Source organism: Lepisosteus oculatus, chromosome 14 (assembly GCF_040954835.1).
Source record: "Lepisosteus oculatus isolate fLepOcu1 chromosome 14, fLepOcu1.hap2, whole genome shotgun sequence".
NCBI lineage: Eukaryota > Metazoa > Chordata > Actinopteri > Semionotiformes > Lepisosteidae > Lepisosteus > Lepisosteus oculatus.
The window spans coordinates 42,340,902-42,581,890 of record NC_090709.1 but is presented as its reverse complement, the minus strand read 5'-3'; the positions used below and the strand labels follow the sequence as shown (position 1 = coordinate 42,581,890).

General features: G+C 47.2%; 9 protein-coding genes and 4 long non-coding RNA genes across 31 annotated transcripts; 9 read left to right on the top strand and 4 right to left on the bottom strand.

Annotated features, from left to right (window-relative positions):
• Positions 1 to 23,757: 23,757 nt before the first annotated feature.
• On the top strand, positions 23,758 to 29,302 carry LOC138243282 (GTPase IMAP family member 9-like). The gene is made up of 2 exons (XM_069198873.1): positions 23,758 to 23,891; positions 28,378 to 29,302. The coding sequence occupies exons 1-2, from the start codon at positions 23,882 to 23,884 to the stop codon at positions 29,190 to 29,192; spliced, it is 825 nt and encodes a 274-aa protein (XP_069054974.1). The 5' UTR covers positions 23,758 to 23,881; the 3' UTR covers positions 29,193 to 29,302.
• A 206-nt stretch (positions 29,303 to 29,508) lies between these two features.
• Positions 29,509 to 32,087, top strand: LOC138243315 (uncharacterized). The gene is made up of 2 exons (XR_011192101.1): positions 29,509 to 30,126; positions 31,601 to 32,087. It is a non-coding gene; the product is annotated as an uncharacterized lncRNA (long non-coding RNA).
• A 388-nt stretch (positions 32,088 to 32,475) lies between these two features.
• Positions 32,476 to 64,534, top strand: LOC102699260 (macrophage mannose receptor 1-like). Of its 3 annotated transcripts, none has more exons than XM_069198856.1 (7): positions 32,476 to 32,629; positions 34,006 to 34,060; positions 35,419 to 35,805; positions 37,797 to 38,147; positions 38,994 to 39,085; positions 39,580 to 39,679; positions 64,256 to 64,534. In XM_069198856.1, exons 2-7 carry the CDS (start codon positions 34,024 to 34,026, stop codon positions 64,291 to 64,293), a joined length of 1,005 nt encoding a protein of 334 aa, XP_069054957.1. In that variant the 5' UTR covers positions 32,476 to 32,629; positions 34,006 to 34,023; the 3' UTR covers positions 64,294 to 64,534. The 3 variants fall into 3 exon arrangements, with proteins under 3 accessions (XP_069054957.1, XP_069054955.1, XP_069054956.1); XM_069198854.1 differs by lacking the exon at positions 64,256 to 64,534 and adding an exon at positions 40,013 to 40,713; XM_069198855.1 differs by lacking the exons at positions 32,476 to 32,629; positions 64,256 to 64,534 and adding an exon at positions 40,013 to 40,713 and having other exon boundaries at positions 33,265 to 34,060.
• On the top strand, positions 42,296 to 58,652 carry LOC138216052 (guanylate-binding protein 1-like). Its single transcript, XM_069198788.1, has 19 exons — positions 42,296 to 42,635; positions 43,455 to 43,501; positions 47,109 to 47,169; positions 47,299 to 47,443; positions 47,800 to 47,994; positions 48,130 to 48,258; positions 48,641 to 48,745; positions 48,844 to 48,894; positions 49,737 to 49,793; positions 51,521 to 51,607; positions 52,174 to 52,297; positions 52,465 to 52,577; positions 52,856 to 52,909; positions 53,517 to 53,579; positions 54,368 to 54,583; positions 54,870 to 55,055; positions 55,640 to 55,843; positions 56,210 to 56,425; positions 57,148 to 58,652. Exons 3-19 carry the CDS (start codon positions 47,135 to 47,137, stop codon positions 57,499 to 57,501), a joined length of 2,334 nt encoding a protein of 777 aa, XP_069054889.1. The 5' UTR covers positions 42,296 to 42,635; positions 43,455 to 43,501; positions 47,109 to 47,134; the 3' UTR covers positions 57,502 to 58,652.
• Positions 64,535 to 66,601: 2,067 nt separating the features above from the next.
• Positions 66,602 to 151,419, top strand: LOC107076063 (guanylate-binding protein 3-like). Of its 8 annotated transcripts, XM_069198776.1 has the most exons (21): positions 66,948 to 67,246; positions 67,698 to 67,744; positions 69,146 to 69,212; positions 69,341 to 69,485; positions 69,844 to 70,038; positions 70,174 to 70,302; positions 70,681 to 70,785; positions 70,884 to 70,934; positions 71,511 to 71,567; positions 89,967 to 90,053; positions 90,533 to 90,656; positions 90,846 to 90,958; positions 91,235 to 91,288; positions 91,814 to 91,885; positions 92,585 to 92,791; positions 127,761 to 127,976; positions 131,398 to 131,613; positions 147,231 to 147,446; positions 147,949 to 148,164; positions 149,973 to 150,167; positions 151,166 to 151,419. In XM_069198776.1, the coding sequence occupies exons 3-21, from the start codon at positions 69,175 to 69,177 to the stop codon at positions 151,394 to 151,396; spliced, it is 2,667 nt and encodes an 888-aa protein (XP_069054877.1). In that variant the 5' UTR covers positions 66,948 to 67,246; positions 67,698 to 67,744; positions 69,146 to 69,174; the 3' UTR covers positions 151,397 to 151,419. The 8 variants fall into 8 exon arrangements, with proteins under 8 accessions (XP_069054879.1, XP_069054877.1, XP_069054878.1 ...); XM_069198778.1 differs by lacking the exons at positions 66,948 to 67,246; positions 89,967 to 90,053; positions 90,533 to 90,656; ... (2 more) ...; positions 91,814 to 91,885; positions 92,585 to 92,791 and adding exons at positions 66,602 to 66,870; positions 73,085 to 73,171; positions 122,993 to 123,116; ... (1 more) ...; positions 123,675 to 123,728; positions 124,444 to 124,515; XM_069198777.1 differs by lacking the exons at positions 66,948 to 67,246; positions 67,698 to 67,744; positions 69,146 to 69,212; ... (9 more) ...; positions 91,814 to 91,885; positions 92,585 to 92,791 and adding exons at positions 84,062 to 84,425; positions 85,246 to 85,292; positions 85,671 to 85,737; ... (8 more) ...; positions 123,675 to 123,728; positions 124,444 to 124,515.
• Positions 100,449 to 169,535, bottom strand: LOC138243259 (RING finger protein 112-like). Of its 2 annotated transcripts, none has more exons than XM_069198800.1 (15): positions 169,184 to 169,534; positions 167,732 to 167,797; positions 167,497 to 167,602; positions 166,893 to 167,087; positions 166,635 to 166,757; positions 166,151 to 166,255; positions 165,995 to 166,045; positions 165,157 to 165,213; positions 163,351 to 163,437; positions 105,391 to 105,514; positions 105,111 to 105,223; positions 104,779 to 104,832; positions 104,367 to 104,426; positions 102,933 to 103,127; positions 100,449 to 102,259 (listed from the first exon to the last, which is right to left on the bottom strand). In XM_069198800.1, exons 2-15 carry the CDS (start codon positions 167,767 to 167,769, stop codon positions 101,903 to 101,905), a joined length of 1,665 nt encoding a protein of 554 aa, XP_069054901.1. In that variant the 5' UTR covers positions 167,770 to 167,797; positions 169,184 to 169,534; the 3' UTR covers positions 100,449 to 101,902. The 2 variants fall into 2 exon arrangements, with proteins under 2 accessions (XP_069054901.1, XP_069054900.1); XM_069198799.1 differs by lacking the exons at positions 100,449 to 102,259; positions 102,933 to 103,127; positions 104,367 to 104,426; ... (1 more) ...; positions 105,111 to 105,223; positions 105,391 to 105,514 and adding exons at positions 159,345 to 160,484; positions 161,001 to 161,210; positions 161,796 to 161,867; ... (1 more) ...; positions 162,603 to 162,715; positions 162,905 to 163,028 and having other exon boundaries at positions 169,184 to 169,535.
• On the bottom strand, positions 113,243 to 155,122 carry LOC138243305 (uncharacterized). 2 transcript variants are annotated; one of them, XR_011192090.1, is made up of 3 exons: positions 155,035 to 155,122; positions 154,442 to 154,541; positions 113,243 to 113,283 (listed from the first exon to the last, which is right to left on the bottom strand). It is a non-coding gene; the product is annotated as an uncharacterized lncRNA (long non-coding RNA). The 2 variants fall into 2 exon arrangements; XR_011192089.1 differs by lacking the exon at positions 113,243 to 113,283 and adding an exon at positions 153,930 to 153,973.
• On the top strand, positions 132,307 to 133,603 carry LOC138243306 (uncharacterized). The gene is made up of 2 exons (XR_011192091.1): positions 132,307 to 133,274; positions 133,326 to 133,603. It is a non-coding gene; the product is annotated as an uncharacterized lncRNA (long non-coding RNA).
• Positions 169,536 to 170,310: 775 nt separating the features above from the next.
• On the bottom strand, positions 170,311 to 174,002 carry LOC138243311 (uncharacterized). The gene is made up of 3 exons (XR_011192097.1): positions 173,862 to 174,002; positions 172,789 to 172,888; positions 170,311 to 170,745 (listed from the first exon to the last, which is right to left on the bottom strand). It is a non-coding gene; the product is annotated as an uncharacterized lncRNA (long non-coding RNA).
• Positions 174,003 to 179,480: 5,478 nt separating this feature from the next.
• Positions 179,481 to 200,846, top strand: LOC138243274 (soluble scavenger receptor cysteine-rich domain-containing protein SSC5D-like). 6 transcript variants are annotated; one of them, XM_069198830.1, is made up of 13 exons: positions 179,481 to 179,638; positions 181,669 to 181,719; positions 187,572 to 187,610; positions 189,096 to 189,131; positions 190,191 to 190,226; positions 191,302 to 191,337; positions 192,414 to 192,449; positions 193,522 to 193,557; positions 195,678 to 195,710; positions 196,943 to 197,260; positions 198,063 to 198,377; positions 200,356 to 200,478; positions 200,627 to 200,716. In XM_069198830.1, the coding sequence occupies exons 1-12, from the start codon at positions 179,581 to 179,583 to the stop codon at positions 200,475 to 200,477; spliced, it is 1,116 nt and encodes a 371-aa protein (XP_069054931.1). In that variant the 5' UTR covers positions 179,481 to 179,580; the 3' UTR covers position 200,478; positions 200,627 to 200,716. The 6 variants fall into 6 exon arrangements, with proteins under 6 accessions (XP_069054931.1, XP_069054928.1, XP_069054929.1 ...); XM_069198827.1 differs by lacking the exon at positions 200,356 to 200,478 and having other exon boundaries at positions 200,627 to 200,846; XM_069198828.1 differs by lacking the exons at positions 192,414 to 192,449; positions 200,356 to 200,478 and having other exon boundaries at positions 200,627 to 200,846.
• A 3,141-nt stretch (positions 200,847 to 203,987) lies between these two features.
• On the top strand, positions 203,988 to 214,260 carry LOC138243273 (polymeric immunoglobulin receptor-like). Its single transcript, XM_069198826.1, has 6 exons — positions 203,988 to 204,193; positions 207,660 to 207,980; positions 208,927 to 209,241; positions 210,236 to 210,565; positions 211,879 to 211,981; positions 213,593 to 214,260. The coding sequence occupies exons 1-6, from the start codon at positions 204,130 to 204,132 to the stop codon at positions 213,666 to 213,668; spliced, it is 1,209 nt and encodes a 402-aa protein (XP_069054927.1). The 5' UTR covers positions 203,988 to 204,129; the 3' UTR covers positions 213,669 to 214,260.
• A 903-nt stretch (positions 214,261 to 215,163) lies between these two features.
• Positions 215,164 to 229,646, bottom strand: LOC138243281 (uncharacterized). 3 transcript variants are annotated; one of them, XM_069198871.1, is made up of 4 exons: positions 229,542 to 229,646; positions 220,827 to 221,072; positions 219,078 to 219,365; positions 215,164 to 217,720 (listed from the first exon to the last, which is right to left on the bottom strand). In XM_069198871.1, the coding sequence occupies exons 1-4, from the start codon at positions 229,609 to 229,611 to the stop codon at positions 217,491 to 217,493; spliced, it is 834 nt and encodes a 277-aa protein (XP_069054972.1). In that variant the 5' UTR covers positions 229,612 to 229,646; the 3' UTR covers positions 215,164 to 217,490. The 3 variants fall into 3 exon arrangements, with proteins under 3 accessions (XP_069054972.1, XP_069054971.1, XP_069054973.1); XM_069198870.1 differs by lacking the exon at positions 229,542 to 229,646 and adding an exon at positions 225,714 to 225,875; XM_069198872.1 differs by lacking the exon at positions 229,542 to 229,646 and adding an exon at positions 225,714 to 225,872 and having other exon boundaries at positions 215,164 to 217,693.
• A 7,647-nt stretch (positions 229,647 to 237,293) lies between these two features.
• On the top strand, positions 237,294 to 238,129 carry LOC138242629 (uncharacterized). The gene is made up of 3 exons (XM_069198178.1): positions 237,294 to 237,569; positions 237,708 to 237,847; positions 237,934 to 238,129. The coding sequence occupies exons 1-3, from the start codon at positions 237,294 to 237,296 to the stop codon at positions 238,127 to 238,129; spliced, it is 612 nt and encodes a 203-aa protein (XP_069054279.1).
• The last annotated feature ends 2,860 nt before the right edge of the window (positions 238,130 to 240,989 follow it).

The following is a 240,989-nucleotide window of genomic DNA, read 5'->3' as shown; positions in this document are numbered from 1 at the left end:
TGTGAGCCTGTGTGTGATTCTGACCTGCACACTAGACTTTACAGTGAGACTGTGTGTAATTCTGACCTGCACACTAGACTTTACTGTGAGACTGTGTGGGTAATTCTGACCTGCACACTAGACTTTACTGTGAGACTGTGGGTAATTCTGACCTGCACACTAGACTTTACTGTGAGGCTGTGGGTAATTCTGACCTGCACACTAGACTTCACTGTGAGCCTGTGTGTGATTCTGACCTGCACAATAGACTTTACTGTGAGACTGTGGGTAATTCTGACCTGCACACTAGACTTTACTGTGAGACTGTGTGGGTAATTCTGACCTGCACACTAGACTTTACTGTGAGACTGTGTGGGTAATTCTGACCTGCACACTAGACTTTACTGTGAGACTGTGTGGGTAATTCTGACCTGCACACTAGACTTTACTGTGAGACTGTGTGGGTAATTCTGGCCTGCACACTAGACTTCACTGTGAGCCTGTGTGTGATTCTGACCTGCACAATAGACTTCACTGTGAGCCTGTGTGTGATTCTGACCTGCACACTAGACTTTACAGTGAGACTGTGTGTAATTCTGACCTGCACACTAGACTTTACTGTGAGACTGTGTGGGTAATTCTGACCTGCACACTAGACTTTACTGTGAGATTGTGTGGGTAATTCTGACCTGCACACTAGACTTTACTGTGAGACTGTGTGGGTAATTCTGACCTGCACACTAGACTTTACTGTGAGACTGTGTGGGTAATTCTGACCTGCACACTAGACTTTACTGTGAGACTGTGTGGGTAATTCTGACCTGCACACTAGTTTTTACTGTGAGACTTTGTGTTTCCTGTGTGTCTGTCACTCTGTCTATCTTACCAGCTATCCTTAAAACATTGGCTTACAGCCCTCAGACGTGAAGGTGATCTTTTCATTTTTTGATGCTGTTTAATGTGTTGCATTGTGAAATTCACGTGGAGGAGTGGCGGAGCTGAGCTGGAAACTGTGGTCGGAAGGTACCAACCGCAGCGTGTGAAGAGACCGAGATTAACCGCTGAACCTCACAAATGTTCACAGTATGGGGGAGCTGTAAGAAAGATGCAGCAAAGGAGAAATCGATCACTTTCCACTGCAATTTCTGCAGGAGACACTGTCCTTCTGTCCCCAGTTACACTGTCCTTCTGGCCTACTATCCTCAGAAGACACTGTCCTACTGTCCCCAGTTAGGCTGTCCTCAGGAGACCCTGTCCTTCTGTCCCCAGTTACACTGTCTTCAGGAGACACTGTCCTTTTCTGCTACTGTCCCCAGTTGCACTGTCCTCAGAGGACACTGTCCTTCTGTCCCCAGTTATACTGTCATCAGGAGACACTGTCCTTCTGTCCCCAGTTACACTGTCCTCAGGAGACACTGTCCTTTTCTGCTACTGTCCCCAGTTACATTGTCCTCAGGAGACACTGTCCTTCTGTCCCCAGCTACACTGTCCTCAGGATGTCAAATGTCCTTTTCTGTTCCTTAATTCCTCTACCTTTTAATACTCCAAAGATTCTTCATTTACTTAAAATGAAGTTAGCGTTATGCACAAAACAACGGCATTTGACCACGTTTAGCTGTTACAATTGATCTTTAAAAGAAAATACTCGGATGATCAAAATGCAAAAATTCTGACCTGCACTCTAGACTTTACTGTGAGACTGTGGGTAATTCTGACCTGCACACTAGACTTTACTGTGAGACTGTGTGGGTAATTCTGACCTGCACACTAGACTTTACTGTTAGACTGTGGGTAATTCTGACCTGCACACTAGACTTTACTGTGAGACTGTGGGTAATTCTGACCTGCACACTAGACTTGACTGTGAGACTGTGGGTAATTCTGACCTGCACACTAGACTTTACTGTGAGACTGTGTGTAGTTCTTACCTGCACACTAGACTTTACTGTGAGACTGTGTGGGTAATTCTGGCCTGCACACTAGACTTTACTGTGAGACTGTGGGTAATTCTGGCCTGCACACTAGACTTTACTGTGAGACTGTGGGTAATTCTGACCTGCACACTAGACTTTACTGTGAGACTGTGTGGGTAATTCTGACCTGCACACTAGACTTTACTGTGAGACTGTGGGTAATTCTGACCTGCACACTAGACTTGACTGTGAGACTGTGGCTAATTCTGACCTGAACACTAGACTTTACTGTGAGACTGTGTGGCTAATTCTGACCCGAACACTAGACGAACACTAGACTTTACTGTGAGACTGTGTGGCTAATACGACCTGAACACTAGACTTTACTGTGAGACTGTGGGTAATTCTGACCTGCACACTAGACTTTACTGTGAGGCTGTGTGGGCAATTCCGACCTGAACACTAGACTTTACAGTGTGTGATTCTGACCTGCACACTAGACTTTACTGTGAGACTGTGTGGGTAATTCTGACCTGAGCACTAGACTTTACTGTGAGACTGTGGGTAATTCTGACCTGCACACTAGACTTGACTGTGAGACTGTGTGGGTAGTTCTGACCTGCACACTAGACTTTACTGAGAGACTGTGTTGGTAATTCTGACCTGCACACGAGACTTAACTGTGAGACTGTGGGTAATTCTGACCTGCACACTAGACTTAACTGTGAGACTGTGGGTAATTCTGACCTGAACACTAGACTTTACTGTGAGACTGTGGGTAATTCTGACCTGCACACTAGAATTTACTGTGAGGCTGTGTGGGCAATTCTGACCTGAACACTAGACTTTACTGTGTGTAATTCTGACCTGCACACTAGACTTTACTGTGAGACTGTGGGTAATTCTGACCTGAACACTAGACTTTACTGTGAGACTGTGTGGGTGATTCTGACCTGCACACTAGACTTTACTGTGAGACTGTGTGGGTGATTCTGACCTGCACACTAGACTTTACTTTGAGACTGTGTGGGTGATTCTGACCTGCACGCTAGATTTTACTGTGAGACTGTGTGGGTAATTCTTACCTGCACACTAGACTTTACTGTGAAACTGTGTGTAATTCTGACCTGCACACTAGACTTTACTGTGAGGCTGTGTGTAATTCTGACCTGCACACTAGACATTACTGTGAGACTGTGTGTAATTCTGACCTGAACACTAGACATTACTGTGAGACTGTGTTTAATTCTGACCTGCACACTAGACTTTACTGTGAGACTGTGTGTAATTCTGACCTGAACACTAGACTTTACTGTGAGACTGTGTGGGTAATTCCGACCTGAACACTAGACTTTACTGTGTGTAATTCTGACCTGCACACTAGACTTTACTGTGAGACTGTGGGTAATTCTGACCTACACACTAGACTTTACTGTGAGACTGTGTGGGTAATTCTGACCTGCACACTAGACTTTACTGTGAGACTGTGTCGGTAATTCTGACCTGCACACTAGACTTTACTGTGAGACTGTGTGGGTGGTTCTGACCTGCACACTAGACTTTACTGTGAGACTGTGTGGGTGATTCTGACCTGCACGCTAGATTTTACTGTGAGACTGTGGGGGATTCTGACCTGCACGCTAGACTTTACTGTGAGACTGTGTTTAATTCTGACCTGCACACTAGACTTTACTGTGAGACTGTGTGTAATTCTGACCTACACACTAGACTTTACTGTGAGACTGTGGGTAATTCTGGCCTGCACGCAAGACTTTACTGTGAGACTGTGTGGGTAATTCTGGCCTGCACACTAGACTTTACTGTGAGACTGTGTGTAGTTCTGACCTGCACACTAGACTTTACTGTGAGACTGTGTGGCTAATTCTGACCTGAACAGTAGACTTTACTGTGAGACTGTGGGTAATTCTGACCTGCACACTAGACTTTACTGTGAGGCTGTGTGGGCAATTCCGACCTGCACGCTAGATTTTACTGAGAGACTGTGGGGGATTCTGACCTGCACACTAGACCTTACTGTGAGACTGTGTGTAATTCTGACCTACACACTAGACTTTACTGTGAGACTGTGGGTAATTCTGGCCTGCACGCTAGACTTTACTGTGAGACTGTGTTTAATTCTGACCTGCACACTAGACTTTACTGGGAGACTGTGTGTAATTCTGACCTACACACTAGACTTTACTGTGAGACTGTGGGTAATTCTGGCCTGCACGCAAGACTTTACTGTGAGACTGTGGGTAATTCTGACCTGTACACTAGACTTTACTGTGAGACTGTGTGGGTAATTCTGACCTGCACGCTAGACTTTACTGTGAGACTGTGTTTAATTCTGACCTGCACACTAGACTTTACTGGGAGACTGTGTGTAATTCTGACCTACACACTAGACTTTACTGTGAGACTGTGGGTAATTCTGGCCTGCACGCAAGACTTTACTGTGAGACTGTGTGTAGTTCTGACCTGCACACTAGACTTTACTGTGAGACTGTGTGGCTAATTCTGACCTGAACAGTAGACTTTACTGTGAGACTGTGGGTAATTCTGACCTGCACACTAGACTTTACTGTGAGACTGTGGGTAATTCTGACCTGCACACTAGACTTCACTGTGGGTAATTCTGACCTGCACACTAGACTTTACTGTGAGACTGTGGGTAATTCTGACCTGCACACTAGACTTCACTGTGGGTAATTCCGACCTGAACACTAGACTTTACTGTGTGTAATTCTGACCTGCACACTAGACTTTACTGTGAGACTGTGTGGGTAATTCTGACCTGCACACTAGACTTTACTGTGAGACTGTGTGGGTAATTCTGACCAGCACACAAGACTTTACTGTGAGACCGTGTGGGTAATTCTGACCTGCAAACTAGACTTTACTGTGAGACTGTGGGTAATTCTGGCCTGCACGCTAGACTTTACTGTGAGACTGTGGGTAATTCTGGCCTGCACGCTAGACTTTACTGTGAGACTGTGGGTAATTCTGGCCTGCACGCTAGACTTTACTGTGAGACTGTGGGTAATTCTGACCTGCACACTAGACTTTACTGTGAGACTGTGTGGGTAATTCTGACCAGCACACAAGACTTTACTGTGAGACCGTGTGGGTAATTCTGACCTGCAAACTAGACTTTACTGTGAGACTGTGGGTAATTCTGGCCTGCACGCTAGACTTTACTGTGAGACTGTGGGTAATTCTGGCCTGCACGCTAGACTTTACTGTGAGACTGTGGGTAATTCTGGCCTGCACGCTAGACTTTACTGTGAGACTGTGGGTAATTCTGACCTGCACACTAGACTTTACTGTGAGACTGTGTGGGTAATTCTGACCTGCACACTAGACTTTACTGTGAGACTGTGGGTAATTCTGACCTGCACACTAGACTTTACTGTGAGACTGTGTGGCTAATTCTGACCTGAACAGTAGACTTTACTGTGAGACTGTGGGTAATTCTGACCTGCACACTAGACTTTACTGTGAGACTGTGGGTAATTCTGACCTGCACACTAGACTTCACTGTGGGTAATTCTGACCTGCACACTAGACTTTACTGTGAGACTGTGGGTAATTCTGACCTGCACACTAGACTTCACTGTGGGTAATTCCGACCTGAACACTAGACTTTACTGTGTGTAATTCTGGCCTGCACGCTAGACTTTACTGTGAGACTGTGTGTGATTCTGACCTGCACGCTAGACTTTACTGTGAGACTGTGGGTAATTCTGGCCTGCACACTTGACTTTACTGTGAGACTGTGTGGGTAATTCTGACCTGAACACTAGACTTTACTGTGAGACTGTGTGGCTAATTCTGACCTGCACACTAGACTTTACTGTGTGTTATTCTGACCTGAACACTGGACTTTACTGTGAGACTGTGTGGCTAATTCTGACCTGTACACTAGACTTTACTGTGAGACTGTGGGTAATTCTTACCTGCACACTAGACTTTACTGTGAGACTGTGTGGGTAATTCTGACCTGCACACTAGACTTTACTGTGAGACTGTGTGGGTAATTCTGACCTGCACACTAGACTTTACTGTGAGACTGTGTGGGTAATTCTGACCTGCACACTAGACTTTACTGTGAGACTGTGTGGGTAATTCTGACCTGCACACTAGACTTTACTGTGAGACTGTGTGGGTAATTCTGACCTGCACACTAGACTTTACTGTGAGGCTGTGTGTAATTCTGACCTGCACACTAGACTTTACTGTGAGGCTGTGTGTAATTCTGACCTGCACACTAGACTTTACTGTGAGGCTGTGTGTAATTCTGACCTGCACACTAGACTTTACTGTAAGACTGTGTGGGTAATTCTGACCTGCACACTAGACTTTACTGTGAGACTGTGTGGGTAATTCTGGCCTGCACACTAGACTTTACTGTGAGACTGTGGGGAATTCTGACCTGTACACTAGACTTTACTGTGAGACTGTGTGGGTAATTCTGGCCTGCACACTAGACTTTACTGTGAGGCTGTGTGTAATTCTGACCTGTACACTAGACTTTACTGTGAGGCTGTGTGTAATTCTGACCTGCACACTAGACTTTACTGTGAGACTGTGTGGGTAATTCTGACCTGCACACTAGACTTTACTGTGAGGCTGTGTGTAATTCTGACCTCCACACTAGACTTTACTGTGAGACTGTGTGGGTAATTCTGACCTGCACACTAGACTTTACTGTGAGACTGTGGGTAATTCTGACCTGCACACTAGACTTTACTGTGAGACTGTGTGGGTAATTCTGACCTGCACACTAGACTTTACTGTGAGACTGTGGGTAATTCTGACCTGCACACTAGACTTTACTGTGAGACTGTGTGTAATTCTGACCTGCACACTAGACTTTACTGTGAGACTGTGGGTAATTCTGACCTGCACAATAGACTTTACTGTGAGGCTGTGTGTAATTCTGACCTGCACACTAGACTTTACTGTGAGGCTGAGTGTAATTCTGACCTGCACACTAGACTTTACTGTGAGGCTGTGGGTAATTCTGACCTGCACACTAGACTTTACTGTGAGACTGTGGGTAATTCTGACCTGCACAATAGACTTTACTGTGAGACTGTGGGTAATTCTGACCTGCACACTAGACTTTACTGTGAGACTGTGGGTAATTCTGACCTGCACACTAGACTTTACTGTGATACCGTGTGTGTAATTCTGACCTGCACACAAGACTTTACTGTGAGACTGTGTGGGTGATTCTAACCTGCACACTAGACTTTACTGTGAGACTGTGTGGCTAATTCTGACCTGCACACTAGACTTTGCTGTGAGGCTGTGTGGGCAATTCCGACCTGACCACTAGACTTTACTGTGTGTAATTCTGACCTGCACACTAGACTTTACTGTGAGACTGTGGGTAATTCTGACCTGCACACTAGACTTCACTGTGGGTAATTCTGACCTGCACACTAGACTTTACTGTGAGACTGTGGGTAATTCTGACCTGCACACTAGACTTCACTGTGGGTAATTCCGACCTAAACACTAGACTTTACTGTGTGTAATTCTGACCTGCACACTAGACTTTACTGTGAGACTGTGTGGGTAATTCTGACCTGCACACTAGACATTACTGTGAGGCTGTGTGTAATTCTGACCTGCACACTAGACTTTGCTGTGAGGCTGTGTGGGCAATTCCGACCTGACCACTAGACTTTACTGTGTGTAATTCTGACCTGCACACTAGACTTTGCTGTGAGGCTGTGTGGGCAATTCCGACCTGACCACTAGACTTTACTGTGTGTAATTCTGACCTGCACACTAGACTTTACTGTGAGACTGTGGGTAATTCTGACCTGCACACTAGACTTTACTGTGAGACTGTGTGTAATTCTGACCTGCACACTAGACTTTACTGTGAGACTGTGTGGGTAATTCTGGCCTGCACACTAGACTTTACTGTGAGACTGTGGGTAATTCTGACCTGCACACTAGACTTTACTGTGAGACTGTGTGGGTAATTCTGACCTGCACACTAGACTTTACTGTGAGACTGTGTGGGTAATTCTGACCTGCACACTAGACTTTACTGTGAGGCTGTGTGTAATTCTGACCTGCACACTAGACTTTACTGTGAGGCTGTGTGTAATTCTGACCTGCACACTAGACTTTACTGTGAGGCTGTGGGTAATTCTGACCTGCACACTAGACTTTACTGTGAGGCTGAGTGTAATTCTGACCTGCACACTAGACTTTACTGTGAGGCTGTGGGTAATTCTGAACTGCACACTAGACTTTACTGTGAGACTGTGGGTAATTCTGACCTGCACAATAGACTTTACTGTGAGACTGTGGGTAATTCTGACCTGCACACTAGACTTTACTGTGAGACTGTGGGTAATTCTGACCTGCACACTAGGCTTTACTGTGAGACTGTGGGTAATTCTGACCTGCACACTAGACTTTACTGTGATACCGTGTGTGTAATTCTGACCTGCACACAAGACTTTACTGTGAGACTGTGTGGGTGATTCTAACCTGCACACTAGACTTTACTGTGAGACTGTGTGGCTAATTCTGACCTGCACACTAGACTTTACTGTGAGACTGTGTGGGTAATTCTGACCTGCACACTAGACTTTGCTGTGAGGCTGTGTGGGCAATTCCGACCTGACCACTAGACTTTACTGTGTGTAATTCTGACCTGCACACTAGACTTTACTGTGAGACTGTGGGTAATTCTGACCTGCACACTAGACTTCACTGTGGGTAATTCTGACCTGCACACTAGACTTCACTGTGGGTAATTCTGACCTGCACACTAGACTTTACTGTGAGGCTGTGGGTAATTCTGACCTGCACACTCGACTTTACTGTGAGACTGTGGGTAATTCTGACCTGCACACTACACTTTACTGTGAGACTGTGTGTGTAATTCTGACCTGCACACTAGGCTTTACTGTGAGACTGTGGGTAATTCTGACCTGCACACTAGACTTTACTGTGAGACTGTGTGTGTAATTCTGACCTGCACACAAGACTTTACTGTGAGACTGTGTGGGTGATTCTAACCTGCACACTAGACTTTACTGTGAGACTGTGGGTAATTCTGACCTGCACAATAGACTTTACTGTGAGACTGTGGGTAATTCTGACCTGCACACTAGACTTTACTGTGATACCGTGTGTGTAATTCTGACCTGCACACAAGACTTTACTGTGAGACTGTGTGGGTGATTCTAACCTGCACACTAGACTTTACTGTGAGACTGTGTGGCTAATTCTGACCTGCACACTAGACTTTGCTGTGAGGCTGTGTGGGCAATTCCGACCTGACCACTAGACTTTACTGTGTGTAATTCTGACCTGCACACTAGACTTTACTGTGAGACTGTGGGTAATTCTGACCTGCACACTAGACTTCACTGTGGGTAATTCTGACCTGCACACTAGACTTTACTGTGAGACTGTGGGTAATTCTGACCTGCACACTAGACTTCACTGTGGGTAATTCTGACCTGCACACTAGACTTTACTGTGAGACTGTGTGGGTAATTCTGACCTGCACACTAGACATTACTGTGAGGCTGTGTGTAATTCTGACCTGCACACTAGACTTTGCTGTGAGGCTGTGTGGGCAATTCCGACCTGACCACTAGACTTTACTGTGTGTAATTCTGACCTGCACACTAGACTTTGCTGTGAGGCTGTGTGGGCAATTCCGACCTGACCACTAGACTTTACTGTGTGTAATTCTGACCTGCACACTAGACTTTACTGTGAGACTGTGGGGGATTCTGACCTGCACGCTAGACTTTACTGTGAGACTGTGTGTAATTCTGACCTGCACACTAGACTTTACTGTGAGACTGTGGGTAATTCTGGCCTGCACACTTGACTTTACTGTGAGACTGTGGGTAATTCTGACCTGCACACTAGACTTTACTGTGAGACTGTGTGTAATTCTGACCTGCACACTAGACTTTACTGTGAGACTGTGTGTAATTCTGACCTGCACACTAGACTTTACTGTGAGACTGTGGGTAATTCTGACCTGCACGCTAGACTTTACTGTGAGACTGTGGGTAATTCTGGCCTGCACACTAGACTTTACTGTGAGACTGTGGGTAATTCTGACCTGCACACTAGACTTTACTGTGAGACTGTGTGGGTAATTCTGACCTGCACACTAGACTTTACTGTGAGACTGTGGGTAATTCTGACCTGCACACTAGACTTTACTGTGAGACTGTGTGGGTAATTCTGACCTGCACACTATACTTTACTGTGAGACTGTGTGTAATTCTGACCTGCACACTAGACTTTACTGTGAGACTGTGGGGAATTCTGACCTGCACACTAGACTTTACTGTGAGACTGTGGGTAATTCTGACCTGCACACTAGACTTTAGTGTGAGACTGTGTGGGTAATTCTGACCTGCACTCTAGACTTTACTATGAGACTGTGGGTAATTTTGACCTGCACACTAGACTTTACTGTGAGACTGTGGGTAATTCTGACCTGCACACTAGACATTACTGTGAGACTGTGTGGGTAATTCTGGCCTGCACACTAGACTTTACAGTGAGACTGTGTGATTCTGACCTGCACACTAGACTTTACTGTGAGACTGTGTGTAATTCTGACCTGCACACTAGACTTAACAGTGAGACTGTGTGTAATTGTGACCTGCACACTAGACTTAACAGTGAGACTGTGTGGGTAATTCTGACCTGCACACTAGACTTTACTGTGAGACTGTGTGGGTAATTCTGACCTGCACACTAGACTTTACTGTGAGACTGTGGGTAATTCTGGCCTGCACACTAGACTTTACTGTGAGACTGTGGGGAATTCTGACCTGCACACTAGACTTTACTGTGAGACTGTGTGGGTAATTCTGACCTGCACACTAGACTTTACTGTGAGGCTGTGTGTAATTCTGACCTGCACACTAGACTTTACTGTGAGACTGTGTGGGTAATTCTGACCTGCACACTAGACTTTACTGTGAGACTGTGTGTGATTCTGACCTGCACACTAGACTTTACTGTGAGACTGTGTGTAATTCTGACCTGCACACTAGACTTTACTCTGAGACTGTGTAATTCTGACCTGCACACTAGGCTTTACTGTGAGACTGTGTGGGTAATTCTGACCTGCACACTAGACTTTACTGTGAGACTGTGTGGGTAATTCTGGCCTGCACACCAGACTTTACTGTGAGACTGTGTGTGATTCTGACCTGCACACTAGACTTTACAGTGAGACTGTGTGATTCTGACCTGCACACTAGACTTTACTGTGAGACTGGGGGGAATTCTGACCTGCACACTAGACTTTACTATGAGGCTGTGTGTAATTCTGACCTGCACACTAGACTTTACTGTGAGGCTGTGTGTAATTCTGACCTGCACACTAGACTTTAATGTGAGACTGTGGGGAATTCTGACCTGCACACTACACTTTACTGTGAGACTGTGTAATTCTGACCTGCACACTAGACTTTACTGTGAGACTGTGTGGGTAATTCTGACCTGCACACTAGACTTTACTGTGAGACTGTGGGTAATTCTGACCTGCACACTATATTTTACTGTGAGACTGTGGGGAATTCTGACCTGCACACTAGACTTTACTGTGAGACTGTGGGTAATTCTGACCTGCACACTAGACTTTACTGTGAGACTGTGTGGGTAATTCTGGCCTGCACACTAGACTTTACTGTGAGACTGTGGGGAATTCTGACCTGCACACTAGACTTTACTGTGAGGCTGTGTGTAATTCTGACCTGCACACTAGACTTTACTGTGAGACTGTGTGTAATTCTGACCTGCACACTAGACTTAACAGTGAGACTGTGTGTAATTCTGACCTGCACACTAGACTTAACAGTGAGACTGTGTGTAATTCTGGCCTGCACACTAGACTTTACTGTGAGACTGTGTGGGTAATTCTGACCTGCACACTAGACTTTACTGTGAGACTGTGTGGGTAATTCTGGCCTGCACACTAGACTTTACTGTGAGACTGTGGGTAATTCTGACCTGCACACTAGACTTTACTGTGAGACCGTGGGGAATTCTGACCTGCACACTAGACTTTACTGTGAGACTGTGGGTAATTCTGGCCTGCACATTAGACTTTACTGTGAGACTGTGTGGGTAATTCTGGCCTGCACACTAGACTTTACTGTGAGACTGTGTGGGTAATTCTGACCTGCACACTAGACTTTACTGTGAGACTGTGGGTAATTCTGACCTGCACACTAGACTTTACTGTGAGACTGTGGGTAATTCTGACCTGCACACTAGACTTTACTGTGAGACTGTGTGGGTAATTCTGACCTGCACACTAGACTTTACTGTGAGACTGTGTGGGTAATTCTGACCTGCACACTAGACTTTACTGTGAGACTGTGGGTAATTCTGACCTGAACACTAGACCTTACTGTGAGACTGTGGGTAATTCTGACCTGCACACTAGACTTTACTGTGAGTAATTCTGACCTGCACACTAGACTTTACTGTGAGACTGTGTGGGTAATTCTGACCTGCACACTATACTTTACTGTGAGACTGTGGGTAATTCTGACCTGCACACTAGGCTTTACTGTGAGACTGTGGGTAATTCTGACCTGCACACTAGACTTTACTGTGAGACTGTGTGGGTAATTCTGGCCTGCACACTAGACTTTACTGTGAGACTGTGGGGAATTGTGACCTGCACACTAGACTTTACTGTGAGGCTGTGTGTAATTCTGACCTGCACACTAGACTTTACTGTGAGACTGTGTGTAATTCTGACCTGCACACTAGACTTAACAGTGAGACTGTGTGTAATTCTGACCTGCACACTAGACTTAACAGTGAGACTGTGTGTAATTCTGGCCTGCACACTAGACTTTACTGTGAGACTGTGTGGGTAATTCTGACCTGCACACTAGACTTTACTGTGAGACTGTGTGGGTAATTCTGACCTGCACACTAGACTTTACTGTGAGACTGTGGGTAATTCTGACCTGAACACTAGACCTTACTGTGAGACTGTGGGTAATTCTGACCTGCACACTAGACTTTACTGTGAGTAATTCTGACCTGCACACTAGACTTTACTGTGAGACTGTGTGGGTAATTCTGACCTGCACACTATAATTTACTGTGAGACTGTGGGTAATTCTGACCTGCACACTAGACTTTACTGTGAGACTGTGGGTAATTCTGACCTGCACACTAGACTTTACAGTGAGACTGTGTGGGTAATTCTGACCTGCACACTAGACTTTACTGTGAAACTGTGTGTAATTCTGACCTGCACACTAGACTTTACTGTGAGGCTGTGTGGGTAATTCTGACCTGCACACTAGACTTTACTGTGAGACTGTGGGTAATTCTGACCTGCACACTAGACTTTACTGTGAGACTGTGGGTAATTCTGACCTGCACACTAGACTTTACTGTGAGACTGTGTGGGTAATTCTGACCTGCACACTAGACTTTACTGTGAGACTGTGTGGGTAATTCTGACCTGCACACTAGACTTTACTGTGAGACTGTGGGTAATTCTGACCTGAACACTAGACCTTACTGTGAGACTGTGGGTAATTCTGACCTGCACACTAGACTTTACTGTGAGTAATTCTGACCTGCACACTAGACTTTACTGTGAGACTGTGTGGGTAATTCTGACCTGCACACTATACTTTACTGTGAGACTGTGGGTAATTCTGACCTGCACACTAGGCTTTACTGTGAGACTGTGGGTAATTCTGACCTGCACACTAGACTTTACTGTGAGACTGTGTGGGTAATTCTGGCCTGCACACTAGACTTTACTGTGAGACTGTGGGGAATTCTGACCTGCACACTAGACTTAACAGTGAGACTGTGTGTAATTCTGACCTGCACACTAGACTTAACAGTGAGACTGTGTGTAATTCTGGCCTGCACACTAGACTTTACTGTGAGACTGTGTGGGTAATTCTGACCTGCACACTAGACTTTACTGTGAGACTGTGTGGGTAATTCTGGCCTGCACACTAGACTTTACTGTGAGACTGTGTGGGTAATTCTGACCTGCACACTAGACTTTACTGTGTGTAATTCTGACCTGCACACTAGACTTTACTGTGAGACTGTGGGGAATTCTGGCCTGCACACTAGACTTTACTGTGAGACTGTGTGGGTAATTCTGGCCTGCACACTAGACTTTACTGTGAGACTGTGTGTAATTCTGACCTGCACACTAGACTTTACTGTGAGACTGTGGGTAATTCTGACCTGCACACTAGACTTTACTGTGAGACTGTGTGGGTAATTCTGGCCTGCACACTAGACTTTACTGTGAGACTGTGTGTGATTCTGACCTGCACACTAGACTTTACTGTGAGACTGTGTGATTCTGACCTGCACACTAGACTTTACTGTGAGACTGTGTGTAATTGTGACCTGCACACTAGACTTTACTATGAGGCTGTGTGTAATTCTGACCTGCACACTAGACTTTACTATGAGGCTGTGTGTAATTCTGACCTGCACACTAGACCTTACTGTGAGACTGTGGGTAATTCTGACCTGCACACTAGACTTTACTGTGAGTAATTCTGACCTGCACACTAGACTTTACTGTGAGACTGTGTGGGTAATTCTGACCTGCACACTATACTTTACTGTGAGACTGTGGGTAATTCTGACCTGCACACTAGGCTTTACTGTGAGACTGTGGGTAATTCTGACCTGCACACTAGACTTTACTGTGAGACTGTGTGGGTAATTCTGGCCTGCACACTAGACTTTACTGTGAGACTGTGGGGAATTGTGACCTGCACACTAGACTTTACTGTGAGGCTGTGTGTAATTCTGACCTGCACACTAGACTTTACTGTGAGACTGTGTGTAATTCTGACCTGCACACTAGACTTAACAGTGAGACTGTGTGTAATTCTGACCTGCACACTAGACTTACCAGTGAGACTGTGTGTAATTCTGGCCTGCACACTAGACTTTACTGTGAGACTGTGTGGGTAATTCTGACCTGCACACTAGACTTTACTGTGAGACTGTGTGGGTAATTCTGACCTGCACACTAGACTTTACTGTGAGACTGTGGGTAATTCTGACCTGAACACTAGACCTTACTGTGAGACTGTGGGTAATTCTGACCTGCACACTAGACTTTACTGTGAGTAATTCTGACCTGCACACTAGACTTTACTGTGAGACTGTGTGGGTAATTCTGACCTGCACACTATAATTTACTGTGAGACTGTGGGTAATTCTGACCTGCACACTAGACTTTACAGTGAGACTGTGTGGGTAATTCTGACCTGCACACTAGACTTTACTGTGAAACTGTGTGTAATTCTGACCTGCACACTAGACTTTACTGTGAGGCTGTGTGGGTAATTCTGACCTGCACACTAGACTTTACTGTGAGACTGTGGGTAATTCTGACCTGCACACTAGACTTTACTGTGAGACTGTGGGTAATTCTGACCTGCACACTAGACTTTACTGTGAGACTGTGTGGGTAATTCTGACCTGCACACTAGACTTTACTGTGAGACTGTGTGGGTAATTCTGACCTGCACACTAGACTTTACTGTGAGACTGTGGGTAATTCTGACCTGAACACTAGACCTTACTGTGAGACTGTGGGTAATTCTGACCTGCACACTAGACTTTACTGTGAGTAATTCTGACCTGCACACTAGACTTTACTGTGAGACTGTGTGGGTAATTCTGACCTGCACACTATACTTTACTGTGAGACTGTGGGTAATTCTGACCTGCACACTAGGCTTTACTGTGAGACTGTGGGTAATTCTGACCTGCACACTAGACTTTACTGTGAGACTGTGTGGGTAATTCTGGCCTGCACACTAGACTTTACTGTGAGACTGTGGGGAATTCTGACCTGCACACTAGACTTAACAGTGAGACTGTGTGTAATTCTGACCTGCACACTAGACTTAACAGTGAGACTGTGTGTAATTCTGGCCTGCACACTAGACTTTACTGTGAGACTGTGTGGGTAATTCTGACCTGCACACTAGACTTTACTGTGAGACTGTGTGTAATTCTGACCTGCACACTAGACTTAACAGTGAGACTGTGTGTAATTCTGACCTGCACACTAGACTTAACAGTGAGACTGTGTGTAATTCTGGCCTGCACACTAGACTTTACTGTGAGACTGTGTGGGTAATTCTGACCTGCACACTAGACTTTACTGTGAGACTGTGTGGGTAATTCTGACCTGCACACTAGACTTTACTGTGAGACTGTGGGTAATTCTGACCTGAACACTAGACCTTACTGTGAGACTGTGGGTAATTCTGACCTGCACACTAGACTTTACTGTGAGTAATTCTGACCTGCACACTAGACTTTACTGTGAGACTGTGTGGGTAATTCTGACCTGCACACTATAATTTACTGTGAGACTGTGGGTAATTCTGACCTGCACACTAGACTTTACTGTGAGACTGTGGGTAATTCTGACCTGCACACTAGACTTTACAGTGAGACTGTGTGGGTAATTCTGACCTGCACACTAGACTTTACTGTGAAACTGTGTGTAATTCTGACCTGCACACTAGACTTTACTGTGAGGCTGTGTGGGTAATTCTGACCTGCACACTAGACTTTACTGTGAGACTGTGGGTAATTCTGACCTGCACACTAGACTTTACTGTGAGACTGTGGGTAATTCTGACCTGCACACTAGACTTTACTGTGAGACTGTGTGGGTAATTCTGACCTGCACACTAGACTTTACTGTGAGACTGTGTGGGTAATTCTGACCTGCACACTATACTTTACTGTGAGACTGTGGGTAATTCTGACCTGCACACTAGGCTTTACTGTGAGACTGTGGGTAATTCTGACCTGCACACTAGACTTTACTGTGAGACTGTGTGGGTAATTCTGGCCTGCACACTAGACTTTACTGTGAGACTGTGGGGAATTCTGACCTGCACACTAGACTTAACAGTGAGACTGTGTGTAATTCTGACCTGCACACTAGACTTAACAGTGAGACTGTGTGTAATTCTGGCCTGCACACTAGACTTTACTGTGAGACTGTGTGGGTAATTCTGACCTGCACACTAGACTTTACTGTGAGACTGTGTGGGTAATTCTGGCCTGCACACTAGACTTTACTGTGAGACTGTGTGGGTAATTCTGACCTGCACACTAGACTTTACTGTGTGTAATTCTGACCTGCACACTAGACTTTACTGTGAGACTGTGGGGAATTCTGGCCTGCACACTAGACTTTACTGTGAGACTGTGTGGGTAATTCTGGCCTGCACACTAGACTTTACTGTGAGACTGTGTGTAATTCTGACCTGCACACTAGACTTTACTGTGAGACTGTGGGTAATTCTGACCTGCACACTAGACTTTACTGTGAGACTGTGTGGGTAATTCTGGCCTGCACACTAGACTTTACTGTGAGACTGTGTGTGATTCTGACCTGCACACTAGACTTTACTGTGAGACTGTGTGATTCTGACCTGCACACTAGACTTTACTGTGAGACTGTGTGTAATTGTGACCTGCACACTAGACTTTACTATGAGGCTGTGTGTAATTCTGACCTGCACACTAGACTTTACTATGAGGCTGTGTGTAATTCTGACCTGCACACTAGACCTTACTGTGAGACTGTGGGTAATTCTGACCTGCACACTAGACTTTACTGTGAGTAATTCTGACCTGCACACTAGACTTTACTGTGAGACTGTGTGGGTAATTCTGACCTGCACACTATACTTTACTGTGAGACTGTGGGTAATTCTGACCTGCACACTAGGCTTTACTGTGAGACTGTGGGTAATTCTGACCTGCACACTAGACTTTACTGTGAGACTGTGTGGGTAATTCTGGCCTGCACACTAGACTTTACTGTGAGACTGTGGGGAATTGTGACCTGCACACTAGACTTTACTGTGAGGCTGTGTGTAATTCTGACCTGCACACTAGACTTTACTGTGAGACTGTGTGTAATTCTGACCTGCACACTAGACTTAACAGTGAGACTGTGTGTAATTCTGACCTGCACACTAGACTTAACAGTGAGACTGTGTGTAATTCTGGCCTGCACACTAGACTTTACTGTGAGACTGTGTGGGTAATTCTGACCTGCACACTAGACTTTACTGTGAGACTGTGTGGGTAATTCTGACCTGCACACTAGACTTTACTGTGAGACTGTGGGTAATTCTGACCTGAACACTAGACCTTACTGTGAGACTGTGGGTAATTCTGACCTGCACACTAGACTTTACTGTGAGTAATTCTGACCTGCACACTAGACTTTACTGTGAGACTGTGTGGGTAATTCTGACCTGCACACTATAATTTACTGTGAGACTGTGGGTAATTCTGACCTGCACACTAGACTTTACTGTGAGACTGTGGGTAATTCTGACCTGCACACTAGACTTTACAGTGAGACTGTGTGGGTAATTCTGACCTGCACACTAGACTTTACTGTGAAACTGTGTGTAATTCTGACCTGCACACTAGACTTTACTGTGAGGCTGTGTGGGTAATTCTGACCTGCACACTAGACTTTACTGTGAGACTGTGGGTAATTCTGACCTGCACACTAGACTTTACTGTGAGACTGTGGGTAATTCTGACCTGCACACTAGACTTTACTGTGAGACTGTGTGGGTAATTCTGACCTGCACACTAGACTTTACTGTGAGACTGTGTGGGTAATTCTGACCTGCACACTAGACTTTACTGTGAGACTGTGGGTAATTCTGACCTGAACACTAGACCTTACTGTGAGACTGTGGGTAATTCTGACCTGCACACTAGACTTTACTGTGAGTAATTCTGACCTGCACACTAGACTTTACTGTGAGACTGTGTGGGTAATTCTGACCTGCACACTATACTTTACTGTGAGACTGTGGGTAATTCTGACCTGCACACTAGGCTTTACTGTGAGACTGTGGGTAATTCTGACCTGCACACTAGACTTTACTGTGAGACTGTGTGGGTAATTCTGGCCTGCACACTAGACTTTACTGTGAGACTGTGGGGAATTCTGACCTGCACACTAGACTTAACAGTGAGACTGTGTGTAATTCTGGCCTGCACACTAGACTTTACTGTGAGACTGTGTGGGTAATTCTGACCTGCACACTAGACTTTACTGTGAGACTGTGTGGGTAATTCTGGCCTGCACACTAGACTTTACTGTGAGACTGTGTGGGTAATTCTGACCTGCACACTAGACTTTACTGTGTGTAATTCTGACCTGCACACTAGACTTTACTGTGAGACTGTGGGGAATTCTGGCCTGCACACTAGACTTTACTGTGAGACTGTGTGGGTAATTCTGGCCTGCACACTAGACTTTACTGTGAGACTGTGGGGAATTCTGGCCTGCACACTAGACTTTACTGTGAGACTGTGTGGGTAATTCTGGCCTGCACACTAGACTTTACTGTGAGACTGTGGGTAATTCTGACCTGTACACTAGACTTTACTGTGAGGCTGTGTGTAATTCTGACCTGCACACTAGACTTTACTGTGAGACTGTGTGGGTAATTCTGACCTGCACACTAGACTTTACTGTGAGGCTGTGTGTAATTCTGACCTGCACACTAGACTTTACTGTGAGACTGTGTGGGTAATTCTGACCTGCACACTAGACTTTACTGTGAGACTGTGTGTAATTCTGACCTGCACACTAGACTTTACTGTGAGACTGTGGGTAATTCTGACCTGCACACTAGACTTTACTGTGAGACTGTGTGGGTAATTCTGGCCTGCACACTAGACTTTACTGTGAGACTGTGTGTGATTCTGACCTGCACACTAGACTTTACTGTGAGACTGTGTGATTCTGACCTGCACACTAGACTTTACTGTGAGACTGTGTGTAATTGTGACCTGCACACTAGACTTTACTATGAGGCTGTGTGTAATTCTGACCTGCACACTAGACTTTACTATGAGGCTGTGTGTAATTCTGACCTGCACACTAGACTTTACTGTGAGACTGTGTGTAATTCTGACCTGCACACTAGACTTCACTGTGAGACTGTGTGTAATTCTGACCTGCACACTAGACTTAACAGTGAGACTGTGTGTAATTCTGACCTGCACACTAGACTTAACAGTGAGACTGTGTGTAATTCTGACCTGCACACTAGACTTAACAGTGAGACTGTGTGTAATTCTGACCTGCACACTAGACTTTACTGTGAGACTGTGTGTAATTCTGACCTGCACACTAGACTTTACTGTGAGACTGTGGGGAATTCTGACCTGCACACTAGACTTTACTGTGAGACTGTGTGGGTAATTCTGACCTGCACACTAGACTTTACTGTGAGGCTGTGTGTAATTCTGACCTGCACACTAGACTTTACTGTGAGACTGTGGGTAATTCTGACCTGCACACTAGACTTTACTGTGAGACTGTGTGGGTAATTCTGACCTGCACACTAGACTTTACTGTGAGGCTGTGTGTAATTCTGACCTGCACACTAGACTTTACTGTGAGGCTGTGTGTAATTCTGACCTGCACACTAGACTTTACTGTGAGACTGTGTGTAGTTCTGACCTGCACACTAGACTTTACTGTGAGACTGTGTGTAATTCTGACCTGCACACTAGACTTAACAGTGAGACTGTGTGTAATTGTGACCTGCACACTAGACTTAACAGTGAGACTCTGTGTAATTCTGGCCTGCACACTAGACTTTACTGTGAGACTGTGTGTAATTCTGGCCTGCACACTAGACTTTACTGTGAGACTGTGTGGGTAATTCTGGCCTGCACACTAGACTTTACTGTGAGACTGTGTGGGTAATTCTGACCTGCACACTAGAGTTTACTGTGAGACTGTGGGGAATTCTGACCTGCACACTAGACTTTACTGTGAGACTGTGGGTAATTCTGACCTGCACACTAGACTTTACTGTGAGACTGTGTGGGTAATTCTGACCTGCACACTAGACTTTACTGTGAGACTGTGGGTAATTCTGACCTGCACACTAGACTTTACTGTGAGACTGTGGGTAATTCTGACCTGCACACTAGACTTTACTGTGAGACTGTGGGGAATTCTGACCTGCACACTAGACTTTACTGTGAGACTGTGTGGGTAATTCTGACCTGCACACTAGACTTTACTGTGAGACTGTGGGTAATTCTGACCTGCACACTAGACTTTACTGTGAGACTGTGTGGGTAATTGTGACCTGCACACTAGACTTTACTGTGAGACTGTGTGTCTGTCACTCTGTCTATCTTACCAGCTATCCTTAAAACTGTGGCTTACAGCCCTCAGACGTGAAGGTGATCTTTTCATTTTTTGATGCTGTTTAATGTGTTGCATTGTGAAATTCACGTGGAGGAGTGGCGGAGCTGAGCTGGAAACTGTGGTCGGAAGGTACCAACCGCAGCGTGTGAAGAGACCGAGATTAACCGCTGAACCTCACAAATGTTCACAGGATGGGGGAGCTGTAAGAAAGATGCAGCAAAGGAGAAATCGATCACTTTCCACTGCAATTTCTGCAGGAGACACTGTCCTTCTGTCCCCAGTTACACTGTCCTTCTGGCCTACTATCCTCAGAAGACACTGTCCTACTGTCCCCAGTTACGCTGTCCTCAGGAGGCCCTGTCCTTCTGTCCCCAGTTACACTGTCTTCAGGAGACACTGTCCTTTTCTGCTACTGTCCCCAGTTGCACTGTCCTCAGAGGACACTGTCCTTCTGTCCCCAGTTATACTGTCATCAGGAGACACTGTCCTTCTGTCCCCAGTTACACTGTCCTCAGGAGACACTGTCCTTTTCTGCTACTGTCCCCAGTTACACTGTCCTCAGGAGACACTGTCCTTCTGTCCCCAGCTACACTGTCCTCAGGATGTCAAATGTCCTTTTCTGTTCCTTAATTCCTCTACCTTTTAATACTCCAAAGATTCTTCATTTACTTAAAATGAAGTTAGCGTTATGCACAAAACAACGGCATTTGACCACGTTTAGCTGTTACAATTGATCTTTAAAAGAAAATACTCGGATGAACAAAATGCAAACATTTAAAACGCGAATAAATACATTTACTGTACCGTTTGATCATTGAAACAGAATCAGAATATTTCTTCAGTTCATACAAAATCTGTGTTACGAGTTATACATACTGCATTACGTCACTGAACATAGTGTGTATATGATATTTTTTTTTGTATTTCCCTGTTCTTTAAGTTGAGCTCGTCTTCCAATGATGAATAAACCTAATATTACAATTAAGTTCAAAAACAGCAGTTTTTCTATTCTAGAAGACCGCCTGTTAAGTTTGGTGGGTACTGTATTTCTTGTATGTCTGTGATTAGTAAGAATAGTTAATAGTTTTTTTATAGTTTTAGTTTCACTGTGTTCTACATTTTCAGAGGACTGCTTTGAGTACACCTGAAGGTGATTTGAGTTCATATTATTATTCATATTAGTGAGCTGCAGCTTCCTAGCATAATATGTTCTCTTTAATGGGGAAAAATCGTCTATTATTTGTTTGTCAAAATGACAGCCTGCGTGCTATATGTTATGTTGAATATATTCAAGCCGTAAGTAAATTTGTGATCCGAACCGCAGGTGAAATTATTACTGATGACATTATTAAAGTTCAGCACGAGTGACGTGTTTGCCTCTAGAGAATTCGTTCCGTTGGTCTGGAGAACTCCGCTTTTCTCCGTCTCCTGTTTTTAATGTTTGGGAACTATTGAATGTGGCGCTACCTATCACATTCTTTTCACGAGTAGGTGTTGAATTGCGATATTATTATTTTTTTTCCGGAAAGCTTTGCTGAAAGTACACCGTCTGAAAACATGATTAGTTTTGATTTGGCCTGGAACTGCGTGAGAGAGAGATTCTCTCTCTCCTCATTAAACAACAACAACAAAAAAAAAAACTGAGCCAACCTGTTCAGCTGCTCAGAGCTGTCCTCGCCGGTTGAAGGCAGCTCTTTGTCATGCGCTGACCAATAATGTAAAACCACGTTTTAGAAATTCCTTATATGTTAATAGCGCACCTGACCAGAACATCTTGAGAAATCGTAACAGCTTAAGGGAAACGGGCAGATAGATTTTTTTCACGGAGACGAGCAGGAACCGACTAAACCAAGCACTAATGATTGATTTGATCGATGGAGGCGTTTATCCAGAGCAACATACTGTACACTTGACCCTATTTCTATAGTGGGGGGGGGGTATATTAGGGAGGCAATGTGCGCCCTGCTCCGGGGTGCCACAGCACTGTCCCACTGAGGATTTGAACCTGCAACCCTGTAGCTAGATCCCCGATCGCTGCCCCTTGAAGAGACCTGTACCAGTAGAGAGCACAGTATACACGGTATAAACTGGGATGGGACGGTTTTCCTTAATAGCAAACCAGTTCCTTTATGTCCTCTGGGAAGCTGTTCAAAAAGTCCTTTTTTTTTTTGTTTTGTTCCGGGCTGCTTTCTGTCCGGGTCGGACATAATTGTCATTGTTTTTCGTTTTTTTAAAAAAAAATTATTGTCCGTGTTTAATATTTGCGACTTCACAAATGTGACTTTTATTTATTTTTTCCTCCCGGAGACCAGAAGTGTCCCCCACCCCCCACTCGTGGGTACTATTAAATCGTTTTAAAAATAAATAAAATTATTTATAAAATAAAAAATAAAAAAATTTATTTTATTTTTTTCCCCTGCAACCTTTCCGGAAGGGCACAATGAGAGGGGAGAAACAGTGTCAAACGCAGAGCTCCGACTGGAATGAGTTCAAGATTCTCCTCAACTGGACCAACCCGTTCAGATCGTCTGAGCCGGGCAGTCGCCAGTATGAAAGTAGGTGACATACTTTCACTCACCCAAACACCTAATCACACAGTCCCAACCACTCCCCCTTCACAATTCGATCAGCAGTGTGTGTGTGTGTGTTTTTTTACCTGCGGAGACTGACTTTCCCAGCAGTCGCAAAACCCGATAACAGTGGAGCGGTGATGGAGAACAGTAAGTTGTTTTTTTTTTTTAAATCTGTCCTGGAAATATACCTGTCAAGGAAGCCACGAGAGAGTGCTCTCACCTGAGTAAGGTCTTTATCTCAGTATTGCAATACCGGGAGCCCTGCCGTCACTCTCTGCAGAGTGCGTCGGAGACTCAACTTGTTATGGGCTTTTTAGAAAGATGTTTTAATGCAAGGGAAAGACAAAACGGATCACACCATAGAAACGAAAGAAGAAGCACCAATATATATTTTGCCAAGCTTAGCAGTTACCCTTGGCTAATATAGTCATCTAGACGGTACGTACTGTGTTTACAAACTGTCTTCTAAGAATCTGCAGCAGTTGAACCCTTGTTATAGATTTCCCTAAAGCTCTTTTACCTTTTAAGAATCGATTTACTTATTCGATTTCCGTTTCAAACCACCGTTTCTCAGCGTTGGTATGCTCTCGTCGATATTGTTTCAGGCGATGTGAACCGGGGTTTTTTTTTCTAAAAGCGTATCATCGGGAGACCCTTCGAGGTGTGATGAAGCGCCGCGGACACCATCCGTGCCGATAGATGAAGAAACAGTCCCGCGGTTATTAACGAGGGGCGGGTGCGTCGCTAACAAAGGATTGGATCCGATAGGCACGGAGATGCATTGATTTCATGTATATGACGTGCCGCGATGCCCACCGTTTTTTTCATCGTACTGTGGGGCTTGAGCCAGTTTTAATCGGCAAAGGTAGATACTTTATTGATCCCGTGTGGGGAAATTGCAGGGCAACAGCAGCTTAACACAGACAACACAGCCACAGTGTAACGAATGATACAATAATAATAATAATAATAATAATAATAATAATAATAATAATAATACAATATAATCAGTACAGTGAGGGGTGCACTAAAAGCGTTACAGTCCAGGACGCACGAAGAACAAACTAGAACAGAACAGCACGCAGACAAATCGTATCGCACATATGAATATAAATATAGATGTAAATATAAATGTATTATTGCACGGGTCCCTGGCGTATAGTGCCCCCCCAAAAAAACGGTTGTAAACGGGGAAAAGAAAGAGAACCGATGTCGCAGTAGATGTCTAGATGCGTTCAGTCCAGAAACGGGTCCCTGTTAGTGTGGCCTTTGCCCAGACTCAAGGCAGAGGCGTTGTACAGTCTGAGGGCAGGAGGCCAGAATGACCTCCTGTAGCGCCCCCTGTCGCACCGGGGGTGGATCAGCCTATTGCTGAACGTGCTCTTGTGCTATTTTAATTTAAAAAAAAACCTCCAGTCGATACTCTGGCCGCTCCCAAATCACTAGAAAGATCTGCTGCTCAGGATCTGCGCTCTGTGGCTGGGAGGGGTTTGCCAGTTCAAATCCCGCGGCCGGCAGAGGAATCCTACTCCGTTGGGGCCCCCCCTGAGCGTGGCCCTGAACCCCAGCTGCTCCAGGTGGCGCTGTACAATGGCCGACCCTGCGCTCTGACCCCCAGCTTCTCTCTCTCTCTCTCTCCCCGTCTGTGTGTCTCAGGGAGAGCCATCTGGGGTCTGCGAGAAAGACGAGTTCCTCATGCCAGAAATGGTTTAAAAAAAAAAAAGCGATCTGATCTTATCAAACATCTCATCTCAGGGAGGAAACCGCATTCCTGAAATGCTCCTTTTTTTGCTGAAAACAACCGCAACAGAGCAACACTTTGCAACGGAGAGTCACAGCCACAAGCACAGAAATGCAGACGAGCAAAATCCTGCGATTTTCTCTCTCTCTTTTTTTTTAAAACCGCAGCAGTCCAAATATGTTCCGTTACCTACCCAGCTGGGGGTGGTGGTAGGGGGGGGCAGTTAAGAAGTGGGTTCAAATCCCAGTCCTGAGGGGCTGGTCTTTAGCCCAGTTGCTCCAGTCCACACAGCTACGGAAATGCACAATGGGCTAATATGCTGTCTCCTTGCAGAGATGCAGTTCCCGAGCTAGGAAACAGGAGGGTGTTTAGGGGGCAGAGCGGTGGCTCTGTGGCTCAGGATCTGCGCCTGGGGCTGGAAGGGTTTGCCAGTTCAAATCCCGCAGCCGGCAGAGGAATCCTACTCCGTTGGGGCCCCCTGAGCGAGGCCCTTCACCCCAGCTGCTCCAGGTGGCGCTGTACAATGTCTGCCCCTGCGCTCTGACCCCCCAGCTTCTCTCTCTCCCCGTCTGTGTGTCTCCTGGAGAGCCAGCTGGGGTCTGCGACAAGATAATTCCTCATGCAAGAACCTTTCTCGGGTTAATAAAGTGACGTTATTATTCTTGAAACCACAGGCAGGGCAAGGAGAATGAGGAACTGTTCGGGGTACATTCCTCTGACATACCTGAGTTCATACCTCAGTCACAGGTAGGCGTGGTAGTTACATGCAGGAGAAACACGCCCTCCCCCCCCTGCAAACCCATCGATGCTCGACAAGTTTCTGTCTCCAGAAGCTCGGAGAGCCAGAAAATCTCAAAGTCCCATTCCAGCGGTGAAAATCCAGGTGATCTAGGTGAAACACGAATGAGTGTGTTTAGTTCCTATGGTGTTGATTCACTCAGCATCCATTACGGTGTAGTGGATGAGCTCAAGTTATAGTAATTCCTTACACTTGTAGGGCGTTTTTCTGGACACTCCACTCAAAGCGCTTTACAGGTCAGGGGGAATCCCACTACCGCCACCAGTGTGCAGCCCCCACCTGGATGATGCGCCAGTCTGCTCGGCACACAGCAGCTCTCAGTGGGGAGGAGAGCAGAGTGATGAAGCCAGTTCAGAGAGGGGGGTTATTAGGGGGCCATGATTGGTCAGGGCCAATGAGAAATTTGGCCAGGATGCCGGGGTTACACCCCTACTCCTTTCAAGAAACACCCTGGGATTATTAATGACCACAGAGAGTCAGGACCTCGGTTTTATGTCTTGTCCGAAGGACGGCGTCTTTTTACAATCCAGTGTCCCCCAACCCAGTGACAGCCCTTGGGCTCTGGGTTCAATTCCTGTGGTGCTGTCTGGGTGGAGCTTGCATGTTCTGTTCAGGTTTTGTGTGTGGATTTCCTATCACAGTCCAAAGACACACTGGTAGGGTAGAACCTAGGTTAGGGTAGGCTTCTGGAAAAATTGGACCGTGTGTGTGTGTGTGTGTGTGTGTGTGTGTGTGTGTTTTTGCGCCCCGTGATGGACTGCTGTCCTGTCCAGCCTGCCAGGATAGAATCTGCCTCTCCTCTGGGTCGGATGAAACAGTTAAAAGAGGATCGATGTAAAACAATTAATTAGTCAATTAATTAGGAGTATTTGTAGTTACAAACCTTATGCTATTGGGCTCAAGTATGGAGTGAATCTATCGTTTGCACCTCAACAAGGAAGAGAAGTTGTGAGTATAAATGCATGCCCGTGTTCTGAGTTCCTTTTCAGGGGGGGTTAGTGGATTAATACTTTGTCTGACATTGAGCTGGGGGCTGAAAAGCCACTGTATGCACACTTTACCCCCCCAAATAAAAATCACTCTGAATATGTTTCACCGGCATGTGAGAGTTCTCACACGGCACTGCGTTAGCACAGACGTTCATTTTTTAAATACGTTTAGCGAAAGAATTCCGGTTTTACCAGGATGACCGTTAAAAAAAAAAAAAGGATTTCAGTGAGAAAGGTGACAATAACTGTGAGGGAGCAGTCAGTCGTATTAGATCGCACCAATTGTAAAAAAAGCAACAACAAAATTGTCATCTTAGATGATGGAATGGTGGAATTAAAAAAAAGGGGAAAAGAAAATTATTGGGAAGTTCAAGCGATAATAATAGTTGGACGGGAGCAATAGATCAATACACATGAGGTGAATGGGTACTCGTAGACTATCTATAATAGTCTACACCAGCAGCCATATCACCCTGCAACTCACAGCTGGCAGCCCCCACTGAAGCTCAGCGGGTGTGAGCCTGGTCAGTACCTGGATGGGGAGACCTCCTGGGAAAAACTAAGGTTGTTGCTGGAAGAGGTGTTAGTGGGGCCAGCAGGGGGCGCTCACCCTGCGGTCCGTGTGGGTCCTAATGCCCCAGTATAGTGACGGGGGACACTGGACTGTAAACAGGCGCCGTCCTTCGGATGAGACATAAAAACCGAGGTCCTGACTCTCTGTGGTCATTAAAAATCCCAGGGTGTTTCTCGAAAAGAGTAGGGGTGTAACCCCGGCGTCCTGGCCAAATTTCCCATCGGCCTTTATCAATCATGGCCTCCTAACAATCCCCCTCTCTGAACTGGCTTCATCCCTCTGCTCTCCTCCCCACTGAGAGCTGGTGTGTGGGGAGCGTTCTGGCGCACTATGGCTGCCGTCGCATCATCCAGGTGGGGGCTGCACATTGGTGGCGGTAGTGGGATTCCCCCTGACCTGTCAAGCGCTTTGAGTGGAGTGTCCAGAAAAGCGCTCTATAAGTGTAAGCAATTGTCATTATTATTATTATAATAAGGGACGAACACAATAATCAAAGTCTCCATTGTTTTCCCTCTTTGTAATTGCGCCAGCTCACCTGCGGGTGGTGCTGTTGGGCAGGCGGGGCACGGGGAAGAGCTCGGCGGGGAACACCCTGCTGGGCAGGACGGAGTTCCCCTCGGTGCTGAGCTCCACTGCCGTGACGACGCGGTGCGGGAGCGCCCACGCGGCCGGCGCCGGCGGGAGACGGCTCCACGTCGTCGACACCCCGGACCTCTTCGACGAAGGTCTCCCCGATCGCCAGGCCCACATCCGGGACTGCCTGGCCCTGTCGGCCCCGGGGCCCCACGCCTTCCTGCTGGTGCTGCAGCTGGGGCGCTTCACCGAGGGGGAGAAGAGGATCGGGGGGCAGATGAAACAGGCCTTCGGGCCCGGGGTCACCCGGCACGCCGTGGTCCTGTTCACCTACGGCGACGACCTGGGAGGGGCCCCCGTCGAGGACTTCCTGCGGGGGGCCCAGGCGGAGCTGAAGGCGCTGCTGGAGGCCTGCGGGAACCGGTACCACGTCTTCAACAACCGGGACGCCGGCGACCACCGGCAGGTCAGCCAGCTGCTGGACAAGATCGAGGGGCTGGTGCGGGAGAACGGGGGCGCCTACTACACCCAGCGGACGGGCCCCGGGAGACGCGAAGAAGACCCCGCCGCGGACGGGCGCCCCCTCATCGAGGAAGAGAACCCCGGCGAACCTGGACGGGGGGGGCCGCCGTCTCGGGACCCGGAGGAAGGGAGCAACCCGATCTGGAAATTCTTCCGCCGATGCGTCACCTGCCTGCGGTCCTTCAGAAGGAGGAAATGTCCCGGGAGGAGAAGGCAGCAGGGACTCAATCTGTTATGCTGGAAGAATTAAACGCGGAAAAGGAAACTGGTCTGTTGGTGCTGGTTTTGCACGTGCGCCCCACCCAAAACTGCTTTCTAACGTTTGAACCCGTTCTCGTTTTTTTTCCCCGTCCTGTGTCCCCCCACCCCCCACCCCCCCGCCTTGATCGCAGTCCAGAAATCCGTGAACCGCCCATCCCCCCCCCCCCGCTCTGATTTTAAATGAATGTTGTTGTGGTTTTTTTTGTTGTTTTTTTTTTACTCCTGTATAAAGTGTTCCCGGTATCGTTTCGGGCCACAGAAGCCACCGCTAAAGGGGCGCAGAAGGGGTCTCGGCAACGCCCCCCCCCCCCCCCCCCCAAAAAAAAAAAAACGGCACAAGGTGGGAGAGGTCTGGGAGGAGAAGCCGGATGATCACAGGACAGACAGACAAAGAACGCACACTCTTAGGGGGCTGGTTTTCCTAACAGCTCCTACCTCCAGGCAATAAGATTGCTGAACAGCCCACCTGCAGCTCCTTCAGCAAATCACCTGTAATGGCTACAGGGACTCACAGTTTTCACTGTATTCAGCATAACTGCACTACTTGGACATAACGTACTGCACACCCCCTGGCCAGATCGCAGCTCTGTTGATATTGAGCCCGGGCTGAGTTCATTTTATTCAGTTTCTATTGCGCTCTTATGGTCACGGTCCCCATCCTCTCCGCCAGAGGGCGCTCCAACCTCCTCGCATTAGTTCTCTTAATGACTGCCTGCGGTATTACCTGGTGTGCCTTGTTTCAGCTTCACTATTTAAGTATACTCCCCCGCCCCCAACCTCCTGTTAATGCTTCCAGACCCACTTAGCTCCGTATTTCTTGGTCTCTGGTTGTCTCCCGATGGATGTCCCGGCTATGGACTGCTTCCTGACTTCCCTTTGGAAGTCCCTGGATATCTTTGCCTACGGATTTTCCCTACTTCACCGTAAGCCCCAATAAACCCCCCCGCGTGTGTCTTCCCTGAACCCTGTCTTTTCCCCGAATCGCCGCCTGGCGTGGCGGGGGGTCTAAATTCCACTCTCCACGGGAGACCGACCCGGCTTCCGTGACGATCATGTCTTCTGTAACCTCCTTTTGTAACTTTTTAAACTTGTGACAATAGCCCTGAAACTATTCAGCATGTGTTTTGGTTATGTCCCGGGTAAAAAATGTTCTGGATTAAGTTGCAGACTTCTATTTAAAAAAAAAAAAGAGACCAATAGTGATATTTGTTTTGATGGGAAAAGTTTCAGCCCCATCGAAAACAATATTAAAATTGTTTGTACTAAATTTAATTATTATAACGGCACGTTATTATATACATAAAATGAAGTGGTCTGGAAAGAACCCTTTGTTTGAGCATTTTAAACTGGATGTACGGGGGTATTTGCAGATTTCGAAGTGCAAAAATCTGAAAGCGGTGCGGGCATTATTTCAATTTAATGCGTTTAATCTTTTTTCATAACTTGAATCTATGTAGTAATATGTACCCCTGACGATCTTTTTGTCTTGAATTGTTATATGTACGCTTGTTTGGATTGTAATTTTGTGTTCTTTTGTTAAGCATAAATAAAAACCACTTTAAGTTTGTCCCCCTCCACCGGTGAGCCCGCAGAAAAGACGTTTCGTTGCCCGCAAACTACTGCTGCCCGCTGTGTCGTTGTGCATTTAATTAAACTTTGGCAAAAAAAAGTAACCCCGATTACTGAACCTCCGCCATGCTTCACTGTAGGGAAGGTGTTTGAAGGCTTCATTTTGTTTTCTGTAAACCGGGAGGCGGCTCTAATCTGGTCTCATCTGTTCACCGGACCCGCTCTTCCTCCTCCCAGGAGGATTTTAGTATATTCAGGTGTGTTTTGGCAAATTGCACTCCGGCTTTTTGGGGGGTTCGTGTAGTAGTGGGGGGAACCTGCAGTCTGGGATCTGTTCTACAAAATACTCAACCGAATCAAAGTGCGACTTTTTTAACGTTTGGTATTTTCCGTCGATCATTTAATTGCTATTTTTTTTGGTGCCGTTTTAGTTTGTTCTGTTGTGCGTCGTCAATAAAACGTGTGATGGGTTAAGTCCACGCTGAAAAGAGGAGAAAGAAAACGGCACCTTTTTCGGCTTTGGGGCCGCCCTCGGCAGTAGGAAATAAAACGTTTTCTTTCAGAAGCCTAAGGTGTGTTTCTTCTATTTTTAAAAGCAGTTTTGCAAACTTAAAAAAAAAAAAAGTTCTGCTGACCGAAAATAGTGTCCCAGACCAACAACCTCAACAATATTTTATTTCTTCTGGGCAGAACCGGTTCTGAATATCTGCCTTCTCAGCAGGACTGGCCTACGTCTGGATCAGAACCAGGTGAAACAGCCAGGCTTCTCCTGCACATCACAGACACAGCCTTTCATACTCGTATCTTGTCCCCCCTATTATCTGGCAGAAGGTTCCGGATGCTCCAGTCGCACACAGCTCGACTCCAAAATGGCTTCTTCCCCCGAGCCGTCAAGCTGGTGACGCCCCCGCTCCCTCCCATCGTCCTCTGACCTCTCCTCGCTTCCTGTACCCCCAATGACTGTACCACTACACCCACGACAACCGAGTGTAAGCCGAAATTGTACTATTTATCAATCGCTACTATTTCTGCACTGTTCGCCCAATTGCTTTTGCCCCGTTTGTCTACTTTTCTCGGTTTGTGCATTTGCGCAGTTTCTGGCAGTTGTGCACTGGCACCAGACTGTCGTTTACACTGTTATTGTTCCTGTCTGCTGTTCAAATCGAAGTGTATTGATCCAATGCACAACAATACGGCATGCAGCAGCAGCAACAGTAGTAGTTGCTGGCAATAAAATGTCTCTTTCTGTGAGCTCATAAGAATCACAAAGTTGAGGTAACATTTTTTAAATTGAATAAAACTCAATATGAATAGAGCTGTTGTGTGTGTGTGTGTGTGTGTAATATATACATGTAGTGCGGTTATGCTGAATACAGTGAAAACTGTGAGTCCCTGTAGTCATTACAGGTGATCTGCTGAAGGAGCCGCAGGTGGGCTGTTCAGCAGTCTGACTGCTGGAGGTAGGAGCTGTTCCGTAGTCTGTTGGACTTGGACCGAAATGCTTCAGTACCGTTTATGGGATGGGAGGAGGGACAACAGTTTGTGACTGGGGGTCCTTGAGAACGGACCTGGCCTTCTTCAGCCATCTTCTATTTATACACTGAGACACTAATGAGAAACACTATTCACTATACTCGTGTAAGTATGATTCACTATAGTGGTGTAAGGACGATGACAAAGTTCAACTGGAATCCTCCGTCCTGAAGAAGCAGGATAGCCAGGGGTCAGACTTTTCCATGATTTGACCTCCACATGCTGGGCAGGCCTGAGGAAGATCCGGTCCAGTGAGGAGGGGTGGGAGGTCTGTCCATCTCGGGAGTGATCGCAACCAGGTCCTCTTAATTGCTCCTATAACCGGTAAGTTGTCTAGTGTTTTCTTCATTTCTTTTGAATTTTTTTCTCTCTTCACTATACACCAAGTGGCTGGAGAGGGGAAAGTAGTCCTTATCACTTGGAACAAGTAAAGGTTTTTTCTTCCCTTTTCAGCATTGAATAAAACTTTTACTTGTTACTTTGCAGTCCACTTATGCTACTTGAATAATTAATAATTCTATATTAATTAATTGTATATTATGTTAATATTATACTGTCTTTATAGAAGTATTATATACTTATATAAAGCCTACTTATGCTACTTGAAGAAGAATGATTGTATATTATTGATTTTAATTATATATTATTATACTGCCTTTATTTTATATTATATACTTACATAAAGCCTACTTATGCTACTTGAATGATAATTGTCTAATTGATTTTAATTATTATATATCATGTTGATATTATACTGTCTTTATTTTATATTATATACTTACATTTATATTATGTACTTGCACAAAGCCTACCTAGGCTACTTGAATAATAATTCTGTCGAATTGATTTTAATTTTTATATATTATGTTAATATTATACCGTCTTTTTATATAAGTATTACGAATAAGAAGACTTTTATTCAAGAAACCAGCTCAACACGGAGAAAAACAATAACACACTTGATCACTCCGCCTCTTCACTCTATCCCAGGAGAAACTCAGAGAGCTTGAGAGTGAAGGATTAATAGGCTGAGCTCCTTTCCCAGGATCACAGATTGTCCAGGCCCTGACCTCCACTCAACCCCTAGGCTGTTAGAAAGAGGTTCTTTGCCCTAATTGGGTGATTTGAATGTGACGGTAGCAGACCAATGCGATTTGAATAGGCTACCCTAAAGGAGACCATAGAATTTGAATAGAGTTTGAATAGAGCAGATATATGAAGGCAGGTTACTTTTACACCAGAGTCTGGGATTAAGAGGTTCTGAGAACTGATAGGACTTTAAGGGCTCGAGGGTCAGTGAGATGATATCACACTGACGTAAATCCCAGAGCTGGGAGAGAGACAACGTTCTTCTCAGATGGAGACAGGGAGTGGGATCGAGACGGTTCGTTCCTAAGAGGGCAGAGGGACAGAAAGCTCGACACAGACTGGTAATTCCTAGAAAAACAGCGATGGTGGGCCTCTTTTTCTGCTGTTGACTGGAAACTAGAAATGGAATTGCTGCCAGTGACAGAGGTTTAAAATGAGGCTGCATTTGACAACACGCAACAAAACTACAGAGACATGCTGTGCTGTAATTAAAAATCAATCGGTTCTGTTGATATAACAGCATGTACACTTAAACCATTTAGTCAACATACCGTGCTCTTTTATTCGGTGCATGTGAACCTAGTCCTAACCTAATTTATCTGTGTTTGCAGGTCCGGGGGCTCAGAATCATGTTGAGGAATGTATATCTCACCCTGCTTTGTACAGGTCAGTGTCACCTATTATTGACCTTTTCATTCTTAATTATAATAATAATGATAATTGCTTACACTTATATAGCGCTTTTCTGGCCACTCCACTCAAAGCGCTTTACAGGTCATGGGGATCCCCTCCACCACCACCAGTGTGCAGCCCCACCTGGATGATGCGACGGCAGCCATAGTGCGCCAGAACGCTCCCCACACACCAGCTCTCAGTGGGGAGGAGAGCAGAGGGATGAAGCCAGTTCATTTATATCTTGTAATGATCCCCCTGAGAAGGAACTTGATACTGAAGTCCTATTCTTGTGACATCACTTTATGAAACCAGTATGACCTCCGTCCTAACCAGTACAACTGCAGACAAGTAAGAATCTCCCCCATGAACACAAGAAGGAGGAAGACCTGACCAGATCATTGGAGTTAATCCCATTTTTTCCAGTCCTGTGTGATGGCTTGAATTGGTCACGCATGACTTTCTATTCCCTGTATGCGGGCCAGCTTTGAGCAGAAACCACAATGCTGTCATTGTGTCAACACTCAGACACCGAACTTTGCAAATCTTTATGGCTTCACAGCTGAATATTAAATGCAAATTGGAAGTTATTTGCATCCTGCAAGCTCCAAGAGTAGATTGCATAGATGCTCAAAATAAAGTCCTGCTTGAAACTCTTAATGTTAAGCTCAGACGTTGGGGATGAATACTTTGATGAGGTTTATATCGATGATCATCAGCAATGAGTCCACGAGCCACCTGATTAGTCCAGATCGCACCCAATTCAGAGGATTAGCAGACTGTCTAAGCAGCAGAGGAAATACACAGAGATTCAGTTCCATATGATGATGACGACCGAAGAGGTTGAACATGGACGAGATGTGGGGTCTGCAGGGCAGGCAACACACCCAAACAAAGCCAAATGGGGAAGGCCGAGCCAGGAGAGGCTGCTTATGGAGAAGACTGAGGGGTGGATGTTGACACACAGTTAGAAACCGAACGCAATGCTAGGATACGAAGTTAAAAGCACAGAATTAAAATCGCAGGCAGTGGTATGTTTATATTGTACAACAGACTAGTAAAACAGTACTAAGGCGCTCTGGTATCGGTCTAGGAGGGATTTACCAGATCCATCCCGGGGAGTGTGTTGAAGGAACTGAATCTTTTCGGTCTTGAATATCGATGACCACGACGGGCCCCGATGCAAGGATTCAAGATCTGCAAGGGCATCGGGGCGTCGAGAGAGACTCGCAGGAAGATCTATGCACTTAATATCAACGCTTGCTCGAGTCCTCCTCTGTGTCTCTGGAGGGTTTGGGGTCACTGATGTGTCCTGTGTGTGTGTGTCTCTCTCTCTCTCTCTCTCTCTCCAGGGCTCTGGGGTGTCCCCTCCTGCTGCGCTCGTCAGTATCACTTTGTGAGCCTGGAGAAGAACTGGACCGAAGCCCAGAGTTACTGCAGGGAGAACTACACTGACCTGGCTGTGATTGACAGCCCAGAGGACAACGAGCAACTCCTCCAGACTGCGGGGAATCCTCTTCAATATGCCGGCTGGATAGGACTGTATTGGGACCAGTGGAGCTGGAAGTGGTCCATGGGGAACATCCGTCTTGACAACCGGAATGGATCGGATTTCACCAGCTGGGCTACAGGACAGCCAGAGAATTATGGAGGGAAAGAAAACTGTGGGATCATGGAAAGCAGGGGGCTGTGGCACGACTATCCTTGCAGCTGCTCCTTTTATTTCATTTGCTATCAAGGTGCGTTGCACGCGGCACAATCTGAGTTTGGGCCCGTTCTGAGGGGAGTTGTGCACGGTCTCCCATGGCTCGTCTGGCTCCTCGGTTTGTCTAGGGGGGCGATTCGGATGGCGGTCACCTTCTGGGTGGAGTTTGCATGTTCTGTCCAGGTCCTCCCTGGCGCTGGCCTGGTGAACTGGTGTGTGTGTGTGTGACCTGCAATTATCCGCTCAGGCTACAGTCCAATAATAGTCGAATAGCAATAGTAATAGTGAGTACAGTAATAGTGAGTCGAATGATGGAAGACAAGTTGAATTTCCCTCACCTGCAGCCCACTGCTGTGAGCTTTTGCGATTTGTTCTGTATTTAAGACACTTCCCTGGTGCAGTAAGAGCCCAAACGTTTGTATTAGATGCTGGCTGGGTGAACTGGTGTGTGTGTGTGTGTGTGTTGCGATAATTGGAAAGAGTAGCATGATGGGAGAACTGAATTTCACCTTTTGCCCGCTGCTGTGAGCTGCAGAGATTGTCTTCAAACCCATATAAAGCACTTCCCTGCTGAAATAAGAGCCTGTGCGCTTGAATTGACGTGACAATTACTGCACGCAAAGGCTTAACCCTTCAGTTGCTGGCTGCTTCCATGGTGCTAAAGTGCTCATAAAAAAAAAAAAATCACTCTCTGTATGTGGCCACTTGTACAAATCTTAATGGCCCATTTTTTTCCTGCAGCTCCTACAGTTGTGACTCCTATCTTTCCGACGCGTCAGTTGACAGAACTGACGCCAGGAGGGTCATTTCGGGGAGTTTAGGCTCCTCGGTTCTGGTTCGTAGCTTGGGGTGATCCAAAGAGATACTTCCTGAATCGACGCGACCAAGACCGTTACTCTCGCGAAACATTCTGACGCAGCGGTTGGAATGAATTTGAAGAGTCTGGATCCTTTAGACCAGGGGTGGGGAACCTTTTTTTCTGCCAAGGGCCATTTGGATATTTTATAACATCATTTGCGGGCCATTCAAAATTAGCCTGCTATATTTGGTCAAACATCTAATTAACTCACCCCTAATGGGATGGCTGGAGCTGCTTCTCTTTGGCGAGGCGTGCGATGTTAGCTGGCATTGATGATGTTGCTGCTCGCAACTGCTTTTCCGGGTTTGCGTCGGTCAGTCTGGAGCGCAGTCCATCAAACGGCCACTTGCTATCATTGAGTTCCCCGACGGGTTTTCCCTTCACCTCCATGAACTGCTTGACTTCATCCCGCAGTTCGTAAAACACAGTGTGTTAACACTTTCGCAACCTGTACACTCCCAGCCTGCCTGGCACTTACTGTCCTCTGAGTCACCGCAATACAGGCAGATGGGCCGCAGGCAGCTGGCGAGAAGCATGCGTGTCTGTTCCGTCATGTACTCGTATGTGTCCTGTCTATTCTGTAATGGACGTTCCTTGCTTGTCCCTCAAAATTTACGTTATGATTCACTTAATATAAATTTGTTGCTATGAAAAAAGCTTCTAGGTTTATTGAATTTCAAGTCCCGCCTGTGTAGGGCTGGGCAATATGGCCAAAACCATTATTCCGATAAGTTTCATATCGGTCGATATCGATTTTTATCACGGTAAATGTCAAATCATTATTTCTTTCAAGTTTAAAGGCAGATTTTTTTTTTCCTCCTGAGTGAAAGTTGAAGAAACCAGACAGTTAATTGGTAAATGAAACAACTCTTTTATTTTAAGAACGCAACACTTGCCAAACAGCAGAAACATGAAACAAATCTGTTAGCTGCCCGGTCTGCAACACACACGCGCGCAGTATTTTGGGCACATGCGCATATCCTGCGCAACGCGTGAACATTCATCGAACTTTTGTTAAAATTATATCGCGGTAATTATCGTCATCGAAATTATCGCCAAGCTCTACACCTGTGGTTGCCTTGGTAGGGCCAGACCAGATGGATGGGCTGGACGTTCCCCACCTCTGATTTAGACTCTCGGGTTTTGGTTCGGACTTGTTTTCACAGAGGGCAGCGACGCTGCAGGGAGCTACTTCCTGATAGAAACGAACAAGAACTTCACCGCAGCCCAGAGGTCCTGCCGGGAGCACCACACGGACCTGGCCAGCGTGAGGAACCAGAGCGAGAACGAGGAGATCCGACTGACGGCGCGGGGTAACTACGTCTGGATCGGCCTGTTCATGGAGCCCTGGAAGTGGTCGAGCCCGAGCAACCCCGCTTTCCGCAACTGGGCAGACGGCGTCCCTGACAATGCTGCTGGAAACGAGGACTGTGCTTCACTGTTGATGGCGGGCAGCTCGGCAGGGTACTGGAACGGCACCGGCTGCGATCAGAGGCTGCCCTTCTTCTGCTTCAGCGGTGATTCGATCGAGGGGTTGACGTGAGGGAGGGAGGACACAGCTGGTGTGATCTTGGGGGGGGGGGGGGGGGTCAATCTCGCGTTGTCGTGCATCTCGCTTCATCCAGGGAAATCTCACTCTTCCCCATCAGACCTCGCTTCAGCTCTCCAGTGATCTTTCTGGGTCTCTTACCCCCAAGGATATCAGAGAGGCACCTTCCCGAAACTCTTTCAGATCTGGACTCAAAACCTTCATTGGAAGGGCCTTTAATTAAAGGGGTTCTGTCATACACCCCCCTGCTCCTACTGTATTCATTGTTTCTTGTTCTTGGTTCTTGTTTCTGGGTTCTCTCATTGTGTATTTTCTTGGTTCTTGTTTCTGGGTTCTCTCATTGTGTATTTTCTTGGTTCTTGTTTCTGGGGTCTGGGTCAAGTGCTTTTGTTCTCTGCTGGTCACTGTAGGGGGTGATCGTGACTCTCTCTGGTCCTCAGCCCTCCTTGTTGTCTGGATGCCGGAAAACAGATAAACTATCAAGCACAGTTCTTCCTTGATCTGTACATCGCCATATTTATCTTGTTCTCTCACGTTTTCTTCCTCAACGAGAAGTGCCCTTATCCACTTCTCAGGGGTTTGATAATGCTGAGCTGGATCTTAAGACCCTGAACAAATCGGTTGCAGAATTAAGCGCCAAAATTCCCATCATTCCCAGGAGTGTGGGGTTTTCAGACGCATCTAAATCCTGAGTCATTTCAAATGGTCTGGATCCGAACGGTCTCGACAGATGGCAACTGCAGTATCATAAAGTGCATCAGAGTGCTTCAGTAATTCTGAGAGGCTGGTTACCTGTCCATCTCTACCTCCACAGAGAAGAAGAGAGTGGTGATGCGTGTGGGACTCCAATTGGAGAAAGGGAAGAACCCTAATGAACCTGGAGTGAGAGAATCTCTCTTAAACCAGGTAGGTGCTGCCAGCCTTCAGAGCCAGGAATCCTGATCAGGGTTTTTATGTGCTTAAGTGTGACAGAGCTTGGACAGGGCTCATGTCTAACCTGGGTTAAGAGAGACCCCACTGAGTGTATTGAGTTGGCTAGTGTACAGTGTGTAGAATTATATATCTATATAATAAAGACAGTTTGAATATTACTGGATCAGTGATCAGTGTGGAGAATTATATATCTGTAATGATCAGGACTGTGCGAATATTACCGGATCAGTGTACAGTGGGGAGAATGATATATATATATAATGATCAGGACTGTGTGAATATCACTGGATCAGTGTACAGTGTGGAGAATTATATATCTATAATGATCAGGACTGTGTGAATATTACTGGATCTGTGTACAGACTGTACTAGTTACACTCAGGGTGATGGATCAGTATTGCTGGCTGGTGCTCCAGTCCAGATCCAGCCCTGCTCTCAGGCAGTCTGTGCTGTTCTTCTCTGTCCAGATGAGGGGGCTGCTGTCCAGGCACACTGTGATGGACAGAACCAGTTTGAAATGGAAAGAGCAGAAGGATGGGCTGGTTTTCCACCCTGAGAAAGACGAAGGTGAGATATGGGACCCCAGGTTCACACAGTCACTGCAGAGTGTCTTTGTGGTGCTGAGTGTGGACTCACCACACTTTGATTACTGGTTTGTCCGGCTCTTCCAGTACTGAGTGTGTGTTTGCTCTCTCTGTTCAAGGTGTGTGTAATCTATAGCTCTATCATTAAGGTGTGTGTTGGGTCCTGTTCTCTCAGTGAAGTATGTGTAGTGTGTAGCTCCCTCAGTACAATTGTCAAGGTGTACAGTCCAGCTCTCTCAGTATAATGTGTGTAAAATCTTTCACTTTTTTTACTGGTGAAGTTGCCAATCTGTGTTGTTGTGTGTTGTGTCCACAGGGCAGTGTGACTGCAGGGGAGACAGTGCTCCAGTCTGACTGCAGTCTCCTCACTCTGGCTGTCTGGGATTGCTCTGGGATAACTGGAACACTGTTCTTTCATCTAACACTAAGAGAACGCTTTTATTTGGTGATAGTTTGATATTTTGTTAGATGTCTTATTTATAACGTGTTTTTTTTAATAGAAAACAAAATCTGTTAGACTGTGCTCCAGATAACACGCAGGAAAAGAGAAGAAAAGAAACACTTTCACTTGTTCCTGTAACGTCCATCAGCCATAGTCAATTTATTCACCCACTTTTAACTTAGTCAAGCTGACTGAGCTTATTTAGTCACATTTTAGTTCTGCAGTGTAATGTTTGTATGAATAATGCATGCAGTAATAGTAAAGTAAAATAAAATGTATTTCTAAGAAATCGTTTAACAGATCAGATTCTAGCACAAAAGGCACCAGTCTTTTGTTGCACAATAAAAAGTGTATTGATATCTGTGGTCAAATAATTGTGCAATAAAGGGTTAAATGCAAACAGATTTAGATTAAATTGAAACCCAGAGATCACCTGGAAGGTTACATTTAAAACTAGACAAGTGAGGGGCTTTCAATAAGATTGTAATCTACGAAAGGCTGAATGCGATACAGCAGGCTTGTAACTGTCACACACCTCTTTCACCTGTTTCACTTCCTTTCTCAGACAACAGGAAGCTCAGCGTGCAGCACATCTTTCTGTGGGTTACTTCTTCTGTACTGAGGCCCCCAGGCCTGCGTTCTTGCACGTCTCCACACCTCACCCCCAGTTATTGCTCAGAAGTGCTGTCATTTCTCAGAATCATCTGTCTGTTCACTCTTCATAAGATCCTCTGTAGCTGCCATCTCGTCTGGTGATGTCCCACTCCTCCAGACACTGGTGGCTCCTGCCAGGCCTGTGGCTCGGAGAACACTTCTCCACTGGGCTTGACAGCTGAGCTTTCCCAGAATACACCTGTACTTTGACGCTCCAGCAACCTTTCTCCTGTCTAATTCATGTCATCAGCCACCTCAGGCCTCAGCCTAGTCCAGCTCCACACAGATCCCCTGGTTCCTGTCCTGAGGAATCTTCACATTTTTCAAGTTTTGTTAAGACGCTGTGCCAGCAAGAGTGTTTCTTGTAGGTCTTTGTCACAGTGTAGGTCGATAGATGGAATAAATGTTTGGATTTTAGTACAGAAATGCATAATGCGATCTCTTATTGTATAGCAACAACACAAAAACGAAACAGTGGACACCAGCAGATCATGTGCAGTACAACATTTAATCTAGACGGAAGACTGTGTGTGACTCGACCCAGTTCTACAGCTTACAATTATAATAATAATTGCTTACACTTACAGTATGTAGCGCTTTTCTGGACACTCCACTCAAAGCGCTTTACAGGTAATGGGGAATCCCACTACCGCCACCAATGTGCAGCCCCACCTGGATGATGCGACGGCAGCCATAGTGCGCCAGAACGCTCCCCACACACCAGCTCTCAGTGGGGAGGAGAGCAGAGGGATGAAGCCGCACTCTTGAAGGGGAAGCTTGTGTCGTTTTAATTTTTCCAGATGATCACCACCTGTAGACCGATTTATGCGACAGCTTTACTCATTGAATGTTAAGGTTGACGATTTGTGTTGAAATGCCACATACCATCTCGCAAGACCCCTAAAACGGAGGGATTTTTTTTTTAACTTCAGATTTTGGATATTAAGACACTTTCTGGATGTATTTGGTTAGCCCGTGACGCTGGGCGCTGTACGCACCTGTTGAAAACGACCATCCCATTCCTGTCGGAGAATTGACGCTGTCTGATCGGACAGTATTGACAAAATGTATCGTCAATTGTATCGTTAAGCACCTTCGGGCAACCTTGTTGTGAAAGGCGCTATATTAAAATAAATTGAATTCAATTAATAAGGGCAGTGTGCACATGGTCCTTCATAGCTCACAGTATTTGCCCATCCACAACAAACACAGGAAATATTGCCTGAAGACGGAAAATTACTTTAGTTTTAGCCCTGCTAATCCGTATCTGTACACTACGTTGTTCTGTGGGCCTGGGATTCCTCACGCTGCTACAGTTGAAACATTTCAGGGCTTGAACGGCTTATGCAGACCAAGTTTTCAACCAGATCTGAAACTTTTCCATCTCATTTAGAAAAAAAAATAAATAAGACTTCCACCTTTCGATTTGACGTCTTGGTTTTTTTGTTGTTCTGTGCTTCCTGCTGCACATTCCTGCTTGTGCTGTGTGGTCAGTTCAGGAGCTTGCAAGCTGTTGAACGGCAGATCCGTCTTCACCGCCAGCATCAAGAAGAATTAAATGGTGGGTTATCAACAGAAAACAGAGTAAAAAAAAAAGTGTCTTCTCCTGCTGTACCCTCCCGTGTTGGAGTTGGTTCTCCCAGAGATTTTACGGTTGTTTCGGATAAAAGGAAACGTGTGATTGATCCAATCAGAAACCAACCCATGAGAATCGGGTGAATTAATGAGTCCGAATTAACAAACTGAGGGAGGTGGTGGCTGATCCGATGACCTGAGGCCAGACGTTAGGGATTTGTGAGGTACTGTGAGTCCTCAGGAATCACCAGGAGTGTTGGAACAGCCGGTAAGATTGTATTCATTCACTGCGATATTTATTTACGTGTTCTAATTGAAATCAATCAATCAATCAGGGTTTATTTATTGATCAATTCACGAACAGTGCGGCATACAGCGGTGTTGTCGGCAATGAAGTGTTTTGGAAGAAGTCATAGGTTTATTCTCTGCTGAAAACAGAAGAAAGAAAACACACAACGTTTCGGCTGTGAAGCCTTCTTCAGGTGTTTTAATTGTGTTATACAGTCATAATAAAGTACATAAAGTAATCTGACAAAAACATATTTTGAAGTGAATGCTTGAAAAACATGAAAAAAACAAAAACAAAACCTTTTTCATAATGGTTACACACATGACTACAACCCGGACTGATTTGTCGCAGATGTAAGTAGAAATTAAATGTTTTTTTTTCTAATGCAGTGTTGCTGTGAGTAATGACCCAAAAAACCAACAACTTCATGCTAAAATTCACTGATGTTACTGTGAAGGTAGAAAAAAAGGTGTGAAAAAAAGTTAAAAAGGATGACAGGCCTTGATATTACAAGGGGTAATTGAAAATACTGCCTAGGAATGAAGAATGTACAAGTCTGAATTTATTTCTACATATACAGGACCTTTCAAAAGTATTCAGACCCTTGACCAATTCTCTCATTTGACTGAATTACAAATCCTACATTGAAATTGAGTTTTCTGTGATATTTATATTTCTAAGCACTGAAACGCAAAATTAATTATTTTAATTTGACACTGTTTTATGTTAGGAAATACTCTTAAGAAAAATAAAAAAAAACTGAAATCTGTTTGTATAACACATTTTAATATTTTGTAGAGCCGCCTTTTACAACAATAACCAGGACAGAAGCAGGACAGAAACAGGTAATATAAGATACAAGATCACTGATTGCTACTGTTTCCCTGCTCTGATCCGTCAGTGTGTGATTGATACTGTGTATTACCCTGCTCTGATCTGTCAGTGTGGATTGATACTGTGTGTTACCCTGCTCTGAGCTGTCAGTGTGTGATTGATACTGTGTGTTACCCTGCTCTGAGCTGTCAGTGTGTGATTGATACTGTGTGTTACACTGCTCTGATCTGTCAGTGTGTGATCAGTACTGTGTGTTACTCTGCTCTGATCTGTCAGTGTGTGATTGATACTGTGTCTTACACTGCTCTGATCTGTCAGTGTGTGATGAGTACTGTGTGTTACACTGCTCTGATCTGTCAGTGTGTGATCAGTACTGTGTGTTACCCTGCTCTGATCTGTCAGTGTGATTGCTACTGTGTTACCCTGCTCTGATCTGTCAGTGTGTGATCGATACTGTGTGTTACCCTGCTCTGAGCTCTCAGTGTGTGATCGATACTGTGTGTTACCCTGCTCTGAGCTGTCAGTGTGTGATCGATACTGTGTGTTACCCTGCTCTGAGCTGTCAGTGTGTGACCGATACTGTGTTACCCTGCTCTGAGCTGTCAGTGTGTGATCGATACTGTGTGTTACCCTGCTCTGAGCTGTCAGTGTGTGATCGATACTGTGTGTTACCCTGCTCTGAGCTGTCAGTGTGTGATCGATACTGTGTGTTACCCTGCTCTGAGCTGTCAGTGTGTGATCGATACTGTGTGTTACCCTGCTCTGAGCTGTCAGTGTGTGATCGATACTGTGTGTTACCCTGCTCTGAGCTGTCAGTGTGTGATCGATACTGTGTGTTACCCTGCTCTGAGCTGTCAGTGTGTGATCGATACTGTGTTACCCTGCTCTGAGCTGTCAGTGTGTGATCGATACTGTGTGTTACCCTGCTCTGAGCTGTCAGTGTGTGATTGATACTGTGTGTTACCATGCTCTGAGCTGTCAGTGTGTGATTGATAGTGTGTGTTACCCTGCTCTGAGCTGTCAGTGTGTGATCAGTACTGTGTGTTACCCTGCTCTGAGCTGTCAGTGTGTGATTGCTACTGTGTTACCCTGCTCTGATCTGTCAGTGTGTGATCGATACTGTGTTACCCTGCTCTGAGCTGTCAGTGTGTGATCGATACTGTGTGTTACCCTGCTCTGAGCTGTCAGTGTGTGATCGATACTGTGTTACCCTGCTCTGAGCTGTCAGTGTGTGATCGATACTGTGTGTTACACTGCTCTGAGCTGTCAGTGTGTGATCAGTACTGTGTGTTACCCTGCTCTGATCTGTCAGTGTGTGATCAGTACTGTGTGTTACCCTGCTCTGATCTGTCAGTGTGTGATCAGTACTGTGTGTTACCCTGCTCTGATCTGTCAGTGTGTGATCAGTACTGTGTTACACTGCTCTGAGCTGTCAGTGTGTGATCGATACTGTGTGTTACCCTGCTCTGAGCTCTCAGTGTGTGATCGATACTGTGTGTTACCCTGCTCTGAGCTGTCAGTGTGTGATCGATACTGTGTGTTACCCTGCTCTGATCTGTCAGTGTGTGATCAGTACTGTGTTACACTGCTCTGAGCTGTCAGTGTGTGATCGATACTGTGTGTTACCCTGCTCTGAGCTCTCAGTGTGTGATCGATACTGTGTGTTACCCTGCTCTGAGCTGTCAGTGTGTGATCGATACTGTGTGTTACCCTGCTCTGAGCTGTCAGTGTGTGATCGATACTGTGTTACCCTGCTCTGAGCTGTCAGTGTGTGATCGATACTGTGTGTTACCCTGCTCTGAGCTGTCAGTGTGTGATCGATACTGTGTGTTACCCTGCTCTGAGCTGTCAGTGTGTGATCGATACTGTGTGTTACCCTGCTCTGAGCTGTCAGTGTGTGATCGATACTGTGTGTTACCCTGCTCTGAGCTGTCAGTGTGTGATCGATACTGTGTTACCCTGCTCTGAGCTGTCAGTGTGTGATCGATACTGTGTGTTACCCTGCTCTGAGCTGTCAGTGTGTGATTGATACTGTGTGTTACCATGCTCTGAGCTGTCAGTGTGTGATTGATAGTGTGTGTTACCCTGCTCTGAGCTGTCAGTGTGTGATCAGTACTGTGTGTTACCCTGCTCTGAGCTGTCAGTGTGTGATTGCTACTGTGTTACCCTGCTCTGATCTGTCAGTGTGTGATCGATACTGTGTTACCCTGCTCTGAGCTGTCAGTGTGTGATCGATACTGTGTGTTACACTGCTCTGAGCTGTCAGTGTGTGATCAGTACTGTGTGTTACCCTGCTCTGATCTGTCAGTGTGTGATCAGTACTGTGTGTTACCCTGCTCTGATCTGTCAGTGTGTGATCAGTACTGTGTGTTACCCTGCTCTGATCTGTCAGTGTGTGATCAGTACTGTGTTACACTGCTCTGAGCTGTCAGTGTGTGATCGATACTGTGTGTTACCCTGCTCTGAGCTCTCAGTGTGTGATCGATACTGTGTGTTACCCTGCTCTGAGCTGTCAGTGTGTGATCGATACTGTGTGTTACCCTGCTCTGAGCTGTCAGTGTGTGATCGATACTGTGTTACCCTGCTCTGAGCTGTCAGTGTGTGATCGATACTGTGTGTTACCCTGCTCTGAGCTGTCAGTGTGTGATCGATACTGTGTGTTACCCTGCTCTGAGCTGTCAGTGTGTGATCGATACTGTGTGTTACCCTGCTCTGAGCTGTCAGTGTGTGATCGATACTGTGTGTTACCCTGCTCTGAGCTGTCAGTGTGTGATCGATACTGTGTGTTACCCTGCTCTGAGCTGTCAGTGTGTGATCGATACTGTGTGTTACCCTGCTCTGAGCTGTCAGTGTGTGATCGATACTGTGTTACCCTGCTCTGAGCTGTCAGTGTGTGATCGATACTGTGTGTTACCCTGCTCTGAGCTGTCAGTGTGTGATTGATACTGTGTGTTACCATGCTCTGAGCTGTCAGTGTGTGATTGATAGTGTGTGTTACCCTGCTCTGAGCTGTCAGTGTGTGATCAGTACTGTGTGTTACCCTGCTCTGAGCTGTCAGTGTGTGATTGCTACTGTGTTACCCTGCTCTGATCTGTCAGTGTGTGATCGATACTGTGTTACCCTGCTCTGAGCTGTCAGTGTGTGATCGATACTGTGTGTTACACTGCTCTGAGCTGTCAGTGTGTGATCAGTACTGTGTGTTACCCTGCTCTGATCTGTCAGTGTGTGATCAGTACTGTGTGTTACCCTGCTCTGATCTGTCAGTGTGTGATCAGTACTGTGTGTTACCCTGCTCTGATCTGTCAGTGTGTGATCAGTACTGTGTTACACTGCTCTGAGCTGTCAGTGTGTGATCAGTACTGTGTTACCCTGCTCTGATCTGTCAGTGTGTGATCAGTACTGTGTTACCCTGCTCTGATCTGTCAGTGTGTGATCAGTACTGTGTTACCCTGCTCTGATCTGTCAGTGTGTGATTGCTACTGTGTGTTACCCTGCACTGTTCTATCAGTGTGTGATCTGTACTGTGTGTTACGCTGCTCTCATCTGTCAGTGTGTGTATTTATTTATGCAATCATGCTTGAATTGGTCCTTGTTCCTGTTTTTTCTTTGTCTAAACAGGATTATTGTGACTTGGGACAGCAGTCATGGGTAATTCTAATTCTCAGAGCCTGGAGAGAAGGTACTATTACGATTTAAACTCAAATGCATCTCTGGTCCAGGACAGCCGGTCCGGCCATTCAAGTCCTGTGCTGTCTTTGGCTCTGGAGTGGCTCTGATCGCGTCTCAGTCTCTCTCTCCTTTGCTCCAGCACGTCTTTAGACCCCCTGATTCGTGAGCCTGAGCAGGAGGAGGTAGAGAGCCCCCTGCTGTCAGAGCCTCAGTGCTCCAGCTCCTTGGGCAGTTCCTCCATGCCTGAAATTATCCAGTGTGACCACGAGTTCACGAGAGAGGAGGTGAGTTGTGGTTTTGTTTTCTGCTGGGTGACGCAGAGGCTGGCTTATAGAAAGCTGCTTCTCTTCTTGATGACACCACTAGCCTGCCAACCAGGCTACAGGGGGCATTTTGAAACCCAGATGCTCTTGCGCCGCCCTGCTGGGGAATCCTGGTGTTGCAGGTGCACAGTGTACACCGTGGGATGGGTGGACATTAACTGACCTGTGATCCTCGTGCAGTGGCAAGCACTCACCAGGGTGATATCGGAGAGAGGTGCCCTTCCAGTGAGCATCAGCACTCTGCTCCACATTCCCACTACCCTCTGTGTAAAGTTAAATGCCTCCTGGTCTCAGTTTTAAATGTGTTCCACCTCCAGGGCCCTGGCAGGCCCATTCAGCTGGTTGAAGTCAGCTCTGATGGCACCCTCCTGTTCCAAGAGGACGTGCTTCGGCAGTGCTTCCTGTGCTCAGATGTGAGGGAGACTCCGGTCTGCGTGGTGTCTATTGTCGGGGAGAGGAGGAAGGGCAAGTCCTTCCTCCTCAACTACCTCCTGCGCAAGCTGTCTAACATGGTGAGAGCACCCCACCCCCTCCAGTCTCTGTGTAAAGCAGGGTCCTATGGCCCTGACATCCCACCCCCACCACTCTCTGTGTAAAGCAGGGTCTTATGGCCACGGTTGTGAAAGCTCCCTTTCTTGTGAACTCAGGACGAGTGGGACAGGATGAGTGACAGTGAGCCTCTGCGAGGGTTCGAGTGGCGGCCTGGACCTGAGACCATGACGAAGGGTGTGTTCATCTGGAGCCAGCCTCTGTTCTTGGAGACGCAGGAGGGCAAGGCAAGCACCGTCCGAGCTGGGAATTTGTCTGTTGTAGGGGGTACAACTCGATGGCTCAGACAGGCGCTGGTCCAACTCAGTCTTTCACAGACCCTGCAGGCATCCTGAATAGGCAGGAACAAGAGCTCTTCTGCCCCTCACCAGCCCCTGGGACCCCCTTGTCCACACTCGGGGTATCTGTGTGACAAACCGGAAACCGTTCTCTGCTCAAGAGTGGGAAGATTCAGGTCATTGAGCCATTGGCTGGGCAGCTTGCTCCACACTCCCCCCACCCTTTGTGTAAAGCTCTTCCAGCTGTGTCTTGGTACTGGAGGGGAGGGGGGGGGACAGATGACCACTGCAGCTCTGCTCTGAACACTCTGTCTCTGTCCCCTCTGTCCAGTTGGCTGTCTTCCTGGTGGACACTGAGGGCTCCGTGGATCTGTCGCGGGAGGTGGAGCTGAGCGTGAAGCTGTGTGCCCTGAGCGTCTTTCTCAGCTCGCACGTGGTGAGAATTGTGGGGCCTTGTACCACCTTCCGGGGTGACTGTGAGCCCCTTGCTGCATCCCAAAGAGCTCACGTGTCCCCCCCTGTCCTCTCTCCCAGATCTTCAACGTTCCCTCTGATGTGACGACAACAGACCTGGACTACCTGGAGGTACAGCGCTCGGCCGCGGTCTTATCCCCCGATGTGCCCCGCAGCACCTGCGCAAGGGAGCTGTGGTGCAGCTGGGGGCTGAAACCAGGAGCCTCTCGGTATCACAGGTCCTTCAGCTGGGACTGTGGACGGGGGTGTGAGTTCGCCCCCTGCTGGTGACATGTGGCATGAGCGCAGCACTGCATGACTCGAGGTGCTGTTGTGTGTGATGCTCTGTGCTGCCTGGTTTCCCTCACACGGCTATACCAGTAGGCCAGTCTCATCTTTCCCAATAATGAAAATGTTAATGATAATATTGCTTTATTAGCCCCCTATACAGTTTCTTGCATTAGGAATTCATCTTTTTGCATACTCCAGCTTGCTCTCCAGCAGACACAGACAGGGAGAGATGCTGGGGGTCAGAGCACAGGGTCAGCCATTGTGCAGCACCCCTGGAACAGCTGGGGTTAAGGGCCTTGCTCAGGGGCCCAACGGAGTAGGATTTCTCTGTTGGCTGCAGCATTTGAACCGGCAACCTCACAGTCACAGATCCTGAGCCACAGAGCCACCACTCCGCCCAATGCAGGGTCTTCAGTACAGTACAGTATGTGATTGTATTTGTATTTGTTTTATATGTGCATCCATGTTTGTTTTTATGAGTGCCTGTGTCTCTATCAGACTGTCTGACAGGTTCAAATTGTGTCTCAGGATTATTGCCATGAGTGGTAAATTACACTGTTGCCAAAACAGAGATAATTAACTCTGCAATTACAGACAGTGTTAATAGAGAGAACCGATGGCTGTCTCTCTCTGTCTCTGCCTGCCTCTGACACACAGATGGCCTGTGTTTACTCTGTTTGCAGCTGCTGCATCTTGTGGTACAAAAGGGGGGAGCCGCCTTTGACCTGCGGCATTTTCAGGTACAAACTTTACTCTTCAGTGCACACAAAAAAGATCAAATCTGTTTTATCACCTGCAAACCAGGTGATGTCTCTCTTACCTGGACATGTAAAAATAACATGTTATAATAAACTTTTACCTATAAATTTAAATTAACCCTATTTTCTGTAAAGGAACAAGTAATAGGTTAATTCCAGGCTGAAAAGAGAAGAAAGAAAACACAACGTTTCTGTTTTCTCTCTTCTCTTTTCAGCAGGGAATAAACCTATTACTTGTTCCTTTGCAGCCTACACATGCTGACACAGCTACCCACCTGAACTACTTTATTTTATGTAGCATGTTTTAAAAGTATCATCTCAAAGTTCTTAACTTTAGAAAACCCTTATAAGCAAATGCCAAAGTATATAAAATAACAAATAAGTAAGACAGGTGATTCGAGGTGCAGCAGTAGTCACTAATTAAGTAAAAGTCAGTAATTGGTTCAATAAAAGCCTTTCAGAACAGAAAGGTTTTGATTCTAGATTGGAAAGAGCTCAGGGAGTGTGATTCTCTGATGTACTTGGGGATGCATTTCCAGAGCTCTGGGGCAGAGCAGGAGAGGCCTTGTCACCCATGGAGTGTAGACATGCTTGGGCGACAGTTAGGAGACCAGAGTTAGAAGAGCGAAGGTTGTGAGGTGAGGAGTAGGGCGATGATAGCTCAGACAGGTACTGAGGTGCCAAGCCATGCAGAGCCTTATAGGTGAGCAGGAGGATTTTGAAGTTGATATGAAACCTGACAGGAAGCCAGTGCAGGGACTCCAGGATAGGAGTAATATGATCACTTGCACCTGATCAGGAAGTCAAGCTAGGATCACTCCTAAATTTCTCAATTTTGATTGAAATTCCAGCACAGTGCTGTCCACATACTGGCTTTACCATAGTAGTACACAGGTGCTGAGCAGCATGACTTCAGTCTTGTTGTAGTTTAAGCTAAGGAAATTTGGAGTCACCCAGGCTTTTATATTAGAGATGCAGTCAGTGCAGAGACACCCACTTCAGTGTCAGGCTTAGTACAGATAGATTTAAACATCATCAGCGTAGAAATGATAGATCAGACCATGTGATCTTAATAATTGACCACGTAGATACAGGTCAATGCTGAATAGTAGAGACCCCAGCATCAGATAAGACCTGAACCATTTGGGAGCAGTGTCAGAAACTGCAAACACAGTCTCAACACGAGAGAGTAAGATCTCATGGTTAACAGTGACGAAAGCAGCAGTGAACTCTAGAAGTATAAGGATAGGATGAGAAACAGAGTCTGAAGCCATAAACAGATTGTTAGGGACTTTGACCAGGGCAGTTTCTGTGCTGTCTGACTGTCTTATAAGGGTTTGAAGAGGTTATTGTGTTGAGGACAATAGGGCAGGGAGAGAAGAAACAGGATTGAAATAAAACACAAGTAATGGAGGGTATGTAGGCAGACTCATAGGCAGCTGGTGGATTTAATGAGCAATACCAGTTTACTAAGGCATGCAGTGTCCACTTGGAAGAAAGCAGACATGCAGGCATCATAACAGCAGTCAGAATTCACTCAGAGTATTGATTAAGCTAATCAATCTCTTGGGACAAGAAGGATTTCAATCATTCTCATGCACGTGTTATTACTTGAGCTGACATAGGCTCTTCTATAGAGCTTGATAAGATTTCATGATTTCACTTTGTGCAGTGAGCTGATATGAGATCTTTCTCAATCTCTAATAAAGGGATTTGAGTTCCTGGTGCGGGACTGGACACAAACTCAGGAATTTGGACAGTCTGGAGGATCCCAACACCTGGAGAGAATCATCCAGGTAGGAGAAGTATTATGGACCTTATATATATAGCCCTGACTTGTACTGAGAAAGAAAGATAGGTACTGATTCTCTAGACTGATCAGGAGCTGCAACAGTGCCACCTACAGGCCACTACAGGCCACAGACTAAAGAGACTCAGTTCCTCCAGACTGTCAGTGTGGGACACTCCCTTCAGACGAAAGAGACTCAGTTCCTTCAGGCTGAGAATAATGAAACATTGTTAATGTTTCATTATTAGCCCTATACAATTTCTTGCATTAGGAATTCGTCTTTTCACATACCCCAGCTTTTCTCCATGGAGACACAGACACACAGACAGGGAGAGAAGCTTGGGGTCAGAGCGCAGGGTCTGCCATTGTACGGCGCCCCTGGAGCAGTTAGGGTTAAGGGCCTTGCTCAGGGGCCCAACGGAGTAGGATTCCTCTGCCGGCCGTGGGATTTGAACCGGCAACCTTCCAGTCACAGGCGCAGATCCTTAACCACAGAGCCACCGCTCCGCCCCAGACACAGAGGGCTGGCATCCTACCCCTTTCCTGAATCGACATGTCTGTCTGTGCTTTCAGCGCCTGGAGAAGTCCGGGACAAACAAGCAGGCTCTTAGAATCCTCAAGGAGAAGAGGCCACTCTGTCACCTTATGCCCTTTCCTGGGAAAAAACTGCTTTGGAGCCAACAGGGAACCATGCGAGGTAAAAACCAGACAGCTCCACTCCCAGAGCAGTGTCACTGAGGAGCCACAGGGAGGCGGTGTTGAGCTGTGAAAATTAGATCCCCTAGTAGTCCAGTCTACGTTCAAGACTATAGAGCTTCAAGATCTTCAGTTGACTCATCTGTTTCCTTGTTGTGTGTTTCTAAGAAATGGATGAAGAGTTTCAGCACTGCCTGAAAGAGTTCATCAACCACATTGGCCAGGTCCTGCAGACGACACGGTCAACCGTGACAGGAAAGACACTGGCAGGGAAATTCAAGGTAAGACATTATTCACTGAACCAGTCAACATCCATCACTACACCACTAGGGTACAACACCTCAAAGAGCAGCGTAGAAACCAGTACAGTGCAGTAAAGCCCAGTGAGATCATGGTAGAAACACCGTACAGTGCAGTAAACTTCAAGTAATTCAGTGTGTACAGGGTGATGTCAGCCATCAGTTGTTCTAATGTGATTTCTGTCAGTGGTTGAGAATGAATGGTCACAGAAAGAGTTAAGCCCAGTGAAGCCTCACTTACCTTATTATTTTCTCTGTAGGAGATGGCACATATGATTCTGAAAAACAACTACAGAATTTCCTCTCCTGCAGAGGTGAGTCTCTCTCTTTCCTGCTGACCCAGAAAATCTTTTAATCCTTTCTCTGTTGCCATCTTCAGTTCATTCAGAATAAGGAGACACAGTTCCTCCAGCCTGTCAGCATAGGACACTCCCTTCAGACTAAAGAGACTCAGTTCCTCCAGCCTGTCAGTGTGCGACACTCCCTTCAGACTAAAGAGACTCAGTTCCTCCAGCATGTCAGTGTGAGACACTCCCTTCAGACTAAAGAGACTAAGTTCCTTCAGCCTGTCAGCGTGAGACACTTCCTTCAGACTAAAGAGACTCAGTTCCTTCAGCCTGTCAGCGTGAGACCCTCCCTTTAGACTAAAGAGCCTCAGTTCCTTCAGCCTGTCAGTGCGGAACACTCCTTTCTGACTAAAGAGACTCAGTTCCTTCAGCCTGTCAGTGTGAGACCCTCCCTTCAGACTCAAGAGACTCAGGTCCTCCAGCCTGTCAATGTGAGACCCTCCCTTCAGACTCAAGAGTTCCTTCAGCCTGTCAGGGTAGATTACTCCTTGAAACATGTTTCTGGGCGTCTATGATTCCAGAATACTTGTATCAATATCAGTTCTATCTGTAACCCCTTTGCTTCCTCCCCCAGCTCATCAACCTGCTCACTATCCAGCAGCTGAAGCTGGAGTTCACCATCTTTCTGAGTGAGCAGGTAAGAGAGTGTGTGTGAGAGACAAAGGGTGTAAGTATTAGGGTGTGAGAGTGTGTGTACATATGTGTGTGTTTGAGCGCCTGACCTCACACTGGAGATGAGGAAGACTGTGGGTACAGAAGGAGGAAGATCTGCTGGCCCGTGTGCAGGGTGAAGTCAGGAGCTCTCACAGTTCTTGAGCTCTGAGCGAGAGAAGTTCCTGAAGGAATACAATCTCCTCATCATCAAGAGGGCGAATGAGGACTTCACCAACTTTCTGAATGAGTGTGTGCGTGTGAGAAACTGGGAGGGTGAGTGTGTGTGTGTGAGAAACTGGGAGGGTGAGAGGGTGTGTGTGTTTGTGTGATAAATGGGAAGGGTGTGAGAGAGTGTGGGAGAGAAACTTTGTAAGGTGTGAGAGAGTGTGTGTCATCATTTGTGTGTATAAAAGAGAGATTGTGTATGAGAGAAATAGGAAGGATGTGAGTGTGTGTGAGAAACGGAGGGTGTGAGAGTGTGTGTGAAAGAGTGTGTGTGAGGGAAACAGGGAGGGGTTGTGAATGTGAGAGTGTTTGTCAGTGACAGTGTGTGTGTAATCTACTGGGCTGCACTGGGGTGTCTTCTGTTTGTGTCTGGGGTATCTTGAGGTGGGCTCCATCTTGTGTCTGGGGTATCTTGAGGTGGGCTCCTGCTTGTGTCTGGGGTATCTTGAAGTGGGCTCCTTCTTGTTGCTGGGGAGCCCTGAGCAATTTGGGGGGCGTAGTGTGATGCCCTCTGCTCTAAAGTGACCCTGTGCTCTGTTTCCTCAGAGATCGATCATGCACGACACCACACTGGGGATAAAGGGGAATGTGGAGCAGAAGGAGAAAGATCTGCTGGCCCGTGTGCAGGGTGAAGTCAGTCCACAGGATTCCCAGGAGCTCTCTCAGTTCTTGAGGTCTGAGCGAGTGAAGTTCCTGAAGGAATACACTCTCCTCATCATCGAGAAGACGAAGAAAGAATTCATCAACTTTCTGAATGAGCAGGTGAGTGTGTGTGTGTGAAACTGGGAGGGTGAGAGAGTATGTATGTGTGAGAAACAGGGAGGGGTTGTGAATGTGAGAGTTTTAGTCAGTGACAGTGTGTGTGTAATCTACTGGGCTCCACTGGGGTGTCTTCTGCTTGGGTCTGGGTTATCTTGAGGTGGGCTCCTGCTTGTGTCTGGGGTATCTTGAAGTGGGCTCCTTCTTGTTGCTGGGGAGCCCTGAGCAATTTGGGGGGCGTAGTGTGATGCCCTCTGTTCTAAAATGACCCTGTGCTCTGTTTCCTCAGAGAAGGATCATTCACAACTGCACACAGGGGATGAGGAGGACTGTGGAGCAGAAGGAGAAAGAGCTGCTGGCCTGTGTGCGGGGTGAAGTCAGTCAGGAGGATTTCCAGGAGCTCTCACAGTTTCTGAGCTCTGAGCGAGAGAAGTTCATCATCAAGAAGGAATTCACCGACTTTCTGAATGAGCAGGTGTTTGTGTGTGTGAGAGAAACTGGGAGGGTGAGAGAGTGTGGAAGAGAAACTTGTAAGGTGTGGGAGAATGTGTGTGATCGTTTGTGTGTATGAGAGTGTGTGTGTGTGAGACTGTGTGAGACTGTGAGAGAAATGGGAAGGGTGTGAGAGAGAGTGTGTGCGAGAGAAATGGGGAGGGTGTGAGAGTGTGTGTGTGTGAAAGAGTGTGTGTGAGAGAAACAGGGAGGGGTTGTGAATGTGAAAGCGTGTCGGTGACAGTGTGTGTGTAATCTACTGGTCTCCACTGGGGTGTCATCTGCTGGTTTCTTGGGTATCTTGAGGTGGGCTCCATCTTGTTTCTGGGGTATCTTGAGGTGAGCTCCATCTTGTTTCTGGGGTATCTTGAGGTGAGCTCCTGCTGGTTTCTGGGGTATCTTGAAGTGGGTTCCTGCTTGTTTCTGGGGTATCTTGAGGTGAGCTCCTGCTGGTTTCTGGGGTATCTTGAGGTGGGCTCCTGCTTGTGTCAGGGGAGCCCTGAGCAATTTGGGGGGCGTAGTGTGATGCCCTCTGCTCTAAAGTGACCCTGTGCTCTGTTTCCTCAGAGAACGATCATGTATGACACCACACTGGGGATGAGGAGGACTGTGGTACAGAAGGAGAAAGAGCTGCTTGCTCGTGTGCAGGGTGAAGTCAGTCAGCAGGATTCCCAGTTCTTGAGCTCTGAGCGAGAGAAGTTCCTGAAGGAATACACTCTCCTCATCTTCAAGAAGGCCAAGGAGGACTTCACCAACTTTTTGAATGAGCAGGTGTGTGTGTGTGTGTGTGTGTGTGTGTGTGTGTGTGTGTGTGTGTGTGTGTGTGTGTGTGTGTGTGTTTGAGTGTGTGTGTGAGAGAGAGAGAAACTGTGAGGGTGAGAGTGTGTGTGTGAGAGAAACTGGGAGGGTGTGAGAATGTGAAAGAGTGTTTGTAAGTGACAGTGTGTGTGTGTTTAATCTACTGGGCTCTACTGGGGTGTCTTCTGCTTGTGTCTGGGGTATCTTGAGGTGGGCTCCTGCTTGTGTCTGGGGTATCTTGATGTGGGCTCCTGCTTGTGTCTGGGGAGCCCTGAGCAGTTTGGGGGACGTAGTGTGATGCCCTCTGCTCTAAAGTGACCCTGTGCTCTGTTTCCTCAGAGAACGATCATGTATGACACCACACTGGGGATGAGGAGGACTGTGGTACAGAAGGAGAAAGATCTGCTGGCCCGTGTGCAGGGTGAAGTCAGTCCGCAGGATTACCAGGAGCTCTCACAGTTCCTGAGCTCTGAGCGAGAGAAGTTCCTGAAGGAATACACTCTCCTCATCATCGAGAGGGCGAAGGAGGACTTCACCAACTTTCTGAATGAGCAGGTGAGTGTGTGAGTGTGTGAGAATTTGGGAGGGTGAGAATGTGCGTGCGTGCGTGTAACGGGGATGGTGTGAGAGTGTAAGTGTGTGAGACACGGGGAGGGTGTGAGAGTGTGAGAGAGTGTTTTTCAGTGAAAGTGTGTGTGTGTGTGTAATCTACTGGGCTCCACTGGGGTGTCTTCTGCTTGTGACTGGGGTATCTTGAGGTGGGCTCCTGCTTGTATCTCGGGTAACTTTGTGTGGGCTCCTGCTGGTTTCTGGGGTATCTTGAGGTAGGCTCCTGCTGGTTTCTGGGGTATCTTGAGGTAGGCTCCTGCTTGTGTCTGGGGTATTTTGAGGTGGGCTCCTGCTGGTGTCTGGGGTATCTTGAGGTGGGCTCCTGCTTGTGTTTGGGGTATCTTGAGGTGGGCTCCTGCTTGTGTTTGGGGTATCTTGAGGTGGGCTCCTGCTTGTGTCTGGGGTATCTTGAGGTGGGCTCCTGCTTGTGTCTGGGGTATCTTGAGGTGAGCTCTGAGCAGTTCAGAAGACGTAGTGTGCTGCCCTCTGCTGTAAAACGACCTTGCACCCCGTTTCCTTAGAGAGAGATCAAGCAGAGAAAGACCTGCTTGTTTTGGGGGTGTCCTGGGCAGCGAGCTCCTGCTTATTTCTGAGGTGTCCGGTGGAAGGTCAGAGGATGTAGGGACGACCGTTTGCACTGAAGTGACCTTGCTCCCCCTTTTCCATAGGGAAAGGTACAGATGAAACGTCCGAAGAAGATGAAGGAGACAGTGGAGGGAAAGAAGGAGGAGCTGCTGTGCTACATGCAGGACCAAATCGAATCCAGACAGGATTTGGAGGAGTTTGAAAAGTATATGGGTGCTGAGTGCAAGACGTTCCTGAAGAAACACAAAACAAAGTTTCGCCTGAAGGTGGGCTGTATAGTGGCCGGGTCTGTGCTGACCGCGACTGCGGGTGTGGCCGGAGGCCTGGTTGTCGGTGGCATTATTGTTGCGGAGGTTGGGGTTGGGCTAGTAACTGGCGTGGGGGCGTTGGTGTTCCCAGCCATCAAGTTGTTCACGAAGAAGAAGCCGGAACAGTGACACCCACCCTCTCGAACCCCGAGCCAGAGCCGCAGAGAGACTATCGAATCCATTCTTTATCCTCAGGTGTCTTTTCTTCACTAGAGACCACAGGTACAGGGTGCAGAGGCAGTCAGCTGACCAGTGCAGACATGGGAACCACTGTGCGCCGTGCAGAGGGGTGAACAGTAGGTGGCGCTACAGCACCAGGTGGAGTTTTCAGTAATGAGGAAATTCCTGGACATGCACTAGAGGCCATTGGTGCTGATGACTCCCTCTCTGTCCACAGTGCCCAACGTTCTCCTACAGAACTTGATATGAACCCTGTCCAGCAGCCCTCCTGCTGTGGTGGGAACAGAAATCATCTGGATTTCTCTCCTTCCCCTGTTACAGAGACTCAAACCAGCACAAGCCCTTAAACACTTTGCTCACTCAGGTGGGTTTGAGTCTTTTATATGACTCTACAGAGAGTCACAGCACCTATAACAAAGAAATACACAAACACAAGCTTGTTAATTGAGACCTAATTAGCTAGTCCAGGTTCATTCTCTCCTCAGGCCTTCATTAACTTCTCCCCAGGTCTACAGTTGTGAATTGAGACTTCACGGGTGCAGGGTAACTTCTCCCCAGATCTACAGTTGTGAATTGAGACTTCACTGGTGCAGGGTAACTTCTCCCCAGGTCTACAGTTGTGAAGTGAGACTTCACTGGTACAGGGTAACTTCTCCCCAGATCTACAGTTGTGAATTGAGACTTCACTGGTGCAGGGTAACTTCTCCCCAGGTCTACAGTTGTGAAGTGAGACTTCAATGGTGCAGGGTAACTTCTCCCCAGATCTACAGTTGTGAAGTGAGACTTCAATGGTGCAGGGTAACTTCTCCCCAGATCTACAGTTGTGAATTGAGACTTCACTGGTGCAGGGTAGCTTCTCCCCAGGTCTACAGCTGTGAATTGAGACTTCACTGGTGCAGGGTAACTTCTCCCCAGATCTACAGTTGTTATGAATAATCTCTAGTGGAGAGTAACGTCTCCTCAGGCCTACAGCTAGCAGGACCTATAAGCCTGCCTGACAGGTTTTTGAACTCGGGTTCAGACAGGACTCTTTGTGTACTTCGTGTTTCAGCATGATTGTGTCTTTCAGAGATTAAAATGAATAAAAACTACATATCTCAGGTGTCTGTGCATTTTCAGTCTGACTTCAGCAATTTCTAGTCAACTTTGAAATATCTCTGAAATAAACTACAACTCCATTCTACCCACAATCCTCCCGTTTCCTTTTTGGAAAGGGCACCCAGAAGAAGCCCACATGAACACAGGAGAACATGCAAACTTCACCCAGATAACACCCCAGGACCAGAACTGAAATCAAAGCACCAGCACCTGAAGACAGCAATAAAAACCATGTCTTGGTTTAAGATTTGATGTTTTCACACTCCTGCTTTCAAGCTGTTGTGCAGCAAAGCCGTCTCTGTCAGAATTGTATTTCAAGTCTTAGTTCTGAAACTAATTGTCTCTCCTAGAAAATCAAACTGCAATTAAAATGCTGCCAAACCTGTTGAGTCAATTTAGTCAAACAGAAAACATACACTTGATGCATATCTATACACATCTGCATTTATAATATTGGGGAACTATGAAAAAAATAAAGGAGACAGTAATCTCTTGGTATAAGTTGAAAGACCAGTGTCCCAGTTAACCCAGAGCAATCCCAGACAGCCTGAGTGAGGAGACTCTGCAGTCACACTGGAGCACTGTCTCCCCTGCAGTCACACTGCCCTGTGGACACAACACACAACAACACAGTTTGGCAATTTCACCAGTAAAAAAAGTGAAAGATTCTACACACCTTGTACTGGGAGAACTGGACTCTACACACACCTTGTACTGGGAGAACTGGACTCTACACACACCTTGACAATTGTACTGAGGGAGCTACACACTACACATACTGTACTGACAGAACAGGACTCTACACACACCTTACTGATAGAGCTATAGATTAAACACACCTTGAACAGAGAGAGCAAACACACACTCAGTACTGGAAGAGCCAGACAAGCAAGTAATCAAACAAGTGTGGTGAGTCCACACTCAGCAGCACAAAGACACACTGCACTGATTGTGTGAAACTGGGGTCCTATATCTCACCTTCGTCTTCCTTGGGGTGGAAAACCAGCCCATCCTTCTGGTCTTTCCATTTCAAACTGGTTCTGTCCATCACAGTGTGCCTGGACAGCAGCCCCCTCATCTGGACAGAGAAGAGCACAGACTGCCTGAGAGCAGGGCTGGATCTGGACTGGAGCACCAGCCAGCAATACTGATCCATCACCCTGAGTGTGACTATTACAGTTTGTACACTGATCCAGTATATTCACACAGTCCTGATCATTATAGATATATAACTGTACATACTGTACACTGATCCAGTAATATTCACACAGCCCTGATCATTATATATATATAACTGTACATACTGTACACTGATCCAGTAATATTCACACAGCCCTGATCATTATATATATATAATTCTCCACACTGTACACTGATCCAGTAATATTCACACAGTCCTGATCATTATAGATATGTAACTGTACACACTGTACACTGATCCAGTGATATTCACACAGTCCTGATCATGATAGATATATAACTGTACACACTGTACACTGATCCAGTAATATTCACACAGCCCTGATCATTATATATATATAATTCTCCACACTGTACACTGATCCAGTAATATTCACACAGTCCTGATCTATATAGATATATAATTCTACACACTGTACACTGATCCAGTAATATTCACACAGTCCTGATTATAGATATATAATTCTACACACTGTACACTAGCCAACTCAATACACTCAGTGGGGTCTCTCTTAACCCAGGTTAGACATGAGTCCTGTCACACTCAAGCACATAAAAACCCTGATCAGGATTCCTGGCTCTGAAGGCTGGCAGCACCTACCCGGTTTAAGAGGTATTCTCTCACTCCAGGGTCATTAGGGTTCATCCCTTTCTCCAATTGGAGTCCCACACTCATCACCACTCTCTTCTTCTCTGTGAAGACAGAGATAGACAGGTAACCAGCCTCTCAAAATTACTGAAGCACTCTGATGCAGTTTATGATACTGCAGTTGGTATCTGTGCCTGATCTGTGTCAAGACTGTTCGGATCCATACCATTTGAAATGACTCAGGATTTAGATGCGTCTGAAAACCCCAGACTCCTTGGAATTATGGGAATTTGGGCGCTTAATTCTGCAACCGATTTGTTCAGGGACGTAAGATCCAAATCAGCATTATCAAAACCCCTGAGAAGTGGATAAGGGCACCTCTCGTTGAGGACAAAAACGTGAGAGAACAAGATAAATATGGCGACGTACAGATCAAGGAAGAAACGTGCTTGATAGTTTATCTGCTTTCTGGCATCCAGACAACAAGGAGGGCTGAGGACCAGAGAGAGTCACGATCACCCCCTACAGTGACCAGCAGAGAACAAAAGCACTTGACCCAGAACCCAGAACAGGAACCAGGAACCAGGAAACAATTAAAATACACAATGATAGGGACAGTGAATGGAGGGCATTGAATACAGTCTGAGCAGAGGGGTGTATAACAGAACCCCTTTAATTAAAGGCCCTTCGAATGAAGGTTTTGAGTCCAGATCTGAAAGAGTTTCAGGAAGGTGCCTCTCTGATATCCTTGGGGGTAGAGACCCAGAAAGATCACTGGAAAGCTGAAGCGAGGTCTGATGGGGAAGAGTGAGATTTCCCTGGATGACGCGAGATGCGTGACAACACAAGATGGACCCCCCCCCCCAAACCACACCAGCTGTGTCCTCCCTCCCTCACGTCAACCCCTCGATCGACTCACCACTGAACCAGAAGAAAGGCAGCCTCTGATCACAGCCGGTGTCACTCCAGTACCCCGTGGAGCTGCCCGTTATCAACAGTGAAGCACAGTCCTCGTTTCCAGCAGCGTTGTCAGGGACGCCGTCTGCCCAGTTGTAGAAAGCGGGGTTGCTCGGGCTCAACCACTTCCAGGGCTCCACGAACAGGCCGATCCAGACGTAGTTACCCCGCGCCGTCAGTCGGATCTCCTCGTTCTCGCTCCGGTTCCTCACGCTGGCCAGGTCCGTGTGCTGCTCCCGGCAGGACCTCTGGGCTGCGGTGAAGTTCTTGTTTGTTTCTGTTGTGTATCTTAATAAAAAGCCATTCTTATATCATTTTTGACTATTTTATTAACTTCCAATACTCCAAAGTCCCACGGTTTAGCCAGGTCTCTTAGTGCATTCACAAAAGCATCAACAGAATCGTCCTGAGACTGAGTTATCTGCCTACATTTATGCCGTTCCTGTCTTGTTTCTTGTACACATATAGTGTAGAAATTAACAACCCAGGACGACGATGTGACACTCGAACAAACTCTTTATTATTTGACCTGTAACTCCGAACCCGTTAGCTCCTACCTTCACTCTGGCCTGTGACCCTGAGTAACCGTTATTCCCGCTTAGCCCTCCGCCAATCAACATGCAGTTTCACTGCTGACGCACACAAATATCACATCCCCTTTCTTTTCATTTGAGTTAGGGACCAACACAAGAATAACTACCTCTTGTAGTCCTAATGAGCTTCCTTTGCAAAAAATTGCCTAAGCAATGCTTACTGCGCGCTTCACTTAACATCAGGATCATAATGCTATAAAAACAAACCATAACTTAACATGGCTAGCCCTCAGCTACTTGCTGACATCAGTATATTTCAACTCCCATGTAATGACTTAAACCCTTTCAACAACAACCACCAAAACGTTTCATAACCTACCAGCACAGTTGCAATTGCAATGTTTTGTTATTATGATTAGGGCAGCGAGCCGCCTACACCCTTTACATTTGTAGGTCCAGTACGGTTCTGGGCTTCACCTCGCGTCCGGATTTAGTGCGGTAATAGGCGGAGTGTGAATCTGTCTCTGGCACTTCTGGGATGAGCGGCTCAGCGTCTGTGTACTGCGGGTTGCCCTGCCGCCATAACCTGACAAGTCTGCGAGTCGTGGGCTGCAGCACAGCGTCACTTTTAAATGTGTCATATTCAAGCAGAGGAACGACGTTAACTTGAGCACCTGTATCTAACTTCAACTTTATTGCCGTCTGTGCTGTAACGCTTACGGCCATCAGTGGTGTGTAAGAGCCGGCTTACCAGAGCAGGTGACGTCACCGCCCTTCCCTGTAATAGCAGGGCTACAGCCACTGGGCTGTAGAGAGATCTCTCTTTAGCTCACCGGGCTGGGTCCCTGTTGAGTCCCGGGTTCGAGCCCCCGAAGGGGAGGGGCCGACCTGAGGCGGCAGGGGCCACATGTTAGGCGCCGCTTGCCTTCTGCCGGGCAAACGTCCTGTTCGCCGTGAGCCTTATGTGGCACTGGGCTCACCACTCCGGTCTAGCGCCTCCTGCTCGAGCGGGTTTCTCAGCTTAACTGCGAGTCCCTGCGCTCTCGTCATTTCTCGTTCTCGGCTGGGTTTTGCGCCGAGTCGTGACGCCTATGGCCCCGTCTGGCGTCAATTCCGAACCGACGCTCGACGGCTTTCCTCTTCCCTGTCGGTGAACGTACTCCGGAAACGATGCGGTCCCTTACCACCCCCCGTTTACTATGCGAGTAACTCCAGTCTTTCCACAGGGAGCCGCGGCTCTGTCACAAAACTGTCCGACCGGTTCGCCGGCTCCCCGTACTCTCTCGTGAAATCTATATCGAGCAAAACGTAACGTTCGTTTTCGGCTGAACGTGCGCTTCAAAACGGTCATGATGGGTTTCGGGTACCTTCGCCTCCTCCGCGTTCGGTGTCCGTGTGTTGTGTACGTCTCTGCCCTTCTCTCCGACCCCCAGGAGAAGATACCCGCAGAGCTCTTCCTGTCCTGTCGTCTTGAGCCCGTTAGCTCCTGCGTCCACTCTGGCCTGTTACCCTGAGCAACCGTTATTCCCGCTCAGCCCTCCGCCAATCAACATGCAGTTTCACTGCTGACGCACACAAATATCACATCCCCTTTCTTTTCATTTGAGTTAGGGACCAACACAAGAATAACTACCTCTTGTAGTCCTTAAGAGCTTCCTTTGCAAAAATTGACCTAAGCAACGCTTACTGCGCGCTTCACTTAACATCAGGATCATAACGCTATAAAAACAAACAATAACTTAACATGGCTAGCCCTCAGCTACTTGCTGACATCAGTATATTTCAACTCCTATGTAATGACTTAAACCCTTTCAACAACAACCACCAAAACTTTTCCTAACATATCAGTACAGTTGCAATTACAATGTTTTGTTATTATGATTAGGGCAGCGATCTGGTTTTCCACCCTGAGGAAGATGAAGGTGAGATATGGGACCCCAGTTTCACACAATCAGTGCAGTGTGTCTTTGTGGTGCTGAGTGTGGACTCACCACACTTGTTTGATTACTGGCTTGTCCGGCTCTTCCAGTACTGAGTGTATGTTTGCTCTCTCTTTTCAAGGTGTGTGTAATCTACAGCTCTATCAGTAAGGTGTGTGTTGGGTCCTGTTCTCTCAGTAAAGTATGTGTAGTGTGTAGCTCCCTCAGTACAATTGTCAAGGTGTGTGTAGAGTCCAGATCTCTTGGTACAAGGTGTGTGTAGAGTCCAGATCTCTCGGTACAAGGTGTGTGTACCGTCCAGCTCTCTCAGTATAATGTGTGTAGAATCTTTCACTTTTTTTACTGGTGAAATTGCCAAACTGTGTTGTTGTGTGTTGCGTCCACAGGGCAGTGTGACTGCAGAGGAGACAGTGCTCCAGTCTGACTGCAGTCTCCTCACTCTGGCTGTCTGGGATTGCTCTGGGATAACTGGAACACTGGTCTTTCATCTAACACTAAGAGAACGCTTTTATTTGGTGATAGTTTGATATTTTGTTAGATGTCTTATTTATAACGTTTTTTTTTATAGAAAACAAAATCTGTTAGACTGTGCTCCAGATAACACGCAGGAAAAGAGAAGAAAAGAAACACTTTCACTTGTTCCTGTAACGTCCATCAGCCATAGTCAATTTATTCACCCACTTTTAACTTAGTCAAGCTGACTGAGTTTATTTAGTCACATTTTAGTTCTGCAGTGTAATGTTTGTATGAATAATGCATGCAGTTATAGTAAAGTAAAATGAAATGTATTTCTAAGAAATCATTTAACAGATCAGATTCTAGCACAAAAGGCACCAGTCTTTTGTTGCATAATATAAAGTGTATTGATATCTGTGGTCAAATAATTGTGCAATAAAGGGTTAAATGCAAATAGATTTAGATTAAATTAAAACCCAGAGATCACCTGGAAGGTTACATTTAAAACTAGACAAGTGCGGGGCTTTCAATAAGATTGTAAACTACGAAAGGCTGAATGCGATACAGCAGGCTTATAACTGTCACACACCTCTCCTGTTTCACTTCCTATCTCAGACAAAAGGAAGCTCAGCATGCAGCACATCTTTCTGTGGTTTCTGTGGGTTTCTTCTTCTGTACTGAGGCCCCCAGGCCTGTGTTCCTGCACGTCTCCACACCTCTCACCCTGTTATTGCTCAGAAGTGCTGTCATTTCTCAGAATCATCTGTGTGTTCACTCTTCATAAGATCCTCTGTAGCTGCCATCTCGCCTGGTGATACCCCCACTCCTCCAGACACTGGTGGCTCCTGCCTGGCCTGTGGCTCGGAGAACACTTCTCTACTGGGCTTGAACGCTGAGCTTTCCCAGATTACACCTGTACTTTGACGCTCCAGCAACCTTTCTCCTGTCTAATTCATGTCATCAGCCACCTCAGGCCTCAGCCTAGTCCAGCTCCACACAGATCCCCTGGTTCCTGTCCTGAGGAATCTTCACATTTTTCAAGTTTTGTTAAGACGCTGTGCCAGCAAGAGTGTTTCTTGTAGGTCTTTGTCACAGTGTAGGTCGATAGATTGAATAAATGTTTGGATTTTAGTACAGAAATGCATAATGCGTTCAGTACAATCTCTTATTGTATAGCAACAACACAAAAACGAAACAGTGGACACCAGCAGATCATGTGCAGTACAACATTTAATCTAGACGGAAGACTGTGTGTGACTCAACCCAGTTCTACAGCTTACAATTATAATAATAATTGCTTACACTTACAGTATGTAGCGCTTTTCTGGACACTCCACTCAAAGCGCTTTACAGGTAATGGGGAATCCCACTACCGCCACCAATGTGCAGCCCCACCTGGATGATGCGACGGCAGCCATAGTGCGCCAGAACGCTCCCCACACACCAGCTCTCAGTGGGGAGGAGAGCAGAGGGATGAAGCCGCACTCTTGAAGGGGAAGCTTGTGTCGTTTTAAATTTTCCAGATGATCACCACCTGTAGACCGATTTATGCGACAGCTTTACTCATTGAATGTTAAGGTTGACGATTTGTGTTGAAATGCCACACACCATCTCGCAAGACCCCTAAAACGGAGCGATTTTTTTTTTTAACTTCAGATTTTGGAAATTAAGACACTTTCTGGATGTATTTGGTTAGCCCGTGACGCTGGGCGATGTACACACCTGTTGAAAACGACCATCCCATTCCTGTCGGAGAATTGACACTGTCTGATCGGACAGTATTGACAAAATGTATCGTTAAGCGCCTTGGGGCAACCTTGTTGTGAAAGGCGCTATATAAATTGAATTGAATTAATAAGGACAGCGTGCACATGGTCCTTCATAGCTCACAGTATTTGCCCATCCACAACAAACACAGGAAATATTGCCTGAAAACTGAAAATTACTTTAGTCTTAGCCCTGCTAATCCGTATCTGTAAACAGTGTTGATCTGTGGGCCTGATATTCCTCACGCTGCTCCAATTTCAACATTTCAGGGGTTGAACAGTTGACCAAGTTTTCAACCAGATCTGAAACTTTCCGATCTCATTTAAAAAAAAAAATCCAAGACTTCGACCTTTCGCGTTGACGTCTTGTTTTTTTTGTTGTCGCTCTGTGCTTCCTGCTGCACCTTCCTGCTTGTGCTGTGCGGTCGTCAGTTCAGGAGCTTGCAAGCTGTTGAACGGCAGCTGCGTCTTCACCGCCAGCATCAAGAAGAACTAAATGGTGGGTTATCAACAGAAAACAGAGTAAAAAAAAGTCTCTTCTCCCGCTGTACCCACCCGTGTTGGAGTTGGTTCTCCCACAGATTTTACGGTCGTTTCGGATAAAAGGAAACGTGTGGTTGATCCAATCAGAAACCAACACGTGAGAATCGGGTGGATTAACGAGTCCGAATTAACAAACTGAGGGAGGAGGTGGCTGAGTCGATAACCTGACACCAGACGTTACGGATTTGAGAGGTATTTTGACTCTTCAGGAATCACTAGGAGTGTAGGAGCAGCTGGTAAGGTTATATTCATCCACTGCGATATTAATTGACGTGTTCTAATTGAAATCAATCAATCAATCAATCAGGGTTTATTTATTGATCAATGCATGAACAGTGTGGCATACAGTGGTGTTGTCAGCAATGAAATGCTTTGGAAGAAGTAATAGGTTTATTCCCTGCTGAAAAGAGAAGAAAGAAAACACAACGTTTCGGCCGTGAAGTTTTCTTCAGGTGTTTTAGTTGTGTTATACAGTCGTAAAAAAGTACATAAAGTAATCTGACAAAAAAATATTTTGAAGTGAATGCTTGAAAAACATGAAAAAAACAAAAACAAAACCTTTTTCATAATGGTTACACACATGACTACAACCTGGACTGATTTGTCGCAGATGTAAGTGGAAATTAAATGTTTTTTTTTCTAATACAGTGTTGCCGTGAGTAATGACCAAAACAACTTCAGGCTAAAATTCACTGATGTAACTGTGAAGGTAGAACAAAAGGTGTGAAAAAAAAAGTTAAAAAGGATGACAGGCCTTAATATTACAAGGGGTTATTGGAAATACTGCCTAGGAATGAAGAATGTACAAGTTTGAATTTTGTTTCTACATATACAGGACCTTTCAAAAGTATTCAGACCCTTGACTAATTCTCTCATTTGACTGAATTACAAATCCTACATTGAAATTCAGTTCTCTGTGATATTTATATTTCTAAGAACTGAAATGCAACATTAATTATTCTAATGTGACTGTTTTATGTTAGGAAATATTCTTAAGAAAAATAAAAAAATGAAATCTGCTGTTTGTATAAATATTCAATCCCCACATTTTAACATTTTGTAGAGCCACCTTTTACAACAATAACCAGGACAGAAGCAGGACAGAAACAGGTAATATAAGATACAAGATCACTGACTGATACTGTGTTACCCTGCCCTGAGCTGTCAGTTTGTGATTGATACTGTGTGTCACCCTGCTTGATCTGTCAGTGTGTGATTGATACTGTTACCCTGCTCTGATCTGTCAGTGTGTGACTGATACTGTTACACTGCTCTGAGCTGTCAGTGTGATTGCTACTGTGTGTTACCCTGCTCTGAGCTGTCAGTGTGATTGCTACTGTGTGTTACCCTGCTCTGAGCTGTCAGTGTATGATTGCTACTGTGTGTTACCCTGCTCTGATCTGTCAGTGTGTGATTGCTACTGTGTCACACTGCTCTGATCTGTCAGTGTGTGATGAGTACTGTGTGTTACCCTGCTCTGATCTGTCAGTGTGTGATGAGTACTGTGTTACCCTACTCTGATCTGTCAGTGTGTGATTACTACTGTGTTACCCTGCTCTGATCTGTCAGTGTGTGATGAGTACTGTGTGTTACCCTGCTCTGATCTGTCAGCGTGTGATGAGTACTGTGTGTTACCCTACTCTGATCTGTCAGCGTGTGATTGCTACTATGTGTTACCCTGCTCTGATCTGTCAGTGTGTGATTGCTACTGTGTGTTACCCTACTCTGATCTGTCAGTGTGTGATTGCTACTGTGTTACCCTGCTCTGATCTGTCAGTGTGTGATTACTACTGTGTGTTACCCTGCTCTGATCTGTCAGTGTGTGATTGCTACTGTGTGTTACCCTGCTCTGAGCTGTCAGTGTGTGATTGCTACTGTGTGTCACACTGCTCTGATCTCAGTGTGTGATGAGTACTGTGTGTTACCCTACTCTGATCTGTCAGCGTGTGATTGCTACTGTGTGTTACCCTACTCTGATCTGTCAGTGTGTGATGAGTACTGTGTGTTACCCTACTCTGATCTGTCAGTGTGTGATTACTACTGTGTGTTACCCTGCTCTGATCTGTCAGTGTGTGATGGGTACTGTGTTACCCTACTCTGATCTGTCAGTGTGTGATTGCTACTGTGTTACCCTGCTCTGATCTGTCAGTGTGTGATGAGTACTGTGTGTTACCCTACTCTGATTTGTCAGTGTGTGATTACTACTGTGTGTTACCCTGCTCTGATCTGTCAGTGTGTGATGAGTACTGTGTGTTACCCTGCTCTGATCTGTCAGTGTGTGATTGCTACTGTGTGTTACCCTGCTCTGATCTGTCAGTGTGTGATCAGTACTGTGTGTTACCCTGCTCTGATCTGTCAGTGTGTGATCAGTACTGTGTGTTACCCTGCTCTGATCTGTCAGTGTGTGATCAGTACTGTGTGTTACACTGCTCTCATCTGTCAGTGTGTGTATTTATTTATGCAATCATGCTTGAATTGGTCTTTGTTCCTGTTTTTTCTTTGTCTAAACAGGATTATTGTGACTTGGGACAGTAGCAGTCATGGGCAATTCTGATTCTCATAACCTGTGGGAGAGAAGGTACTATTACGATTTAAACTCAAATGCAAATGCGTCCAGGACAGCTGGTCCGGCCATTCAAGTCCTGTGCTGTCTTTGGCTGTGGAGTGGCTCTGATCGCGTCGCGGTCTCTCTCTCCTCTGCTCCAGCATGTCTTTAGACCCCCTGATTCCTGAGCCTGAGCAGGAGGAGGTAGAGAGCCCCCTGCTGTCAGAGCCTCAGTGCTCCAGCTCCTTGGGCAGTTCCTCCATGCCTGAAATTATCCAGTGTGACCACGAGTTCACGAGAGAGGAGGTGAGTTGTGGTTTTGTTTTCTGCTGGGTGACACAGAGGCTGGCTTATGGAACGCTGGGTCTCTTCTTCATGACGCCACCAGCCTGCCAACCAGGCTACAGGGGGCATTTTGAAACCCAGATGCACTTGCGCCGCCCTGCTGGGGAATCCTGGTGTTGCAGGTGCAAAGTGTACACCGTGGGATGGGTGGACATTAACTGACCTGTGATCCTCGTGCAGTGGCAAGCACGCTAACCAAGGTGATATCTGAGAGAGGCGCCCTTCCAGTGAGCATCAGCACTCTGCTCCACACTCCCACTGCCCTCTGTGTAAAGTTAAATGCCTCCTGGTCTCAGTTTTAAATGTGTTCCACCTCCAGGGCCCTGGCAGGCCCATTCAGCTGGTCCAGGCCAGGCCTGATGGCTCCCTCCTGTTCCAAGAGGACGTGCTTCAGCAGTGCTTCCTGTGCTCAGATGTGAGGGAGACTCCGGTGTGCGTGGTGTCTATTGTTGGGGAGAGGAGGAAGGGCAAGTCCTTCCTCCTCAACTACCTCCTTCGCAAGCTGTCTAACATGGTGAGAGCACCCCACCCCCTCCAGTCTCTGTGTAAAGCAGGGTCTTATGGCCCTGACATCCCACCCCCACCACTCTCTGTGTAAAGCAGGGTCTTATGGCCCTGGTTGTGAATGCTCCCTTTTTTGTGAACTCAGGACGAGTGGGACAGGATGAGTGACAGTGAGCCTCTGCGAGGGTTCGAGTGGCTGCCTGGAACTGAGACCATGACGAAGGGTGTGTTCATCTGGAGCCAGCCTCTGTTCCTGGAGACGCAGGAGGGCAAGGCAAGCACCGTCCGAGCTGGGAATTTGTCTGTTGTAGGGGGTACGACTCAATGGCTCAGACAGGCGCTGGTCCAACTCAGTCTTTCACAGACCCTGCAGGCATCCTGAACAGGCAGGAACAAGAGCTCTTCTGCCCCTCACCAGCCCCTGGGACCCCCTTGTCCACACTCGGGGTATCTGTGTGAAACCGGAAACCGTTCTCTGCTCAACAGTGGGAAGATTCAGGTCATTGAGCCATTGGCTGGGCAGCTTGCTCCACACTCCCCCCACCCTTTGTGTAAAGCTCTTCCAGCTGTGTCTTGGTACTGGAGGGAAGGGGGGGACAGATGACCACTGCAGCTCTGCTCTGAACACTCTGTCTCTGTCCCCTCTGTCCAGTTGGCCGTCTTCCTGGTGGACACTGAGGGCTCCCTGGATCTGTCGCGGGAGATGGAGCTGAGCGTGAAGCTGTGTGCCCTGAGCGTCTTTCTCAGCTCGCACGTGGTGAGAATTGTGGGGCCTTGTCCCACCTTCCGGGGTGACTGTGAGCCCCTTGCTGCATCCCAGAGAGCTCACCTGTCCCCCCCTGTCCTCTCTCCCAGATCTTCAACGTCCACGCTGATGTGAAGACAACAGACCTGGACTACCTGGAGGTACAGCGCTTGGCCGCGGTCTTATCCCCCCGATGTGCTGCCCAGCGCCTGGGCAAGGGAGCTGTGGTGCAGCTGGGGGCTGAAACCAGGAGCCTCTCGGTATCACAGGTCCTTCAGCTGGGACTGTGGACCGGGGTGTGAGTTCGCCCCCTGCTGGTGACATGTGGCATTGAGTGCAGCACTGCATGACTCGAGGTGCTGTTGTGTGTGATGCTCTGTGCTGCCTGGTTTCCCTCACACGGCTATATGAGTAGGCCAGTCCCATCTTTCCCAATAATGATAATGTTTCTTTATTAGCCCCTATACAATTTCTTGCATTAGGAATGTGATTGTATTTGTATTTGTTTTATATGTGCATCCATGTTTTTATGAGTGCCTGTGTCTCTATCAGATTGTCTGACAGGTTCAAATTGTGTCTCAGGATTATTGCCATGAGTGGTAAATTACACTGTTGCCAAAACAGAGATAATTAACTCTGCAATTACAGACAGTTTTAATAGAGAGAACCGATGGCTGTCTCTCTCTGTCTCTGCCTGCCTCTGACACACAGATGGCCTGTGTTTACTCTGTTTGCAGCTGCTGCATCTTGTGGTACAAAAGGGGGGAGCCGCCTTTGACCTGCAGCATTTTCAGGTACGAACTTTACTCTTCAGTGAACATAAAAAAGATCAGATCTGTTTTATCACCTGCAAACCAGGTGATGTCTCTCTTACCTGGACATGTAAAAATAACATGTTATAATAAACTTTATTTTATGTAAAGAAACAAATAATAGGTTAATTCCAGGCTGAAAAGAGAAGAAACCTTTCTGTTTTCTCTCTTCTCTTTTCAGGAGGGAATAAACCTGTTACTTGTTCCTTTGCAGCCTACGCATGCTGACACAGCTACCCACCTGAACTACTTTATTTTATGTAGCATGTTTTAAAAGTATCATCTCAAAGTTCTTAACTTTAGAAAACCATTATAAGCAAATGACAAAGAATATAAAATAACAAATAAGTAAGACAGGTGGTTCGAGGTGCAGCAGTAGTCACTAATTAAGTATAAGTAAGTAATTAGTTCAATAAAAGCCTTTCAGAACAGAAAGGTTTTGATTCTAGATTAGAAAGAGCTCAGGGAGTGTGATTCTCTGATGTACTTGGGGATACATTTCCAGAGCTCTGGGGCAGAGCAAGAGAAGACCCTGTCACCCATAGAGTGTAGACATGCTTGGGAGACAGTTAGGAGACCAGAGTTAGAAGAGCGAAGGTTGTGAGGTGGGGAGTAGGGCGATGATAGCTCAGACAGGTACTGAGGTGCCAAGCCATGTAGAGCCTTATAGGTGAGCAGGAGGATTTTGAAGTTGATCTGAAACCTGACAGGACGCCAGTGCAGGGACTCCAGGATAGGAGTAATGTGATCACTTGCACCTGATCAGGAAGTCAAGCTAGGGTCACTCCTAAGTTCCTCAATTTTGATTGAAATTCCAGCACAGTGCTGTCCACATACAGGGCTACTACACTGGCTTTACCATAGTAGTACACAGGTGCTGAGCAGCATGACTTCAGTCTTGTTGTAGTTTAAGCTAAGGAAATTTGGAGTCACCCAGGCTTTTCTATTAGAGATGCAGTCAGTGCAGAGACAGCCACTTCAGTGTCAGGCTTAGTACAGATATAGCTTTAAGCATCATCAGCGTAGAAATGACAGATCAGACCATGTGATCTTAATAACTGACCACCTAGATACAGGTCGATGCTGAATAGTAGAGCCCCCGGCATCAGATAAGACCTGAACCATTTGGGAGCAGTGTCAGAAACTGCAAACACAGTCTCAACATGAGAGAGTAAGATATCATGGTTAACAGTGACGAAAGCAGCACTGAAGTCTAGAAGTATAAGGATAGGATGAGAAACAGAGTCTGAAGCCATAAACAGATTGTTTGCATGCAGTGTCCATTTGGAAGAAAGCAGACTTGCAGGCATCATAACAGCAGTCAGAATTAACTCAGAGTAGTGATTAAGCTAATCAATCTCTTGGGACAAGAAGGATTTCAATCATTCTCATGCACGTGTTATTACTTGAGCTGACAGAGGCTCTTCTATAGAGATAGATAAGATTTCATGACTTTGTAAGGTGAGCTGATATGAGATCTTTCTCAATCTCTAATAAAGGGATTTGAGTTCCTGGTGCGGGACTGGACACAAACTCAGGAATTTGGACAGACTGGAGGATCCCGACACCTGGAGAAAATCATCCAGGTAGGAGAAGTACTGTGGACCTTATATATATATAGCCCTGACCTGTACTGAGAAAGAAAGATAGGTACTGATTCTCTAGACTGATCAGGAGCTGCAACAGTGCCACCTACAGGCCACAGACTAAAGAGACTCAGTTCCTCCAGCCTGTCAGTGTGGGACACTCCCTTCAGACTGAAGAGACTCAGTTCCTCCAGCCTGTCGGTATGGGACACTCCCTTCAGACTAAAGAGACTCAGTTCCTTCAGGCTGAGAGCTGTATTGTTTCAGACACAGAGGGCTGGCATCGTACCCCTTTCCTGAGTCGACATGTCTGTCTGTGCTTTCAGCGCCTGGAGGAGTCTAGGACAAACAAGCAGGCTCTGAGGATCCTCAAGGAGAAGAGGCCACGCTGTCACCTTATGCCCTTTCCTGGGGACATACTGCTTTGGAGCCAACAGGGAACCATGCAAGGTAAAAACCAGACAGCTCCACTTCCAGAGCAGTGTCACTGAGGAGCCACAGGGAGGCGGTGTTGAGCTGTGAAAATTAGATCCCCTAGTAGTCCAGTCTAAGTTCAAGACTATAGAGCTTCAAGATCTTCAGTTGACTCATCTGTTTCCTTGTTGTGTGTTTCTAAGAAATGAATGAAAAGTTTCAGCACTGCCTGAAAGAGTTCATCAACCACATTGGCCAGGTCCTGCAGACGACACGGTCAAACCTGACAGGAAAAACACTGGCAGGGATATTCAAGGTAAGACATTATTCACTGAACCAATCAACATCCATCACTACACCACTAGGGTACAACACCTCAAAGAGCAGCGTAGAAACCAGTACAGTAAAGTAAAGCCCAGTGAGATCATGGTAGAAACACAGTACAGTGCAGTAAACTACAAGTCATACAATGTGTACAGGGTGATGCGAACCATCAGCTGTTCTAATGTGATTTCTGTCAGTTGTTGAGAATGAATTGTCACAGAAAGAGTTAAGCCCAGTGAAGCCTCACTTACCTTATTATTTTCTCTGTAGGAGATGGCACATGTGATTCTGAAAAGCAACTACAGAATTTCCTGTCCTGCAGAGGTGAGTCTCTCTCTTTCCTGCTGACCCAGAAAATCTTTTAATCCTTTCTCTGTTGCTGTCTTCAGTCCATTCAGAATAAGGAGACTCAGTTCCTCCAGCCTGTCAACATAGGACACTCCCATCAGACTAAAGAGACTCAGTTCCTCCAGCCTGTCAGTGTGAGACACTCCACTCAGACTAAAGAGACTCAGTTCCTCCAGCCTGTCAGTGTGGGACACTTCCCTCAGACTTAAAGAGACTCAGTTCCTCCAGCCTGTCAGTGTGGGACACTCCACTCAGACTAAAGAGACTCAGTTCCCTCAGCCTGTCAGGGTAGATTATTACTTGAAACGTGTTTCTGGGCATCTCTGATTCCAGAATACCCCTTTGCTTCCTTCTCCAGCTCATCTATGCCCTCTACCAGAAAACTCTCCAGCGGGTGAAGCAGGAGTTCACCATCTTTCTGAGTGAGCAGGTAAGAGAGTGTGTGATAGACAAAGAGTGTGACAGTGTAAGTATTAGAGTGTGAGAGAGTGTGGGTACGTATGTGTGTGTTTGAGTGCCTGGGCTTGAATATGCCCGACCCCACACAGGGGATGAGGAGGACTGTGGTACAGAAGGAGGAAGAGCTGCTGGACCGTGTGCAGGGTGAAGTCAGTCCACAGGATTCCCAGCAGCTCTCACAGTTCCTGAGCTCTGAGCGAGTGAAGTTCCTGAAGGAATACAATCTCCTCATCATCGAGAGGGCGAAGGAGGACTTCACTAACCTGTGTGTGTATGAGCGAGACAGTGTGTGAGAAACTGGAGTGGGGGGGTGTGAGAGAGTGTGCAGGGGAGAGTCTATGTCCGTGAGTGTGTGTATGTATGAGCGAGAGACAGTGTGTGAATGAGAGAGAGTATGTGAGAAACTGGGGAGAGGAGAGTATGTGTGCGTGTGAGAGAGAAACAGGGAGGATGTGAGAGTGTAAGTGTGTGACAAACGTAAAGGGTGTGAGAGCGTGTGTGTGTGAGAAACAGGGAGGGTGTGAGAGTGTGTGAGAGTGTTTGTCAGAGACAGTGTGTGTGTAATCTACTGGGCTCCACTGGGGTGTCTTCTGCTTGTGTCTGGGGTATCTTGAGGTGGGCTCCTGCTTGTGTCTGGGGAGCCCTGAGCAGTTTGGGGGGCGTAGTGTGATGCCCTCTGCTCTAAAGTGACCCTGTGCTCTGTTTCCTCAGAGAAAGATCATGCACGACCCCACACTGGGGATAAAGGGAAATGTGGAACAGAAGGAGAAAGAGCTGCTGGCCTGTGTGCAGGGTGAAGTCAGTCCGCAGGATTCCCAGGAGCTCTCACAGTTCTTGAGCTCTGAGCGAGAGAAGTTCCTGAAGGAATACACTCTCCTCATCATCGAGAGGGCGAAGGAGGACTTCACCAACTTTCTGAATGAGCAGGTGAGTGTGTGAGTGTGTGAGAATCTGGGAGGGTGAGAATGTGTGTGTGTGTGTGTGTAATGGGGATGGTGTGAGAGTGTAAGTGTGTGAGAAACAGGGAGGATGTGAGAGTGTGAGAGAGTGTTTGTCAGTGACAGTGTGTGTGTAATCTACTGGGCTCCACTGGGGTGTCTTCTGCTGGTTTCTGGGGTATCCTGAGGTGGGCTCCTGCTTGTGTCTGGGGTATCTTGAGGTGGGCTCCTGCTTGTGTCTCGGGTATCTTGAGGTGAGCTCCTGCTGGTTTCTGGGGTATCTTGAGGTGGGCTCCTGCTTGTTTCTGGGGAGCCCTGAGCAGTCTGGGGGGTGTAGTGTGATGCCCTCTGCTCTAAAGTGACCCTGTGCTCTGTTTCCTCAGAGATCGATCATGCACGACCCCACACTGGGGATAAAGGGGAATGTGGAGCAGAAGGAGAAAGATCTGCTGTCCCGTGTGCAGGGTGAAGTCAGTCAGCAGGATTCCCAGGAGCTCTCACAGTTCCTGAGCTCTGAGCGAGAGAAGTTCCTGAAGGAATACAATCTCCTCATCATCGAGAAGGCGAAGGAGGACTTCACCAACTTTCTGGATGAGCAGGTGAGTGTGTGTGTGTGTGAGAAACTGGGAGGGTGAGAGAGTGTGGGAGAGAAACTTGGAAGGTGTGAGAGAATGTGTGTGATCGTTTGTGTGTATGAGAGAGAGATTGTGTGTGTCTGAGACATGGGGAGGGTGTGAGAGAGTTTGTGAGAAACGGGGAGGGTTTGTGAATGTGAAAGAGTGGTCGTCAGTGACAGTGTGTGTGTAATCTACTGGGCTCCACTGGGGTGTCTTCTGCTTGTGTCTGGGGTATCTTGACGTGAGCCCCGAGCAGTTCAGAAGACGTAGTGTGCTGCCCTCTGCTGTAAAACGACCTTGCGCCCTGTTTCCTTAGAGAAAGATCAAGCAGAGAAAGACCTGCTTGTTTTTGGGGTGTCCCGGGGCAGCCACTTGCTTATTTCTGAGGTGTCCGGGGGAAGGTCAAAGGATGTAGGGACGACCGTTTGCTCTGAAGTGACCTTGCTCCCCCTTTTCCACAGAAAAAGGTACTGCTGAAACTTCCAAACAAGATGAAGGAGACAGTGGAGAGAAAGGAGAAGGAGCTGCTGGACTGCGTGCAGGATCAAATCGAATTCAAACTGTATTTCGAGGAGTATACAGAGTATAAAGCGTTTATGGCTGCTGAGCGTAAGAAGTTCCTGCAGAATTACAACATAGAGTTTGGCGTGAAGGTGGGCTGTATAGTGACCGCGACTGTGCTGACCACGACTGCGGGTGTGGCCGGAGGCCTGATTGTCGGTGGCATTATTGCTGCGGAGGTTGGGGTTGGGGTGGCAACTAGTGCGGGGGTGGGGGCGTTGTCAGCCATCGTCAAGTTCTTCACGAAGAAGAAGCCGGAACAGTGACACCCACCCTCTCGAACCCCGAGCCAGACCCACAGAGAGACTATCGAATCCATTCTTTATCCTCAGGGGTCTTTTCTTCACTAGAGACCACAGGTACAGGGTGCAGACAAGGGAACCACTGTGTGCTGTGCAGAAGGGTGAACAGTAGGGGGCGCTACAGCCCCAGGTGGAGTTTTCAGTAATGAGGAAATTCCTGGATATGCACTAGAGGCCATTGGTGCAGATGACTCCCTCTCTGTGTCCACAGTGCCCAACGTTCTCCTACAGACCTTGATATGAACCCTGTCCAGCAGCCCTCCTGCTGTGGTGGGAACAGAAATCATCTGGATTTCTCTCCTTCCCCTGTTACAGAGACTCAAACCAGCACAAGCCCTTAAACACTTTGCTCAGTCAGGTGGGTTTGAGTCCTTTATATGACTCTACAGCACCTATAACAAAGAAATAATTAGCTATTTTTTCCTCAGGCCTTCATTAATTGAGCGTTAATTAGCAAAGGGCAACTTCACTACAGTTGTGAATTGAGACTTCACTGGTGCAGGCTAACTTCTCCCCAGGTCTACAGTTGTGAAGTGAGACTTCACTGGTGCAGGGTAACTTCTCCCCAGATCTACAGTTGTGAAGTGAGACTTCACTGGTGCAGGGTAACTTCTCAGGTTTACAGTTGTGAATTGAGACTTCACTGGTGCAGGGTAACCTCTCCCCAGGTCTACAGTTGTTATGAATCCTCACTAGTGGAGTGTAATGTCTCCTTAGGCCTACAGCTAGCAGGACCTATAAGCCTGCCTGACAGGTTTTTGAACTCGGGATCAGACAGGACTCTTTGTGTACTTCATGTTTCAGGATGATTGTGTCTTTCAGAGATTAAAATGAATAAAAACTACATATCTCAGGTGTCTGTGGGTTTTCAGTCTGACTCCAGCAATTTCCAATCACCTTTGAAATATCTCTGTGCTTCGTCACTAAACTACAACTCCATTCTACCCACAATCCTCCCAGAAGAAGCCCACATGACCACAGGAGAACATGCAAACTCCACCCAGATAACACCCCAGGACCAGAACTGAAATCAAGGCACCAGAGCCACGAGACAGCAATACTAACAACGGCTTGGTTTAAGATCTGATGTTTTCACACTGCTGCCTTCAAGCTGTTGTGCAGCAAAGTCCTCTCTGTCAGAATTGTATTTCAAGTCTAAGTTCTGAAACTAATTGTCTCTTCTAGAAAATCAAACTGCAATTAAAATGCTGCCGAGCCTGTTGAGTCAATTTAGTCAAACAGAAAACATACAGCTGGTGCATATATATATATACATCTGCATTCATAATATTGGGAACTATGAAAAAAAATAAAAGAGACAGTAATCTCTTGGTATAAATTGAAAGACCAGTGTCCCAGTATTCCCAGAGCAATCCCAGACAGCCTGAGTGAGGAGACCCTGCAGTCAGACTGGAGCACTGTCTCCCCTGCAGTCACACTGCCCTGTGGACACGACACATAACAACACAGCTTGGCAATTTCACCAGTAAAAAAAAGTGAAAGATTCTACACACATTATACTGAGAGAGCTGGACTGTACACACACCTTATACTGGGAGAACTGGACTCTACACACACCTTGTACTGAGAGAACAGGACTCTACACACAACTTGTACTGAGAGATCTGGACCCTACACACACCTTGTACCGAGAGAACAGGACTCTTGACACAACTTGTACCGAGAGATCTGGACTCTACACACAACTTGTACCGAGAGATCTGGACTCTACACACAACTTGTACCGAGAGAACAGGACTCTACACACACCTTGTACCGAGAGATCAGGACTCTACACACACCTTGTACCGAGAGATCAGGACTCTACACACAACTTGTACCGAGAGAACAGGACTCTTCACACACCTTGTACTGAGAGAACAGGACCCTACACACAACTTGTACTGAGAGATCTGGACTCTACACACACCTTGTTCTGAGAGAACGGGACTCTACACACACCTTGTACTGAGAGAACAGGACTCTACACACACCTTGTACTGAGAGAACAGGACTCTACACACACCTTGTACTCATCCATCCACGGTGAGGAGATATCCAAAGTAGGTGACTTCAGTGGCGCAGATCGTGCTTTTCTCTGGGTTGAGTCGGACTCCTCGCTATCGGGACCGTTGTAGCACAGTGCGAAGGTCCCTGTCGTGTTCCTCCTTGGTTCTCCCATAGACCAAGATGTCATCAACAATCGCTGTCACGCCTTCGAGTCCTTCACATGTCTCATGGATTTTCCGCTGAAACTCGTCTTGAGCTGAAATTACCCCAAAGGGCAGGCGTAGGAATCTGTAGCGCCCAAACAACGTGTTGAACGTAGTTAGTTTTGATGACTCTTCTGTGAGCTTGACAGCCCAATAACCTGACCTACAGTAGCATCCAGGACACTGAAATAGCGCGCTCCAGCCAACTTTGGTGTAATGTCCTCAAATGTCGGCAAGGGGTAGTGTGGACGTTTGATAGCCTTGTTCAGATCCCTTGGATCAAGGTATACTCGGAGTTTACACGTGCGAGGTTTCTCCACCACCACAAGTGCATTAACCCATTCCATTGGCTCTGTGACTCGGGCAATGATGCCGGACTTCTCCATGTTGTGCGACTCCTCCTTAAGACGGCTCCGCAGTGCATGAGGTATGCGTCTCGGTGGGTATACTACAGGAACTGCATTTGGTTTGAGGTGGATAGTGCATTCACCTGCAAAAAGCCCAATTCCTGTAAAGACATCTGCAAAATCTTGTAAGATTGGCTTCGTCTCAGTGGGAGGGGTGGTCACAGATAAGACTAGTTTAATAAGGTCCACGTCTAAACATGCTTTTAGTCCGAGTACTGGAGGTGCATGAGTGTCTACAATATAAAAGTCCAGACACATTTCTCTGTCCTTGTACTTGCATTTCAGGGTGCATGCGCCTTTTACAGCCAGTTACTATCCGCCAGAACCTGACAGTCTGCGAGACGTGGGCTGCAGCACAGCGTCACTTTTAAACTTGTCATATTCAAGCAGAGGAACGACGCTAACCTGAGCACCTGTATCTAACTTCAACTTTATTACTGTTTGTGCGTTTCCTTTGATGTCTACCAAAACCTGTTCAGTGGCGGAGCTGGGGTTTTTCGTGCGACACACCGAGTCGACGCACAGCTCCACGTCTTCGGATTCCGGGCTTTTTCCCCAACCCCTTTTCTCTCGTCTGGAGCGGCTCGCTTTTGCAAAGTGGTTCAATTTCCCCACACGTTAGGCGCCGCTTGCCTTCTGCCGGGCAAACGTCCTGTTCGCCGTGAGCCTTATGTGGCACTGGGCTCCCCACTCCGGTCTAGCGCCTCCTGCTCGGGCGGGTTTCTCAGCTGAACTGCGAGTCCCTGCGCTCTCGCGCGGGCTGCGCGCGCTGCTGCTGCCCCTCGTTCTCGGCTGGGTTTTGCGCCGAGTCGTGAGACCCAACGACGCCTATGGCCCCGTCTGGCGTCAATCCCGAACCGACGCTCGACGGCTTTCCTCTTCCCTGTCGGTGAACGTACTCCGGAAACGATGCGGTCCCTTACCACCCCCCGTTTACTATCCGAGTAACTCCAGTCTTTCCACAGGGAGCCGCGGCTCTGTCACAAAACTGTCCGACCGGTTCGCCGGCTCCCCGTACTCTCTCGTGAAAGCTATATCGAGCAAAATATAACGTTCGTTTTCGGCTTAACGTGCGCTTCAAAACGGTCATGACGGGTTTCGGGTACCTTCGCCTCCTCCGCGTCCGGTGTCCGTGTGTTGTGTACGTCTCCGACCCCCAGGAGAAGATACCCGCAGAGCTCTTCCTGTCCTGTCGTCTTGAGCCCGTTAGCTCCTGCGTCCACTCTGGCCTGTTACCCTGAGCAACCGTTATTCCCGCTCAGCCCTCCACCAATCAACATGCAGTTTCACTGCTGACGCACACAAACATCACATCCCCTTTCTTTTCATTGGAGTTAGGGACCAACACAAGAATAACTACCTCTTGTAGTCCTAATGAGCTTCCTTTGCAAAAATTGACCTAAGCAACGCTTACTGCGCGCTTCACTTAACATCAGGATCATAACGCTATAAAAACAAACAATAACTTAACATGGCTAGCCCTCAGCTACTTGCTGACATCAGTATATTTCAACTCCTATGTAATGACTTAAACCCTTAAACGTAAACAACAACCACCAAAACTTTTCCTAACATATCAGTACAGTTGCAATTACAATGTTTTGTTATTATGATTAGGGCAGCGATCTGGTTTTCCACCCTGAGGAAGATGAAGGTGAGATATGGGACCCCAGTTTCACACAATCAGTGCAGTGTGTCTTTGTGGTGCTGAGTGTGGACTCACCACACTTGTTTGATTACTGGCTTGTCCGGCTCTTCCAGTACTGAGTGTATGTTTGCTCTCTCTTTTCAAGGTGTGTGTAATCTACAGCTCTATCAGTAAGGTGTGTGTTGGGTCCTGATCTCTCAGTAAAGTATGTGTAGTGTGTAGCTCCCTCAGTACAATTGTCAAGGTGTGTGTAGAGTCCAGATCTCTCGGTACAAGGTGTGTGTAGAGTCCAGATCTCTCGGTACAAGGTGTGTGTACAGTTCAGCTCTCTCAGTATAATGTGTGTAGAATCTTTCACTTTTTTTACTGGTGAAATTGCCAAACTGTGTTGTTGTGTGTTGTGTCCACAGGGCAGTGTGACTGCAGAGGAGGCAGTGCTCCAGTCTGTCTGCAGTCTCCTCACTCTGGCTGTCTGGGATTGCTCTGGGATAACTGGAACACTGGTCTTTCATCTAACATTAAGAGAACGCTTTTATTTGGTGATAGTTTGATATTTTGTTAGATGTCTTATTTATAACTTTTTTATATAGAAAACAAAATCTGTTAGACTGTGCTCCAGATAACACGCAGGAAAAGAGAAGAAAAGAAACACTTTCACTTGTTCCTGTAATGTCCATCAGCCATAGTCACTTTATTCACCCACTTTTAACTTAGTCAAGCTGACTGAACTTATTTAGTCACATTTTAGTTCTGCAGTTTAATGTTTGTATGAAAAATGCATGCAGTAATAGTAAAGTAAAATAAAATGTATTTCTAAGAAATCGTTTAACAGATCAGATTCTAGCACAAAAGGCACCAGTCTTTTGTTGCACAATATAAAGTGTATTGATATCTGTGGTCAAATAATTGTGCAATAAAGGGTTAAATGCAAATAGATTTAGATTAAATTAAAACCCAGAGAACACTTGGAAGATTACATTTAAAACTAGACAAGTGCAGGGCTTTCAATACGATTGTAAACTACGAAAGGCTAGATGCGATACAGCAGGCTTGTAACTGTCACACACTTCTTTCACCTGTTTCACTTCCTTTCTCAGAAAAAAGGAAGCTCAGCGTGCAGCACATCTTTCTGTGGTTTCTGTGGGTTTCTTCTTCTGTACTGAGGCCCCCAGGCCTGTGTTCCTTCACACCTCCACACCTCTCACCCTGTTATCTCTCAGAAGTGCTGTCATTTCTCAGAATCATCAGTGTGTTGACTCTTCATAAGATCCTCTGTAGCTGCCATCTCGTCTGGTGATACCCCCACTCCTCCAGACACTGATGGCTCTTGCCTGGCCTGTGGTTCAGAGAACACTTCTCCACTGGGCCTGACAGCTGAGCTTTCCCAGAATACACCTGTACTTTGACGCTCCAGCAACCTCTATCCTGTCCCCACCCCACCCAGGCCTCAGCCTAGTCCAGCTCCACCCAAATCCCCTAGTTCCTGTCCTGAGGAATCTTCACATTTTTCAAGTTTTGTTAAGACGCTGTGCCAGCAAGAGCTCTAATGAGTGTTTCTTGTATGTCTTTGTCACAGTGTAGGGCGATAGATGGAATAAATGTTTGGATTTAGTACAGAAATGCATAATGCATTCAGTACAATCTCTTATTGTATAGCAACAAAACAAAAATGGAACAGTGGACACCAGCAGATCATGCGCAGTACAACATTTAATCTAGATGGAAGACTGTGTGTGACTCGACCCAGTTCTACAGCTTACAATTATAATAATAATTGCTTACACTTACAGTATGTAGCGCTTTTCTGGACACTCCACTCAAAGCGCTTTACAGGTAATGGGGAATCCCACTACCGCCACCAATGTGCAGCCCCACCTGGATGATGCGACGGCAGCCAAAGTGCGCCAGAACGCTCCCCACACACCAGCTCTCAGTGGGGAGGAGAGCAGAGGGATGAAGCCGCACTCTTGAAGGGGAAGCTTGTGTCGTTTTAAATTTTCCAGATGATCACCACCTGTAGACCGATTTATGCGACAGCTTTACTCATTGAATGTTAAGGTTGACGATTTGTGTTGAAATGCCACACACCATCTCGCAAGACCCCTAAAACGGAGCGATTTTTTTTTTAACTTCAGATTTTGGATATTAAGACACTTTCTGGATGTATTTGGTAAGCCCGTGACGCTGGGCGCTGTACGCACCTGTTGAAAACGACCATCCCATTCCTGTCGGAGAATTGACACTGTCTAATCGGACAGTATTGACAAAATGTATCGTTAAGCGCCTTGGGGCAACCTTGCTGTGAAAGGCGCTATATAAATTGAATTGAATTAATAAGGGCAGCGTGCACATGGTCCTTCATAGCTCACAGTATTTGCCCATCCACAACAAACACAGGAAATGTTGCCTGAAAACGGAAAATTACTTTATTGTTTGCCCTGCTAATCCGTTTCTGTACACTGCGTTGATCGGTGGGCCTGGCATCCCTCACGCTGGTACAATTGAAACATTTCAGGGGTTGAACAGTTGACCAAGTTTTCAACCAGATCTGATACTTTCCGATCTCATTTAAAAAAAAAAAAACAAGACTTCGACCTTTCGCTTTGACGTCTTGGTTTTTTTGTTGTCGCTCTGTGCTTCCTGCTGCACCTTCCTGCTTGTGCTGTGCGGTCGTCAGTTCAGGAGCTTGCAAGCTGTTGAACGGCAGATCCGTCTTCACCGCCAGCATCAAGAAGAATTAAATGGTGGGTTATCAACAGAAAACAGAGTAAAAAAAAGAGTCTCTTCTCCTGCTGTACCCACCCGTGTTGGAGTTGGTTCTCCCACAGATTTTACGGTCATTTCGGATAAAAGGAAACATGTGGTTGATCCAATCAGAAACCAACCTGTGAGAATCGGGTGGATTAACGAGTCCGAATTAAACTGAGGGAGGTGGTGGCTGAGTCGAAGACCTGAGGCCAGACGTTACGGATTTGAGAGGTATTTTGACTCTTCAGGAATCACCAGGAGTGTTGGAACAGCTGGTAAGGTTGTATTCATTCACTGCGATATTTATTGACGTGTTCTAATTGAAATCAATCAATCAATCAGGGTTTATTTATTGATCAATGCACGAATAGTGTGGCATACAGCGGTGTTGTCGGCAATGAAGTGCTTTGGAAGAAGTAATAGGTTTATTCTCTGCTGAAAACAGAAGAAAGAAAACGCACAACGTTTCGGCTGTGAAGCCTACTTCAGGTGTTTTAATTGTGTTATACAGTCGTAATAAAGTACATAAAGTAATCTGACAAAAAACATATTTTGAAGTGAATGCTTGAAAAACATGAAAAAAACAAAAAAAAACCTTTTTCATAATGGTTACACACATGACTACAACCTGGACTGATTTGTCGCAGATGTAAGTAGAAATTAAATGATTTTTTTTTTCTAATGCAGTGTTGCCGTGAGTAATGACCAAAACAACTTCAGGCTAAAATTTAGTGATGTAACAGTGAAGGTAGAAAAAAAGGTGTGAAAAAAAAAGTTAAAAAGGATGACAGGCCTTGATATTACGAGGGGTTATTGGAAATACTGCCTAGGAATGAAGAATGTACAGGTTTGAATTTATTTCTACATATACAGGACCTTTCAAAAGTATTCAGACCCTTGACTAATTCTCTCATTTGACTGAATTACAAATCCTACATTGAAATTCAGTTCTCTGTGATATTTATATTTCTAAGAATTGAAATGCAACATTAATTATTCTAATGTGACTGTTTTATGTTAGGAAATATTCTTAAGAAAAATAAAAAATCTGCTGTTTGTATAAATATTCAATCCCCACATTTTAACATTTTGTAGAGCCACCTTTTACAACAATAACCAGGACAGAAGCAGGACAGAAAAAGGTAATATAAGATACAGGATCACTGACTGATACTGTGTTACCCTGCTCTGATCTGTCAGTGTGTGACTGATACTGTGTGTTACACTGCTCTGAGCTGTCAGTGTGTGATTGATACTGTGTGTTACCCTGCTCTGAGCTGTCAGTGTGTGATTGATACTGTGTGTTACCCTGCTCTGATCTGTCAGTGTGTGATCAGTACTGTGTGTTACACTGCTCTGATCTGTCAGTGTGTGATCGCTACTGTGTGTTACCCTGCTCTGATCTGTCAGTGTGTGATCAGTACTGTGTGTTACCCTGCTCTGAGCTGTCAGTGTGTGTATTTATTTATGCAATCATGCTTGAATTGGTCCTTGTTCCTGTTTTTTCTTTGTATAAACAGGATTATTGTGACTTGGGACAGTAGCAGTCATGGGCAATTCTAATTCTCATAACCTGTCGAAGAGAAGGTACTATTACGATTTAAACTCAAATGCATCTCAGGTCCAGGACAGCTGGTCCGGCAATTCAACTCCTGTGCTGTCTTTGGTTCTGGAGTGGCTCTGATTGCGTCTCGGTCTCTCTCTCCTCTGCTCCAGCATGTCTTTAGACCCCCTGATTCCTGAGCCTGAGCAGGAGGAGGTAGAAAGCCCCCTGCTGTCAGAGCCTCAGTGCTCCAGCTCCTTGGGCAGTTCCTCCATGCCTGAAATTATCCAGTGTGACCACGAGTTCACGAGAGAGGAGGCGAGTTGTGGTTTTGTTTTCTGCTGGGTGACACAGAGGCTGGCTTATGGAACGCTGGGTCTCTTCTTGATGACGCCACCAGCCTGCCAACCAGGCTACAGGGGGCATTTTGAAACCCAGATGCACTTGCGCCGCCCTGCTGGGGAATCCTGGTGTTGCAGGTGCAAAGTGTACACCGTGGGATGGGTGGACATTAACTGACCTGTGATCCTTGTGCAGTGGCAAGCACGCTAACCACTACCCTCTGTGTAAAGTTAAATGCCTCCTGGTCTCAGTTTTAAATGTGTTCCACCTCCAGGGCCCTGGCAGGCCCATTCAGCTGGTTGAGGTCAGCTCTGATGGCACCCTCCTGTTCCAAGAGGACGTCCTTCAGCAGTGCTTCCTGTGCTCAGATGTGAGGGAGACTCCGGTCTGCGTGGTGTCTATTGTCGGGGAGAGGAGGAAGGGCAAGTCCTTCCTCCTCAACTACCTCCTGCGCAAGCTGTCTAACATGGTGAGAGCACCCCACCCCCTCCAGTCTCTGTGTAAAGCAGGGTCTTATGGCCCTGACATCCCACCCCCACCACTCTCTGTGTAAAGCAGGGTCTTATGGCCCTGGTTGTGAAAGCTCCCTTTCTTGTGAACTCAGGACGAGTGGGACAGGATGAGTGACAGTGAGCCTCTGCGAGGGTTCGAGTGGGGGTCTGGAACTGAGACCATGACGAAGGGTGTGTTCATCTGGAGCCAGCCTCTGTTCCTGGAGACGCAGGAGGGCAAGGCAAGTACCGTCCGAGCTGGGAATTTGTCTGTTGTAGGGGGTACGACTCGATGGCTCAGACAGGCGCTGGTCCAGCTAAGTCTTTCACAGAATAGGCAGGAACAAGAGCTCTTCTGCCCCTCACCAAACCCCTGGGACCCCTTTGTCCACACTCGGGGCATCTGTGTGACAAACCGGAAACCGTTCTCTGCTCAAGAGTGGGAAGGTTTAGGTAGTTAGTACTGTAGCTCATTGAGCCACTGGCTGGGCAGCTTGCTCCACACTGCCCCCACCCTTTGTGTAAAGCTCTTCCAGCTGTGTCTTGGTACTGGAGGGGAGGGGGGAGACAGATGACCACTGCAGCTCTGCTCTGAACACTCTGTCTCTGTCCCCTCTGTCCAGTTGGCTGTCTTCCTAGTGGACACTGAGGGCTCCGTGGATCTGTCGCGGGAGGTGGAGCTGAGCGTGAAGCTGTGTGCCCTGAGCGTCTTTCTCAGCTCGCACGTGGTGAGAATTGTGGAGCCTTGTCCCACCTTCCGGGGTGACTGTGAGCCCCTTGCTACGTCCCAGAGAGCTCATGTGTCCCCCCCCCCGTCCTCTCTCCCAGATCTTCAACGTCCACGCTGATGTGAAGACAACAGACCTGGACTACCTGGAGGTACAGCGCTCGGCCGCGGTCTTATCCCCCCAGTGTGCCGCGCAGCACTCATCCTGAGGTGCAGCTGGTGGCTGAAACCAGGAGCCTCTCGGTATCACAGGTCCTTCAGCTGGGACTGTGGACCGGGGTGTGAGTTCGCCCCCTGCTGGTGACATGTGGCATTGAGTGCAGCACTGCATGACTCGAGGTGCTGTTGTGTGTGATGCTCTGTGCTGCCTGGTTTCCCTCACACGGCTATATGAGTAGGCCAGTCCCATCTTTCCCAATAATGATAATGTTTCTTTATTAGCCCCTATACAATTTCTTGCATTCAGAATTCCTCTTTTCGCAGACCCCAGCTTGCTCTCCATGAGACACAGACAGGGAGAGAAGCTGGGGGTCAGAGTACAGGGTCAGCCATTGTGCAGCGCCCCTGTAACAGCTGGGGTTAAGGGCCTTGCTCAGGGGCCCAACGGAGTTGGATTCCTCTGTCGGCTGGATTCCTTAGCCACAGAGCCACCACTCCGCCCAATGCGGGGTCTGCCTGTGTACAGTATGTGATTGTATTTGTAGATTTGTTTTATATGCGCATCCATGTTTGTTTTTATGAGTGCCTGTGTCTCTATCAGACTGTCTGACTGACAGGTTCAAATTGTGTCTCAGGAGTATTGGCATGAGTGGTAATTACACAGTTGCCAAAACAGAGATAATTAACTCTGCAATTACAGACAGTTTTAAGAGAGAGAACCGATGGCTGTCTCTCTCTGTCTCTGAATAACAGATGGCCTGTGTTTACTCTGTTTGCAGCTGCTGCATCTTGTGGTAGAAAAGGGGGGAGGCGCCTTTGACCTGCAGTATTTTCAGGTACGAACTTGACTCTTCAGTGAACAGAAAAAAGATCAGATCTGTTTTATCACCTGCAAACCAGGTGATGTCTCTCTTACCTGGACATGTAAAAAAAACATGTTATAATAAACTTTATTTTATGTAAAGGAACAAATAATAGGTTAATTCCAGGCTGAAAAGAGAAGAAACGTTTCTGTTTTCTCTCTTCTCTTTTCAGCAGGGAATAAACCTGTTACTTGTTCCTTTGCAGCCTACACATGCTGACGCAGCTCCCCACCTGAACTACTTTGTTTTATGTAGCATCTCAAAGTTCTTAACTTTAGAAAACCATTATAAGCAAATGCCAAAGTATATAAAATAACAAATAAGTAAGACAGGTGGTTCGAGGTGCAGCAGTAGTCACTAATTAAGTAAAAGTAAGTAATTGGTTCAATAAAAGCCTTTCAGAACAGAAAGGTTTTGATTCTAGATTGGAAAGAGCTCAGGGAGTGTGATTCTCTGATGTACTTGGGGATACATTTCCAGAGCTCTGGGGCAGAGCAGGAGAGGCCTTGTCACCCATGGAGTGTAGACATGCTTGGGAGACAGTTAGGAGAGCAGAGTTAGAAGAGCGAAGGTTGTGAGGTGGGGAGTAGGGCGATAATAGCTCAGACAGGTACTGAGGTGCCAAGCCATGCAGAGCCTTATAGGTGAGCAGGAGGATTTTGAAGTTGATATGAAACCTGACAGGAAGCCAGTGCAGGGACTCCAGGATAGGAGTAATGTGATCACTTTTGCATCTGATCAGGAAGTCAAGCTAGGGTCACTCCTAAATTCCTCATTTTTGATTGAAATTTCAGCACAGTGCTGTCCACAGACAGGGCTACTACACTGGCTTTACCATAGTAGTACACAGGTGCTGAGCAGCATGATTTCAGTCTTGTTGTAGTTTAAGCTAAGGAAATTTGGAGTCACCCAGGCTTTTATATTAGAGATGCAGTCAGTGCAGAGACAGCCACTTCAGTGTCAGGCTTAGTACAGATAGATTTAAACATCATCAGCGTAGAAATGACAGACGAGACCATGTGATCTTAATAACCGACCACGTAGATAGAGGTCAATGCTGAATAGTAGAGACCCCAGCATCAGATAAGACCTGAACCATTTGGGAGCAGTGTCAGAAACTGCAAACACAGGCTCAACATGAGAGAGTAAGATCTCATGGTTAACAGTAACGAAAGCAGCAGTGAACTCTAGAAGTATAAGGATAGGAAGAGAAACAGAGTCTGAAGCCATAAACAGATTGTTAGGGACTTTGACCAGGGCAGTTTCTGTGCTGTCTGACTGTCTTATAAGGGTTTGAAGAGGTTATTGTGTTGAGGACAACAGGGCAGGGAGAGGAGAGACAGGATTGAAATAAAACACAAGAAATGGAGGGTATATAGCAGACTCGTAGGCAGACTCATAGGCAGCTGGTGGATTTAATTAGCAATACCAGTTTACTAAGGCATGCAGTGTCCACTTGGAAGAAAGCAGACTTGCAGGCATCATAACAGCAGTCAGCATTCAATAACAGCAGTCAGCATTCAATCAGAGTATTGATTAAGCTAATCAATCTCTTGGGACAAGAACGATTTGAATCATTCTCAAGCACGTGTTATTACTTGAGCTGACAGAGGCTCTTCTATAGAGATAGATAAGATTTCATGACTTTGTAAGGTGAGCTGATATGAGATCTTTCTCAATCTCTAATAAAGGGGTTATATTTCCTGGTGCGGGACTGGACACAAACTCAAGAATGTGGACAGTCTGGAGGATCCCAACACCTGGAGAGAATAATCCAGGTAGGAGACGTACTGTGGACCTTATATATATATAGCCCTGACTTGTACTGAGAACGACAGAGAGGTACTGATTCTCTAGACTGGTCAGGAGGTACAACAGTGCCACCTACAGACCACAGACTAAAGAAACTCAGTTCCTCCAGCCCGTCAGTGTGGGACACTCCCTTCAGACTAAAGAGACTCAGTTCCTCCAGCCTTGGGGTGTGATATACCCCCTTCAGACTGAAGGGACTCAGTTCCTCCAGCCTGTTGGTGTGGGACACTCCCTTCAGACTAAAGATACTCTGTTCCTCCAGCCTGTCAGTGTGGGACACTCCATTCAGACAAAAGAGACTCAGTTCCTCCAGCCTGTCAGTGTGGGACACCCCCTTCAGACTAAAGAGACTCAGTTCCTTCAGGCTGAGAGCTGTATTGTTTCAGACACAGAGGGCTGGCATCCTACCCCTTTCCTGATTAGACATGTCTGTCTGTGCTTTCAGTGCCTGGAGAACTCCGGGACAAACAAGCAGGCTCTGGGGATCCTGAAGGAGAAGAGGCCACTCTGTCACCTTATGCCCTTACCTGGACACGAACTGCTTTGGAGCCAACAAGGAACCATGCGAGGTAAAAACCGGACAGCTCCACTCCCAGAGCAGCTGACCTGATCCCATTGACAAGTGACACTGAGGAGCCACAGGGAGGCGGTGTTGAGCTGTGAAAATTAGATCCCCTAGTAGTCCAGTCTACGTTCAAGACTATAGAGCTTCAGGATCTTCAGTTGACTCATTTGTTTCCTTGTTGTGTGTTTCTAAGAAATGGATGAAGAGTTTCAGCACTGCCTGAAAGAGTTCATCAACCACATTGGCCAGGTCCTGCAGACGACACAGTCAACCATGACAGGAAAGACACTGGAAGGGAAATTCAAGGTAAGACATTCTTCACTGAACCAATCAACATCCATTTCTACACCACTAGGGTACAACACCTCAAAGAGCAGCGTAGAAACCAGTACAGTGCAGTAAAGCCCAGTGAGATAATGGTAGAAACAGTACAGTGCAGTAAACTACAAGTCATACTGTGTGTAGAGGGTGATGCGAACCATCAGTTGTTCTAATGTGATTTCTGTCAGTTGTTGAGAATGAATTGTCACAGAAAGAGTTAAGCCCAGTGAAGCCTCACTTACCTTATTATGTTCTCTGTAGGAGATGGCACATGTGATTCTGAAAAGCAAATACAGAATTTCCTCCCCTGCAGAGGTAAGTCTCTCTCTTTCCTGCTGACCCAGAAAATCTTTTAATCCTTTCCCTGTTGCTGTCTTTAGTCTGTTCAGAATATTGAGACTCAGTTCCTTCAGCCTGTCAGTGTGAGACACTCCCTTCAGACTCAAGACACTCCCTTCAGACTCAAGAGACTCAGTTCCTCCAGCCTGTCAGTGTGAGACACTCCCTTCAGACTAAAGAGACTCAGTTCCTCCAGCCTGTCGGTGTGAGACACTCCCTTCAGACTAAAGAGACTCAGTTCCTCCAGCTTGTCGGTGTGAGACACTCCCTTCAGACTAAAGAGACTCAGTTCCTTCAGCCTGTCTGTGTGAGACACTCCCTTCAGATTAAAGAGACTCAGTTCCTTCAGCCTGTCAGTGTGGGACAGTCCCTTCAGACTGAAGAGTTCTTTCTGCCTGTCAGGGTAGATAACTCCTTGAAACATGTTTCTGGGTGTCTTTGATTCCAGAATACTTGTATCAATATCAGTTCTATCTGTAACCCCTTTGCTTCCTCCTCCAGCTCCTCCATGCCCTCTACCAGAAAACTCTCCAGAAGCTGAAGCAGGAGTTCACCATCTTTCTGAGTGAGCAGGTAAGAGAGTGTGTGTGTGAGACAAAGGGTGTAAGTATTAGGGTGTGAGAGTGTGTGAGAGATTGTGTGCACACACTGTGTATGTTTGAGCGCCTGGGCTTGATCATGCCCGACCCCACACAGGGGATGAGGAGGACTGTGGTACAGAAGGAGGAAGATCTGCTGGCCCGTGTGCAGAGTGAAGTCAGGAGCTCTCACAGTTCTTGAGCTCTGAGCGAGAGAAGTTCCTGAAGGAATACAATCTCCTCATCATCAAGAGGGCGAAGGAGGACTTCACCAACTTTCTGAATGAGTATGTGTGTGTGAGAAACTGGGAGGGTGTGAGAGTGTTTCTCAGTGACAGTGTGTGTGTAATCTACTGGGCTCCACTGGGGTGTCTTCTGCTTGTGTCTGGGGTATCTTGAGGTGAGCTCCTGCTGGTTTCTGGGGTATCTTGAGGTGGGCTCCTGCTGGTTTCTGGGGTATCTTGAGGTGGGCTCTTGCTGGTTTCTGAGGTATCTTGAGGTGGGCTCTTGCTGGTTTCTGGGGTATCTTGAGGTGGGCTCCTGCTTGTGTCTGGGGTATCTTGAGGTGGGCTCCTGCTGGTTTCTGGGGTATCTTGAGGTGGGCTCCTGCTGGTTTCTAGGGAGCCCTGAGCAGTTTGGGGGACGTAGTGTGATGCCCTCTTCTCTAAAGTGACCCTGTGCTCTGTTTCCTCAGAGATCACTCATGCACGACACCACACTGGAGATAAAGGGGAATGTGGAGCAGAAGGAGAAAGATCTGCTGGACCGTGAAGTCAGTCCGCAGGATTTCCAGGAGCTCTCACAGTTCTTGAGCTCTGAGCGAGAGAAGTTCCTGAAGGAAAACACTCCCCTCATCATCAAGAAGGCGAAGGAGAAATTCATCAACTTTCTGAATGAGCAGGTGAGTGTGTGTGTGTGCATGAGAGAAACTGGGAGGGTGAGAGTGTGTGTGTTATCTACTGGGCTCCACTGGGGTGTCTTCTGCTTGTGTCTGGGGTATCTTGAGGTGAGCTCTGAGCAGTTCAGAAGACGTAGTGTGATGCCCTCTGCTGTAAAACGACCTTGCACCCCGTTTCCTTAGAGAGAGATCAAGCAGAGAAATACCTGCTTGTTTTTGGGGTGTCCTGGGCAGCGAGCTCCTGCTTGTTTTTGGGGTGTCCTGGGCAGCGAGCTCCTGCTTGTTTTTGGGGTGTCCTGGGGCAGCCACTTGCTTAATTCTGAGGTGTTCGGGGGAAGGTCAGAGGATGTAGGGACGACCGTTTGTTCTGAAGTGACCTTGCTCCGCCTTTTCCACAGGGAAAGTTACTGCTGACACGTCCAGGCACGATGAAGGAGACAGTGGAGAGAAAGGAGAAGGAGCTGCTGGACTGCGTGCCGGAACAAATCGAATCCAGACAGGATTTCGAGGAGTTTGAAAAGTATATGGCTGCGGAGTGCGAGACGTTCCTGAAGAAACACAAAACAAAGTTTCGCCTGAAGGTGGGCTGTATAGTGGTCGGGTCTTTTCTGACCGCGACTGCGGGCGCGGCTGGAGGCCTGGTTGTCGGAGGCATTATTGCAGTAAACACTGGGGTTGGGGTTGGGGTGGCAACTAGTGCGGGGGTGGGGGTGTTGTCAGTCATCGTCAAGTTCTTCAAGACGAAGACGAAGCCAGAGCTGGAACAGTGACACCCACCCTCTCGAACCCCGAGCCAGACCCACAGAGAGACTATCGAATCCATTCTTTATCCTCAGGTGTCTTTTCTTCACTAGAGACCACAGGTACAGGGTGCAGACAAGGGAACCACTGTGCGCCGTGCAGAGGGGTGAACAGTAGGGGGCGCTACAGCACCAGGCGGAGTTTTCAGTAATGAGGAAATTCCTGGATATGCAGTAGAGCCCATTGGCGCTGATGACTCCCTCTCTGTGTCAACAGTGCCCAACGTTCTCCTACAGACCTTGATATGAACCCTGTCCAGCAGCCCTCCTGCTGTGGTGGGAACAGAAATCATCTGGATTTCTCTCCTTCCCCTGTTACAGAGACTCAAACCAGCACAAGCCCTTAAACACTTTGCTCAGTCAGGTGGGTTTGAGTCTTTTATATGACTCTACAGCACCTATAGCAAAGAAATAATTAGCTAGTACAAATTAATTTTTTTCCTCAGACCTTCATTAATTGAGCGTTCATTAGCACAGGGTAACTTCTCCCCAGATCTACAGTTGTGAAGTGAGACTTCACTGGTGCAGGGTGTAGTGGCAAGGCTTAGAGAGGCCACTCCATTTGGTTCACAATTAAGGTGTTTTTCTAGCTGATAGAGTGTCCTGATAAGGAACAAGTCCAAAAGCTGAGACACCACCCTAATAAATGGTAATCTCTGGAGCCTTACTGTCTGGGAGATTCTGGGAGAGTCTCATCCCAAGTTTGTTTACAACCCTAAGGTCAGAGTGCATTGTTACTCATCCTCAGCCAATCAGGAACTGGTAGGGCAGGGCAGGGAAGCTCAGTAGGTATAAGCCTGGTCAGTACCTGGAGGAGAGATCTCCTGGGAAAAACTAAGGTTGCTGCTGGGAGAGGTGTTAGTGGGGCCAGCAGGGGGCGCTCACCCTGCGGTCCGTGTGGGTCCTAATGCCCCAGTATAGCGACTGGGACACTATAGTGTAAACAGGCGCTGTCCTTTGGATGAGACGTAAAACCGAGGTCCTGACTCTCTGTGGTCATTGAAAATCCCAGGGCGTCTCCCGAAAAGAGTAGGGGTGTAACCCCGGCGTCCTGGCCAAATTTCCCATTGGCCCTTACCAATCTGGCCTCCTAATAATCCCCCATCTCTGAACTGGCTTCATCACTCTGCTCTCCTCCCCACTGAGAGCTGCTGTGTGGGGAGCGTTCTGGCGCACTATGGCTGCCGTCGCATCATCCAGGTGGGGCTGCACATTGGTGGTGGTAGTGGGATTCCCCATGACCTTTGAGTGGAGTGTCCAGAAAAGCTCTATATAAGTTTAAGCAATTATTATTATTATTCCTATGAGTCATGTACTTGCTTTTGAGTGTCTGGTGTAGAAGTTGTAACCAAGTTCATTTACGAAACGGTCTAAATGAATGATATACTGAATGTACTGTATGTCCCTTTTGGTGATTGTAACTCTTCATGATTGAATATACCTTTTGTATTCTGCTAACCCTCTCGATAAGATCTGTTATGTTTATATGCACATTTTATGTATTAATAAATGTATTCTCAAGTTATAGGATCCATGTGTGTGCATTGTTTGAGTTATCCCACAAGGTTGGATTTTAATACCATCAAAGAATCATTTTTGTGACTAATTGTCCCAGTAAATGCACAAACCCCTACAGTTATTGGTGCCTCATGAGAGGTTGCCTACAAGGGTAACTTCTCCCCAGGTGTACAGTTGTGAATTGAGACTTCATTGGTGCAGAGAAGAATTTTAGCATTTACCTTTTTTAAAGTGTATCAGATAGTGACTAGGTGGTTTTGAAAAATGCCTTTCACCCAGCCACCGTATGAAAGAGCAATTGCAAGCATATTATTTGACTTTTTGATATTAATGCTACAACAGCAGAATGTCCAGCTCATTTCACACCTTTTATTTATACACGTCCTTTTGTCTGTATGCAAGGTGAAACTGCTTCTTAAGAAGAACGTGGTCAATTACAAAGAAATGTCGGTAGAGAGAAAAACAACTCCTAATATGGACATTTAGAATGAGCTTTCCTGTGTGAATGTGCTGTATAAAACTCACTGCATTTCTCATCTCGGTGGAGAGGTTACTCACAGATCTGTATGAGAGGCTGCTCTCAGATCTGCATGATTATATCCTGCATTCCTGTCTCCTTTATTTTTTATTATTTTTCATAGTTCCCAATATTATTAATGCAGGTGTGTATAGATATACATCAGCTGTATGTTTTCTGTTTTACTAAATTGACTCAACAAGCTCGGCAGCATTTTAATTGCAGTTTGATTTTCTAGGAGAGACAATTAGTTTCAGAACTTAGACTTGAAATACAATTCTGACAGAGAGGGCTTTGCTGCACAACAGCTTGAATGCAGGAGTGTGAAAACATCAAATCTTAAACCAAGCCGTTGTTAGTATTGCTGTCTCGTGGCTCTGGTGCCTTGAGTACACAGACGCTGAGCCGCTCATCCCAGAAGTGCCAGAGACAGATTCACACTCCGCCTATTACCGCACTAAATCCCGACGCGAGGTGAAGCCCAGAACTGTACTGGACCTATAAATGTAAAGGGTGTAGGCGGATCGCTGCCCTAATCATAATAGCAAAACATTGTAATTGCAACTGTGCTGGTAGGTTATGAAAAGTTTTGGTGGTTGTTGTTGAAAGGGTTTAAGTCATTACATAGGAGTTGAAATATACTGATGTCAGCAAGTAGCTGAGGGATAGCCATGTTAAGTTATGGTTTGTTTTTATAGCGTTATGATCCTGATGTTAAGTGAAGCGCGCAGTAAGCATTGCTTAGGTCAATTTTTGCAAAGGAAGCTCATTAGGACTACAAGAGGTAGTTATTCTTGTGTTGGTCCCTAACTCAAATGAAAAGAAAGGGGATGTGATATTTGTGTGCGTCAGCAGTGAAACTGCATGTTGATTGGTGGAGGGCTGAGCGGGAATAACGGTTGCTCAGGGTAACAGGCCAGAGTGGACGCAGGAGCTAACGGGCTCAAGACGACAGGACAGGAAGAGCTCTGCGGGTATCTTCTCCTGGGGGTCGGAGACGTACACAACACACGGACACCGGACGCGGAGGAGGCGAAGGTACCCGAAACCCGTCATGACCGTTTTGAAGCGCACGTTAACGTTAACGAACGTTACGTTTTGCTCGATATAGATTTCACGAGAGAGTACGGGGAGCCGGCGAACAGGTCGGACAGTTTTGTGACAGAGCCGCGGCTCCCTGTGGAAAGACTGGAGTTACTCGGATAGTAAACGGGGGGTGGTAAGGGACCGCATCGTTTCCGGAGTACGTTCACCGACAGGGAAGAGAAAAGCCGTCGAGCGTCGGTTCGGAATTGACGCCAGACGGGGCCATAGGCGTCGTTGGGTCTCACGACTCGGCGCAAAACCCAGCCGAGAACGAGGGGCAGCAGCAGCAGCGCGCGCAGCCCGCGCGAGAGCGCAGGGACTCGCAGTTCAGCTGAGAAACCCGCCCGAGCAGGAGGCGCTAGACCGGAGTGGGGAGCCCAGTGCCACATAAGGCTCACGGCGAACAGGACGTTTGCCCGGCAGAAGGCAAGCGGCGCCTAACGTGTGGGGAAATTGAACCACTTTGCAAAAGCGAGCCGCTCCAGACGAGGGAAAAGGGGTTTGGGGAAAAAGCCCGGAATCCGAAGACGTGGAGCTGTGCGTCGACTCGGTGTGTCGCACGAAAAACCCGAGCTCCGCCATTGAACAGGTTTTGGTAGACATCAAAGGAAACGCACAAACGGGAATAAAGTTGAAGTTAGATACGGGTGCTCAAGTTAGCGTCGTTCCTCTGCTTGAATATGACAAGTTTAAAAGTGACGCTGTGCTGCAGCCCACGTCTCGCAGACTGTCAGGTTCTGGCGGATAGTAACTGGCTGTAAAAGGCGCATGCACCCTGAAATGCAAGTACAAGGACAGAGAAATGTGTCTGGACTTTTATATTGTAGACACTCATGCACCTCCAGTACTCGGACTAAAAGCATGTTTAGACATGGACCTTATTAAACTAGTCTTATCTGTGACCACCCCTCCCACTGAGACAAAGCCAATCTTACAAGATTTTGCAGATGTCTTTACAGGAATTGGGCTTTTTGCAGGTGAATGCACTATCCACCTCAAACCAAATGCAGTTCCTGTAGTATACCCACCGAGACGCATACCTCATGCACTGCGGAGCCGTCTTAAGGAGGAGTCGCACAACATGGAGAAGTCCGGCATCATTGGCCGAGTCACAGAGCCAATGGAATGGGTTAATGCACTTGTGGTGGTGGAGAAACCTCGCACGGGTAAACTCCGAGTATGCCTTGATCCAAGGGATCTGAACAAGGCTATCAAACGTCCACACTACCCCTTGCCGACGTTTGAGGACATTACACCAAAGTTGGCTGAAGCGCGCTAATTCAGTGTCCTGGATGCTAGGTCAGGTTATTGGGCTGTCAAGCTCACAGAAGAGTCATCAAAACTAACTACGTTCAACACGTTGTTTGGGCGCTACAGATTCCTACGCCTGCCCTTTGGGGTAATTTCAGGTCAAGACGATTTTCAGCGGAAGATCCATGAGACATGTGAAGGCCTCGAAGGCGTGACAGCGATTGTTGATGACATCTTGGTCTATGGGAGAACCAAGGAGGAACACGACAGGGACCTTCGCACTATGCTACAACGGTCCCGAGAGCGAGGAGTCCGACTCAACCCAGAGAAAAGCACGATCTGTGCCACTGAAGTCAGCTACTTTGGACATCTCCTCACCGTGGATGGATGAGTACAAGGTGTGTGTAGAGTCTAGATCTCTCAGTATAAGGTGTGTGTAGAGTCCTGTTCTCTCAGTACAAGGTGTGTGTAGAGTCCTGTTCTCTCGGTACAAGGTGTGTGAAGAGTCCAGATCTCTCAGTACAAGATGTGTGTAGAGTCCTGTTCTCTCAGTACAAGGTGTGTGTAGAGTCCTGTTCTCTCAGTACAAGGTGTGTGATGAGTCCTGTTCTCTCAGTACAAGGTGTGTGTAGAGTCCTGTTCTCTCAGTACAAGGTGTGTGTAGAGTCCTGTTCTCTCAGTACAAGGTGTGTGTAGAGTCCAGATCTCTCAGTACAAGGTGTGTGAAGAGTCCTGTTCTCTCAGTATAAGGTGTGTGAAGAGTCCAGATCTCTCAGTACAAGGTGTGTGTAGAGTCCAGATCTCTCAGTACAAGGTGTGTGTAGAGTCCTGTTCTCTCAGTACAAGGTGTGTGTAGGGTCCTGATCTCTCAGTACAAGGTGTGTGTAGAGTCCTGTTCTCTCAGTACAAGGTGTGTGAAGAGTCCTGTTCTCTCAGTACAAGGTGTGTGTAGAGTCCTGATCTCTCAGTACAAGGTGTGTGTAGAGTCCTGTTCACTCAGTACAAGGTGTGTGAAGAGTCCTGTTCACTCAGTACAAGGTGTGTGAAGAGTCCTGTTCACTCAGTACAAGGTGTGTGAAGAGTCCTGTTCACTCAGTACAAGGTGTGTGAAGAGTCCTGTTCACTCAGTACAAAGTGTGTGAAGAGTCCTGTTCACTCAGTACAAGGTGTGTGAAGAGTCCTGTTCTCTCAGTACAATGTGTGTGAAGAGTCCTGTTCTCTCAGTACAAGGTGTGTGTAGAGTCCTGTTCTCTCAGTACAAGGTGTGTGTAGAGTCCAGATCTCTCAGTACAAGGTGTGTGTAGAGTCCTGTTCTCTCAGTACAAGGTGTGTGATGAGTCCTGTTCTCTCAGTACAAGGTGTGTGTAGAGTCCTGTTCTCTCAGTACAAGGTGTGTGAAGAGTCCAGATCTCTCAATACAAGGTGTGTGTAGAGTCCAGATCTCTCAGTACAAGGTGTGTGAAGGGTCCTGATCTCTCAGTACAAGGTGTGTGTAGAGTCCAGATCTCTCAGTACAAGGTGTGTGAAGGGTCCTGATCTCTCAGTACAAGGTGTGTGTAGAGTCCTGATCTCTCAGTACAAGGTGTGTGAAGAGTCCTGTTCACTCAGTACAAGGTGTGTGAAGAGTCCTGTTCACTCAGTACAAGGTGTGTGAAGAGTCCTGTTCACTCAGTACAAAGTGTGTGAAGAGTCCTGTTCACTCAGTACAAAGTGTGTGAAGAGTCCTGTTCTCTCAGTACAAGGTGTGTGTAGAGTCCTGTTCTCTCAGTACAAGGTGTGTGTAGAGTCCTGTTCTCTCAGTACAAGGTGTGTGTAGAGTCCTGTTCTCTCAGTATGATGTGTGTAGAATCTTTCACTTTATTTTACTGGTGAAGTTGCCAAACTGTGTTGTTGTGTGTTGTGTCCACAGGGCAGTGTGACTGCAGAGGAGACAGTGCTCCAGTCTGACTGCAGGGTCTCCTCACTCAGGCTGTCTGGGATTGCTCTGGGAATACTGGGACACTGGTCTTTCAACTTATACCAATAGATTACTGTCTCCTTTCTTTTTATCATAGTTCCCAATATTATGAATGCAGATGTATATATATATGCATCAGCTGTATGTTTTCTGTTTGACTAAATTGACCCAACAAGCTCGGCAGCATTTTAATTGCAGTTTGATTTTCTAGAAGAGACAATTAGTTTCAGAACTTAGACTTGAAATACAATTCTGACAGAGAGGACTTTGCTGCACAACAGCTTGAAGGCAGCAGTGTGAAAACATCAGATCTTAAACCAAGCCGTTGTTAGTATTGCTGTCTCGCGCCACTGGTGCCTTGATTTCAGTTCTGGTCCTGGGGTTTTATCTGGGTGGAGTTTGCATGTTCTCCCGTGGTCATGTGGGCTGCTTCTGGGAGGATTGTGGGTAGAATGGAGTTGTAGTTTATTTCAGAGATAGTTGAGTGGAAATTGCTGGAGCCAGACTGAAAACCCAAAGACACCTGAGATATGTAGTTTTTATTTATTTTAATCTCTGAAAGGCACAATCATCCTGAAACATTAAGTAAACAAAGAGTCTTGTCTGAACTCGAGTTCAAAAACCTGTCAGGCAGGCTTATAGGTCCTGCTAGCTGTAGGCCTGAGGAGACGTTACTCTCCACTATTGAGGATTCATAACAACTGTAGACCTGAGGAGAAGTTACCCTGCACCAGTGAAGTCTCAGTTCATAACTGTAGACCTGAGGAGAAGTTACCCTGCACCAGTGAAGTCTCAATTCACAACTGTAGATCTAGGGAGAAGTTACCCTGCACCAGTGAAGTCTCAATTCACAACTGTAGATCTGGGGAGAAGTTACCCTGCACCAGTGAAGTCTCAATTCATAACTGTAGATCTGGGGAGAAGTTACCCTGCACCAGTGAAGTCTCAATTCACAACTGTAGATCTGGGGAGAAGTTACCCTGCACCGGTGAAGTCTCAATTCACAACTGTAGATCTGGGGAGAAGTTACCCTGCACCGGTGAAGTCTCAATTCACAACTGTAGATCTAGGGAGAAGTTACCCTGCACCAGTGAAGTCTCAATTCACAACTGTAGATCTGGGGAGAAGTTACCCTGCACCAGTGAAGTCTCAATTCATAACTGTAGATCTGGGGAGAAGTTACCCTGCACCAGTGAAGTCTCAATTCACAACTGTAGATCTGGGGAGAAGTTACCCTGCACCGGTGAAGTCTCAATTCACAACTGTAGATCTGGGGAGAAGTTACCCTGCACCGGTGAAGTCTCAATTCACAACTGTAGACCTGGGGAGAAGTTACCCTGCACCAGTAAAGTCTCACTTCACAACTGTAGATCTGGGGAGAAGTTACCCTGCACCAGTGAAGTCTCAATTCACAATTGTAGATCTGGGGAGAAGTTACCCTGCACTAGTGAAGTCTCAATTAATGAAGGCCTGAGGAGAGAATGAACCTGGACTAGCTAATTAGGTCTCAATTAACAAGCTTGTGTTTGTGTATTTCTTTGTTATAGGTGCTGTGCAGCTATGTAGAGTCATATAAAAGACTCAAACCCACCTGACTGAGCAAAGTGTTTAAGGGCTTGTGCTGGTTTGAGTCTCTGTAACAGGGGAAGGAGAGAAATCCAGATGATTTCTGTTCCCACCACAGCAGGAGGGCTGCTGGACAGGGCTCATATCAAGTTCTGTAGGAGAACGTTGGGCACTGTGGACACAGAGAGGGAGTCATCAGCGCCAATGGCCTCTAGTGCATCTCCAGGAATTTCCTCATTACTGAAAACTCCACCTGGGGCTGTAGCGCCCCCTACTGTTCACCCTTCTGCACAGCACACAGTGGTTCCCATGTCTGCGCCCTGTACCTGTGGTCACTAGTGAAGAAAAGACACCTGAGGATAAAGAATGGATTCGATAGTCTCTCTGCGGCTCCGGCTCAGGGTTCGAGAGGATGGGTGTCACTGTTCCGGCTCTGGCTTCGTCTTCGTCTTGAAGAACTTGGCGATGGCTGACAACACCCCCACCCCCGTACTAGTTGCCACCCCAACTCCAGCCGCGCCCGCAGTCGTGGTCAGAACCCCAACTCCAGCCGCGCCCGCAGTCGTGGTCAGAACAGACCCGGGCACTATACAGCCCACCTTCACGCCAAACATGATGTTGTGTTTCTGCAGGAACTTCTTACGCTCAGCAGCCATAAACTCTTTATACTCCTTGAAATACGATTCGATTTGTTCCGGCACGCAGTCCAGCAGCTCCTTCTCCTTTCTCTCCACTGTCTCCTTCATCCTGTCTGGATGTGTCAGCAGTACCTTTCCCTATGGAAAAGGGGGAGCAAGGTCACTTCAGTGCAAACGGTCATCCCTACGTCCTCTGATCTTCCCCCGGACACCTCAGAAATAAGCAAGTGGCTGCCCAACGACACCCCAAAAACAAGCAGAAGCTCGCTGCCCAGGACACCCCAAAAACAAGAAGGTATTTCTCTGCTTGATCTCTCTCTAAGGAAACGGGGTGCAAGGTTGTTTTACAGCAGAGGGCAGCACACTACGTCTTCTGAACTGCTCAGAGCTCACCTCAAGATACCCCAGACACAAGCAGGAGCCCACCTCCAGGTACCCCAGACACAAGCAGGAGCCCACCTCCAGGTACCCCAGAAACCAGCAGGAGCCCACCTCCAGAGACCCCAGAAACCAGCAGGAGCCCACCTCAAGAGACCCCAGACACAAGCAGAAGACACCCCAGTGGAGCCCAGTAGATTACACACACACACACGACACTGACAAGCACTCTCTCACATTCTCACACCCTCCCCGTGTCTCACACACACACTTTCTCTCTTATACACACAAACGATCACACACACTCTCTCACAGCTTCCAAGTTTCTCTCCCACACTCTCTCACACCCTTCCCATTTCTCACACAAACACACACATACTCTCACCCTCCCAGTTTCTCTCACACACACACACACACACACACACACACTCACCTGCTCATTCAGAAAGTCGGTGAATTCCTTCTTCGCCCCCTCGATGATGAACTTCTGTCTCTCAGAGCTCAAGAACTGTGAGAACTCCTGGAAATCCTGCTGACTGACTTCACCCTGCACACGGGTCAGCAGCTCTTTCTCCTTCTGCTCCACATTCCCCTTTATCCCCAGTGTGCTGTTGTGTATGATCGATCTCTGAGGAAACAGAGCACAGGGTCACTTTAGAGCAGAGGGCATCACACTACGTCCCCCAAACTTCTCAGGGCTCCCCAGAAACAAGCAGGAGCCCACCTCAAGATACCCCAGACACCAGCAGGAGCCCACCTCAAGATACCCCAGAAACCAGCAGGAGCCCACCTCAAGATACCCCAGAAACCAGCAGGAGACACCCCAGTGGAGCCCAGTAGATTACACACACAGTTACTGACAAGCACTCTCTCACACTCACACACGCTCCCCGTTTCTCACACACACACACACTCTCACCTTCTCAGTTTCTCACACACACACACACTCTCACCCTCCCAGTTTCTCTCATGCACACACACACAAACTCTCACCCTCCCAGTTTTTCTCACACACCCTCTCTCACACACACACACTCACCTGCTCATTCAGAAAGTTGATGAATTCCTTCTTCGCTTTCTTGAAGATGAGGAGAGTGTATTCCTTCAGGAACTTCTCTCGCTCAGAGCTCAAGAACTGAGAGAGCTCCTGGTAATCCTGCGGACTGACTTCACCCTGCACACGGGCCAGCAGATCTTTCTCCTTCTGTACCACATTCCCCTTTATCCCCAGTGTGGTGTCGTGCAAGATCGATCTCTGAGGAAACAGAGCACAGGGTCACTTTAGAGCAGAGGGCATCACACTACGTCCCCCAAACTGCTCAGGGCTCCCCAGAAACAAGCAGGAGCCCACCTCAAGATACCCCAGACACAAGCAGGAACCCACCTCAAGATACCCCAGAAACAAGCAGGAACCTACTTCAAGATACCCCAGACACAAGCAGGAGACCACCTCAAGATACCCCAGAAACCAGCAGAAGACACCCCAGTGGAGCCCAGTAGATTACACACACACTGTCACTGACAAGCACTCTCTCACATTCTCACACCCTCCCAGTTTCTCACACACACACACTCATTCAGAAAGTTGGTGAAGTCCTCCTTCGCCCTTTTGATGATGAGGAGATTGTACTCCTTCAGGAACTTCTCTCGCTCAGAGCTCAAGAACTGTGAGAGCTCCTGACTTCACCCTGCACACGGGCCAGCAGATCTTTCTCCTTCTGTACCACAGTCCTCCTCATCCCCAGTGTGGGGTCGGGCATGATCAAGCCCAGGCGCTTAAACATACACATACAGTTTGTGCACACAATCTCTCACACACTCTCACACCCTAATACTTACACCCTTTGTCTCACATACACTCTCTTACCTGCTCACTCAGAAAGATGGTGAACTCCTGCTTCAGCTGCTGGATAGTGAGCAGGTTGAGCTGGGGGAGGAAGCAAAGGGGTTACAGATAGAGCTGATATTGATACAAGTATCCTGGAATCAAAGTCGCCCAGAAACATGTTTCAAGGAGTAATCTACCCTGACAGGCTGAAGGAACTCTTTAGTCTCAGTGGAGTGTCCCACACTGACAGGCTGAAGGAACTGAGACTCTTCAGTCTGAAGGGAGTTTCCCACACTGACAGGCTGGAGGAACTGAGTCTCTTTAGTCTGAAGGGAGTGTCCTATGTTGACAGGCTGGAGGAACTGAGTCTCCTTATTCTGAACAGACTGAAGACAGCAACAGAGAAAGGATTAAAAGATTGTCTGGGCCAGCAAGAAAGAGAGAGACTCACCTCTGCAGGAGAGGAAATTCTGTAGTTGCTTTTCAGAATCATATGTGCCATCATCTACAGAGAAAATAATAAGGTAAGTGAGGCTTCACTGGGCTTAACTCTTTCTGTGACAATTCATTCTCAACAACTGACAGAAATCACATTAGAACAGCTGATGGTTCGCATCACCCTGTACACCCTGTATGACTTGTAGTTTACTGCACCGTATTGTGTTTCTACCATGATCTCACTGGGCTTTACTGCACTGTACTGGTTTCTACGCTGCTCTTTGAGGTGTTGTACCCTAGTGGTGTAGTGATGTATGTTGATTGGTTCAGTGAATAATGTCTTACCTTGAATTTCCCTGCCAGTGTCTTTCCTGTCACAGTTGACCGTGTCGTCTGCAGGACCTGGCCAATGTGGTTGATGAACTCTTTCAGGCAGTGCTGAAACTGTTCATCCATTTCTTATAAACACACAACAAGGAAACAGATTAGTCAACTGAAAATCTTGAAGCTCTATAGTCTTGAACTTAGACTGGACTACTAGGGGATCTAATTTTCACAGCTCAACACCGCCTCCCTGTGGCTCCTCAGTGACACTGCTCTGGGAGTGGAGCTGTCTGGTTTTTACCTCGCATGGTTCCCTGTTGGCTCCAAAGCAGTTTGTTCCCAGGGAAGGGCATAAGGTGACAGCATGGCCTCTTCTCCTTGAGGATCCTCAGAGCCTGCTTGTTTGTCCCAGACTTCTCCAGGCGCTGAAAGCACAGACAGACATGTCGACTCAGGAAAGGGATAGGATTCCAGCCCTCTGTGTCTGAAACAATACAGCTCTCAGCCTGAAGGAACTGAGTCTCTTTTGTCTGAATGGAGTGTCCCACACTGACAGGCTGGAGGAACAGAGTCTCTTTAGTCTGAAGGGAGTGTCCCACACCGACAGGCTGGAGGAACTGAGTCCCTTCAGTCTGAAGGGGATATATCACACCCCCAGGCTGGAGGAACTAAGTCTCTTTAGTCTGAAGGGAGTGTCCCACACTGATGGGCTGGAGGAACTGAGTTTCTTTAGTCTGTGGTCTGTAGGTGGCACTGTTGTACCTCCTGACCAGTCTAGAGAATCAGTACCTCTCTGTCGTTCTCAGTACAAGTCAGGGCTATATATATATAAGGTCCACAGTACGTCTCCTACCTGGATTATTCTCTCCAGGTGTTGGGATCCTCCAGACTGTCCACATTCTTGAGTTTGTGTCCAGTCCCGCACCAGGAACTCAAATCCCTTTATTAGAGATTGAGAAAGATCTCATATCAGCTCACCTTACAAAGTCATGAAATCTTATCTAGCTCTATAGAAGAGCCTCTGTCACCGTCCTATGGCGCAGCTCAAGTAATAACACGTGCTTGGGAATGATTGAAATCCTTCTTGTCCCAAGAGATTGATTAGCTTAATCAATACTCTGAGTGAATGCTGACTGCTGTTTTGATGCCTGCAAGTCTGCCTCTTCCAAGTGGACACTGCATGCCTTAGTAAACTGGTATTGCTCATGAAATCCACCAGCTGCCTATGAGTCTTCCTATGAGTCTGCTACATACCCTCCATTACTTGTGTTTTATTTCAATCCTGTTTCTTCTCTCCCTGCCCTGTTGTCCTCAACATAATAACCTCTTCAAACCATTATAAGACAGTCAGACAGCACAGAAACTGCCCTGGTCAAAGTCCCTAACAATCTGTTTATGGCTTCAGACTCTGTTTCTCATCCTATCCTTATACTTCTAGAGTTCAGTGCTGCTTTCGTCACTGTTAACTATGAGATCTTACTCTCTCGTGTTGAGCCTGTGTTTGCAGTTTCTGACACTGCTCCCAAATGGTTCAGGTCTTATCTGATGCCGGGGTCTCTACTATTCAGCATTGACCTCTATCTACATGGTCAATTATTAAGATCACATGGTCTCATCTATCATTTCTGCGCTGATGATGCTTAAAGCTATATCTGTACTAAGCCTGACACTGAAATGACTGTGTCTGCACTGACTGCATCTCTAATATAAAAGCCTGGGTGACTCCAAATTTCCTTAGCTTAAACTACAACAAGACTGAAATCATGCTGCTCAGCACCTGTGTACTACTATGGTAAAGCCAGTGTAGTAGCCCTATCTGTGGACAGCACTGTTCTGGAATTTCAATCAAAATTGAGAAATTTAGGAGTGACCCTAGCTTGACTTCCTGATCAGGTGCAAAAGTGATCACATTACTCCTATCCTGGAGTCCCTGCACTGGCTTCCTGTCAGATTTCATATCAACTTCAAAATCCTCCTGCTCACCTATAAGGCTCTACATGGCTTGGCACCTCAGTACCTGTCTGAGCTATCATCGCCCTACTCCCCACCTCACAACCTTCGCTCTTCTAACTCTGGTCTCCTAACTGTCGCCCAAGCATGTCTACACTCCATGGGTGACAAGGCCTCTCCTGCTCTGCCCCAGAGCTCTGGAAATGTATCCCCAAGTACATCAGAGAATCACACTCCCTGAGCTCTTTCCAATCTAGAATCAAAACCTTTCTGTTCTGAAAGGCTTTTATTGAACCAATTACTTACTTTGAGATGACTTACTTACTTTTAAAACATGCTACATAAAATAAAGTAGTTCAGGTGAGGGAGCTGCGTCAGCATGTGTAGGCTGCAAAGGAACAAGTAACAGGTTTATTCCCTGCTGAAAAGAGAAGAGAGAAAACAGAAACGTTTCTTCTCTTTTCAGCCTGGAATTAACCTATTATTTGTTCCTTTACATAAAATAAAGTTTATTATAACATGTTTTTTTTACATGTCCAGGTAAGAGAGACATCACCTGGTTTGCAGGTGATAAAACAGATCTGATCTTTTTTGTGTTCACTGAAGAGTCAAGTTTGTACCTGAAAATACTGCTTGTCAAAGGCGCCTCCCCCCTTTTCTACCACAAGATGCAGCAGCTGCAAACAGCGTAAACACAGGCCATCTGTGTGTCAGAGGCAGGCAGAGTCAGAGAGAGACAGCCATCGGTTCTCTCTATTAAAACTGTCTGTAATTGCAGAGTTAATTATCTCTGTTTTGGCAACAGTGTAATTTACCAATCATGGCAATAATCCAGAGACACAATTTGAACCTGTCAGACAGTCTGATAGAGACACAGGCACTCATTAAAACAAAGATGGATGCACATATAAAACAAATACAAATACAATCACACACTGTACTGTACTGCAGACCCTGCATTGGGCGGAGTGGTGGCTCTGTGGCTCAGGATCTGTGCCTGTGACTGGGAGGTTGCCGGTTCAAATGCTGCAGCCAACAGAGAAATCCTACTCCGTTGGGCCCCTGAGCAAGGCCCTTAACCCCAGCTCTTCCAGGGGTGCTGCAGAATGGCTGACCCTGTGCTCTGACCCCCAGCATCTCTCCCTGTCTGTGTCTGATGGAGAACAAGCTGGAGTATGCAAAAAGATGAATTCCTAATGCAAGAAATTGTATAGGGGCTAATAAAGTAACATTTTCATTATTGGGAAAGATGAGACTGGCCAACTCATATAGCCGTGTGAGGGAAACCAGGCAGCACAGAGCATCACACACAACAGCACCTCAAGTCATGCAGTGCTTCGCTCATGCCACATGTCACCAGCAGGGGGCGAACTCACACCCCGGTCCACAGTCCCAGCTGAAGGACCTTCATACCGAGAGGCTCCTGGCTTCAGCCCCCAGCTGCACCACAGCTCTCTTGCCCAGGTGCTGCGCAGCACATCGGGGGATAAGACCGTGGCCGAGTGCTGTACCTCCAGGTAGTCCAGGTCTGTTGTCGTCACATCAGAGGGAACGTTGAAGATCTGGGAGAGAGGACAGGGGGGGACACGTGAGCTCTCTGGGACGCAGCAAGGGGCTCACAGTCACCCCGGAAGGTGGGACAAGGCCCCACAATTCTCACCACGTGCGAGCTGAGAAAGACGCTCAGGGCACACAGCTTCACGCTCAGCTCCATCTCCCGCGACAGATCCACGGAGCCCTCAGTGTCCACCAGGAAGACAGCCAACTGGACAGAGGGGACAGAGACAGAGTGTTCAGAGCAGAGCTGCAGTGGTCATCTGCCCCCCCCCTCCCCTCCAGTACCAAGACACAGCTGGAAGAGCTTTACACAAAGGGTGGGGGGAGTGTGGAGCAAGCTGCCCAGCTAATGGCTCAATGACCTAAATCTTCCCACTCCTGAGCAGAGAACGGTTTCCGGTTTGTCACACAGATGCCCCGAGTGTAGACAAAGGGGTCCCAGGGGCTGGTGAGGGGCAGAAGAGCTCTTGTTCCTGCCTGTTCAAGATGCCTGCAGGGTCTGTGAAAGACTGAGTTGGACCAGCACCTGTCAGAGCCATCGAGTCGTACCCCCTACAACAGACAAATTCCCAGCTCGGACGGTACTTGCCTTGCCCTCCTGCGTCTCCAGGAACAGAGGCTGGCTCCAGATGAACACACCCTTCGTCATGGTCTCAGTTCCAGGCCGCCACTCGAACCCTCGCAGAGGCTCACTGTCACTCATCCTGTCCCACTCGTCCTGAGTCCATAAGAAAGGGAGCTTTCACAACCAGGGCCATAAGACCCTGCTTTACACAGAGAGTGGTGGGTGTGGGATGTCAGGGCCATAAACGCTGCTTTACACAGAGAGTGGAGGGGGTGGGGTGCTCTCACCATGTTAGACAGCTTGTGCAGGAGGTAGTTGAGGAGGAAGGACTTGCCCTTCCTCCTCTCCCCGACAATAGACACCACGCAGACCGGAGTCTCCCTCACATCTGAGCACAGGAAGCACTGCTGAAGCACGTCCTCTTGGAACAGGAGGTCGCCATCAGAGCTGACCTTGACCAGCTAAATGGGCCTGCCAGGGCCCTGGAGGTGGAACACATTTAAAACTGAGACCAGGAGACATTTAACTTTACACAGAGGGTAGTGGGAGTGTGGAGCAGAGTGCTGATGCTCACTGGAAGGGCGCCTCTCTCAGATATCACCTTGGTTAGCGTGCTTGCCACTGCACGTGGATCACAGGTCAGTTAATTTCCACCCATCCCATGGTGTACACTTTGAACCTGCAGCACCAGGATTCCCCAGCAGGGTGGCGCAAGTGCATCTGGATTTCAAAATGCCCCCTGTAGCCTGGTTGGCAGGCTGGTGGCGTCATGAAGAAGAGACCCAGTGTTCCATAAGCCAGCCTCTGTGTCACCCAGCAGAAAACAAAACCACAACTCACCTCCTCTCTCGTGAACTCGTGGTCACACTGGATAATTTCAGGCATGGAGGAACTGCCCAAGGAGCTGGAGCACTGAGGCTCTGACAGCAGGGGGCTCTCTACCTCCTCCTGCTCAGGCTTAGGAATCAGGCAGGCTGAAGACGGGCTGGAGCAGAGGAGTGAGAGACCGAAACGCGATCAGAGCCGCTCCAGAGCCAAAGACAGCACAGGACTTCAATGGCCAGACCAGCTGTCCTGGACCTGAGATGCATTTGAGTTTAAATCGTAATAGTACTTTCTCTCTGACAGGTTATGAGAATCAGAATTGCCCATGACTGCTACTGTCCCAAGTCACAATAATCCTGTTTAGACAAAGAAAAAACAGGAACAAGGACCAATTCAAGCAAGATTGCATAAATAAATACACACACTGACAGATGAGAGCAGTGTAACACACAGTATCAATCACACACTGACAGATCAGAGCAGGGTAACACATAGTACTGATCACATATTGACAGATCAGAGCAGTGTAACGCATAGTACTGATCACATATTGACAGATCAGAGCAGTGTAACACATAGTACTGATCACATATTGACAGATCAGAGCAGTGTAACACATAGTACTGATCACATATTGACAGATCAGAGCAGTGTAACACACAGTATTAATCACACACTGACAGATCAGAGCAGTGTAACACATAGTAGCAGTCACACACTGACACATCAGAGCAGTATAACACCCAGTACTGATCACACACTGACAGATCAGAGCAGTGTAACACACAGTAGCAATCACACACTGACAGATCAGAGCAGGGTAATACACAGTACTCATCACACACTGATAGATCAGAGCAGTGTAACACAGTATCAATCACACACTGACAGATCAGAGCAGGGTAACACACAGTACTGATCACACACTGACAGATCAGAGCAGGGTAACACACAGTACTGATCACACACTGACAGATCAGAGCAGTATAATACCCAGTACTGATCACACACTGACAGATCAGAGCAGTGTAACACACAGTAGCAATCACACACTGACAGATCAGAGCAGGGTAATACACAGTACTCATCACATACTGACAGCTCAGAGCAGTGTAACACACAGTAGCAATCACACACTGATAGATCAGAGCAGGGTAACACACAGTACTGATCACACACTGACAGATCAGAGCAGGGTAACACACAGTACTGATCACACACTGACAGATCAGAGCAGTATAATACCCAGTACTGATCACACACTGACAGATCAGAGCAGGGTAACAGACAGCAGCAATCACACACTGACAGATCAGAGCAGGGTAACAGAGCAGCAATCACACACTGACAGATCAGAGTAGTGTAACACACAGTACTGATCACATACAGTATTGACAGATCAGAGCAGTGTAACACAGTAGCAATCACACACTGACAGATCAGAGCAGGGTAACACATAGTACTGATCACACACTTACAGATCAGAGCAGTGTAACACAGTATCAGTCAGTGATCTTGTATCTTATATTACCTGTTTCTGTCCTGCTTCTGTCCTGGTTATTGTTGTAAAAGGCGGCTCTACAAAATATTAAAATGAGGGGACTGATTATTTATACAAACAGATTTCAGTTTATTTTTAATTTTCTTAAGAATATTTCCTGACATAAAACAGTGTCAAATTAAAATAATTAATTTTGTGTTTCAGTGTTTAGAAATATAAATATCACAGAGAACTCAATTTCAATGTAGGTTTTGTAATTCAGTAAAATGCCAGAACTGGTCAAGGGTCTGAATTATTTTGAAAGGCCCTGTATATGTAGAAATAAATTCAAACTTGTACATTCTTCATTCCTAGGCAGTATTTCCAATAACCCCTTGTAATATCAAGGCCTGTCATCCTTTCTAAAGGATCAACACTGTGTACAGATACGGATCAGCAGGGCTGATACACATTTTAGGCAGACCTTGCCCATTGTAACAGTCCAGAGAGAATTATAAGCTGTAGAACTGGGTTGAGTCACACACAGGATGAACAGTCGCCTCTCTTCTGTCTAGATTAAATGTTGTACTGCACATGATCGGCTGGTGTCCAGTTTTGTTCTCTAAAGTGTTCCATTATTGCTTTGTTGCTATACAATAAGAGATTGTACTGAACGCATTATGCATTTCTGTACTAAATCCAAACGTTTATTCCATCCATCGACCTACACCGTGACAAAGACCTACAAGAAACACTCTTTACAGCTCTTGCTGACACGGCGTCTTAACAAAACTTGAAAAATGTGAAGATTCCTCAGGACAGGAACTAGGGGATCTGTGTGGAGCTGGACTAGGCTGAGGCCTGGGGGGGGTGGGGACAGGATAGAGGTTGCTGGAGCGTCAAAGGACAGGTGTATTCTGGGAAAGCTCAGCGGTCAGGCCCAGTGGAGAAGTGTTCTCCGAGCCACAGGCCAGGCAAGAGCCACCAGTGTCTGGAGGAGTGGGGGTAGCACCTGATGAGATGGCAGCTACAGAGGATCTGATGAAGAGTGAACACACTGATGATTCTGAGAAATGACAGCACTTCTGAGAGATAACAGGGTGAGAGGTGTGGAGACGTGCAGGAACACAGGCCTGGGGGCCTCAGTACAGAAGAAGTAACCCACAGAAACCACAGAGAGACGTGCTGCACGCTGAGTTTCCTTTTGCCTGAGAATGAAAGTGAAACAGGAGAGGCGTGTGACAATTACAAGCCTGCTGTCTCACATTCAGCCTTTCGTAGTTTACAATCTTATTGAAACCCCCTCACTTGTCTAGTTTTAAATGTAACCTTCCAGGTGATCTCTGGGTTTTGATTTAATCTAAATCTGTTTGCATTTAACCCTTTATTGCACAATTATTTCTCTTATACACTTTATATGGCAACAAAAGACTGGTGCCTTTTGTGCTATAATCTTATGTGTTAAATGATTTCTTAGAAAAACATTTTATTTTACTTCATTATAACTGCATGCATTATTGATAAAAACATTAAACTGCAGAACTAAAATGTGACTAAATAAGTTCAGGCGGCTTGATAAATTAAAAGTGGGTGAATAAAGTGACTATGGCTGATGGATGTTACAGGAACAAATGAAGGAGTATTTATAAATGTTATAAATAAGACATCTCACAATAGTAAACATGCTAAGAAAATATCAAACTATCACCAAATATAAGCGTTCTCTTAGTGTTAGATGAAAGACCAATGTCCCAGTTATCCCAGAGCAATCCCAGACAGCCAGACTGGAGCACTGTCTCCTCTGCAGTCACACTGCCCTGTGGACACAACACAAAACAACACAGATTGGCAATTTCACCAGTAAAAAAAGTGAAAGATTCTACACACATTGATGATAAACAGAATCAGTTTGAAATGGGAGGAGCAGAAGGATGGGCTGGTTTTCCACCCTGAGGAAGACGAAGGTGAGATATGGGACCCCAGTTTCACACAATCACTGCAGTGTGTCTTTGTGCTGCTGAGTGTGGACTCACCACACTCGTTTGATTACTGGCTTGTCCAGCTCTTCCAGAATCGAGTGTGTGTTTGCTGTCTCTGTTCAAGGTGTGTGTAATCTATAGCTCTATCAGTAAGGTGTGTGTAGGGTCCTGTTCTCTCAGTACAGTATGTGTAGTGTGTAGCTCCCTCAGTACAATTGTCAAGGTGTGTGTAGAGTCCTGATCTCTCAGTACAAGGTGTGTGTAGAGTCCAGATCTCTCGGTACAAGGTGTGTGTAGAGTCCTGTTCTCTCAGAACAAGGTGTGTGTAGAGTCCTGTTCTCTCAGAACAAGGTGTGTGTAGAGTCCAGATCTCTCGGTACAAGGTGTGTGTAGAGTCTAGATCTCTCGGTACAAGGTGTGTGTAGAGTCTAGATCTCCCAGTACAAGGTGTGTGTAGAGTCCTGTTCTCTCAGAACAAGGTGTGTGTAGAGTCCTGTTCTCTCAGAACAAGGTGTGTGTAGAGTCCAGATCTCTCAGTACAAGGTGTGTGTAGAGTCTAGATCTCTCGGTACAAGGTGTGTGTAGAGTCCAGATCTCTCAGTACAAGGTGTGTGTAGAGTCCTGTTCTCTCAGTACAAGGTGTGTGTAGAGTCTAGATCTCCCAGTACAAGGTGTGTGTAGAGTCCTGTTCTCTCAGAACAAGGTGTGTGTAGAGTCCTGTTCTCTCAGAACAAGGTGTGTGTAGAGTCCAGATCTCTCAGTACAAGGTGTGTGTAGAGTCCATTTCTCTCTTTACAAGGTGTGTAGAATCTTTCACTTTTTTTACTGGTGAAATTGCCAATCTGTGTTGTTGTGTGTAGTGTCCACAGGGCAGTGTGACTGCAGGGGAGACAGTGCTCCAGTCTGACAGCAGGGTCTCCTCACTCAGGCTGTCTGGGATTGCTCTGGGTTAACTTGGACACTGGTCTTTCATCTAACACTAAGAGAACGCTTATATTTGGTGATAGTTTGATATTTTCTTAGCATGTTTACTATTGTGAGATGTCTTATTTATAACATTTATAAATACTCCTTCATTTGTTCCTGTAACATCCATCAGCCATAGTCACTTTATTCACCCACTTTTAATTTATCAAGCCGACTGAACTTATTTAGTCACATTTTACTTCTGCAGTTTAATGTTTTTATCAATAATGCATGCAGTTATAATGAAGTAAAATAAAATGTATTTCTAAGAAATCATTTAACACATAAGATTCTAGCACAAAAGGCACCAGTCTTTTGTTGCAATATAAAGTGTATTGAGTGGTCAAATAAGAGAAATAATTGTGCAATAAAGGGTTAAATGCAAACAGATTTAGATTAAATCAAAACCCAGAGATCACCTGGAAGGTTACATTTAAAACTATAGACAAGTGAGGGGCTTTCAATAAGATTGTAAACTACAAAAGGCTGAATGCGATACAGCAGGCTTATAACTGTCACACGCCTCTCCTGTTTCACTTTCATTCTCAGAAGAAAGGAAGCTCAGCGTGCAGCATGTCTCTCTGTGGTTTCTGTGGGTTTCTTCTTCTGTACTGAGGCCCCCAGGCCTGCGTTCCTGCACGTCTCCACACCTCTCACCCTGTTATCTCTCAGAAGTGCTGTCATTTCTCAGAATCATCAGTGTGTTGACTCTTCATCAGATCCTCTGTAGCTGCCATCTCATCAGGTGCTACCCCCACTCCTCCAGACACTGGTGGCTCTTGCCTGGCCTGTGGCTCGGAGAACACTTCTCCACTGGGCCTGACAGCTGAGCTTTCCCAGAATACACCTGTCCTTTGACGCTCCAGCAACCTCTATCCTGTCCCCACCCCCCCCAGGCCTCAGCCTAGTCCAGCTCCACCCAGATCCCCTGGTTCCTCTCCTGAGGAATCTTCACATTTTTCAAGTTTTGTTAAGACGCCGTGTCAGCAAGAGCTGTAAAGAGTGTTTCTTGTAGGTCTTTGTCACGGTGTAGGTCGATAGATGGAATAAACGTTTGGATTTAGTACAGAAATGCATAATGCGTTCAGTACAATGTCTTATTGTATAGCAACAAAGCAAAAACGGAACACTTTAGAGAACAAAACTGGACACCAGCCGATCATGTGCAGTACAACATTTAATCTAGACAGAAGAGAGGCGACTGTTCATCCTGTGTGTGACTCGACCCAGTTCTACAGCTTATAATTCTCTCTGGACTGTTACAATGGGCAAGGTCTGCCTAAAATGTGTATCAGCCCTGCTGATCCATATCTGTACACAGTGTTGATCTATGGGCCTGGGATTCCTCACGCTGGCACAATTGAAACATTTCAGGGGTTGAACGGCTAACGCTGACCAAGTTTTCAACCAGATCTGAAACTTTCCCATCTCATTTAAAAAAAAAAACAAGTCTTCGACCTTTCGCTTTGACGTCTTGGTTTTTTTGTTGTCGCTCTGTGCTTCCTGCTGCACCTTCCTGCTTGTGCTGTGTGGTCAGTTCAGGAGCTTGCAAGCTGTTGAACGGCAGCTGCGTCTTCACCGCCAGCATCAAGAAGAATTAAATGGTGGGTTATCGACAGAAAACAGAGTAAAAAAAAAAAGTCTCTTGTCCTGCTGTACCCACCTGTGTTGGAGTTGGTTCTCCCAGAGATTTTACGGTCATTTCGGATAAAAGGAAACGTGTGGTTGATCCAATCAGAAACCAACCCGTGAGAATCGGGTGGATTAACGAGTCCGAATTAACAAACTGAGGGAGGTGGTGGCTGATCCGATGACCTGAGGCCAGACGTTACGGATTTGCGAGGTACTGTGAGTCTTCAGGAATCACCAGGAGTGTTGGAACAGCTGGTAAGGTTGTATTCATCCACTGCGATATTTATTGACGTGTTCTCATTGCAATAAATCAATCAATCAGGGTTTATTTATTGATCAATGCACGAACAGTGCGGCATACAGCGGTGTTGTCGGCAATGAAGTGCTTTGGAAGAAGTAATTGGTTTATTCTCTGCTGAAAAGAGAAGAAAGAAAACACACAACTTTTTCGGCTGTGAAGCCTTCTTCAGGTGTTTTAATTGTGTTATACAGTCGTAATAAAGTACATAAAGTAATCTGACAAAAACATATTTTGAAGTGAATGCTTGAAAAACATGAAAAAAACAAAAACAAAACCTTTTTCATAATGGTTACACACATGACTACAACCTGGACTGATCTGTCGCAGATGTAAGTGGAAATTAAATGTTTTTTTTCTAATACAGTGTTGCCGTGAGTAATGACCAAAACAACTTCAGGCTAAAATTCACTGATGTAACTGTGAAGGTAGAAAAAAAGGTGTGAAAATAAAAGTTAAAAAGGATGACAGGCCTTGATATTACAAGGCGTTATTGGAAATACTGCCTAGGAATGAAGAATGTACAGGTTTGAATTTATTTCTACATATACAGGACCTTTCAAAAGTATTCAGACCCTTGACCAATTCTCTCATTTGACTGAATTACAAATCCTACATTGAAATTGAGTTCTCTGTGATATTTATATTTCTAAGAACTGAAATGCAACATTAATTATTTTAATGTGACACTGTTTTATGTTAGGAAATATCCTTAAGAAAAATAAAAAAAATGAAATCTGCTGTTAGTATAAATATTCAATCCCCACATTTTAACATTTTGTAGAGCCACCTTTTACAACAATAACCAGGACAGAAGCAGGACAGAAACAGGTAATATAAGATACAAGATCACTGATCGATACTGTTACCCTGCCCTCAGCTGTCAGTGTGTGATTGATACTGTGTGTTACCCTGCTCTGATCTGTCAGTGTGTGATCAGTACTGTGTTACCCTGCTCTGATCTGTCAGTATGTGATTGACCAAGTAATAGGTTTATTCCATGCTGAAAAAAAGAAGAAAGAGAACACAACGTTTCGGCCGTGGAGCCTTCTTCAGGTGTGAAGACAACTGAAGAAGGCTCCACGGCCGAAACGTTGTGTTCTCTTTCTTCTTTTTTTCAGCATGGAATAAACCTATTACTTGTTCCTTTGCAGCCTACGCATGCTGACGCAGCTACCCACCTGAACTAGTATGTGATTGATACTGTGTGTTACCCTGCTCTAAACTGTCAGTGTGTGATTGCTACTGTGTGTTACACTGCTCTGATCTGTCAGTGTGTGATTGATACTGTGTTACACTGCTCTGATCTGTCAGTGTGTGATGAGTACTGTGTGTTACCCTGCTCTGATCTGTCAGTGTGTGATTGCTACTGCGTGTTACACTGCTCTGATCTGTCAGTGTGTGATCAGTACTGTGTGTTACCCTGCTCTGATCTGTCAGTGTGTGATTGCTACTGTGTGTTACCCTGCTCTGATCTGTCAGTGTGTGATTGATACTGTCACACTGCTCTGATCTGTCAGTGTGTGATCAGTACTGTGTGTTACCCTACTCTGATCTGTCAGTGTGTGATTGCTACTGTGTGTTACCCTGCTCTGATCTGTCAGTGTGTGATCAGTACTATGTGTTACCCTGCTCTGATCTGTCAGTGTGTGATCAGTACTGTGTGTTACCCTGCTCTGATCTGTCAGTGTGTGATCAGTACTGTGTGTTACCCTGCTCTGATCTGTCAGTATGTGATCAGTACTGTGTGTTACACTGCTCTGATCTGTCAGTGTGTGCATTTATTTATACAATCATGCTTGAATTGGTCCTTGTTCCTGTTTTTTCTTTGTCTAAAAAGGATTATTGTGACTTGGGACAGTAGCAGTCATGGGCAATTCTGATTCTCATAACCTGTCAGAGAGAAAGTACTATTACGATTTAAACTCAAATGCATCTCAGGTCCAGGACAGCTGGTCCGGCCATTCAAGTCCTGTGCTGTCTTTGGCTCTGGAGGGGCTCTGATCGCGTCTCGGTCTCTCTCTCCTCTGCTCCAGCATGTCTTTCGGCCCCCAAAAGATTCGTGAGCCTGAGCAGGAGGAGGTAGAGAGACCCCTTCTGTTAGAGCCTCAGTGCTCCAGCTCCTTGGGCAGTTCCTCCATGCCTGAAATTATCCAGTGTGACCACGAGTTCACGAGAGAGGAGGTGAGTTGTGGTTTTGTTTTCTGCTGGGTGACACAGAGGCTGGTTTATGGAAAGCTGGGTCTCTTCTTGATGACGCCACCAGCCTGCCAACCAGGCTACAGGGGGCATTTTGAAACCCAGATGCTCTTGCGCCGCCCTGCTGGGGAATCCTGGTGTTGCAGGTGCACAGTGTACACCGTGGGATGGGTGGACATTAACTGACCTGTGATCCTCATGCAGTGGCAAGCACTCTAACCAGGGCAATATCAGAGAAAGGCGCCCTTCCAGTGAGCATCAGCACTCTGCTCCACACTCCCACTACCCTCTGTGTAAAGTTAAATGCCTCCTGGTCTCAGTTTTAAATGTGTTCCACCTCCAGGGCTCTGGCAGGCCCATTCAGCTGGTTGAGGTCAGCTCTGATGGCGACCTCCTGTTCCAAGAGGACGTCCTTCAGCAGTGCTTCCTGTGCTCAGATGTGAGGGAGACTCCGGTCTGCGTGGTGTCTATTGTCGGGGAGAGGAGGAAGGGCAAGTCGTTCCTCCTCAACTACCTCCTGCGCAAGCTGTCTAACATGGTGAGAGCACCCCACCCCCTCCACTCTCTGTGTAAATCAGGGTCTTATGGCCCTGACATCCCACCCCCACCACTCTCTGTGTAAAGCAGGGTCTTATGGCCCTGGTTGTGAATGCTCCCTTTCTTGTGGACTCAGGACGAGTGGGACAGGATGAGTGACAGTGAGCCTCTGCGAGGGTTCGAGTGGGGGTCTGGAACTGAGACCATGACGAAGGGTGTGTTCATCTGGAGCCAGCCTCTGTTCCTGGAGACGCAGGAGGGCAAGGCAAGCACCGTCCGAGCTGGGAATTTGTCTGTTGTAGGGGGTACAACTCGATGGCTCAGACAGGCGCTGGTCCAGCTAAGTCTTTCACAGAATAGGCAGGAACAAGAGCTCTTCTGCCCCTCACCAGCCCCTGGGACCCCCTTGTCCACACTCGGGGCATCTGTGTGACAAACTGGAAACCGTTCTCTGCTCAGGAGTGGGAAGATTTAGGTCATTGAGCCATTGGCTGGGCAGCTTGCTCCACACTCCCCCCACCCTTTGTGTAAAGCTCTTCCAGCTGTGTCTTGGTACTGGAGGGGAGGGGGGGACAGATGACCACTGCAGCTCTGCTCTGAACACTCTGTCTCTGTCCCCTCTGTCCAGTTGGCTGTCTTCCTGGTGGACACTGAGGGCTCCGTGGATCTGTCGCGGGAGATGGAGCTGAGCGTGAAGCTGTGTGCCCTGAGCGTCTTTCTCAGCTCGCACGTGGTGAGAATTGTGGGGCCTTGTCCCACCTTCCGGGGTGACTGTGAGCCCCTTGCTGCGTCCCTGAGAGCTCACGTGTCCCCCCCCGTCCTCTCTCCCAGATCTTCAACGTCCACGCTGATGTGAAGACAACAGACCTGGACTACCTGGAGGTACAGCGCTCGGCCGCGGTCTTATCCCCCGATGTGCCACGCAGCACCTGCGCAAGGGAGCTGTGGTGCAGCTGGGGGCTGAAACCAGGAGCCTCTCGGTATCACAGGTCCTTCAGCTGGGACTGTGGACCGGGGTTAGAGTTCGCCCCCTGCTGGTGACATGTGGCATGAGCGCAGCACTGTATGACTCGAGGTGCTGTTGTGTGTGATGCTCTGTGCTGCCTGGTTTCCCTCACACAGCTATATAAGTAGGCCAGTCCCATCTTTCCCAATAATGATAATATTGCTTTATTAGCCCCAATACAATTTCTTGCATTCGGAATTCCTCTTTTCGCAGACCCCAGCTTGCTCTCTATAAGACACAGACAGGGAGAGAAGCTGGGGGTCAGAGTACAGGGTCAGCCATTGTGCAGCACCCCTGGAACAGCTGGGGTTAAGGGCCTTGCTCAGGGGCCCAACAGAGTAGGATTCCTCTGTCGGCTGGATTCCTTAGCCACAGAGCCACCACTCTGCCCAATGCGGGGTCTGCCTGTGTACAGTATGTGATTGTATTTGTAGATTTGTTTTATATGTGCATCCATGTTTGTTTTTATGAGTGCCTGTGTCTCTATCAGACTGTCTGACTGACAGGTTCAAATTGTGTCTCAGGAGTATTGGCATGAGTGGTAAATTACACAGTTGCCAAAACAGAGATAATTAACTCTGCAATTACAGACAGTTTTAAGAGAGAGAACCGATGGCTGTCTCTCTCCGTCTCTGAATAACTGATGGCCTGTGTCTACGCTGTTTGCAGCTGCTGCATCTTGTGGTAGAAAAGGGGGGAGGCGCCTTTGACAAGCAGTATTTTCAGGTACAAACTTGACTCTTCAGTGAACACAAAAAAGATCAGATCTGTTTTATCACCTGCAAACCAGGTGATGTCTTTCTTACCTGGACATGTAAAAATAACATGTTATAATAAACTTTATTTTATGTAAAGGAACAAATAATAGGTTCATTCCAGGGTGAAAAGAGAAGAAACGTTTCTGTTTTCTCTCTTCTCTTTTCAGCAGGGAATAAACCTGTTACTTGTTCCTTTGCAGCCTACACATGCTGACGCAGCTCCCCCACCTGAACTACTTTATTTTATGTAGCATGTTTTAAAAGTAAGTAAGTAAGTCATCTCAAAGTAAGTAATTGGTTCAATAAAAGCCTTTCAGAACAGAAAGGTTTTGATTCTAGATTGGAAAGAGCTCAGGGAGTGTGATTCTCTGATGTACTTGGGGATACATTTCCAGAGCTCTGGGGCAGAGCAGGAGAGGCCTTGTCACCCATAGAGTGTAGACATGCTTGAGAGACAGTTAGGAGACCAGAGTTAGAAGAGCGAAGGTTGTGAGGTGGGGAGTAGGGCGATGATAGCTCAGACAGGTACTGAGGTGCCAAGCCATGTAGAGCCTTATAGGTGAGCAGGAGGATTTTGAAGTTGACATGAAACCTGACAGGACGCCAGTGCAGGGACCCCAGGATATGAGTGATGTGATCACTTTTGCACCTGATCACGAAGTCAAGCTTGGGTCACTCCTAAATTCCTCAATTTTGATTGAAATTCCACCACAGTGCTGTCCACAGATAGGGCTACTACACTGGTTTTACCATAGTAGTACACAGGTGCTGAGCAGCATGATTTCAGTCTTGTTGTAGTTTAAGCTAAGGAAATTTAGAGTCACCCAGGCTTTTCTATTAGAGATGCAGTCAGTGCAGACACAGCCATTTCAGTGTCAGGCTTAGTACAGATATAGCTTTAAGCATCATCAGCGTAGAAATGATAGATCAGACCATGTGATCTTAATAATTGACCACGTAGATAGAGGTCAATGCTGAATAGTAGAGACCCCAGCATCAGATAAGACCTGAACCATTTGGGAGCAGTGTCAGAAACTGCAAACACAGGCTCAACACGAGAGAATAAGATCTCATGGTTAACAGTGACGAAAGCAGCACTGAACTCTAGAAGTATAAGGATAGGATGAGAAACAGAGTCTGAAGCCATAAACAGATTGTTAGGGACTTTGACCAGGGCAGTTTCTGTGCTGTCTGACTGTCTTATAATGGTTTGAAGAGGTCATTGTGTTGAGGACAACAGGGCAGGGAGAGAAGAAACAGGATTGAAATAAAACACAAGTAATGGAAGGTAGCAGACTCATAGGCAGACTCATAGGCAGCTGGTGGATTTCATGAGCAATACCAGTTTACTAAGGCATGCAGTGTCCACTTGGAAGAAAGCAGATTTGCAGGCATCATAACAGCAGTCAGCATTCACACAGAGTATTGATTAAGCTAATCAATCTCTTGGGACAAGAATGATTTCAATCATTCTCAAGCACGTGTTATTACTTGAGCTGACAGAGGCTCTTCTATAGAGCTAGATAAGATTTCATGACTTTGTAAGGTGAGCTGATATGAGATCTTTCTCAATCTCTAATAAAGGGATTTGAGTTCCTGGTTCAGGACTGGACACAAACTCAGGAATTTGGACAGACTGGAGGATCCCGACTCCTGGAGAAAATCATCCAGGTAGGAGAAGTACTGTGGACCTTTTATATATATATAGCCCTGACCTGTACTGAGAACGACAGAGAGGTACTGATTCTCTAGACCGGTCAGGAGCTTCAACAGTGCCACCTACAGGCCACAGACTAAAGAAACTCAGTTCCTCTCGCTTGTCAGTGTGGGACACTCCCTTCAGACTAAAGAGACTCAGTTCCTCCAGCCTGTCAGTGTGGGACACTCCACTCAGACTAAAGAAACTCAGTTTTTCCGGCCTGTCAATATGGGACACTCCACTCAGACTAAAGAGACTCCTTTCCTCCAGCCTGTCAGTGTGGGACACTCCCTTCAGACGAAAGAGACTCAGTTACTCCCGCCTGTCAGTGTGGGACACTCCACTCAGACTAAAGAGACTCAGTTCCTTCAGGTTGAGAGCTGTATTGTTCAGACACAGAGGGCTGGCATCCTATCCCTTTCCTGAGTCGACATGTCTGTCTGTGCTTTCAGCGCCTGGAGAAGTCCGGGACAAACAAGCAGGCTCTGAGAATCCTCAAGGAGAAGAGGCCACGCTGTCACCTTATGCCCTTACCTGGGAACAAACTGCTTTGGAGCCCACAGGGAACCATGCGAGGTAAAAACCAGACAGCTCCACTCCCAGAGCAGTGTCACTGAGGAGCCACAGGGAGGCGGTGTTGAGCTGTGAAAATTAGATCCCCTAGTAGTCCAGTCTAAGTTCAAGACTATAGAGCTTCAAGATCTTCAGTTGACTCATCTGTTTCCTTGTTGTGTGTTTCTAAGAAATGGATGAACAGTTTCAGCACTGCCTGAAAGAGTTCATCAACCACATTGGCCAGGTCCTGAAGACGACACGGTCAACCATGACAGGAAAGACACTGGCAGGGAAATTCAAGGTAAGACATTATTCACTGAACCAATCAACATCCATCACTACACAACTAGGGTACAACACCTCAAAGAGCAGCGTAGAAACCAGTACAGTGCAGTAAAGCCCAGTGAGATCATGGTAGAAACACAATACGGTGCAGTAAACTACAAGTCATACAGTGTGTACAGGGTGATGCGAACCATCAGCTGTTCTAATGTGATTTCTGTCAGTTGTTGAGAATGAATTGTCACAGAAAGAGTTAAGCCCAGTGAAGCCTCACTTACCTTATTATTTTCTCTGTAGGAGATGGCACATATGATTCTGAAAAGCAACTACAGAATTTCCTCTCCTGCAGAGGTGAGTCTCTCTCTTTCTTGCTGGCCCAGACAATCTTTTAATCCTTTCTCTGTTGCTGTCTTCAGTCTGTTCAGAATAAGGAGACTCAGTTCCTCCAGCCTGTCAGTGTGGGACACTCCCTTCAGACTGAAGAGACTCAGTTCCTCCTGCCTGTCAGTGTGGGACACTCCCTTCAGACTCAAGACACTCAGTTCCTTCAGCCTGTCATTGTGGGACACTCCACTCAGACTAAAGAGACTCAGTTCCTTCAGCCTATCCGTGTGAGACCCTCCCTTCAGACTAAAGAGACTCAGTTCCTTCAGCCTGTCAGTGTGAGACACTCCCTTCAGACTCAAGAGACTCAGTTCCTTCAGTCTGTCAGTGTGGGACACTCCCTTCAGACTAAAGAGACTCAGTTCCTTCAGCCTATCCGTGTGAGACCCTCCCTTCAGACTAAAGAGACTCAGTTCCTTCAGCCTGTCAGTGTGAGACACTCCCTTCAGACTCAAGAGACTCAGTTCCTCCAGCCTGTCAGTGTGGGACACTCCCTTCAGACTCAAGAGACTCAGTTCCTCCAGCCTGTCAGTGTGAGGCACTCCCTTCAGACTAAAGAGACTCAGTTCCTTCAGCCTGTCAGGGTAGATTACTCCTTGAAACATGTTTCTGGGCGTCTATGATTCCAGGATACTTGTATCAATATCAGCTCTATCTGTAACCCCTTTCCTTCCTCCCCCAGCTCATCCATACCCTCAACCTGCTCACTATCCAGCAGCTGAAGCAGGAGTTCATCATCTTTCTGAGTGAGCAGGTAAGAGACTGTGTGTGAGACAAAGGGTGTAAGTCTTAGGGTGTGAGAGAGTGTGAGAGAGTGTGTGCACACACTGTATGTGTATGTTTGAGCGCCTGGGCTTGATCATGCCCGACCCCACACAGGGGATGAGGAGGACTGTGGTACAGAAGGAGGAAGATCTGCTGGCCCGTGTGCAGGGTGAAGTCAGGAGCTCTCACAGTTCTTGAGCTCTGAGTGAGAGAAGTTCCTGAAGGAATACAATCTCCTCATCATCAAGAGGGCGAAGGAGGACTTCACAAACTTTCTGAATGAGTGTGTGTGTGTGTGAGAAACTGGGAGGGTGTGAGTGTGTGGGTGAGAGAGAAACTGGGAGGGTGAGAGTATGTGTGTGTTTGTGTGAGAAATGGGAAGGGTGAGAGTGTGTGTGTGTGTGAGAAACTGGGAGGGTGAGAGTGCGTGTGTGTGTGAGAAACTGGGAGGGTGAGAGTGCGTGTGTGAGAGAAACTGGGAGGGTGAGAGTGTGTGTGTGTGTGAGAGAAACTGGGAGGGTGAGAGTGTGTGTGTGAGAGAAACTGGGAGGGTGAGAGTGTGTGTGTGTGAGAGAAACTGGGAGGGTGAGAGTGTGTGTGTGTGAGAGAAACTGGGAGGGTGAGAGTGTGTGTGTGTGAGAAACTGGGAGGGTGAGAGTGTGTGTGTGTGTGTGAGAAACTGGGAGGGTGAGAGTGTGTGTGTGTGTGAGAAAAACTGGGAGGGTGAGAGTGTGTGTGTGTGTGAGAAAAACTGGGAGGGTGAGAGTGTGTGTGTGTGAGAAACTGGGAGGGTGAGAGTGCGTGTGTGTGTGAGAGAAACTGGGAGGGTGAGAGTGCGTGTGTGTGAGAAACTGGGAGGGTGAGAGTGTGTGTGTGTGAGAAACTGGGAGGGTGAGAGTGTGTGTGTGAGAGAAACTGGGAGGGTGAGAGTGTGTGTGTGTGAGAGAAACTGGGAGGGTGAGAGTGTGTGTGAGAGAAACTGGGAGGGTGAGAGTGTGTGTGTGTGAGAGAAAAACTGGGAGGTTGAGAGTGTGTGTGTGTGAGAGAAAAACTGGGAGGGTGAGAGTGTGTGTGTGTGTGAGAAAAACTGGGAGGGTGAGAGTGTGTGTGTGAGAAAAACTGGGAGGGTGAGAGTGTGTGTGTGAGAAAAACTGGGAGGGTGAGAGTGTGTGTGTGTGAGAGAAAAACTGGGAGGGTGAGAGTGTGTGTGTGTGTGAGAGAAAAACTGGGAGGGTGAGAGTGTGTGTGTGTGTGAGAGAAAAACTGGGAGGGTGAGAGTGTGTGTGTGTGAGAGAAAAACTGGGAGGGTGAGAGTGTGTGTGTGTGAGAGAAAAACTGGGAGGGTGAGAGTGTGTGTTTGTGAGAAAAACTGGGAGGGTGAGAGTGTGTGTGTGTGAGAGAAAAACTGAGAGGGTGAGAGTGTGTGTTTGTGAGAAAAACTGGGAGGGTGAGAGTGTGTGTGTGAGAGAAACTGGGAGGGTGAGAGTGTGTGTGAGAGAGAAACTGGGAGGGTGAGAGTGTGTGTGTGAGAAACTGGAAGGGTGAGAATGTGTGTGTGAGAGAAACTGGGAGGGTGAGAGTGTGTGTGTGTGTGAGAGAGAGAAACTGGGAGGGTGAGAGTGTGTGTGTGTGTGAGAGAGAAACTGGGAGGGTGAGAGTGAGTGTGTGTGAGAGAGAAACTGGGAGGGTGAGAGTGTGTGTGTGTGTGAGAAACTGGGAGGGTGTGAGAGTGTGTGTGTGTGTGAGAGAAATGGGGAGGGTGTGAGAGAGTGTGGGAGAGAAACTTGGAAGCTGTGAGAGAGTGTGTGTCATCGTTTGTCTGTATAAGAGAGAAAGTGTGTGTGTGAGAAACTGGGAGGGTGTGAGAGTGTGAGAGAGTGCTTGTCAGTGACAGTGTGTGTGTGTAATCTACTGGGCTCCACTGGGGTGTCTTCTGCTTGTTTCTGGGGTATCTTGAGGTGGGCTCCTGCTGGTTTCTGGGGTATCTTGAGGTGGGCTCCTGCTTGTGTCTGGGGTATCTTGAGGTGGGCTCCTGCTTGTGTCTGGTGTGTGTGAGACAAACTGGGAGGGTGAGAGTGTGTGTGTGAGACAAACTGGGAGGGTGAGAGTGTGTGTGTGTGTGTGAGAGAGAAACTGGGAGGGTGAGAGTGTGTGTGTGTGAGAGAGAGAAACTGGGAGGGCGAGAGTGTGTGTGTGTGAGAGAGAGAGAAACTGGGAGGGTGAGAGTGTGTGTGTGTGTGAGAGAGAGAAACTGGGAGGGCGAGAGTGTGTGTGTGTGAGAGAGAGAGAAACTGGGAGGGCGAGAGAGTGTGTGTGTGTGTGAGAGAGAAACTGGGAGGGTGAGAGTGAGAGTGTGTGTGTGAGAGAAACTGGGAGGGTGAGAGTGTGTGTGTGAGAGAGAAACTGGGAGGGTGAGTGTGTGTGTGTGTATGAGAGAAACTGGGAGGGTGAGAGTGTGTGTGTGTGTGTGTGAGTGAAACTGGGAGGGTGAGAGTGTGTGTGTGTGTGAAACTGGGAGGGTGAGAGTGTGTGTGTGTGTGTGAGAAAAACTGGGAGGGTGAGAGTGTGTGTGTGTGAGAAAAACTGGGAGGGTGAGAGTGTGTGTGTGTGAGAGAGAAACTGGGAGGGTGAGAGTGTGTGTGTGTGTGAGAGAAAAACTGGGAGGGTGAGAGTGTGTGTGTGTGTGAGAGAAAAACTGGGAGGGTGAGACTGTGTGTGTGTGAGAGAAACTGGGAGGGTGAGAGTGTGTGTGTGAGAGAAACTGGGAGGGTGAGAGTGTGTGTGTGAGAGAAACTGGGAGGGTAAGAGTGTGTGAGAGAGAAACTGGGAGGGTGAGTGTGTGTGTGTGTATGAGAGAAACTGGGAGGGTGAGAGTGTGTGTGTGTGTGAGAGAGAAACTGGGAGGGTGAGAGTGTGTGTGTGTGTGAGAAACTGGGAGGGTGAGAGTGTGTGTGTGTGAGAGAGAAACTGGGAGGGTGAGAGTGTGTGTGTGTGAGAAACTGGGAGGGTGAGAGTGTGTGTGTGTGAGAGAAACGGGGAGGGTGTGAGAGTGTGAGAGAGTGCTTGTCGGTGACAGTGTGTGTGTAATCTACTGGGCTCCACTGGGGTGTCTTCTGCTGGTTTCTGGGGTAACTTGAGGTGGGCTCCTGCTTGTTTCTGGGGAGCCCTGAGCAGTTTGGGGGGTGTAGTGTGATGCCCTCTGCTCTAAAGTGACCCTGTGCTCTGTTTCCTCAGAGATCGATCTTGCACGACAGCACACTGTGGATAAAGAGGAATGTGGAGCAGAAGGAGAAAGATCTGCTGGCCCGTGTGCAGGGTGAAGTCAGTCAGCAGGTTTTCCAGGAGCTCTCTCAGTTCTTGAGCTCTGAGCGAGAGAAGTTCCTGAAGGAATACACTCTCCTCATCTTCAAGAAAGCGAAGAAGGACTTCACCGACTTTCTGAAAGAGCAGGTGAGTGTGTGTGTGACAGAAACTGGGAGGGTGAGTGTGTGGGTGAGAGAGAAACTGGGAGGGTGAGAGTATGTGTGTGTTTGTGTGAGAAATGGGAAGGGTGTGTGAGAGTGTGGGAGAGAAACTTGGAGCTGTGAGAGAGTGTGTGTGATCGTTTGTGTGTATAAGAGAGAAAGTGTGTGTGTGAGACACGGGGAGGGTGTGAGAGTGTGAGAGAGTGCTTGTCAGTGACAGTGTGTGTGTGTAATCTACTGGGCTCCACTGGGGTGTCTTCTGCTGGTTTCTGGGGTATCTTGAGGTGGGCTCCTGCTGGTTTCTGGGGTATCTTGAGGTGGGCTCCTGCTTGTGTCTGGGGTATCTTGAGGTGAGCTCTGAGCAGTTCAGAAGACGTAGTGTGATGCCCTCTGCTGTAAAACAACCTTGCACCCCGTTTCCTTAGAGAGAGATCAAGCAGAGAAATACCTGCTTGTTTTTGGGGTGTCCTGGGGCAGCCACTTGCTTATTTCTGAGGGTGAGTGTGTGTGTGAGAGAGAAACTGGGAGGGTGAGAGTGTGTGTTTGTGTGTGTGTGTGTGAGAAACTGGGAGGGTGAGAGTGTGTGTGTGTGTGTGAGTGAAACTGGGAGGGTGAGAGTGTGTGTGTGTGTGAAACTGGGAGGGTGAGAGTGTGTGTGTGTGTGAGAAAAACTGGGAGGGTGAGAGTGTGTGTGTGTGAGAAAAACTGGGAGGGTGAGAGTGTGTGTGTGTGAGAGAGAAACTGGGAGGGTGAGAGTGTGTGTGTGTGTGAGAGAAAAACTGGGAGGGTGAGAGTGTGTGTGTGTGTGAGAGAAAAACTGGGAGGGTGAGACTGTGTGTGTGTGAGAGAAACTGGGAGGGTGAGAGTGTGTGTGTGAGAGAAACTGGGAGGGTGAGAGTGTGTGTGTGAGAGAAACTGGGAGGGTGAGAGTGTGTGTGTGAGAGAGAAACTGGGAGGGTGAGTGTGTGTGTGTGTATGAGAGAAACTGGGAGGGTGAGAGTGTGTGTGTGTGTGAGAGAGAAACTGGGAGGGTGAGAGTGTGTGTGTGTGTGTGAGAAACTGGGAGGGTGAGAGTGTGTGTGTGTGAGAGAGAAACTGGGAGGGTGAGAGTGTGTGTGTGTGTGAGAAACTGGGAGGGTGAGAGTGTGTGTGTGAGAGAAACTGGGAGGGTGAGAGTGTGTGTGTGAGAGAGAAACTGGGAGGGTGAGTGTGTGTGTGTGTATGAGAGAAACTGGGAGGGTGAGAGTGTGTGTGTGTGTGAGAGAGAAACTGGGAGGGTGAGAGTGTGTGTGTGTGTGAGAAACTGGGAGGGTGAGAGTGTGTGTGTGTGAGAGAGAAACTGGGAGGGTGAGAGTGTGTGTGTGTGTGTGAAACTGGGAGGGTGAGAGTGTGTGTGTGTGTGTGAGAAAAACTGGGAGGGTGAGAGTGTGTGTGTGTGAGAAAAACTGGGAGGGTGAGAGTGTGTGTGTGTGAGAGAGAAACTGGGAGGGTGAGAGTGTGTGTGTGTGTGAGAGAAAAACTGGGAGGGTGAGAGTGTGTGTGTGTGTGAGAGAAAAACTGGGAGGGTGAGACTGTGTGTGTGTGAGAGAAACTGGGAGGGTGAGAGTGTGTGTGTGAGAGAAACTGGGAGGGTGAGAGTGTGTGTGTGAGAGAAACTGGGAGGGTGAGAGTGTGTGTGTGTGAGAGAAAAACTGGGAGGGTGAGACTGTGTGTGTGTGAGAGAAACTGGGAGGGTGAGAGTGTGTGTGTGAGAGAAACTGGGAGGGTGAGAGTGTGTGTGTGAGAGAAACTGGGAGGGTGAGAGTGTGTGTGTGTGTGAGAAAAAAACTGGGAGGGTGAGACTGTGTGTGTGTGAGAGAAAAACTGGGAGGGTGAGACTGTGTGTGTGTGTGAGAGAAAAACTGGGAGGGTGAGAGTGTGTGTGAGAGAAACTGGGAGGGTGAGAGTGTGTGTGTGTGTGAGAGAGAAACTGGGAGGGTGAGAGTGTGTGTGTGAGAGAGAAAAACTGGGAGGGTGAGAGTGTGTGTGTGTGTGAGAGAAAAACTGGGAGCGTGAGAGTGTGTGTGTGTGAGAGAGAGAAACTGGGAGGGTGAGAGTGTGTGTGTGTGTGAGAGAGAAACTGGGAGGGTGAGAGTGAGTGTGTGTGTGTATGAGAGAAACTGGGAGGGTGAGAGTGTGTGTGTGTGTGAGAAACTGGGAGGGTGAGAGTGTGTGTGTGAGAAAAACTGGGAGGGTGAGAGTGTGTGTGTCTGTGTGAGAGAGAAACTGGGAGGGTGAGAGTGTGTGTGTGAGAGAAAAACTGGGAGGGTGAGAGTGTGTGTGTGAGAGAAACTGGGAGGGTGAGAGTGTGTGTGTGAGAGAAAAACTGGGAGGGTGAGAGTGTGTGTGTGTGAGACAAACTGGGAGGGTGAGAGTGTGTGTGTGAGACAAACTGGGAGGGTGAGAGTGTGTGTGTGTGTGGAGAGAAACTGGGAGGGTGAGAGTGTGTGTGTGTGAGAGAGAGAAACTGGGAGGGTGAGAGTGTGTGTGTGTGAGAGAGAGAGAAACTGGGAGGGCGAGAGTGTGTGTGTGTGAGAGAGAGAGAAACTGGGAGGGCGAGAGAGTGTGTGTGTGTGTGAGAGAGAAACTGGGAGGGTGAGAGTGAGTGTGTGTGTGTATGAGAGAAACTGGGAGGGTGAGAGTGTGTGTGTGAGAGAGAAACTGGGAGGGTGAGTGTGTGTGTGTGAGAAACTGGGAGGGTGAGAGTGTGTGTGTGTGTGAAAAACTGGGAGGGTGAGAGTGTGTGTGTGTGAGAGAGAGAAACTGGGAGGGTGAGAGTGTGTGTGTGAGAGAGAGAGAAACTGGGAGGGTGAGAGTGTGTGTGTGTGTGAGAGAGAAACTGGGAGGGTGAGAGTGTGTGTGTGTGAGAGAGAGAGAAACTGGGAGGGTGAGAGTGTGTGTGTGTGAGAGAGAGAGAAACTGGGAGGGTGAGAGTGTGTGTGTGTGAGAGAGAGAAACTGGGAGGGTGAGAGTGAGTGTGTGTGTATGAGAGAAACTGGGAGGGTGAGAGTGTGTGTGTGTGTGAGAGAGAAACTGGGAGGGTGAGAGTGTGTGTGTGTGTGAGAAACTGGGAGGGTGAGAGTGTGTGTGTGTGAGAGAGAAACTGGGAGGGTGAGAGTGTGTGTGTGAGAAACTGGGAGGGTGAGAGTGTGTGTGTGTGAGAGAAACGGGGAGGGTGTGAGAGTGTGAGAGAGTGCTTGTCAGTGACAGTGTGTGTGTAATCTACTGGGCTCCACTGGGGTGTCTTCTGCTGGTTTCTGGGGTAACTTGAGGTGGGCTCCTGCTTGTTTCTGGGGAGCCCTGAGCAGTTTGGGGGGTGTAGTGTGATGCCCTCTGCTCTAAAGTGACCCTGTGCTCTGTTTCCTCAGAGATCGATCTTGCACGACAGCACACTGGGGATAAAGGGGAATGTGGAGCAGAAGGAGAAAGATCTGCTGGCCCGTGTGCAGGGTGAAGTCAGTCAGCAGGATTTCCAGGAGCTCTCTCAGTTCTTGAGCTCTGAGCGAGAGAAGTTCCTGAAGGAATACACTCTCCTCATCTTCAAGAAAGCGAAGAAGGACTTCACCGACTTTCTGAAAGAGCAGGTGAGTGTGTGTGTGACAGAAACTGGGAGGGTGAGTGTGTGGGTGAGAGAGAAACTGGGAGGGTGAGAGTATGTGTGTGTTTGTGTGAGAAATGGGAAGGGTGTGTGAGAGTGTGGGAGAGAAACTTGGAGCTGTGAGAGAGTGTGTGTGATCGTTTGTGTGTATAAGAGAGAAAGTGTGTGTGTGAGACACGGGGAGGGTGTGAGAGTGTGAGAGAGTGCTTGTCAGTGACAGTGTGTGTGTAATCTACTGGGCTCCACTGGGGTGTCTTCTGCTGGTTTCTGGGGTATCTTGAGGTGGGCTCCTGCTGGTTTCTGGGGTATCTTGAGGTGGGCTCCTGCTTGTGTCTGGGGTATCTTGAGGTGGGCTCCTGCTTGTGTCTGGGGTATCTTGAGGTGAGCTCTGAGAAGTTCAGAAGACGTAGTGTGCTGCCCTCTGCTGTAAAACGACCTTGCACCCTGTTTCCTCAGAGAAAGATCAAGCAGAGAAAGACCTGCTTGTTTTTGGGGTGTCCTGGGCAGCGAGCTCCTGCTTGTTTTTGGGGTGTCCTGGGGCAGCCACTTGCTTATTTCTGAGGTGTCCGGGGGAAGGTCAGAGGACGTAGGGACGACCGTTTGCTCTGAAGTGACCTTGCTCCCCCTTTTCCATAGGGAAAGGTACAGCTGAAACTTCCAAACAAGATGAAGAAGACAGTGGAGGAAAAGGAGAAGGAGCTGCTGGGCTATGTGAAGGGCCAAATCGAATCCAAACAGGATTCCGAGGAGTATAAAAAGTATATGGATGCTGAGTGCAAGAAGTTCCTGAAGAAATACAAAACAAAGTTTGGCCTGAAGGTGGGCTGTATAGTGGCTGCTGGGTCTGTGCTGACCGCGACTGTGACTGCAGGTGTGGCTGGAGGCCTGGTTGCTGGTGGCGTTATTGCTGTGTTCATCAAGTTCTTCAAGACGAAGAAGAAGCCAAATCCATCACAGTGACACCCATCCTCTCGAACCCCGAGCCAGACCCACAGAGAGACTATCGAATCCATTCTTTATCCTCAGGTGTCTTTTCTTCACTAGAGACCACAGGTACAGGGTGCAGAGGCAGTCAGCTGACCAGTGCAGATATGGGAACCACTGTGCGCCGTGCAGAGGGGTGAACAGTAGGGGGCGCTACAGCCCCAGGTGGAGTTTTCAGTAATGAGGAAATTCCTGGATATGCACTAGAGGCCATTGGCGCTGATGACTCCCTCTCTGTGTCCACAGTGCCCAACGTTCTCCTACAGACCTTGATATGAACCCTGTCCAGCAGCCCTCCTGCTGTGGTGGGAACAGAAATCATCTGGATTTCTCTCCTTCCCCTGTTACAGAGACTCAAACCAGCAAAAGCCCTTAAACACTTTGCTCAGTCACGTGGGTTTGAGTCTTTTATATGACTCTACAGAGAGTCACAGCACCTATAACAAAGAAATACACAAACACAAGCTTGTTAATTGAGACCTAATTAGCTAGTCCAGGTTCATTCTCTCCTCAGGCCTTCATTAATTGAGACTTCACTAGTGCAGGGTAACTTCATCTCAGGTCTACAGTTGTGAATTGAGACTTCACTGGTGCAGGGTAACTTCTCCCCAGGTGTACAGTTGTGAATTGAGACTTCACTGGTGCAGGGTAACTTCTCCCCAGGTCTACAGTTGTGAATTGAGACTTGACTAGAGCAGGGTAACTTCTCCCCAGATCTACAGTTGTGAAGTGAGACTTCACTGGTGCAGGGTAACTTCTCCCCAGATCTACAGTTGTGCATTACGACTTCACTGGTGCAGGGTAACCTCTCCCCAGGTCTACAGTTGTTATGAATCCTCACTAGTGGAGTGTAATGCCTCCTCAGGCCTACAACTAGCAGGACCTATAAGCCTGCCTGACAGGTTTTTGAACTCGGGTTCAGACAGGACTCTTTGTGTACTTCAAGTTTCAGGATGATTGTGTCTTTCAGAGATTAAAATGAATAAAAACTACATATCTCAGGTGTCTGTGGGTTTTCAGTCTGACTCCAGCAATTTCCAGTCACCTTTGAAATATCTCTGTGCTTCGTCACTAAACTACAACTCCATTCTACCCACAATCCTCCCAGAAGAAGCCCACATGACCACAGGAGAACATGCAAACTCCACCCAGATAACACCCCAGGACCAGAACTGAAATCAAGGCACCAGAGCCACGAGACAGCAATAATAACAACGGCTTGGTTTAAGATCTGATGTTTTCACACTGCTGCCTTCAAGCTGTTGTGCAGCAAAGTCCTCTCTGTCAGAATTGTATTTCAAGTCTAAGTTCTGAAACTAATTGTCTCTTCTAGAAAATCAAACTGCAATTAAAATGCTGCCGTGCCTGTTGAGTCAATTTAGTCAAACAGAAAACATACAGCTGGTGCATATATATATATACACATCTGCATTCATAATATTGGGAACTATGATAAAAAATAAAGGAGACAGTAATCTCTTGGTATACGTTGAAAGACCAGTGTCCCAGTATTCCCAGAGCAATCCCAGACAGCCTGAGTGAGGAGACTCTGCAATCAGACTGGAGCACTGTCTCCCCTGCAGTCACACTGCCCTGTGGACACGACACACAACAACACAGATTGGCAATTTCACCAGTAAAAAAAGTGAAAGATTCTACACACATTATACTGAGAGATCTGGACTCTACACACACCTTGTACTGAGAGAACCGGACTCTACACACACCTTGTACTGAGAGAACAGGACTCTATACACACACCTTGTACTGAGAGAACAGGACTCTATACACACACCTTGTACTGAGAGAACAGGACTCTATACACACACCTTGTACTGAGAGAACAGGACTCTATACACACACCTTGTACTGAGAGAACGGGACTCTACACACACCTTGTACTGAGAGAACTGGACTCTACACACACCTTCTACCGAGAGATCTGGACTCTACACACACCTTGTACCGAGAGATCTGGACTCTACACACACCTTGTACTGAGAGAACAGGACTCTACACACACTTTGTACTGAGAGAACAGGACTCTGGGATAACTGGAACACTGGTCTTTCATCTAACATTAAGAGAACGCTTTTATTTGGTGATATTTTGTTAGATGTCTTATTTATAACTTTTTTTTATAGAAAACAAAATCTGTTAGACTGTGCTCCAGATAACACGCAGGAAAAGAGAAGAAAAGAAACACTTTCACTTGTTCCTGTAACGTCCATCAGCCATAGTCACTTTATTCACCCACTTTTAACTTAGTCAAGCTGACTGAACTTATTTAGTCACATTTTAGTTCTGCAGTTTAATGTTTGTATGAATAATGCATGCAGTAATAGTAAAGTAAAATAAAATGTATTTCTAAGAAATCGTTTAACAGATCAGATTCTAGCACAAAAGGCACCAGTCTTTTGTTGCACAATATAAAGTGTATTGATATCTGTGGTCAAATAATTGTGCAATAAAGGGATAAATGCAAATACATTTAGATTAAATTAAAACCCAGAGAACACCTGGAAGATTACATTTAAAACTAGACAAGTGCAGGGCTTTTAATACGATTGTAAACTACGAAAGGCTGAATGCGATACAGCAGGCTTGTAACTGTCACACACTTCTTTCACCTGTTTCACTTCCTTTCTCAGAAAAAAGGAAGCTTAGCGTGCAGCACATCTTTCTGTGGTTTCCGTGGGTTTCTTCTTCTGTACTGAGGCCCCCAGGCCTGTGTTCCTGCACGTCTCCACACCTCTCACCCTGTTATCTCTCAGAAGTGCTGTCATTTCTCAGAATCATCAGTGTGTTCACTCTTCATAAGATCCTCTGTAACTGCCATCTCGTCTGATACCCCCACTCCTCCCACTCCTCCAGAAACTGATGGCTCCTGCCTGGCCTGGCCTGGCTGAGCTTTCCCAGCTTTCCCAGAATACACCTGTACAAATACACCTGTACTTTGACGCTCCAGCAACCTCCAGCAACCTCTATCCTGTCCAGCAACCTCCAGCAACCTCTATCCTGTCCCCACCCCACCCAGGCCTCAGCCTAGTCCAGCTCCACACAAATCCCCTAGTTCCTGTCCTGAGGAATCTTCACATTTTTCAAGTTTTGTTAAGACGCTGTGCCAGCAAGAGCTCTAAGGAGTGTTTCTTGTATGTCTTTGTCACAGTGTAGGGCGATAGATGGAATAAATGTTTGGATTTAGTACAGAAATGCATAATGCATTCAGTACAATCTCTTATTGTATAGCAACAAAACAAAAATGGAACAGTGGACACCAGCAGATCATGGGCAGTACAACATTTAATCTAGACGGAAGACTGTGTGTGACTTGACCCAGTTCTACAGCCTACAATTATAATAATAATTGCTTACACTTACAGTATGTAGCACTTTTCTGGACACTCCACTCAAAGTTTTTTACAGGTAATGGGGAATCCCACGACTGCCACCAATGTGCAACCCCACCTGGATGATGCGATGGCAGCCATAGTGCGCCAGAACGCTCCCCACACACCAGCTCTCAGTGGGGAGGAGAGCAGAAGGATGAAGCCGCACTCTTGAAGGGGAAGCTTGTGTCGTTTTAAATTTTCCAGATGATCACCACCTGTAGACCGATTTATGCGACAGCTTTACTCATTGAATGTTAAGGTTGACGATTTGTGTTGAAATGCCACACACCATCTCGCAAGACCCCTAAAACGGAGCGATTTTTTTTTTAACTTCAGATTTTGGATATTAAGACACTTTCTGGATGTATTTGGTAAGCCCGTGACGCTGGGCGCTGTACGCACCTGTTGAAAACGACCATCCCATTCCTGTCGGAGAATTGACACTGTCTAATCGGACAGTATTGACAAAATGTATCGTTAAGCGCCTTGGGGCAACCTTGCTGTGAAAGGCGCTATATAAATTGAATTGAATTAATAAGGGCAGCGTGCACATGGTCCTTCATAGCTCACAGTATTTGCCCATCCACAACAAACACAGGAAATGTTGCCTGAAAACGGAAAATTACTTTATTTTTTGCCCTGCTAATCCGTTTCTGTACACAGCGTTGATCGGTGGGCCTGGCATCCCTCACGCTGGTACAATTGAAACATTTCAGGGGTTGAACAGTTGACCAAGTTTTCAACCAGATCTGATACTTTCCGATCTCATTTAAAAAAAAAAAACCAAGACTTCGACCTTTCGCGTTGACGTCTTGGTTTTTTTGTTGTCGCTCTGTGCTTCCTGCTGCACCTTCCTGCTTGTGCTGTGTGGTCAGTTCAGGAGCTTGCAAGCTGTTGAACGGCAGCTGCGTCTTCACCGCCAGCATCAAGAAGAATTAAATGGTGGGTTATCAACAGCAAACAGAGTAAAAAAAAGAGTCTCTTCTCCTGCTGTACCCACCCGTGTTGGAGTTGGTTCTCCCAGAGATTTTACGGTCATTTCGGATAAAAGGAAACGTTGATCCAATCAGAAACCGACCTGTGAGAATCGGGTGGATTAACGAGTCCGAATTAACGAACTGAGGGAGGTGGTGGCTGACCCGATGACCTGAGGCCAGACGTTAGGGATTTGTGAGGTACTGTGAGTCTTCAGGAATCACCAGGAGTGTTGGAACAGCCGGTAAGATTGTATTCATTCACTGCGATATTTATTTACGTGTTCTAATTGAAATCAATCAATCAATCAGGGTTTATTTATTGATCAATGCACGAATAGTGTGGCATACAGCGGTGTTGTCGGCAATGAAGTGCTTTGGAAGAAGTAATAGGTTTATTCTCTGCTGAAAAGAGAAGAAAGAAAACGCACAACGTTTCGGCTGTGAAGCCTTCTTCAGGTGTTTTAATTGTGTTATACAGTCGTAATAAAGTACATAAAGTAATCTGACAAAAAACATATTTTGAAGTGAATGCTTGAAAAACATGAAAAAAACAAAAAAAAAACCTTTTTCATAATGGTTACACACATGACTACAACCTGGACTGATTTGTCGCAGATGTAAGTAGAAATTAAATGATTTTTTTTTTCTAATGCAGTGTTGCCCTGAGTAATGACCAAAACAACTTCAGGCTGAAATTCACTGATGTAACTGTGAAGGTAGAAAAAAAGGTGTGAAAAAAAAAGTTTAAAAGGATGACAGGCCTTGATATTACAAGGCGTTATTGGAAATACTGCCTAGGAATGAAGAATGTACAGGTTTGAATTTATTTCTACATATACAGGACCTTTCAAAAGTATTCAGACCCTTGACCAATTCTCTCATTTGACTGAATTACAAATCCTACCTTGAAATTGAGTTCTCTGTGATATTTATATTTCTAAGAACTGAAATGCAACATTAATTATTTTAATGTGACACTGTTTTATGTTAGGAAATATTCTTAAGAAAAATAAAAAAAACTGAAATCTGCTGTTAGTATAAATATTCAATCCCCACATTTTAACATTTTGTAGAGCCGCCTTTTACAACAATAAACAGGACAGAAGCAGGACAGAAACAGGTAATATAAGATACAAGATCACTGACTGATACTGTTACCCTGCCCTCAGCTGTCAGTGTGTGATTGATACTGTGTGTTACACTGCTCTGATCTGTCAGTGTGTGATCAGTACTGTGTGTTACCCTGCTCTGATCTGTCAGTGTGTGATTGATACTGTGTGTTACGGTGCTCTGAGCTGTCAGTGTGTGATTGATTCTGTGTTACACTGCTCTGATCTGTCAGTGTGTGATTGATACTGTGTGTTACCCTGCTCTGAGCTGTCAGTGTGTGATTGCTACTGCGTGTTACACTGCTCTGATCTGTCAGTGTGTGATCAGTACTGTGTGTTACCCTGCTCTGATCTGTCAGTGTGTGATTGATACTCTGCGTTACCCTGCTCTGATCTGTCAGTGTGTGATTGATACTGTGTGTTACACTGCTCTGATCTGTCAGTGTGTGACTGATACTGTGTGTTACCCTGCTCTGATCTGTCAGTGTGTGATTGATACTGTGTGTTACACTGCTCTGATCTGTCAGTGTGTGATCAGTACTGTGTGTTACCCTGCTCTGATCTGTCAGTGTGTGATTGCTACTGTGTGTTACCCTGCTCTGAGCTGTCAGTGTGTGATGAGTACTGTGTGTTACCCTGCTCTGATCTGTCAGTGTGTGATGAGTACTGTGTGTTACCCTGCTCTGATCTGTCAGTGTGTGATGAGTACTGTGTGTTACCCTACTCTGATCTGTCAGCGTGTGATAGCTACTGTGTGTTACCCTGCTCTGATCTGTCAGTGTGTGATGAGTACTGTGTGTTACCCTACACTGATCTGTCAGCGTGTGATTGCTACTGTGTGTTACACTGCTCTGATCTGTCAGTGTGTGATCAGTACTGTGTGTTACGCTGCTTTGATCTGTCAGTGTGTGATCAGTACTGTGTGTTACACTGCTCTGATCTGTCAGTGTGTGTATTTATTTATGCAGTCATGCTTGAATTGGTCCTTGTTCCTGTTTTTTCTTTGTCTAAACAGGATTATTGTGACTTGGGACAGTAGCAGTCATGGGCAATTCTAATTCTCAGAGCCTGCGGGAGAGAAGGTACTATTACGATTTAAACTCAAATGCATCTCAGGTCCAAGACAGCTGGTCCGGCCATGCAAGTCCTGTGCTCTTTGGCTGTGGAGTGGCTCTGATCGTGTCTTGGTCTCTCTCTCCTCTGCTCCAGCATGTCTTTAGACCCCCTGATTCGTGAGCCTGAGCAGGAGGAGGTAGAGAGCCCCCTGCTGTCTGAGCCTCAGTGCTCCAGCTCCTTGGGCAGTTCCTCCATGCCTGAAATTATCCAGTGTGACCACGAGTTCACGAGAGAGGAGGTGAGTTGTGGTTTTGTTTTCTGCTGGGTGACACAGAGGCTGGCTTATGGAACGCTGGGTCTCTTCTTCATGACGCCACCAGCCTGCCAACCAGGCTACAGGGGGCATTTTGAAACCCAGATGCACTTGCGCCGCCCTGCTGGGGAATCCTGGTATTGCAGGTGCAAAGTGTACACCGTGCGATGGGTGGACATTAACTGACCTGTGATCCACGTGCAGTGGCAAGCACGCTAACCAAGGTGATATCTGAGAGAGGCGCCCTTCCAGTGAGCATCAGCACTCTGCTCCACACTCCCACTACCCTCTGTGTAAAGTTAAATGCCTCCTGGTCTCAGTTTTAAATGTGTTCCACCTCCAGGGCCCTGGCAGGCCCATTCAGCTGGTCCAGGCCAGGCCTGATGGCTCCCTCCTGTTCCAAGAGGACGTGCTTCGGCAGTGCTTCCTGTGCTCAGATGTGAGGGAGACTCCGGTCTGCGTGGTGTCTATTGTCGGGGAGAGGAGGAAGGGCAAGTCCTTCCTCCTCAACTACCTCCTGCGCAAGCTGTCTAACATGGTGAGAGCACCCCACCCCCTCCAGTCTCTGTGTAAAGCAGGGTCTTATGGCCCTGACATCCCACCCCCACCACTCTCTGTGTAAAGCAGGGTCTTATGGCCCTGGTTGTGAAAGCTCCCTTTCTTGTGAACTCAGGACGAGTGGGACAGGATGAGTGACAGTGAGCCTCTGCGAGGGTTCGAGTGGGGGTCTGGAACTGAGACCATGACGAAGGGTGTGTTCATCTGGAGCCAGCCTCTATTCCAGGAGACGCAGGAGGGCAAGGCAAGCACCGTCCGAGCTGGGAATTTGTCTGTTGTAGGGGGTACGACTCGATGGCTCAGACAGGTGCTGGTCCAACTCAGTCTTTCACAGACCCTGCAGGCATCCTGAACAGGCAGGAACAAGAGCTCTTCTGCCCCTCACCAGCCCCTGGGACCCCCTTGTCCACACTCGGGGCATCTGTGTGACAAACCGGAAACCGTTCTGTGCTCAGGAGTGGGAAGATTTAAGTCATTGAGCCATTGGCTGGGCAGCTTGCTCCACACTACCCCCACCCTTTGTGTAAAGCTCTTCCAGCTGTGTCTTGGTACTGGAGGGGAGGGGGGAGACAGATGACCACTGCAGCTCTGCCCTGAACACTCTGTCTCTGTCCCCTCTTTCCAGTTGGCTGTCTTCCTGGTGGACACTGAGGGCTCCGTGGATCTGTCGCGGGAGATGGAGCTGAGCGTGAAGCTGTGTGCCCTGAGCGTCTTTCTCAGCTCGCACGTGGTGAGAATTGTGGGGCCTTGTCCCACCTTCCGGGGTGACTGTGAGCCCCTTGCTGCGTCCCAGAGAGCTCACGTGTCCCCCCCTGTCCTCTCTCCCAGATTTTCAACGTCCACGCTGATGTGAAGACAACAGACCTGGACTACCTGGAGGTACAGCGCTTGGCCGCGGTCTTATCCCCCCGATGTGCTGCCCAGCGCCTGGGCAAGGGAGCTGTGGTGCAGCTGGGGGCTGAAGCCAGGAGCCTCTCGGTATCACAGGTCCTTCAGCTGGGACTGTGGACCGGGGTGTGAGTTCACCCCCTGCTGGTGACATGTGGCATGAGTGCAGCACTGCATGACTCGAGGTGCTGTTGTGTGTGATGCTCTGTGCTGCCTGGTTTCCCTCACACGGCTATATGAGTAGGTCAGTCCCATCATTCCCAATAATGATAATGTTACTTTATTAGCCCCTATACAGTTTCTTGCATTAGGAATTCCTCTTTTCGCAGACCCCAGCTTGCTCTCCATGAGACACAGACAGGGAGAGAAGCTGAGGGTCAGAGTACAGGGTCAGCCATTGTGCAGCGCCTCTGTAACAGCTGGGGTTAAGGGCCTTGCTCAGGGGCCCAACGGAGTAGGATTTCTCTGTTGGCTGCAGCATTTGAACCGGCAACCTCCCAGTCACAGGCGCAGATCCTGAGCCTCAGAGCCACCACTCCGCCCAATGCAGGGTCTGCAGTACAGTACAGTATGTGATTGTATTTGTATTTGTTTTATATGTGCATCCATGTTTTTATGAGTGCCTGTGTCTCTATCAGATTGTCTGACAGGTTCAAATTGTGTCTCAGGATTGGTAATGCCATGAGTGGTAAATTACACTGTTGCCAAAACAGAGATAATTAACTCTGCAATTACAGACAGTTTTAGTAGAGAGAACCGATGGCTGTCTCTGCCTGCCTCTGACACACAGATGGCCTGTGTTTACTCTGTTTGCAGCTGCTGCATCTTGTGGTACAAAAGGGGGGAGCCGCCTTTGACCTGCAGCATTTTCAGGTACGAACTTTACTCTTCAGTGAACAGAAAAAAGATCAGATCTGTTTTATCACCTGCAAACCAGGTGATGTCTCTCTTACCTGGACATGTAAAAATAACATGTTATAATAAACTTTATTTTATGTAAAGGAACAAATAATAGGTTAATTCCAGGCTGAAAAGAGAAGAAACGTTTCTGTTTTCTCTCTTCTCTTTTCAGCAGGGAATAAACCTATTACTTGTTCCTTTGCAGCCTACACATGCTGACGCAGCTCCCCCACCTGAACTACTTTATTTTATGTAGCATGATTTAAAAGTATCATCTCAAAGTTCTTAACTTTAGAAAACCATTATAAGCAAATGCCAAAGTATATAAAATAACAAATAAGTAAGACAGGTGGTTCGAGGTGCAGCAGTAGTCACTAATTAAGTAAAAGTAAGTAATTAGTTCAATAAAAGCCTTTCAGAACAAAAAGGTTTTGATTCTAGATTGGAAAGAGCTCAGGGCGTGTGATTCTCTGATGTACTTGGGGATACATTTCCAGAGCTCTGGGGCAGAGCAGGAGAGGCCTTGTCACCCACAGAGTGTAGACATCCTTGGGAGACAGTTAGGAGACCAGAGTTAGAAGAGCGAAGGTTTCGAGTTTGGGAGTAGGGCGATGATAGCTCAGACAGGTACTGAGGTGCCAAGCCATGCACAGCCTTATAGGTTAGCAGGAGGATTTTGAAGTTGATATGAAACCTGACAGGAGGCCAGTGCAGGGACTCCAGGATAGGAGTAATGTGATTACTTTTGCACCTGATCAGGAAGTCAAGCTAGGGTCACTCCTAAATTTCTCAATTTTGATTGAAATTCCAGCACAGTGCTGTCCACAGACAGGGCTACTACACTGGCTTTACCATAGTAGTACACAGGTGCTGAGCAGCATGATTTCAGTCTTGTTGTAGTTTAAGTTAAGGAAATTTAGAGTCACCCAGGCTTTTATATTAGAGATGCAGTCAGTGCAGAGACAGCCACTTCAGTGTCAGGCTTAGAACAGATAGATTTAAACATCATCAGCGTAGAAATGATAGATCAGACCATGTGATCTTAATAACCGACCACGTAGATACAGGTCAATGCTGAATAGTAGAGACCCCAGAATCAGATAAGACCTGAACCATTTGGGAGCAGAAACTGCAAACATAGTCTCAACATGAGAGAGTAAAATATCATGGTTAACTGTGACGAAAGCAGCACTGAACTCTAGAAGTATAAGGATAGGAAGAGAAACAGAGTCTGAAACCTTAAACAGATTGACTTTGACCAGGGCAGTTTCTGTGCTGTCTGATTGTCTTATAAGGGTTTGAAGAGGTTATTATGTTGAGGACAACAGGGCAGGGAGAGGAGAGACAGGATTGAAATAAAACACAAGTAATGGAGGGTATGTAGCAGACTCGTAGGCAGACTCATAGGCAGCTGGTGGATTTCATGAGCAATACCAGTTTACTAAGGCATGCAGTGTCCAGTTGGAAGAAAGCAGACTTGCAGGCATCATAACAGCAGTCAGAATTCACTCAGAGTATTGATTAAGCTAATCAATCTCTTGGGACAAGAAGGATTTCAATCATTCTCAAGCACGTGTTATTACTTGAGCTGACAGAGGCTCTTCTATAGAGATAGATAAGACTTCATGACTTTGTAAGGTGAGCTGATATGAGATCTTTCTCAATCTCTAATAAAGGAATTTGAGTTCCTGGTGCGGGACTGGACACAAACTCAGGAATTTGGACAGTCTGGAGGATCCCAACACCTGGAGAGAATCATCCAGGTAGGAGAAGTACTATGTACTTATATATATATAGCACTGACCTGTACTGAGAAAGAAAGATAGCTACTGATTCTCTAGACTGATCAGGAGCTGCAACAGTGCCACCTACAGGCCACAGACTAAAGAGACTCAGTTCCTCCAGCCTGTCAGTGTGGGACACTCCCTTCAGACTGAAGAGACTCAGTTCCTCCAGCCTGTCGGTATGGGACACTCCCTTCAGACTAAAGAGACTCTGTTCCTTCAGGCTGAGAGCTGTATTGTTTCAGACACAGAGGGCTGGCATCCTACCCCTTTCCCGAGTCTACATGTCTGTACTTTCAGCGCCTGGTGAAGTCCGGGACAAACCAACAGGCTCTAAAAATCCTGAGGGAGAAGAGGCCACGCTGTCACCTTATGCCCTTTCCTGGGGACCAACTGCCTTGTAGCCAACAGGGAACCATGCGAGGTAAAAACCAGACAGCTCCACTCCCAGAGCAGTGTCACTGAGGAGCCACAGGGAGGCGGTGATGAGCTGTGAAAATTAGATCCCCTAGTAGTCCAGTCTAAGTTCAGGACTATAGAGCTTCAAGATCTTCAGTTGACTCATCTGTTTCCTTGTTGTGTGTTTCTAAGAAATGAAAGAACAGTTTCAGCACTGCCTGAAAGAGTTCATCAACCACATTGGCCAGGTCCTGCAGACGACACGGTCAACCGTGACAGGAAAGTCACTGGCAGGGAAATTCAAGGTAAGACATTATTCACTGAACCAATCAACATCCATCACTACACCACTAGGGTACAACACCTCAAAGAGCAGCGTAGAAACCAGTACAGTGCAGTAAAGCCCAGTGAGATCATGGTAGAAACACAGTACAGTGCAGTAAACTACAAGTCATACAGTGTGTACAGAGTGATGCGAACCATCAGCTGTTCTAATGTGATTTCTGTCAGTTGTTGAGAATGAATTGTCACAGAAAGAGTTAAGCCCAGTGAAGCCTCACTTACCTTATTATTTTCTCTGTAGGAGATGGCACATGTGATTCTGAAAAGCAACTACAGAATTTCCTCTCCTGCAGAGGTGAGTCTCTCTCTTTCCTGCTGGCCCAGACAATCTTTTAATCCTTTCTCTGTCGCTGTCTTCAGTCTGTTCAGAATAAGGATACTCAGTTCCTCCAGCCTGTCAGCATAGGACACTCCTTCAGACTAAAGAGACTCAGTTCCTCCAGCCTGTCAGTGCGGGATACTCCCTTCAGACTCAAGAGACTCAGTTCCTCCAGCCTGTCAGTGTGAGACACTCCCTTCTGACTCAAGAGACTCAGTTCCTCCAGCCTGTCAGTGTGAGACACTCCCTTCAGACTCAAGAGAGTTCCTTCAGCCTTTCAGTGTGAGACACTCCCTTCAGACTCAAGAGACTCACTTCCTTCAGCCTGTCAGTGTGAGACACTCCCTTCAGACTAAAGAGACTCAGTTCCTCCAGCCTGTCAGTGTGAGACACTCCCTTCAGACTCAAGAGACTCAGTTCCTTCAGCCTGTCAGTGTGAGACACTCCCTTCAGACTCAAGAGACTCAGTTCCTTCAGCCTGTCAGTGTGAGACACTCCCTTCAGACTAAAGAGACTCAGTTCCTTCAGCCTGTCAGTGTGAGACACTCCCTTCAGACTCAAGAGACTCAGTTCCTCCAGCCTGTCAGTGTGGGACACTCCCTTCAGACTAAAGAGACTCAGTTCCTCCAGCCTGTCAGTGTGAGACACTCCCTTCAGACTCAAGAGACTCAGTTCCTCCAGCCTGTCAGTGTGAGACACTCCCTTCAGACTCAAGAGACTCAGTTCCTCCAGCCTGTCAGTGTGAGACACTCCCTTCAGACTCAAGAGACTCAGTTCCTCCAGCCTGTCAGTGTGAGACACTCCCTTCTGACTCAAGAGACTCAGTTCCTTCAGCCTTTCAGTGTGAGACACTCCCTTCAGACTAAAGAGACTCAGTTCCTTCAGCCTGTCAGTGTGAGACACTCCCTTCAGACTCAAGAGACTCAGTTCCTCCAGCCTGTCAGTGTGGGACACTCCCTTCAGACTAAAGAGACTCAGTTCCTCCAGCCTGTCAGTGTGAGACACTCCCTTCAGACTCAAGAGACTCAGTTCCTTCAGCCTGTCAGTGTGAGACACTCCCTTCTGACTCAAGGGACTCAGTTCCTTCAGCCTTTCAGTGTGAGACACTCCCTTCAGACTAAAGAGACTCAGTTCCTTCAGCCTGTCAGTGTGAGACACTCCCTTCAGACTCAAGAGACTCAGTTCCTCCAGCCTGTCAGTGTGGGACACTCCCTTCAGACTAAAGAGACTCAGTTCCTCCAGCCTGTCAGTGTGAGACACTCCCTTCAGACTCAAGAGACTCAGTTCCTCCAGCCTGTCAGTGTGGGACACTCCCTTCAGACTAAAGAGACTCAGTTCCTCCAGCCTGTCAGTGTGAGACACTCCCTTCAGACTAAAGAGACTCAGTTCCTCCAGCCTGTCAGTGTGAGACACTCCCTTCAGACTCAAGAGACTCAGTTCCTCCAGCCTGTCAGTGTGGGACACTCCCTTCAGACTAAAGAGACTCAGTTCCTCCAGCCTGTCAGTGTGAGACACTCCCTTCAGACTCAAGAGACTCAGTTCCTCCAGCCTGTCAGTGTGGGACACTCCCTTCAGACTAAAGAGACTCAGTTCCTCCAGCCTGTCAGTGTGAGACACTCCCTTCAGACTAAAGAGACTCAGTTCCTCCAGCCTGTCCGTGTGAGACCCTCCCTTCAGACTAAAGAGTTCTTTCTGCCTGTCAGGGTAGATTACTCCTTGAAACATGTTTATGGGCGTCTATGATTCCAGAATACTTGTATCAACATCAGTTCTATCTGTAACCCCTTTGCTTCCTCCTCCAGCTCATCAGCCTGCTCACTATCCAGCAGCTGAAGCTGGAGTTCACCATCTTTCTGAGTGAGCAGGTAAGAGTGTGTGTGAGAGACAAAGGGTGTAAGTATTAGGGTGTGAGAGTGTGTGTACATATGTGTGTGTTTGAGCGCCTGACCTCACACTGGGGCATAGGAAGACTGTGGGTACAGAAGGAGGAAGATCTGCTGGCCCGTGTGCAGGGTGAAGTCAGTCCGCAGGATTACCAGGAGCTCTCTCAGTTCTTGAGCTCTGAGCGAGAGAAGTTCCGGAAGGAATACACTCTCCTCATCATCAAGAAAGCGAAGAAGGAATTCATCAACTTTCTGAATGAGTGTGTGCGTGTGAGAAACTGGGAGGGTGAGAGGGTGTGTGTGTTTGTGTGAGAAATGGGAAGGGTGTGAGAGAATGTGGGAGAGAAACTTTGTAAGGTGTGAGAGAGTGTGTGTCATCATTTGTGTGTATAAAAGAGAGAGTGTGTGTGAGAGAAATAGGAAGGGTGTGAGTGTGTGTGAGAAACAGAGGGTGTGTGAGAGAAACAGGGAGGGGTTGTGAATGTGAGAGAGTGTTTGTCAGTGACAGTGTGTGTGTAATCCACTGGGCTCCACTGGGGTGTCTTCTGCTTGTGTCTGGGGTATCTTGAGGTGGGCTCCTGCTGGTTTCTGGGGTATCTTGAGGTGGGCTTCTGCTTGTGTCTGGGGAGCCCTGAGCAGTTTGGGGGACGTAGTGTGATGCCCTCTGCTCTAAAGTGACCCTGTGCTCTGTTTCCTCAGAGATCGATCATGCACGACACCACACTGGGGATAAAGAGGAATGTGGAACAGAAGGAGAAAGATCTGCTGGCCCGTGTGCAGGGTGAAGTCAGTCCACGGGATTCCCAGGAGCTCTCACAGTTCTTGAGCTCTGAGCGAGAGAAGTTCCTGAAGGAATACACTCTCCTCATCTTCAAGAAGGCGAAGGAGGACTTCACCAACTTTCTGAATGAGCAGGTGAGTGTCTGTGTGTGAGAGAGGGTGTGTGAGAAACTGGGAGGGTGAGAGTGTGTGTGTGTGCATGAGAGAAACTGGGAGGGTGAGAGTGTGTGTGTGTGAGAAACATAGAGGGTGAGAGTGTGTGTGTGTGAGAAACGTAGAGGGTGTGAGAGTGTGAGAGAGTGTTTGTCAGTGACAGTGTGTGTAATCTACTGGGCTCCACTGGGGTGTTTTCTGCTGGTTTCTGGGGTATCTTGAGGTGAGCTCCTGCTGGTTTCTGGTGTATCTTGAGGTGGGCTCCTTCTGGTTTCTGGGGTATCTTGAGGTGGGCTCCTGCTTGTGTCTGGGGTATCTTGAGGTGGGCTCCTGCTTGTGTCTGGGGTATCTTGAGGTGGGCTCCTGCTTGTTTCTGGGGTATCTTGAGGTGGGCTTCTGCTTGTGTCTGGGGAGCCCTGAGCAGTTTGGGGGGCGTAGTGTGATGCCCTCTGCTCTAAAGTGACCCTGTGCTCTGTTTCCTCAGAGAAAGATCATGCACGACACCACACTGGGGATAAAGGGGAATGTGGAGCAGAAGGAGAAAGATCTGCTGGCCCGTGTGCAGGGTGAAGTCAGTCAGCAGGATTTCCAGGAGCTCTCTCAGTTCTTGAGCTCTGAGCGAGAGAAGTTCCTGAAGGAATACACTCTCCTCATCATCAAGAAAGCGAAGAAGGAATTCATCAACTTTCTGAATGAGCAGGTGAGTGTGTGTGTGCGAGAGAGGGTGTGTGAGAGAAACTGGGAGGGTGAGAGTGTGTGTGTGTGTGAGAGAAACTGGGAGGGTGAGAGAGTGTGTGTGTGAGAGAAACTGGGAGGGTGAGAGTGTGTGTGTGTGTGTGTGAGAGAGAAACTGGGAGGGTGAGAGTGTGTGTGTGAGAGAAACTGTGAGGGTGAGAGTGTGTGTGTGTGTGAGAGAAACTGGGAGGGTGAGAGTGTGTGTGTGTATGAGAGAAACTGGGAGGGTGAGAGTGTGTGTGTGTGTATGAGAGAAACTGGGAGGGTGAGAGTGTGTGTGTGAGAGAAACTGGGAGGGGGAGAGTGTGTGTGTGTGTGAGAGAAACTGGGAGGGTGAGAGTGTGTGTGTGTGTATGAGAGAAACTGGGAGGGTGAGAGTGTGTGTGTGTGTATGAGAGAAACTGGGAGGGTGAGAGTGTGTGTGTGTGTGAGAGAAACTGGGAGGGTGAGAGTGTGTGTGTGTGTGAGAGAAACTGGGAGGGTGAGAGTGTGTGTGTGTGAGAGAAACTGGGAGGGTGAGAGTGTGTGTGTGTGAGAGAAACTGGGAGGGTGAGAGTGTGTGTGTGTGAGAGAGACTGGGAGGGTGAGAGTGTGTGTGTGTGTGAGAGAAACTGGGAGGGTGAGAGTGTGTGTGTGTGTATGAGAGAAACTGGGAGGGTGAGAGTGTGTGTGTGTGTATGAGAGAAACTGGGAGGGTGAGAGTGTGTGTGTGTGTGAGAGAAACTGGGAGGGTGAGAGTGTGTGTGTGTGTGAGAGAAACTGGGAGGGTGAGAGTGTGTGTGTGTGAGAGAAACTGGGAGGGTGAGAGTGTGTGTGTGTGAGAGAAACTGGGAGGGTGAGAGTGTGTGTGTGTGAGAGAGACTGGGAGGGTGAGAGTGTGTGTGTGTGAGTGAAACTGGGAGGGTGAGAGTGTGTGTGTGTGAGTGAAACTGGGAGGGTGAGAGTGTGTGTGTGTGAGTGAAACTGGGAGGGTGAGAGTGTGTGTGTGTGAGAGAGAAACTGGGAGGGTGAGAGTGTGTGTGTGTGTGAGAGAGAAACTGGGAGGGTGAGAGCGTGTGTGTGTGTGAGAGAAACTGGGAGGGTGAGAGCGTGTGTGTGTGTGTGAGAGAAACTGGGAGGGTGAGAGTGTGTGTGTGAGAGAGAAACTGGGAGGGTTAGAGTGTGTGTGTGTGTGAGAGAGAAACTGGGAGGGTGAGAGTGTGTGTGTGTGAGAGAAACTGGGAGGGTGAGAGTATGTGTGTGTGTGTGAGAGAAACTGGGAGGGTGAGTGTGTGTGTGTGTGAGAGAAACTGGGAGGGTGAGAGTGTGTGTGTGTGTGAGAGAAACTGGGAGGGTGAGAGTGTGTGTGTGTGTGAGAGAAACTGGGAGGGTGAGAGTGTGTGTGTGTGTGAGAGAAACTGGGAGGGTGAGAGTGTGTGTGTGTGTGTGAGAGAAACTGGGAGGGTGAGAGTGTGTGTGTGAGAGAAACTGGGAGGGTGAGAGTGTGTGTGTGTGTGTGAGAAACTGGGAGGGTGTGAGAGTGTGTTTGTGTGAGAGAAACGGGGAGGGTGTGAGAGTGTGAGAGAGTGCTTGTCAGTGACAGTGTGTGTGTAATCTACTGGGCTCCACTGGGGTGTCTTCTGCTTGTGTCTGGGGTATCTTGAGGTGGGCTTCTGCTTGTGTCTGGGGTATCTTGAGGTGGGCTCCTGCTTGTGTCTGGGGAGCCCTGAGCAGTTTGGGGGGCGTAGTGTGATGCCCTCTGCTCTAAAGTGACCCTGTGCTCTGTTTCCTCAGAGATCGATCATGCACGACACCACACTGGGGATAAAGGGGAATGTGGTACAGAAGGAGAAAGAGCTGCTTGCTCGTGTGCAGGGTGAAGTCAGTCAGCAGGATTTCCAGGAGCTCTCTCAGTTCTTGAGCTCTGAGCGACAGAAGTTCATCATCAAGAGGGCGAAGAAGGAATTCACCGACTTTCTGAATGAGCAGGTGAGTGTGTGGGTGAGAGAGAAACTGGGAGGGTGAGAGTATGTGTGTGTGAGAGAAACTGGGAGGGTGAGAGTGTGTGTGTGAGAGAGAGAAACTGGGAGGGTGAGAGTGTGTGTGTGTGTGAGTGAAACTGGGAGGGTGAGAGTGTGTGTGTGTGTGTGAAACTGGGAGGGTGAGAGTGTGTGTGTGTGTGAGAGAAACTGGGAGGGTGAGAGTGTGTGTGTGTGTGAGAGAAACTGGGAGGGTGAGAGTGTGTGTGTGTGTGAGAGAAACTGGGAGGGTGAGAGTGTGTGTGTGTGTGAGAGAGAAACTGGGAGGGTGAGAGTGTGTGTGTGTGTGTGAGAGAAACTGGGAGGGTGAGAGTGTGTGTGTGTGAGAGAAACTGGGAGGGTGAGAGTGTGTGTGTGTGAGAAACTGGGAGGGTGAGAGTGTGTGTGTGTGTGAGAGAAACTGGGAGGGTGAGAGTGTGTGTGTGTGTGAGAGAAACTGGGAGGGTGAGAGTGTGTGTGTGAGAAACTGGGAGGGTGAGAGTGTGTGTGTGTGTGCGAGAGAAACTGGGAGGGTGAGTGTGTGTGTGTGAGAGAAACGGGGAGGGTGTGAGAGTGTGTGTGTGTGTGAGAGAAACTGGGAGGGTGAGAGTGTGTGTGTGTGTGAGAGAAACGGGGAGGGTGTGAGAGTGTGTGTGTGTGTGTGAGACACGGGGAGGGTGTGAGAATGTGAGAGAGTGCTTGTCAGTGACAGTGTGTGTGTAATCTACTGGGCTCCACTGGGGTGTCTTCTGCTGGTTTCTGGGGTATCTTGAGGTGGTCTCCTGCTTGTGTCTGGGGTATCTTGAAGTAGGTTCCTGCTTGTTTCTGGGGTATCTTGAGGTGGGTTCCTGCTTGTGTCTGGGGTATCTTGAGGTGGGCTCCTGCTTGTGTCTGGGGAGCCCTGAGCAGTTTGGGGGGCGTAGTGTGACGCCCTCTGCTCTAAAGTGACCCTGTGCTCTGTTTCCTCAGAGATCGATCATGCACGACACCACACTGGGGATAAAGAGGAATGTGGAGCAGAAGGAGAAAGATCTGCTGGCCCGTGTGCGGGGTGAAGTCAGTCAGCAGGATTTCCAGGAGCTCTCTCAGTTCTTGAGCTCTGAGCGACAGAAGTTCATCATCGAGAGGGCGAAGAAGGAATTCACCAACTTTCTGAATGAGCAGGTGAGTGTGTGGGTGAGAGAGAAACTGGGAGGGTGAGAGTATGTGTGTGTTTGTGTGAGAAATGGGAAGGGTGTGAGAGAGTGTGGGAGAGAAACTTGGAAGCTGTGAGAGAGTGTGTGTGATCGTTTGTGTGTATAAGAGAGAAAGTGTTTGTGTGAGACACGGGGAGGGTGTGAGAATGTGAGAGAGTGCTTGTCAGTGTCGTGTGTGTGTGTGTGTAATCTACAGGGCTCCACTGGGGTGTCTTCTGCTTGTGTCTGGGGTACCTGGAGGTGGGCTCCTCCTTGTGTCTGGGGTATCTTGAGTTGGGCTCCTGCTTGTGTCTGGGGTATCTTGAGGTGGGCTCTTGCTTCTGTCTGGGGTATCTTGAGGTGAGCTCTGAGAAGTTCAGAAGACGTAGTGTGCTGCCCTCTGCTGTAAAACGACCTTGCGCCCTGTTTCCTTAGAGAAAGATCAAGCAGAGAAAGACCTGCTTGTTTTTGGGGTGTCCTGGGCAGCGAGCTCCTGCTTGTTTTTGGGGTGTCCTTGGGCAGCCACTTGCTTATTTCTGAGGTGTCCGGTGGAAGGTCAGAGGATGTAGGGACGACCGTTTGCACTGAAGTGACCTTGCTCCCCCTTTTCCATAGGGAAAGGAACTGCTGAGACTTCCAGACACGATGAAGGAGACAGTGGAGGGAAAGAAGAAGGAGCTGCTGTGCTACATGCAGGACCAAATCGAATCCAAACAGGATTTCGAGGAGTTTAAAAAGTATATGGACACTGAGTGCGAGACGTTCCTGCAGAATTACAGCAAAGGTTTTCGTCTGAAGGTGCGCTGTATAGTGGCCGGGTCTGTGCTGACCGCGACTGCGGGTGTGGCCGGAGGCCTGGTTGCTGGTGGCGTTATTGCTGCGGCCGTTGGGGTTAAGCTAGTAGCTGGCGTGGGGGCGTTGGTGTTCAAGTTCTTCACGACGGAACAGTGACACCCACCCTCTCGAACCCCGAGCCAGACCCACAGAGAGACTATCGAATCCATTCTTTATCCTCAGGTGTCTTTTCTTCACTAGAGACCACAGGTACAGGGTGCAGACAAGGGAACCACTGTGCGCCGTGCAGAAGGGTGAACAGTAGGGGGCGCTACAGCCTCAGGTGGAGTTTTCAGTAATGAGGAAATTCCTGGACATGCACTAGAGCCCATTGGTGCTGATGACTCCCTCTCTGTGTCCACAGTGCCCAACATTCTCCTACAGACCTTGATATGAACCCTGTCAAGCAGCCCTCCTGCTGTGGTGGGAACAGAAATCATCTGTATTTCTCTCCTTCCCCTGTTACAGAGACTCAAACCAGCACAAGCCCTTTAACACTTTGCTCACTCAGGTGGGTTTGAGTCCTTTATATGACTCTACAGAGCTGCACAGCACCTATAACAAAGAAATAATTTGCTATTTTTACTTCAGGCCTTCATTAATTGAGCGTTCATTAGCACAGGGCAACTTCACTACAGTTGTAAATTGGGACTTCACTAGTGCAGTGTAACTTCTCCCCAGTTGTACAGTTGTGAATTGAGACTTCACTGGTGCAGGGTAACTTCATCTCAGGTCTACAGTTGTGCATTGAGAATTCACCAGTGCAGGGTAACTTCTCCCCAGATCTACAGTTGTGAATTGAGACTTCACTGGTGCAGGGTAACTTCTCCCCAGGTGTACAGTTGTGAATTGAGACTTCACTGGTGTAGGGTAACTTCTCCCCAGATCTACAGTTGTGAATTGAGACTTCACTGGTGCAGGGTAACTTCTCCCCAGATCTACAGTTGTGAATTGAGACTTCACTGGTGCTGGGTAGCTTCTCCCCAGATCTACAGCTGTGAATTGAGACTTCACTGGTGCAGGGTAACTTCTCCCCAGATCTACAGTTGTTATGAATAATCTCTAGTGGAGAGTAACGTCTCCTCAGGCCTACAGCTAGCAGGACCTATAAGCCTGCCTGACAGGTTTTTGAACTCGGGTTCAGACAGGACTCTTTGTGTACTTCGTGTTTCAGCATGATTGTGTCTTTCAGAGATTAAAATGAATAAAAACTACATATCTCAGGTGTCTGTGCATTTTCAGTCTGACTTCAGCAATTTCTAGTCAACTTTGAAATATCTCTGAAATAAACTACAACTCCATTCTACCCACAATCCTCCCAGAAGAAGCCCACATGAACACAGGAGAACATGCAAACTCCACCCAGATAACACCCCAGGACCAGAACTGAAATCAAGGCACCAGCACCTGAAGACAGCAATAATAACCATGTCTTGGTTTAAGATTTGATGTTTTCACACTCCTGCTTTCAAGCTGTTGTGCAGCAAAGCCGTCTCTGTCAGAATTGTATTTCAAGTCTTAGTTCTGAAACTAATTGTCTCTCCTAGAAAATCAAACTGCAATTAAAATGCTGCCAAACCTGTTGAGTCAATTTAGTTAAACAGAAAACATACACTTGATGCACATCTATACACATCTGCATTTATAATATTGGGAACTATGAAAAAGACAGGAAACTCTTGGTATAGGTTGAAAGACCAATGTCCCAATTATCCTGGACATCCCTGCAGTCAGACTGGAGCACCGTCTCCTCTGCAGTCACACTGCCCTGTGGACATGACACGCAACAACACAGATTGGCAACTTCACCAGTAAAAAAAGTGATAGATTCTACACACCTTGTACTGAGAGATCTGGACTCTACACACACATTGTACTGAGAGATCTGGACTCTACACACACCTTATATTGAGAGAACAGGACTCTACACACACCTTGTACTGAGAGAACAGGACCCTACACACACCTTGTACTGAGAGATCAGGACTCTACACACACCTTGACAATTGTACTGAGGGAGCTACACACTACACATACTGTACTGAGAGAACAGGACCCTACACACACCTTACTGATAGAGCTATAGATTACACACACCTTGAACAGAGAGAGCAAACATACACTCGATACTGGAAGAGCCGGACAAGCCAGTAATCAAATGAGTGTGGTGAGTCCACACTCAGCAGCACAAAGACACACTGCAGTGATTGTGTGAACCTGGGGTCCCATATCTCACCTTTGTCTTTCTCAGGGTGGAAAACCAGCCCATCCTTCTGCTCTTTCCATTTCAAACTGGTTCTGTTCATCACAGTGTGCCTGGACAGCAGCCCCCTCATCTGGACAGACAAGAAGAGCACAGACTACCTGAGAGCAGGGCTGGATCTGGACTGGAGCACCAGCCAGCAATACTGATCCATCACCCTGAGTGTAACTAGTACAGTCTGTACACTGATCCAGTAATATTCACACAGCCCTGATCATTATAGATATATAACTGTACACACTGTACACTGATCCAGTAATATTCACACAGTCCTGATCATTAGAGATATATAATTCTACACACTGTACACTGATCCAGTGATATTCACACAGTCCTGATCATGATAGATATATAATTCTCCACACTGTACACTGATCCAATAACATTCACACAGCCCTGATCATGATAGATATATAATTCTCCACACTGTACACTAGCCAACTCAATACACTCAGTGGGGTCTCTCTTAACCCAGGTTAGACATGAGCCCTGTGCAGACTCTATCGCACTCGAGCACGTAAAAACCCTGATCAGGATTCCTGGCTCTGAAGGCTGGCAGCACCTACCCGGTTTAAAAGATTTTCTCTCACTCCAGGGTCATTAGGGTTCTTCCCTTTATCCAATTGGAGTCCCACATGCATCACCACTCTCCTCTTCTCTGTGGAGATAGAGATGGACAGGTAACCAGCCTCTCAGAATTACTGAAGCACTCTGATGCACTTTATGATACTGCAGTTGCCATCTGTCGAGACCGTTCTGATCCAGACCATTTGAAATGACTCAGGATTTAGATGCGTCTGAAAACCCCACACTCCTGGGAATGATGGGAATTTTGGCGCTTAATTCTGCAACCGATTTGTTCAGGGTCTTAAGATCCAGCTCAGCATTATCAAACCCCTGAGAAGTGGATAAGGGCACTTCTCGTTGAGGAAGAAAACGTGAGAGAACAAGATAAATATGGCGACGTACAGATCAAGGAAGAAACGTGCTTGATAGTTTATCTGCTTTCTGGCATCCAGACAACAAGGAGGGCTGAGGACCAGAGAGAGTCACCATCACCCCCTAGTGTGACCAGCAGAGAACAAAAGCACTTGACCCAGAACCCAGAAACAGGAAACCATGAAAATACACAATGAGAGGAGACAGCAAATGGAGGGCATTGAATACAGTCGGAGCAGAGGGGTGTAAAACAGAACCCCTTTAATTAAAGGCCCTTCGAATGAAGGTTCTGAGACACAGAGGGGTGTAAAACAGAATCTAGACTCGTCAAATTCATTCCAACCGCTGTTGGAATCTCATGAACCTTCCGACACAGCGGTTGGAATGAATCTGACGAGTCTGGACCCTTTAGACTCTCAGGTTTTGGTTCCGACTTGTTTTCACTGAGGGCAGAGACGCTGCAGGGAGCTACTTCCTGCTAGAAACTGTGTTACAGTGAGTCGACACCGCGAGAGAGCAGAAGGCGGGAATATATGGTGTAAGGGCGTGATCTGTGTAGTTAATAAAATAGTCAGAATAATAGAAGAACGGCTCTTTATTAAGATGCGCAGCATTTATGGCGACGAGAGATGAGTGCTTGACGAACTCGAAGCGAGCAGGACGCTGCAGATTTTAGTTCTCTCGCCGGGTGGAAACGAACTCTTGAATTTTCGGACTGTTTTGTTGCGCCACGGAAGAGACGGCCGCCGCGCCGAGACGCTTTGCTCACGCCCAGCTTCCACTGAACCTCGGAGCTCCGGATTTCGATACGGAATACAAGATATGGATGGAGAAAAGGGTACATATGACCAGACTGTAGCTGCCTTAGACGCTTCCTTTACACCGCGGAGAAGTGTGGTTTTGGAACTGTAATATTTGTAATATTTGGAGGAGTGTAGGCGGATCGCTGCCATAATCATAATAACAAGCATTGCAATTGCAACTGTACTGATAGGCTAGGAAAAGTTTTGGTGGTTGTTGTTGAAAGGGTTTAAGTCATTACATAGGAGTTGAAATATACTGATGTCAGCAAGTAGCTGAGGGCTAGCCATGTTAAGTTATTGTTTGTTTTTATAGCGTTATGATCCTGATGTTAAGTGAAGCGCGCAGTAAGCGTTGCTTAGGTCAATTTTTGCAAAGGAAGCTCATTAGGACTACAAGAGGTAGTTATTCTTGTGTTGGTCCCTAACTCAAATGAAAAGAAAGGGGATGTGATGTTTGTGTGCGTCAGCAGTGAAACTGCATGTTGATTGGCGGAGGGCTGAGCGGGAATAACGGTTGCTCAGGGTAACAGGCCAGAGTGGACGCAGGAGCTAACGGGCTCAAGACGACAGGACAGGAAGAGCTCTGCGGGTATCTTCTCCTGGGGGTCGGAGAGAAGGGCAGAGACGTACACAACACACGGACACCGGACGCGGAGGAGGCGAAGGTACCCGAAACCCGTCATGACCGTTTTGAAGCGCACGTTCAGCCGAAAACGAACGTTACGTTTTGCTCGATATAGATTTCACGAGAGAGTACGGGGAGCCGGCGAACCGGTCGGACAGTTTTGTGACAGAGCCGCGGCTCCCTGTGGAAGGACTGGAGTTACTCGGATAGTAAACGGGTGGTAAGGGACCGCATCGTTTCCGGAGTACGTTCACCGACAGGGAAGAGGAAAGCCGTCGAGCGTCGGTTCGGAATTGACGCCAGACGGGGCCATAGGCGTCGTTGGGTCTCACGACTCGGCGCAAAACCCAGCCGAGAACGAGAAATGACGAGAGCGCAGGGACTCGCAGTTCAGCTGAGAAACCCGCCCGAGCAGGAGGCGCTAGACCGGAGTGGGGAGCCCAGTGCCACATAAGGCTCACGGCGAACGGGACGTTTGCCCGGCAGAAGGCAAGCGGCGCCTAACGTGTGGGGAAATTGAACCACTTTGCAAAAGCGAGCCGCTCCAGACGAGGGAAAAGGGGTTTGGGGAAAAAGCCCGGAATCCGAAGACGTGGAGCTGTGCGTCGACTCAGTGTGTCGCACGAAAAACCCGAGCTCCGCCACTGAACAGGTTTTGGTAGACATCAAAGGAAACGCACAAACGGGAATAAAGTTGAAGTTAGATACAGGTGCTCAGGTTAGCGTCGTTCCTCTGCTTGAATATGACAAGTTTAAAAGTGACGCTGTGCTGCAGCCCACGTCTCGCAGACTGTCAGGTTCTGGCGGATAGTAACTGGCTGTAAAAGGCGCATGCACCCTGAAATGCAAGTACAAGGACAGAGAAATGTGTCTGGACTTTTATATTGTAGACACTCATGCACCTCCAGTACTCGGACTAAAAGCATGTTTAGACATGGACCTCATTAAACTAGTCTTATCTGTGACCACCCCTCCCACTGAGACAAAGCCAATCTTACAAGATTTTGCAGATGTCTTTACAGGAATTGGGCTTTTTGCAGGTGAATGCACTATCCACCTCAAACCAAATGCGGTTCCTGTAGTATACCCACCGAGACGCATACCTCATGCACTGCGGAGCCGTCTTAAGGAGGAGTCGCACAACATGGAGAAGTCCGGCATCATTGCCCGAGTCACAGAGCCAACGGAATGGGTTAATGCACTTGTGGTGGTGGAGAAACCTCGCACGGGTAAACTCCGAGTATGCCTTGATCCAAGGGATCTGAACAAGGCTATCAAACGTCCACACTACCCCTTGCCGACGTTTGAGGACATTACACCAAAGTTGGCTGGAGCGCGCTATTTCAGTGTCCTGGATGCTAGGTCAGGTTATTGGGCTGGCAAGCTCACAGAAGAGTCATCAAAACTAACCACGTTCAACACGTTCAACAGATTCCTACGCCTGCCCAGCTCAAGACGAGTTTCAGCGGAAAATCCATGAGACATGTGAAGGCCTCGAAGGCGTTACAGCGATTGTTGATGACATCTTGGTCTATGGGAGAACCAAGGAGGAACACGACAGGGACCTTCGCACTATGCTACAACGGTCCCGAGAGCGAGGAGTCCGACTCAACCCAGAGAAAAGCACGATCTGCGCCACTGAAGTCAGCTACTTTGGACATCTCCTCACCATGGATGGATGAGTACAAGGTGTGTGTAGAGTCCAATTCTCTCAGTACAAGGTGTGTGAAGAGTCCTGTTCTCTCAGTACAAGGTGTGTGTAGAGTCCAGATCTCTCAGTACAAGGTGTGTGTAGAGTACAGTTCTCCCAGTACAAGGTGTGTGTAGAGTACAGTTCTCCCAGTACAAGGTGTGTGTAGAATCTTTCACTTTATTTTACTGGTGAAATTGCCAAGCTGTGTTGTTGTGTGTTGTGTCCGCAGGGCAGTGTGACTGCAGGGGAGACAGTGCTCCAGTCTGACTGCAGGGTCTCCTCACTCAGGCTGTCTGGGATTGCTCTGGGAATACTGCGACACTGGTCTTTCAACTTATACGAAGAGATTACTGTCTCTTTTCTTTTTATCATAGTTCCCAATATTATGAATGCAGATGTATATATATATATGCATCAGCTGTATGTTTTCTGTTTGACTAAATTGACTCAACAGGCTCGGCAGCATTTTAATTGCAGTTTGATTTTCTAGAAGAGACAATTAGTTTCAGAACTTAGACTTGAAATACAATTCTGACAGAGAGGGCTTTGCTGCACAACAGCTTGAAGGCAGCAGTGTGAAAACATCAGATCTTAAACCAAGCCGTTGTTAGTATTGCTGTCTTGTGGCTCTGGTGCCTTGATTTCAGTTCTGGTCCTGGGGTGTTATCTGGGTGCAGTTTGCATGTTCTCCTGAGATCATGTGGGCTTCTTCTGGGAGGATTGTGGGTAGAATGGAGTTGTAGTTTAGTGAGGAAGCACAGAGATATTTCAAAGTCCAGTGGAAATTGCTGGAGTCAGACTGAAAACCCACAGACACCTGAGATATGTAGTTTTTATTCATTTTAATCTCTGAAAGACACAATCATCCTGAAACATGAAGTACACAAAGAGTCCTGTCTGCACTCGAGTTCAAAAACCTGTTAGGCAGGCTTATAGGTCCTGCTAGCTGTAGGCCTGAGGAGACTTTACTCTCCACTATTGAGGATTCATAACAACTGTAGACCTGAGGAGAAGTTACCCTGCACCAGTGAAGTCTCAGTTCACAACTGTAGATCTGGGGAGAAGTTACCCTGCACCAGTGAAGTCTCAATTCACAACTATAGATCTGGGGAGAAGTTACCCTGCACCAGTGAAGTCTTAATTCACAACTGTAGATCTGGGGAGAAGTTACCCTGCACTAGTGAAGTCTCAATTCACAACTGTAGACCTGGGGAGAAGTTACCCTGCACCAGTGAAGTCTCAATTCACAACTGTAGATCTGGGGAGAGGTTACCCTGCACCAGTGAAGTCTCATTTCACAACTGTAGATCTGGGGAGAAGTTACCCTGCACCAGTGAAGTCTCAATTCACAACTGTAGACCTGAGGAGAAGTTACCCTGCACCAGTGAAGTCTCAATGCACAACTGTAGACCTGAGAAGTTACCCTGCACCAGTGAAGTCTCAATGCACAACTGTAGACCTGGGGAGAAGTTACCCTGCACCAGTGAAGTCTCAATTCACATTTGTAGACCTGAGGAGAAGTTACCCTGCACCAGTGAAGTCTGAGAAGAAGTCTCTCTGTGGGTCTGGCTCGGGGTTTCGAGAGGATGGGTGTCGTTGTGACGGCTTCGTCTTCGTCTTGAAGAAGTTGACGATGGCTGACATCGCCCCCATCCCCGCAGTAGTTGCCATCCCAACCCCAGTGTTTACTGCAATAATGCCTCCGACAACCAGGCCTCCAGCCACACCCGCAGTCGCGGTCAGCACAGACCCGGCCACTATACAGCCCACCTTCAGGCGAAACTTGATGTTGTATTTCTGCAGAAACTCCATACGCTCAGCAGCCATAAACTCTTTATACTCTGTATACTCCTCGAAATACGATTCGATTTGGTCCTGCACGCAGTCCAGCAGCTCCTTTTCCTTTCTCTCCACTGTCTCCTCCATCTTGTCAGGAAGTCTCAGCAGTACCTTTCCCTATGGAAAAGAGGCAGCAAGGTCACTTCAGAGCAAACGGTCGTCCCTACATCTTCTGACCTTCCCCCGGACACCTCAGAAATAAGCAAGTGGCTGCCCCGGGACACCCCAAAAACAAGCAGGAGCTCGCTGCCCAGGACACCCCAAAACAAGCAGGTATTTCTCTGCTTGATCTTTCTCTAAGGAAACGGGGTGCAAGGTCGTTTTACAGCAGAGGGCAGCACACTACGTCTTCTGAACTGCTCAGAGCTCACCTCAAGATACCCCAGACACAAGCAGGAGCCCACCTCAAGATACCCCAGACACAAGCTGTAGAAACCCCAGTAGATTACACACACACAATGTCACAGACAAACACATTCACAAACCCTCCCAGTTTCTCACACACACACCCCGTTTCTCACACAAACACAATCTCTCTTTCATACACACATGATCACACACACTCTCAACCTCCCAATTTCTCACACACACACTCTCACCCTCCAAGTTTCTCTCTCTCTCACACACACACACCTGCTCATCCAGAAAGTCAGTGAAGTCCTCCTTTGCCTTCTTGATGATGAGGAGAGTGTAATCCTTCAGGAACTTCTCTCGCTCAGAGCTCAAGAACTGTGAGAGCTCCTGGAAATCCTCGGGACTGCCTTCACCCTGCACACGGGCCAGCAGATCTTCCTCCTTCTGTACCACAGTCCTCCTCATCCCCAGTGTGGTGTCGTGCATGTTCTTGAGGAAACAGAGCACAGGGTCACCTTAGAGCAGAGGGCATCACACTACACCCCCAAAACTGCTCAGGGCTCCCCAGAAACCATCAGGAGCCCACCTCAAGGTACCCCAGAAACCAGCAGGAGCCCACCTCAAGGTACCCCAGAAACCAGCAGAAGACTCCCCAGTAGAGCCCTGTGGATTACACACACACAATTTCACTGACAAACACTCTTTCACATTCTCACACCCTCCCTGTTTCTCACACACACACTCTCTCACACCCTCCCCTTGTCTCACACACACTCTCTCACACCCTCTCTCTCTCATACATTCCTCCATTTCCCTCAATAACGTCTTATCTATCTACACACAAACGATCACACACACTCTCTCTCACACAAACACTCACACCCTCCGTTTCTCTCACACACACTCTCTCACCCTCCCTTTTTCTCTCTCACACACTCTCACACCCTCCCCATTTCTCTAACACATACTAACACACTCTCTCACACCTTCCAAGTTTCTCTCCCACTCTCTCTCACACTCTCTCACCCTACAAGTTTCTCACATACTCTCTCTGATTCACACACACTCTCCTACCTGCTTACTCAGAAAGATGGTGAACTCCTGCTTCAGCTTCTGGAGAGTATTCTGGTTGAGGGCATAGATGAGCTGGAGAAGGAAGCAAAGGGGTTACAGATAGAACGGATATTGATACAAGTATTCTGGAATCAAAGTCGCCCAGAAACATGTTTCAAGGAATAATCTACCCTGACAGGCAGAAAGAACTCTTCAGTCTGAAGGGAGTGTCTCACACCGACAGGCTGGAGGAACTGAGTCTCTTTAGTCTGAGGGGAGTGTCTCACACAGACAGGCTGGAGGAACTGAGTCTCTTTAGTCTTAAGGGAGTGTCGCACACTGACAGGCTGGAGGAACTGAGTCTCTTTAGTCTGAAGGGAGTGTCCTATGCTGACAGGCTGGAGGAACTGTGTCTCCTTATTCTGAATGGACTGAAGACGGCAACAGAGAAAGGATTAAAAGATTTTCTGGGTCAGCAGGAAAGAGCGAGACTCACCTCTGCAGGAGAGGAAATTTTGTAGTTGCTTTTCAGAATCACATGTGCCATCTCCTACAGAGAAAATAATAAGGTAAGTGAGGCTTCACTGGGCTTAACTCTTTCTGTGACAATTCATTCTCAACAACTGACAGAAATCACATTAGAACAGCTGATGGTTCACATCACTCTCTACACACTGTATGACTTGTAATTTACTGCACTGTACTGTGTTTCTACCATGATCTCACTGGGCTTTACTGCACTGTACTGGTTTCTACGCTGCTCTTTGAGGTGTTGTACCCTAGTGGTGTAGTGATGGATGTTGATTGGTTCAGTGAATAATGTCTTACCTTGAATTTCCCTGCCAGTGTCTTTCCTGTCACAGTTGACCGTGTCGTCTGCAGGACCTGGCCAATGTGGTTGATGAACTCTTTCAGACAGTGCTGAAACTCTTCATCCATTTCTTAGAAACACACAACAAGGAAACAGATGAGTCAACTGAAGATCCTGAAGCTCTATAGTCTTGAACTTAGACTGGACTACTAGGGGATCTAATTTTCACAGCTCAACACCGCCTCCCTGTGGCTCCTCAGTGACACTTGTCAATGGGATCAGGTCAGCTGCTCTGGGAGTGGAGCTGTCTGGTTTTTACCTCGCATGGTTCCCTGTTGGCTCCAAAGCAGTTTTTTCCCAGGAAAGGGCATGAGGTGACAGCATGGTTTCCTCTCCCTCAGGATCCTCAGAGCCTGTTGGTTTGTCCCGGACTGCTCCATGCGCTGAAATCACAGACATGTCAACTCAGGAAAGGGGTAGGATCCAAACCCTCTGTGTTTGAAAGAATACAGCTCTCAGCCTGAAGGAACTGAGTCTCTTTAGTCTGAAGGGAGTGTCCCACACTGACAGGCTGGAGGGACAGACTCTCTTTAGTCTGAAGGGAGTGTCTCACACTGACAGGCTGGAGGGACAGAGTCTCTTTAGTCTGTGGTCTGTGGGTGGCACTGTTCTAGCTCCTTACTAGTCTAGAGAATCAGTACCTCACTGTCTTTCTCAGTACAGGTCAGGGCTATATATATATAAGGTCCACAGTACTTCTCCTACCTGGATGATTCTCTCCAGGTGTCGGGATCCTCCAGTCTGTCCAAATTCCTGAGTTTGTGTCCAGTCCCGCACCATGAAATCAAATCCCTTTATTAGAGATCAAGAAAGATCTCATATCAGCTCACCTTACAAAGTCATGAAATCTTATCTAGCTCTATAGAAGAGGCTCTGTCACCATCCTATGGCGCACCTCAAGTAATAACACATGCTTGAGAATGATTGAAATCCTTCTTGTCCCAAGAGATTGATTAGCTTAATCAATACTCTGATTGAATGCTGACTGCTGTTATGATGCCTGCAAATCTGCTTTCTTCCAAGTGGACACTGCATGCCTTAGTAAACTGGTATTGCTCATGAAATCCACCAACTGCCTATGAGTCTGCCTACGAGTCTGCTACATACCCTCCATTACTTGTGTTTTATTTCAATCCTGTTTCTTCTCTCCCTGCCCTATTGTCCTCAACACAATAACCTCTTCAAACCCTTATCAGACAATGAGACAGCACAGAAACCGCCCTGGTCAAAGTCCCTAACAATCTGTTTATGGCTTCATACTCTGTTTCTCATCCTATCCTTTTAGACTTCAGTGCTGCTTTCGTCACTGTTAACCATGATATCTTACTCTCTCGTGTTGAGCCTGTGTTTGCAGTTTCTGCTCCCAAATGGTTCAGGTCTTATCTGATGCCGGGGTCTCTACTACTCAGCACTGACCTCTATCTACGTGATCAATGATTAAGATCACATGGTGTGATCTATCATTTCTACACTTATGATGCTTAAAGCTATATCTGTACTAAGCCTGACACAGAAGTGGCTGTCTCTGCACTGACTGCATCTCTAATATAAAAGCCTGGGTGACTCCAAATTTCCTTAGCTTAAACTACAACAAGACTGAAATCATGCTGCTCAGCACCTGTGTACTACTATGGTAAAGCCAGTGTAGTAGCCCTATCTGTGGACAGCACTGTGCTGGAATTTCAATCAAAATTGAGGAATTTAGGAGTGACCCTAGCTTGACTTCCTGATCAGATGCAAAAGTGATCACATTACTCCTATCCTGGAGTCCCTGCACTGGCTTCCTGTCAGGTTTCATATCAACTTCAAAATCCTCCTGCTCACCTATAAGGCTCTGCATGGCTTGGCACCTCAGTACCTGTCTGAGCTATCATCGCCCTACTCCCCACCTCGCAACCTTCGCTCTTCTAACTCTGCTCTCCTAACTGTCTCCCAAGCATGTCTACACTCCATGGGTGACAAGGCCTCTCCTGCTCTGTCCCAGAGCTCTGGAAATGTATCCCCAATACATCAGAGAATCACACTCCCTGAGCTCTTTCCAATCTAGAATCAAAACCTTTCTGTTCTGAAAGGCTTTTATTGAACCAATTACTTACTTTTACTTAATTAGTGACTACTGCTGCACCTCGAACCACCTGTCTTACTTATTTGTTATTTTATATACTTTGGCATTTGCTTATAATGGTTTTCTAAAGTTAAGAACTTTGAGATGATACTTTTAAAACATGCTACATAAAACAAAGTAGTTCAGGTGGAGGAGCTGCGTCAGCATGTGTAGGCTGCAAAGGAACAAGTAACAGGTTTATTCCCTGCTGAAAAGAGAAGAGAGAAAACAGAAACGTTTCTTCTCTTTTCAGCCTGGAATTAACCTATTATTTGTTTCTTTACATAAAATAAAGTTTATTATAACATGTTTTTTTTACATGTCCAGGTAAGAGAGACATCACCTGGTTTGCAGGTGATAAAACAGATCTGATCTTTTTTCTGTTCACTTAAGAGTCAAGTTCGTACCTGAAAATACTGCTTGTCAAAGGCGCCTCCCCCCTTTTCTACCACAAGATGCAGCAGCTGCAAACAGAGTAAACACAAGCCATCCGTTATTCAGAGACACAGAGAGACAGCCATCGGTTCTCTCTCTTAAAACTGTCTGTAATTGCAGAGTTAATTATCTCTGTTTTGGCAACAGTGTAATTTACCACTCATGGCAATAATCCTGAGACACAATTTGAACCTGTCAGACAGTCTGATAGAGACACAGGCACTCATAAAAACAAACTGATGCACATATAAAACAAATCTACAAATACAATCACATACTGTACACAGGCAGACCCCGCATTGGGCGGAGTGGTGGCTCTGTGGCTAAGGAATCCAGCCGACAGAGGAATCCAACTCCGTTGGGCCCTTGAGCAAGGCCCTTAACCCCAGCTGTTACAGCGGCGCTGCACAATGGCTGACCCTGTACTCTGACCCCCAGCTTCTCTCCCTGTCTGTGTCTCATGGAGAGCAAGCTGGGGTCTGCGAAAAGAGGAATTCTGAATGCAAGAAATTGTATAGGGGCTAATAAAGTAACATTATCATTATTGGGAAAGATGGGACTGGCCTACTCATATAGCTGTGTGAGGGAAACCAGGCAGCACAGAGCATCACACACAACAGCACCTCGAGTCATGCAGTGCTGCACTCAATGCCACATGTCACCAGCAGGGGGCGAACTCACACCCCGGTATACAGTCCCAGCTGAAGGACCTGTGATACCGAGAGGCTCCTGTTTTCAGCCAACAGCTGCACCTCAGGACGAGTGCTGCGCGGCACACTGGGGGGATAAGACCGCGGCCGAGCGCTGTACCTCCAGGTAGTCCAGGTCTGTTGTCTTCACATCAGCGTGGACGTTGAAGATCTGGGAGAGAGGACGGGGGGGGGGGGGGGGAACGTGAGCTCTCTGGGACGCAGCAAGGGGCTCACAGTCACCCCGGAAGGTGGGACAAGGCCCCACAATTCTCACCACGTGCGAGCTGAGAAAGACGCTCAGGGCACACAGCTTCACGCTCAGCTCCATCTCCCGCGACAGATCCACAGAGCCCTCAGTGTCCACCAGGAAGACAGCCAACTGGACAGAGGGGACAGAGACAGACTGTTCAGAGCAGAGCTGCAGTGGTCATCTGTCCCCCCCTCCCCTTCAGTACCAAGAAACAGCTGGAAGAGCTTTACACAAAGGGTGGGGAGAGTGTGGAGCAAGCTTCCCAGCCAATGGCTCAATGAGCTACAGTACTAACTACCTAAACCTTCCCACTCCTGAGCAGAGAACTGTTTCCGGTTTGTCACACAGATGCCCCGAGTGTGGACAAGGGGGTCCCAGGGGCTGGTGAGGGGCAGAAGAGCTCTTGTTCCTGCCTATTCTGTGAAAGACTTAGCTGGACCAGCGCCTGTCTGAGCCATCGAGTCGTACCCCCTACAACAGACAAATTCCCAGCTCGGACGGTGCTTGCCTTGCCCTCCTGCGTCTCCAGGAACAGAGGCTGGCTCCAGATGAACACACCCTTCGTCATGGTCTCAGTTCCAGGCCGCCACTCGAACCCTCGCAGAGGCTCATCGTCACTTATCCAGATGTCCTGTATTCACAGGTAAGGGAGCATTCACAACCATGGTCATAAGATGGCATTTTACACAGAGAGTGGTGGGGGTGGGATGTCAGGGCCATAAGACCCTGCTTTACACAGAGAGTGGAGGGGGTGGGGTGCTCTCACCATGTTAGACAGCTTGCGAAGGAGGTAGTTGAGGAAGAAGGACTTGCCCTTCCTCCTCTCCCCAACAATAGACACCACGCAGACCGGAGTCTCCCTCACATCTGAGCACAGGAAGCACTGCTGAAGCACGTCCTCTTGGAACAGGAGGGAGCCATCAGGCCTGGCCTGGACCAGCTGAATGGGCCTGCCAGAGCCCTGGAGGTGGAACACAGTTAAAACTGAGACCAGGAGGCATTTAAATTTACACAGAGGGTAGTGGGAGTGTGGAGCAGAGTGCTGATGCTCACTGGAAGGGCGCCTCTCTCTGATATCACCCTGGTTAGCGTGCTTGCCACTGCACGAGGATCACAGGTCAGTTAATGTCCACCCATCCCACGGTGTACACTGTGCACCTGCAACACCAGGATTCCCCAGCAGGGCAGCGCAAGAACATCTGGGTTTCAAAATGCCCCCTGTAGCCTGGTTGGCAGGCTAGTGGTGTCATCAAGAAGAGAAGCAGCTTTCTATAAGCCAGCCTCTGTGTCACCCAGCAGAAAACAATATCACAACTCACCTCCTCTCTCCTGACTTTACTCGTGAACTCATGGTCACACTGGATACTTACAGGCCTGGAGGAACTGCCCAAGGAGCTGGAGCACTGAGGCTCTGACAGCAGGGGACTCTCTACCTCCTCCTGCTCAGGCTCAGGAATCAGGGGGTCTAAAGACGTGCTGGAGCAGAGGAGAGAGAGACTGAGACATGATCAGAGCCACTCCAGACCCAAAGACAGCACAGGACTTGAATGGCCGGACCAGCTGTCCTGGACCTGAGATGCATTTGAGTTTAAATCGTAATAGTACCTTCTCTCCCACAGGCTCTGAGAATTAGAATTGCCCATGACTGCTACTGTCCCAAGTCACAATAATCTTGTATAGACAAAGAAAAAACAGGAACAAGGACCAATTCAAGCATGATTGCATAAATAAATACACACACTGACAGATGAGAGCAGTGTAACACACAGTACTGATCACATACTGACAGATCAGAGCAGTGTAACAGTATTAATCACACACTGACAGCTCAGAGCAGGGTAACACACAGTATCAATCACACACTGACAGATCAGAGTAGTGTAACACACAGTATCAATCACACACTGACAGCTCAGAGCAGTGTAACGCACAGTATCATTCACACACTGACAGCTCAGAGCAGTGTAGCACACAGTACTGATCAAACACTGATAGCTCAGAGCACGGTAACACACAGTGTCAATCACACACTGACAGCTCAGAGCAGTGTAACACACAGTATCAATCACACACTGACAGCTCAGCAGTGTAACACACAGTATCAATCACACACTGACAGCTCAGCAGTGTAACAGTATCAATCACACACTGACAGCTCAGAGCAGTGTAACACACAGTAGCAATCACACACTGACAGCTCAGGGCAGGGTAACACAGTATCAATCAGTGATATTGTATCTTATATTACCTGTTTCTGTCCTGGTTATTGTTGTAAAAGGTGCCTCTACAAAATGTTAAAATGTGGGGATTGAATATTTATACAAATTGATTTCATTTTTTTATTTTTCTTAAAAATATTTCTGAAAATAACAGTGTCACATTAAAATAATTAATGTTGTATTTCAGTGCTTAGAAATATAAATATCACAGAGAACTCAATTTCAATGTAGGATTTGTAATTCAGTCAAATGAGAGAATTGGTCACGGGTCTGAATACTTTTGAAAGGTCCTGTATATGTAGAAATAAATTCAGACTTGTACATTCTTCATTCGTAGGCGGTATTTTCAATAACCCCTTGTAATAACTTTTTTATTTCAAATCTCTACCTTCACAGTTACATCAGTGAATTTTAGCTTGAAGTTGTTGGTTTTTTTGGTCATTACTCACGGCAACACTGCATTAGAAAAAAAAACATTTAATTTCTACTTACATCTGCGACAAATCAGTCCAGGCTTTAGTCATGTGTGTAACCATTATGAAAAAGGTTTTGTGAGAGTGTATTCACTTCTGAATATGTTTTCGTCAGATGTACTTTATTACGACTGTATAACACCATTAAAACACCTGAAAAGGGCTCCACAGCTGAAACATTGTGTTTTCTTTCTTCTCTTTTCAGCAGGGAATAAACCTATTACTTCTTCCAAAGCACTTCATTGCTGACAACACCACTGTATGTCGCACTGTTCGTGCATTGATCAATAAATAAACCCTGATTGATTGATTGATTTCAATTAGAACATGTCAACAAATATCGCAGTGGATGAATACAACCTTACCAGCTGCTCCAACACTCCTGGTGATTCCTGAAGACTCACAATACCTCTCAAATCCGTAACGTCTGGTGTCAGGTCATCGAGTCAGCCTCCTCCTCCCTCAGTTTGTTAATTCGGACATTAATTCACCCAATTCTCACGAGTCAGCTTCTGACTGGACACGTCTGTCTGGATCAACCACACTTTTGACCGTAAAATCTCTGGGAGAACAAACTTCAACACAGGTGGGTAGAAGAAGAGACTTTTTTTTTTACTCTGTTTTCTGTTGATAAGCTGCCATTTAATTCTTCTTGATGCTGGTGGAGCTGCCGTTCAACAACTTGCAAGCTCATGAACTAAGCACAGATTACAAGCAAGCTACTCCCATGGTTTTACAGAAACCGGTTTTACAGAAACCGGTTTTACTCACACGGTTTTACAGGAAACTGTTTTACTCCGCTCGGTTTTACAGGAAGGCATGTGCGGAATGATGCACAGAACAACAAAAACAACAACAGACGTCAAATCGAAAGGTCAAAGTCTTGTTTTTTTTTAATGAGATCAGACAGTTTCAGATTAGTTTAAAACTTGGTCTGTGTCGTGTGTGTTTCTGACTGAGGGATTCTCTGTGATCTCCTGTCTCTCTCACTGTGTCTCCTGTCTTGTCGTGTGTGTTTATGACTGAGGGATTCTCTGTGATCTCCTCTCTCTCACACTGTGTCTCCTGTCCTGTTGTGTGTGTGTGCTTATGACTGAGGGATTCTCTGTGCTCTCCTCTCTCTCTCACTGTGTCTCCTGTCTCTGTTGTGTGTGTGTTTTTATGACTGAGGGATTCTCTGTGCTCTCCTCTCTCTCTCTCACTGTGTCTCCTGTCCTGTTGTGTGTGTTTATGAATGAGGGATTCTCTGTGATCTCCTCTCTCTCGCTGTGTCTCCTGTCCTGTTGTGTGTGTTTATTACTGAGGGATTCTCTGTGATCTCCTCTTTCTCAGTGTGTCTCCTGTCCTGTTGTGTGCGTTTATGACTGAGGGATTCTCTGTGATCTACTCTCTCTCACTTTGTCTCCTGTCCTCTTCTTTATTAGAGAGAAAGCCACCAGCAGTAAGGACAGGGGCTCACACCGCTGAGTGACTGAGTGGGATAGAAGAGCTGTCTGGGAAGAAGAGGTGTTCCTGACTAAACAACATCAACAACAACAGATGCTGTACAGAGGCATCTGGACAGGTGGGTGATTGTGTGGGGACTCACTGGCCTCTCTCAGGACAGGAACTAGGGGATCTGTGTGGAGCTGGACTAGGCTGAGGCCTGGGGGGGGGACAGGATAGAGGTTGCTGGAGCGTCAAAGTACAGGTGTATTCTGGGAAAGCTCAGTGGTCAAGCCCAGTGGAGAAGTGTTCTCCGAGCCACAGGCCAGGCAAGAGCCACCAGTGTCTGGAGGAGTGGGGGTATCACCTGATGAGATGGCAGCTACAGAGGATCTTATGAAGAGTGAAGAGGTGCAGGACCAAAGGTCTGTGGACCACAGTACAGAAGAAGTAACCCACAGAAATCACAGAGAGACGTGCTGCACGCTGAGCTTCCTTTTGTCTGAGAATGAAAGTGAAACAGGAGAGGTGTGTGACAATTACAAGCCTGCTGTCTCGCATTCAGCCTTTTGTAGTTTACAATCTTATTGAAAGCCCAGCACTTGTCTAGTTTTAAATGTAACCTTCCAGGTGATCTCTGGGTTTTGATTTAATCTAAATCTGTTTGCATTTAACCCTTTATTGCACAATTATTTCTCTTATTTGACCACAGGTATCAATACACTTTATATTGCAACAAAAGACTTGTGCCTTTTGTGCTAGAATCTTGTGTTAAATGATTTCCTAGAAATACATTTTATTTGACTTTATTATAACTGTATGCATTATTCATACAAACATTAAACTGCAGAAGTAAAATGTGACTAAATAAGTTCAGTCAGCGAAGGCTCCACGGACGAAACGTTGTGCTCTCTTCTTTTTTATCAGCGGGGAATAAACCTGTTACTTCTTCCCTTGCAGCCTACGCATGCTGACGCAGCTCCCCACCTGAATTAAAAGTTGGTGAATAAAGTGACTATGGCTGATGGACATTGCAGGAACAAATAAAGGAGTATTTGTAAATAAGACATCTCACAATAGTAAACATGCTAACAAAATATCAAAATATCACCAAATATAAGCGTTCTCTTAGTGTTAGATGAAAGACCAGTGTCCAAGTTAACCCAGAGCAATCCCAGACAGCCTGAGTGAGGAGACCCTGCTGTCAGACTGGAGCACTGTCTCCCCTGCAGTCACACTGCCCTGTGGACACGACACACAACAACACAGATTGGCAACTTCACCAGTAAAAAAAAAACTGAAAGATTCTACACACATTATACTGAGACAGCTGGACTGTACACACACCTTATACTGAGAGAGCTGGACTGTACACACACCTTGTACTGAGAGATCAGGACTCTACACACACCTTGTACTGAGAGATCTGGACTCTACACACACCTTGTACTGAGAGAACAGGACTCTACACACACCTTGTACTGAGAGAACAGGACTCTTCACACACCTGGTACTGAGAGATCTGGACTTCACACACACCTTGTACTGAGAGATCTGGACTCTACACACACCTTGTACTGAGAGAACTGGACTCTAAACACACCTTGTACTGAGAGATCTGGACTCTACACACACCTTGTACTGAGAGAACTGGACTCTAAACACACCTTGTACTGGGAGATCTGGACTCTACACACACCTTGTACTGAGAGAACAGGACTCTACACACACCTTGTACCGAGAGATCTGGACTCTACACACACCTTATACTGAGAGAACTGGACTCTAAACACACCTTGTACTGGGAGATCTGGACTCTACACACAGCTTGTACTGAGAGATCAGGACTCTACACACACCTTGTACTGAGAGAACAGGACTCTACACACACCTTGTACTGAGAGATCTGGACTCTACACACACCTTGTACTGAGAGAACTGGACTCTACACACACCTTGTACTGAGAGAACAGGACTCTACACACACCTTGTACTGGGAGATCTGGACTCTACACACACCTTGTACTGAGAGATCAGGACTCTATACAAACCTTGTACTGAGAGATCTGGACTCTTCAAACACCTTGCACTGAGAGATCAGGACTCTATACACACCTTGTACTGAGAGATCTGGACTCTACACACACCTTGTACTGAGAGATCAGGACTCTATACACATCTTGTACTGAGAGATCAGGACTCTACACACACCTTGTACTGAGAGATCAGGACTCTACACACACCTTGTACTGAGAGATCTGGACTCTACACACACCTTGTACTGAGAGATCTGGACTCTACACACACCTTGACAATTGTACTGAGGGAGCTACACACTACACATACTGTACTGAGAGAACAGGACCCTACACACACTTTACTGATAGAGCTATAGATTACACACACTTTGAACAGAGAGAGCAAACACACACTTGATACTGGAAGAGCCGGACAAGCCAGTAATCAAACGAGTGTGGTGAGTCCACACTCAGCAGCACAAAGACACACTGCAGTGAATGTGTGAAACTGGGGTCCCATATCTCACCTTCGTCTTCCTCAGGGTGGAAAACCAGCCCATCCTTCTGCTCCTTCCATTTCAAACTGGTTCTGTCCATCCCAGTGTGCCTGGACAGCAGCCCCCTCATCTGGACAGAGAAGAAGAGCACAGACTGCCTGAGAGCAGGGCTGGATCTGGACTGGAGCACCAGCCAGCAATACTGATCCATCACCCTGAGTGTAACTAGTACAGTCTGTACACTGATCCAGTAATACTCACACAGTCCTGATCATTATAGATATATAACTGTACACACTGTACACTGATCCAGTGATATTCACACAGCCCTGATCATTATAGATATATAATTCTCCACACTGTACACTGATCCAGTAATATTCACACAGCCCTGATCATTATAGATATATAACTGTACACACTGTACACTGATCCAGTGATACTCACACAGTCCTGATCATTATATATATATATCATTCTCTACACTGTACACTGATCCAGTAATATTCACACAGTCCCGATCATTATAGATATATAATTCTCCACACTGTACACTGATCCAGTGATACTCACACAGTCCTGATTATTACAGATATATAATTCTACACACTGTACACTGATCCAGTAACATTCACACAGCCCTGATCATTACAGATCTATAATTCTCCACAGTGTACACTGATCCAGTAATATTCAAACTGTCTTTATTATATAGATATATAATTCTACACACTGTACATTAGCCAACTCAATACACTCAGTGGGGTCTCTCTTAACCCAGGTTAGACATGAGCCCTGTGCAGACTCTGAATTCAGAATTACTGAAGCACCCTGATGCAGTTTATGATTCTGCAGTTGGCATCTGTGCCTGATCTGTGTCAAGACTGTTCGGATAAAGACCATTTGAAATGACGCAGGATTTAGATGCGTATGAAAACCCCAGACTCCTGGGAATGATGGGAATTTGGGCGCTTAATTCCGCAACACATTTGTTCAGGGACTTAACATCCAGCTCAGCATTATCAAAACTCCTGAGAAGTGGATAAGGGCACTTCTTGTTGAGGAAGAAAACGTGAGAGAACAAGATAAATATGGTGACGTACAGATCAAGGAAGAAACGTGCTTGATAGTTTGCCTGCTTTCTGGCATCCAGACAACAAGGAGGGCTGAGGACCAGAGAGAGTCACGATCACCCCCTACAGTGACCAGCAGAGAACAAAAGCACTTGACCCAGAACCCAGAAACAGGAAACCTTGAAAATACACAATGAGAGAACCCATAAACAAGAACCGAGAACAAGAACAAGAATATACACAATGAGAGAACCCAGGAACAAAAACAAGAACAAGAACAAGTAACAAGAAAATACACAATTAGAGAACCCAGAAACAACAACCGAAAAGAAGAAAGAAGAAAGAAGAAAGAAGAAACAGAAACAGAAACAGAAACAGAAACAGAAACAGAAACAGAAACAGAAACAACGAACAACGAACAATGAACAACAAACAACAAACAAGCAGAAAATACACAATGAGAGGAGACAGCAAATGGAGGGCATTGAATACAGAAGGAGCAGAGGGGTGTAAAACAGAACCCCTTTAATTAAAGGCCCTTCGAATGAAGGTTTTGAGTCCAGATCTGAAAAAGTTTCGGGAAGGTGCCTCTCTGATATCCTTGGGGGTAGAGACCCAGAAAGATCACTGGAAAGCTGAAGCGAGGTCTGATGGGGAAGAGTGAGATTTCTCTGGATGACACGAGATGCGCGACAACGCGAGATGGACCCCCCCCAAGACCACACCAGCTGTGTCCTCCCTCCCTCACGTCAACCCCTCGATCGACTCACCGCTGAAGCAGAAGAAGGGCAGCTTCTGATCGCAGCCAGTGTCACTCCAGTACCCTGCCGAGCTGCCCGCCATCAACAGTGAAGCACAATCCTCGTTTCCGGCAGCATTGTCAGGGACGCTGTCTGCCCAGTTGTAGAAAGCAGGGTTGCTCGGGCTCAACCACTTCCAGGGCTCCATGAACGGGCCGATCCAGACGTCGTTACTCTGCGCCGTCAGTCGGATCTCCTCGTTCTCGCTCCGGTTCCTCACGCTGGCCACGTCCGTGTGCTGCTCCCGGCAGTACCTCTGGGCTGCGGTGAAGTTCTTGTTCGTTTCTATCAGGAAGTAGCTCCCTGCAGCGTCTCTGCCTCTGTGAAAAAAAGTCGGAACCAAAACCTAAGAGTCTAAAGACTCCAGACTCGTCAGATTCATTCCAACCGCTGTGTCTGAATGTTTGTGAGACTTGTGTGTGAGAGTTACGTTCTTGGTCGCGTCAATCATGAAGTATCACTTTGGCTCTCCACAATCTACGAGCCAGCAGCCATATCACCTTCCAAGACCGAAAAGATTCAGTTCCTTCAGCATACTCCCCGGGATGGATCTGGTTAATAGACTTCTAGACTGAGCACCTTAGAAATTTCTGACTAGTCTGTTGTTCAATATAAACATACCATTGCACATGATTTGAAATCTGTGCTTTTAACTTTTTATCCTAGCATTGTGTTCAGTTTCTAACTGCGTGTCAACATCCACCCCTCAGTCTTCTCCATAAGCAGCCTCTCCTAGTTCGGCCTTCCCCATTTGGCTTTGTTTGGGTGTGTTGCCTGCCCTGCAGACCCCACATCTCGTCCATGTTCAACCTCTTCTGTCGTCATCATCATATGGAACTGAATCTCTGTGTATTTCCTCTGCTGCTTGGACAGTCTGCTAATCCTCTGAATTGGGTGCCATCTGGACTAATCAGGTGGCTCGTGGACTCATTGAACCAGCATCTAGATCAGCGACATAAACCTCATCAAAGTATTCATCCCCAACGTCTGAGCTTAACATAAAGATGTTGTGGGCAGAGTGGTGGTTCTGTGGCTCAGGATCTGTGCTTGTGACTGGAAGGTTGCCGGTTCAAATCCCGCAGCTGCCAGAGGAATCCTACTCTGTTGGGCCCCTGAGTGAGTCCCTTCACCCCAGCTGCTCCAGGTGGCGCTGTACAATGGCTGACCCTGTGCTCTGACCCCAAGCTTCTCTCTCCCTGTCTGTGTGTCTAATGGAGAGCAAGCTGGGGTATGTGAAAAGATGAATTCCTCATGCAAGAAATTGTATAGGGTTAATAAAGAAACATTAACATTAGGAGTTTCAAGCAGGACTTTATTTTTAGAATCTATGCAATCTACTCTTGTGAGTTTGCAGGATGTAAATAACTTCCCATTTGCTTTTAATATTCAGCTGTGAAGCCATAAAGATTTGCAAAGTTCGGTGTCTGAGTGTTGACACAATGACAGCGTCGTGGTTTCTGCTCAAAGCTGGCCCGCACACAGGGCATAGAAAGACATGTGTGACCAATTCAAGCCATCACACACAGGACTGGAAAAAATGGGATTAACTCCAGTGATCTGGTGTCAGGTCTTCCTGCTTCCTGTGTTCATGGGGGAGATTCTTACTTGTCTGCAGTTGCACTGGTTAGTACGGAGGTCATACTGGTTCCATAAAGTGATGTCACAAGAAGAGGACGTCAGTATCAAGTTCCTTCTCAGGGGGATCATCACAAGATATAAATGAACTGGCTTCATCCCTCTGCTCTCCTACCCACTGAGAGCTACTGTGTGGGGAGCGTTCTGGTGCACTATGGCTGCCTTCACATCATCCAGGTGGGGGCTGCACATTGGTGGCAGTAGTGGGATTCCCCATGACCTGTCAAGCGCTTTGAGTGGAGTGTCCAGAAAAGCGCTATATACTGTAGGTGTAAGCAATTACTATTATTAAAACTGTGTTTAAAACGAGATTTAAACCGCCAGAGGGCAGTGTAGCAATGCATTCCTCGTAGAGATCAGCGAACTGGCTGCACCTGGGTAGAGCCCTATAAACGCGTTTCCTAAAGCGGCGCCGGTGGTTGGCTAGGAGGAAGCGTGTGGTTTCTGGAAGCAGCACGTATTGAAGAGCTCAGGGCGTGAGCGTTTCGGGGGACTTGTCTAGTTTGCATGTGCTGAGCTGCTCTGCTCTCGTCTGGGGTCCGGCATATTCACTTAACTTTGGACCAATGAAACCCTTCGCCAGACTTTTCAGGTGCAAAACGTTTGATTTTGTTTTCCTGTTTCACATCTGTTGCGTTATGTTCAAAATGAGGAGAGACAACGAAAGATCTTTTGTAGGAAATTGCATGCTTAGCGCTCGTTCTAGGATGCTAAAAGATCAAGCAAGGAATAGCAAGACGGTGACCGTCCCGCAGTGTCAGCGGGGGCTGAGAATCGAATTTTATCGTCTGTTTTATATTGATTGGATCGATTCAACGCAAGCAACGTTTTTTTTTCTTCCAAATGCCAAAGCTGTGCTTCCGCGGGTTAACGGCCGAAGAACATTCATATCGAGTACAGTAAGTGTTAACAGCCAGCCTGATAACGTTTCCTTTTCGGACGTTGTTGATGAAGTAGTTTAAACTCTTTAGTGGATTAAAACCGAGCTTGGGATTTTCGCAAGACGGTATTGCAAAGATGAGGCTTCACCGGTGCAAAAATAATGCTTTTATAATGCTGAAACAGTAAACACTCCAGGCTTAACATTAAATATAGTGTGTGTGTGTGTGTTTCCTGCGATAGACTGGCTACGACGCTGAATCGGATCCAAGGGGCGAGAGAAGGGATGAATTAAGGTTGTGCGTCTCTGTGTCGGTGCGTGTCGTCCTGCGATGTTGCTTGCTGGGATCGACTCCGGCTCTCCGCTGACCCCCAACTGGGAGCCCCCGCCCCCCCACTCGCGGTGGGGAAACCTCACTTTTCTCTGCGCTTTCCGACACCTCCGAAGGTTGACTGGCTTCTGGGGGAAAACGGGCGCCGCTGTGAGCGTGCGTCAGTCCTGCCATGGCCTGGCGTCCTGCCCAGGATGTACCCTGCCTTGTGCCCATTGCTTGGCAGGACTATGGTAACTATAGCGTTTCTGTGCGACGATATACCTTATGCCTAAGTCTCCAGTGATTCTTTTTAAGCGGCACAGAATAGGAGACACCTGCATGCGTTTTATAACTGAGATACAGCTTATCATGGGCTACTAAGCACCTCGCACATGTACAATCAGTAAAACAGAGCCTATTACTTACAAATGAAAGTCTGACAACCGTATTAGAGCTTCAACAACAAGTGTTAACCAGGGTGTTGGAGCAGAGTGAGAGCAATGATTTCGTTGTACAGTATGTTTCACAGCAGGGGGGGTTAACATGCTGCAGTACTACAACTGGCCAGCAGGTGTCTCCAGCAAGCAGGTAAGGTAGACCGTGCTATCCTCTCCGATTTTCCTTACTTCCTTCCACTCTGGACACTCCACTCTAAAGGTAAAGGGGACTCTCCTCCACCATCACCAGTGTGCGGCCCCCACCTGGATGATGCGACGGCAGCCGTAGTGCGCCAGAACGCTCCCCACACACCAGCTCTCACTGGCCAGTAGGCGTTTCCGTCAAGCAGGTAAGGTAGAGCGGTGTGGATCACCTGTGGGTGGGAAGGGTTTGCCGGTTCAAATCCCGAGACCGTCAGAGGAATCCTACTCTGTTGGGGCCCCTGAGCGAGGCCCTTCACCCCAGCTGCTCCAGGGGCGCCGTATAAATGGCTGACCCTGCGCTCTGACCCCCAGCTTCTCCCTCCCCTGTCTGTGTGTCTCCTGGAGAGCCAGCTGGGGTCTGTGAAAAGACGCATTCCTCATGCAAGAAATTGTATAGGGCCAGTAAAGTGATCTTCCTTTAAGATTCTGACTCTCCCACAACGCTGAACTGGATGACTAAAGAGATTTGTAAAATCATTTGAAAAAGAGTGCAGCTCAAAGTTTTGGAAAGTGTATAGAAAAAGCTGATGAGGGATGGAAAGGAAATATATTCAGAACAACTTAGGGATACATTCGTCTCAAGACAATGAGCAATCCAAAATCCTTTTTGAGTTTTGGGCAACTGGGTGTAGACTGGTCAAGGAACGTCTTGACCTGATGCCCTTTAAGAGGGAGAGGAGCACGCTTCTCATGTCAAAAGGAAATGGAACAAGGAGATTTGTGGGGAATGGACTGGATTACTCGCCTGCAGGAACAGAGCCAGAACTTGCAGCGCTTTGCCAGCGAAGCAGTAAGAAATGAATTAGATGGTGCTTTCAGACTTTCAGTTCCCTGGATGACAGAAATGACATCTATGGATGGAAGGAGGAACTGAAGACCTGTTCTTGCGTTTGTGATTTCTTTGTCTTTTTTTCCCCGAAGAGTTGCCCCATGGAGAGGAAGACGAGGGGCTCTTGTGTGCCTGTGACCCCCCACCCCCCCGTCTGTGTTTTTCACAGGCAGGTAGGAGCTGAAAAAGTCGCTGAGGTGCTCCTATTTCCTCCCAGCCTTCCTGGACACCCTGATGGAGACCATGCAAACTCCACACAGAAGGTGCCCCCTCCTGGGATTCAACCTCAGGAGCCACGAGGCCCTCAAAAACTTCAGCGCCACCCGAGTGTCCCCATATCGTAAGCACAAGAATGCGAAAATGAATGTTTGTGACGATGGGTGGAGATTGGACAAATTATCTCCAGTTACACATGCGTCAATCAAGATAAGGGTGAAACACCATCATTTCCCCTGATGAGTATCATCTACAGATGGAAGGAGGTGCCACAGGAGGAGCTGAAGACCTGTTCCTGTTCTCTATAAGCGCTGTAGAGATCTGCTGCTCTCTGCTGCTCTGTGACTCTGCTCCAGGGTGGTGGCCAGTCCTGTGGACTCTGTTTGTCTGGGATCTCGCTCTGCTCTGAGAGAGGCCGGTCAATCCCGTTGAAGGATGGAGAAGATCCTGTCTGTCCTCTCCCTGGCTGCCCTGCTCCTGCTCTCCTCAGCTGGTAAGTCCCACAGCTGTCGAACAGCCGCAGGTCGGAGATCTTCTACTTGAAGACGCATTCAGTAGTGACGGGGGCAGGAGGAGGTCGTTTATTTCCTACCTGAAGATGCGATCTGGGGTTATGGCGACAGGAAAGGCGGCTCGGCACCGTTTTGGGTCGTTTAGGAACCAGGGGGTCATGGGTTCAAATCCAAGCTGTGCCACTGTTTGTACCTTTTGAGCGAAGAGTTTAGCTTGGGTTTGCAGTGAGGACTCGGGGGGGTAAAAACATCTCGATGCGAAAGGGGATTCGTTCGCCGTGGATATGCCTAGCAAAATAAAAACAAAAACACCTTTTAAGAATGAAGATGCAACGTTTCTAGTGGCATTTCTCAAGATCTCTTGTGAGGTGTGTGTGTGCATGTGGGGAAATATCCTGAATTTCATTTTAATATCTTTCTCCAGCGCCGAACCGCCAATTTAGTTATTGCTAGAGTTTAAAAAAAATAATAATTGTGATTTCGTTTTGATATACGCATTGATAAAATCACCCAAAAGGTATGATCAATAAAATAGCACAGTGAAACGCGGATTTTTTTTTGTTGCAAAATATACTTTATTTCCGTTACTACATCTAAAAAAAAAAGGAAAACCTTCTTGCAAATTAGTAAGTTTTGCACACAATAAAAAAAACGTTCTGAACGGCGGCGATTGTCTATTATCAATCTGTGCAAGTGGACGACGGGGCCAGATTTTTTGCACTTAAAGATTCCTTCCAAGCTCTATCACTTGCTTTTGTCCATTAATAATAATAATAATAATTGCTTACACTTATATAGCACTTTTCTGGACACTCCACTCAAAGCGCTTTTACAGGTAATAGGGAATCCCACTACCACCACCAATGTGCAGCCCCACCTGGATGATGCGACGGCAGCCATAGTGCGCCAGAACGCTCCCCACACACCAGCTCTCAGTGGGGAGGAGAGCAGAGGGATGAAGCCAGTTCAGAGAGGGGGGTTATTAGGAGGCCATGATGGGTAAGGGCCAATGGGAAATTTGGGCAGGACGCCGGGGTTACACCCCTACTCTTTTTCAAGAAACGCCCTGGGATTTTTAATGAGCCCAGAGAGTCAGGACCTCGGTTTGACGTCTCATCCGAAGGACGGCGCCTGTTTACAGTCCAGTGTCCCCCGTCACTATACTGGGGCATCAGGACCCACACAGACCGCAGGGTGAGAGCGCCCCCTGCTGGCCCCACTCACACCTCTCCCAGCAGCAACCTTAGTTTTTCCCAGGAGTCTCCCCTCCAGGTACTGACCAGGCTCACACCTGCTGAGCTCCAGTGGGGGGGGAGGGGCTGCCAGTTGTGAGTTGCAGAGTGATATGGCTGCTGGCTATTAGTCCCTGTATGGGGCCCAAAAGTCCTTTCCGGCGCTCTCTCACCGTAGAGAAGGCCCATTTCGCAACATCGTGCTTCATCCTCCCTCTGAGGTCCGCCAGTATCCTCTCCTCCAGCTCCCTCGCTCCCCACTCCGCGTTGTGCTGGGTGAGAGTGTTCCTCGACTCCCACAGGCCTTGTTCTGCGAGGGACAGCAGCACCCACAGTAGGAAGTGCGTCCCCTTGTCCAGTTGGGTGGGTCCCCCCCCCCCAGCAGAATGTACTGGTGACTGAGCATCACTCTCAGGAGGTGAAACACAGCTATGATCTCACCAGAATCTCCTCTGACATCTGTGAGCAAATGATCGCTTATCTCCCAGCTGCAGCAGCAGCCCAGGATAGTAGTTGGTAGCTTGTTGCTTCAGGCTCTGCATTTCCTTTTTCTAAACCCCCAACCATAAAACAAACTCGGCTCTCCCCCCATATCTAACAAGTGCTCTTTAAAAAAAATCCAAATGCGATAACATTCGACTGGTGGCTTTTGCATCGACGCAGCTACGTTTTACACACAGGGAGCCTTACAGGAACGAAGGATCCTGATTTATTATTAAAAAAAACCTTTTATAATATGTGCAGAAAGACCGAATCCACCTAATCCTGTTGTCTTTCAGGAACCGGTACCGGACCTCGCAGGAGATCTACAGACAGCAACCTCTACGAATGCAAGTTTTCCATTAAATTGTCTTTCGGTTACATTCTTCTTTAAGCTCTTTAAGATCGGACTACTTTATTCTCCCTATACCACTTCTTGCATGAGGAATCGGTCTTGTCGCAGACCCCAGCTGGCTCTCCAGGAGACACACAGACAGGGAGAGAGAGAAGCTGGGGGGTCAGGGCGCAGGGTCGGCCATTTCTACAGCACCCCTGGAGCAGCTGGGGTTCGGGGCCTCGCTCAGGGGGGGCCCCAACGGAGTAGGATTCCTCTGCCGGCCGCGGGATTTGAACCGGCAACCTTCCAGCCACAGGCGCAGATCCTTAAAACCTTACCGCTTAGCTTTCTAGAATGATCATATACAGATGCTGCCATTCAAAATGCGCAGACGATAACGCATTATTTTCCGGTATGCTGTACGCAGTCTACCGCGAGTTACCGGTAAATACCGCGAGTTACCGTAAATTCTCCTATAATACGACAAGCAAAATAATAGTATACGGAATTTCCGCAAGGTGGAGCTAATAAAGCTCAACCTCTCATGTTTGAGCTGTGGCCATCAGTCTTTAACGAAGATATTACTAATAGTATTAATAATGAATGACCTTGGACAAGCTGTAAACTCAAAGTATTGCCCTGGTCAACATTCTTTTTTTCATTGACCGTCTTTGTAAAAGTAACACCACAGCATTTCGCAATCACGCATTTGTTTCCAATCATGCAAAGTACAGTAATTTTTGAGAATCGATTCACCATGCCTTTCACATGCTCATAAAAGAGATTGATTTAGGAACATAAACATATTACCGTATGAAAACTGTACTGTATACAGTATGTATATGTATATTTAATGTCTTAACTGTGCCCGTTTAAGAATTGAATATTCATATCTAATTTTACAACTGAAGGGAAATCTTAGTAGCTGAGCATAAAAAGAATAGGAGCATACTGCAACGCGTGTGAAGGCCATAAACGATATTAATTTTGGAACATAAACATACAGTATATTGCTGGTCTCGGTACTTTAAAGAAAACATACACGAAACATGGTTTCATTATGACCAGAATCGGTCTTGAGATATTTTTAACTTGATTTACAGTATTTGAGAGGTATGTCTTGACACTGATACTACGTAAATACTGCTCACGTATATGTTTCTAGGTTTATATTATGCATTTCATACGGTCAAATTACTTTTGAGCAACTAATAAGAAGCGTGAAACGGTATGCCCAGGGCGTTTTAGTTTCGTTTTGTGCTGGGACTCTGCTTTTAACAATGTCGCCGTGGATTGATTAGAGATATCAAGTACATACAAGTCATTTTTTAAATGTTGTAGTTCGTCTTGAAAAAATGTTACGAGTACATCATCTATCAACAATTACACAGGTTCTGTTTCCATATTGCGGATTTTGGTTACGTAATATTATTTTCTAGATTTCACGTTGTGAATATATGATTTGGGCAAACATAGCCGCAAAGAAGTACATTATGGGTTGTTGTTTTTTTTGCAGTTTTATCTAGAACAAGCGATGCTTAAACCTTTGTCTGATTCTTGTGAAACTATCCACACGACAGTTACAGTACCTAGGAGTTGACTTCAGTGATGTCACTGATGGGATGTTTCTAAAAATCCATCCTCTGTAAAACGTCTTCTCTAGTTGTCCTGCATATGTATTCGCTAATGAACCTGTGAAGCTTGCCACACCCGGACTGTTAAACCAACACATTAGCACGTCAAAGCCCATTGAGGGTATTGAGCTAGTATTGGCTTTAGTATTAGCCATACAGAACATTAAAGTTCCCCTTTTCCATTCGGCGGGTGCCTGAGCCGCTGTGTCCTATCTTCTGACAGTCGCCGTTGTGAATGTCTGTAGAGTGTATCTTATTTTTAGTACTATAGTTTTGTATTATATTCCCTATTAATCAAACTCTAAGAGTATGTATCGGCTTGTCCCCTCCTCCCGCCCCTCTCTGTGTACAGTGGAGCCTCCTGTCCAGCCAGCACATGTCCACAGACATTCACAACAGCGACATATCATAAAACGTTTGCACATATAGTTAAATTATTAGTTGTTTTTCAGGAAGTTAAAAAAAACACTTGAATTACTTATCCAGTCTCTCGAAATAGTTATTTTTCAAGCAATGCAACAAACGTGGGGCAATGTGTTTTTTTTAATCCAACATTGACAGCCACATCTTAAATCTTGTCAGTCAGGTCTTTTTTTCCTCTATTTGAATTGTGGTTTACACATCGCACGGCTTTAAAAGCTAGAAAGACAGGTTTCGATTCACATTAGCTGGCGAGCCTTGTTAACAAAAAAAACTAATAATAATGTAACATGCCACTGTTTGTTCATGAACAAAGTTATACTGAGATTTCCTTAGATACGCGATTAAAAAAAAAATTGAATCCCCGGCGGAACACATTCCATAAGAATCAGCGCTTTTACAGTATATATCGCCTTTAAAGGTGGCTTCTCAAAACACTTTACAGGATAAAAACAACAAGAACGGCAACAACAACAATATTGTATTTCATTGCACTTTGAAAACCAAGTAATAACTTAACTATACGTGCAAACGTTTCATATGTTGCTGTTGTGAATGCCTGTGGAGTGTATCTTATTTGCCTTGAGTCCTGGTTATCTCTCTCCCCCTCCTCCCTCTCCCCTCAATTCAATTCAATTCAAGGTGTTTTATTTGCATGACAGATGGGTACAATCAGTGTTGGGTATGTATATTTTGATATTTACACCCGGTGCGGCACCGAGGGAGCGTCTGCATTTATAACTTAGTTTTTAAAATTAGTCAAGCAATATGAAGCATCTCCTTTTACTTTTAAGTCCCTTAAATACATTGAGCACAGCTTTCTCGCCACTTAAGATTGCTTTTTGATACCATCCTTACACAAAGCAGAAACTTTCCGATGACTTACACTACAAGTGGAAAGATTACAGATTTTAATAGTCTTTAATTTTGTTACGTTATACGTTTTAGGAACGTTTCATCTAAACAAACACCACAAAACTATTCTCAGTTGTATTTCTGAATGTTATGTTACACCTACAGTAGTTCACTGCTTTAAATACATTGAATTAAGAAAGTTATGTGTAGCACTTTAGATCTTTTTTTCTGAACCAGGGAAAATCTGATCATGTTTCTCTAGAACAATAATAAAAAACTTTATTTTACATATCACCTTTAAAAGTGGTAGTACCTTTTTTAGTACTATATTTTTGTATTATATTCCCTATTAATCAAACTCTAAGAGTATGTATCGGCTTGTCATTCAGGTCTTTTTTCTCTATTTGAATTGTGGCTTACACATCGCACGACTTTAAAAGCTAGAAAGACAGGTTTTGATTCACATTAGCTGGCGAACCTTGTTAACAAAAAAAAAAACATACCCATGGAGGGGGAGGTCAAGCCAGAGAGAGTTTTTTACCCTCTGTCTAAAAACCCAAATAAACCGGGGCAGAGACTCCGGGGGGATCATTGCGTGGTACAGAGCGGAGCTCAGTCAATTCTTATGGAATGTGTTTTCTTTCTTCTTTTTTTCAGCATGGAATAAACCTGTTACTTGATTCATATGGATGCCCGGTTCCGCCGGGGATTCAAAACATTTTTTATTTTTTTTTTAATCGGGTATCGAAGGGAATAGGCAGTATAACCCTGTTCATGCACAAACTGTGGCATGTTACATTGATTTGGGTGTCTCCTCTTGCCAGAAAGCTCTAAATTGCATTTTAGGCGCGGTTTTTGACTTTTTTTAAATTGCATTTTGGGCGCGGACAGCACATACAAGGGTTAATGAACTGCGCCAAGAAATTTGAAATAGTATTCTTTAGGTGTGAGGGTAGGAGTGGACCGCAGCAGGCATAATCAGCAAACCAGGAAAACAAAGAACAGGACAGGTGAGATGTGTATCCAGAAAGCGAGTGATCAGAAAAAGGAAATGGTGTCTTTCCCTGGCATTAGCTCATCGGTATGGTGTAAGTTTACCCTTACTTCGTGCGACTGGAAAATAATTTGTGATCGGATCAATGAAATGCTTCGTAGAAGGAGGCGCTCTTTTCCTCTAGTCTAACAGTCTGTCCACAAACAAAACATTCCTGTTAGACAAGAGGAATTGGGGGAAAAAAAACAATTTTGTCAATGGAAACCGGTGTGTGTGTCTCTCTCTGCTGGATGAATAAAAGCATTTTATTAAAAACGCGTTTGCATTTGTCTGGTATTTACTTTGGTCCCTTTTAACTGTTTTTCAATCTACTGTATTGCTTTGAGATGCCACTTTTAAAGGTGATATGTAAAATAAAGTTTTTTATTATTGTTATAGAGAAACATGATCAGATTTTCCCTGGTTCAGAAAAAAAGATCTAAAGTGCTACACAACTTTCTTAATTAGATGTATTTAAAGCAGTGAACTACTGTAGGTGTAACATAACATTCAGAAATACAATCACGTATTTGACAAATAAAAATGATTACAATCTTCCACGTTTGATCCCAAAATTCCAAGAAATATAAATCTTAACGGGTAGAAAGCTATGCTGAAAGTTTAAGATACTTAGAAGACAAAGATACTGTATCAATTTATGTTGCATTAGCCTGATTATGATTAAAAAACACATAATTAAACACGCGTTTGCGATTTAAATCAATATAAATGTTTATATTGTAACGCATGCTGTCCAGCCTCCATTTCTCTATAAAATTTTACTCTATTGCGCACACACACACACTAAGAAGCAGGAAGCAGGAAGCAGAAGCAGGGACCGTTGTCAGAAGGGAAGAAGGTATCAAAAATGACTTAGAATCGATCATGTTGTGATATTTTGAAATATAAAAGTCAATTAATTGTCCATAATATCGCTATTCTATTTTTTCGAAGAAATGTTTGTTAAAAGAAAAGTCCAGCACCAGCTGGATTTGAACACAACCTGTGAGTTGTTAGTCACGCACGTAGACCAGAAGGCTACAAGACGACTCGCATGAACAAGGCGGCGAAACAGCCCTACACAGCCCTGTCGCAGTACACGAATATAATCATATCGTTATTAAATTCTTTAGATACGCGATTCCATATTATATTCCCTATTAATCAAATTCTAAAAGTATGCTTGTTGACTCCGGTATCTCTTTAGTTAAAGACTTTGATGCTTAAAATGTTTAGGGAGAAATGGAATAATGGTGTGTATTTTTTTACTTTAAAGTACCAAGACCAGCCATATACAGTACTGTATGTTTATGTTCCAAAATTAATATCGTTTATGGCCTTCACACGCGTTACAGTATGCTCCTATTCTTTTTATGCTCATCTACTAAGATTTCCCTTCAGTGGTAAAATTCAATATCTACAACGGGCACAGTAAAGACGTTTACTGTACTGTACAGTAAATCTTTCTACGACAGACCAACGGACCACGAGTGCCCCTGTCGGTCAACCAATCAGGTACCGCGGTACCCCGCGTCATCTTGCGTCATGATGCGCGATGCCGCAGCCAATTACCTCCGGTACGTGTCTGTACCGCGCACTTTGAATGGCTGCATCTGTATAGCAGGGATTCATGTGGGAGTGCATCTTATGCGGTTTTTGCTTCAGTGAATAAAGACGACTGTCAGCGTAGTCTTTGGAGTCTTGCGCACAAGAGCAAGGCTCCCGTATGCATGTGAAATAGACGATTTTCAACACGCAAGCTCTTGGCTGATGCCCTTTGTTTGGCACAACGGACTACAGGACGAAACCCGACTGAATATGGAAAGAACTGGAAAAACTCCACACAGATACCACCCCTAACGGAACATTGGGCCCCAGCGCAACAAGGCAGCAATGCTAACACTTGTTTCTTTTTTCTTTTAGGGTGTAACCTTCACTACTATAATAGCAGTGGACAAGAAGGTAAGAGTTTCATCTGTCTTCTAGTCATTATCTTTTATAAAGCCAAGAGGAGGGGACATAGGCTGGAAAAAGACACTCGACTCCAGCACATCCACAACGTTTACAGTGCAGTGCAGAATTATTGGCTGCTCATTAGAACTGTGATTCGTTATAGCACATCGACCCCCGGGGCTGAATCTTCAAAACCGTCTGAAAGAGGAGATTCTGGAGACCAGACGTCTGCCGAGAGACGCTGTATTGTTTGAGGAGAGCAGCAGTAAAGTCATGGACTATTTTACAGTACGTTGCTGTTGTTCCAGGGCATGCTTAACAACACGATGGAGTTTATTTTCAAGGACTGGCCAGGTTAATTGGACTTAAAGTGAAGTAAAAAAGACATTTTCAATAGAAACTGTATCAGATATTTAAATGGGTGTTGGATGTAAATTATTTGATAGTAGAAATATCAGTCAGACTACAGAACTGAAATTTCCCTTAACTCCCAAATAACCTTTTAATCTGATCCAGGAATGTTTCACGTTTCAGCACAATTTGTTTAATTTGAATGGCAGATCACTCCTTGCCTCCATGCTGTATATCATCAACTTACTAAAGCCAGGTTGTCATCTGACGTGCAGTCTGTTACTTGTGCCGGTTGTGTCTCTGATGCTTCGGCTGTAATTACATACGTACCACATACTTCCTTTCTCCTATCATTGGATCTGTGGGTTTCTAGTAAATCGTTCAATCTTACAATCTAAAAAAAAAAGAGATTACGCTCTGAAGAGTTCTCCCAGACTCTGACAGGGTGTTATCTTTGACATCTCCAGCTTTCAAACAGGGAGGGATCTTTCTTTTACTTTCAAAGGCTTGCTTCTCCGATTGCATCCCCTCCTACCTTTTTAGAATAATAATAATTAATAATTGCTTACACTTTTATATAGCGCTTTTCTGGACACTCCACTCCAAGCGCTTTACAGGTCATGGGGAATCCCACTACCGCCACCAATGTGCAGCCCCACCTGGATGATGCGACGGCAGCCATAGTGCACCAGAACGCTCCCTACACATCAGCTCTCAGTGGGGAGGAGAGCAGAATGATGAAGCCAGTTCAGAGAGGGGGGGTTTTTAGGAGGCCATGATTGGTAAGGGCCAAATTTGGCCTGGACGCCAGGGTTACACCCCTACTCTTTTCGGGAAACACCCTGGGATTTTTAATGACCACAAACAGTCAGGACCTCGGTTTTACGTCTCATCCAAGGACGGTGCCTTTTTACAGTATAATGTCCCCGTCACTATACTGGGGCATTAGGACCCACATAGACCGCAGGGTGAGAGCCCCCTGCTGGCCCGAATAACACCTCTTCCAGCAGCCACCTTAGTTTTTCCCAGGAAGTCTCCACGGTGTTGCAGGGTGCAGGGTGACATGGCTGCTGGCATAGCTGTGTTTATAGCTGTTTTTTTTCCTCACCACACAGCAACGTTATGTATGTTTTGCTCTTTCAGTGATCACCAAAGTGACGAAGCCCCAAGATGAAATCGGTAAGAGAGGTTTCATGTCATCGTGCCTTATGTTTTACATGTTCATAAAACTCAGCTATAATGAGTGGGGTGGACATTAGGACACGCTGCATGCAGAGCAGTGCTAAATACTTGTCAGCTCTGACATTCCTTTTCAGGTATTTGAAAAGTGCGATAGTACCTTGAGCGATTTTCAAATGAAACCAAGGTGAACCTAAAACAAAAAAATGAAAAAGAGGAGAGCTGCTGTTAAAAAGTTTTCAAAATATTAGCTTAGGGGTGGATGGGGTCCTAGTTTAATCCATCATTATTGGTTCCTAAGTATTAAGAATGGCTGATTCCGTTTTTTGTTTTCAAATCTGACGCTGGTCTCCATCTTCAAGAAAAGATTCCAGTGTGGTAATATTGAAGGGTGGAACTAGTCTAAAGAATACTTGAGAGAAACTGAAAAGAGTTAGTGTAGGATAAATACAGAGTCAGATATTTGTTTATTAAGGTAGCTGCAGACTATGAGGACACCACTATCTTACGCGTCTTCTAATAACTACATGGTAAGATACAATAAGTGTTCACGTGTAAATTATGAAGCTTAAAGACTTCAAGCAACATTAAAGCTAATTTTTCTTTAAAACTGGCAGCATGGCCAAAGTCTGATACAATTAATCTAAAGGGGTGCGAGGTAATTATTTTCTGGAGGGAAAAAATATATATTTCTCAGCTACAATAAGTAATTTTGAGAAAAACCGTTTGATATTGAAAGATAGGGAAAAAAAAGAAACACAGAGCAATGGATCTGTTAAAATCACGACATGAGTTGGATTGGGGCGTCTTCATCCCAAAAGTTAGTTTAACATTTTCTAAACATTGCATATTAAGTACAGCGTACCACATTGGTCAGCTGTGTCTGTGGTCAGATCATTGACTGTGACCACTTTTGTGACATCCAGGCTCACACCTGCTGAGCTTCAGTGGGGCTGCCAGCTGTGAGTTGCAGGGTGACATGGCTGCTGGCATAGCTGTGTTTATAGCTTTTTTTTTTCCTCACCACACAGCAACATTATGTATGTTTTGCTCTTTCAGTGATCACCAAAGTGACGAAGCCCCAAGATGAAATAGGTAAGAGAGGTTTCATGTCATCATGCCTTATGTTTTACATGTTCATAAAACTCAGCTATAATGAGTGGGGTGGACATTAGGACACGCTGCAGGCAGAGCAGCGCTTAATACTTGTCAGCTCTGACATTTCTTTTCAGGTATTTGAAAAGTGCGATAGTACCTTGAGCGATTTTCAAATGAAACCAAGGTGAACCTAAAACAAAAAAAATGAAAAAGAGGAGAGCTGCTGTTGAAAAGTTTTCAAAATGTTAGCTCAGGGGTGGAAGGGGTCCTAGTTTATTCCATCGTTTTTGGTTCCTAAGTATAAGTTAAGAATGGCTAATTCCATTTTTTGTTTTCAAATCTGACACTGGTCTCCATCTTCAAGAAAAGATTCCAGTGTGGTAATATTGAAGGGTGGAACTAGTCTAAAGAATCCTTGAGAGAAACTGAAAAGAGTTAGTGTAGGATAAATACAGAGTCAGATATTTGTTTATTAAGGTAGCTGCAGACTATGAGGACACCACTATCTTACGCGTCTTCTAATAACTACATGGTAAGATACAATAAGTGTTCACGTGTAAATTATGAAGCTTAAAGACTTCAAGCAACATTAAAGCTAATTTTTCTTTAAAACTGGCAGCATGGCCAAAGTCTGATACAATTAATCTAAAGGGGTGCGAGGTAATTATTTTCTGGAGGGAAAAAATATATATTTCTGAGCTACAATAAGTAATTTTGAGAAAAACCGTTTGAGATTGAAAGATAGGGAAAAAAAACAAACACAGAGCAATGGATCTGTTAAAATCACGACATGAGTTGGATGGGGGCGTCTTCATCCCAAAAGTTAGTTTAACATTTTCTAAACATTGCATATTAAGTACAGCGTACCACATTGGTCAGCTGTGTCTGTGGTCAGATCATTGACTGTGACCACTTTTGTGACATCCAGGTACTGACCAGGCTCACACCTGCTGAGCTTCAGTGGGGCTGCCAGCTGTGAGTTGCAGGGTGACATAGCTGCTGGCATAGCTGTGTTTATAGCTGTTTTTTTTCCTCACCACACAGCAACATTATGTATGTTTTGCTCTTTCAGTGATCACCAAAGTGACGAAGCCCCAAGATGAAATAGGTAAGAGAGGTTTCATGTCATCATGCCTTATGTTTTACATGTTCATAAAACTCAGCTATAATGAGTGGGGTGGACATTAGGACACGCTGCATGCAGAGCAGCGCTTAATACTTGTCAGCTCTGACATTTCTTTTCAGGTATTTGAAAAGTGCGATAGTACCTTGAGCGATTTTCAAATGAAACCAAGGTGAACTTAAAACAACGAAAATTAAAAAGTGGAGAGCTGCTGTTGAAAAGTTTTCAAAATATTAGCTTAGGGGTGGATGGGGTCCTACTTTATCCCATCGTTTTTGGTTCCTAAGTATAAGTAAAGAATGGCTAATTCCGTTTTTTGTTTTCAAAGCTGACACTGGTCTCCATCTTCAAGAAGAGATTCCAGTGTGGGAATATTGAAGGGTTGAACTAGTCTAAAGAATCCTTAAGAGAAACTGAAAAGAGTTAGTGTAGGATAAATACAGAGTCAGATATTTGTTTATTAAGGTAGCTGCAGACTATGATGACACCCCTATCTTACGTGTCTTCTAATAACTACATGGTAAGATACAATAAGTGTTCACGTGTAAATTATGAAGCTTAAAGACTTCAAGCAACATTAAAGCTAATTTTTCTTTCAAACTGGCAGCATGGCCAAAGTCTGATACAATTAATCTAAAGGGATGCGAGGTAATTATTTTCTGGAGGGAAAAAATATATATTTCTCAGCTACAATAAGTAATTTTGAGAAAAACCGTTTGATATTGAAAGATAGGGAAAAAAAACAAACACAGAGCAATGGATCTGTTAAAATCACGACATGAGTTGGATTGGGGCGTCTTCATCCCAAAAGTTAGTTTAACATTTTCTAAACATTGCATATTAAGTACAGCGTACCACATTGGTCAGCTGTGTCTGTGGTCAGATCATTGACTGTGACCACTTTTGTGACATCCAGGTACTGACCAGGCTCACAACTGCTGAGCTTCAGTGGGGCTGCCAGCTGTGAGTTGCGGGGTGACATGGCTGCTGGCATAGCTGTGTTTATAGCTGTTTTTTTTTCCTCACCACACAGCAACGTTATGTATGTTTTGCTCTTTCAGTGATCACCAAAGTGACGAAGCCCCAAGATAAAATAGGTAAGAGGGTTTCATGTCATCGTGCCTTATGTTTTACATGTTTATAAAACTCAGCTATAATGAGTGGGGTGGACATTAGGACACGCTGCATGCAGAGCAGCGCTTAATGCTTGTCAGCTCTGACATTTCTTTTCAGGTATTTGAAAAGTGCGATAGTACCTTGAGCGATTTTCAAATGAAACCAAGGTGAACCTAAAACAACAAAATGAAAAAGAGGAGAGCTCCTGTTGAAAAGTTCTCAAAATGTTAGCTCAGGGGTGGATGGGGTCCTAGTTTATTCCATCGTTTTTGGTTCCTAAGTATAAGTTAAGAATGGCTAATTCCATTTTTTGTTTTCAAAGCTGACACTGGTCTCCATCTTCAAGAAGAGATTCCAGTGTGGGAATATTGAAGGGTTGAACTAGTCTAAAGAATCCTTAAGAGAAACTGAAAAGAGTTAGTGTAAGATTAATACATAGTCAGATATTTGTTTATTAAGGTAGCTGCAGATTATGATGACACCACTATCTTACTTGTCTTCTAATAACTACATGGTAAGATACAATAAGTGTTCACGTGTAAATTATGAAGCTTAAAGACTTCAAGCAACATTAAAGCTAATTTTTCTTTAAAACTGGCAGCATGGCCAAAGTCTGATACAATTAATCTAAAGGGGTGCGAGGTAATTATTTTCTGGAGGGAAAAAATATATATTTCTGAGCTACAATAAGTAATTTTGAGAAAAACCGTTTGATATTGAAAGATAGGGAAAAAAACAAACACAGAGCAATGGATCTGTTAAAATCACGACATGAGTTGGATTGGGGCGTCTTCATCCCAAAAGTTAGTTTAACATTTTCTAAACATTGCATATGAAGTACAGCGTACCACATTGGTCAGCTGTGTCTGTGGTCAGATCATTGACTGTGACCACTTTCGTGACATCCAGGTACTGACCAGGCTCACACCTGCTGAGCTTCAGTGGGGCTGCCAGCTGTGAGTTGCAGGGTGACATGGCTGCTGGCATAGCTGTGTTTATAGCTGTTTTTTTTCCTCACCACACAGCAACATTATGTATGTTTTGCTCTTTCAGTGATCACCAAAGTGACGAAGCCCCAAGATGAAATAGGTAAGAGAGGTTTCATGTCATCATGCCTTATGTTTTACATGTTCATAAAACTCAGCTATAATGAGTGGGGTGGACATTAGGACACGCTGCATGCAGAGCAGCGCTTAATACTCATCAGCTCTGACATTTCTTTTCAGGTATTTGAAAAGTGCGATAGTACCTTGAGCGATTTTCAAATGAAACCAAGGTGAACTTAAAACAACAAAACTTAAAAAGAGGAGAGCTCCTGTTGAAAAGTTTTCACAATGTTAGCTCAGGGGTGGATGGGGTCCTAGTTTAATCCATCATTATTGGTTCCTAAGTATAAGTTAAGAATGGCTAATTCCGTTTTTTGTTTTCAAATCTGACACTGGTCTCCACCTTCAAGAAGAGATTCCAGCGTGGTATTATTGAAGGGTGGAACTAGTCTAAAGAATCCTTGAGAGAAACTGAAAAGAGTTAGTGTAGGATAAATACAGAGTCAGATATTTGTTTATTAAGGTAGCTGCAGACTATGATGACACCACTATCTTATTCGTCTTCTAATAACTAAATGGTGAGATACAATAAGTGTTCACGTGTAAATTATGAAGCTTAAAGACTTCAAGCAACATTAAAGCTAATGTTACTTTCAAACTGCCAGTATGGCCAAAGTCTGATACAATTAATCTAACGGGGTGCAAGATAATTATTTTCTGGAGGGAAAAAATATATATTTCTCAGCTATAATAAGTAATTTAAAGAAAAACAGTTTGATATTGAAAGATAGGGAAAAAAAAACAACACAGAGCAATGGATATCTTAAAATCACGACATGAGTTGGATGGGGGCGTCTTCATCCCAAAAGTTAGTTTAACATTTTCTAAACATTGCATATGAAGTGCAGGGTACCACATTGGTCAGCTGTGTCTGTGGTCAGATCATTGACTGTGACCAACTTTGTGACATCCAGGTACTTACCAGGCTCACACCTGCTGAGCTTCAGTGGGGCTGCCAGCTGTGAGTTGCAGGGTGACATAGCTGCTGGCATAGCTGTGTTTATAGCTGTTTTTTTTTCCTGACCACCGCATCGTTCTGTATGTTTTGCTCTTTCACCGATCTCCAAAGTGAAGAAGCCCCGAGATGAAATAGGTCAGAGAGGTTTCATGTCATGCTTTTGTTACATTTTCTAAACATTGCATATTAAGTGCAGGGTACCACATTGGTCAGCTGTATCTGTGGTCAGATCACTGACTGTGACCACTTGTGTTTTTTCCCCTCGTGGCTTGAAGGTTCGGCAGAAAGCCTTTAAGATCTTGACCACCATCGCGAATTTAATCACCAACGGAGTAGTTTATCAGACTGGAGTCTTCCTCTGCCAGGAAGGGTTCGGTTACCTAGCCTGCAATCTGAAGGCGGCTTTTTGCTAGTTTTGAAAGTTTTCGCTTCTTGACTTTTTATTTCCGAGCATGTTTTACAGCGTCTTTTTTACGTTGACCTGGTCTGAGCAACATACTGGGGGCTCGAACACGTGCATCGCGCCGTGTGTTGGGATGCACGGTGGACACAATCGCTCGTACGCTCATCCCGATTACCGTCATTACAGAGCACAGTGAGCAAATCTCAATTTCAGCAATGTGGCGTTTGGAAGCTTTGGAAACTGGGGCTTTTTCACCGTGACATTCGGAAGATGTTTCGTGGGGGGGGGGGGTGCGCTACAGATTCTTTGAGGATCCAGGAAGTTGCGACGCTTTCTTTCCGAGTTCAGTCGTATTGTAAGGTCACGCTCTTTAATACTGCGGTAAATGCTCTCTATCTGTGATCCAGGGTAGTACATTATACAGCTGTCAGATCTCCAGCCATCATACGTAGACCTTGGCGTAAAGATCAGTAGGGACAAAAGTGAATTCAATTAACTGGCTATTCCCTAAGAAGGAGAAGTGGGGGTTTACAGTCTGCGTGATCTGTGTCTGATTTCAAGGCATGACCACAGATACCCTTAAGAGAAAGGTGTAGGTTAGTTTGAAAAACACAAAGTGCACTCTGTCAGTCATCAGTGTACTTTGCCTCCTTTGTGTGTATATGCAGAGTCCTCCCAGAGTATCGGAACAGAGCTAAAAAGAGCAGAAAGTACTGAATGTTCTACGTTTATTGACTTTCAGATGAGTGGTGCGAAATGGACTATCATTTTGGAGGTAAGAGTTTCTCGTTTGTTTGATAGTTCGGTTGTTGATTGATGTGGGCTGCCTCGAAAGGGGTGGACATGAGAGAGCAGTGGGGACAGAGTTGAAAGCTCCGTGGGCCTTGCGGTAGTGACGTCGAAATGTGTTTGTTTTTTTTTCGGCCCTTGAAGAAAGATATAAGATGTGAACAAGGGGGTTGACTGAGTCCTTTCTGCACGAGGACTGGACTTCTAAGTGACCGGCTTAGAATCAGGAAAGGGGGGGATAACTGATAAGGGTTCCAGATGCCCACTAGGAAACCTAACACTGACCATCAAGAGTGACCAAAGTCTGTGAACGGGCCCGGACACCGTGACGTCCCCCCGTTACCATGGTAACGAGCTACATAAACTGCAAGTTTTGTACCGGTATTTCGAACAGTGCTTCGGCTTTATTGTGCCTCGCGTGCGATAAAACGCATCTGATTCAACAGATTCGTTTTGGGAGCCAGAACTTATGTGTCTGTTGCAGCGCCCTCTACTCGAGCAATTTGGGTTTTTGAGACGGAAAGATTCAAATGAGGCAGGAGGGAGGGCGGGTTGTCACCATTTTATCTCGGCACGTAGGTGTTTTAAGAGTTTAGAATAATTCCACTTTTTGCGTTTGGTCTCCTCCTTTCAGGTACTGGAACAAATGATCTTTGCGCTTAGGACTGGGTTGCAAATCCTTAGCGTGTGATAACCGCGTCAAACTGGTGACCCGCTGATACCGCCAAACTCTTGGTCTGTGCTTTGGAAATGTTATCTGCAGCCATTTTCATTGGGGGAGGGTGGGTCCGACTTGAGTCTCCTTTAGTCAGCAAATCAAATCCATGCGCTATTGGAGAATCAGAATTCCGAGTAGTCATTTGAATTTACAATTCGGGGAAAATATGAGTGACTATTTCAGTGCAGGGCTGTCTCTCTCAGTGCCGGGGCTGTAGGTTCAACTCTGGACCCGAGATGCTGTCTGTGTGGAGTCTGGATGTTCTCCCTGTGGGTAGGTGGCGGTAAGCAGCAGATCATGCCCCCCCCAGAGGTTTCCCAACAGGGCTGTACTCTCTATCCCAGCGTGCAGTGGGTACAAAGCAGGATACCCCCTGGGAGGGACACCAGTCCGTCACGACATCCATTTATATCTAGTTGTCCAATTAGCAAGATGGCCTGAATGGACTCCTCTCGTTTGTAGCCTTTCTGTTGACTCCTTCTCTCTCTCTCTCTCTCCAGGCCGAGACGCGAGGCTGGTGGGTGGCCTCAGTCCCTGTGGCGGGACAGTGGAGGTGCATTACAAAGGGCAGTGGGTTCGAGTTTCCGCTAGGAGTTGGGATCTGCGGGTGGCCGCAGTCGTCTGCTCCCAGCTGGGCTGCGGTTCGGCAGTGGAGGCCGGGCCTCCGGGAGCCACGTTCGGCGATCGGCCAGGGCCGGTTTTCCTGGCAAACGTGTCCTGCAGTGGATCGGAGCCGTTTCTGAGGCTCTGTGGGCTACAAAGAATAGCCCCCGAGCCCAACGGTTCTCCAAGCACGAGCGCTGGAGTGGTTTGTTCAGGTAGGACGCCCACATTTGCAACGGTTATGGTGCTAAGCTACTCAAAGGCCCCCCTCCCCCAGAGGCAATTTCTGCCTGAAATGATGTACCTCTTAAACATTTGGCGTGGTTTTGGAAAGTCTAGACCGTAGAGGCTTGGGAGAGAATCGACTTTCTGCGTGGTACCGTAAAGTTCCCCCCTTTCCAATATGCAGCGGCTGCTCACCCTGCCACAGGTCAGGGGGAATCCCACTCCCGCCACCAATGTGCAGCCCCCACCTGGATGATGCGACGGCGGCCATAGTGCGCCACAACGCTCCCCACACACCAGCTCTCAGTGGGGAGGAGAGCAGAGTTATGGAGCCAGTTCAGAGAGGGGGGGTTATTAGGAGGACGTGATTGGTAAGGGCCCTTGGGAAATTTGGCCAGGACACCGGGGTTACACCCCTACTCTTTTCGAGGAACACCCTGGGATTTTTAATGACCACAGAGAGTCAGGACCTCGGTTTGATGTCTCATCCGAAGGACAGCGCCTGTTTACAGTCCAGTGTCCCCCGTCACTATACTGGGGATTTAGGACCCACATGGTCGGCAGGGTGAGCGCCCCCTGCTGGCCCCACTAACACGTCTTCCAGCAGCAACCTTAGTTTTTCCCAGGAGTCTCCCCTCCAGGTACTGACCAGACTCACACCTGCTGAGCTCCAGTGGGGGGGGGGCGCCAGCTGTGAGTTGCAGGGTGATATGCATTAATGGAACATTACTGATGTAAACTGATCGGGAACATTAACCTCCCGAGCGGGTTTCTCCTGTGCTGCAATCCCAGGGCACCGTGCGGCCAGGCTGGCGGGCGGCTGGGATCGCTGCTCGGGGAGGCTGGAGGTGCTTCGCGGGACGACCTGGGGCTCCGTGTGCCGCTCGGACTTCGACCGGCCGAGCGCCGAGGTCGTCTGCCGGGAGCTGCACTGCGGGACCCCCGAAAAAGTGGGGCGGGCGTCTTATTTCGGGAGAGGGGGCGGCCCGGTGTGGTCAGGGGCGCTCCGGTGCCAAGGCAACGAATCTCGGATTTTCTTCTGCCCGCCGTCGCCCACGAACATGACGAACTGCACCCTGGGAGAAGAGGCGGGACTGGTGTGCGCTGGTGAGACTCTCGCCTGCCGTCATTTATTAGCGATGTGGTAACGGTTTTAATGTACCACTCCAAAGGGGACCGTGGCGCCGAATTCCAGCGATACATGTCTGAAATAGTCCAAATTCTGAAAACGAAGAATTGTTTTGGACCCGTACATATAAATGTAGTGGTTTTCAATTGGGGACACCTCCCGCAGATCCTTAAAACCCCCGCTCAGCCCAACATATCGATACTGGTCAGCTTTCTAGATCGATCATATATAGCAGGGATTCATATGGGAGTGCATATTATCCGGTTTTTGCTTCACTGTATAAAGACGACTGTCAGCGTCGTCTTTGGAGTCTTGCTTATCCTTGCTTATCCTTAAAGTCGACAGATCCTTAGCCACAGTGCCACCGCTCCACCCCTCCGTAGTTCAGACGTGATCCGCCATCTTGTCTGAACCTAACCCCCCCCCCCAACACACACACACACACACACCCCGAGTTTGTGGAATTTAGTCTCCCATGTTGGAACCTACGTAGAGATTATATTAAATCAATGACAAAGTGAGAGAATCGAGAGATCGGTCCAAGCCGATCTCCTGTGTGTCCACAGTGGGTGTTAGATCTTCCGATATTACATCTCTCGTGTTATTTAAGGAAATTCTGTTTCACTACAGGTAAACACGCTGAATTTTCGAATCACTACAAGAACTCTGCACCACTAATGTATAACTGATTCTACCCATTCTAGTGCTTTAACCAATAGTAAACACTCAGCAGGGCTTTTACAGGAGTCATAGGCCTTTGGCGACCTCTACTGGCAGTTCAGTGTTACGGTAGTTCCTTCAAAGACCAGCCTCCCCCTAAACACACAACCTCCACTGTATAGGTCGTTGCAATATACGCACTGCATGGCGTAGAGTATCATTTGTTTTGTAACCAGCAGCCATATCACTCGGTGGCAACCCACTGAAGTTAAGCAGGTGTGAGCCTTGTCAGTTCGTGAAGGGTTAAAAAAAATAAAATGCTTACACTTATATAGCGCTTTTCTGGACACTCCACTCAAAGCGCTTTACAGGCAATGGGGAATCCCACTACTGCCACCAGTGTGCAGCCCCCACCTGGATGATGCGACAGCAGCCATAGTGCGCCAGAACGCTCCCCACACAGCAGCTCTCAGTGGGGAGGAGAGCAGAGGGATGAAGCCAGTTCAGAGAGGGGGGTTATTAGGAGGCCATGATGGGTAAGGGCCAATGGGAAATTTGGCCAGGACGCCGGGGTTACACCCCTACTCTTTTCGAGAGACACCCTGGGATTTTTAATGACCCCAGAGAGTCAGGACCTCGGTTTTATGTCTCATCCGATGAACAGCGCCTGTTTACAGTCCAGTGTCCCCGTCACTATACTGGGGCATTAGGACCCACGTGGACCGCAGGGTGAGAGCGCCCCCTGCTGGCCCCACTAACACCTCTCCCAGCAGCAACCTTAGTTTTTCCCAGGAGTCTCCCCTCCAGGTACTGACCAGGCTCACACCTGCTGAGCTTCAGTGGGGGGGGCTGCCAGTTGTGAGTTGCAGGGTGATCTGGCTACTGGCTAGTAGTGTACTAGAGTCATGTCTTGCCCTGTGTGCATCGCGCTGATCTCTCGGGAGACGCACGCAAGCAACACCACACCAGGACAACAGGAACAAGAAATAAATATGTAGTAGTGAGACCAATAGAGGGGAACAAACCCAGTGGTAGACTATGTATAAAGTGCGTAGTGCAGATCTGTCTGAAGGCCCGGCAGTGAGCTGTTGAGGATGGGCACTGCAGGGGGATAGAAGCTGATCTTGAGTCTGGTGGTCCGTGCCACGACGCAGGGGGGGGAGAACAGTTCGTGTGGGGGTGGTTGGGGATCCCAAAGGTCGGGTCGGGCCTCCACTGCGCCCGGTCGATGGGAGAGAGCCCCGTTTTCCGGTCATAGCGACGTCGGATTGAAGAGGGGCCCTTTGTTCTCGGCAGGGCGGGGCCGGGCCTTCGGCATCGCCTCCGACTTCTACCGCGCGTACGCCGCGCTCATGGCCTGCGGGCTGATGGGGATGATGGCGGCGGCCGCCTGCGCGAACAGGAAATCGCAGCGATGAGGTAAAAACCCAGAACCGGGACCGTTCTTTTCACTCAGGTGACCGTAGAGCAGAGACCAGGATGACCAGCCCTGGTTAAATTATTCCGGGTTTTCCGGTGGTACTCTTTCGATCGCCCGAACGTTCTTTCCTCTGTTTTTTTTTTACAGGTGATGACGACTCGGAGCCGAAGGCAAAGACCGATCCCCCCCCCCCGAGGAAAAATGCAGAGGAAAATTGGAGCTTCTCCGCTGGGCTGTGTTTCTGTTTGCCTAAATCGGGCCGCAGGAGAACGGGGCTGTTTTTGTTTTTGTTATTGTGCTTGCAGTGTTTCTTCGGGTGCGGAGGCTGCTGTCGCGCTGTCTGCAAATAAAATAAACTGAAAGAACATGGTGTCTTCACCCGGCGTTTTTCCTGACCTGTTCAGCGGTCTTGAATCCACCTGTAGTTGTTCGTGTTCAAGAGCTGGATATCTTCTGGACTTGGTGAATTTGTGCGATGTGGCAGGGTCAGGGTCAGAGGCAGGTCAATACAGGGGGCTACCACTAGAGGTACCACCCTTGCGTAGCGTTTTTCTGGACACTCCACTCAAAGCGCTTCACAGGTCATGGGGGATCCCACTACCGCCACCAATGTGCAGCCCCACCACCTGGATGATGCGACGGCAGCCATAGTGTGCCAGAACGCTCCCCACACAGCAGCTCTCAGTGGGGAGGAGAGCAGAGGGATGAAGCGAGTTCAGAGAGGGGGGTTATTAGGAGGCCATGATTGGTAAGGGCCAATGGGAAATTTGGCCAGGACGCCGGGGTTGTCCCCGTCACTGCAGGGTGAGCGCCCCCTGCTGGCCCCACTAACACCTCTTCCAGCAGCAGCCTTAGTTTTTCCCAGGAGGTCTCCCCTCCAGGTACTGACCAGGCTCACACCTGCTGAGCTCCAGTGGGGGCTGCCAGCTGGGAGCTGCAGAGTGATATAGCTGGCAGTAGGTGTAATAATAATTCAGGTGGGGAGCTGCGTCAGCATGCGTCGTCTGCAAAGGAACAAGTAATAGGTTTAATCCAGGCTGTCTCCACATTTAATCCCCATTCGTCTCCCAGTGGCTGATGCAGGAGCTCGGCGACGCCTCTCGCTCTCTAATATGTAAATTTGAAAACTTTCATTTCAATCGGGGCCCGCGCTGTGTAAACTGCCACAGGATCACAAGTTTGGCACCAAGGTCGATGGAAGTTCTTTTCAATATCTAGTAACACTTTATATATATATGAATCTAATTATGAATATATAATAACTTGAACTTGAACTTTATTGCCATATGTAACCGGTACTGGTACAATGGATTTCTTACTCACAGAAAGTCTCTCGATTGTAAAACAAGTGTAAAAAACAAGACAAAGTGCAAACAGTGCATCAAGACAATGTACAAACAAACAATAGACAATGTGCAAGTAAACATGTAGACAGTTTGAATGTAAACAATACAGACGTGTAAACAATGACTGGAGATAATAATACTCAGTCTTGGCCAATGCACAGAAATAAAAAGAAGTAACGACTAAGGGCCAGGCATTCATTGCCTCAGAGACACAGAAAAACAGCATTTCCATCCGCATACAGGAACAAAAAAAGCAAATGGGCGTGCTGTCCTGTGATTTAAACAGGAATGGGGGCATCGCTTTCGCAGTTGTGATTTCCAAAGAGCGCGGAACGACGGCCCAGTGCTGTCTGCGGCTGGAAAATAAGATTCGCCTGGAAGTCGCCAGCCCGGATGAGCTGTTTCTCGTTCCACCCGACTGCCTCGTAGCCCTTGCGAGGTGAATCGATTGTGGTCAGGAGGAAAGAGAGGCCGCCTGGCTCGGCAGGAATCGCAGCAGAAGGGGGGCCTCAGAGCACGACGGACAGCAGGAGACCACCGACACATGTGACCTGATCGAGCCCAAAGGAAACAGGAAGGAACCCCAAACCACAGACTTTTAACGGTAAGCTTGTAAGAAGAAAATCTCGCCCTTTGCCCACCCGCGCCTGAAAACACAGATTCTAGAGAGGCGGTGTTGTTTTAAGCTGTTGTTTTTTTTACAGGCCTGCGAATCCAGCACACCCTGCCGAACGAAACTCCGAGGCCTAACCCCAACGTCGGTCGGGGGGAGAAAGCGAAACGGAGAAAGGGCTTCGGAGCGTGATGTCGCCACGCCACATTCAAACCCCCCCCCCAAAAAAGAGCCGGGCTTGACCGTGACATCTGCAACATCCCGTCAAACTGAAACCTCCCCCCCAGACGTGCTGGGGGAACACGCGCAGCTCGGACGTTCGTCGCAGTGTTTGCAGACCTCGGTCATTTACCAGCAGCCGGATCACCTGCTAGCAAGCGCCCTTAAGAGGAGGGATTCAAATCGTGACAATCCAATGGCCATTTTAAGGTTATCCAGGCGGCAAAGAGTTGGAGATTTTTATTTTTTAGCTTTCTTAGTCATTTCGACGACGGTAGGCACCTTCCTGAAAAAACAAATCTTCCGTCTGCCAGATTATTAATAATAATAAACTATTTTATATAGCGCCTTTAAAGGTGGCTTCTCAAAGCGCTTTACAGGATGACAATAATAAATAAGGAGACTACACAAGATAAAACACAATGACAACACACAGAGGAGAGCGTGGATGGTGGTACTAAGAGAAGCAGAGGGGTGAAGAACAGAACCAGTTCAGTAAAGGCTCTTCTGAAGAAGAGGGTTTGGAGTCTGGATTGGCAGGAGTTTAGAGAAGGTGACTCTCTGATATCCTTGGGCAGAGAGTTCCAGAGCTTGGGGGGGGCACAACAGGAGAAGGCCCTGTCGCCCCTAGAGTGTAGACGGGCTTTGGGGGGGACAGTAAGGAGGGCAGAATCAGAAGAGCGGAGGTTGCGAGGTGGGGAGTAGGGCGACGATAGCTCAGACCGGTACTGAGGCGCCCAGCCACGCAGAGCCCTATAGGTGAGCAGGAGGATTTTAAAAGTCCACACGGAATTTGACCGGAAGCCAGTGCAGGGACTCCAGGATAGGAGTAATGTGATCACTTGCACTAGACCTGGTCAGGATTCTGGCTGCTGAATTTTGGAAATACGGTGAGCAGGAGGATTTAAAATCCTGGCATTTCCCCCCACCCCCTCCCCCGACTGTGGTCATGAATTGAAGTCGCCCATTAAGATGATGTCCGGCTTTTTATTGCAGGAATGTTAGGGGGGGGGGGAGGGTCGGGTATAATTCGACCCAGCTCTAGAATCAAGTACGGAAGGAGCAAGAGATTCAGAACAGTCGTCTGAGCTCCTGGACCGGAAGTAGGTCAGACCACAGAGATCGCCAGCGCTGCTGCACAGAGACGTTTGTCACGCTGCGAGATGCACGAAAAGAGCTCTTCTTGCTTTCTGGGTGACGGGAACCTGTGACCACAGCCACAGACGCCCCCCCAAACCCCCCCCCCCTCAGAGACGTGACTGAATTGTAACGCCTGCATGCCGTGACAGAGAAGGAAGACAAAATATCTCTTTTGGGGGGTTTTCACCAGGCTGCCCTGTGACTGAGGATCTGAAAACAACTGAGGAAGAGAGATTGCTGTTGAAGAAAAGCAAAGAGGGGGAAAGACATCTGCTGAGATCCTGGGCAAAGATAGAGCTACAGGACCGCCTCGGAAAATAACCTATCTTTCAATGGAGTCAGAAAGGTTAGCACCAGTGTTGCTGCTGTTTCTCAGTGTCGGCGGCATCAGTGAAGGTGAGTACATCTGTTACTTGTTCTTTTTTTTGGGGGGGATGGAAATATAGTGTGCGATGGACTGGTGTCCTACCCAGGCTGTATCCTGCCACCTGCCCGTTGCTTGGTGGGCTCCCCCACGACCCATATTTTTGGATGAAGCCATTTTGCAAATGGCTGGACGGGAGATCAGTTCTGAGACCGATACTGCGTCTGCTACGTGACGGTATCCCGTTACGATCTGTGTCACGACCTGGTTTCGTTCGGAAAAAGAATTACAAACGAGAGCCATTCAGCCATTATTTGGTTGCTAGAAGCTAATTGATCTAATGATCCCTTCTACTCAATCATATGGCTGGGCAGCATGTTCCATACTCCTGCCACCCTTTGTGTAAAGACGAGCCCCCCCCGTCCTGACTGGACAATCTCATCTGGCTGTGTCTCAAGAGAGGCCAGGGTATAGCCAGCTTCAACCACGTGGCTGGGCAGCTTGTTCCACACTCCCGCTACCCTTTGTGTACATATGTGCTTCCCGTTTTCGAGGTTTACATGTACTTCCATATAGTTTCTACTTATGTGCTCCGTTTGGTGTTTCACTGTTGATTCAGCACTGGAATTAAGAATTTAAGATCCCCCTCATCTTCTCTATTCAAAACTATGCAGAGTCAGTGCAGGACATTCCATTAATCTCTTATTGCTTCTCGTTATTGTCTGGAGTATGTAAAGTGTAAATAGCATCTTCTGTTCTCATCTCAGTATTGCTTGTTTGTACAATATTTTATCCAAGGTTTGTATGACCACTGTGAAAACTTGTAAAAGGCCAATTGACTGGACAGGCAGGTTTTAATTATTTGGGAAAACAAATGAATAGCATAAAGTCTCATTCGTTTAATCTTGTTAAAGTAATAATAATAATTGCTTACACTTATAGAGCGCTTTTCTGGACACTCCACTCAAAGCGCTGGACAGGTCATGGGGGAATCCCACTACCGCCACCAATGTGCAGCCCCCACCTGGATGATGCGACGGCAGCCATAGTGCGCCAGAACGCTCCCCACACAGCAGCTCTCAGTGGGGAGGAGAGCAGAGTGATGAAGCCAGTTCATAGATGGGGATTATTAGAAGGCCATGATTGGTAAGGGCCAATGGGAAATTTGGCCAGGATGCCGGGGTTACACCCCTACTCTTTTCGAGAAATGACCTGGGATTTTTAATGACCACAGAGAGTCAGGACCTCGGTTCTACGTCTCATCCGAACGACGGCACCTGTTTACAGTCCAGTGTCCCCCGTCACTATACTGGGGCATCAGGACCCACACAGACCACAGGGTGACCATCAGGAGGTCTCCCCTCCAGGTACTGACCAGGCTCACACCTGCTGAGCTTCAGTGGGGGTTGGCTGCCAGCTGGGAGTTGCAGACTGATATGGCTGCTGGCAGTAGGTGTAATAATAATAATTCAGGTGGGGAGCTGCGTCAGCATGCGTAGTCTGCAAAGGAACAAGTAATAGGTTTATTCCAGGCTGAAAAGAGTTCTTCGGGTGTGAGAAAGACAGGGCGGACAGCACAGATTAAATAGACCAAAAGCTGCGAGAGGGGAGGAGGCAGAGAGGCCACTCAGGAAGTGCAAAGTGGAGAGGGGTGAAGAGAGGTGTGAAGTCAAAACCTGCATGAGAATAGAGATGACACGAACACAAGTCGGTCGTTGGGAGGAGGGGGATGGTGTGAGCCTAGTTTCAGGATGAGTTTAGTTTCGGTTGTCCTTCTCTTGAAGCTGAGGAACCCTTCCTTGAGCACAGAGACCGAGAGGTCAGTCGGAGGTGAAATGAGAAACTGTGGGCTTGGAGCGATCTCTCATCTCCACGGCCCCGAACGTGTTCTCCGAGGCGGTCTCAGAGTCTCCTGCTGGTTTCCCCACCGCAGGAGATGCAGTTGCTGGAGGTACAGGATGTCGCCTGGGTGGTCCGGAATCGACCTGAGGGGGGCCCCCGAAGGAGCGTGTCGTTAGATCTGTATCCGCAGGTGATGCGGCCAGTTTTCTCGCGGGCGAAGGTGCCTGGTGGGGATGATCGCCGAGGGAGCTGTGAACCAGAAGTTTACGTCGATTGGGTGGCCGGCGGTATGAGATGATGGGGCGCTCGGGAAAAAAGGGTACCGATGGAGGGATCGCCCCCCTGCAGGATGGAGTAGTTGTTAAGAAGGGTCCTGGGGATAGAAAGTGTGTTAGGGAAGCACCAGCACGAGGAATGCGGTCGTAATAATAGTAATACAGCCGTAATAATAATATAATAACGTTAAAGTGGATTTAATGTGCCGAGAAATTTTCACTGGTCAGCAGCAAGCTTAGAAAATTCTCCTTCTTCTTCTTTTTCACAGCCTTAGTCCCAGACTGCCCTGGGGGCGGCTGCTTCGGTTGCTCTTCTCCACTGGTCTCGGTCGAGCACATCTTCCTCACTCACTTCACACACCTCCATAGCTTTTCTCACACAGTCTATCCATCTCTTTCTAGGCCGGCCTCTTCCTCTGTCACCTTCCACCTCAAATCCCATCGCCCTCTTTGTTACTTCCTCAACGTCCCTCCTCGCGATCTGTCCGTACCGCCGTAACCTCGCCTCTCGCATCTTCTCCACCACATCCGCCACCCTACGTCGTCGACGGATTTCTTCATTTCTGATCTTATCCTTCATTGAAATCTGCAGAATCCGCCTCAACATCCTCATTTCAGTTCTTCTCCTCAAGTTCTCTTCCCTCTTTCCCAACGGCCGAGCATTCAGCTCCACACAGTAGTACGGGTCTAATCACGGTCTTGCACTTTAACTGTCTAGGAATTTTCCTGTCACCGATTATTCCAGTTATTTCTCTCCACTTGTTCCATCCAGCTTTCACTCTTTGTCTTCCTGCCTCCAGTGTTTCTCCTCCCTTTACCAGTTTCGATCCAAGGTATTTAAAGCCATCAACTTGTTTCGGTTTTCCTCCATTTGTCTCCTCAACATTGGTCCTAGTATCTCCTCTTCTCTCCATTACCATTATTTCAGATCTTTCGGCACTCATTTTCAGCTGAGCAAATTGTTGGAACAAAACTGAGATCCTAAAGCCGTTTGCTCACGCCGCACTTTCGGACACTTGATGAAGCAGGGTGCGCAGAAGTGTTCTATCACACAGTATCGTTTCAGACGTTCGCGTGGATCGCAATCCTGAGAGCATCCTCTGTACTTCGAACTCGCCAGGCTGAGGAAATGACAGTGCGGCCCAGAGATCAGTCGTTGTCGCAGCTCTCCTCGCTTTCGAGGAATGAGCCAGGGAGCCAGCCGCAGGGGTGAAGTGTGAGATCAGAACTTGACCTCCTCCTGAACAATTGTTCATTGAACACCAAAACCTAGGTGAAGCAGTTTTAGCCTCAGGATGTCCCATAACGTTGCCTTCAACTGTTTTACAATCACCAATCCTGGCTTTCTAAGCCCGGCTTTTGACCGTGTCTCCTCCTGCAGGATGTAGCCTAATCCGTCATCGACAGGATAAGATCTCTGTGCGCCCGGGAGAATCGGCTCTCCTGCCCTGTCCCCAAACGCACCTGGAGACGGACAGCTGCACCTGGAGCCTGTCCAACACTTCCGGCGCCAGCACGGCGATAGTGAGGAATGACGGGACAGGCCTGCACGTCCGGCCCTCGTACGAGGACAGGGTGACGATTTTGAATCGGGGGAACCTCTCGCTCCTCATCTCCAACCTCACCGCCAAAGACAGCGGGACGTACAAGTGTGTCTGTGGAAGCTCGCCGAGCTCCGTGACTGTCAAGCTCACTGTGAAAGGTGACGCGCTAAACCGTTCTCTCTCTTTCTGACCATTTTCTCCAATTTAGGGTCACGGGGGGAGCCTATTCTTGCCAGCAGCCATATCACTCTGCAACTTACAACTGGCAGCCCCCACTGGAGCTCAGCAGGTGTGAGCCTGGTCAGTACCTGGAGGGGAGACTCCTGGGAAAAACTAAGGTTGCTGCTGGAAGAGGTGTTAGCGGGGCCAGCAGGGGGCGCTCACCCTGCGGTCCATGTTGGTCCTGATGCCCCAGTATAGCGACGGGGACACTATACTGTAAACAGGTGCCGTCCTTCGGATGAGACGTAAAACCGAGGTCCTGACTCTCTGTGGTCATTGAAAATCCCAGGGCGTTTCTCGAAAAGAGTAGGGGTGTAACCCCGGCGTCCTGGCCACATTTCCCATTGGCCCTTACCAATCATGGCCTCCTAATAATCCCCATCTCTGGATTGACTGCATTACTCTGCTCTCCTCCCCACTGAGAGCTGCTGTGTGGGGAGCGTTCTGGCGCACTATTGCTGCCGTCGCATCATCCAGGTGGGGCTGCACATTGGTGGCGGTAGTGGGATTCCCCCTGACCTGTAAAGCACTTTGAGTGGAGTGTCCAGAAAAGTGCTATATAAGAGTAAGCAATTATTATTATTATTATTATTATTATTATTATTATTATTATTATTATTCTGGCAAGCAACAGGCACAAGGCAGGGTACACCCCTGGATGGGACCCACACAGGACACCAGACTGTGTGTGGGCTATGAGTGTCAGCCCTGTGATGGACTGGCGTCCCATCCAGGGTGTATCCTGCCTTGTACCCAAAATGCTTTGAGTGCAGTGTCCAGGAAAGTGCTAGTATTGTTCTTATTAATATTATGACGACAGTTATTATTCCACAGCACACTTCGGTGTCTCTTTGTCACTGGAAGCCTGTATCCTGTCTGCAGGCTGCACCGTGACAGTTCGCAGTCGGAAGATCGTCGCGCACTCCGGCGGCGCCGCCCTGCTACCCTGCGCCTGCACGGACGCACAGCCCGCGACCGACAGCTTCGCGTGGAACGTCTGGGGGCGGCCCCTCCTGCGCCGCGATGGGGCGGGCCTGCGCGTCAACTCCTCCTACGAAGAGAGGGTGGCGGTGTTTTACTCCGCCAGCCCCGGAAACCTCTCCCTCCTCATCCGGAACCTCACCGTGCGGGATCAGGGGCTGTACCGTTGTCGTGACCCCTGGAACAACGAGGCGCTTGTGAAACTCCGGGTGCTAGGTAACGTACTGCTCGATTCAGACCATAACAAGGGTTACACACGAAAGGAGGCCGTTTAATTATACTAACCTGTTTTTGACACTTTTTTAGTTAATTGATCTAATTTTATGTAGCCAAATTATCCGCTTCAACCACATGGCCGAGTGTCTTGTTCCACACTCCTGCCACCCTTTGGGTATAGAAGTGCCTCCTGTCATGAGCAGTGGATCTTTTCCAGTTGGTTCCTGGAAGAAGCCAGGGTATCGGCTTCAACTTGTGGCTGAGTAGCTTGTTCCACACTCCCAGTGAGTGTCCTGTGTGTGAGTGTCCTGTGTGTGTGTCTGTGAATGTCCTGTGCAAGTGTCCTCTGTGTGTATCCTGTGAGATTCCTGTCAGTGGCCTGTGAGTGTCCTGTGTGTGAGTGTCCTCTGTGTGTATCCTGTGAGATTCCTGTGTGTGTGTCCTCTGTGTGTATCCTGTGAGATTCCTGTCAGTGGCCTGTGAGTGTCCTGTGTGTTAGTGTCCTGTATGTGAGTGTCCTGTGTGTGTGTCCTGTGCAAGTGTCCTCTGTGTGTATCCTGTGAGATTCCTGTCAGTGTCCTGTGTGTGAGTGTCCTGTGCAAGTGTCCTCTGTGTGTATCCTGAGATTCCTGTCAGTGTCCTGTGTGTGAGTGTCCTGTGTGAGTGTCCTGTGCAAGTGTCCTCTGTGTGTATCCTGTGAGATTCCTGTCAGTGGCCTGTGTGTCCCCTGTGTGAGTGCCCAGTGAGTGTCCTGTGTCTGTGTCTGCGTGTGTCTGCCCTGTGATAAACTGGCGTCCCACCCGGGGTGTATCCCGCCTCCTACCCGTCACTTGTCAGGCTAGGCTCCAACTCCCCCGCAGCCCCGTAACCAGATCAAGTGGTTAGAAAACGGACAACAAAACCGCGGTCATGGGAAAAACCAATAGAACAAGGAAAAGTCAAAGGCTTCGGACGGGGACCTCTTAGTAAAGCGAGCGTGCCTGCTCTTCTTCAGGCTGTGCCATTTCGGCCTCTGCTCCCGCGGAGATCACAGGACGGCGGGGGGACTCGGTCCTCCTGGGCTGCTCTTGCACCAACGCCCACCCCGAGATCTCGAGCTTCGCCTGGACGCTCCACCGCCGCCAGGCGCGGACAGAGATCCTGCGCTACGACGGCGCCGGTGTGAGGATCAGCCCCGCCTACGCCGGCCGGGCGACGGTCTCCCACCCCAGCTCCCCGGGGAACTTGTCTCTCCTCCTGGGGAACCTCAGCGCGGAGGACCAGGGGCTGTACCAGTGTGTGGTCAACGACGGGAGCTCCTGGGACGTCACCCTCGCCCTGCAAGGTGAGGTATCGGCGCGGGGGTCCGGTATTTGAGTTTGATGGCGGCTGTCTGGTAGAGGTGTCCCGCAATTAGGCCTGAACGAGCGGCCCTGGACCGACGGAGCTGTGAAATCCACCCCACGCTTCGAGCCAGCTTAGCGTCCTTCCGGGAATTGTGGGAAACGGGCTGTCCAGCGACGTTGGCGAATCCGATATCCTCGCTTCCCTTTGCAAAATGGCTGGATCAGATGTGGGGATTCATTCGCTGCCAACTACCAGTTGTCTTAGATGGGCCGAAATTTCTTCCTCTTGTTTTGTAACTTACAAACTTACTTTTGGAACTTTGTAACCTACTTCGTTTCTAAGGCCAGAAAGTGGCGCGTTTCCGGAATTGGCTGCCCACGGTTCTTTGTGTTTTGTTTCAGCCGAGCCCTGTCGCTTCACATTGTCTTCAGCAATCAAAAGTAGGAGGATATCATTCATTTCCCAGCGGACAGCGGTTACCCATTTTTCAAACTGCATTAGCTAATGCTGTACATACATATGGGCAGCAGCCATATCGCCCTGCAACCCACAACTGGCAGCCCCCCCCCCCCCCACTGGAGCTCAGCAGGTGTGAGCCTGGTCAGTACCTGGAGGGGAGACTCCTGGGAAAAACTAAGGTTGCTGCTGGGAGAGGTGTGAGTGGGGCCAGCAGGGGGCGCTCACCCTGCAACCTGTGTGGGTCCTAATGCCCCAGTATAGTGACAGGGGAAACTGGACTGTAAAAAGGCGCCGTCCTTCGGATGAGACGTAAAACCGAGGTCCTGACTCTCTGTGGTCATTAAAAATCCCAGGGCGTTTCTCGAAAAGAGTAGGGGTGTAACCCCGGCGTCCTGGCCACATTTCCCAATGGGCCCTTACCAATCATGGCCTCCTAATAACCCCCCTCTCTGAACTGGCTTCATCCCTCTGCTCTCCTCCCCACTGAGAGCTGAGGTATGGGGAGCGTTCTGGCACACTATGGCTGCCGTCGCATCATCCAGGTGGAGCTGCACACTGGTGGTGGTAGTGGGATTCCCCATGACCTGTAAAAAGCTCTGAGGGGAGAGTCCAGAAAAGCGCTATAGAAGTGTAAGCAATTATTAAATTCAGTTCTTATTATATATGCATTTCGTTGTGTTATTGTACAATCAGCCTGCGCTGGAAGTCTTGTTCTGCCAACATCTACGGTCCCATTTTCTGCAAGCTTCCCCAGCTCATGGATGACACACAGTAACATTACGATTCGGTCTCGGCGTCGCACTGTCACTAGAGCAGTCTCTCTCTCTCTCTCTCTCTCTCTCTCTCTCTCAGAGGGCAGTGAGACAGGTCTGATGTACTCCGGAGTGGGGCTGGTAGCTCTGGTGTACCTCTTGGCCACAGTTGCAGCTGTCAGAGCGACCAGAAAAAGGCACGGGTAAGAAATTAGACAAAATCCTGCTCTTCCTTATTTCTGTCAGGGATCTGCATTCTGATGCCCTTCTGCATTAAATGTTACTATCCAGCAGTGTATTTTAATCTGCCGTACAGAATGACACTCAACAGTGTTATGCTAGACTGTAATGAGGGGAGTACCACAGGGATCTCTACTAGGACCCCTGCTCTGCCTTATTTCTGTCAGGGGTCTGCTTTCTTGGGGAATGCCCTTCTGCGTTAAATGTCACTATACTACAGCTTATGACAATGTGCCGCACAGAATGACACTCATCTGCACCTTGTTATGCTGGACTGAAATGAGGGGAGTACCACAGGGATCTGTACTAGGACCCCACTAGTAACCTATTTCAAGAACCAGCTGTGAATGAGAGCTGCAGATCAATTAGCTACGTGCTACCAAATGAGGGAGATGAGCCAATCGACCTGTTCTTGATGGCAAACTGTCTTGTGTCTTGCTCGTATGTCATACCTTTCATTTTCACACCTGCTTCTCTCTACTCTGACCAGTATCTAACTAGGCTCTATATTCTGGGCTATAGTAGCTTACATGCCTTCTTTAGAGTGCACTACTTCCTTCTATCTATATTCTATACTATACTACAGGTTGAGAATCCCTTATCCGAAATTCCTGCGGATTTCGGATTGTTTTGGATTTCGGAATATTTTTATATTTGCATCTATGAAATGGGACAGCTTGGGGATGGGGCCCAAGTCGAAAGACGATATCCATTTCCATTTCATAATATAGCTTATACATATACCCTGAATGTAGTTTTGTATACATTTTTAATAATGTTTTAAACATAACACCATCAGAAAGGTAAGATATCGGTCTCCACCTACGATGTCATGTTTTGATTAAAAGGTTACAGTACACGTACGCCATTTGTCTTTTATTTTTTATCATACAAAAACAAAGCATCGAATATGATTACAGGTAAATAAAATGAAAACTGAAAAAAGTCATGTAAAGCATTTTATTTTTAAAGTAATATACAAGTACAAGTACAGGTAACAGTAATGACACTAGTCACGTTACACTCATACATGGAGGGGAGATTCAGATCTCGCGTAAAAATAACGTTTTGTACTAACTGTACAAGAAAACCAAACCGAAACATGATGAGCGCTGCTTACAAACTTGAAGATAAATGCAGCCCCAGACATTACAACTACATCGGGTCCGAGAAACTTGAGGGAGAGGGTACGTCATCGATGACATCCCTGTGAGCTGGAAAGTTGCGGATTTCGGAGTTTTTCAGAGTTTGGAATTTCGGATAAGGGATTTTCAACCTGTATACTATATGTATTGCAGGGGGCTACTGCTGTACTCTTTCGAGCGGTATTGTACTGTGTGGCAGTGTGCTCTGTTGCACTGTGTAAATTAACACACTGTAGCAAATTGCACTACTGTTTTACAGAAGGGTTTTGGGGGAAAACATCATTGTAATCTGCTACACCGTATCGATCTACACCACAGTGCACAGTGTGGATACTATACGTAAGAGTTCACTTTACTGTATTGCATTACAAAAACATTCTGTTGCGTTACGTTCTCTCTTTGTTTTCGATCTTCTTTTCTCTTTTGAAGGAGAACAGGACAGGGCTTCCTACTGGAGATGAAGACATTTCAAGGGCCTATAGACTTGTCTGTGCCTACAGATTGAAAGTACCACAGTATTGATTGATACCCTGGCTGTGATCTATAGGATCCCTATAGGGGCTCACCTTGGATGGATACCCCAGCTGTGATCTATAGGATCCCTATAGGGGCTCACCTTGAATGGATACCCTGGCTGTGGCCTATAGGACCCCTATAGGGGCTCACCTTGGATGGATACCCTGCCTGTGATCTATAGGACCCCTATAGGGGCTCAGCTTGGATGGATACCCTGCCTGTGATCTATAGGACCCCTATAGGGGCTCACTGTGGATTTATACCATGATGTGATCTCTAGGATGTCTTAAGGAGCTCATCTCCATATCACAGAGTATCAAGACAGAAATTCACACCCACACAAAAAAAACCCCACACCTACTAACGCCTTCTTGTCATGAGGTAAAAAGGGGTTTTGTGAAGTGAGACAGACACCATTTGGGGTCAAAATGCAGGCCGTGCGGTGTGGCCCTGAGCCAAGATGGCCCCCTGTTGCAGGCATCGTTCTGTCATTTTGTATTCCAGGAAAGGACATATACTTTTCTCGAGGCATCGAAACTATCCAAAATGGGGCTTTAAACGAATAAATAACCATACAGGAACGTTGTGCCCATCTGTTTTGCTTGAATGTCATTTAGTTACACATTTCCAAGCTTGTATTTCTGTATGACATATTTTAACCCCAGCGGGACATAGCAAATGCATTTCATAATAATAATAATAATTGCTTACACTTATATAGAGCTTTTCTGGACACTCCACTCAAAGCGCTTTACAGGTCATGGGGAATCCCACTACCGCCACCAATGTGCAGCCCCACCTGGATGATGCGACGGCAGCCATAGTGCGCCAGAACGCTCTCCACACATCAGGTCTCAGTGGGGAGGAGAGCAGAGTGATGAACCCCTACTCTTTTCGAGAAACGCCCTGGGATTTTTAATGACCACAGAGAGTCAGGACCTCGGTTTTACGTCTCATCCGAAGGACTGCGCCTGTTTACAGTCTAGTGTCCCCGTCACTATACTGGGGCATTAGGACCCACATGGACCGCAGGGTGAGCGCCCCCTGCTGGCCCCACCAACACCTCTCCCAGCAGCAACCTTAGTTTTTCCCAGGAGGTCTACCCTCCAGGTACCGAGACAGACTGGCATCCCATTCAGGGCAGGGTGTTGCTTGCTGGGATAGACTCCAGTAACCCCTCCAGCAAGCCTGTATTGATTTCAAGTTGTTGGAAAAAGTGGTGGCTTATCTAAAACTGCTATTTTTTCACCACAAGGCAGAGTCTGCCTTTCATATGACCGACACTCATCGCCTGGGTGAAAAGCAGTTGTTAGTTATGCCACCTGCTGGCAGCTCACTAAAATAGCAGGCAGGACAAGGGTTCAAAAAGTTACAACTGAGCTGTAAAAAAAAACAACTAATTTTTATAGTGTGCATGACAAGACATGGCCCCAGCGTTTCGAAGTATTTTATTCAAGAAAAGTTGAAGAATGTAATACAACTCATAATAATAATAAACTTTATTTTATATAGCACCTTTAAAGGTGGCTTCTCAGAATGACAACAACAATTAAAAATAAACAATTAAAAATACACAAGATGAACACTATGAGAACAGGCAGAAGAGACAGCAGATGGGGGTGCTAAATACAGTAGGAGCTGAGGGGTAAAGAACAGAACCAGTTCAGTAAAGGCTCTTCTAAAAGAAAATGTTTTGAGTCTGGATTTGAAGGAGTTTGGAGAAGGTGACTCTCTGATATCCTTGGGCAGAGAGTTCCAGAGCTTGGGGGTATAACAGGAGAAGGTCCTGTCACCCCTAGAGTGTAGACGGGCTTGGGGGGACAGTAAGGAGGGCAGAATTAGAAGAGCGAAGATTGCGAGGTGGGGAGTAGGGCAATGATAGCTCAGACAGGTACTGAGGGGCCAAGCCATGCAGAGTCTTATAGGTGAGCAGGAGGATTTTGAAGTTGACACAAAACTTGACCGGAAGCCAGTGCAGGGACTCCAGGATAGGAGTAATGTGATCACTTGCACTAGACCTGGTCGGGAGTCTGGCCGCCGAATTTTGCACATACTGCACTTGGGTCAATGTGGATTTAGATACCCCAGCGAGTAGAGCATTACAGTAGTCAATTCGGGATAGACAAATGTGTTGAGCAGCTTTTCAGCCACAGTTAGTGATAACACAGGGCGTAGTCTAGCGATGTTTCTGAGGTGAAAGATGTTTTTAACAATATGCTGCACATGTGGGTCGAATGTTAAGCCAGAATCAATTCAATTTTAGACTGAAGCTCAAGTACAGAACCATCTACAGATAGGGTTACAGGATTGGCTTTACGAAGTTGATGGGGGGGTGCCAATAAGCATGACTTCAGAATGGTCACAATTCTTATGTCAGAGATGTAATTTGATGTGGCTGTCTATTCTATTTGTGTCATGGAATGGATGTATATTTGAGTATCATCAGCGTAGAAATGATAGCTGAGGCCATGTGATCTTAAAAGCTGACCAAGTAGGAATATGTAAATGCTGAAAAGTTGGGGACCCAGTATTGAGCCCTGAGGAACACCAGACTTAACAAGACCAATTTCAGACCTATAACCATCAAGAAAGACAAAGTGACAGCGATCAGTGAGGTAAGATTTGAGCCATTTGAGAGCGGCGTCGGAAACTCCAAACACAGTCTCAAGACGAGAAAGTCAGATGTCATGGTCAACAGTGTCAAAAGCAGCACTGAGATCAAGAAGGATGAGTTTAGAAAGAGAACCAGAATCAGAAGCTATTAGCAGATCGTTAGTGACTTTGACCAAGGCAGTTTCTGTGCTGTGAAGCTGATGGAAGCCAGATTGGAGGGGTTCGAAAAGGTTGTTTGTCATGAGGTGGTTATGCAACTGAAGTGTGACAGCACGTTCTAGGATTTTAGCAAGAAAGGGTAAGTTGGAGATGGGGCGAAAATTGTTTCGGTTGTCCAGAGCCATGTTAGGCTTTTCTGGCATGGGGGTAATGGCAGCAGTTTTGAGGCCTGTTGGTACAACGCCAGTGCTCAAGGATTCATGTAAAATATTGAGGACAATGGGACAGAGAGAAGAGAAACAGCACTGAAATAAAGTGGTGGGAATGGGATCTAATATAGAGGGGGTGGATTTCATGTGTGAAACCAGTTTACTGAGGGATGCAGAGTCAAGAGGGGAGAAGCTGGAGAGCAGGGAACCAGAAACGTTGGAGAAGGAGGGAGGAGGTATGGAAATGATAGGCCCAGTGGAGAGAATGTGATGCCGGATGTTGTCGATCCTGGAGCTAAAGAAATTTAAGAATGTGTTGCAAAGTTGCGATGAGGCAGGTAAGGTGGTGGGGCAGTTTGGCTTGAGCAGGCTGGTGGAGAAGAGATGTCTGGGGGTTGTTATGGTGATTTTCGATGAGGTCGGAGAAGTAGGCGGATCTTACAGACTCTATGGTATCGATATATCCAGACATACAAACACTTCATTATAAAAAAAGTTTAGTATTATTATTATTATTATTATTAATTATTGAGCACCTTTCGTACAGATAGCAGCTGAAAGCGCTTTTCCAAACCAAGTGGGGGAAAAAAATACAATCTTAAAATTAGGGAAAACGCAGTCATACAACCTCAACGGTTGCTTGAAAAAGAAATCAATAGAAATGAGGGAAAAGCATGAGGACCATAGGAGACGTATGAAAATGAGAAATAACAAAGCACCTTTTAAAAAAAAACAAACCAAAAAACAAAGGAAACTTAGTGAAATAAAACGACCTACATAACCTACAGTTCACAGTGTTCTTGAAATGGCGGACGCTGTGGTAAACACAATCAGAGACTGGGCCTGCCCTGTGGAAACGAGCCCTCTCCAGTGGAATTGCGGAGTTCGCCACCTTGCGCCCGCCGTCTGCCGTTTCGCAGCGTCTTCGTTACGTAGAAGGCGCCCAGGAGCACGGGTGGTGGGAAAAATAGCAGAAGGACCCCTAGGTGCTGGCGCCGATCGGCTGGTCCACGCTCAGGCGCCGGAGACTCTTCTGGAAAGACGGAGAGACAGGTCGGGCCTACAGCGTGTTAGGGTTCCCACTGCTGCTCTCCAAAGTCATCTCCATGGCAACCTTCCTGCCGCCGCAGTAATGAGAACCGGTTATATAGTGGACAGATCCGCACAGAATGACAAATGAGGACCCTAGATCTCCCCACCCTGACCTTTACCCATCATGGCCTCCTAATAACCCCCCCTCTCTGAACTGGCTCCATCACTCTGCTCTCCTCCCCACTGAGAGCTGGTGTGTGGGGAGCGTTCTGGCGCACTATGGCTGCCATCGCATCATCCAGGTGGGGCTGCACACTGGTGGCGGTAGTGGGATTCCCCATGACCTGTCAAGCGCTTTGAGTGGAGTGTCCAGAAAAGCGCTATATAAGTATAAGCGATAATATAATTATTATTGAGAATTATTATTATAGAGAAGCATTCTGCCAGGTGGGTCCTGCACATTGGTGTCCTTATTATTTTCTTGTCAGCGTGGAATAAGCCTTAAGCTGTTCCTTTTCAGCCTACGCAGGCTGAGGCAGCTCCCTGCTCGAAATCCTTAGAGCATTACCTTTACTGTAGATTTGGACACAATCTTGAACATTTTAGGAATGAATTGGCGATCATGCATGCAAATTGAACTTTGAAAAAGATGGCAAGATTCGGAGTTATGTACTAATTCAATGCCAGCAGCCATATCACTCTGCAATCACAACTGGCAGCCCCCCCCACTGGAGCTCAGCAGGTGTGAGCCTGGTCAGTACCTGGAGGGGAGACTCCTGGGAAAAACTAAGGCTGCTGCTGGAAGAGGTGTTAGTGGGGCCAGCAGGGGGCGCTCACCCTGCGGTCTGTGTGGGTCCTAATGCCCCAGTATAGTGACGGGGACACTATACCGTAAACAGGTGCCGTCCTTCGGATGAGACGTAAAACCGAGGTCCTGACTCTCTGTGGTCATTAAAAATCCCAGAGCATTTCTCGAAAAGAGTAGGGGTGTAACCCCGGCGTCCTGGCCAAATTTCCCATTGGCCCTTACCAGTCATGACCTCTTAATAACCCCCCTCTCTGAACTGGCTTCATCACTCTGCTCTCCTCCCCACTGAGAGCTGCTGTGTGGGGAGCGTTCTGGCGCACTATGGCTGCCGTCGCATCATCCAGGTGGGAGCTGCACACTGGTGGTGGTAGTGGGATTCCCCATGACCTGTACAGCGCTTTGAGTGGAGTGTCCAGAAAAGCGCTATATAAGTGTAAGCAATTATTATTATTATTATTATTATTATTATATCCAAGTGTACCACTCTTTTTCTAATCTTCTGATGTTCAATTTTGCTCACGCATTGCGCAATGTCACTACGGTCGTTTTTTTCCCCCCAACAGTAGGGTCCTCTTACCTTGGACGGTGACTATGACGCGGCTCAGGACGAAGTTGGTCCGTGTGTCTTTCACTCTGTATTCGCCCTGGTCAGCTCGGGTCACCCCCGCCAGAGTCAGGGTCTCGTCATCGACCAGGATGCGCCGACGGTACTGCTGGTGACAGACAGCCTGCCCTCTCTCCATCGCGTAAACGGAGGTCACGTTCCCCTCCCCCACGGGCTCAAACAGCACCTCCACCTCCGTGGCGGCGTAGAGGGGGACAGACAGGTTGGCGCCAGGCTGCAGGGTGACGTTGACCGTACAACCTGGAAGAAATAAACAAACTAAATTGCAAAAAAGCAGGTGGGTGTTGGTGCCTCACAGCGCTGGGGGCCCTGGGTTCAATTCCGGACCGTGGGTGCTGTCTGTGTGGAGTTTGAGTGGTCTCCCAGTGTTCATGGGAGTTTCCTCCCCCAGTCCAAATACACATTGGTGAATTGGCTTCTGGGAAAAATTGGCCCTGGTGTTTGTGTTTGTGTTTGTGTTCCCTGTGATGGACTGGCATTACGGCCAGCGTGACCAGTCCCATCTGCCGACAAGTTATTCAATCTTGCTCGCAAAATAAATTAATTGATGGTATAGAAAAAACGTACACCTTTGGAACTTGTGGATTTAAAAATCGTGAAAGCGCTGTAAGTCGCTGCACTGCCGCAAGCCCCTGGTCTCGCCACAGAACCGCGACGTGAAGAGGCCCTTCCTGCTCCCTAGTCCCCGTAATGACGGCTGTAATAATACGACGACAGGTGGTGCAGCAGGCATTTCGCCACAGATATGGAGTAGGAGTTAAGGAGTTAAGGAGTAGGTAGTACTGTATTTATCAGCACAACCGTCAGGAAGTTGAGAGCAGGATTCCGATAGGATTCAAAGAGACGGATCCACAATCCTGCTTGCTTACAGTGTCACACTGTAATCTGTCTCTGGAGATTCAGTCTGTTTTGTGATGTAAATTTGAGGTTTTACAAGGTACTGTGCACATCTCGCTTTTATTGTTGTGTGAAATGAGCTCATCAGTGCTGATTTTTTCAAACCCCGAAACATAAAAATAGTAGGGCAGTTCTCCTTTAATTGCTTACACTAGTTCAGTGCTTTTTCAGGACACTCCACTCAAAGCGCTTTACAGGTCAGGGGGAATCCCACTACCGCCACCAGTGTGCAGCCCCCACCTGGATGATGCGACGGCAGCCATAGTGCGCCAGAACGCTCCCCACACACCAGCTCTCAGTGGGGAGGAGAGCAGAGAGATGAAGCCAGTTCAGAGAGGGGGGTTATTAGGAGGCCATGATGGGTGAGGGCCAATGGGAAATTTGGCCAGGACGCCGGGGTTACACCCCTACTCTTTTCGAGAAACACCCTGGGATTTTTAATGACCACAGAGAGTCAGGACCTCGGTTTTACATCTCATCCGAAGGACGGCGCCTGTTTACAGTCCAGTGTCCCCGTCACTATACTGGGGCATTAGGACCCACACGGACCGCAGGGTGAGAGCGCCCCCTGCTGGCCCCACGAACACCTCCTCCAGCAGCAGCCTTAGTTTTTCCCAGGAGTCTCCCCTCCAGGTACTGACCAGGCTCACACCTGCTGAGCTCCAGTGGGGGGGGCTGCCAGTTGGGAGTTGCAGGGTGAGATGGCTGCTGGATCTGAACTGGATGGAAGGTCCAGTTGTCATCCCAGGGGTGGGTTAACAGCAGCGAAATCGGTTCATTTCGCCAACGCGGCCCCAGCCTCACCCTTGACTTCCACCCGCGTGGTCCTCAAACCCCGGTCGTCCCGCGCCCAGACCGTGTACAGCCCGGCGTCCGCCCACGTCAAGCTGCGTCTCAGCAGCCTCCCGTCCCACACTTCGAACCCGCAGCCCGGCCGCAGCCTGGCCAGGCGGAGGGTGGCGTTGAGGCCCGCCGTTCTGATCTCGACCTCCTGGCTGCCGGGGGGTAAGGGGAGCTTCAGGGGGTGGCCGTAGCACAGCGTCAGACTGCCTGTGGAGAGGGGGGGGGGGTAACAGGGAGGTTATTGCCGTATGTACATGTCGTGTCATGTCATCTGCCCCACCACTTGAGACCTGCCGGTGTAGCGGGAAGCAGGAGCCTACCCGGCCAGCGACGAGCGCGTGGCAGGCTACCACCTGGGTGGGACGTCAGTCCATCGCAGGGCCAGTGCAAGCCAATCACACGATTTGGAGGCCACAGTAAGGGCCAGAGGGGTGGGGGGGGTGGAATTTGGCCCGGACACTGGGATAAGCTCTTCTCAAGAAACGCCCGGGGATCTGTCATGACCACTGAGAGTCAGGACCTCGGTTTGACGTCTCACCCGACAGTCGGCGGCCGTTACAGCCCAGCGTCCCCCGTCACTATACTGGGGCATTAGGACCCACACAGACCGCAGGGTGAGAGCGCCCCCTGCTGGCCCCACTAACACCTCTCCCAGCAGCAACCTTAGTTTTTCCCAGGAGGTCTCCCCCTCCAGGTACTGACCAGGCTCACACCTGCTGAGCTTCAGTGGGGGGGGCTGCCAGTTGAGAGCTGCAGGGTGACATGGCTGTGCTGTATGTAAATTACAATTCTTATTTGCATGGATCTCTTAGGACATGGGCGGTACGTTACGAACCTAATAATAAGAAATCGGAACAATCAATACGTCGTAGCGAAGGGGGAAAAAAAACACCTGCAAGAAAGTGTATACAGTAGTGCAGTGGTGCACTGAGTCTGAGGCCCGGCAGTGAGCTGTTGAGGATGGGCACTGCAGGAGGATAGAAGCTGATCTTGAGTCTGGTGGTCCGTGCCACGACGCAGGGGGGGGGGGACAGTTTGTAGCCGGGGGTGGTTGGGATCCAGAAGGATGGACTGGGCTTTATCGTGACAGCGGATGGTGTGGGCCTCACCGACGACGGATGGTCAATCGCATCCCATGATCCTCTGTGCCGCTGCCACAACCCTTTGTAGTACATCTCGTTCCCACGTGGCAGTACTGCTCTGTGGCTCAGGCTCTGCGCCTGGGGCTGGAAGGGTTTGCCGGTTCAAATCCCGCAGCCGGCAAAGAGGAATCCTACTCTGTTGGGCCCCTGAGCGAGGCCCTTCACCCCAACTGCTCCAGGGGCGCCGTATAAATGGGTGCCCCTATGCCCTGACCCCCAGCTTCTCTCCCAGTCTGTGTGTCTCATGGAGAGCAAGCTGGGGTCTGCAAAAAGACAAATTCTTAATGCAAGAAACTGCATAGGTCCAATAAAGTGATCTTATCTAAACTGTGGCATCCTCTGCAAACTTAATAATGTGGTTGTATAGCTACCTTCAGCAGCATTCGTAGGTGAGCGAGGAGTACAGCCTAGGACTGAGACAGCAGTGTTTAGGATCAGTGTAGGGAGGAGAAAGATATTTTTTTCCCGGTATTTTTTTCTTTACTTTCTTTGTCTCACGGGGTACAGTGTCCTTGGGTTTACGAAGGTGCATTATAAATGATCATCTTTAAAAAGGCTGTTATTTAACTAGTGACAGTGTCCCATCATCTTCTACTCGGCTTCTTTGCGCTAATTGTATCTCTTTGTTACCGTTTTTGTTTGTTTTGAACTTTTTTTTTTTACTTTTCCTATAAAGCGCTTTGAGAATTTACTTTTACAGGTGCCGCCAAAACAATACACCGCATCTTATAATTATTTAGCTAACAATAGCAATTATTATTGTTGTCATTAATAACAATGATAATATTAATATGGGGGAATGCTTTATTCTTTTTTCCTCTGTTTGCCTGTCCTTTTAACAACAAGAACTTGTACTGCTGCGGCAAACCCGAGGACTCGATACATAGCGACAGCGAGCAAGACAAAAACAAAATTTTCAAAGAAAAGCAAACAACATAGGCGAAAACGGAGGTACAGAATGTAGGAAACGACTCGGGACACAGGCCCTCGTCGAAAGTCGGGTTTGGAGTTCGGTTTCGACGAGGGTCGTTTTCCGAGGCGTAGCGAAAAGGGGCACGGTCGCCGAAACGCCGCCATTTTGTCCTGGGTTCGGCGCTCCGAGGGCACCGAGCCTACGGGCGGGGAGTGTAAACACACGGAGGCCTTCAGAGATGTCTCACGGAGCCAGCTCCGTGTCGAGCCTCAAAAGTCAGGAGCCAGATCTTGTGTTGCCAAAAGGAGAGACTCTCAGCAAGTCTAGGAGAGCTGTTGCCACCAAAACCCAGCTGTGGGTGTCTGGACAAGCTTGCCTCTTTGTGAGACGAGGGAGGGAGCCCGTGAACTTAAGAGGGGCAGAACTCCAGCCCAGCCTTAAATGTTACGAATTTATCTTCTGTATTTCTCTATCGCTACGTGCAGCGCCCTGGGGGTTTCGGCAAGGCGCTTAAATAAAGAGTTTTCGAGGTTTTATTATAAGGGTAGGAGGGGAGAAAGAGAAAGAAATATAGACACCCCCCCACCCCACCCCGGTCAAAAACGTCATTGAAAAAGTACGACTCTCCCCCCCAGCCCTCCAAAAAGAGAGTTTTTTTTTCCAGAAATAACAACTTCGATGAGACAGCGCCACAACCTTCCCTGTGGCAAGCACTGTCAGCAGAGGGGAGGAGGTAACGAAATGAAAGACAGAAGACAGTAAAAAAAATAAATCCATTGAACATGACAGGACACTCCCCGTCGCCCTTCATTTTACCGACTTCTTCAGAGAGCCCGTGTCCAAACTCGCCAATTGGGGAAGGCGGGCGCTCAGCTGGAGAAATGGCGCCCTGTGACTCTTTATAAACCCTTGTCTGTCGACTCCCTTGTTCCCAGCCGGCGATTTAATGAAAAAATAAATAAAATAAATCTGTTCAGACGCAGGAAACCACCCAAAAAACACGCTGAAATGCTCAGGCCTGCTGGCTCCAAATCTTACCCCCTCCTGTGATTCTTCAACGTTATTGTTAATCCTAAGGAATACTAAGGAACAAGTAATAGGTTTATTCCATGCTGAAAAAAAGAAGAAAGAGAACACAACGTTTCGGCCGTGGAGCCTTCTTCACACCTGAAGAAGGCTCCACGGCCGAAACGTTGTGTTCTCTTTCTTCTTTTTTTCAGCATGGAATAAACCTATTACTTGTTCCTTTGCAGCCTACGCCTGCTGACGCAGCTACCCACCTGAACTACTAATGAATACTAGTTAGAAATACCTTCCGTTTTGGGGGGTGTTCTCTAATCTGGCGTCCTGTTTTGAATCAGTAAAACTTTGTAGCCTTTTTTGGGTTGTTTGTTTACTTCATACACCTTACAAATGCACGATCTCGTTGAAAGATTTCTATTTATTACGTCTCTCCCACCCTAATATTCTGCCGGGTGTTACTCTCATGTTTGTACAGGCGGCAGGGAGAGCGACTTTTTTGTGCTTTTACCGACACAGGAATCTGGAAAAGAAGGGAATTGTTTGCATAGTCTAAAAAACAAAACCCGCAAAACTTCAGCCTGTCAAGAAATGACCTATCTACTGACTGCACATAAACTTCACACAGATTTGAACCCGCGGCCGTGAGGTTTCAAGACGATAACCACTGTTCAGCCCCGAAACTAGTTCAGTAAGACGCGCAACATTTAAAAGAATGGCTCGCCGAGGTTTGAACATAACACGTCGATGTTTGAGGATTTTTTTTTTTAAAAGTTATTTTAAACCGGAGAGAAAAAATCGTGGTCAAGAATTCTCCCTCTCCAGGGTGAGTTAATGCTGTCGTTAGAACATGCTCGATTTAGTTAACTTTTTTTTTCGCTTGAGGTATGGTTTTTTCTCTAACTTTTTTTTTATTGTAACGGTGATTACACTATTGTTTAATTCGAAATGTATGGCTGATATTTCAGTGGACGTAAGAGCTATATACAGTATATATCGCACGAATTCCAACTGGGCAGCAGATCATAAAGGTGACTTAGCACATGATTTAAAAACGTTGTTTTATAAAACTAATTTTGTGAGGAATAACGACGATTCAGTCCTAGTCCTAGCGCCCAGAATATTTTCCGTCTAAGACCAATTCAAGGTTTTTTTTTTTCGTTCAATTTCTCCTGTGCTTTTGTGAAGTCCGATGGTCTGATTGGCACAATACTCCACGATTTTAGATACCCGTTACTGAGCTTTCTCCCGTCTCTACCTCACTGACACGAAACAAGAGAAACTGTCCTGAAATACTTTTAAATACAAAAAAAAAATATTGACCGAATGAAAAAAAAATTACAAATCTTTCTTTATAATTTATAGACGGTACCAAATATTTTTTATATTTTTAAGAACGTGAAAACAATTATTACAACCCGTTTAACTTTAGAGGAAAAAAAAATCTTGATTAAATCAAAAACTAAAGAATCCCTCTTTATAAGCGAAATCTCATTGCAGCTCGTCTTTTGTAACCGTGTAACTGACAAGTTCGCGTACAGGAAAAAAAAACCAACAACACTAACTTTAATATCAGTTGGATTTAGCAAAGAGGAGAAAACACGTGTGACAAAAACAGCTTCCTTTACATTGATCATGAACGATTTAGAGCGGGAATCTGCAGTTTTGCAAAAGGTGCGACAATACACCGTCGCCGACGGTACACCCGAGTGTGGCCATAAGCATGCGGCATTGCTAAACCCGAGAAGTTTAAAGTTTAAATTGCATACCTACCCTTTGTCTGGAACTCGGACATCTTGAGCGGCGAGTCGACGGCGGACGAAAACCACAAACTGCCCCAGATTAAAAGGACCCAAAACGGCATTTTTAATCCGATCAAATTAAAAAACCACAACAACAACAACAACCTTAAAGTGGACTACCCGAGAGGCACGTGTCCGTAAATGACTTCCCACGCTAAAACGTTCACTGAACTGGGGGAGGTGGAAGGTGGGTGTGGTGTCAGGATACTGTCTCACTCAGACCTTGGCATGTATTTTGTGTGGGGATAATTCACCTCACGGACAGACTGTTACGGAGATAAGGATTCTGTATCTACCGTTTATCTGCATCGGTTGCTGCAGACGCTTGTGCAAAACCCCACTGAATCAAAAGCAATTCTCCAGTTTCTAGCAGGGACGATAACACGTGGTGCCCTAGTGAAAACTCAGCGATTCTTTGCCGGATTGGTACTACTTCCGGTATTACACGTATTATACTGTAAAATATAATGACGCACTTTTACTCCGAGGTCCTCCAGACATACTGTACATTAGAAGGAAGATCACGACCGAGCGTCTCTACCTCAGACTCCCCCCCTAATAGTTTAAAATTAATAGGTTAAAAAAAATGACTGAACGTCTCTATCTCAGACTCCCCTCCTAAGAGGTTAAAATTAATAGGAAAAAAAAACCATTATCAGCAATGAGTGCTTATCCGATTTGCGTATCCGATTCAGAGTTCAAATTAAGCACAGACGCTACTACAGGGTGTAATGCACACAGATGCACAAAGAGTTCAGGTCCAAGTGATACAGCTCCCGCGTTAATGGAAACTATGTCCCTTTTAATGAGAAACCCCAAACAAAATGGTGATAGTTTGAGTAATAATAATAATAATAATAATAATTATAATAATAATAGCTCACACTATTATGGAATTCAAAGCCTTTGTTTTGAAGAAGCACTCGAATGTTTTTGCCGCAGTCCATCCAAGCTGTGGATGAACCCCCAGTTCAGGGAGGGGGGTTATTAGGAGGCCATAATAATAATAATAATAATTAATAATAATTGCTTGCACTTCGGATGAGACGTCAAACCGAGGTCCTGACTCTCTCTGTGGTCATTAAAAATCCCAGGGCGTTTCTCGAAAAGAACAGGGGTGTAACCCAGGCACCCTGGCCAAATTTCCCATTGGCCCTTACCCATCATGGCCTCCTAATAACCCCCCTCTCTGAACTGGCTCCATCCCTCTGCTCTCCTCCCCACTGAGAGCTGGTGTGTGGGGAGCGTTCTGGCGCACTATGGCTGCCGTCGCATCATCCAGGTGGGGGCTGCACTGGTGGTGGTAGTGGGATTCCCCATGACCTGTAAAGCGCTTTGAGTGGAGTGTCCAGAAAAGCGCTATAGAAGTGTAAGCAATTCTTATTATCAATTATTACTTCAGGGCATTAACTCAGCTGTCAATATGAAAGATAGGAAAAAAGTCTTGCTGGCAAATGTGAGCTGTCTACTTTCTAAAGCTACAAACAACACTGGAAATGATGTCAAACACTGAATTTTACATTCGAAGTTGAAGTTTTTTTTAATTCAATAATGCATGGCACTATCGTTTTCAAATTCACCTCACAGTACGGCATTGCCGAATATTTGAGTCAGAACACTAGTCTTCTGTCAAGATCTACTGGTTTCACATGCCAGTTCTGTATCCTCTTGGGACATTTGGGGAAAAGCGTTTGATCTCGTAGTGAGCTTAGAGCAGAAGCACCCAAGGCCACTAGGTGTCGCACTACAAACAAACGCGGACCGTTTCTCGTATAGAGGTGGATGTCACTGGAGTCACGTCGATCAATCATTCTGATTTTCTATTCGTTAGTTGTTTGGGATTTTTTTTTGCTACTCGGTACCTCAGCGTCGGTTCGTTGTCCGGCTAGTTTCGGCATGGGCGTGCGTCAATAGGTACGTTTGCGTGTAATTACACTGTGTTTTAAAAAACTGTAGTGTAATTTTCTCGAAGAAGAGCCGGGAGAGGTGTTCTCCTTCCCCCAGTTAAGTCTGGATTCATACTGCAATGTGGGAAAAAGCCGTCACCCATCTGTGCAGAGAAGTGAAAGCTGATTCAAAAGCAAGCAGGGAGAGCACCTTGTTTTAGATCGTTTTGTTAAGCTGACGCAGCACTTCAGGGACAGGTGAAACAGTCATTTTCCGTTCCTGATGGGTTTTTGCTTTCAACGAAGAAGAGCAGTTAAAATAGTTTCTCACACTCCCTTCTTCAAGCAGTAGAGAGAAACATGATTAAAACACCCCGTGCCCTTGACGAGCTGGGTTGCTCTCACACTGTGTTGTAAGTATCCGGCTGCCTCTGCAGCACAGCTCTGTCCCTAAACGACATTTTTGAGGATAAAACGCTTTTTTTTTCCTCAATAACTTTCCATTATAACACAAAAAAAACAACCGAACAGATTCGGTCTTCCTGTATTTTCGTAGTTCGTGTGGATGAAGCGTTGTTCTGTCGTTCATATCGACATATGAACGACAGAACAACAGTGCAGGTGAGTTTGCGACAAGGGACAGAATTTGAGGGTCTTTGTCAGAAAGCTACCATTTTTTGAGGGGAGTTCCAGGAAACGTTAATAATTGCGGTGCACACGCCCAAACCTGTTTATCTGAAGAGTCTGCACAGTCATACTGCGATAGATTCTCCGTTGATAACCTATTTTGGGATTTCTTTTTATTTTTGGCGGTGTTTTCTCCGAAGCAGCCCAGTTTCGGCTTGTGCTGTTGTACCTTTTTTTGCTAAGTGTTTTTTTTTTTTTTTTTGGAGTTCGACAGCTTTGAATAATAAGAATGCAGTTATTCGGGTGGGATGATCTTCGGTCGTCCACTGAACGCGATCAATTCTAGTTAATCAACGGGGGCGGTTTAGATCCCAACTCAAGCGGCGGTCGTTCGATCTTGATCAATATATAAATATATCAGTGTATCTGGATATTTGTTGAAATCGTGCTTGTAGCCCCCGAACTCACGGAGGCTCAGTAAAACTGCGCGCTGATTGTACTGTAATGAGACTTCTGCACCTATTAGTGGCGCAAAGTGACGCCGACATTCAGAGAAAGCGAGGCTTGATACTTCTGCGTGGAAAGCCTGCTAAATGTTCGCAAATGTATTTGTTCCTTTTTAACTTAAAAAAATGAAAATCGATTTTTTTAAAAAAAATCGGTAACGGAGCCACACCGGTATTATATGTGTATAGGACTGTTAAGTTCGCAAAAAAGAGAGAGAGAGAAAAAAAACTGTCATGTTGTGGAAGTTTGTGCGTGTTTTCTGTTTTGTGTGTGGCGGCGTGTTTTAAAAGCGTCTTCTTAGTGAGTCGTTTTTTGAAGGAGTGTCAGCGTGCGCATACGGAGAGCCGCGGCACAAATTTTTTTTTTAGAATATACAGAATCGCACATACCGAATGGTTTATCGGGAGACCCTTGCTCAAAAGGCATCGTTATTATTATTTTTTTACATACTGTGCAAGTTAGAAAGGAGTTTTTTTTTTAAGTGAATTGTGTTGTTCACTGCTACAACGACTCTTTTTGTAAAGGACGCTGCGTATTATAACATATACCGGGGTTGCAATTCACTTCTGAGTTATGAACAGACAGCAGGTGACGCAGACGCACCCCTTAATAAAGCGTTCCAACACCCGTCTGGGAGATAAAGGCAATCAAATTCGTCCACAGCGGCAGTCCCGTGGGTTATGATGGGATCTGCGCTAATTTGCAACACTCGTTTGCCAATATCAGAAAACAAATCAGCAAAAGACTACTGGGTGAAATGATGAAACGTGGGATTTTACCTGTAAACGGTCCAGTCCCAGAGTCAGGAGAATATTCCGACCGATTTCTAATCTGTGTGTTTACAGACATATGGCGTGCGTGTGTCCGGTAGTCGTGGCTTCTTATTAAGGTTTCTGTAGGTGTGGTTTATATTTTGACTAACTGGTGCGACGAGTCCTCCCTAAACGTCTCAAAAAGCAAAGGAACTTTTTTTTTATTGCTTTTACGAAAAATATTACCCCACCCAACCCACCGCAATTGAGGGTCAGCCTGTTGAAATCGTGGAGGACGGCAGGTAGTCGGGACCGGTCGCTGACAAAAACCTAAAACTGGGACAGATCCGTTTTAAAGGAGAGCGTTCTGTGGGTCACGGAATGAAGAACAGATTCTCATCAGAACTTCCTCGTGTGTGTGTGTGTGGTTTGAGGCGCACTTTATGTTTAAGTTGGATACGTTAGAGGGGAATACTTTTGCTCCTCGTCCAGGAGTCTCCTCTCTCTGTGTGTCTGTGTGTGTGGTTTTGAGGTGCACTTTATGTTTAAGTTTAATACATTAGGGGGGATACTTTTGCTCCCGGTCCAGGAGTCTCCCGCCTGAATTCCTCCGCCCTGTGAATTTCGGGCTCGGGCTGCAGCTCCACGGCGGGTCTCGCCGAAGGGGGATCCCCCCCCCTGTGCTGCACTTTCGAGCGATCGGCGCTTCCATCTCCGTCACGGGGGGGAAGTTCCCCTCTTGCGTGACGCGAGGCCGCCCGCCACAAACTGACAGGGCTGGCAGGCAGGTTTTACGAGTTCCCCCGGGTGGCATCACAATTTCACTTCCACAACAGAGAGAACTCGGCTCTGTGGCTTATTTGGCTCTCTTGGCTGCTAGACCCTTGCTGATCCGCGGAGGGAGATGAAAGGGATTCGCTTCGAAGCCCGTCGGGGGGGGGGACCGGGGGAGAACATGCAAACTCCACACAGACAGCACCCCGAGCACCGAAGCCGGCGCCGCCGTGCCACAATGATTTTAAGCGGAGAAATTCACTCGTGCTTTTGAGCTGTCCGTTTCCTAACTGTTTCGTCCAGGGGGGAACAGGGTGTCAGTCCATTGCAGGGCACGTACGCACGCACAAGCACGCTGGCGCACACACACTCACACAAGCTCACTCACGCATGCACACTCACGCGCGCACACTCACACAAGCGCACGCACACTCACACAAGCTCACTCACGCAAGCGCGCACGCACACTCACACAAGCTCTCTCATGCAAGCGCGCACGCACACTCACACAAGCTCACTCACGCAAGCACACAAGCTCACTCGTGCACACACACTCACGCACACTCACACAAGCTCACTCACGCACACTCACACAAGCGCACGCACACTCACACAAGCTCACTCACGCAAGCGCGCACGCACACTCGCACACACACAAGCTCACTCGTGCACACACACTCACACACTCGCACACACAAGCTCACTCGTGCACACACACTCACGCATTCGCACACACAAGCTCACTCGTGCACACACACTCACGCACACACAAGCTCACTCGTACTCACGCACTCGCACACACAAGCTCACTCGTACTCACGCACTCGCACACACACAAGCGCAGTCGCACACACTCGCACACACTCACACAAGCGCACTCGCACACTCACACTCACACAAGCGCACTCGCACACACACACTCACACACACACATGCTCTCTCTCTCTCTCTCTCTCTCTCTCTCTCTCACCCACACCCACACCCAGACCTGCGGCCACTTTTCCCAAAGCCGATCAATCTACCAGCACGTCTCTGGAGGAGCGGGAGGAAAACCCTGCGGTAGAACATGCAGACTCCCCCCCGGACAGCACCCCTGGGTCGGGAATCGAACCCAGGCGGGGCCCCACAGTGCTCAACACTGTGCCACCCTGCTGCCCCCCCCACCCCCGCCCCCGCCCCAAATCATTTTAAACCGTTCAACCTATTTATTCATATGCATCCAAAAGAGTTAAATGACTGTTTGCTGGACAGGATGTGATTCATTTTGGAAACCTGCTGGTTTTCTTCTGTGGGGCTGCTGCTGCTGCTGCAGAGACCAGACTATCCGGTTATTCAACTCGCAGAATGACTGCGCTGTGTGCCGAGAGTCTGAAATGTCTGCGGGCGTTTTAGCATAACATAACGTCACTTTATTAACCCTGTACGATTTCTGGAATAGGTCCTGTCGCAGACCTAGCTGGCTCTCCAGGAGACACACAGACAGGGGAGAGAGAGAAGCTGGGGGTCAGAGCGCAGGGTCGGCCTTTTATACGGCGGCCCTGGAGCAGTTGGGGTTCGGGGCCTCGCTCAGGGGGGGCCCCAAGGGAGTAGGATTCCTCTGCTGGCTGCGGGATTTGAACCGGCAAACCCCTCCCAGCCCCAGGCGCAGATCTGTGCAATATCTATAAAGGAAACGGGAAGCAGATATGACCCAGGCACATGGGATATATATATATATATCAGCTGTTTTTAAGAGCAGAGAAGTTCTGGAAACTCTTGACAGCCGGAAGTGAAAAGAGAAGCAGACTGCAGAAGTAAAACTGGTGGTTCTTGTTCTCAGGCGTGTGATAGGATCTACATGGAACTTCCTTCTAAAGACCTGTCAATCAGGTCCTGGCTAGTTTTTTTGTTTTTTTTTAATGCCAGACAGTGGGACTTTTGCCTGGATACTGACTGTTTTAAAGTTGTTTCGCGTTTCCCCCCTCTTTATCACTTTTGTTTTTCCTTTTCCTTTTCTGTTTACAGACATTAGAACGAGAATCGGCGGAGTATCAGTACCTGGATGGGGAGACCTCCTGGGAAAAACTCAGGTTGTTGCTGGGAGAGGTGTGAGTGGGGCCAGCAGGGGGCGCTCTCACCCTGCAGTCCGTGTGGGTCCTGATGCCCCAGTATAGTGACGGGGGACACTGGACTGTAAACAGGCGCCGTCCTTCGGATGAGACGTAAAACCGAGGTCCTGACTCTCTGTGGTCATTAAAAATCCCTGGACGTCTCTCGAAAAGAGTAGGGGTGTAACCCCGGCGTCCTGGCCAAATTTCCCATTGGCCCTTACCAATCATGGCCTCCTAATAACCCCCCTCTCTGAACTGGCTTCATCCCTCTGCTCTCCTCCCCACTGAGAGCTGGTGTGTGGGGAGCGTTCTGGCGCACTATGGCTGCCGTCGCATCATCCAGGTGGGGGCTGCACATTGGTGGCGGTAGTGGGATTCCCCATGACCTGTACAGCGCTTTGAGTGGAGTGTCCAGAAAAGCACTATATAAGTGCAAGCAATTATTATTATTATTATTATTTTGGCCTCCTAATAACCCCCCTCCCTGAACTGGGGGTTTATCCACAGCTTGGATGGACTGCGGCAAAAACATTCGAGTGCTTCTTCAAAACGAAGGCTTTGAATCCCATTCAGTCACGGAGCAACGCTTATGAGGCTTTTTCACATAGAGGTGCTAATATACTTTTTATTTCATAAAAATGATTACGCAAAAGGCGAAGCTACAATGGGCACCACAGATTTGTTAAAAAGAAATAGTCGATTTTACCGCAGACCATTTATCAAAACGTTTATTTAATAAACAAAGAGCTCTCGCAACGCAAACTAATACAGTGTAATTGCAGCCAACTAACCCAGTCCGTTAGCTTTCCATTTTAAATCTATTTGGATAGGTAGATTGCCGGGGCAGCAACGGTCGTCATGGCGATGGGAGGGCAACAGGGGCCCAGTGGTCGTCATGGCGGCAGCACCAGAGCAACGGTCGTTATGGCAATGGGAGGGCACCGGGGGTCCGGCGGCCTTCATGGCAACAGCAGGGCACCGGTCGTCATGGCAGCAGGAGGGCGACGGTCGTCATAGCAATAGAGAGGATATTTCCCCCTCCGGAGACCAGTGCAGGATCAGCAAGACCAGTAAGTGAATTCCGTACCTGGCTTCTGTGTCGAATTTAAAATGACACATTGTGTAAAAAGACACAGAATTATTTGCCCCGAGCTGTTTAAAAGATCGGATGTCGGCTTTAGGAAATCTTATTTTTCAACTGAATTCACTTTTACGTACTGTTTGCTGCTTCTTATCCTTGTGACAGCGGTAAAGGGCCCTTTCGAGCAGAATTATGACTATTTTCAGATGCATTCTTCAGAAACAATTCAACATTCTTCAGTTTTCAATAAAGTGTCTGGACTCTTAATTGCTTAATTGACGAAGTCTCCTGATTGGCCGGGATGCGATCTCACCCAGGTGGTGTGAGGAAGGTCTGTGGTCTAGAGCGGGGGGGAATGTCATTTGTCGGATCAGATCACAGGGGAGTGAGAGAGCGGAGGTCCTGTCGTGAATACAGCAGAGCTGACTGGGCTCGGAAGCAGAGGTATGTGATGTACAGTGTTTAGCGCAAACTTCATACTGACCGCTGTGGGTCAGTTCTAACGAGCTCTCGGAGAGCACGCTGCTGTCTGGAGAAGAGCTACAGCTCTGAGCTCAATGCTACGAAAAACCGTGCGGAGTCAAGTTGGAGACCAGCTGAACTTGTGCTTAATACACAAAGGGCTCAGCATTGCTGTCTTAATTAGCACGAACTACAAGACGCTCTGAATCGGAGCATTTCAATTTATTTAAACCGTAAATACATGTTGGTCACGTTAATATAGAACTATTACTTTGTGTCGTGTTTAAGTATAACGGGATGTTCCTGTTTTTAATTTAAGAGGGTCATTCATGCAAAATTATACCAGATGAGGGTATGAGATGACTAACGCCATACTCAACTGTAATCAGTCCCGACACAAACGAGAGCAGCAGTTGCGGGTTTGAATTTGAACGCGAATCCTATTGAAGCGGGTTTTATTTGCACTGATAAATGATGAAGATTCATACGGAGATCCTTCAGATGTAAGCGAACGTTTTTTTTTTTTCGGTTGTATGTATAATATATACATTTGTGTCTGCACAAGTCTTCTGATCACTTAGGGGAGACGTGTTACACTTTATCCAAGTTTTTAATTTGTGTGAAGTTAGAGACCAGCTGAACTTGTGCTTAATACACAAAGGGCTCAGCATTGCTGTCCTAATTAGCACGGACTACAAGACGCTCTGAATCGGAACGTTTAAATGAATTTAAACCGTAAATTAACATGTAGGCCACGTTAATATAGAATTATTATTATTTTGTGCCGTGTTTATGTATAACGGGGATGTTCCTGATTTTAATTTAAGAGGCTCATTCATGCTAAATTATACCAGATGAGGGTACGAGACTACTGCGTTTAAATTTGAAGACGAATCCTATTAAACCGGCTTTTATTTGCACTGATAAACGATCAAGATTCATACGGAGATCCGTCCTATGTCAGCGAACGTTTTTTTTCCGGTTGTTTTTACAATGTATACATTTGTGTCTGCACAAGTCTTCTGCACATTTAGGGGGCGACAAGTTGCACTTTTATCCAAATTTGTTTTTTAATGTGTGTAGCTTCTCTGTTTGAGGCTGCGAGTTAGTTACGGTATGTCCAACAGTGGACAAAGGCGAGGACCACATCTTCCTCACCGCGAAGTCAGTCAGTGGTGACAAAAAGCACCGGCTACTGTCTAATAACGTTAGCAATTAAAAAAAAAACAACAGAAATAGCCATATCACGTACTGGTATTTGGGGATGGGTTTCATCTGCGAGTAAGAACTATTTTTTCAGCTCAAATTCCGCCTCCGGGACTGTGCGCCTGCTCCACCGCAGGTATAACAGATCAGCCCTTTTAAAAAGATCACCGGAAGAGTCGTCTTTCTTTAACGGACCCTCATATTTATTTATTTTTTAGTCTCCCACCCTGAAATCCCCAGTATCCGCGAGAAACACAAGTGCGTAGAGTCTCGTCACTATAAAGAAAACAAACACACAACACATCTGTTCAGGTGAGTCCCGGTTTCAGACCTAAAAGGCCGCTGCCCGAATCCCAGGATGTCTGAGAATTCACGGCGCGGGTTAAAGGCGCTATATACAGCGGCAAACATTAAACATCATTATTCACACATCAGGCTTTTGTTAAAAAAAACCACGTATGACAATAAACTTCATTATGAATAATTGTGGTGTGTCGGGAAAGCACTTTTAGTGAAATATAACGGTGAGTTTCCTCGGAGCGGATGGCTCAGTGACGATATTATTTCCCGCTGTGTCCCCCCAGGACAGAGACGGAGACCGTGTCCGTGCAGAATCAGGAGCTGAGACTGCGGGACCTCAAGGGTGTCTGATCAGGGAGCTTACACAGTGAGGGGGTCTCAGCCTGAACCAGACCCACCAACTTTCTGTCAGGTAGCGGGATCAGGGCTGAGACAGCAGGACCTGCGGACATCTTTCCGTCTAAAGGCTGTGTTGATGCAGCCTGTGCATGAGGTTTGTGAGTTCCTGATGTTTTGGCCCTGGATGTTGGGGTGTAGATATTGGGGTAACTCCAGGTGTTGGGGTATATTATTATTATTATTATTATTATTATTATTATTAAGTTTTGTATTATGTAGCATCTTTAAAAGTGGCCTCTCTAAGTGCTTTATAGGAAGAACACAACACAAAGTTAGAAATAGGATTTGGGGTACAGTAGGAAAGTCAACCAGTTCAATAGCAGCCCTTCTGTAGAAGCAGAGAAGCAGGTTTTGAGTCGTATTTGAGGGAGTTTAGAGAAGAGGACTCCTCGGGGAGAGAGTTCCAGGAGAAGACCCTGTCACCCCCAGAGTGTAGACAAGCTTGGGGGGGGGGTGGGCAGACGGGAGCCCAGAGTCAGAGGAACAATGGCTGTGAGGTGGGGAGCAGGATGAGTCAGACAGGTACTGAGGTGCCAAGCCACGCAGAGCCTCGTCGGCGAGCACTTCGACGCGAAACTTGTCCGGAAGCCAGTGCAGGGACTCCAGGACAGGAGTCGTGTCATCACTTGCACTTGACCTGGTCAGGATTCTGCAGTTGGGACACACAAAAACATTGGTTTAGAAACTCCAGCAAATCGAGAGGTTCCAGATACGGGAGGAGGGGAAAGTGTTGACCAGCTTTTCGGCAACAGTTGGCGACAACAACGTGATCTTGTCGCAGTTGAAATGAAGGACATTTTGAGTTCTCCATGTTTTATGTCGGAGGTGCAGTTAGACCAGAGACCTTGTCAGGCCTAGTATGGACATGATTAGAGGCTCATCAGTGCAGAAATTATCATGTTGACCATATGATCTTCGTAGCTGGCCAAGTGGGACATGTCAATCAAGTATATTATTGTTCATCTCCGATTCTCCTCGCACACAAGATTCCCTGGAAAACAAAGATGGAATTCCGGATCTGAGTCGTCAGCTGTGGCTTATTGAAGGACAGTTTTTGTACAGAAAACAACTGAAAATCCAACAGAGAATTAACGAGGACTCTCTTTCTGGGATATCCAGTGTACTCGTTAATCCTGAGACCAGACAATCTCCTCCATCTGTTTCCTGAATATTTTACTTGATTGCTTGTTCACTGGAATGGTTCGTCACTAAACCAGGCAGTTAATTTCTGGAATAATATATTTTTATTTTCCATACCGGCGTTCACTGTAATCATTCCTCACGAAACCAGTCAATGAGCACAGTTGGGGTACAAGGCTACAAACTCCTTTTGGAATCCTGGAAAAGCAGACGCCCAACCATCGGAGCTCTCTCCCAGTCAGACACCAGGAGCCCAGACGCCCTCATCCTCCCCCCCCCCCCCCCCCCACCCCCCACCGGCTCCATCTCGCCGGTCGTCTCGTCTGGATGTCGGACTCCAGGATCTCGGGGAAGGTTCCCTCCTCCCAGCCCAGCTCAGGCCTGAGGAGTCTGGAAGATCTGGGAGAAGCCAACAGGAAGAAACTCCTCCTGGACCTCGACTCTGGGAGGAGCCCCAGTGCCCGGAACCCCGAAGACTCAGCTGACCAGGAGGTGGAGCCCCAGTGCCTGGACCCCCCGAAGACTCTGGCTGACCAGGAGGAGGAGCCCATTGGTGCCACAACAATGAAGGGGAGCCCAGGGGTGTCAGAACCCCCAGACAAGGTGAGGAAGGGATAAGAGAGCCTGTGGACAACACACCTGTGTCTTTCCAGGACGGGTCACCAGAACAGCAGCTCTGGACTGGAGTAGTTGGGACTTGGTGGAGCACAGGCTGCCTTCAGGCATGTTTATTCCCAACAGGAGCCAGGTCAGACCCTGTACCACGCAGGAGAGGGCACCCCCAGACCTGCAGTTAGAAGTCAAGAGGATGTTCTCGACCGGTCAGCGCAGGAGGGGACAGGGTACCCCATCAGCACTGAAGGGCACGAGGCACCAGGCAGGTGAGTCTCTCCTTCACTGGCTGTCCCTCGCAGGCGACGCTGGTCTTGCATGATCGGGGATGATCGGACCAATCTGGGATCCACAGACTCCGAGGGGACAGAGTAGGAGTCGTCTCGGGGAGAAATCCAGGGTGTCCCGATCTCCTGCCTGCTGGAGCCTGTGAGGATGACGATGATGATGATGATGAAGAGCTGCAGGTGACCCTGATTCAGGCTGCTCCCTGGAGACGAGCTCCTGGCGGAGAGCCAGTGGACTCCTCCTATCGGGGCTCCAGGGGGTGACCCTCAGGGCTGTGTCCTGACCTCCTGCTGTCTCCTGCCCATAAGAATCTGGTCAGTGTGCTGTTGACACTACACTCTCGTACCCGAGTCCAACACCAGCCTCCAGCCTGAGCACAAGGTCAGGTTAGTCCTGTCACTCCTGTGTCACACTCAGGGCATGAACACACAACCCTACTAGTGAGAGAGGAGAACTGTTATAAAGTTACTAGCATTGATATTAGAGCCTGGTGAAGTATTATTGTGTTGAAGTAATAGTTATATTATTAGTAGACGTATTTTATTAGCAGCACTATTATTGAAAGCATAGCAGTACTAGTAAGAGAAGCAGTTTTGCTGTAATTTTCAGTAGTACCTGAAATAATATTATTTTCAGCAGAGACACTAGTAATAGAAGCAGTATTCTTGTCACCAGTGTGTAGTATGTATGACACCACCATCAGGAGTGGAACAGAGTGTAGACATGTCTCTGCTTTGTTGGCTGTGAATGAATCCACACAGCTCCTCTGTGCTGAGTGATGTTGTGTAGTTATTGTACAGCTGTAATAGTTAAGGTCAGGTTTTCTCTCGCTATCTTGAGGGACAGGTGAACGCTGGGCTGAATCCAGATGACGAGGCACAGAGAGACTGCAGAGCCCGACTGCTGCCCTCAGACACGCGAACCAGCTGTCACAGCTGTGCAGCCTACAGCAGCGTGTCCTGGGATGGAGGTGGGATGCTCACTCCTGTCTCTTTTCCCTTTTCCATTTTCTGTTAAGTCCGGTGGCTGACACTAGGAAGACATGAAGATTGAACCTCTCCTGCTTTCGTTCCCTAATTTTCCTGGATGTCCAGGGGCAGACAGTGGACAGACAAGTATGGCTGGGATAGAGGTTGGATGTTCTCTCCTATAATCTCTTCCCTGATTTTCTGGGATGTCCATAAAATTGACAGTTGGAAGACGGGTATGGAGGAGGAGTTGGAATGGAGGTTGATGCTCTCTCCTGTCTCTCTTTTTCCCTAATTTTCCAGGATGTCCAGAGGCTGACACTGGGGAGACAGGTATGGATTCATGGTCTCTCCTGTCTCCAGCAGGGGCAGCCAGTGGGAAGACCAATGTGGATGGAGGTTGATGCTTTGTCCTGTGTTCATTTTTGTAGTTTTCCAGAATGTCCAGTGGCAGACAGTGGGAAAACGGGTATGGATGAGGAGTTGGAATGGAGGTTGGATGCTCGCTCCTGTCTCTCTTTTACCTAATTTTCCAGAGTCCAGAGGCTGCCAGTGGGATGATGGGTATGAAAGAGGTGTTGGGATTGACATTGGACTGTATTTTCCTTAAATTTCCAGGCTGGCCAGAGGCTGATAGTGGGAAGACGGGTATGTATGAAGATTGAACCCTCTCCTGTACTCTTGTTCCCTAATTTTCCAGGATGTCCAGATGCTGACATTGGGGAGACGGGTATGGATAGGGAGATTAGAATGGGGATTGATGGTCTCTCCTGTCTCTCTTTTCCCTAGTTTTCCAGAGGCTGCCAGTGGGAAGACGGGTATGGCTGGGAGTTGGGATGGAGGTGAGGAGCTCTTTCCTGTCTTTTTCTTCCTCCTTGTGTCGGTCTCTGTGACATCTCTCTGCCTGTCTCTTGAGCTGTGTGTCTTTCTCTCAGTCCAGCTGCTTGTGCTCTGTAAAACACTACACTTCTGCAGTATTAAACAGGGCTTTTTGACTGTGGATTGCAGGTTTGATTCCAGAGGGGGGCACAGTCTTGTACCCCAGAGTGAGAAACTTTGCTCAGATAGACTGTTCTGTGAGAATTGTTATCAGTGGCTGTACTGTAGGGAGTGGAGTGTTGACAATGGTGTACTCAGTTCTCAAGAGGATTGTACCTTAATACACTGACACATCTGTGTGTTGATCTTCCACCTGAGCTGAACTTTATATTCAATAATACACCAGTGTGCTGAATTCTTTCCTATATTCTAATTTAATACCCTCACCTGTGTGTTGTACTCTCATCTCCACTGAGTGTTAATACAAAATAATACTGATAATTCTCAAAATAGTAATGGTAATACTCAAACTTGTATACTAAACACTCTCTCCTGTACTGAGCTTTAATACTCAATGACAGACCTGTGTGCTGAACTCACACCTGGACTGTACTATCATACTTAAACCAGTGTGCTGAACTCTCACTTGTACTGAGCATTAATTCTCACATTGACACACGAGTGGTGAACTCTCGCCTTTACTGGGCTTTCATACTCAAAAGTGTGTACTGACCCCTCATGTGGACTGGACTGTCATACTTAAACCAGTGTTACCAGTGTGATACACCTCTGAGCTTAACCTTTACTGTGCATTCATACTCAAACTCTGTGCTCAGCTCTCACCTGGACTGGACTAAAATACTTATTAAACCAGCGTGCTGAACCCTAACTTGTAAGTGAGCTTTAATATTCAGTGACATGGATGTATGCTGAACCTTCATCTGTAGTGTACTTCAATACTCAGATCTGTGTGCTACACTCTGTGAGTTTCAATACTTAATCTAGCCTTTTTATAGCTGTATTTTTTTAAATACTCAAATCTGTGTGGTAAACCCTCACCTGTACTAAACTACTGTAACCAGTGTCCTGAACTCTTGCTTGTACTGAACTTTAATACTCAGTGACACACCAGTATGGTGAACTTTCACCTGCAGTGTTCTTTAATACTCAAATCTGTGTGCTACACTCTTACCTTTACTGGGATTTAATACTCAAAGAGACACCTGTGTGCTCTCATGGTTTTTCATTTAATGTTTTAATACTCAAACCTGTGTGGTCAGCTCTCACCTGCACTCTACTGAAATAGTAAACCAGTGTACTGGACTTTAATACTCAT

Coding starts and splice junctions, on each gene's coding strand:
- LOC102699260 (XM_069198856.1), top strand. CDS start 34,024: ATGTTGAGGAATGTATATCTCACCCTGCTTTGTACAG. Junction 34,061..35,418: donor TCTCACCCTGCTTTGTACAG/GTCAGTGTCACC, acceptor CTCTCTCTCCAG/GGCTCTGGGGTGTCCCCTCC. Junction 38,148..38,993: donor GCCCTTCTTCTGCTTCAGCG/GTGATTCGATCG, acceptor CTACCTCCACAG/AGAAGAAGAGAGTGGTGATG.
- LOC138216052 (XM_069198788.1), top strand. CDS start 47,135: ATGGGTAATTCTAATTCTCAGAGCCTGGAGAGAAG. Junction 49,794..51,520: donor TTGACCTGCGGCATTTTCAG/GTACAAACTTTA, acceptor TCTCTAATAAAG/GGATTTGAGTTCCTGGTGCG. Junction 53,580..54,367: donor CCATCTTTCTGAGTGAGCAG/GTAAGAGAGTGT, acceptor CTGTTTCCTCAG/AGATCGATCATGCACGACAC.
- LOC107076063 (XM_069198776.1), top strand. CDS start 69,175: ATGGGCAATTCTGATTCTCATAACCTGTGGGAGAGAAG. Junction 70,303..70,680: donor TGGAGACGCAGGAGGGCAAG/GCAAGCACCGTC, acceptor CCCTCTGTCCAG/TTGGCCGTCTTCCTGGTGGA. Junction 90,657..90,845: donor CCAACAAGGAACCATGCGAG/GTAAAAACCGGA, acceptor TGTGTTTCTAAG/AAATGGATGAAGAGTTTCAG.
- LOC138243259 (XM_069198799.1), bottom strand. CDS start 167,769: ATGGGCAATTCTAATTCTCAGAGCCTGTGGGAGAGAAG. Junction 167,088..167,496: donor TGGGCAGTTCCTCCAGGCCT/GTAAGTATCCAG, acceptor TTCCACCTCCAG/GGCTCTGGCAGGCCCATTCA. Junction 166,256..166,634: donor TGGAGACGCAGGAGGGCAAG/GCAAGCACCGTC, acceptor CCCTCTGTCCAG/TTGGCTGTCTTCCTGGTGGA.
- LOC138243274 (XM_069198827.1), top strand. CDS start 179,581: ATGGAGAAGATCCTGTCTGTCCTCTCCCTGGCTGCCCTGCTCCTGCTC. Junction 189,132..190,190: donor GAAGCCCCAAGATGAAATCG/GTAAGAGAGGTT, acceptor TTGCTCTTTCAG/TGATCACCAAAGTGACGAAG. Junction 195,711..196,942: donor AATGGACTATCATTTTGGAG/GTAAGAGTTTCT, acceptor CTCTCTCTCCAG/GCCGAGACGCGAGGCTGGTG.
- LOC138243273 (XM_069198826.1), top strand. CDS start 204,130: ATGGAGTCAGAAAGGTTAGCACCAGTGTTGCTGCTGTTTCTCAGTGTC. Junction 204,194..207,659: donor TGTCGGCGGCATCAGTGAAG/GTGAGTACATCT, acceptor CTCCTCCTGCAG/GATGTAGCCTAATCCGTCAT. Junction 211,982..213,592: donor GCGACCAGAAAAAGGCACGG/GTAAGAAATTAG, acceptor TCTCTTTTGAAG/GAGAACAGGACAGGGCTTCC.
- LOC138243281 (XM_069198870.1), bottom strand. CDS start 225,804: ATGCCGTTTTGGGTCCTTTTAATCTGGGGCAGTTTGTGGTTTTCGTCC. Junction 221,073..225,713: donor GTCCGAGTTCCAGACAAAGG/GTAGGTATGCAA, acceptor CCCTCTCCACAG/GCAGTCTGACGCTGTGCTAC. Junction 217,721..219,077: donor CGTCATAGTCACCGTCCAAG/GTAAGAGGACCC, acceptor AACACGCTGTAG/GCCCGACCTGTCTCTCCGTC.
- LOC138242629 (XM_069198178.1), top strand. CDS start 237,294: ATGTCGGACTCCAGGATCTCGGGGAAGGTTCCCTCCTCCCAGCCCAGC. Junction 237,570..237,707: donor TGTCAGAACCCCCAGACAAG/GTGAGGAAGGGA, acceptor TATTCCCAACAG/GAGCCAGGTCAGACCCTGTA. Junction 237,848..237,933: donor GGGCACGAGGCACCAGGCAG/GTGAGTCTCTCC, acceptor TGGGATCCACAG/ACTCCGAGGGGACAGAGTAG.